Here is a 288,358-nt window from a genome sequence, read left to right on the forward strand (position 1 = left end):
AAAGGAATTGTTACCTCTAAATATATGTCTCTGGAGGAAAGTGTGTTGAAATAGCAGTGGGCTGGATTCCAACCCATGCTGCAGAAGTATATGCCACAAAGCAGCTTAGACCCCTAAACAACCCTAGGCCACAGGATATTCATTATTGCATTGGACTACATTCCTCTCTATCTCCCTCCTTCTAACTAACCCCACCTTCTGGCAGAACGAGGAAGTCCCTCCCCTTCCCACAAAATCTATTCAGAGAAAACTAAACTTATCTGAGTCGGGTGTTTGTCTGTGTGAAAGTGAACAACAACCGTCCAAATGGCTCAGCAGGCAGTTCTGCTGGACCAGGATCAGTTCTGTTGTTCTGTCTGTCTGGATCTACTGAATGAGCCAGTAGCTATTCCCTGTGGACACAGTTACTGTAGGAGCTGTATTGAGGGCTGCTGGGATCAGGATGATCTGAAGGGGATCTGCAGCTGTCCTCAGTGCAGACAGACCTTCACTCCAAGGCCTGCTCTGAGAAAAAATAACATGTTGGCTTAAGTGGTGGAGAAACTGAAGAAGACAGGACTTCAGGCTGCTCCCCCTGATCTGTGCTATGCTGGACCTGGAGATGTGGCATGTGATTTCTGCACCGGGACCAGAAAGCAGAAAGCCCTCATGTCCTGTCTGGTGCGTCTGGTGTCTTTCTGCAAGACTCACCTCCAGCCTCACTATAGTGTCCCTGCACTAAAGAAGCACAAGCTGGTCAAAGCCTCCACACAGCTACAGGAGAACATCTGCTCCCGTCATGACGAACTGCTGAAGATTTACTGTCGTACCGATCAGAATTGTATCTGTTATCTGTGTATGGTGGATGATCATAAAGGCCATGATACAGTGTCAGCTGCAGCGGAGAGGACCGAGAAACAGGTTAGACCAGAATAACTTGTTGGTGACTGATAAACAAATAATTAAATATACAGTAGGAAAGCTGTTTGAATATAAACATATATATATATATATATAAACATATACAATTACTTTCATGAAAAATTATCTCTAAATGTATCATAATTTGCTGTAGTCATACACCATCATTTTCTTAAGAGTCCAAAGTTTAGATTAAGCTATATGATATGAGTACTGTAAACAAACATAATAATTCAACTAACAACATAGATATATAATTTTGCTCAGGGACTTCTATTACAATATAATTCCTACTAAATCATAATACTATACTATTGCACTACTGGACAAATAAATCTTGATAGCTCAATGAACAGTGTTTCTCCATAGAGTCAGCTGGGGACGAGTCAGCAGAAGCTCCAGCAGAGAATCCAGGAGAGAGAGAAGGAGCTGAAGGAGCTCCAACAGGCTGTGGAGTCGCTCAAGGTAAGTATTATTGACCAGGGACCATTTAAAAAAAAAGTCATCTGGATCATTATAATCCGGATTCTGTAGTGCTATTATTTATATTTTGAATCCATGATCAGATCTCTACCTGTTTTTTGGGCCAGTTTCCTGGACTGGTTATGGTACTACTTCTACACTGTTATAAGGAAACAGAGATGAGTAAACTACATGAATAAAGGTACCTAGATTAAAGAGAGACATTTAACAACTGACCACATACCTATTATGCAATCAATTTAATGAACCTTTGTTTTTCAGATGTTAGAAAGTTTTTAGTTAGTTACATTGAAATGTATTTGTTGTAGTGCCTTTCACCTTTTTTAAATCCATCCTGAATCCATCGTTTCCTGTGGGATTAAGATCATCCCCCAAAAATTGGCATCAAAACAATCCTAATCACTACCTTTGAGATTAGAAAAATGCAAAAACTGCTTTTAATCCTGATTAAAGGTCAGATTGGATTACCACATTCAAATATATAAAATGGTGCCGGAGAAGATGGCAGACGTTTTACGTGCCCCCAACCGATTGTGTTGTTTTTTTAGTTTTTTTGCATTGTTTGGAACTTATTTTTGTACTTATTTGTGCACAGCCATTACACTTGTAGTTTCCATCCAGTAGGGGCGCAAATAGACGTTGTGCAGGGGTATCTTGGGGTGGTAAATCAGAGTTCACCAATTGATCTCTGAGATTTTTGCCAGCAAGAATACGACCAAGGGATGGTCCGAAAACACATTACCGATACTATCATCGGATCTTAGAATGTGCCAATGTTTGTGAACGATTCCCTTAATTTGATCAGAGCACTTTGAATAGTGGGTAGTTACAAGGTACTTGAGGTAACTGAGGTAATATACACTGAGTGTACAAAACATTAGGGACATCTGCTCTTTCCTTGACATAGACTGACCAGGTGAATCCAAGTGAAAACTATAATGGGGGGGGGGGGGGGGGTCCAATTGTCACTCAATATTAGGAAGGTGTTCTTAATGTTTTGTACAGTCACTGTTTTTTTTATTTTTATGTGGGCCTCTATGAAGGGTTCTACCTAGGACACTTTTATCTTCTATGTTTTACATTTTTCTGGAGCGTTGGGTTGTGGGTAATTGTGAATCCCTGTTCTTTGCCATTAGTTCGTTGTACCTATGATTTTGATTGTTGTTTTATTCTACTTGTATTGTTTCTGGGTTCATGTTTCTGGGTTTCGGTGGGGTGCCTAGACTGATACCGTCGGTGAAATAGCTTATTCAGATTAAAAGGGTTCTAGGTAGAACCTTATTCCTCGGCAATAAAAACGTTTTGGGGAAAAAAATTCTACTTAACATGGAGCCTTCTCTTCTCTCTTTGTGTCCTAACAGCACTCTGCACAGGCAGCAGTGGAGGAAAGTGATAGGATCTTTACTGAGCTGATCCACTCCATTGAGAGAAGGTGCTCTGAGTTGAAGGAGCTGATCAGAGCACAGGAGAAGGCTCAAGTGAGTCAAGCTGATGGACTCCTGGAGCAACTGGAGCAGGAGATAGCTGAGCTGAGGAGGAGAAATGCTGAGCTGGAGCAGCTCTCTCACACAGAGGATCACATCCATTTCCTCCAGGTAACTAAACTGCCTTGATACAGGTGATACAGAAATTAACTTATGAAACTATACATTTTGTCAATTACCCACTCTCGCTCTGTCTCTCTCCCACTCTCTTTATCTCTGTCTCTCTCCAGAGTTATCAGTCTCTCTCCAGTCCCAGTGTCTCTTCAGACTTACCCAGCATCATTATCCATCCTCAGTACTTTGGAGATGTGAAAAAGGCTGTTTCTGATGTCAGAGAGAAACTAGAAGACTTCCTTAAAGGAGAATGGACCAAGATCTCCACCACAGGTGAGTTGAAAATAATACCAACACAATACATAGTGTAAGAACCCCAAGTTTAGACCAATCAGAGGTCCTCTAGTCACCACTTTATACATGTACAATATGGTATGCTGCTAATATTCTCTCTCTCTGTGAATGTCTGTGTGTCTGTAGTGATTTCAGTGGATGTTTTACTGCCTCCAGAGCCCAAGACTAGAGAACAGTTCTTACAATGTGAGTTTCTTCATCAAGTAACTAACAGTCTCATTTTTCTGACACTACTCACAAATCTTGTGATATATCAATAGTAGATACTGCTCTCATTGATCTCTTCTCTGTTGTAATCAAAGCCAGGGTAGATACAGTACAGTATGTGCCTTAACTTACTGTTCTAACTCCCCTCATTGGTCTCTGCTCTGCTCTTCTCCCAGATTCCTGTCAGCTCACACTGGACCCAAACACAGCACAGAAATCCCTCTTTCTGTTTGAGGGGAACAGGAAGGTGACAGTTGTTAATGATGTTAAAGATCCAAATCCTGATCAACCAGACAGATTCACTGATTGGTGGCAGGTCCTGTGTAGAGAGGGTCTGTCTGGACGCTGTTACTGGGAGGTGGAGTGTCATCGTAAGACTGTTACAGCAGTCTCATATAAAGACATAAGTAGAATAGGGTTTGTTAATGATTCCAGATTTGGATACAATGACAAGTCTTGGGGTTTAGAGTGCTCTAGTAATGGTTATCGTTTCAGACACAATAATGTTGAGACTAAAGTATCAGGCCCTCAGTCCTCCAGAGTAGGAGTGTACCTGGATCACAAGGCAGGTACTCTGTCCTTCTACAGCGTCTCTGACACAATGAGCCTCCTCCACAGAGTCGAATCCACGTTCACTAAACCCCTCTATCCTGGGATATGGGTTGGGTACGAAAACGATTCTGCTGAGCTGTGTAAACTGTAGAGTTCCCCATATTAGAGTGATGGTAAATGCTCTTTTAGTCTGGTATGTACAATTATTTCTGGAGTAATTGAATCTTTAATTTAGTCTAGGTTTTAATCACATTGATATTGATGTATTCTCACTTTGATAAAGTCTGAACTAAAAAACAACTGCGGTTATGATATATTTTCTCAATAATAAAAATAATTGTTTGTTAATTTCAATAAGTTGTATTATTATTTGCCTATTGATCCTTGAATGTGAATCTGTTTAGTTTTCTCAAATATATCTAGGCCTATGTAATGTATATACTCTGATGCTGCAGATTTACTACTCAATCAACCGTCCAGCAGATGGTGATATACTGTAACAAACAAAACAATATTAAAGATGTCTTGATTTAACTCTTGCCACTCAGAAAACCACCAAAAATAAAATAAGTGTTTATGCTATAAACTAAATGAGTAACTAAAGAAGATTATATTTAGCTGTGTCTACACTGACACTCTTGGTGAATTTTTACTCCATTTGATTTCATTCCTCAATCATTAAGTAAAGTGTAAGCAAGCTAGATTACTTCACTTTGGATTCACTCGTTTGAATGTTTGAATTTGTAAGTTAACGAGGAGGACCAACGACTGCAATTTATACAAACAACAAACTTAGCAAGACTTGGCATTTGTCCTGCTCTGTTTCCATAGCTGTACTTTTTGAAACAGAATGTGATGGGTCAGGCTATGACCAATGCACAAAGATACTGGAAAAAAACGTAACTAAATCTCATTGACTGAGCCGAGCATTTAATCCTATTTCTCTCTCAATAAACTTCTCCCCTTTACTACTACAGATGTATCATATCAAGGGTTATTTGCATGTGGGCATTGAATTATCCTTTCAAATTGATCAAAACAGCAGTTAATCTTTCACTTTCTACAATCTGCAGTATTTTTGAAAAGGTGTAGGAACATGCTGCAGAAGTATATGTCACAAAGCAGCTAAGACTTGTAAACCAGCCTAGGCAACAGGATATTCATTTTTGCATCGGACTACATTCCTCTATCTCCCTCCCTCTAACTAACCCCACCTTCTGGCAGAACCAGGAAGTCCCTCCCACAAACTCTCTTCTGGGAAAACAAAACTTATCTGAGTCGCGGTGTCGTTTGTCTGTGTGAAAGTGAACAACAACCGTCCAAATGGCTCAGCAAGGAATTCTGCTGGACCAGGACCAGTTCTGTTGTTCTGTCTGTCTGGATCTACTGAAGGAGCCAGTCACTATTCCTTGTGGACACAGTTACTGTAGGAGCTGTATTGAGGGCTGCTGGGATCAGGATGATCTGAAGGGGATCTACAGCTGTCCTCAGTGCAGACAGACCTTCACTCCAAGGCCTGCTCTGAGAAAAAATAACATGTTGGCTGAGGTGGTGGAGAAACTGAAGAAGACAGGACTTCAGGCTGCTCCCCTTGATCTGTGCTATGCTGGACCTGGAGATGTGGCATGTGATTTCTGCACTGGGACCAGAAAGCAAAAAGCCCGCATGTCCTGTCTGGTGTGTCTGGTGTCTTCCTGCAAGACTCACCTCCAGCCTCACTATAGTGTCCCTGCACTAAAGAAGCACAAGCTGGTCAAAGCCTCCACACAGCTACAGGAGAACATCTGCTCCCGTCATGACGAACTGCTGAAGATTTACTGTCGTACCGATCAGAATTGTATCTGTTATCTGTGTATGGTGGATGATCATAAAGGCCATGATACAGTGTCAGCTGCAGCGGAGAGGACCGAGAAACAGGTTAGACCAGAATAACTTGTTGGTGACTGATAAACAAATAATGAAATATACAGTAGGAGAGCTGTTTGAATATGAGAAACATATCTAATTAGTTACATGATCCTCTAAATGTATCACCACTTTGCTGTAGTCACACACCCTCATTTTCTTTTGAATCCAAAATTCAGTTTAAACTATGATATGAGTACTGTAAAATACATAATAATTCAACTAAAATCATAGATATGTAACTTTGCAAAGGGACTTCTATTAAAATGTAATTACTACCCTCTATGGGCCCTATATCGTAATACTATACTATTGCACAACTGGACAAATAAATCTTGATAGCTCAATGAACAGTGTTCCTCCATAGAGTCAGCTGGGGATGAGTCAGCAGAATCTCCAGCAGAGAATCCAGGAGAGAGAGAAGGAGCTGAAGGAGCTCCAACAGGCTGTGGAGTCTCTCAAGGTAAATATTATTGACCAGGGCCCAGTTTTTCAACATGTTAATCTGGATTGGGATATATTTTGGGGTTAAATCCACTTCAGTCAGTGTAGATTAAGGGGAGGAGACAGGTTAAAGAAGGATTTTTAAACTTTGAGAGAATTGAGACATGGATTGTGCATAGACAAAAGATTGAAGTTCCTTTGAACGGGGTATGGTAGTAGGCGCCAGGCACACCGGTTTGTGTCACGAACTGCAACGCTACTGGGTTTTACATGCTCAACAGTTTCCTGTGTGTATCAAGAATGGTCCACCACCCCAAAGGACATCCAGCCATATTGACACAACTGTGGGAACCATAGGAGACAACATGGGCCATATCCCTGTGGAATGCTTTCAACACCTTGTAGAGTCCATGCCCCGACGAACTGAGGCTGCTTTGAGGGCAAAAGGGGGTTACAAGTGCAACATAATATTAGGAAGGTGTTCTTAATGTTTTGTACAGTCAGTGAATAGTATTTTTTTTATGTGGGCCTCTATGAAGGGTTCTATCTAGAACCCTTATCTTCTATGTTTTATATTTTGCTGGAGGGTTGTGGGTAATTGTGAATCCCTGTTCTTTGCATTAGTTCACTTATGGTTGGTTGTACCTTTGATTTTGATTGTTGTTTTATTCTACTTGTTTTGTCTCTGAGTTCATGTTTCTGGGTTTTGTTGGGGTGGCTAGACTGATACCATCAGTGAGAAAGCTTATTCAGATGAAAAGGCTTCTAGGTAGAACCTATCATCAGCGAAAAAGAAAAAAAGTTTTAGGGAGAGATAAATTCTACTTAACATGGAGCCTTCTCTTCTCTCTTTGTGTCTGAACAGCACTCCGCACAGGCAGCAGTGGAGGACAGTGATAGGATCTTTACTGAGCTGATCCACTCCATTGAGAGAAGGTGCTCTGAGGTGAAGGAGCTGATCAGAGCCCAGGAGAAGGCTCAAGTGAGTCAAGCTGATGGACTCCTGGAGCAACTGGAGCAAGAGATAGCTGAGCTGAGGAGGAGAAACGCTGAGCTGGAGCAGCTCTCTCACACAGAGGATCATATCCATTTTCTCCAGGTAACTAAACTTCCTTGTTACAGGTGATACAGAAATGTACTTGTGAAACTGTACATTTAGTCAATTATATTCTATTCTCCATATCAGTATTCACGTTACCTGACATTAATAAAAAATATTTGATCACAAAAACATTGTCAATTATCTACTCTCGCTCTGTCTCTCTCTCCCCCTCTCTTTATCTCTCTCTGTCTCCAGAGTTATCAGTCTCTCTCCAGTCCCAGTGTCTCTTCAGACTTACCCAGCGTCGTTATCCATCCTCAGTACTTTGGAGATGTGAAAAAGGCTGTTTCTGATGTCAGAGAGAAACTAGAAGACGTCCTTAAAGGAGAATGGACCAAGATCTCCACCACAGGTGAGTTGAAAATAATACTAACACAATACATAGTGTAAGAACACCTAGTTCAGACCAATCAGAGGTCCTCTAGTCACCACTTTATACATGTGCAATATGGTATGCTGATAATATTCTCTCTCTCTGTGAATGTCTGTTTCTGTAGTAAATTCAGTGGATATCTTGCTGCCTCCAGAGCCCAAGAACAGAGGACACTTCTTACAATGTGAGTTTCTGCATCAAGTAACTAACAGTCTCTTTTTTCTGACACTACTACAAATCTTGTGATATTTCAATAGTAGATACTGCTCACATTGATCTCTTCTCTGTTGTAATCAAAGACAGGGTAGATACAGTACAGTACGTCCCTTAACTTACTGTTCTAACTCCCCTCATTGGTATCTGCTCTGCTCTTCTCCCAGATTACTGTCAGCTCACACTGGACCCAAACACAGCACAGAAATCCCTCTCTCTGTCTGAGGGAAACAGAAAGGTGACAGTTGTTAATGCTGTTAACGATCCAAATCCTGACCATCCCGACAGATTCACTGTTTGGTGGCAGGTCCTTTGTAGAGAGGGTCTGTCTGGACGCTGTTACTGGGAGGTGGAGTTTCATAGTGGGACTGTTTTTATAGCAGTCTCGTATAAAGACATAAGTAGAATAGGGTTGGTTAATGATTCCAGATTCGGATACAATGACAAGTCTTGGGGTTTAGAGTGCTCTAGTAATGGTTATAGTTTCAGACACAATAATGTTGAGACCAAAGTATCAGGCCCTCAGTCCTCCAGAGTAGGAGTTTACCTGGATCACAAGGCAGGTATTCTGTCCTTCTACAGCGTCTCTGACACAATGACCCTCCTCCACACTGTAGAAAGCACGTTCACTAAACCCCTCTATCCTGGGATATGGAATAGGTACGTAAACAATTCTGCTGAGCTGTGTAAACTGTAGAGTTCCCCATATTAGAGTGATGGTAAATGCTCTTTTAGTCTGGTATGTACAATAATTGTTCTGAGTGATATCATCTTAATTGTAGTGTATGTTTCAATCTTATACGTTCACATTCATATTGATGTATTATCACTTTGATGTACATTCTGAGTAACAACCGCTGTATTGATTTCTTGTTTAATAAGTTGTGTTATTATTTACCTATTGATCCTTGAATTTGAATCTGTCGAATTTCCTCAAATATATCTAGGCCTATATATTGTATATCAATCTGGTGCTAAACAATTACTACTCAATCAATTACCCAGCAGATAGTGATATGGCAAAATCAAATCAAATGATTCCACATTTTTTGATTTACAGCATCTCTGCCTCTCAGTTATCCACCAAAATAAACTAGACTTCGATATCTTTGTCTTTAAGTTGTATGTTCTAAACTACATGAGTGACAATGCAATTAAAGAACCTTATATTTAGCAGCAGTGTGTATGCGTGTGTGCGTGCCTGCGAGTGGGGTGCATGTGTGGTTTATTTCATTCATGATCATTAAGTAAAATATAAGCGAGCTAGAAGACTTCACTTTGGATTCATTCTTTGAAATCTTTTATATTAAAGTTAACCGAGGAAGACGGTTGCACTTTATACAAACAACCAAACAACATGGTCTGAGTCTTTTGTAAGACTTGGCATTTGTCCTGTTTTGTTTCCATAGCTGTACCATTTAAGAGAGAATGTTATTGGTCAGGCTATGGCCAATGCACAACGATTCATCATATCAAAGGATATTTGCATGTGGACATTGAATTAAACTTTTAAATAGCTCAAAATAGCATCTAATCTGTACCTTCTTACAATCACAGTATTTTTGAAAAGGTATAGAAACATGTTACATTCATAGACAGTTCTATTTGCCTCTCATTTTGAATAAAGACTCCAGAAAACGGACATTGAAATAGTAATGGTTTTCATTATTTCTCATCCTGCATTAGTACCCTTTAGTTTATCTGGTGAACTCTAATGTAGACATCAGAAAAATAACACATTTGGTCTAGGTACACAATGTACCTTTTAATGGTTCATTGTATATTACCTACCCATAATATTCATACTCATAATTGTATACAATGAATTGTGGACACAGAGGCAAATCAATCATTCACTTTACATTATGTTTCAATATCCAGTACATTTATATCTGGATAATATGTAGTAAACAGGACTTCAGGCTTCAACCAGAAAGCCCTCATGTTTAGTCCAGGATCACAATGCATGTTACTGGAGCAACCCCTGAGAATAATTGTTACCTCTCTAAATATATGGCTCTGGAGGAAAGTGTGTTGAAATAGCAGTGGGCTGGATTCCAACCCATGCTGCAGAAGTATATGTCACAAAGCAGCTAAGACTTGTAAACCAGCCTAGGCAACAGGATATTCATTTTTGCATCGGACTACATTCCTCTATCTCCCTCCCGCTAACTAACCCCACCTTTTGGCAGAACCAGGAAGTCCCTCCCACAAACTCTCTTCTGGGAAAACAAAACTTACCTGAATCTCGGTGTCGTTTGTCTGTGTGAAAGTGAACAACAACCGTCCAAATGGCTCAGCAAGGAATTCTGCTGGACCAGGACCAGTTCTGTTGTTCTGTCTGTCTGGATCTACTGAAGGAGCCAGTCACTATTCCCTGTGGACACAGTTACTGTAGGAGCTGTATTGAGGGCTGCTGGGATCAGGATGATCTGAAGGGGATCTACAGCTGTCCTCAGTGCAGACAGACCTTCACTCCAAGGCCTGCTCTGAGAAAAAATAACATGTTGGCTGAGGTGGTGGAGAAACTGAAGAAGACAGGACTTCAGGCTGATCCCCCTGATCTGTGCTATGCTGGACCTGGAGATGTGGCATGTGATTTCTGCACTGGGACCAGAAAGCAGAAAGCCCTCATGTCCTGTCTGGTGTGTCTGGTGTCTTTCTGCAAGACTCACCTCCAACCTCACTATAGTGTCCCTGCACTAAAGAAGCACAAGCTGGTCAAAGCCTCCACACAGCTACAGGAGAACATCTGCTCCCGTCATGACGAACTGCTGAAGATTTACTGTCGTACCGATCAGAATTGTATCTGTTGTCTGTGTATGGTGGATGATCATAAAGGCCATGATACAGTGTCAGCTGCAGCGGAGAGGACCGAGAAACAGGTTAGACCAGAATAACTTGTTGGTGACTCCGATAAAGAAATAATTTAATATACAGCAGGAGAGCTGTTTGAATATGAGATAAACATATATAATTAGTTACATGAAAAACATTGTCTAAATGTATCACCACTTTGCTGTAGTCACACACCATCATTTTCTTTTGAGTCCAAAGTTCTGTTTAAACTATATGAAATGAGTACTGTAAAGAAACATAATAATTCAACTAACAACATAGATATATAATTTTGCAGTGGGACTTCTATTACAATTTAAATCCTACTCCCTATATCATAATACTATACTATTGCACTACTGGACAAATAAATCTTGATAGCTCAATGAACAGTGTTTCTCCATAGAGTCAGCTGGGGATGAGTCAGCAGAAGCTCCAGCAGAGAATCCAGGAGAGAGAAAAGGAGCTGAAGGAGCTCCAACAGGCTGTGGAGTCTCTCAAGGTAAGTGTTATTGACCAGGGACCAGTTAAAAAAAAAAATTATAATCTGGATTATTATAATCCGGATTCTGTAGTGCTATTATTTATATTTTGAATCCATGATCAGATCTCTACCTGTTTTTTTGGGCCAGTTTCCTGGACTGGTTATGGTACTACTTCTACACTGTCATAGGGAAACAGAGATGAGTAAACTACATGAATAAAGGTACCTGGATTAAAGAGAGACATATAACAACTGACCACATACCTATTATGCAATCAATTTAATGAACCTTTGTTTTTCAGATGTTAGAAAGTTTTTAGTTAGTTACATTGAAATGTATTCACCTTTTTAAATCCATCCTGAATCCACCGTTTCCAGTGGAATTAAGATAATCAACATTTTAGGCTTCAAAACAATCCTAATCACTCTTTTAGAGATTAGAAAAATGCAAAAACTGCTTTTAATCCGGATTAAAGGTCAGATTGGATTACCACACTCAAATATATAAAATGGTGCCGGAGAAGATGGCAGACGTTTTACGTGCCCCCAACCGATTGTGTTGTTTTTTTGTGTTTTTTGCATTGTTTGGAACTTATTTTTGTACTTATTTTGTACATAATGTTGCCGCTACCGTCTCTTATGACCGAAATGAACTTCTGGACATCAGGACTGCGATTACTCGCCACGGACTGGCAGAATCCTTTTTTTCCTTCAACGAGTCTGACGAGGCCGACGCGAACGATATACTGCTTTCTCGGGAACAGGCCCAGATCCCTGTGATTTGCGTGAAGAGGAGGCGGAGAAAAAGTGGCCGGAGAACGGGCTGCCTTCTGAGAATTCGTGAGCGATCGAATAATCCCCCACTTCCTTCCATTCTGCTAGCAAACATGCAATCATTGGACACTAAAATAGATGACCTATGTGGGAGATTAAACTACCAACGGGACATTCAAAACTGTAATATATTATGCTTCACAGAGTCGTGGCTGAACAACATACAGGCTGGTTATACGCTGCACCGGCAGGATAGAACAGCGGCGTCTACTAAGACAAGGAGCGGCGGACTATGTATATTTGTAAATAACAGCTGGTGCACGATATCTAAGGAAGTCTCGAGCTATTGCTCACCTGAGGTAGAGTATCTCATGATAAACTGTAGACCACACTACCTACCTAGAGAGTTTTCCTCTGTATTTTACGTAGCTGTTTACATACCACCACAGTCAGAGGCTGGCACTAAGACAGCATTGAATTAGCTGTATTCCGCCATAAGAAAACAAGAAAACGCTCACCAAGAGGCAGCGCTCCTTGTAGCCTGGGACTTTAATGCAGGAAAACATAAATCATTTTTTCCAAATTTCTTTCAGCATGTTAAATGTACAACCAGAGGGGAAACAAACCTGGACCATCTTTACTCCACACACAGAGATGCATCCAAAGCTCACCCTCCGTTTGGCAAATCTGACCATAATTCTATCCTGATTCCTGCCTACAGGCAAAAATTAAAGCAGGAAGCACCAATGACTAGATTATATTTTAAAAAAGTGGTCAGATGAAGCAGATGCTAAACTACAGGACTGTTTTGCTAGCAAAGACTGGAATATGTTCCGGGATTCTTCGAATGGCATTGAGGAGTACACCACATCAGTCAGTCTTTATCAATAAGTGCATCGATGACGTCGTACCCACAGTGACTGTACGTACCTACCCAAACCAGAAGCCATGGATTACAGGCAACATCCACACTGAGCTAAAGGGTAGAGCTGCCTCTTTCAATAAGCGGGGCTCTAACCCGGAAGCTTAGAAGAAATCCCTCTATGCCCTCTGACGAAACATCAAACAGGCAAAGCGTCAATAGAGGACTAAGATCGAATCAAGCTACACCAGCTCCGACGCTCGTCGGATGTGGCAGGGCTTGCAAACTATTACAGACTACAAAGGGAAGCACACTCGAGAGCTGCCCAGTGACACGAGCCTACCAGACGAGCTGAATAACTTCTATGCTCGCTTCGAGAAAAGCAACACTGAGCATGCATGAGAGCATCAGCTGTTCCGGACGACTGTGTGATCACGCTCTCCGTAGCCGATGTGAGTAAGACCTTTAAAACAGGTCATCATTCACAAGACAGATTACCAGGACGTGTACTCTGAGCATGCGCTGACCAACTGGCAAGTGTCTTCACTGACATTTTCAACGTGTCCCTGACCGACTCTGTTATACAGAGGCAAACGAAACGCACACCTATTTAAGCGAGGTGCTGGCTAGCGGAGTGGAACACTTGAAAAATAAAGGAGAGCCGCACACTCTAGGAGCTCAGATGCAAAAATGTAATGTCCAACATTTTGACAGACAAGCTGTCTTCATCAGGGTATAATGACAAACAGGTGACTCGTTTATGTGGGGTGACTCGTTTATATAGTGTCAAAACACACACACAGGTGTCTGTAATCATGGCCGGGTGTAGCCTGATATCATTGGTTAATTCGCATATATTAAAATAGCATACAAAAAACTAATGGATAGCGTACGATCATAGATACAATTTGGCTACATAAGACTACAAACGTTTACAATAGCAAAATCACAATCACAATAATCACAAGAATAGCTTCAGATCAAAGTCTACGTTGAGACCGAAGGGAGCAAGGGTCTTTAAATTAAACAGCCAGGTAGCCTCTCGTTTTAACAAAAAATTATCGAGGTCACCCCCTCTCCTAGGGAGGGTGACATGTTCAATGCCAATATAACGTAGAGACGAAATCGCGTGATTTGCTTCCAAAAAGTGGGCCGCAACTGGGGAAGTCGAGTTTTTGCACCTAATGGTACTACGATGCTCCGAGATTCGTACTTTTATTTTGCGCTTTGTTTTACCCACATCATTTTTACCACAAGGACAAGTTATAAGATAAATAACTGTCTTAGTGGAGCACGTGATAACACCTTTGATTGGGATCTGTTTCCCTGTTTGGGGGTGTTTGAAGGATCTACATTTATAAGTGCCATTGCATTGAGCACAGCCATTACACTTGTAGTTTCCATCAAGTAGGGGCGCAAATAGACGTTGTGCAGGGATATCTTGGGGTGGTAAATCAGAGTTCACCAATTGATCTCTGAGATTTTTGCCGGCAAGAATACGACCAAGGGATGGTCCGAAAACACATTACCGATACTATCATCGGATCCTAGAATGTGCCAATGTTTGTGAACGATTCCCTTAATTTGATCAGAGCACTTTGAATAGTGGGTAGTTACAAGGTACTTGAGGTAACTGAGGTAATATACACTGAGTGTACAAAACATTAGGGACATCTGCTCTTTCCTTGACATAGACTGACCAGGTGAATCCAAGTGAAAACTATAATGGGGGGGAGGTCCAAGTGCAACTCAATATTAGGAAGGTGTTCTTAATGTTTTGTACAGTCACTGTATTTTTTTTTAAATGTGGGCCTCTATGAAGGGTTCTACCTAGGACACTTTTATCTTCTAGGTTTTACATTTTGCTGAAGGGTTGTGGGTAAGTGTGAATCCCTGTTCTTTGCCATTAGTTCACTTACGGTTCGTTGTACCTTTGATTTTGATTATTGTTTTATTCTACTTGTATTGTTTCTGGGTTCATGTTTCTGGGTTTCGGTGGGGTGCCTAGACTGATACCGTCAGTGATATATCTTATTCAGATTAAAAGGGTTCTAGGTAGAACCTTATTCCTCGGCAATAAAATGTTTTGGGGGGAATTTTTTTTGACTTAAAACATGGAGCCTTCTCTTCTCTCTTTTGTGTCTTAACAGCACACTGCACAGGCAGCAGTGGAGGACAGTGATAGGATCTTTACTGAGCTGATCCACTCCATTGAGAGAAGGTGCTCTGAGGTGAAGGAGCTGATCAGAGCCCAGGAGAAGGCTCAAGTGAGTCAAGCTGATGGACTCCTGGAGCAACTGGAGCAGGAGATAGCTGAGCTGAGGAGAAGAAACGCTGAGCTGGAGCAGCTCTCACACACAGAGGATCACATCCATTTTCTCCAGGTAACTAAACTTCCTTGTTACAGGTGATACAGAAATGTACTTGTGAAACTGTACATTTAGTCAATAATACTCTATTCTCCATATCAGTATTCACGTTACCTGACATTAATAAAAAATATTTAATCACAAAAACATTGTCAATTATCTACTCTCGCTCTATCTCTCTCTCCCCCTCTCTTTATCTCTGTCTCTCTCCAGAGTTATCAGTCTCTCTCCAGTCCCAGTGTCTCTTCAGACTTACCCAGCATCATTATCCATCCTCAGTACTTTGGAGATGTGAATAAGGCTGTTTCTGATGTCAGAGAGAAACTAGAAGACTTCCTTAAAGGAGAATGGACCAAGATCTCCACCACAGGTGAGTTGAAAATAATGCTAACACAATACATAGTGTAAGAACACCAAGTTTAGACCAATCAGAGGTCCTCTAGTCACCACTTTATACATGTGCAATATGGTATGCTGCTAATATTCTCTCTCTCTGTGAATGTCTGTTTCTGTAGTAAATTCAGTGGATATCTTACTGCCTCCAGAGCCGAAGATTAGAAAACACTTCTTACAATGTGAGTTTCTTCATCAAGTAACTAACAGTCTCATTTTTTCTGACACTACTCACAAACCTTGTGATATATCAATAGTAGATACTGCTCTCATTGATCTCTTCTCTGTTGTAATCAAAGACAGGGTAGATACAGTACAGTACGTGCCTTAACTTACTGTTCTAACTCCCCTCATTGGTCTCTGCTCTGCTCTTCTCCCAGATTCCTGTCAGCTCACACTGGACCCAAACACAGCACAGAAATCCCTCTCTCTGTCTGAGGGAAACAGAAAGGTGACAGTTGTTAATGCTGTTAACGATCCAAATCCTGACCATCCAGACAGATTCACTGGTTGGTGGCAGGTCCTTTGTAGAGAGGGTCTGTCTGGACGCTGTTACTGGGAGGTGGAATTTCATAGTGGGACTGTTTTTACAGCAGTCTCATATAAAGACATATGTAGAATAGGGCTGGTTAATGATTCTAGATTTGGAAACAATGACAAGTCTTGGGGTTTAGAGTGCTCTAGTAATGGTTATAATTTCAGACACAATAATGTTGAGACTAACGTGTCAGGCCCTCAGTCCTCCAGAGTAGGAGTGTACCTGGATCACAAGGCAGGTATTCTGTCCTTCTACAGCGTCTCTGACACAGTGAGCCTCCTTCACACAGTCGAAACCACGTTCACTAAACCCCTCTTTCCTGGGATATGTGTTTGGTACAAAAATGATTCTGCTGAGCTGTGTACACTATAGAGTTCCCCATATTAGAATAATGGTTAATGCTCTTTTAGTCTGGTATGTACAATTATTCTGATTGATTTAATCTTTACTTAGGTTTTAATCACATCCACATTGATGTATTCTCACTTTGATGAAGTCTAAACTAAACTACTGCTGTATTGATATTTTTTATTTTTAAGAAAGATTGTTAATTTCAATAAATTGTATTATTATTTACCTATTGATCCTTGAATTTTGAACTGACCTTCTAGCTGACCTTCTAGCCATCACTGATCCATTTTTCATTTTCCATTGGTTTTGTCTTGTCTTCTTTCACACCTGGTTCCAATCTCATCAATTACATATTGTGTATTTAACCCTCTGTTGCCCCTCATGTCAATGTCGGAGATTGTTTTATTGTATGTGATTGTACTAGTATGTGTTGGTGTGCGACGGGTTTTGTACCCACTTATTATATTTTGGTTTTTGGAGTTTGGTCAGCACTTATTAAACGACTCCGTTTATACCAAGTTCGTTCTCCTGCGCCTGACTTCCCTGCCACCAACACGCACCTATTACATATGTACTGCATATGCTCTGATGCTGCAGATTTACTACTCAATCAACCGTCCAGCAGATGGTGATATACTGTAACAAACAATACAATATTAAACATGGCTTGATTTACCTCTTGCCACTCAGCAAACCACCAACAATAAACAATATTTCCTTATGTTCGTTTTAAGTGTTTATGCTATAAACTAAATGAGTAAATAAAGAAGATTATATTTAGCTGTGTCTACACGGACACTCTTGGTGACTTTTTACTCCATTTAATTTCATTCCTCAATCATTAAGTAAAATGTAAGCAAGCTAGATTACTTCACTTTGAATTCACTCTTTTGAATGTTTGCATTTGTAAGTTAACTGAGGAGGACCAACTACTGCAAATTATACAAACAACCAAACAACAAACTTAGCAAGACCTGGCATTTGTCCTGTTCTGTTTCCAAACAGAATGTGATGGGTCGGGCTGTGGCCACTGCACAAAGATACCGGAAAAAAACGTAACTACATCTCATTGACTGAGCCGAGCATTTAATCATATTTCTCTCTCAATAAACTTCTCCCCTTTACTACTACAAATGTATCATATCAAGGGTATTTGCATGTGGACATTGAATTATCCTTTCAAATTGCTCAAAATAGCAGTTAATCTTGCACTTTCTACAATCTGCAGTATTTTTGAAAAGGTGTAGGAACATGCTGCAGAAGTATATGTCACAAAGCAGCTAAGACTTGTAAACCAGCCAAGGCAACAGGATATTCATTTTTGCGTCGGACGACATTCCTCTATCTCCCTCCCTCTAACTAACCCCACCTTCTGGCAGAACCAGGAAGTCCCTACCCCTTCCACAAACTCTCTTCTGAGAAAACAAAACTTATCTGAGTCGCGGTATCGTTTGTCTGTGTGAAAGTGAACAGCAACCGTCCAAATGGCTCAGCAGGCAGTTCTGCTGGAACAGGACCAGTTCTCTTGTTCTGTCTGTCTGGATCTACTGAAGGAGCCAGTCACTATTCCCTGTGGACACAGTTACTGTAGGAGCTGTATTGAGGGCTGCTGGAATCAGGATGATCTGAAGGGGATCTACAGCTGTCCTCAGTGCAGACAGACCTTCACTCCAAGGCCTGCTCTGAGAAAAAATAACATGTTGGCAGAAGTGGTGGAGAAACTGAAGACAGGACTTCAGGCTGCTCCCCCTGATCTGTGCTATGCTGGACCTGGAGATGTGGCATGTGATTTCTGCACTGGGACCAGAAAGCAGAAAGCCCTCATGTCCTGTCTGATGTGTCTGGTGTCTTTCTGCAAGACTCACCTCCAGCCTCACTATAGTGTCCCTGGACTAAAGAAGCACAAGCTGGTCAAAGCCTCCACACAGCTACAGGAGAACATCTGCTCCCGTCATGACGAACTGCTGAAGATTTACTGTCGTACCGATCAGAATTGTATCTGTTGTCTGTGTATGGTGGATGATCATAAAGGCCATGATACAGTGTCAGCTGCAGCGGAGAGGACCGAGAAACAGGTTAGACCAGAATAACTTGTTGGTGACTCTGATAAACAAATAATGTAATATACAGCAGGAGAGCTGTTTGAATATGAGATAACATATATAATTAGTTACATGAAAAACATTGTCTAAATGTATCACCACTTTGCTGTAGTCACACACCATCATTTTCTTTTGAGTCCAAAGTTCTGTTTAAACTATATGATATGAGTACTGTAAAGAAACATAATAATTCAACTAACAACATAGATATATAATTTTGCAGTGGGACTTCTATTACAATTTAAATCCTACTCTATATGGGCCCTAAATCATAATACTATACTATTGCACTACTGGACAAATAAATCTTGATAGCTCAATGAACAGTGTTTCTCCATAGAGTCAGCTGGGGATGAGTCAGCAGAATCTCCAGCAGAGAATCCAGGAGAGAGAGAAGGAGCTGAAGGAGCTCCAACAGAATGTGGAGTCTCTCAAGGTAAGTTTTATTGACCAAGGCCCAGTTTTTCCAAAAATTCAATCTGGATCATTATTTCTTTTTTGCAATTCATGATCAGATCTCTCTTTTGTCAGACCTGTTTTTTGTGCCAGTTTCCTGGACTGGTTATGGTACTACTTCTACACTGTCATAGGGAAACAGAGATGAGTAAACTACATGAATAAAGGTACCTAGATTAAAGAGAGACATATAACAATTGACCACGAAACTATACTGCGGTCAATTAAACATAATGAACCTTCGTTTTTCATTTTTTAAACCACCTCCTCTTAGTTACATTGACATGTATTCGTTGTAGTGCCTTTTACCTTTCTAAATCCACCCTGAATCCACCGTTTCCCGTGGGATTAAGATCATCCTGATTATCGGCATTGAAACCATCCTAATCACTATTTTTTACATCAGAAAAATGAAAAAAATACTTTTAATCCTGATCAAAGTTTAGATTGGATTACCAAATTTGAATCCCTATCCAGAAGATCAGAATAAAATTGTAAATGTTGAAAAACCCAATTCTAACATTTAATCCTATCCGATTTCCGAAATCCAATCAGATAACTTTTGAAAAACTGGGCACAGAGGACTGGAGATGCACCATTTCACTTCCCTCCTCCAGTCAGCCAGTCAGAGAGAGAGGACACTCTCCAATCAAACTGAGACTCACTGTGGGGAACAGGCTCTCTGGGCTCCCAGTCAGAGATGAAATACACTCTTATAAAAAGGAACCATGAAGGGTTCTTCAACCTGTTTAAGTAGGACCGTTTCTGATTCTAGGCCCTTTATGATTCTAGGTAGAACCCTCTGGAAAGGGTTCTACCCAGCACCCCCACATGAAAAATACTACGGTTTACTATAGAATACTACAGTACTTACTATTTCATTATATAGAAACTGTAGTATACTGTAGAATACTATACTAAACACTAGTATCTGTCGATCATGTGTAGTACTTACTATAAAATTTTGTAATATACTGAAATACTATTGTGAATACTTCAGTATTATCTACCCCCCAAAAACACTGTAGTAAGTAATAATACAATTGTATTTGTCACATTCGCCAAATACAACAGGTGCAGACTTCATATTGACATTCTTACCTACGAACACTTTCCCAACAATGCAGAGTTAAAAAGTAAGAAAAATGTGCTATTAAAAAAAAGGAAATAGTAACACAATAAAATAACAATAACGAGGCTATATACAAGGAATACCAAACGGGGTATGGTTGTAGGTGCACTGGTTTGTGTCACAAACGTGCAACGCTGCTGGGTGTTTCATGCTCAACAGTTTCCTGTGTATATCAAGAATGCTCTACCACCCAATGGATATCCAGCCAACTGTGGGAACCATTGGAGACAACATGGGCCACATCCCTGTGGAAGTCTTTCGACAGCTTGTAGTGTCCATATTTCAAGGCTGTTCTGAGGGCAAAGGGGGAGATCAAGTGCAACTCAATATTAAGGTGTTCTTAATGTTTTGTACAATCAGTGAATTGTATTTTTTTATGTGGGCCTCTATGAAGGTTTCGACCTAGAACCCTTTAAATTCTAGGTTTTATATTTTGCTGGAGGGTTGTGGGTAATTGTGAATCTCTGTTCTTTGCATTAGTTCACTTACGGTTGGTTGTATCTATGATTTTTATTGTTGTTTTATTCTACTTGTATTGTTTCTGGGTTTCGTTGGGGTGGCTAGACTGTGTCGTGTCTTTGGCTATGCCGGATTAAGTGATATGACATGCTATTCTAAAAAATCGTTTCTCCGTAATAACTATTACCTGATTGAGCTAATCATGTAAATGTAATTAACTAGAAAGTCGGGGCACCACGAAATAATATTTATAGAGCTGTTATCTTCCGAATAAACTCTTAAAGACCTAGTAATATTTTACATCAATAGCAGTCAATATTAATCGTCACCTTATTTCAGTCTCATCTGAAATTTGTAAATTCTTGGTTCACGAACCCTGGCTAACAAGTTGAATCGGCAATACAAAATTGGGTTTAATTATTTATTTACTAAATACCTAACTAATCACACAGAATTACATATACACAGAATGAATCATACCTTGATTACAAATTACGTCATAAAGGAAAACGTCCCTAGCGGGCGGAACAGATATGACAGCTGGTTAAACAAAAGAAAAGGGGCTGGGTTTGAGTGAAAGAGCGGGAAGGCTGAGGAACAAAGGGCGAAGCTGTGCTATCGTAAATACAATATCTTATGCATTCTAAATTACCGCCCATTTGGAAAAGGAAAATGCAATAAATATTTACTCTGAGCTGCACTTCGGTAGGTTGGTGGTAGATGGAAGGCCGTGTTGCCAAACCGAGTCCTTTGTCCTTTGAAGAATGTCTCTGGTGGTCAATTGGATAGTTGTAGTAACGTCGTTGTGTGGTAGACGGGATACTCTGTCTGTCCTAATTTACGTTTGCAGCTGCTGTTGCTAACTCGGCGGCTAGGCGGTATCACTTCTGTAGTGAATAAGAGTTCAAAGTTCATACCATTTGCAACCAAAGCTCACGCTGATGTTAGCTTCGTTCTGTAGTTATTATCTAAACCATTCTGACATCGGACCGTCGTCCTCACATCCTCGGAACAGGAGGTTAAATTTTCGTCAATGGCTTATATAGTGGAGGGAGAAGGGTGTGTCTGAAAAGTTTATAACCCATGTCTCTTCACAGGGGCGGGCCACTGGTTGAGCAGAGCCCTAAACTTATGAAAACCCAAATCTCTCATTTGGAAGCTAAAATTACATTTCATCTCTTCACCAATAATTTCATATTCAAACGTTTGAATTGAACAACAATTCAAATCAAATCAAGTTTATTTTATATAGCCCTTCGTACATCAGCTAATATCTCGAAGTGCTGTACAGAAACCCAGCCTAAAACCCCAAACAGCAAGCAATACAGGTGTAGAAGCACGGTGGCTAGGAAAAACTCCCTAGAAAGGCCAAAACCTAGGAAGAAACCTAGAGAGGAACCAGGCTATGAGGGGTGGCCAGTCCTCTTCTGGCTGTGCCGGGTGGAGATTATAACAGAACATGGCCAAGATGTTCAAAATGTTCATAAGTGACAAGCATGGTCAAATAATAATCAGGAATAAATGTCAGTTGGCTTTTCATAGCCGATCATTAAGAGTTGAAAACAGCAGGTCTGGGGCAGGTAGGGGTTCCATAACCGCAGGCAGAACAGTTGAAACTGGAATAGCAGCAAGCCCAGGTGGACTGGGGACAGCAAGGAGTCATCATGCCCGGTAGTCCTGACGTATGGTCCTAGGTCTCAGGTCCTCCGAGAGAGAGAAAGAAAGAGAGAAGGAGAGAATTAGAGAGAGCCAAGATTTTCAAAATGTTCATAAATGACAAGCATGGTCAAATAATAATCAGGAATAAATGTCAGTTGGCTTTTCATAGCCGATCATTAAGAGTTGAAAACAGCAGGTCTGGGGCAGGTAGGGGTTCCATAACCGCAGGCAGAACAGTTGAAACTGGAATAGCAGCAAGCCCAGGTGGACTGGGGACAGCAAGGAGTCATCATGCCCGGTAGTCCTGACGTATGGTCCTAGGGCTCAGGTTCTCCGAGAGAGAGAAAGAAAGAGAGAAGGAGAGAATTAGAGAGAGCATACTTAAATTCACACAGGACACTGGATAAGACAGGAGAAGTATTCCATGTGAATCCGATAACTCTGATGTGTAGACTTTCCACAGTAGAGTTTATGTCATTCTATCATTGATGAGAATGTGCCAGATGACAACAGAACTGACATAATATACCTTAAGTACCACCGCATATGTTCAATTGGTCAGATTACCAGAATATAGTTAATTTCCCCCCAACTTCTGATGTTCCCAGAATCTCTATGTTAACCAAGGGGTTTTCTAATGTCACATCAGTAGAGTAGGGAGAGGAAAAAGGGGGGAAGAGGTCTTTATGATTGTCATAAACCTACCCTCAGGCCAACGTCATGACAACTGATACCATCAGTGAGAAAGCTTATTCAGATGGAAAGGGTTCTATGTAGAACCTTACTCCTCGGTAATAAAACGGCCTGGGGAAAAAATATTCTACTTAACATGGAGCCTTCTCTTCTCTCTTTGTGTCTGAACAGCACTCTGCACAGGCAGCAGTGGAGGACAGTGATAGGATCTTTACTGAGCTGATCCACTCCATTGAGAGAAGGTGCTCTGAGGTGAAGGAGTTGATCAGAGCACAGGAGAAGGCTCAAGTGAGTCAAGCTGATGGACTCCTGGAGCAACTGGAGCAGGAGATAGCTGAGCTGAGGAGAATAAATTCTGAGATGGAGCAGCTCTCACACACAGAGGATCACATCCATTTCCTCCAGGTAACTAAACTTCCTTGATAAAGGTGATACAGAAATAAGCTTGTTGTGACCCTATACATTTTGTCTATTATATTTCATTCTGTATATCTGTAGTCATGTTTGATGACATCTGTTATTAAAAAAAATATTAGATGACAAAAACATTTTCTCAATTATTCTCTCTCTCTCTCTCTCTCTCTCGCGCTCTCTCTTCCTCTCCAGAGTTATCTGTCTCTCTCCAGTCCCATTGTCTCTTCAGACTCACCCAGCATTGATAAACGTCCTCAGTTCCTTGGAGATGTGAATAAGGCTGTTTCTGATGTCAGAGAGAAACTAGAAGACTTCATTAAAGGAGAATGGATCAAGATCTCCACCATAGGTGGGTTGAAAGTAATACTAACACAACACATAAGAACACCTACTTCAGACCATGTACAACACGGTATGTTGATAATATTTTTTATCTATGTAGTGAATTCAGTGAATGATGTACTGCCTCCAGAGCCCAAGAACAGAGAACACTTCTTACAATGTGAATTTCTTCATCAAGTAACTAACAGTCTCATTTTTTCTGACACTACTACAAACCTTGTGATATTTCAATAGTAGATACTGCTCACATTGATCTCTGCTCTGCTGCAATCAAAGACAGGGTAGATACAGTACAGTATGTGCCTTAACTTACTGTTCTAACTCCCCTCATTGGTCTCTGCTCTGCTCTTCTCCCAGATTCCTGTCAGCTCACACTGGACCCAAACACAGCACAGAAATCCCTCTCTCTGTCTGAGGGAAACAGGAAGGTGACAGTTGTTAATGCTGTTAACGATCCAAATCCTGACCATCCGGACAGATTCACTGATTGGTGGCAGGTCCTTTGTAGAGAGGGTCTGTCTGGACGCTGTTACTGGGAGGTGGAGTGTCATCATGGGACTGTTACAGCAGTCTCATATAAAGACATAAGTAGAATACGGATGGTTAATGATTCCAGATTCGGATACAATGACAAGTCTTGGGGTTTAGAGTGCTCTAGTAATGGTTATCGTTTCAGACACAATAATGTTGAGACTAAAGTATCAGGCCCTCAGTCCTCCAGAGTAGGAGTGTACCTGGATCACAAGGCAGGTACTCTGTCCTTCTACAGCGTCTCTGACACAATGACCCTCCTTCACACAGTCGAAACCAGGTTCACTAAACCCCTCTTTCCTGGGATATGGGTTGGGTACAAAAATAATTCTGCTGTGCTGTGTACACTATAGAGTTCCCCATATTAGAATGACGGCTAATGCTCTTTTAGTTTGGTATGTACAATTATTTTGATTTAATCTTTAATTTAGTCTAGATTTAAATCACATTCATATTGGTATATTCTATCTTTGATGAAGTCTAAACTAAATGACTGCTGTATTGATATATTTTCTCAATAATAAAAAATATTGTTTGTTAATTTCAATAAGTTGTATTATTTTTTACCTATTGATCCTTGAATGTGAATCTGTTTAGTTTTCTAAAATCTATCCAGGCCGATGTACTGTATATACTCTGATGCTGCAGATTTACTACTCAATCAACTGTCCAGCAGATGGTAATATACTGTAACAAACAATACAATGTTAAATATTTCTTGATTTACCTCTTGCCACAGCAAACCACCAACAATAAACAAGTATTTCAATATGTTTGTTTTTGAGTGTTTATGCTATAAACTAAATGAGTAAATAAAGAATATTATATTTAGCTGTGTCTACACTGACACTCTTGGTGAATTTTTACTCCATTTTATTTCATTCCTCAATCATTAAGTAAAATATAAGCAAGCTAGATTACTTCACTTTGGATTCACTCTTTTGAATGTTTGAATTTGTAAGTTAACTGAGGAGGACCAAGGACTGCAATTTATACAAACAACCAACTTAGCAAGACCTGGCATTTGTCATGTTCTGTTTCCATAGCTGTACTTTTTGAAACAGAATGTGATGGGTCAGGCTATGACCAATGCACAAAGATACTGGGAAAAAACGTAACTAAATCTCATTGACTGAGCCGAGCATTTAATCATATTTCTCTCTCAATGAACTTCTCCCCTTTACTACTACAGACGTATCATATCAAGGGTTATTTGCATGTGGACATTGAATTAACTTTTCAAATTGCTCAAAACAGCAGTTAACAGCACTTTCTACAATCTGCAGTATTTTGAAAAGGTATAGGAACATGCTGCAGAAGTATATGTCACAAAGCAGCTAAGACCTGTAAACCAGCCAAGGCAACAGGATATTCATTTTTGCATCGGACTACATTCCTCTATCAATCTCCTTCTAACTAACCCCACCTTCTGGCAGAACCAGGAAATCCCTCCCACAAACTGTCTTCTAGGAAAACGAAACTTATCTGAGTCGCGGTGTCGTTTGTCTGTGTGAAAGTGAACAACAACCGTCCAAATGGCTCAGCAAGGAATTCTGCTGGACCAGGACCAGTTCTGTTGTTCTGTCTGTCTGGATCTACTGAAGGAGCCAGTAGCTATTCCCTGTGGACACAGTTACTGTAGGAGCTGTATTGAGGGCTGCTGGGATCAGGATGATCTGAAGGGGATCTACAGCTGTCCTCAGTGCAGACAGACCTTCACTCCAAGGCCTGCTCTGAGAAAAAATAACATGTTGGCTGAGGTGGTGGAGAAACTGAAGAAGACAGGACTTCAGGCTGATCCCCCTGATCTGTGCTATGCTGGACCTGGAGATGTGGCATGTGATTTCTGCACTGGGACCAGAAAGCAGAAAGCCCTCATGTCCTGTCTGGTGTGTCTGGTGTCTTCCTGCAAAACTCACCTCCAGCCTCACTATAGTGTCCCTGCACTAAAGAAGCACAAGCTGGTCAAAGCCTCCACACAGCTACAGGAGAACATCTGCTCCCGTCATGACGAACTGCTGAAGATTTACTGTCGTACCGATCAGAATTGTATCTGTTATCTGTGTATGGTGGATGATCATAAAGGCCATGATACAGTGTCAGCTGCAGCGGAGAGGACCGAGAAACAGGTTAGACCAGAATAACTTGTTGGTGACTCTGATGAACAAATAATTTAATATACAGCAGGAGAGCTGTTTGAATATGAGAAACATATCTAATTAGTTACATGATCCTCTAAATGTATCACCATTTTGCTGTAGTCACACACCCTCATTTTCTTTAGAATCCAAAATTCAGTTTAAACTATGATATGAGTACTGTAAAATACATAATAATTCAACTAAAATCATAGATATGTAACTTTGCAAAGGGACTTCTATTAAAATGTAATTACTACCCTCTATAGGCCCTATATCGTAATACTATACTATTGCACTACTGGACAAATAAATCTTGATAGCTCAATGAACAGTGTTTCTCCATAGAGTCAGCTGGGGATGAGTCAGCAGAAGCTCCAGCAGAGAATCCAGGAGAGAGAGAAGGAGCTGAAGGAGCTCCAACAGGCTGTGGAGTCTCTCAAGGTAAATATTATTGACCAGGGCCCAGTTTTTCAACATGTTAATCTGGATTGGGATATAATTTTGGGTTAAATCCACTTCAGTCAGTGTAGATTAAGGGGAGGAGACAGGTTAAAGAAGGATTTTTAAACTTTGAGAGAATTGAGACATGGATTGTGCATAGACAAAAGATTTAAGTGCCTTTGAACGGGGTATGGTAGTAGGCGCCAGGCGCACCGGTTTGTGTCACGGACTGCAACGCTGCTGGGTTTTTCATGCTCAACAGTTTCCTGTGTGTATCAAGAATGGTCCACCACCCCAAAGGACATCCAGCCATATTGACACAACTGTGGGAACCATAGGAGACAACATGGGCCATATCCCTGTGGAATGCTTTCAACACCTTGTAGAGTCCATGCCCCGACAAACTGAGGCTGCTTTGAGGGCAAAAGGGGGTTACAAGTGCAACATAATATTAGGAAGGTGTTCTTTATGTTTTGTACAGTCAGTGAATAGTATTTTTTTATGTGGGCCTCTATGAAGGGTTCTATCTAGAACCCTTATCTTCTATGTTTTATATTTTGCTGGAGGGTTGTGGGTAATTGTGAATCCCTGTTCTTTGCATTAGTTCACTTACGGTTGGTTGTACCAATGATTTTGATTGTTGTTTTATTCTACTTGTTTTGTTTCTGGGTTTATGTTTCTGGGTTTTGTTGGGGTGGCTAGACTGATACCATCAGTGAGAAAGCTTATTCAGATGAAAAGGCTTCTAGGTAGAACCTTTAATCCTCAGCGAAAATGAAAAAGTTTTAGGGAGAAATAAATTCTTCTTAACATGGAGCCTTATCTTCTCTCTTTGTGTCTGAACAGCACTCTGCACAGGCAGCAGTGGAGGACAGTGATAGGATCTTTACTGAGCTGATCCATTCCATTGAGAGAAGGTGCTCTGTGGTGAAGGAGCTGATCAGAGCCCAGGAGAAAGCTCAAGTGAGTCAAGCTGATGGACTCCTGGAGCAACTGGAGCAGGAGATAGCTGAGCTGAGGAGGAGAAACGCTGAGCTGGAGCAGCTCTCTCACACAGAGGATCATATCCATTTTCTCCAGGTAACTAAACTTCCTTGTTACAGGTGATACAGAAATGTACTTGTGAAACTGTACATTTAGTCAATTATACTCTATTCTCCATATCAGTATTCACGTTACCTGACATTAATAAAAAATATTTGATCACAAAAACATTGTCAATTATCTACTCTCGCTCTATCGCTCTCTCCCCCTCTCTTTATCTCTGTCTCTCTCCAGAGTTATCAGTCTCTCTCCAGTCCCAGTGTCTCTTCAGACATACCCAGCGTCGTTATCCATCCTCAGTACTTTGGAGATGTGAATAAGGCTGTTTCTGATGTCAGAGAGAAACTAGAAGGCTTCCTTGAAGGAGAATGGATCAAGATCTCCACCACAGGTGAGTTGAAAATAATACTAACACATAGTGTAAGAACACCTAGTTTAGACCAATCAGAGGTCCTCTAGTCACCACTTTATACAAGTGCAATATGGTATTCTGATAATATTCTCTCTCTCTGTGAATGTCTGTCTCTGTAGTAAATTCAGTGGATATCTTACTGCCTCCAGAGCCCAAGACTAGAGAACAGTTCTTACAATGTGAGTTTCTTCATCAAGTAACTAACAGTCTCTTTTTTTCTGACACTACTCACAAACCTTGTGATATATCAATAGGAGATACTGCTCTCATTGATCTCTGCTCTGTTGTAATCAAAGACAGGGTAGATACAGTATGTGCCTTAACTTACTGTTCTAACTCCCCTCATTGGTCTCTGCTCTTCTCCCAGATTCCTGTCAGCTCACACTGGACCCAAACACAGCACAGAATTACCTCTCTCTGTCTGAGGGAAACAGAAAGGTGACAGTTGTTAAAGCTGTTAACGATCCAAATCCTGACCATCCGGACAGATTCACTGATTGGTGGCAGGTCCTTTGTAGAGAGGGTCTGTCTGGACGCTGTTACTGGGAGGTGGAGTGTCATCATGGGACTGTTTTAATAGCAGTCTCGTATAAAGACATAAGTAGAATAGGGAAGGTTAATGGCTCTAGATTTGGATACAATGACAAGTCTTGGGGTTTAGAGTGCTCTAGTAATGGTTATATTTTCAGACACAATAATGTTGAGACTAAAGTATCAGGCCCTCAGTCCTCCAGAGTAGGAGTGTACCTGGATCACAAGGCAGGTATTCTGACCTTCTACAGTGTCTCTGACACAATGACCCTCCTTCACACAGTCGAAACCACGTTCACTAAACCCCTCTTTCCTGGGATATGGGTTGGGTACAAAAATAATTCTGCTGTGCTGTGTACACTGTAGAGTTCCCCATATTAGAATGACGGTTCATGCTCTTTTAGTTTGGTATGTACAATTATTGTGATTGATTTAATCTTTAATTTAGTCTAGGTTTTAATCACATCCATATTGATGTATTCTCACTTTGATGAAGTCTAAACTAAAAAACAACTGCTGTATTGTCTTTTTTTTTTAAGAAAGTATATTTGTTAATTTCAATAAGTTGTATTATTATTTACCTATTGATCCTTAAATTTGAATTTGTTTAGTTTTCTAAAATGCATTTAGGCCTATGTACTGTATATACTCTGATGCTGCAGATTTACTGCTCAATCAAACGTCCAGCAGATGGTGATATACTGTAACAAACAATACAATGTTAAATATTTCTTGATTTACCTCTTGCCACTCAGCAAACCACCAACAATAAACAGTATTTCAATATGTTTGTTTTTGAGTGTTTATGCTATGAACTAAATGAGTAAATAAAGAAGATTATATTTAGCTGTGTCTACACTGACACTCTTGGTGAATTTTTACTCCATTTGATTTCATTCCTCAATCATTAAGTAAAATATAAGCAAGCTAGATTACTTCACTTTGGATTCACTCGTTTGAATGTTTGAATTTGTAAGTTAACTGAGGAGGACCAAATACTGCAATTTATACAAACAGCCAAACAACATCAACTTAGCAAGACTTGGCATTTGTCGTGTTCTGTTTCTATAGCTGTACTATTTGAAACAGAATGTGATGGGTCAGGCTATGACTAATGCGCAAACATATTGGGAAAAAACGTAACTAAATCTCATTGACTGGGCCGAGCATTTAATCATATTTCTCTCTCAATAAACGTCTCCCTTTACTACTACAGACGTATCATATCAAGGGTTATTTGCATGTGGACATTGAATTAACCTTTGAAATTGCTCAAAATAGCAGTTAATCTTTCACTTTCTACAACTTTTATTTTACTTTCTCATTTTCAATGGAGACTCCAGAAAACTGATATTCAAATAGTAATGGTTGGAGGTTGGAGTCATTAAAACGTGTTTTTCAACCACTCCACAAATGTCTTGTTAACAAACTATGGTTTTTGCAAGTCAGTTAGGACATCTACTTTGTGCATGACACAAGTAGTTTTTCAACAATTGTTTACAGACAGATTATTTCACAACTCACCGTATCACAATTCCAGTGGGTCAGAAGTTTACATACACTAAGTTGACTGTGCCTTTAAACAGCTTAGACAATTCCAGAAAATGATGTCATAGCTTTAAAAGCTTCTGATAGGCTAACTGACATAATTTGAGTCAATTGGAGGTGTACCTGTGGATGTACTTTACAGCCTCCCTTCAAACTCAGTGCCTCTTTGCTTGACATCATGGGAAAATCTAAAGAAATCAGCCGAGACCTCAGAAAGAAAATTGTAGACCTCCACAAGTATGGTTCATCCTTGGGAGCAATTTCCAAAGCCTGAAGGTACCATGTTCATCTGTACAAACAATATCATGCAAGTATAAACACCATGGGACCATGCAGCCATCATACCGCTCAGAAAGGAGACCCGTTCTGTCTCCTAGAGATGAACGTACTTTGGTGTGAAAAGTGCAAATCAATCCCAGAACCACAAAGGACCTTGTGAAGATGCTGGAGGAAACAGGTACAAAAGTATCTATATCAACAGTAAAACGAGTCCTATATCGACATAACCTGAAACGCCCTCAGCAAGGAAGAAGCCACTGCTCCAAAACCACCATAAAAAAGCCAGACTATGGTTTGCAACTGCACATGGGGACAAAGATTGTACTTTTTGGAGAAATGTCCTCTAGTCTGATGAAACAGAAATAGAACTGTTTGTCCATAATGACCATCGTTATGTTTGGAAGCAAAAGGGGGGGGGCTTGCAAGCCGAAGAACACCATCCCAACCGTGAAGCACAGGGGTGGCAGCATCATGTTGTGGGGGTGCTTTGCTGCAGGAGGGTCTGGTGCACTTCACAAAATAGATGGCATCATGAGGTAGGAAAATTATGTGGATATATTGAAGTAACATCTCAAGACATCAGCCAGGAAGTTAAATCTTGGTTGCAAATGGGTCTTCCAAATGGACAATGACCCCAAGCATACTTCCAAAGTTGTGGCAAAATGGCTTAAGGACAACAAAGTCAAGGTATTGGAGTGGCCATCACAAAGCCCTGACCTCAATCCTATAGAAAATGTGTGGGCAGAACTGAAAAAGCATGTGCGAGCAAGGAGGCCTACAAACCTGACTCAGGAGGAATGGGCCAAAATTCACCCAACTTATTGTGGGAAGCTTGTGGAAGGCTACCTGAAATGTTTGACCAAAATTAAACAATTTAAAGACAATGCTACCAAATATTCATTGAGTGTATGTAAACTTCTGAACCACTGGGAATGTGACCACTGGGAATGTAAAAGCTGAAATAAATAATTCTCTCTACTATTATTCTGACATCTCACATTCTTAAAATAAAGGGAATTTTTACTAGGATTGAACGTATTTGGTTAAGGTGTATGTAAACTTCCAAATTCAACTGTATACATTTTGTCAATTATACTTTATTCTCCATATCAGTATTCATGTCTTCTGACATTAATAAAAAACATTTGATCACAAAAACATTGTGTCAATTATTCTCTCTCTCTCTCTCTATCAGACACATCATTCAAAACTAATAGGTCTTGTGTTTCGTTTGGGAAACACTGCTATTCCAAATATCACACTCATTTACTGATTACCTACACCCAGTGCTCACGTGTGAAAACACTTACACCTATTTTCTTCACTTAGAAATCAGATCTTGAGCACTGCAAATAGGCTTCAGGTTGGCTTTCTTGGTTTGGACAACAATGGAGGCCAATTTTGGAGAGAAAGTTAGAGGAAGAAGAGTGAGAGGGGGATGAGGACAAGGAGGAGGAAGAGGACAAGGACGAGGGGTGGGACAAGCCTATTTGTTTATATTCTACTGTATTTTGTCTGTTACTGTTCATCCCAAAATCTGGATGAAAATACAATGTTTTGAGAAAGATATACATCACATTTTTCCCCGCTTGCATTTCTGTTTATAGTGTAAATATATACTGAATATGCATACATACTGTATATATTTGTGCACATACATGTACGTGCTATGACAAACTTACGTGGACTCCAATGCACACCGAACATGTTTTTGTACTAGTGTACTAGTGTTTTACATGTGTCACATCCGTGTGTAGTTGGCGTGTATAAGAGCTAATCATTTGATGGTTTGTGTGTAGAGTTTGATGCAAAAACACAATTTTGAGACGAGTGAAAATAGTTTTGAATGAAGTGTTTGGTTTTGCAAGAGATGTGTAATGTTTTGCGTGTTGTGTGTGTTTTGGGGTTTTGGGGTCAAAAACTGTAAAAATTAAAAATTAAATAAAAGATTCGGACAAAACACACATCCTGACAAGAGAGACACCACACCAATACATAAAGAGAGACCTAAGACAACAACATAGAATGGCAGCAACACATGACAACACAGCATGGTAGCAACATAACTTGGCAGCAGCACAACATGGTAGCAGCACAAATCATGGTACAGACATTATTGGGCACAGACAACAGCACAAAGAGCAAAAAGATAGAGACAACAATACATCACACGAAGCAGACACAACTGTCAGTAAGATTGATTGAGTCTTTGAATGAAGAGATGGAGATAAAACTGTCCAGTTTGAGTGTTTGTTGCAGCTCGTTCCAGTCGCTAGCTGCAGTGAATTGAAAAGAGGAGCAACCCAGGGATATGTGTGCTTTGGGGACCTTGAACAGAATGTGACTGGAAGAACAGGTGTTGTATGTGGAAGATGAGGGCTGCAGTAGGTATCTCAGATAGGGGGAGTGAGGCCTAAGAGGGTTTTATAAATAAGCATCAACCAGTGGTTCTTGCGACGGGTATACAGAGATGAGCAGTTTACAGAGGAGTATAGAGTGCAGTGATGTGTCCTATAAGGAGCATTGGTGGCAAATCTGATGGTCGAATGGTAAAGAACATCTAGTCGCTCGACTGCACCCTTTTATCTATAAATTATATCTCTGTAAACCTTAGCCTACTCCCAAGTACTTGTGTGATGTGACTACCTCTAGCTCTAAACCCTCAGAGGTAGTAATCCCACCGGTGAGGAGAGGGGCATTCTTCTTACCAAACCACATTACCTTTGTTTTGGAGGTGTTCAGAACAAGGTTAAGGGTAGAGAAAGCTTGATGGACACTAAGAAAGCTTTGTTGTAGAGCGTTTAACACAAAATCCGGTGAGGGGCAAGCTGCGTATAAGACTGTATGATCTGAATATAAATGGATGAGAGAGCTTCCTACTGCCTCAGCTATGTTGTTGATGTATGGGGCCTAGGATCGAGCATTGGTGTACTCCTTTGGTGACAGGCAGTGGCTGAGACAACAGATATTCTGACTTTATACACTGCACTCTTTGAGAGAGGTAGCTGGCAAACCAGGCTAAAGACCCCTCAGAGACACCAATACTCCTTAGCCTTCCCACAAGAATGGAAGGGTCTACTGTCTACGTCAATAAAACTAGCAGCACAACATTGCTTACATTTACATTTACATTTAAGTCATTTAGCAGACGCTCTTATCCAGAGCGACTTACAAATTGGTGCATTCACCTTATGATATCCAGTGGAACAACCACTTTACAATAGTGCATCTAACTCTTTTAAGGGGGGGGGGGGGGTTAGAAGGATTACTTTATCCTATCCTAGGTATTCCTTAAAGAGGTGGCGTTTCAGGTGTCTCCGGAAGGTGGTGATTGACTCCGCTGACCTTAGACTTAGAATCAAGGGCAATGGTGACATCATTTACGACCTTTAAAGTTGCAGTCACACATCCATAACCTGAGCAGAAACCAGATTGCATACCAGAGAGAATAGTATACACCTCAAGAAAGTCAGTCAGTTGATTATCGCTAAGTTTTTCCAACACTTGATAAACAGGGCAAAATAGAAATTGGTCTATACACCAGAAATTAGGATGAGCTTGATCTCCCCCTTCAAATAAAGGATACATCGTGGCTGCCTTTCAAGCAATGGGAACCTCTCAAGAGAGGAGATATAGGTTAAAAAGGTCAGAGATATGCTTGCTGATGATAGGGGCAGCAACCTTAAAGAAGAAAGGGTCTAAACCATCTGACCCCGATGTTTTTTGGGGGTCAAGTTTAAGGAGGTCCTTTAGCACCTCAGACTCAGTGACCGCCTGCAGGGAGAAACTTTGTAGCAGGGCAGGGGGAAAAGAGGGAGATTAGGAAATGTTGGACAGGCAAGGAGGCATGGCTGAGTCAAATAGGAATCCTGAAGTGGTGATTTAAGAGCTCTGCCATGTGCCCCTTGTCATTAACAACCACATAATCAACATTAAGGGACATGGGCAGCTATAAGAAGAAGGGTTTATTCTTCATGTATTTAACCATTTTCCAGAACTTCTTGGGGTTAGACCCACAGAGAAAGAACTGCTCCTTAAAGTAACGAACTTTGGCCTTCCAGATAGCATGAGTGCACTTATTTCTCATTTACCTGAACGAGAGCCAGTCAGCCTTTCGCCAAATGGAATTCTTGAGGTGGAGTAACTTTGCCAGATCACGGTCGAACCAGGGGCAGAACCTGTTTTTAATTCAAATGTTATTTATGGGCCGATGTTTGTTAACAATACCACTGAAAATATCAAAAAAGAAAGTCCGAGAGTATTCGACAGAGGGGATCAAGGTGATTCTATACCAATTTACAGAGGCCAGGTCATGAAGGAAGGCTTTCTCATTAAAGTTTTTAGCAAGCGCCAATGACAAATCAGGACAGGTCGTTTCGCTGAGCAGCTATTAGGAACACAGGCTGTAAAACAGTGATCACTAAGGTCATTACAGAAAACACCAGACTGATACCTATTAGGATTATTTGTGAGGATAACATCAAGGAGAGTAGCCTTTTCTGGGTGTTTGGAGTCAAACCTTGTAGGATTGGTAATAATCTGAGAAAGATTTAGGGAGTTCCATTGCTTTAGGACTTGGTCAGGTAATATATGCATGTCCCAGTTTATGTCACCTAACAGGACAAATTCAGACTTAGTGTAAGGGGCCAGGAGAGAGCTTAGGGCATTTAGGGTACAGGCCGGTGCTGATGGTTGATGATAACACTTAGCAACAGCCAACAAAGAGCTATTTGAAAGTTCAATGCTTAAAACCAGCAAATTAAATTGTTTGGGAACAGACTTGGTGGAGACAACCGAGCACTGACGGTGTTCCTTGGTAAAGATTGCAACTCCACCACCTTCGGAAGATCTGTCTTTCCAAAAAAGGTTATAACCAGAAAGGTTAACATCAGTGTTCAAAACACTCTTTCTTAACCACGTCTCAGTAATGACCAACACGTCTGGATTCGAGCTGTGAACCCACACTTTCAATTGATCCATTTTAGGTAATAAGCTTCTTGTGTTAAGGTGCAGAAAACCCAGGCTTTTACGAGAGCAGAAATCAGTGAAGCAAAAGTCAGAGTTGGGGCTAGCAACAGTAGATGGGCCAGCGTGTACATGCACATAACCAGATATCTTCAGCAGTAATTACAATCAGGGCACGGCAGAGGACAGGGAGAGCTCTGCAATGTTGATTTATGACATTTGAATGTGCATTAGATGGCAACAAGGTCCTATTGTACAGCAATTTCATCAGGTAACGTGATGTAGCCTATACTGAATAACAACTACTGTATTGATATCTTTTCTCAATTAAAAACAACTTTTTGTTTGTTAATTTCAACATTTTTTATTGTTATTCATCTATTTATCCTTACATTTAATCTGTTAAATTTCCTAACATATATATTTAGCAGGCCTAGTCTATTTTAAGCTGCACATGTACTACTCAATCAACCATCCAGCAGATGGTGATATGGCAAAAATAAATACAAAGATTGCACATTTCTTGATTGACCTCTTGCCTCTCAGTAAACCACCAAAATAATATATATTTCTATATGTTCGTCTTTAAGTGTTTATGTTATAAACGACATTAATTGAGAATGTAACTAAATAAAATTATATTTAGCACCACATTCCTGCTTTAGGGCGGTGGAAGATTTTTGTAGAAGTAAATCATGTGACGTCAGCTCAATGTTGCTTCCGGGTTTGCCTTGTTTTTTTGACGGCCAGAGATTCTTTGTTGTTTTGAGTTATTGGTTATTTATTTCAAAATGAACCGTATTTTTGGTCGAGGAAAACCGAAGGGACCACCACCAAATCTAACGGACTGCATAGGAAGTGTAAGTATATGGAAATAACTTAATCAGAGCAGTGTCTTTGACAAACAAACAAAATAACTTTGAATGCTGGCTAGCTAGCTGACATCTGATTGTTCTAGAAATAATGGGAGAGTTGTCCTGAATAACAGCCCATTTAATACCTATAGCTTATAGAATACTGTTTAGCTACGTAATTTTCAGCGTGGTGTTGTAAGTTAGTTTGATTAGCATTGTCGTAGTTATTAAGCTAACTTGCCTAATTATCTAGATGACCAGTTGACAAAAGTACAGTAAGGTGATGTTGGTTTTCCACTGTAGGCTAAAACAATGATTCCCAACCAGGGGTACTTAAGACTCATGAGACCAAAGGCTTATTGGTCAAATGCACATGAGGGGGTACTTCAGGGGTTCTTCAGTGGTACTCCGGGCAGAGCCAAATTCATTTGGTGGTAGAGTCACCGAAAAAAGGTTGGGAACCACTGGCTAAAAGGTGTTTTTCCAACCAACCAGTTTTACAGGTTTGAACAAAGCTATTTAGCTAGTGCCATTGAAGGTAAAAATAGAAGGTATGATTATTATAACAACTCATACATGTATTTTAATAACTTTCTGATACCACAAAATGTTATTACAATGACTTCAGACTCAAACAAAAGAGTTGAGGTACAGCGCATTCAGAATGTATTCAGACCCCTTGACTTTTAACATTTTGTTACGTTACAGCCTTATTCTAAAATGAATTAAATCGTCCCCTCTGGCCCTGAATAACATCCCCACAGCATAATACCGCCACCACCATGCTTCACCGTAGGGATGGTGCCAGGTTTCCTCCAGACGTGACGCTTGGCATTCAGGCCAAAGAGTTCAATCTTGGTTTCATCAGACCAGAGAATCTTGTTTCTCTTTAGGTGCCTTTTGGCAAACTCCAGCAGGCCGTCATGTGCCTTTTACTGAGGAGTGGCTTCAGTCTGGCCAATCTACCATAAAAGGCCGGTCCGGTGGAGTGCTGCAGAGATGGTTGTCCTTCTGGAAGTTTCTCCCATCTCCACTGAAGAGCTCTGTCAATGACCATCAGGTTCTTGGTCACCTCCCTGACCAAGGCCCTTCTCTCCCGATTGCTCAGTTTGGCCGGGCGGCCAGCTCTAGGAAGAGTCTTGGTGGTTCCAAACTTCAATTTTAAGAATGATGCCGACCACTGTGTTCTTAATCCTTCAATGCTGCAGAAATGTTTTGGAACCCTTCCCCAGATCTGTGCCTCGACACAATCCTGTCTCAACAGACAATTGCTTCGACCTCATAGCTTGGTTTTTGCTCTGACCTGCCCTGTCAACTGTGGGACCTTTGTATAGACAGTTGTATGCCTTTCCAAATCATGTCCAATCAATTGAATTTACCACAGGTGGACTCCAATCAAGTTGTAGAAACATCTCAAGGATGATCAATGGAAACAGGATGCACCTGAGCGCAATTTTGAGTCTCATAGCAAAGGGTCTGAACATTTATGTAAATAAGATATTTCTGTTTTTATTTTTAATACATTTGCAAAAGTTACAAAATAATAATAATGTTTTTACTTCGTCATTATTGGGTATTGTGTGTGTGTAGATTGCTAAGGATTTTTTTCTTCATTTAATCAATTTTAGAATAAGGCTGTAATGTAACAAAATGTGGAAAAAGTCAAGGGGTCTGAATAGTTTCCAAAGGCACTGTAAGTGCTTTTGGCAACGGGGGTATATTAACATACAATAACGTTGCTTTCAATTGTATTGCGTTGCACAAAAATAGTCAGTGGGAAGCCAGAAGTAAATACAATTCCATTTCAACTTACTGTGTGTTCATTATGATGGGGTAAAATTGACATAATATCTAAGGGATAGTATTATTAAACAGACTTTCTAAATGTGGGTCTCTGCTTACCTCATGTCAAAATGAAAGTCCTGCACAAGCCATATGTGGACAAAAAATAAATCACTTTTGGGGGACTTTTTTTTATTTTGACATGAGGTAAGCAGAGAGGAAGTGGGTCTACAACAGGTTAGTGCAGCATTTCCCAAACCCTGTTCTCAGGACCACAAGGGGTGCACGTTTTGTTTTTTGCACTAACACTAAACAGCTGATTCAAATTATCAAAGCTTGATGATTAGTTTGATTATTTGAATCAGCTGTGTAGTGCTAAGGCAAAAACCAAAACGTGCACCCCTTGGGGTCCCGAGGACAAAGTTTGGGAAACCCTTGGTTATTGTTATCTGGGTTCCTTGGGACGTCCCTACCCTAACCCCTTAACCCTTATCTAACCCAACAAAACCCATTTTAAAATGTCCACTTCAATGGGGTGACGTCAGAGTTGGGACATCCCAAGGATCCTTTTTAAACTTTTTCCTACACAGACCCACGTTTGCAAAGTCTGTTTAATAATAAGATCCTTTAGATATTTTGTCTCAAATTCCCCCTGTCGTAATGACCAACAGTCCTGCCCACCGGTACAGTAAGTGGAAATGTTATTGTATTTAACTTCTGGCTTCGCACTGAGTTTTTTCGTGCAACCCAATACAATTGAAAGCAACGCTATTGTATGCAAATACACCCGCGTTGCTAAAAGCACCTATGAGTTATGAAAAGAGTCTGCCTGGCTTACTCGTTCTCTCTTCTTAAGGTTGACTCACGAGCGGAGTCTATTGACAAGAAGATTGCCAGACTAGATGTTGAACTGGTCAAGTACAAGGATCAGATGAAGAAGATGAGAGACGGTCCTTCAAAGGTAAGAGTGAAGGCCTGCACTGAGTGAAGCAGACTGGGATAGTAGATATGTTTACCAGTCAGTCGCTTATTATACCAACCTGGTCTCAGAGCATTTCGTATTATTATTATTTACGTAAATCCGAGAAATGCTATTTAGTATGATGTTACATTTCGTATGACATGTATTAATTTGTGGATTTTCATCACCCATTTTGTACGATGTTACGAATTACAATTCATATTATATGTTACGAATTTGAAAAACGTATAGTATTTTACGAATTTGCAAAGCGGATTATGTAATCATACTATTTTGAGTGTTTACAATTTGTATCGTGTTAAATATTAGCCACCATCGGTAGCCACCGTCAGTTATACCCACATACATATATAACTGTAATGTCAGTTTCCTTACATTTTGCATCATTCCATTACATCGTTAGTTGACCTTTCTTTCCTCTGTCACATTCGTGTGGTTGTTCATGAGGATCGCTAGCACTAGTGGATCATATTAAGCTAACAATAATTTGGGACATGTAGACTATTTTAATCAAAATGGAACGCAGACCGTATGTAGCAGGTTAAACATGGAGCCTGGCGCACGGTTTCTGACAACGGGACAGTTGTCATCACAGTTCCACTATTAGGGGACTACTGTTCCCTATTTTACACTTTTCTCACCTGCGTAGTGCGTAGGAAATGCATACATTTCCTAAGTCTGAATCGGACCCTTGAATAAAACACAAGTTTGTCACTGTGGGAGGGATGGGCCGTCTGCATCCTCCCTCTACAGTTCCACTTGTTGTTAGGGTTTGATTGGAAGATTATAAGTGTATGTCTGTCCATCCACGTGGCCAGACATACAGTATACCAGTATTTATGCCTGATGTTGTGTAAATTGTGTTTCCTGGTTATGTTTTCATCAGAACATGGTCAAACAGAAGGCAATGAGAGTGCTGAAGCAGAAGAGAATGTGAGTCATTTATGAAAGCAGTCTGCCAATGCATGAAACACCTCCAATCAGTCAGGACCAACGTCACAGTAGCACAATGATGAACCGCATAATGAGCTGTAAACCATAGTCATACGAGTACATCATAACGTCTTAATTAATAGAGGTTATCATTTGAATTGTGATGTTTTTCAGGTATGAGGGCCAGAGAGATAACCTCACCCAGCAGTCCTTCAACATGGAACAGGCCAACTACACAATACAAAGTCTCAAAGACACAAAAACAACAGTAAGGTGGATCAGTAATGACTGTAGCACTTACAATTTACTGTAGTTGTCATAGTTCTCTGGGTAAACATGTCTGACATTGCATTATAGGTGGATGCCATGAAAATTGGAGCCAAAGAGATGAAGGCGGCATACAAGAATGTGAAGATCGATCAGATTGAGGTAAGCCGTTTGTCTTCTATTTGGCTACTCAATATATTCAAGTTATCTGATCTGGTCTGTGTTCACCCAGGTTAAGTGAATGTGGGGTTTCAGTGAGGATGGCCCATTGGGTAATGAGAATGACAGACATTTGGGTGAAGAGCTCTTTGTGTTCCTGATGCAGGATCTCCAGGACCAACTGGAGGACATGATGGAGGACGCCAACGAGGTGCAAGAGGCGATGAGTAGAAGCTACGGGACGCCAGAGATCGATGACGATGACCTGGAAGCGGGTCAGTACTGTGAGAGTGTGACACAGCCACAAGACAATACACTATTGTGTTACAACAGTTGGTTTTGCTCCAGTACAGACTAGGTCTATATTAAAACACTGCCGTATATCAATAGATGGCATTTCCCACACTACAGAGAAGTTTTGTTCACTTCAGCCCAGTGATACAACAGCAGTCAATAAAGTCCTTGCATCAATGGCTGTGTGTGTTCCCAGAGCTGGATGCCCTGGGAGATGAGCTGCTGCTAGATGATGACAGCTCCTACCTGGATGAGGCCAGCACTGCCCCCTCCATCCCAGAGGGAATACCCAGTGACAGGGCAACAAACCGGGTACACATCTCTCTCTGACCACTGTATTCACGTTTACCATGTTTGGTAGTGGATCACTGGCAAACATAACTTACCAGTACAGCTGCCTTGTTCAAAGGGTTTGTTTTTTAGGAAATTGCATTGAAAACACATCTATGCACTCATTTAGATGTTTCCTAATAAAATGTAATTTATTGTGCATATGTTTTTCAGGATGGAGTTCTGGTGGATGAATTTGGCCTACCACAGATCCCTGCCACATAATGGATAGACAGCAGGCAGGAACCAATGGCAATACTCCCAACTTTTTTTTTTAATGTATCATAGCCTTTTTACAATGTAAATCCGACTGATGCATTATTACGTGGTGGTAAACAAGACTCAACCTGCCTTATCTTTTGAAGAGAATCATTGATATCAATCTAATCAATGGTGATGCATCAGCTATGCTATTAATTCTTGATCGTATGAACAAATGTTTTTTTCTCCAAGGCGTTTCTTGGTATTTGGTTGTTCTAACTTCTACTGCAGCACTGTGTTGCCAACTACCAATAAATATAAATAATATATTTCAAATGATGCCAATGGTGGATTAGTTATAGATCAGGCATATTTCTTTGTTGTATTTTTTTTTAAACAAAGGAGGGAGACAGGACTAAATCAGTCATTTAATTATACAATAGAACACTAATAGCGTGTAGAATTACAATCGCTCAAAAGCAATAAATACATTTCTGAAAGTATTCATGTAGTTGAACGATATGCTTTCTCTTCGCGTACAAATGTTGGACAATGTAGCATTTAGACGAGGGCTCTCCAACCCTGTTCCTGGAGAACTGCTGAATCAGGTAAGTTTCTACTGGGGTTGAAGTGAAAACCTACACAGGAAGGTAGCTCTCCAGGATCAGGTTTTTAGAGCCCTGATACAGACCCTTACAAAACACAGTGCCCAAACTGTATAGTTTTATGACAACCACAGCAACAAAGGCCTTGTTTGAGCCAGTCATCACCAACTGAGCCTATAGCTGAGGGGGAAGATCTTCTTGTGAAGGTATTCAACAACCTCAGTCTTGTTCCAAAGCTTTTCAAATTCATAGTAAGGAATCTGAAAAAACAAAAGACTATTAGTAACAAATGGAGCATAGAGCAAAAACAGAAGATCCACCTGAATACAGATATGCTCTTGACAGAACACTAGCAGAGGGGCTGAAATCAGAATTTACAGCAGATGGAAAACAGAACACTCAAAGGTTGCAGAGTGAATTTCTGACCTGAACAACTTCGTATCCCAGAAGCCTCAGGTGCCGCTGCTTGATGGCCTCTTTCCCTAGCAGCTGTCTTGTGTTCACAGTGAACCTCTTGTGGCCGTCAATGCAAACTGCTATCCTGCAAGTACACGAGTGAATGGGCATGAATAACATCGCTGTAATACAACAATTTTATCACCTATGTTTATGAATTTCATGGTTTAAATGTCTATTGTTTATACCTCTTGTAGATATCATCGATTTGACTGGCAGGCAATACATATCCTTCCTCATCAAGCTTTATTTCCACATCTGAAATGACAAGAAACAGAGGCCGGATTTGTCTTTGCACCTTTCATTTTCAGTATATGGATGTCTGAAGCTCTGAATTAAAGGTGAGCTGTGTTGTGTCTGTACGTTACCTAGTGTGTAGCAGTATGGAGTGAGGACTCTGGAAGCGAAGTAGTTGCGGGCCCCTAGTAGATCCACCAGGCCAGTTTTCACATAGTTGTAGAGGTGTCCGTCAACCGGCGTCTCCAGAGACCGACCAGGAGTTAGGAAAGACTTGACACGGTACTTAGGAAGGAGCCTTGGACCCTGGGGTTAAAACAGGGTGTTACGGGTGAATCAGAGGATAGTGTGCTAGGATGTCAACACTGCCGTTGAAGTTGCAATGCTATCATAGAATGAACATTGATTTGTACTAACTCGTTAGCCTACCTCATAGAAAGGGCATTCAAGCTTCACAGTCATGTAGAGTTGGGTCAGTTGTGCCAGAACAATCCGGTCAACCCCTGAGCCTTGCTCTGGAACACAAATTCATTTAAACTGTATTAATTATTATTAATTATTATTAAAGGCCGTGCAATTGATTAACCAAATAAACTGTGCCGATATAAGTATGGAGAGTAGTAAAATAAGCGTGGGCTAATTTACTAAAGCTGCATTACCTTGTAGTTGCTGGAGGAAGTAGCGGTTGAAGACCTTGGACACAAAGTTGACAGGGAACCGCTCTACCAGGATGCAGGAGTGCAGCAGGTTGAGGAGTGTCCGGGGCTGGAAGTGAGAGAAGCGTGCGTGCAGGATGGCCTCCACCTTCCGGAACACCTCCCCGGCGTTGGGCGGCAGGTAGCCCAGCTTCCCGAACGGCATGATCTGCCTGGCCACTTGGCTGGTGCTGTATTCGTCTGCCCGGTACACAAAGCTCTCTGCCACCGCGTCAAACACTGGCAGCGACAGGATGTTCCGACGCCCAAAATACTGCATCACCTTGGTCACTGTCTCTGGGTGAGACGTGAACGTCATCTTGGGCACGTGCCTCTCCATGGCCTCCACCAAGAAGTGGTCGCTGTGGCCGAAGTGCATGAGTGCCCCGAGCACTAGACCCAGCTCCTCGTCTCTGAAGTGGGGTATGTGCCTGACCGCCTGCTTACACAGGCTAATGACCAGGGGCATGGCCTGGGTCTGGTTCAGGACCACCAAAGCACTAAGCACGCTGCTGATAGCAGGGGGGTCCATACGTGAGGTGACTGACACAGTGTAGGCGTGCATAGCGTTTAGGAGGTCCTGGTAGCGGCCCTCCTCCCCTACTCCAGCCTGCAGCAGTCTGTATACTGCAGTGAGTTCTACCAGACTCCACTGACCAGGCCCCTGCCTCTGTACCTGCACCATCAGCTGCTCCAGCATCCCACAGCCCGGGCCCTCCAGGGCCAGCAGGGCCTGGCCCAGGGTGCACAGCTGGCCCACGCTCATCTGGCCCCTGTCCAGCCGCTCCTGGCTCTCTGACACCAGCCGAACCACCAGCGTGCTCCAGGGGTCCACATAGAGGCGGGTGCAGGCCAGCAGGGCAGAAACCAGCCCGGCCTCCGTCAGACGCCCAGAGTCCTGCTCCAGCTGGCAGCACAGGGCCCTGAGAGTGTCCTCTTCCAACACTTTGGGGTCCTTCAGGGAGGTGCCATCCTGCTCTATGTCAGCCACGCGGTGCAGGGCTGCCGCTGCCATGGTGTCAGACATAATCTCCACTGTGCGAAGGAGTCTCAGCACCTGTCTGGAGGAAGAGCAGCTAACCAGGCGGTCATGGAAGGCCTTCTCCTCTGCATCAGTCGGCCGGTGCAGCTGACTCAGACGGAACCTGGGGACTGAGTCTTTGTGGAGGCTGACTGACCCAGTGGTGTAGAAAGGGTCCTTGGTAATGGTGGACAAACTCATCCTTCCGCAGTCTGGCTGACTGAGTTTCCGACAGCCCTGCCTCTGGATACAGCGGTCCGCTGAGGTCCATAGACACGCCACACACATGGACTCCCCTATCGGAACACTCAGGAGTCTGGTGCGACTCAGCTCGCCTGGAGGACAGAGGTGTGCCCCTGTCTGCCTGAGCAGTTGAAGCCTCTGGATCACCTTTAAAGCCATGGCTCTGTTCCAGGACTCAATAGGCAGTGCCAACCTGTATGAGCATAGGAGCAGATGGTTAGCTAAGCCTACAAAGTTCTGGTAACTAAGTTGACCTAATGGGCGGTTTCAGTTGACAATAATCACAGCAGTAAGATGGATAGCAAGATGGTTTCCATGGAATGTCCCATTCATTTTGATGTTAGCTTGCTAATTGTGGGGCGGCAGGTAGCCTAGTGGTTAGAGCGTTGGACTCGTAACGTTAACCGAAAGGTTGCAAGATCGAATCCCAGAGCTGACAAGGTAAAAATGTCGTTTTTCCTCTGAACAAGGCAGTTAACCCAGGCCGTCATTGAAAATAAGAATTTGTTCTTAACTGACTTAAATAAAGGTTTAAAAATATATATACAAATATTATTAAGTAACCTTGGCTTGCTGGTGGTTATCAAACCAGCGACTGCACGCAGCATATGCTAACTACGCATACCACGACCTAGCCATACATTAAGCAAATCCATTCAAATGTCAGCATTTTGCGAACTAATGCAGTGCAACCCACCGGTGAGCACAACATGTCATTTTGCCCTTGTGTTAGCTAGCGGTCATGGCTAGAAGGTATACAGATTGTCAAATTAACGTAAAAAGTTTATACTGTTTTGCATTTTAGCAAACTATAACCCCAAACATTTTCATAACCTTAACAATTATCCTAACCTGATACGTTAATTATCCTAACCTGCTACGAAAAGTCAAATCTGACAAAGGCTGTATCCGTTCTAGTGAACAATTTAGCTAGCTAGCTGCAAAGCGGAAGTTTGTCATATTATGGGCAATACAATAGATAGCTAGTAAACGTGACAATGTCCTACAACGAAGGCAATGGAATTGTGAATTTCCTTACTTTATTAAACTAAACAGTTCGCAAGAAGAGTACTAGGTACAGTTTACCTTTCGTGGAACAGGACGCACTGACAAAACAAAAAGTAAAATCCGCCCACCGGCAAAGCGTGGTTCCGTAACGAAGGTGATCATTCGTGATTGGCCCGGATGTAAACCAATAGAGTGGGTAAATCTGTTTTACGAAGCCACTAGGACGCGCTGTAAACCATTTCATGTTAAATGTTACCAAACTAATACTGTACCGAGTGTGTTGGTGATATTTCAAATTATTCAGCAAATCCTCCATATCCTTGATGATTGACTAAAAGTATCGATGGGGATAAGTACACTGAAAAAGTTTAACTGAACTGTGCATTCAAGGTGGACCCCCCATGATGATTTGACCTACATTATCTTCAGAGGCAAAAATCTGGTTGAGGTCATACTACTCGGATTCCTCTGAATTAACGTGGTTTATTGCAGTTTTTGCATTGATATTACTGTATATATATATATATACACATTTCCCCCCATTGATTTGAACAGTATCTAGGCATTTAAAACAAATCCTTTCACAGTAGCTGGTGACGTCTTTGACATGCACCGCCACACAAACTAGGTGGAATGAGTAATGTGGGGACATGACATAACAGCCTCAGTGTTAAACAGGAAGACCGCAGAATAAGGTAACCATCAGCTAACTAGACAAATCCACATTCAGACATGTTTATTTCAACAGTCAAATCATTTAAACAGGGTCAAGAATGGAGAATACAAGTTAACTATTTCATTTAAAAAGTTTATTTATTATAAAATGTAAAAATTCAGCTAGACCAGGCCATTAGAGTAACTTAGGCGCTTGCATCGAGTTGCATTTTCCATAATTTATATGTCACAGACCAGTACCATGTTTTGGACTTTCACAATCACCAGCCAGCTACATTTCTAATACAGATGTTCAAATCTGGCAATACTGAAATGGGAGCTTACAGGTGAGTCGTTCCACAAAAAGTGCCTTTCACGTCCCTTTGGTAGTTTGAGTCAAATTTGTGAACCAAAATTCCATTTTAAAAGTGCCCTTTAATATAGACCACATGGAGAATAATAAAGCTGAGTTTTTATATGAAGACTACCTAAAGTGCCAAGAGTCAGTATTTTGACATGTCCCGCCATGCACACCAACTTTTATTTAAAAACCCACTTAACACCAAAATGTCACCATCATTGTAAAGCACCATTTATTTTGTTGCTTTGACAGTCATTAGAAGATTTATTTTTATTTATTTCATGTGATTAGTGAATCATTTACACTTGTCCCTCATTTAAGGTAAACCCTGTTACGTGAACTTAACTCTCATTTTGACCATTACTCTATAAATATTTTTTTCTAAAGAAACATTGAACGGGTGGGGCATAACATATCAACCCTATGACACAGATTTAAACCATTTTCATTCAATTGCCACTCCCTGTTCCACACAAGCTTCCATTCCCAATGAAAAGGTGATTTAAGATGAAATAGTCAGCCCTGTTACTATAGTAATGCTTATTTATCATATGGAAAACTTATGAAGATGAACAAGAGGCCTTGACAGAATTGTTTTCTTTTACCAAGTTAGACTTTTCAAAAGGCATTGAATTGGTGGAATGACCCAGGTATGGTTGATAGCAGTGGTTTCGCCTTGCTTAACATGGGTTTTATAGAGCCGAGACATGCAGCAAGATGGTCTAGCTGGGTGTAAAGGAGAAGAGGTGCCAGAGAGAACCCATAATATGACTGTCATGGCTGTGGTCTTAATCGTCCTTATCCTTGGCTCCGTGTTTTAGGATGCGCGTGAACTCCACATAGTTGAAGTTGCTCTTTTTGTCAATGGGAGCCTCCCTGAAGAGCTCGTCCACTTCCTCGTCTGTGAAGCGGTCACCCATGGTGGTCAGTAGCTCTCTGAGGTATTCCTCCTGGATGACACCTGAGGACAGAGGGTGACAGACAGGTATGCAAAAATGCCCATGGTACTTTCCCCAGGCGGGTATGCACGAGTTAGGTATTTGTTGAGTCACACCCAACCCATCAGCTGTTTCTGAAATGATCTGCGCAAACAAAGCAACCTGAACACATGAGCAAAGTTCACAGAAAGCATCTTTGTATTTACAATCCACTTAAGGAATATGTAGCCCGCTCAAGGGTAGTATTTTTAAAGGAAGTTAAGGGTATCGATCCTGTCAAGGAAATAAAACAAGTGTCCTGTGTGTAATTTTATAAGCATGAATTTCCCATATGGACCCATTTCATATTTATTTCAGCCTAAACCCCTAGGAGCTATGGTTTAACCCACAGGTCCAGCTGTTATTGGGACAGCCCACATTACTATCTCAGAAGCTAGTCCAGTCTATCCAGCTGAGTCAGAGATTAGGGATATCTTGAAAAGCAAACAACTCAGGAACTTTGTTCTCTAAACACTGGCATCCATTATCAGCATCTAAAACAGCATGATCTATACAGCCACAGAGACCAACATGACATCATTCCCATTAGGCTAATTCCCTAAACTTTTCCCCAAAGACCTTACCTGTACCCTCTTCGTCGAAGCAGGCAAAAGCATTTCTGATGACGTCCTCAGGGTCCGTGCCGTTGAGCTTCTCACCAAACATGGTGAGGAACATGGTGAAGTTGATGGGCCCAGGAGCTTCAGTCATCATAGCCTCCAGGTACTCATCAGACGGGTTCTTCCCTGAGAAAGAATCACAGTGCCACATTCGAACAGACTGCAACTCCCTGTTAACAGTAACCTTGTTTTACAACACTGGCATAAATGGGTTCAAGCGTATAAAACACAATGGGAACAGGGTGTAGGGAATGTTGATGGGAAACCGCCTGCTCTTTACTAATGCATGACTGGTATTCTATTAAAACTCTAACACTAGCTGGAAAACACACCCAAACCCAATAAAGAGAGGCAACTCAGTGCTCTGCCTCAATCTGTCAAACACTTGATCAAGACAACCATTGAAGGGGGAGCTTAACAGCCTAATAAACACTCAAGAGATACCCGAGCACCATACTACAAATCTGGTTGGAGTTAGCGAGGTAATTTCGGTCAGCTCTGGATAACCGGTACCACGAATGTTGCTCACCTTCAGCCAGGTGTATTTCTATGGCAATGAATCCTTCACAACTAACCTGCTCCGGGGCAGGATAACTAACAGCTAACTCCATTTCTCCTGAATCAAGTGTCTGACCCACAAGTTGAGGACCAATGACATCAAATGCCCTCCCTCTCACCAAGACGGCATCATCCTTCATTTAAGGAAGACTAATGATTGAATATTTTATAAAATGTCATAAGACATCCATCACATTTGAGTATTTGCTTTCCAAACTGTATATGTCACACGACAGCATTTTGCGAAAGGGAAACTGACAGCCGCAACCAACCATAGACTGCAGTTCCCATTCAAGTCAAGACTGGCAGCCAGTGTACTCATGAGTTTATCAGTGAAATTGCCAGGGTTAGAGGTTTCAAAACACTTCTCTGGATCATATGTTTATGGCCACAACGCAACAAGACTGCATTTCTAAAAGCCCATTTCATACCATAGCCTGCTGAATTTGAGAACTAACTTCTTTAATTTAGAGCAACAGTTTGGCGTTCAACTAGCATGCTAGAGTTAACGACAGGCGGACGAGCAATATCCAGTCGTACGGATGAGTCCTGACCTGGAATGTGAAGCAGCCTAGCTTTATAAAAGCCTGAATAGATCTAGCTTGCGTCATAGTATACAACTCAGGAAATCATTCAGTGCCTCGGTTTCAAATTGAGTGAATTAAACAAAGTCCAAGAGAAAACAAACGGACTGATTTCAGATCAGCAGAAGGGGGTTTCAGGGACAAGCTAAGATACCCACCCAATGAGGCTAGCATGTCGTGCAGATCCTCCTTGTCGACAAACCCATCACGGTTCTGGTCAATCATGTTGAAGGCCTCCTTGAACTCCTGGATCTGAGACTGGTCAAACATAGCAAAGACATTGCTAGTAGCACGCTGGGGGCGCTTCTTGGTGGTCTTTCCCTTTGCCCTTTTGCTCGACATTTTGGCTGTTGTGCGTTTACCTGTAAGGGTCAAAAGAGCATAATCCTGAAGTCAGCAGCCCCACATTTGTAATATCCCAAATAATTTTACCATTTCAAAGCAGACTTAGAAATAGTGTTCGGATGTCAATGAAGCTCAGTTCCTGGGACAACAACATCTTATGATACTTAAGAGGCTATGAAAAACATATTGAGAGTAGCCGTTACTGGCTCATGCAATTACCCAAAATAAGATTTGACCAGTTACGCACAGCTTTCCTTGGCTATGGGCTAATCTAATTCAGACTGGAAAATAATCCCTGGAGAGGTGTCCTCACTACACTATAAATGGAAATGTTATACTGCTGTTGAAGGCTGTTCTAGTTCCCTTAGCACAGGATAGGAAAAACTGACGTGAGAGAAATTCTGGCAAGTTCAACAACCTCATTCAGAGAGAGGGCCACTGCTTCAATAATAGGCCTCCTACCTAGCTAGTAATAGATGGAGCCAGTGGTCCACACCATTGACTAACTATTATGGCAACAGCACAGGGCAGGATAAGACCGGTTTAGTGATCTAATTTGAGGTTGTGCAATAATAGGTAACTGAATTCAGACTTAAATTAAATCTGACACGTTAGCTAACATTAACCATATAAGAGTAGCGGTATGATAAACTATCTACAAACACCAATTGAAATGCCATACTTTGAGAAATAATCGAGTGAAAAGGCAACTTTTAGTTAGCGATACTACGTCATGAATGGACAATGGGGCCTATAAAAACAGATTCATCTAGCTGCCAGCTGTTGCTACTATCAACGCAAGCAGTATCGTAGAAATTAACATACAGCACAAATATCAATTTACCAAAATGTGGAATGGCTATGATAAAGTTACGAGAAAGCTGACGTTAGCGACATTGTTGAGGAGACGATAAAACAATACGAATGCCAGGATGCTCGCTAACTAGATAATGCATTTTGTTTTGGCAAATCTCGTTACAATACACGGGTATCTAGCGTGCGGTCTCTTGATGCAACTTAAAACAATTTCAACTTGCTAGTTAGAACAGCATTTTCTTTCTCCCCCTTTAGGAAATACTATGATCTTGGCAGTTAACAAGCCGACTGTTAGCTTATTTAGCTAGCCTGCTGACTCCGCTAGTTAAGGCTAAATCATCCAGGAAACAAACACTTCCATATGAAAACCATTGTAGCGTATACATTTCAAACTGTACAGCCAACACTTCAATAGCAGCATGGGATTAGCAAGTGAAATAACGCTTATACGAGCAAATATTAGACCTAGCTACCTGATTCCGAAAAGCTGGATTGTCAGTTAGCCCGTGCTGCCCTCTCACAACCACCGCCCTAACTTCCTTAAATGTTTCCGCACAGGAAATACAGACCAAACTAACTTCAGAAAATGGGGAGGGCTTTAGAATTTCTAAATCATTTTTATTTGATTTCAACTATTTTTTTTAACAGTATAAAAAAAAACATTTATATATTTATATATTTCGTTCATGTACGTTGCTTTGACTATACATAACTTGATGTAATACTTGTAAATCAGTTCAGTTTTACTTGGGTATACCCTCCATTGAAGTTAATGGGGTTTCCTCAAAACACTCCTTTGCTACGTAAACATTCTTGAGATATGCCCAAATACGGAGAAAATAAATGTATCTTCCTGTGCCTTATCATGAGTAAGATAACAATGCTTTGGTGACACCATTCTTATTAGACTAAAACTCCGATTTCCTCAATTTACAAAACATATAGCCTAGCAAATACAATGATCATATAACAAAAATATGTTTTATTGTCACATACACCAGATAGGGGCCTTGAAATGTGCTGTTTTACAAGGTCAGCCATAGTAGTATGGCAGCACTGGAGCAAATTAGGTTTAAGTGCCTTGCTCAAGGGCACATTGACAGATTTCTTCACCTTATAGCTCAGTAGCTTAACACATCAATATTTTGATAGTACCCTAAATGTTTTGGAATATCAGTAAATTGACATTTTCACATATGCTCCAGAAATGAAGAATAATGACTGGATGGATAATTATAGATGCTTTGGGGAGAATTTTCATGACATCCCCATTTGGGTCAGAGTGAACAGTTGGTTCCCCGTTGCCGCTTGGAGAAGGTTAATGCTGGAGATACAAAGCAAGAAAGCTCTATGGGACCCATGATGACTCACTGGTTAAAATGGGCCACAGCAGTAACCTAATGTGGGTTCTCAGTGAACACACACTCCTCAAAGGGAACAAGAGAAGGGGTTTAACAATGTAGACAAGCCACAGGCACATTCAGCATGGAGGAAAAAGGCTTATGATGGCAGCCATGCAATGCAGCTGTGAGACCCTGGCATTTTCAACACTTGTTTATACAACATTGAATAACATTTTAATTGAGCCCCGCCACCTTTTCATAGGCCAAAGGAAGAGTAAACATAAATAATTATCCCTATGAGTGCTATTTTAGAAATTATTAGTTTGATTGTTCAAGATATGAGCTATTAGTATAGTTTACAACTATGGCCCAATAACCATCTGCTTAATGAAAAGGAGTGCATTCTGCCTGCTCCCAAGAGAAGTGGAATTATTCTTAGTTTGTTGAACTGTAAAAAACTATTTTTAATATAGAGTCAGCAGATTGGAACCAGAGACATGTATTTATCTAAACATATACTAAACCCTGCACCTTAGAGGCTGCTGCCTATGTACATAGACATAAAACACTGGTCACTTTAATAATGGAACAGTGGTCACTTTATGGACAGTAAATGTAGTATATATGAAGAATACATAAGGTCGAGTAGTATATGTACAGAAGTAGTTATATAGGATGAGCCTTGACTAGAATACAGTATATAGATATACACACACACACATTTTAGAACACCTGCTCATTCAAGATTTTTTTTAATGTTTTTTGCTAAGGTGTATGTAAACTTCTGACTTCAACTGTACATACAGTTAAAGTCGGAAGTTTACATACACCTTAGCCAAATACATTTAAACTCAGTTTTTCCCAATTCCTGACATTTAATCCTAGTAAAAATTCCCTGTTTTAGGTTAGTTAGGATCACCACTTTATTTTAAGAATGTGAAATATCAGAATAATAGTAGAGAGAATGATTTATTTCAGCTTTTATTTCTTTCATCACATTCCCAGTGGGTCAGAAGTTTACATACACTCAATTAGTATTTTGGTAGCATTGCCTTAAAATTGTTTAACTTGGGTCAAACATTTCCGGTAGCCTTCCACAAGCTTCCCATAATAAGTTCGGTGAATTTTGGCCCATTCCTCCTGACAGAGCTGGTGTAACTGAATCAAGTTTGTTGGCCTCCTTGCTCGCACACGCTTTTCAGTTCTGCCCACACATTTTCTATAGGATTGAGGTCAGGGCTTTGTGATGGCCACTCAAATACCTTGAATTTGTTGTCCTTAAGCCATTTTCCACAACTTTGGAAGTATGCTTGGGGTCATTGTCCATTTGGAAGACCCATTTGCGACCAAGCTTTGACTTCCTGACTGATGTCTTGAGATGTTGCTTCAATATATCCATGTAATTTTCCTTCCTCATGACAAAATGTATTTTGTGAAGTGCACCAATCCCTCCTGCAGCAAAGCACCCCCACAACATGATGCTGCCACCCCCATGCTTCACGGTTGGGATGGTGTTCTTAGGCTTGCAAGCCTCCACCTTTTTCCTCCAAACATAACGATGGTCATTATGGCCAAACAGTTCTATTTTTGTTTCATCAGACCAGAGGACATTTCTCCAAAAAGTACGATCTTTGTCCCAATGTGCAGTTGGAAACCGTAGTCTGGATTTTTTTATGGAGGTTTTGGAGCAGTGGCTTCTTCCTTGCTGAGCGGCCTTTCAGGTTATGTAGATATAGGAGTAATTTTACTGTGGATATAGATACTTTTGTACCTGTTTCCTCCAGCATTTTCACAAGATCCTTTGCTGTTGTTCTGGAATTGTTTGCTCCAAAGTACGTTCATCTCTAGGAGACAGAACGTGTCTCCTTCCTGAGTGGTGTGACGGCTGCGTGGTCCCTTGGTGTTTATACTTGCGTAATATTGTTTGTACAGATGAACGTGGTACCTTCAGGCATTTGGAAATTGCTCCCAAGGATGAACCAGACTTGTGGAGGTCTACAATAATTTTTCTGAGGACTTGGCTGATTTCTTTTGATTTTCCCATGATGTCAAGCAAAGAGGCACTGAGTTTGAAGGTAGGCCTTGAAATACATCCACAGGTACACGTCCAACTGACTCAAATGATGTCAATTAGCCTATCAGAAGCTTCTAAAGCCATGACATAATTTCCTGGAATTTTCCAAGCTGTTTAAAGGCACAGTCAACTTAGTGTATGTAAACTTCTGACCCACTGGAATTGTGATACAGTGAATTGTAAGTGAAATAATCTGTCTGTAAACAATTGTTGGAAAAATTACTTGTGTCATGCACAAAGTAGATGTCCTAAACGACTTGCCAAAACTATAGTTTGTTAACAAAAAATCTGTGGAGTGGTTGAAAAACGAGTTTTAATGACTCCAAACTTAGGGTATGAAAATCTCTGACTTCAACTGTACATACATACATATAAAGGGAAAGGGATACCTAGTCAGTTGTACAACTGAATGCGTTCAACTGAAATGTGTCTTCCATACACTGTATATACACATACATACATAACATATGTAATTACAGAAAAATTATTACAGAAGAATTACAGAAAAATGAAACATAAGGCATTTGAACCCAGTCTGACACAAAAATAAGATTAATGTGGGAGACAAGCCTATACACAATCTATATACACACGTACCATTTACCATATAGAAGCTAAATATTTTTTATAATTTAATTATAGGTAGCCATTTTTCTTTTATTCCAGGCTTTATCTAAATATTCTGCAAACGTAAATATACAATGGACAAAAATCTTGCTTTTATTTTAATTGCAATAATTTTTTAATTTAACCTTTATTTATCTAGGCAAGTCAGTTAAGAACAAATTCTTATTTACAATGACGGCCTACCCCGGCCAAATCCGGACTACACTGGACCAATTGTGCACCGCCCTATGGGACTCCCAATCACACCCGGACGTGATACAACCTGGATACGAACCAGGGACTGTAGTGATGCCTCTTGCACTGACATGCAGTGCCTTAGACCGCCGCGCAACTCGGGAGTCCTTTTAGGTAGGTTATACATAATATTTCTCTCACACATGAATTCACACTTTGTCAAACAAAAAGTTCTCAATTTGGGTTTATGATTAATCTTCTCCACCTCTTTTTTTCATATTGTATCAACAGTTGTTTTTTAACAATATCTGTCTCCCTTAATTTGGTTTTAGCCTGTGGTTGTCCAATTAGAATTTCTTGCAATAAAACTAGCCAATGACCAAATAACAAGTATCCTATTTCAGAAGACATATTCCTCCCATGTCTCTGAACCATTGCTCAATAATTCCCTATTACAGGAAAAACACTATTTCCATTGATTGTTATTACTCTGTTGACTCTCGTCCTCTTGACCTCTCGTAATCTGTCTCTGCGTTGTGTATTTATCTTTGACATATTCTTACAAAGATAATATGTTCATCAATAAAAATACCCAAATATTTATAATTGCTAGTGAACTCAAGAATGTCTTCTCCAAAACAAATCTGAAAAACACTTATCTTAGTACCTGGTTTTCTAAAATGCATTATCTGTGTTATTGTCTGGTTGGTCATGAGTCTTTTACACCAATTGACTGCACATAATAACATATATTGTTCAGTTTCTGCCATCAAAATAATATCAGCATATAAAAGGGTACTTAGCATTTCATCATCATCATATCTTACTCCGATATTTAACTGTTTAATTTATTTTGCCAAATCATTTATAAACATATCAAACAAAGTTGGTGATTAGGGTCTCCTTGTTTTAGACCTGAGGGTCAGGGAAACCAATCTGTACGATATTCATTAACACGCACACAAGCAATTGCTACTTTGTAAAGAGACTGGTTTGCCTGATAAAATTTCCCATCAACCCCTGTCTTTAACAAACTATAGGATAAAAGATCCCTATTTACAAAATCAAAAGTATATATACTCCGGACTCCGACATTGCTCATCCTAATTTTTCTATATTTCTTAATTCCATTATTTAACTTTTTAGATTTGTATGTATTGTTGTGTACTGCACTGTTGGAGCTAGGAACACAATCATTTCGCTACACCCGCAATAACATCTGCTAAATATGTGTATGCGACCAATAAAATGTTATTTCATATTTTTTTTATGGGAACAGGTCACTCAACGACAGGAATGAGTAATGGAGAACAATATCTTGAGACCCTAATGTATTCATGTTTACTCCGAGGATACAAAGGGTTTTCTACTCGAAACTGGGATGGCGAGGAGAGCTTAAATCTCAAAACCACTAAACAAACTAATAATAACACACCTGAGTCAGTTAAAACTAGTTAAACGTCTAGTTTTGATTTACAGTGAGGGAAAAAAGTATTTGATCCCCTGCTGATTTTGTACGTTTGCCCACTGACAAAGAAATTATCAGTCTATAATTTTAATGGTAGGTTTATTTGAACAGTGAGAGACAGAATAACAACAAAAATATCCAGGAAAATGCATGTCAAAAATGTTATAAATTGATTTGCATTTTAATGAGGGAAATAAGTATTTGACCCCTTCTCAATCAAAAAGATTTCTGGCTCCCAGGTGTCTTTCATACAGGTAACGAACGGAGATTAGGAGCACACTCTTAAAAGGAGTGCTCCTAATCTCAGTTTCTTACCTGTATAAAAGATACCTGTCCACAGAAGCAATCAATCAATCAGATTCCAAACTCTCCACCATGGCCAAGACCAAAGAGCTCTCCAAGGATGTCAGGGACAAGATTGTAGACCTACACAAGGCTGGAATGGGCTACAAGACCATCGCCAAGCAGCTTGGTGAGAAGGTGACAACAGTTTCTGTGATTATTCGCAAATGGAAGAAACACAAAAGAACTGTCAATCTCCCTCAGCCTGGGGCTCCATGCAAGATCTCACCTCGTGGAGTTGCAATGATCATGAGAACGGTGAGGAATCAGCCCAGAACTACACAGGAGGATCTTGTCAATGATCTCAAGGCAGCTGGGACCATAGTCATCAAGAAAACAATTGGTAACACACTATGCCGTGAAGGACTGAAATCCTGCAGCGCCCGCAAGGTCCCCCTGCTCAAGAAAGCACATATACATGCCCGTCTGAAGTTTGCCAATGAACATCTGAATGATTCAGAGGACAACTGGGTGAACGTGTTGTGGTCAGATGAGACCAACATGGAGTTCTTTGGCATCAACCCAACTTGCCGTGTTTGGAGGAGGAGGAATGCTGCCTATGACCCCAAGAAACCATCCCCACCGTCAAACATGGAGGTGGAAACATTATGCTTTGGGGGTGTTTTTCTGCTAAAGGGACAGGACAACTTCACCGCATCAAAGGGACGATGGACGGGGCCATGTACCGTCAAATGTACCGTCAAACCCTCAGCCAGGGTATTGAAAATGGGTCGTGGATGGGTATTCCAGCATGACAATGACCCAAAACACACGGCCAAGGCAACAAAGGAGTGGCTCAAGAAGAAGCACATTAAGGTCCTGGAGTGGCCTAGCCAGTCTCCAGACCTTAATCCCATAGAAAATCTGTGGAGGGAGCTGAAGGTTCGAGTTGCCAAACGTCAGCCTAGAAACCTTAATGACTTGAAGAAGATCTGCAAAGAGGAGTGGGACAAAATCCCTCCTGAGATGTGTGCAAACCTGGTGGCCAACTACAAGAAACGTCTGACCTCTGTGATTGCCAACAAGGGTTTTGCCACCAAGTACTAAGTCATGTTTTGCAGAGGGGTCAAATACTTATTTCCCTCATTAAAATGCAAATCAATTCATAACATTTTTGACATGCGTTTTTCTGGATTTTTTTGTTGATATTCTGTCTCTCACTGTTCAAATAAACCTACCATTAAAATTATAGACTGATCATTTCTTTGTCAGTGGGCAAACGTACAAAATCAGCAGGGGATCAAATACTTTTTTCCCTCACTGTACATGTGGTCGAGTTGTCAACTATTGTGAATTCAACGTGAAATCAACAAATGTCACCACGTCGTTGTATTTAGGAAAAGAAAGGGTGAAAAACAGACGAAATTCCCTTGCTTTGATGACTTTTTGCAAATCCAACGTCATTATGTTGTTTTTTCCGGTTGAAATGACGTGGAAACAATGTTGATTCAAACAGTTTTTTCCCAGTAGGCATTGATTAGGGAATTTAGTGTTTTTCTGCTGGGCTAGAACAAAAGCCTGCCCTGTGCCTGTCTGACCAGAATCAAATAATACAATCATGATCTCATATTGCACTGCCCATATTGACCACTAGAGGGTACTAGTCTCATACGGGCGGAAACTAAAACAAAGTTTGCATTCATAATCACAATCGACCAACTTCCAGTGGGAGTTTCACAGAAGACTAGCTTGAAATGATTCTGTCTCGTCACGATCCACAACACCCACTCCTATCCAGTTGTACGTTGTGGGGTTGTTGATTGTTAGCATAACCAGGGCAAACTTTGGTGTGATGCTATCTTGCCAACGGGCAAGATAACTTACTGACAAGCCTGCCAACACACCAGGAACAATGGGAGGCATGTGGTTAAAGTAGAATGGTTCCTTCCCGAAAGGCACCCTATTCCCTATATAGTGGACTGCTTAATACAGTGCCTTTGGAAAGTATTCAGACCCCTTTACTTTTTCAGCCTTATTCTATTACAGCCTTATTCTAAAATTGATTAAATAAAAACATTTTCTCAGCAATATACACACAATACCCCATAATGACAAAGCGAAAACAGCTTTTTAGAAATGTTTGCAAATTTATTACAAATAAAAAATTAAAATACCTTATTTACATAAGTATTCAGACCCTTTGCTATGAGATTCGAAATTGAGCTCAGGTGCATCCTGTTTCCATTGATCGTCCTTGAGATGTTTCTAAAACTTGATTGGTGTCCACCTGTGGTAAATTCAATTGATTAGACATGATTTGTAAAGGCACACACCTGTCTATATAAGGCCCCACAGTTGACAGTGCATGTCAGAGCAAAAACCATGTCATGAGGTCGAAGGAATTGTCCGTAGAGCTCCGAGACAGGATTGTGTCGAGGCACAGATCTGGGGAAGGGTACCAAAAAATGTCTGCAGCTTTGAAGGTTGCCAATTTCCAAGAACACAGTGGCCTCCATCATTCTTAAATGGAAGAAGTTTGGAACCATCAAGACGCTTCCTAGAGCTGGTCGCCCAGCCAAACTGAGCAATCAGGGGAGATGGGCCTTGGTCAGTTCACCCTGACAGAGCTCCAGAGTTCCTCTGTGGAGATGGGAGAAGCTTCCAGAAGGACAACCATCTCTGCAGCACTCCACCAATCAGGTCTTTATGGTAGAGTGGGCAGACGGAAGCCACTCCTTAGTAAAAGGCACATGACAGGCCACTTGGAGTTTGCCAAAAGGCACCTGAAGACTCTCAGACCATGAGAAACAAGATTCTCTGGTCTGATGAAACCAAGATTGAACTATTTGGCCTGAATTCCAAGCGTCATGTCTGTAGTAAACCTGGAACGTCTGTAGTAAACCTGGCACCATCCCTACGGTGAAGTATGGTGGTGGCAGCATCATGTTGTGGGGATGTTTTTCAGTGGCAGGGACTGGGAGATTAGTCAGGATCGAGGCAAAGATTAATGGAGAAAAGTACAGAGAGATCCTTGATGAAAACCTGCTCCAAAGCGCTCAGGACCTCCGACTGGGGTGAAGGTTCACCTTCCAACAAGACAACGACCCTAAGTACACAGCCAAGACAACACAGGAGTGGCTTCGGGACAAGTCTCTGAATGTCCTTGTGTGGCCCAGCCAGAGCCCGGACTTGAACCCGATGGAACATCTCTGGAGAGACCTGAAAATAGCTGTGCAGCAACGCTCCCCATCCAACCTGACGAAGCTTGAAATCATTGGCAGAGAAGAATGGGAGGAACTCACCAAATACAGGTGCGCCAAGCTTGTAGCGTCATTGCCAAGAAGACTCAAATCAAATCAAATTGTATGTCTCACATGCGCAAATACAACAGACCTTACAGTGAAATGCTTACTTACAAACCCTTAACCAACAATGCTTTAAGAAGTTAAGAAAAACGTGTTAAGTAAAAAAATAGATAAGTGAAAAAATAAAAGTAACAAATAATTAAACAGCAGCAGTAAAATAACAATATCAATAGCGAGGCTATATACAGGGGGTACCAGTACAGAGTCAATGTGCGGGGGCACCGGTTAGTCGAGGTAATTGAGGTAATACGTACATGTAGGTAGAGTTAAAGTGACCATGCATAGATAATAAACAGAGAGTAGCAGCAGTGTAAAAGAGGGGTCCAGGTAGCCCTTTGATTAGCTGTTCAGGAGTCTTATGGCTTGAGGGTAGAAGCTGTTAAGAAACCTTTTGGACCTAGACTAGGCGCTCAAGTACAACTTGACGTGCGGTAGCAGAGAGAACAGTCTATGACTAGGGTGGCTGGAGTCTTTGACAATTTTTTGGGCCTTCCTCTGACATCGCCTGGTATAGAGGTCCTGGAAGGCGGGAAGCTTGGCCCCAGTGATATACTGGGCCGTACGCACTACCCTCTGTCGTGCCTTGCGGTCGGAGTCAAAGCAGTTTCCATACCAGGCAGTGATGCATCCAGTCAGGATGCTCTCGATGGTGCAGCTGTAGAACCTTTTGAGGATCTGAGGACCCATGCCAAATGTTTTCCTCCTTTTCCTGTAGTCCACAATCATCTATTTGTCTTGATCACATTGAAGGAGAGGTTGTTGTCCTGGCACCACACTGCCAGGTCTGACCTCCTCCCTATAGGCTGTTTCATCATTGTTGGTGATCAGGCGTACCACTGTTGTGTCATCGGCAAACTTGATGATGGTGTTGGAGTTGTGCCTGGCCATGCAGTCATGAGCGAACAGGGAGTACAGGAGGGGACTGAGCACGCACCCCATGTTGAGGATCAGCGTGGCGGATGTGTTGTTACCTACCCTTACCACCTGGGGGCGGCCCGTCAGAAAGTCCAGGATCCAGTTGCAGAGGGAGGTGTTTAGTCCCAGGGTCCTTAGCTTAGTGAAGAGCTTTGAGGGCACTATGGTGTTGAACTCTGAGCTGTAGTCAAGTAATAGCATTCACACATAGGTGTTCGAGGCTGTAATCGCTGCCAAAGGTGCTTCAACAAAGTACTGAGTAAAGGGTCTGAATACTTATGTAAATGCAATATTTCTGTTTTTTATTTTGAATACATTAGCAAACAATTCTAAAAAGCTGTTTTTGCTCTCTCATTATGGGGTATTGTGTGTTGATTGATGAGGGGAAAAAACGATTTAATCAGTTTTAAGGCCGTAATGTAACAACATCTGGAAAAAGCCAAGGGGTCTGAATACTTTCCGAAATGCACTGTACATTGGGCGCTATATGGAATAGGGTGCCAATTGGGATATAGACATATTAGTGGCACTGGACCATCCTTCTGATTTACTGCAGGGTGTGATGGGATGAAGTCATTAGCCCACCATGTTATCACATTCCTGGCTGAGAGGGCACCTGAACTTTCAACAGAACTGTGGAGACTTTTTCAAGAAACAAATCCTTAATATGAATTATGATTATCACACTGTTAGGTAATTGGGGGCTTAGCCTTAGATTACAGTACATCTCTGGACCTTTTAGTTTAAACCCCATTGAAAAAGAGCGCAATCCCCTTTGATGTTCAGTCACGCACAGAGCTGATCCCAAAGAGATCCGATAATTCTGAATTATAGGACCTGAATGGCTGGTTGGGCGCTATAGGGAATAGGGTGCCAATTGGGATATAGACAGGCTATTGCCTGCACGGAGTGGAGTTCCATCCAGACTCCAATGACAAGGAAATATAATAAAATGATGGGTATGCGCTTTCTCTCTCTCTATCTCTTGCTCTCTCTCAGACATACACACACCGCGCCATCACAAACACACCCATTGCTAACCGGCATTTGTTGTGTGACACAGGCAATAATAGCATGGCTATAGTTAGTCACAGACACAGCTGAAGCTCTTATGGTGAGGAGCCAAGACAACCGTTAGTCAAGTGTAGGAATATTGAACAATGGCACAATATGAGACGGAAATTACACCATTTATTCCTCTTGAAGATAAAGTCCAAGTTATGGGATCAGGCGGTCAGCCCAGTAAGATCGATCAGAGTGGTATATAGGCCTACCTGGCAAAATAAGATTAAAATGAAGAGGAATATCACTTCATTGGCACACAAGGTCCAACCAAAATGTCATGTTCATGTGTCAGGTACTAAAGTGACCTTTCCATATGTGAATATGATATATTGACAATAACCTTGATAGTCATTAATAAATGTAAGGTCTCCCGTGTGAGGAAATACCAGTGTTTAAATACCATACTTATAAAGTAATCAGTTAACGGGACACTGACGATGAGTAATGACCACACTCTTTAAATGGTGTCAAAAATACAGCAACACTGAGTGATGACAGGCTGCAGATGTTTTGTACAGTAGGCCAAGCATAGCCTTAAATATAGGCCAACAGGTGGAGTCATTTTGGACGTTGCAAATAAGTTGTACTCGGCAATGACCAACGTTCACATTTAACTGAACTAGGTTGGGTGTGCTGCTGTCTTCTGAGAGTTCAGATAGCTCCCCTCCGTTCTGCTCCCGTCTATATTTATCGGGCCTGCTCACCATAAAAGGACGCGTCTGCGGCTTGGCCATTCCGTCGAGTGCCAATATTATTTTTGTTGAGTAGACGGCTGCCCTGTCCTCTGCTACCGCACCTACCTGTGGATTTGCCTGGATATCAAGCGTTGTTGGCTTACACCTGGAGTTGGATCACTTTTTCCTTTGCCAGCAGAAGTTGGTAGCTTTTTTGGCCTAGGTAAGTGATCGCAAAATAAATTACCGCTCCATCACCAAAATTTGAGTTTTCTATATATTGACAATTCGTTGTTGAATATTATTGTAGGTTTCGTGTGCATGTTGATGGTGTGATTCTTTTTGCCTTGTTATCCTGTGCTTTGTCAGCCTCCGTGCACACACTGATATTTGGAATTTCAGATTCACAAGCTCTCCTCACCCTAAAAGCGTACCCTATTGGATAAAACAAATGCACCTATTGCTTTTAGAACAGGCTACAGTCATTAAGTATTTAAAAAATCTGAAAATCATTTGATTTAAATGCAGTAAGTATAGGCCTACGTCCATCAAGTTATTAGAAAAATCCTTAAAGATTTGAATTCTACATCTACCCAATTCTATTTGGCTATTTATACTATCAGAAAAAGTTGATAGTACTATTGAGTTATGTGCACAGAGCATTGGAGATTAACAAAATATGACACCCAAAAATGTTGTAAAAATCCCCTCTAATCCAATAGAGACAATGAAGGTCATAACCTTTCCTCTGTGATTATATAAAGTACAACAATGACACCAATTATTATCAAGACAAATTGTAAATGAAAGCCAAACATTAAACAACTAATAGCTTACAAAAATAGGGTGCATTTTGGAGCAATGCTTTAACTGTATTGAACAAAACTATTCTCAAACACCAGCTAAGCCGACAGGCAGACTACAAGAGACTCGGGCTGAATTCAGGGTTTGTGCAGGATGTCGGGATCCACACCTTTCTACCAGAAACATCACCGCCACTATGACCGTGGTTACCGCAGCAAGGAGTTGGAATCGGCTGTTAGCCAGTACCAGTCGAGCAGCAGCAGCAGCTATGCCGCCCGACGCAGCAGCAGCAGAGCCAGTGCCAGTGCCGCTCTCAGTGCCAGCAGTGGGTAAGGAGGAAGACACCCAGCAGTACAGTAGCTCTGGCCCATATCCATCCCATCCATACTGGTGTCAGAAGATACCTCTGCTGTCCTCTTAACCCCCCCCATCTCATACCACCTATCTTGGTGGTCCCCGCTTAGTAACCATCCTTTCTCGGCTTCGACTGATTTTTTTTTTTTTCCTCCACTTCCTGCTTCTACACCTGCCATATTAAGGTGTTCTACCACTCCCAGTAACATTCTACAACCTTGTCTCTTTTCTCTAAAAACATTCAAAAGATATAGAATATGTCTGTGAATCCCGCATGAAATTCCAAGGAGCCCTATGCATGGATACTGTGCATCCCAGCTTTCATAGCGGTGTTTGCTGCATGCTGCCCTGTCTGCTTTTGAACTAATGCACTTTTTCTTTTAAGACTACCCTTTCCTAGTTCCCACTATGGTTCAGTTTACCAGAAATAGGACAACTCAGATTCACGTTGACTCGGTCGTCATAAAATGTTTGTTGAAGGTTGGGTAGAAGCAAGCTTTAAAGGAATGTTATATAATGCAATGGTATGGTATATTGCTTCTAGACTGAAATAGCATCCTGGCCCGTGCATACCATGTCCCAGGGAATGTGAGCTGTGGTATTTATCTCTTCTAGTTGTCTAAACCCCAGTTTCACTGGTTTCCTTACTTAAAGTTGTGTTTCCCCATTAAGATGTTTTATTTTGTTCAGCCAGTACAGTATTCCATTGGGGGACTTCATCTCACACTAAGCAAAGGCTTTGAGTGAGTCCATAAAGCATATGGCTTTTAAGCATACTTCTCCTAAAGCCTTCTGCTGCTTTGTGCTCTGGAGACATGGTTTGAAGTTGCCTCTGAGTTAAGGTCTGATTTCGGGTCAGTGATTGTGTCCCCCTGTGGATTTCCCAGACCTGTTGAAAACAGGGGTCATACAGGGGTCATCTCTTTAAGGGCAGGGGGGAGACCTAGTCAGTTGTACAAATGAATGCACTCAACTGAAATGTGTCTTCTGCATTTAACCCAACCCCTCTGAATCAGAGAGATGCGGGGGGTGGGGGGGGGGGGGGGCTGCCTTATTCGACATCATCGGCACCTGGGGAGCAGTTGTTCTGGGTTAACTGCCTTGCTCAGGTGCAGAATGACAGATTTTTACCTTGTCAGCTCGGGGATTCGATCCAGCAACTTTTCGGTTTCTTGCCCAACGCTCCTACCTGCCAGGCTACCTGCCGCCCCTGGGACATTAATTGTTTCTTTCTCTTAGGAGCACCTGGCATCTCTGTAGTGCACATACAGTACACTGGCCTTGACAGTGTGCATGGGAGGTCAAAGGGTGTCTGTGTAGCTAATGGTCCCTCATTTGGGCCTTCATCATTGAACCACATGCTTTCAGGAATTTACCCAGCTTTCCCTGTGTTTATTATAGTCTGATGATGATGGTGACATACTGATGATGGTGACATACCAGCAGTTATGAACTAGAGATGTTTATGGTATTGTGCTGACATACCAATTGTTCCGTTAGGAGTACTAATTGAATGCGGATTGCCTTTCCTGCATTCACATTCTGGAATAAGAGCGCGCCTTATCGTAATCCATCTAGATGAGTGCTTTTCCAACCCTGATCCTACAATGCCAAGTGGCATTCTCAGGGGTCCTAGAGGGTTGGGGCGGGGAAACGGTGATCCTGATGGGTTTGCTGTTCTGTTCCATAGGCGTCAGTGTTCTGTCGCCTCTTCTCTCTGTTTACACTGACAGAGACTCGTCCAGGCACTGTGTGGGGTTGGTAGGTTCCTCCCGTTCACCCTTCTTGCTCCTGTTGTCCTCCCACCCTCTCCTTATCAGCACTTTGACACTGTCATCCCACCCCACCAACCCCCACGAGGGCCCCAGAAGCTGTCACCCTGTTCCCAGAGCGATTCTCAGGGAGAGGGTCTAGAATCTATATTACTCTCTTGTGAACAGCCCATACTACACATTATGCTGTGAGGAACCTCTGGGGAGTACAGAGATACGATCTGAAAATTGTCATGGTTTATGAGACGGGCTTCATGAGCTCTGGTGGTATTTCCTGTATAAAATGTGTTCTTATGTGTTCCGTCTCTGCTTTTGTTGGAGATGGACTGCCAGCATCCTCCTGGAGAATTACTCCAATCCTGATCCCACCCTCCATTCTCAAGGATCTGGCCTGCGTTTGTTGTACGGTTATATGTGAGGACGATCACGTGTGATATGAGCCACGTGTTGGTTGTATGCACATTGCAGACACATACGAGATGTGTGGGGCTCTATATGTTATTGGCAGGCGATTTGTTTGGCCAGTAATGCGCAGTACTGTGCACAACTTGTTGATATTGCAAGAATCAATTTGGTTCAACCTAAATAATGATCGTGCTGAGTGTTCGGTTCGTAGAGTTTCAGGTCGGTGGGTTTTTCAGCTGCGGATCTCTTTCTATTCCTTTCTCAAGTGGGATGAGGTCGTCTGCGTGTCTCCCCCTTCGCCTCCTCTCCTTTGACCACCATGTTTCATTTCATTCCATCTCGTTGGTCCATTTTGTGTGTGTAAAGAGTTTGAGATATTAAAACAAGTGTCCAACACCGCACACTGGTGACGACAGACGACCGACCTTGTCTTAATTCTATCTTTTTATTTTGTCATTGCAGACATGTCATTGCGATGCATGAACGAACGACGCCTATCCCTTGTAGCTACACCAGGTTTGTTGGTAGACGATGCACTGCGGTGCACAGGGTTTTCTCTTTCCTCTTTGCACAGTTTGAGAAATGTATTAGAAATGCAGAAAAATGCACCTAAGTCACACTCGTGGTTGATAATTCATATTGAACTTAACTGCTGTGCTCAGGTTTTATTTATTCTTGTTGCACAGTTTGAGACCGTTATAAAAAATGCTGCTAAACCCACCCAAGCCACCCTCCATGTTGATGATTAATATGCCCCATAACTTAATATGCCCTTTCTCCTCCTCATCCACCCCTCCAGATTACATTCACCTTAGTTGGATGTTATTACACTGCTGAACTGACACTATCCTGTGTCTTAGACTTAGTTCCTCATACTCTGGCCTGGAGGAGAGCAGACTGAGCCCAATGCCCAAGAGAGCCAAGCCCACCTACCTGGCTATGGACAAAGAGAACCAGATTATCGGCTATGTAGTGCCCATCTTCAGGGGCAGGTAAACGAGTCAACGACCTTTGAACCTTAGTGATTTTTTTATTTCAGCGAGTGGTTCTGACCAATGACCATGAAAATAACCCCACTGCCCACTCCCCTTCCTGGCTTTGCTCCCCCACCCTAGTCACGAATATGCCAGTGGGTTTTCGGATACGGAGGAGGCCCGGGTGAAGGAGAGTGCTGGATACATGGCCCGGAGGAATCTGTTCACCAGTGGGTTGGAGATGGAGCGGACGGAGCAGACGTCTAGGAAGGTGTCCATGCGCGAATCAGCCGAGCGCATCTCCCTGAGCAAGAGGGTTAGTTCAGGATCCTGATGTCATATAGGAAGGAGAGTGTGTTCCTTTGTCACATCACATTGAGGAATACTGGATAATACTCTCCCTCCTGGCATCATAATGGGGAATATTAAATCTTTGTGACGTCTTAGAGGGTGGGATTCCATTGTGACATCACATTGGGTAATACTGGAAAATACTCTCTTTCGTGACATCAATATAGTTAGTTTGTTGACTTCTGACTGGACAATTCCTTCTCTTTGTTAGATCACAGAGTGACATTGTTTCCCTCAGTGGCGTCATAGAGAAGAGTATTTATTTACCTTTGTGACATCATAGAGAAGAACATTCACATTTGTGACATCACAGAGGGAACACCTTAAGAAATCCATTAGCAAAGTATCACAGGAAAACTATTGCCACAAGAGCGATGTTTCAGTCCAGGGATTCATTCTTCTCTGCTTCCCCTCCCCTTGGAAGCATATTTGTGTCCCTCACTCAAATGTTTATGTCAAGGAATATCCTGCCCCAATCACTCAGGAGGATCATTAAAGCTACAGTAACCATTGAGTGGGGGGCACACACTATATTTAGACTATCACCCCTCTGCCAACACGCCTTGCCACTGGGTGAGACATTCCTCAGGAGCTCTGGTTTCTTAAGACACAGAGGGGTAGTGTTCATCGAGTGTTGTCGGATGATGTGTTAAGGGTTATTGGATCCACAAGTAGGTTTTCATACCCATAGTTATTCCGAGATCATAAATCAATGACTCATTAGGACTCCGCTGTGTACAGAGAAGTGCATGGAGTCTGCACACGTAAAGAGGTCAGAGGCCCGAATCCATAACTTGATATCAGCCAATGTAACTTTTTTGTATTTTTACTTTTGTTACTTACACAGATATCAAGTTTGGATTCAGCTCTGACTCATTACCTCGCAAATGCCTTGTAAATGCCGTGTGTTTGGTTCAAGGATGCATCATGAATTGATGGGCAAGGGTTTTCTGCAAGGGTTCTGGAGGTATAGTGTTTTACTGTTGCACCATGGGAATGTGTTATGAGAATGTGCTGTGCCTGTTATGCCTGAGAATGTGTTAAGCCTTCGTAGAGCCTTACGAAGGCTCTATGAAGGCTTAATGAGCACATTGATCCCCAGATCTATGAGAACGAGGAGCACCACAAGCGTATGAACAAGGATAGCCTGATGCACGCCCCAGAGTTTGTGATTAAGCCTCGCTCCCACACGGTGTGGGAGAAGCAGTGTGTCAGGCTGCACTGTACTGTCTCTGGGTGGCCTGACCCACGGGTTGTCTGGTGAGTACTGCACTCACACACACATGCACATACATGCACACGCACACACCTCCCTGGATACACCTTAACATGACCAAGTGATCACTAACACAATACACACCAAATCGATCCCTTATGGATAGAGCATTAGCAATTACGGGCCTCTCAATCCTATCCTCATGTCATCGCACTTAAAAACTATAAAACACACTATAAATACTTCTCTGGTGTCTGTATAGCTGGCGTTTCTATGCTGATTCAGAGCTTTACTTTTACACTCCATTGTCCTGCTTTTCATCCCCCTCTCTGCTTCCCTTGCCTTCTCTTCTCTCCTCTTTCCACAACAAGGTACAAAAACAATGTGACAATCGACCCAATGGCCCACCCAGGCAAGTATAAGCTAGAGAGCAGCTACAGCGTGCACTCACTGGAGATCAACAGGTAGGCACTACCCCAAAGCCACAGGATCTTCCACTATGTATCACTCGTCTCAGAGTAGGAGTGCTGATTTAGGATCAGTTTAGCCTTTTGGATCATAACGAATAAGATTACATGGACATGCGGGCACCTGATCCTAGATCAGAACTCCTACTCTGAGTCGCTTGATACATGCATGCCCATGTCTTGTCCGTGAGGCTCATTGCTGTGTATTAACAGATACTTTCAAACAAGCCACAGTCATCTCTGGCTGTGGTAAAATGTCAGTGTGATGTCACCACCACGTCCCTTTAACACCCCTTCATGGTGTAATACAATCGCCACTCTCAGGAAAGGTCAGAAAAAGTTGTGGTGGGCCAGAGTGTGTGGGCACACTGACAACCATGGGAATGTTTGGACGGGCTCACATTGTGAACTCGAGGGACAGTGGATTGTGGTCCTTAGAAGTAGGTTTTGAAATGTGTGAAATCGAGACCCCTCTCTGACTCTCGCTCTGTCCGTCTCTCTGTCTGCCTGTCCACTAGCCTGCCTGCCTGTCTATCCGTCAGTGCCCTGACTAGCTCTGTGAGCTATAGACAGACACCAGAAAGCTGCTGGTGAAGGCTATACATGATCCGAGACATTTTGCAGCTTGCCTATCAATAACAAAGAGGACGTCTAAAGATAGCCTATTTCCCCCACCAGAGGAATTATTTGGAGATAGAGGGCCCCTGTTGTGGCTTATTTTAGGCCACTTCACAACAGACTTAACACTTAAGTGTCTCCTGAGCTGTGTCGGATGGAGAGAGATATTCTTTGTTTTCTCACAGTCGACCAAACTCAACCACACATGTAGCTTGTTGCTTCCTCTCTATAGAAAGTTGGAAAGTATATTTCCGTGATAGAATCTAAGCACACATAACATTCATACAGACGCATCTAGCAGCTGACACGTGATGGCATCATCACAGTGTCTATTTATTCCCAGAGTATTCCCAGCCTGGAGTTCTGGAGCATTTTACAGTCCCAGCTCACATAGCTGTGTGTTGATTTCCATGTCCGAGCGGGCAGGGGGGTGGAGAGAGGGTATTAACGTACACGTGAACCAGTAGGAGACAGAAACATGTGTATCCGGGACATCGATTCACCTGTCTCTCTCTCTCTCTCTCTCTCTCTCTCTCTCTCTCTCTCTCTCTCTCTCTCTCGCTCTCTCGTTTCAGATGTGATTTCGATGATACTGCACAGTATCGTGTTTCTGCCATGAACAGCAAGGGAGAGCTCTCCTCCTTTGCCTCCATCGTTGTTAAGAGTACGTTTCAATATGTCACAGTATGTTATTGCCTCTGTTAGATAATGGGTCATATTGTGCCTCTGCAATGAAATACAGTAGACAATAACCACCCATGATTACTCCATTTTGAAAATCACTGTCCTTCTAATTGCTGCTCTCGCAAGGTTTATTGTAAGTTTAAAAGAAAGAAACTCAATTCTTTGTCCTATTTTTCTGTCAACCACAACACAGTAATAACATGTTAATAACAAGCACCTATTTGTTCATTCTACTCTAGGATTCAAAGGAGAGGTAGAGGAGGCTCTCCCCATGCCCAAACGTAAGTCAGAGGAATATAATTTCATATGTACTCATACTGTATATACTCACTACTCAATACTCATATATATTACATGTATAGTATTAACATGAAAAATAAAGATATACTAATATATACTAAACCGTATTAACATAAACGATTTGCAGTATGCTAAGCTGGAACACTGTGGTTAGTTTTGAGGAGAGGGTTGGAGGGAGGTGGTGGGGGGACCCGGGGAAGCTATGGGTGCTAACAGATTTTTGTTCCCTTGACACTGGGCACAGCAAGGTCAACAGACAATGAAGGTAACAGGGTCTTTATAAAAGCTCTGCTCTGGTATATGGCGTTTTTGGCCTACTTAGAGTATTCACTGTCACTCAATGTGTATGCATGATCACTATTTGTGCATCTGTTTGGAAAGAGCCTGTGATCATACCTTAATAATAATCGTTGAATTGCCTGGGAGAGATCCACAGATGGTTCAGCGTGACAAACGTGCCTCTTTTAAAAAAGATCGTAAACAACAGAATACTTGAACGTTTTGGCAAGTATGAGGTTTTTGAAATTGTATGTTATAGAGCCTTGGAAGTTAAATACTGTAAACTCGAGTGTGACATAGAGAATATATGGAGCGATATAGAGAAACGAACACTGTAGTTTACAACCTGGAGAATATTGAAATGAGAATATAGATTACTGTAATCTGAAGAGCATCTGATTCGCTACATACTAATTCAGAGGGGTTGGGTGAAATGCGGAAGGCACATTTCGGTTGAATGCATTCAGTTGTGCAACTGACTAGGTATCCCCCTTTCCCTACATGGTGACAAAGCCCGAAGAGTTCTAGTTTTATCTAAACTCAATTGTCCTTGATTAGTCATATTCATAATCCCCTTTCAATTAATATTACAATCTAATTAGATGCTAAGATTGGACATATGTTGGATTGAAGTCTTTAACTTCATCTAGGGTTTAATATGTCAAATGTGCATCACTGTGCACCTTAGTTTCCCCAGTGCGGTTTGTACGCACTGTAGCGAGTATTTTGTGTTGGAACACTGTACTTAGTGATGTCAATGGTGTTTTTGTGTTGTCTTTTGGGTACATCAAGGTGTTCCTGTTCACATCCCTGTCTGTTTGCATAGTTTTACCTATGTCTGTATGGGGTTCTTTTTCATGTCACTTTCTCTTGGGAGGGAATGGATCAAATGTAACGCTACCAGATAATGTTAAGTTACATCATCAATCATTCCAAAATGTCCAAAATGTATTGTGAAAAATGCTATAAGAGATAATGACTTGCATTGGTTTTTGCAAGTCACAGATGCTAAAAAGTTAGCATTTCGAAGAACAGTTAATTGCCCTTTGTTCGTCCATCCCTTGGATTTGAATAATAATGCACGCAGGTGTCCGAATTTGAGGTGTGTCACACCACACAGTGTTGCATGTTGCGACCTGAACTCTGACCCCATGTTGTTTGGTGCTCCTTCCTGTCAGATGGCCTGATCTCTGAGTATGGCATCACCTTTGATACCCACATCGTGGACGGGTTTGGCGTGTCGTTCGGACGGGAGGGCGAGACCATGAGCCTGGGCGCCACAGTCATCATCTCCCCCAACCTGGCACGCTACCAGCCTGAAGTTCAGTGGTACAGAGATGGTAGGTGAAGCCCCAGAGCTCTGGAAACAGTGTTTGAATAAGTTTACATGGACAGGCAAGATCTGATCCTAGATCAGCACACCTATTCTGAGATTTTTGATACATACGACCCCTGGGCTATGGAGAGAGACACGCCTGGAGGTTCCTTGGCTGAGACCTACCCAGTTGTCATCTGTGTGATACATTAGGCCACTGATACTGTATGTTCGTATCCATGTCTAAGACTCGCCGATAGGCAGAACACATGAGACCGAGAGCTACTTGTGATTATGTGTATGTAAGCTCTGATTAAGATATACTGTACATATGTCATGTGTTTAACATATTACAATTAGTCTGTACACCGGAAAGTTGTGTAGGTGTAGGACCAATTCAACTCTGTAAAACGGGTATTCAACCGGAGGTTCACAGCCCCGCTAGGGGTCCACAAAGGTACTGCAGGGGGTCCTCAATTTTTTTTTTTTATGAATGTCACTAGCAGCAATAGAATAAAGGAATTTTGAATGACATACCTACATTAGAAACGTGGAGTAGATCTTCTTTCTAATGATGTCAACTTTATTTCTCCACTTCTAATATTTAGCTAATTACACTCATTAGACCCAATCACTCACTTGAGTATCAGACATAGGCTTTGAAAAAGCACCCACGAATAGGCTACCAGTGCGGCAAGTGCTGCTGGTTGCTGGTAAGCTTTCTTGACTTGGATATTCATTTTTGTCAACACGACTAACCTTTTAACCCTTTACACTTATGGGAATTGGGCTGTGTGGACAGAGCTAAATTGAAAAGATTCTTACAGAAGAAATAGGAAATGCATATGTGTAAGCACGGTAGCAATTGAAAGGGAACAGTTTGGAGATTATGGGAAAATGATTAGACCAAAGTTGAGGACTCGACAGTTCACCTGACACAAGACTGAATTATCATTCACCTGACGATGAGACAAAATTGAAAACATTTGTTTTGCTGACATATTGATGGTGGTCCGTGGGTCGTTGGTTTGCCTGGGAGGGGGTCCCTGGACAAGAAAAGGTTGAAGAGCCCTGCTGTAAAATATGCTTCCTGGTTATTCATTCATTAAGGACCAGCTTAGAATGTGTTAATATGCTTCTTTACGCCCCCCCCCCTCTCTCACTCTGTGTTTGTCTTTAGATCTGACTAGGTTATCCATCCATTATAACCTCATCTCTCTCTCTCTCTCTCTCTCACTCTGTGTTTGTCTTTAGATCTGACTAGGTTATCCATCCGTTATAACCTCATCTCTCTCTTTCTCTCACTCTGTGTTTGTCTTTAGATCTGACTAGGTTATCCATCCATTATAACCTCATCTCTCTCTCTCTCTCTCTCTCTCTCTCTCACTCTGTGTTTGTCTTTAGATCTGACTAGGTTATCCATCCGTTATAACCTCATCTCTCTCTTTCTCTCACTCTGTGTTTGTCTTTAGATCTGACTAGGTTATCCATCCGTTATAACCTCATCTCTCTCTCTCTCTCTCACTCTGTGTCTCTCTCTCCATCAGATGTTCTGCTGCAGCCCTCCAAGTGGTGTCACATGCACTGGAGTGGAGACAAGGCCACGCTGACCCTGACACACCTGAACAAGGAGGACGAGGGTCTCTACACCCTGCGCATCACCACCAAGTCTAAATATGAGACCTACTCTGCTTACGTCTTTGTCAGAGGTGGGGAACTTACCATGAGCAACGCTGAACAACACTGTTGTCTGTGTCACATTATCCCTCCTCCTCAGTCCACTACATGACTTGTTTACAGATTGTATTATTCACACGCACAGTGTGTGTGTGTGTGTGTGTGTGTGTGTGTGTGTGTGTGTGTGTGTGTGTGTGTGTGTGTGTGTGTGTGTGTGTGTGTGTGTGTGTGTGTGTGTGTGTGTGTGTGTGTGTGTGTGTGTGTGTGTGTGTGTGTGTGTGTTCGTGTTTGTTGGAGCGCGGACAGAATGGCCTCTTGTTTACCGCCTCTCTGTTTCCACGATGGCCCTGTCTCGTGTTCTGTGTGGCGTGTGGTCAACAGTCGGTCAAGGTCAAGGTCACACAGACAACTCAGCTGACACCAGATAATAAGGACGGCCCATGTGTTTGTGTGTGTATCTGAGTTGAGCCATAGCGGTTAGTTAGTCCTAGCGGTTAGTTAGTCTAGTTAGTCCTACTACACACGCAATGGAAATCGCCCATTATGACCTCACAGAGACAATCAACTCCTGTCACGAACTCTGGCCTGGTTTTGTATAACATGGGACAAATGTTACAGCCAACTTGTTCATCTTTTACTGTTGGTCGCCAGCACTAAGTTACTGACCTTCTCGGTTGTTCCATGCTACTCATTCTCTTGCTAACAGAGGAGACATGTGCTCTCTACAGAGTGTGAACATGATGGAAATAGGCCTTGCTCTCTCTGTCATTGGTCAGGGTCGCATTGTAAAGGAGAGGCCAGGTACACTGTCTGTTTGCGGACACAGAGACCCCATAGCAGTCGAGAGACTGACAAGGTTATTCTCAGTGAGCTCATGAGCTCAGATATGGAATGAGATTGGCTGTCAACAGAGCTGGATACTGTATATATATCTCTTCTTCCAGGAGTGACAATAGCCTGCTGAGTGTCCTTTTAAGCCACAAAGAGCTTTCTATCTCTCTCTCCACTCTCTCTCTATCTCTCTCTCTCCATTCTCTCTCTCTCTCTATCTCTCCATTCTCTCTCTATCTCTCTCTCTCCATTCTCTCTCTCTCTCCTCTCTCTCCATCTCTCTCTCTCTCCACTCTCTCCATCTCTCTCTGTCTCTCTCCATTCTCTCTCTATCTCACTCTCCACTTTCTCTTTATCTCTCTCTCTCCACTCTCTCTCTCTCTGCCTCTCTCTCTCTTTATCTATCTATCTCTCCATCTCTATATATATCTCTCTTACACACACACAGTAAAATGATATCAGGCAGTATTTAGTCCTACAGTTTATACAGCTACCGTACACACATGCATAAACTTACAGTCCACAGACCACATAAGATACAGCACAAAATGTTTCAGCAGCCTCTCTCACATTCACACTGAATCAGTCAGTCCATCGCTAAGTGGCTAATTCTGTTTCTCACTTTATGGGAAGTGTGTGTTCTGTCTCTTTAAGAGTCGCCTTTCACCGAGGGGCACGCTGCTGCTAATTCTGTCCCATCTGCTCCAGCCTGCTCCGGGGTTGTGTTTAACTTAAAGACCAGTAGCATTCCTGGCACTAAGCCATGGAGCCACAGAGTTCCGCTGGGAGTACAGCAATGTACAGTACGTGCACTGTAATTCAAAACAACAAGCCACAATGAAAATACTCTAACTGTGTACTATAGAGATCCTATAATACACTATGGACTCTATATGTAATTGTATGTGACAGTGAGTGAGTGAGTGAGTGAGAAAACTACACATTTAACTGACAATGTGTGTGTGCCTGTATCAGATGCCGATGCAGAGGTGGAGGGAGCCCCTGGCGCCCCTCTGGATGTGAAGTGTCAGGACGCCAATAAGGATTACGTCATCGTGACCTGGAAGCAGCCGGCTGTGGACGGTGGCAGCTCCATCCTGGGCTACTTTGTGGACAGGTCAGTACCATCCCCCATCACTACATGCCAGTAGTAAATCCTAGGCTTGTCATGACACAGCTGGACAAACACGAGAACAAATCTCCCTTATGCACCCCATACTGCTATTAACTCCAGTTACATATTGTATAAGTAGAGGGCCAAGTCACATGACCTGACCTATAACCATGTGAAATTATCTTGTAATAGGCTATAACAAGGGCCCAGTTTCTCCCGACCTTACCAATAGGCCTAACTCTGTGTCTTACCAATAGGCCTAACTATGTGTCTTACCAATAGGCCTAACTCTGTGTCTTACCAATAGGCCTAACTCTGTGTCTTACCAATAGGCCTAACTCTGTGTCTTACCAAGAGGCCTAACTCTGTCTTACCAATAGGCCTAACTCTGTGTCTTACCAATAGGCCTAACTCTGTGTCTTACCAAGAGGCCTAACTCTGTGTCTTACCAATAAGGCCTTACTGAGATTGTTATTGAATGGCTGATGGCATGTATGCTGTCTCTTTGTGCCCTGTGTTCAGGTGTGAGGTTGGCACCACCCACTGGAGCCAGTGCAACGACACGCCCATCAAGTTTGCCCGTTTCCCCGTGACCGGGTTGGTGGAAGGGCGCTCCTACACATTCCGTGTGCGTGCCGTCAACAAGTCTGGCATGAGCCGGCCATCCCGTGTCTCTGAGGTGGTGGCAGCCATGGATCCTGCCGACCGCGCGCGAATGAGAGGTACGGCGGGCAAAAACTGTCTGGCCCTCCCTGTCTGTGTTCTCTCATATTGTGTTATGGTACTGCAAAATGAATATATTGTGAGTATGTACCTGTGCAATGTCTGATGGTTTTAGTTTCGTGCATGTGTTTTCTTGGAACTATGCATCTGAAAGCTGCTCTTTTCCCCCTGGCCCCCAGGTACCTCTGCACCCTGGACCGGCCAGATCATTGTCACTGAGGAGGAGCCTGCAGGTAGGAAGGAAATGCTTCTGCACTCATCCGTGTTGATCAATATTTCGACGCAGCTATAGATCTGATCTTATAGGGGCCTACCGCTTACAGTACCTTGTGGTCTTTGATTGGAAGGATAACGAAAGCTCTAGTCTAGCTTGGTTGCCAGTCTGCTGGTCTGTTGCCATCTCCTAATGGAAAGGTCATGTTTTGGCTTGAGAATGACAAGGCAAGAGCACAAACGGATCTGGGATCAGGCTACGACATCAAACCCCTGACACGTTTTCTTTCACATCACTTCCTATCAGAGGGTGTGGTCCCCGGCAGACCCAAAGAGCTGGAGGTCACCGAGGCCACCAAGAACTATGTGGTTCTGAGCTGGAAACCCCCTGGAGAGAGAGGCCACGAGGGCATCATGTACTATGTGGAGAAGGTGAGATATACAGTATATACTTCATTAACATCACATACCTGATCTGTAGCGTGACTCATCTGATCAATATAACCTACATTTCATCACTGTTTCGCATCCATAACAACCACCATATCAAAATCATTCAATAAGTTAACACTTTTTTGTTTGTTGGTATTTTATAGTCCTGGAAGTTGTTTGGTGTTAGGAGGGTTGGAGGCGTACTCTAACTTCTCAGTGTTGTGTGTTAGTGTGTGTCAGGCACAGACAGCTGGCAGAGGGTGAACACAGAGATCCCAGTGAAGTCTCCTCGCTTCGCCCTGTTTGATCTGGCGGAGGGAAAGGCCTACAGCTTCCGTGTGCGCTGCTGCAACTCCGCCGGCGTTGGCGAGCCATCAGAAGCCACCGAGGCCACCACTGTCGGGGACAAGCTGGGTGAGGGGGTCACAAGTCACACGCCATACCACAGATTACAGCAGTTCCCAGTGTACCAACAGAAATAGATGTAGCACATGTTTACGTATTTACTCTGAAAGACACGCACTCCTCTCCGAATCAGTCTGCTTGAGCTCTTACGAGCCTTTTATCCCCCATTTGATCTTAGTTGAATTGTTGTCCCCAGATATCCCGTCTGCCCCAGGCCGTGTGGTTCCCACTAGGAACACAGACACGTCCGTGGTTGTGTCCTGGGAGGCTTCCAGAGACGCTAAGGAGCTGGTGGGATACTACATCGAGGCCAGCATCGTGGGTAGCAACAAGTTTGAGCCATGTAACAACAAGCCTGTCAAAGGCACCAGGTACAACGGTCCTTCTAACAATCCTTCTATCAATCTTTTACAAATATATACATATACAAATGGTGACCATAAATCTAATTCAATACTATATGTAAATGATGGTGAGCTCAAGTAAGTTGACAAAACGTTTTTTTCCCCACAAAGACTTAGAGATTGATGGTGTGAAACGTCTTTCTCAAAGTGTTTTTGTGTACTGGGAAACAGGTTTATCTGTCACGGTCTGGTGACAGGAGAGAGCTACGTGTTCAGAGTGAAGGCACTGAACGCCGCTGGGCTCAGCGAGTGTTCTCAGGAGTCTGAGGCTATTGAGGTGAAGGCTGCTATTGGTAAGTGAGAGGAAGAATGTCATGGCACAGTCATACTAGACAATAGGGTAGGAAGCCATTTTAGGAAGAATATGAAGAGCCATATACAAGGAACTTATTTTTTATGTTTAGATGGAGCACGATTACATGCTTAGAAAAAAAGGTGCTATCTAGAACCTAAAAGGGTTCTTCGACTGTCCCCATAGGAGAACCCTTTGAAGAACCCTTTTTGGTTCCAGGTAGATCCCTTTTGGTTCCAGGTAGAACTATTTTGGGTTCCATGTAGAACCCTTTCTACAGAAGGATTCTACCTGGAACCAAAAAAGTTTATACCTGGAACTGAAAATGGTTCTCCTATGGGGACAGCCAAAGAACCCTTTAGGAACCCTTTTTTTTAAGAGGGTATAGGTCTTAAAGGGTTATAATTTTATGGTACTAGGATCAGGAAAGCCTTTTAGCTCTATGAGTGGGTGGAATGTGATGATTGAATCTTATGCATAGTATTGTTATTACTCCTTTTCTAATATGCCGATGATGAAAGAAATATCCCGTTTTCACAATGAACAGGGGTTTCGCTGATGTGTTGCACCATTGTCTTCTTTATTTGCTGTCCATTGAGACATCACGTTGTCAGCTCTGTGTACCATCAGCATTTAGACTCCTCCCACGTGTTCTTTCCCATGGTTCCACTCTGTCAGTCACCCGAACAAGCCCCACCCACCACCCCCACACCCCCTGCTGAGTCAGAACTTATCCCCACCCTCCCTGCACAACCTGAGGCGGGCCGGGGTCAGGAGTTGTAGACTTCCTCTAATTTGGGTCAGTGCGATCCAACTCAGCGGTTGTTACAAACCAGCCCACCTTGCGTTCCTCTGTCACGACCCCCCCCCACCCCCACCCCCCCCATCACGTTGCCTGGGCACGAGATGTATCAGCCTCCACCACCCATCTGGTGTTTAAGGTACCCACCCCCTCTCCACCCCACCAACAATAACCCCTGATCTGCATTGTGCATCTGCCCATTCTTCTCACTCTCAACTGAATAGACTAGCTCTGGTCCCAGGTGTTACAGCGGCTTGCGCCTTGCTAACGCTGATCTGCACTAGCGCCCTGGACCAGAGCTAGGGAACAGGAATGCTAAACTGACAGCCCTGCTCCTTTACAGTTGTCCCATTAATGTCTGCACTGTGACTAACCAAGCTTCTAGCTATGACACATCACTCAGTCACTGGCCAGCTTTGTGCCGAGCAGCATGCTCTGTTTTCCCTTATGAAACACACTTAGTAACAATGTCAATGGATTTCTCTCTACAGTCCATTACAACTGATAATAGTTGGTAGACCTAGAGTCTAGGCCCATTAGTGGTAGTGTCTTACACGATAAAAGATAGACAATTGAATACTCACAATTGAGCCGAGGTTAGTATGAGGAAACACTTCTATCGCACATCTTTTAAAAATATATTATGAAGAATTAACTGCATTTATGTCCATAGATGTCACTCATAACTATTTCCAATAGTTGTCTCCCATTGAGTAAATTGCTATACACCATTATATATACTTGAAAAATGTTGCCCGTATTGTGCATATAATGAAATCCACTGGTATCATTACGAAAGTATAGTGTGGCTTTTTCATGAAGGGTTGGCGCAAAGCCTGCACACACTCGCTTTCTCCCCTCACAAGATTCTGCTTTCTCTTTAACTCTGCAACTCGCTTCCACACGCAGATGTCACTTGTTGGTCATCTTGTCTTCATTTTTCAGTCAGTCAGATGAAGACATTGTACTGTATTTAATATTGTATGTGATGGTATTGGTAATGTTTTCTTTCTCTCTCTCCCTCTGTCTCTCTGTCTCTCTCGTCCTTACTCTCTGAGTGAGCTGACTGAGATTTTAGCTGTTTGTTAGTGTGAATGGTTGATCTTCTCTTTGCCTGTGTAAAATGGCTTCTTTTGCTTTTTTCTGCTAACTCCTGTAGGGGGCGGTATTCCTCATGGTGTGTTGCCGGAGTGGGAGTTACCAAGGGGTGGTAACGTGGGCGGACTAACCAAGCACACGCCACGCTGGACGGGCACGCATGAGGCCGTTCAGTACCCCCCTTACACTATGCTAAAGCTCAATGCTCAAACTGGCAGTGTGCCTAGCCCAGGGGCCGGAGCTGGGGCAGGGGCCACTAGCTCAAGCCCCTCAGGCTCTTTAGAGCCCCTGGCTACAGGAAGTAAAGGCAAGGGGGGCAAGAGAGGCAGTGTGACCTGGGCCCCTGACCTGGTCACAGAATCAGTCACAGACTCGGTCACAGAGCCGGCCAAAGCCACGGATGAGGTTAAAGGTCAGGCTAAGGTGCCTGAGGCCGGGAAAACACGTAAGTCCTCTGTAGATGTTTCAGCCAAACGGGGGACAGAGAAAGAAACAGCCCACAGCGTGGGCTGGCCCAGGACAGACCCAGACCCAGGTGAGCACTCAGTCAGGCCACGCCAACTCTTGTATCATCAGATCATCCAAAATAAAACAACTCTTCATCTTTTCCCCCCCAAGGATTTTTTTTCACTTTTTTAAACTGAAGCTTTTTTCTTTCTACACTTTTTTGAACTGTCATTTTTTTAAATTACTTTGGTAAGAAGGTAGAAAACTATTTTGAAAAAAGAAACTAACACTTTAATATTTGTATAGGGATCACACTTTGAACGTATGTGGTTCTACTCTCATATTCACAGGAAAGGCATTAAAACACAATACATATAGCCAAAGTCTTCAACTGGTAAAATCCTATTTTTATCCCAAGGTAAGTTTCTATAACAGCTTTCTCAGTTTAACTACACAGTCACGCAGCCTTTCAGGCAATCTACTGGCCACCTCTACCACATGGCTGCCTCACACACACGGGAGGGGGGGGGGGGGTCCTCCCTCCACACCCTCAGTGTTCAGGCACTGTGCTAGCCACCTCAACTTAATGTAGCCGGTTTTGTATAGAAGGGATATTGCTTTTGTCAAAATTGACTTTTTGTAGCAGGTTAGGAGAATTTACGCAGCACGTTGGGAGAGTTAGGTTAAGGTGAGGAAAAAGGTTAGGGTCAGCTATTTTTGGCTCCCGAGTGGCGCAGTGGTCCAAAGCACTGCATCTCAGTGCTAGAGGTGTCACTACAGACCCTGGTTCGATCCTGGGCTGTATCACAACCGGTCGTGATTGGGAGTCCCATACGGCGGTGCACAATTTGCCCAACGTCATCCGGGTTAGGGTTTGGCCAGAGTAGGCCATCATTGTAAATAACAATTTGTTCTTAACCGACTTGCCATTTTAAATAAAGGTTCAATTGAAATATTTCCACATCTAATGTCAATTTGACAAAAGCTGTATCCCATCTAGCTACTGTAGCCTGGCTGGCTCACACACTCTGTGCTCTTTAAGGTCCACCGTCACCTTGGGAGAGCAGTGCGCATTAACGCACAGAGGCACTGTGACACAGCTAGAGCTAGCCTATCACAGCTTGTCTCTGAAGTGGGTCAGCCAATCTCAAGCCAGAAATGAATGCCTATACCTGAGACCTTTTTGGTAGTGTACTTCCTAGTCAGATTCTACGCCATACCCCCTCCCCCAAATTAGGGAGCACGCCATGTCCATGTGACTATTTGTGTGACAGGTCAATTTATTATGAGCATGTAATATTATCTAGTTATCTGTGTGAGCTCCCTCTATAGAAGACACCACCGCAGACCAGCCACTGAAATCATATGTGTTCTCACAGCTCCAGTGGCAAAAATATTTTGTCTCATTCCAACTCTGTTCAGTCCAGGTCCCTGAAATTTGTGTCCCCATAATTTGGTCAATGTGTGATGACTCAGTGTCTGGTTGAAACAGTTTGAGGTGAAAGGTTAAGGGTAAAGGTGCAGACAGTGGTCTCTTACAGCAAGTATGGATGACAAACTGTATCCCTAAGCTGTTGTTTAACCAACAGAGAACTTTGAACTTTGTTTGTGATTAAGTTTATTAGTGCCCAATACTTGCTCTAAGAAAGCAGAAAGTTAGTAAGTCAAAGTGATGAAAGACTGAAGCTCAACTAAGAGCATTATGAAGGCTTTACGAAACTTCCGTCTCCCATGACTTCCTCGTCTCACAGTTGACATAGCATGATGCTAACTGGAGTCCTCTGCTGTCCCAGCGTCCCCTACTCCACCCTATGGCATCAGCGTTCTGGAGTGTGTGCGGGACTCTATGGTGCTGGCCTGGAAGCAGCCCACCTTCATCGGAGGCGCTGACATCACCGGCTACTTCGTGGACTACCGTGAGGTCATCAATGGGGTGCCAGGGACATGGCACGAGGCCAACGTCAAGGCTGTCAGCGACAGAGCCTACAGAGTGAGTTAACCATTTTGTTTCTTTGGGATGAAGCTACCTTCTTTAACCTGAATTTGCAGGCACCTTTTGTCATATCGGGAGAAAAGGGAGAATGGTTTTTCACTGTCTGTCTGTCTGTCTGTCTGTCTGTCTGTCTGTCTGTCTGTCTGTCTGTCTGTCTGTCTGTCTGTCTGTCTGTCTGTCTGTCTGTCTGTCTGTCTGTCTGTCTGTCTGTCTGTCTGTCTGTCTGTCTGTCTGTCTGTCTGTCTGTCCAGGTGTCTGACTTGAAGGAGAACAGGAAGTACCAGTTCCAGGTGCGTGCTGCCAACATGGCAGGCGTGGGCATCCCTTCTCTGCCCAGTGGAACGTTTGTCTGTGAGGAGTGGACCATTGCTGTGCCAGGTGGGTAGTGCCACTAACATTCACTTGCAAACCTGAGCAAATATGAGAATTACACTGTAACACATCAACATGGATACTATATCACAATACAAGTCATATACACTGCAAAGATGTGTCTGAATTATTATTATTTTTTAACTTAAATTATAACCTCCATCTCCTTTTTTGGTGATGGTGTCGAAGCTTGCATGCACAGGGACATTATCTATGTACATTGCATTGCCTATGGGTGTGTCCCAAATAGCCCTATGGGCATGGCCAAAAGTAGTGCACTACAAAGGGAATATGGTGCTATTTGTACAACAACCTTACGTCCGTTCTTCAACTCTAAACCTAATTATTTACCCCTAATTTCCCACAGGACCTCCCCATGATCTGCAGGTGACAGAGGTGCGCGCCAACACTCTGGTGTTGCTTTATAAGCCACCAGTGTACCAGGGCCGTGACCCAGTCAACGGGTTCTACATTGACATCAAAGAGGCCGATGCTGAGGAGGAGGCTTGGAGAGGAGTCAACGAGAAGGCTGTCCTCACTAACTACATGAAGGTCAGGACCCTGTCCACTCCTATCGCTCCACGGTAACAGATCTAAGATCAGCTTCCCCTCCCCAAATCCTAACCTTTACCATTAGTGGGGAAAACTGACCCAGGATCAGCCTCTAGGGGCAACTTCACCATCTCTATCCACTTAAGTCAATCATACCATTGAGCACACATTCTAATTCAGAATTCGAATGCATAGTGTCTGATTGTAAGCGGGATTTGATTGGTGTAGGTCAGAGGATGTGTCTCGCGTGTAAAGGGATTTTCAACACTACTGCTTGTGTCTCAATAGTAATATTATATAGTCATATTTGATGTATGTGACTAACGTGTGTAATGTGACTCTTTCTTTCATGAGCAGATTAAGATTCTAAAGGAGGGGGAGACCTATGTGTTCCGTGTGCGTGCTCAGAATAAGGCAGGTGTGGGAAAGGCCTCTGAGCCCACAGAACCAGTCCTGGCCGAAACCAAACCAGGTAGGACGATGTTAAAGACCCCTCGACAGAGCATGAGGGAGAGGGAGGAAGGACATTGTTATTAAGCATTCATACTTCACGTTTCATTTAAGTCATACCTTGAAGTCAGGCACCTCATGTGTAGAATAGTCTCAATGTGTCTCCCTGGTTAAATACAAGTTCAATTAAAAGACCTCCCCACACAGCTATTTATTTTCTTTCCTGTTGAAAAGGTATAAATACAGATAATGTACAAACACTTAAATGGATAGTTTATCCAAATTACATATTGGTTTCCTTACCCTGTAAGCAGTCTAAAACAAGGTATGACCGCAATCCACAGCTAGGTTTAATTTCCCTGGCACTGTTTCCAAATGCTAACATTTTAGCATTTGTGGTTCAAATCCCATTCAAGTAATGGGATAGATACTCACATTTTTTCTCGCATCACGTCCAAATCATCCGAAAATATCTCAAATGTATTGTGAAGCTCACCAAAGTCACTTATTGATGATTTGAACATGATGAGTGAAAAATGCGAATATCTGTCCCATGACTTGAATGGGATTTGTGCCATGAATGCTAAAACGTTAGCATTTGGAAACAGTGTCAGCCACTGCCAGGGAAACTGGAAACTGCTGTCATACCTTGTACATAGACCGCTTACAAGGTCATTTTATAATTTGGGTGAACTATCCTTTTAAGGGTAAAATTAGATTCATACATTTAGTCACACTGCACCTTTTGCATGTGTTTTTGAGTCTCCAGCCGTGTTTGACTTTAGGTCTGTTCTCTCTCAGGCACTACGGAGATTGTTGTGGACGTTGATGATGAGGGAGTGATCTCCATGAACTTTGCCTGCTCCAACCTGACTCCAGACTCCAAATTTGTGTGGTCAAAGAACTACGAAGAGATCACAGACGATACTCGTATTAGTGTGGCGACCAGTGGGGAGAAGTGAGTGAGTGTGTGAGTTTGAAAGAAGATTAGGGAATCTAAAGTACTTCAGTATGTTGATTGTGCTGGTGCTTTTGTGTCTACCCCTCAGGTCCAAAGCCGCCTTCAATATGCCTGCGGAGGATGACATCGGCATTTACTCTTGTGCTGTCACCCACACCGACGGTGCTTGCTCCAGCTACACTCTCTCAGCAGAGGGTGAGTCCAACTGTGTGTCTGTGGTACTGTAGCACTGTACTAGCCTGACCACGTAATCACTTAAGCAGCTAACTTAGAAGGTTAAGAGGGTCGCAGAGCTTCATTGCTCCTGTGTAATTTCTACTTCTTAATCTCTGATAAATATTTCATTTTACCTCATAAGTCTTTTTTTTCTTTTTTGACAGAGTTGAAGAAACTGCTGGAGCTCAGCCATGACCACAAATTCCCCAGTGAGAAACTCAGGCACCCTGTTCTATGGGCTGCATCCCAAATGGCACCCTATTCCCTTAGTGTACCACTTTTGACCAGGAAAAAAGTAGTGCACTGTGTAGGGAATAGGGTGCCATTTGGGATGCGGACCTATCTTTTCTCATTTGTTTGTTCTGTGCATGACTCTTTCCTCACTGTTCCTGCTCTCACTTTTTCACCTTCTCTCCTCTCTGTCTCTCTCCTTCTCATTTGATCTGTCTAGTTATTCCATTAAAGACAGAGCTGGCTGTGGAGCTGCAGGAGAAGGGCAGAATTCGCTTCTGGCTGCAGGCTGAGAAGATCTCCGCTAATGGCAAAATAGAATATGTGTTTAACGACAACAATCTCTCCCAGGGAGAGGTAAGTAGGCACTGAATGGAAACAAAATAACTGAACTCTCTCTTAATGTTGAGCCGCTTTGGGACTGAAAACAAAATGCACTCCTTTATGGTTGTTAAAATTCCCAGGTTTAGGGGTCTCCTAAGTGGCGCAGTGGTCTAAGGCACTAGAGATTCTGGGTTCTAGTCCAGGCTCTGTCGCAGCCGGCCACGACCGGGCGGCCCATGGGGCGGCGCACAATTGGCCCAGCGTCGTCCAGGAGAGTTTGGCCGGCATGGATATCCTTGTCTCATCGCGCACTAGCGACTCCTGTGGCGGACCGGGCGCAGTGCACGCTGACACGGTCGCCAGGTGTACGGTGTTTCCTCCGACACATTGGTGCTTCCGGGTGGGATGGGCATTGTGTCAAGAAGCAGTGCGGCTTGGTTGGGTTGTGTTTCGGAGTACGCATGGCTCTCGACCTTCGCCTCTCCCGAGTCCGTACGGGAGTTGCAGCGATGAGACAAGACTGTAACTACTACCAATTGGATACCACGAAATTGGGGAGAAAAAAGGGGTTGAAAAAAATTAATACAATTTTTTTAAATTCCCAGTTTTTCCAGAAATCATGGTTGGAGGTTTCCTGGATTTCCTGCTTATTCCAGGAATTCTCCAACTGGCATTTCTGCAGAACCTGGGAATTTGTGGAAAGTTACCTGAAATTTGCGACCCTATGCTCCCTACATATGTATAACATCTACTGTAATTTCTGTTGTTGAGATGAAGTTTCTGAGACCAGACTAAAAAGACTTTTCCCATGACCTGCTTCCCAGAAATACAAGATGAACTTCAACAAGGACACAGGTGTGATTGAGATGATCATGGAGTCTCTGCTCCCAGAGGACGAGGGAACCTTCACCTTCCAGCTGCAGGACGGCAAAGCAACCAACCAGTCCAGCCTGGTGCTGATTGGAGATGGTAGGATAAACCCAGCCTCTCATTCTCTCCTTCCTCCTATCATCTTCCGTTCCTCTCTCCTCCCGCATGAGTGCCAGTCAGTTTACGCTATCATGCCAACTCCTTGTCAGTCTTTGTCATGGTATGACAAGGACAGCAGTGGAGTAGGCAAGAGCACAAACAGATCTGGGACCAGGCTATCTCTCCTCTGTTGTAAAGAAAAAACAGCCACACTATGGCTCAGAAGTTCGATCTTAACATATTTCACTAGAGGGCAGTGAAAGCTTACCATAAACCATAAACTATTGTGCACACATTAATAACAAATGTACCTGATTTAAATAATATCCACGTCAATGTACAAGACACATCATAGTGACTATATTACATGAAAGATGAATGTGATTGTACGTAAAAGTTTTGTTACCTAATCAGGAGTGATGTGTTTTTCCAGTGTTCAAGGGGCTGCAGAAGGAGTCTGCGTTCATGCGCAAGGAATGGCACAGAAAGCAAGGTATGGGATCTTTTTAAACGAAGAAAATATGTCATGAGTGGAGTAGTGATATGGTGAGATATTAGATTTATAGAACATTGTCAGAAATCATAGCAACATAATTGATCATTGAAATAATCCCACTGTCTTGTTTTTCGTAGGTCCTCACTTTGTGGAGTATCTGAGTTATGAAGTGACCCCAGAATGTTGTGTTATCCTGAAATGCAAGGTGAGAATGCCGAGGAACAGGGTTAGAGGGAACTCTTGGATAATGGATGTCAGTATTAGGTAAATTCCTCTTAGGTCAGCTCACACACCTCTCCAGATGACTTGTTACCCACCGGTGTGCAGTAGGGAAGTGGACCTGAACATCATATCTCTGTCTATCTCTTTCTATCCATCTGTCGCTATCACCCTCTGCAGGTTGGGAACATAAAGAAAGAGACCGTTGCATTGTGGTACAAGGATGGGCGTGAGGTCAAGGGAGATGAGAAACTCACCTTCACGGAGGGAGTGCTCAAACTGGAGATTGCTCAGGTGAGAGGGATTCTGCAGTTATTTCATGCACATCATACATTAGAAATATATACAGTACCACAAGCCTCTTATGCAGCAGTATAAGACCGTACTGCACAATACCTGTCTTTAGAGGGTTATGAATATTGTTTTGCACATTACTCTAGGCTATATGAATGGCTCTTCTATACAGTACACTACATATAGGTTGTAAAATATAATATAATATTTTCAATATGCTGCACATGTATGAACATACCGTATGTATTGAATGTTTTTGTAATATGTTCTACACATCATTATACAGTCAATGTGCTGTTTGTTTGCAACTGTGTATGACTGTATCATCATTGCACATCTCTGTCTATATGTTCATATATCATATATATATGAGTTCCTCACACAACATGGATGCTATCTTCTGGCTGCAAGATGGTGGAGAAAGTTGAGCATAAGTCGGTCTGAAGGGGTTGCGACCATGTGAAAAGTTACTGTCTTAATATCGCTTTCTTAATTATATTAATCACAATTTCTCTGTCTTTTCCAGTTACAGCATCTAACCGATCCTTACTTAAATTTGTATAAAACCTCTTAAATTCTAACCCACCCATTTATTATTCTTACTAAATTACAGCATATTTCGACACGATTCAACATTTTTCCTCTAACACACCATGTCTCAACCATTGTTCTCTGTATTAAAGGTAGACTGACGTAGATGCAGAAAGGAAACTGCATAGTGGGTCAATTTCCTTAACAACTAAGAGCTGTGAAGCGCAAGGCTCAACTTCTCTGCTGTTTTGGTGCCTGGGCTACCACACTGTAAACAGAGTGAAGCGAACCCGCGCACATGCGCAGATATTGTGTGTGACTGTGTGAGAGTGAGGCCTTGCGTCTCGCCCATCTCAATATCTGTGGTGCTGCTCGCGGCAACATCATTTCACTGAGTCTACCCCTTTTAATGTGTTTTATCAAATCTGTTTCATGTCTTTTACAGTATATCATGTCCTTTTGTAATTCACCTGTTTTCCACCCTACATCTGTCTACCTAGTCTTGAGCCAAACACACCACTCATCTCTGTGTGTAGTCCAACGTGCATGTCATCAGAAGTGGCACAGTGTGTGCACGTGCGACACGCATCGTGCCTTAGCGGTGCAGTATGTAAACATGTCACATGTGTCCTATTACAGCGTGATGCTCCTCCTGCAGCTGTAGCGACAGACCTAGACAATTCCCTCGAGGACCTTATCTGGAGAATACTAAAAGTTGGGATCAGCGTGATCTTTTTGTCACCTTAAGTGATCATCTTCTTGGTTTTGCTGTTTTGAGAATGCTTTTTTGCTTTTGTGTCAAATAAATGTGTGTCCTGCAGCATCCATAGCAGGGGAGAAAAGCTTGCCTTTTCGCTTGAGAGTTGAATTTTCTTCATTTACAAAAGGATGTGTGTCTCAAACCTAGCCTTCTCTTATAGATCTCAAAGAAGGATGCCGGTGTCTATGAGATTGTTCTGAAGGATGACAGAGGGCAGGACACATCCACGTTGAATCTGACAGAACAAGGTGACTAACCCCTCAAAGCCATACCTCATTGTGTGTGCAGTAAAGCGTCAACAAGGCCTCATCATATTTACATTTCTGTCCTCCAGGTTTCAGAGACTTGATGAATGAAGTGTTCAGTAATATTGGTAAGTACATGTGTCTCACTGCAGTGGGAAACCCATTAGCTAAAGTTGAACTTGTGTTCAAAACATCCATAAAGTCTTCCTCTGTAAAGTTGCTCTGTGTAACGTTGCACTGTGTGACATTTCTGTAATGTTGTACTGTATAACATCTCTGTGACGTTGCACTGTGGAACATCTCTGTGACGTTGCACTGTGGAACATCTCTGTAACATTGCACTGTGGAACATCTCTGTAACGTTGCACTGTGGAACATCTCTGTGACGTTGCACTGTGGAACATCTCTGTAACGTTGCACTGTATAACATCTCTGTGACGTTGCACTGTGGAACATCTCTGTGACGTTGCACTGTGGAACATCTCTGTAATGTAAGACTGTGTAACATCTCTGTGACGTTGCACTGTGGAACATCTCTGTAACGTTGCACTGTATAACATCTCTGTAACGTTGCACTGTGGAACATCTCTGTAACGTTGCACTGTGGAACATCTCTGTGACGTTGCACTGTGGAACATCTCTGTAATGTAAGACTGTGTAACATCTCCGTAACGTTCCCTAGCCAACTCCTCCACTGCACTGAAGATCCAGAGCACAGACGAGGGCATCAGGCTTTACTCCTTTGTCAGTTACTACAACGAGGCGCTCCAGGTCACCTGGCACCACAAGTGTGTAGTCTCCTTACGTGTGTGTGTGTGTGTGTGTGTGTGTGTGTGTGTGTGTGTGTGTGTGTGTGTGTGTGTGTGTGTGTGTGTGTGTGTGTGTGTGTGTGTGTGTGTGTGTGTGTGTGTGTGTGTGTGTGTGTGTGTGTGTGTGTGTGTGTGTGTGTGTGTGTGTGTGTGTGTGTGTGTGCCTGAATGTGCGCGTGTGTGTTCGTGCGTGCGTGTGTGTTTGCATGTACATTCAACTGTCAGTTGTGTGTTGCCTGTGAGATGCAGCCTATATGTGTGTGTGTCAGTCAGCTGTTTTTCTCTCTAATAGGGATTCAGCGATAGCCTTCACAGACCGCATTAAGAGTGGTGTGGTGGGAGAGCAGCTGTGGCTACAGATCACAGAGCCCACAGAGAAAGACAAGGGCAAATACGCCATCGAGTTCCATGATGGAAAGGGCGGTCTGAAGAGGACTGTAGAGCTGTCTGGCCAGGGTGAGACTACGGTTGAGTTCCAAATGGCACCCTATTTCCTATATAGTGCACTCATTTTGACATCTACATGGAATTAAGCGGCTCCCGTTCCTTCACCAATGCTTTGATAGGTATACTCACCTCCTCTTTTCTTGCAGCATTTGATGACGCATATGCAGAATTCCAGAGGCTCAAGTAAGTTTGCTCAAATTAGTAGATATTTATACACCCTTTTCCCCCATTGTATTAGCCAGTTCTTCTGCATGTTGTGGATGTGGCATGCCATTAAGTACCCAGCAAACCCGGAACATTCCCAGGACATTAGCTAACATTCCCATGAAGTTCTAGTTAGGGTTTGAGCTAACATTGGGATGAAAACGTCCCACAAACATCCTAAGAATGTTTTTGATCACCAAATATTTTTTATCAGGAAATATTTGAAGTGAAATATCCTTGTAATGTTCTCCTCACAGTCACTAAAATGTTGTGCATAGCATGTGTAAAAACTACCACATATTGTTCTCATTAGGTGTGTGTGATAACACAATGTAATAACACAACGTTCCAGTAATGTTCTTAAAAACATACTTCCGCAACCAAATGAGGGAGCAATAGGAGTGGTTCTGAGCAAACATTACAGGAACGATCTGCTAATGTTGATGGATATGTCCATTAGAACACCCATAACAACAAGCAGAGAATATCTCTACAATGGTCTCATAAGGCTGTTCTGTGACATGACATGGGTTCCAAAAACATTCCTTGAACATACTTCAGCAATTATGTCTGGATTCAATTGAATAGGTTCTGAAAAAACATTACAGAAACATTCCTAAACATCCCAAATAACATTCAGGGAACATTCCCACAAGACTTTCATAAAGTTATAGTGTGATGTTATAACATGATTGTTACGATAACGTTCCCGTCACAAACGTCAGTAATTTTGTCTGGATTTAATACAAGTGGTTCTGAGAAAACTGGAATGTTCTGCTAATGTTAATAGGGCCATTCCACAAAAAGAGTGCCTTTTGATATTTTAAGTAGAAATTGTGCATTAGTATTGAATTTAAAAGCCTTTTATATTAAATGAAGTGCCTTTTTAATATAGACCACATGAGAAAAAATAAGAAACCCGCACACTGCTCTTGCTAGTATCACTGCTCTTCATTAAGCTTTAAGTATCGGCCTCAAGGCCTTCGTCAGAGCTTTTGTGAGTGTTTACAATTTCCACCCTTATGTAGACATTGCTCCACCCACGTCTGTTCAATGCATCGAATGGGGTTGTAAAATAAGCAAGTGTTACCAAATATAACAATGTGTGTACATAAAACACATTAAACAAGTCTGTAAAAGCACAGTGAGGATAAGTACGTTTTCATAAATCATTGGGTACAGTGCAAGAAAAAAACCCCAGCCTAATCTAATCCAGGCTGTATCACAACCAGCTGTGATTGGGAGTCCCATAGGGCGGCGCACAATTGGCCCAATTAGGCCGTCATTGTAAATAAGAATGTTTTCTTAACTGACTTGCCTAGTTAAATAAAGGTTTAATAAAAACTAAAATATAATCTGAAGTGATATGCATTAATTCATGTTCACATTTACAATTTAACATGCATGGGCATTTCATCATTAAGACCTTTGGGGAATAATGTCTGGTGGGTGAAAATCCCAAAACATTCTCTTTTGCTCAGAGTATTATTTATATCACCTCCCCTGTCTGATATCTTGACTTTCTCAATGCCATAAAATCTAAAGGTAGAAATGTCATGAAATGTCATATAGACCACATGGAAAATTCAATAAATCAGATTTTTTATATGAATAAAGTCTTGCTGAAGTGCCAAAGGGAATGCTGGGTAAAACCTAAATAGGATATTTCAGAAACCTTTTAAAGAATACATAAAGATGTATGTGAGAATTCTTGCAACATCTATGCACATTCTCACATATGTCCCCCCCCCCAATTTTGTGTTTTGGGGACACATCTCTTCAATGTTCCCACAACCTAATGAAATGTTTTGCGAACTTTTAAAGAACATAAAAAATATGTTCTGTTAACATTCTTGCAACATCAGAAGAATGTTCTGTGCACCCTAATAGAAACATTGTATAATCATCAGCACAACTGGACACATGTTGTGTTACGAGAACTTTTGGCGGTAATGTTCTAACACCATTCCCACAACTAAAGGAAATGTTCTGGGAACATTCACAGAACCAGTTTTGGTTTGCTGGGTACTCTGCATCAATCCTTCCTTTCATGTGATTGCTATTTTTGGTGTTCCTCTCTGTCTGCCAAGCCACTCTCTCTGTGCATGTATGTTTATATAGCAGTCTCTGACGGGCTTTGACAGGCTTTGAGTAAGGGCATAGGGAAGTGGGCAGACAGATGAAGCCTTTACGTAGACACACTTCCTGGCTCCAGTCCAAATACATTCTCTGGATGTGTTTCTCTTATCTTTGTTCTTCCATTCTGTTCTGTCTCTTCCATTTTCAGAGCGGCCGCTATTGCAGAGAGAAGTAAGTACACACACACACACACACACACACACACACACACACACACACACACACACACACACACACACGTTATTAGATGGGGATGAGAGGGCTGCTCTCAGTATTATAGTGGGTACTGATATTTTCAAACAGATCTGAGGTCAGTGGTCTAATTTGGTGCTCTTTGTTCCAGATCGTGCTCGCGTGGCAGGAGGCCTGCCTGATGTCGTCACCATACAGGAGTTAAAGGTAACCATGTCTGGATGGATCTGTATCTGTCCGTCTGTATATGTACTGTATGTCCATGGTCCCATACTGGCATGGGACTCAGGTATTGCAGACTTGATCATGTATGGCACTACTACTGCTGCATCTGAAATGGTATCCCTAGTATTCCCTATTTAGTGCACTACTTTTAATCAGAGCTATGGTCAAAAGTCATACACTATATAAGGAAGGGCTCTGGTCAAAAGTAGTATGCTATATAGGGAATAGGGTGCCAGTATAGGGTGCCATTTCGGACACACCTTATTATGTGTGATCTTGTCTCTCTCCATCAGGCCCTGAACCTGACCTGTAACATTTCGGGCGAACCCCTGCCTGAGGTCGTCTGGCTGAAGAACGAGAGGGAGATTGTGTCTGATGGCCACTACGTTATGAAGCTCGAGGCGGGCAAGTACGCCAGCTTCACCATCACCACGGTGAACACGACAGACTCGGGCAAGTACAGCATCCTGGTGAAGAACAAGTACGGCACAGAGAGCGCCGACTTCACCGTAAGTGTCTTCAGCCCCGACAGCAAGAAATAAGGGAGAAAGAAAGAAGGCCGGCAAGAAATAAGGGAGACCTCAATCTTTGCGTAAATATTATGTATAAAAATACATAGAAAAAGACAAAGAAAAAAGATGGAAGGGATACAGAGTCCTCAGCATTGGTTTGAGATGGTTTTTATGGTAGTCTATACAGTATTTAACTCTAGTTTGAAAAGGTGTATCGTTTTACTCTGAGCATGAAATGCCCAAAGGTTCAGAGAAAAATCTGAGAAGAACTGTTTCAGCATTTTATCTTATAGAATTACAAAAAACATAAACACAATACTTTAGGTCCAATCATCCTTTATTTTGACACTACGATGAGTATAGTTATACATTTATAAAATTCCCCCATGTATTACAATATTCTGCTATATTTTACTAAGTATTGACACACTAAAAAGGCATGTAAAGACAAATGTTTGTGTTAATTCAAATGAATTTACTGCAACAGACTTAAAACTTAAAGGTTAGCCATCTAGTATTGTCTAAAAAGGACTGTGATGCTGAAAACCTTGTTAGCTTACTCAAAGGTTATTACTGTATGTGCCATGTAAGAGTTTTAAAAAGTAAGGAAGTGAATAGATGCTCTATAAGCACGGAGAAAGGATTTTTTTTCTTCTGTAATGTGGAATTTGAACAGATCCTGTGTTTTTTCATTTTCATTCACAATCACTGTTTACTGAATATGATGTCACCACATATGTCACTCAGTAGTGTTATTACATCACTCCTTCTGCCGCTGTCGTGATTATGGCATCCCTTTCTCTGATTTATGACATCACTTCCCCTGTCACTTAGTAGTGATTATGACGTCACTTACTTTGTCACTACGCAGTGATTATGACATCCCTTCATCTGTCACTCAGTAATGATTAGGACATCACTTCCTCTGTCACTCAGCAATGATTATGACATCACTTCCTCTGCCACTATGTAGTGATTATGACATCACTTCCTCTGTCTCTCAGTAATGATTATGACATCACTTCCTCTTTCCCATGTCTCATGAGAAGGACTAATAAAATGGAGCATGTATTCCCTCACCACCTCCTCCTCTGTCTCACTGTGTTTTGTTCCCTCTGTACGGCACCCCACTCTTCACTCTCCATTCTCTTCCTCCACTCTTCACTTCCTGCTTCAGTCTCCTGTTCACCATTCTCTCCTGGTCACTTGTCTGATATTGTCTGATGGTCATCTTGTCTCCGAAGACCATGAAGGCATCTATCACCAAGGAGCAATGCAATCCCTCAGTCTGAACATACACAAGCACCTCTCCCCTTACGCAGGGGAGTCAAACTCAACTCCTTGACGACGCGCACACCTGCTGATTTTTGTGTTACCTTTTAATAAGTTGCTGATTTAGACCTGGGTCTGTGGCCCTTGGGGATTTGAGCTTGACAACCCTGCTGCTTTGTACCATATGCGTTGTCTCTCAATACACTTAACCAACTGCACTCTGTCCACACACACTTCCACTGAGCATCCTTCCTCCCATCACATTTCTCTGTACTGTGTGTTTGTAAGCACAAATCACCCTCAGACACCCACCATGTTTTTGTTCATTAGATGTTTTCTCATCAAGGATTCACCACTAGTAGGACATTAAATTAGCTGCGTCCCAAATAGCAGCCTGTTCCCTATATAGTTCACTACTTTTAACCAGAGATCTATGGGCCCTGGACAAAAGTAGTGCAGTAAATAGGGAACAGGGTCCCATTTGGGATGCAGGAATAATCTACGGCTACATACGGCTACATATGTGACGTAACAGTGCACCAAGCCCTCATGATAAAGGAAAGGAACATCTTATCAGCAACTCACACACACGTGAGCTTGTTATTGGTGCTGAATGGGAAAAGTCTTAGTCATATATTTAGCGTGTGTGCCAGTCTGGGACACCATTTTTAGATTCACTGACTGGAAAAGATGGACATTAGACCCAGGCAATGTGATCAAACTGACATTAAAACAAACAATGGGTTAAGTCACCAGAATATAATGAGAGTAGCCTGTCACATAACTCAAACATGTGGAGAGACCAGGAATTGGGTTAGCCAGTGGTCTGAAACAAGAATATCAGGGCCTATATTCATAGAGAGTATGAGTGCTGATTTAGAATCAGTTCCCAATCGTTCATATTCATTATAGTCTAAGAGGCTAAACTGATCTGAGATGCTTTATGAAAACAGGCCCAGGTTCCAATCACCTACAGTATCTCAAGTGTTGTATTATTTTTTTGCAGTAGGCTATTCTATGTGGTAAAACATGCTGCTCTCTGTTTTCAGACACACTAAACCGCAAAGCATTAATACAAAAAAATTGTCCATGCACAAGTAAACATGATCAATAGCTTATTACACCAGCAATAATACCATGTGATCCAGGAACAACATTTGTTGTTGACATGTTTTTTGCAGCCCTCTTCTCAGAAGACGTTTTAGTGACGTTTAATTTGTTGGCCTATAAATCACATTAGGAAAGCTTTGCAGTCTGGTAAGTAATCTCAAATGCCAACAATGTCTTTGAACAATGTCTTTGAAGTAGACCATTTTTTTAAGATGGCTTGATGAAATTAAACTTTTTATTCACAAGACTAGTTTTAAAAGTAGCTAGGGAAATTCTGTGTGCAAAGTATGTGTGTGTGCGTCTGTGTGTGCGTGTGCGTGCGTGTAAACCCTAAAACCTTTTCCATTTGTCAGTTGGCTGTAACAGAAGGCAAAGGGGACTTGGGAGTGACCTCCTATTTGACTGATGCTGATGGGAACGTGATCATTGGGTCTAAAAGCAGACCTACCACCCCAACAGAGAGGAGGAAGTCAGTCACTGGGAAGAAAATGCAGAAGAGAAAGGGTGAGGGGACAGCTGTCCACAATAATGTGTGCAAGAAAATACTTAACACAAAAAGCTTTTAATATGAACAAATACAAATATTAGGCTACACCATTAATTAGGCCACACTTCTCAATGAAAAAAATATAAACTTACAACCAAGTTAAAACGGTGTACAGAGTAATTATCTAATCTCAGAACCCAGATCTAGCATAAGTCTGTCACAAGAGACTAGGACTTATCTCACTTCAATGTGTCAGTTTATCACCTTCAGAAGGAGCGGATAGCATCATCATCATGTTTATCCTTTTTGAGTCAAAAGTGTAAGCACTATCACAACAAGTCATGTTTGAGGTTAGGGGGAAAAATCTAGTTAGGTTGATTTCTTCACCACCAAATTAGTGAAGTTGTTTTGGATGGACTTTTTGGTGATGGGAAGGGCAGTCTTGTGATTGAGTCAGTGGTTAAACATAAGTAATGTCCTTTTTCTAGAAGAAGCTTCGTGAATTTCTTCACCTGTGTGTGTTTCCTTAGATTCCGTAATCCTCCAGAAGCCACCAGAGGAAAAGGAGGGGAAGAAGAAAGAAGAAAAGAAGATGGAGGACAAAACTGATGCTTTGCCAAAAACCACAGACAAGAAAAAGGCTGCCCCTGCTGTTGCAAGCAGGGTCGGCAAGCAGGAGACCCTGCAGCAGCCCACAACTACAGCAGATGAGGCGAAGCCAGATGATGTCCCCACATCTGAGAAGCCACAGATTAACAAGGGAAAAAACGATCAAGACGAGTGATGATCAGAAAGCTGGTTACATAAGTGAAATAGTTATTTTGGAGTTTGATGTGGTTTACACGTCTTGCATGACTGATGTGTGTCTTTCAGCATCACTGAAACAACACTGGAATAATTGTTTTTCTCCCAAAATTGTAATTCACTCATCCTTTCTTTAAAGGCCCAGTGCTGTCAAAATGTCCACTAATGAAACTAACACTCCAAAAATTTGATCTGTGTAATTTCCTGATAGTTTCTGTTAGAAAACACAATCTACACAGGACTTTCTAATCAGCAGCTTTGAATGAGCAGGCATTTCGGCTTTCCATTGTGACATCCACATGCGGTAAATTTAATAGAGCAGTAACAAAGAGAATTCCAAACCTCCCTGCCAATAACAGCTAGTTTTCAGTTTTCCCCTCCCCCCTCAGACCACCCCCAGGCAGTCCTAGCGAAATTCTTGCTTGAGAAATATACTGAACAAAAATATAAATGCAACATGTAAAGTGTTGGTCCCATGTTTCATGAGCTGAAAAAAAGCTCCCAGTAATTGTACATATGCACACAAATCATATTTCTATCAAATGTTGTGCACAAATGTGTTTACATCCCTGTTAGTGAGCATTTCTCCTTGGCCACAATAATCCATCCAACTGACAGGTGTGGCATATCAAGAAGCTGATTAAACAGCATGATCATTACACAGGTGCACCTTGTGCTGGGGACAATAAAAGGCCACTCTAAAATGCCTCAGATCTGTCAAGTTTTGAGGGAGCAATCAATTGACATGCTGACTGCAAGAATCTCCACCAGAGCTGTTGCCAGAGAATTGAATGTTAATTTGTCTACCATAAGAAACCTCCAATGTCGTTTTAGAGAATTTGGACAGCTGATGAAACTGAGGATTATTTCTGTCTGTAATAAAGCCCTTTTGTGGGGAAAAACCTGTTCTCGTTGGCTAGGCCTGGCTCCCCAGTGGGTGGGCCTATGCCCTCCCAGGCCCACCCATTGCTGCACCCCTGCCCAGTCATGTGAAATCCATAGATTAGGGCCTAATTAATTCATTTCAATTGAATATGAACTGTAAATCAGTACAATTTTTGAAATTGTTTAATGTTGAGTTTATATTTTTGTTCAGTATAGTTTCTTTGCTAAATGGAAATATTTTACAGTTAAGTACTTAATTGTTACCCAGAAATTATTTGATATTGATATAAAAACGGCTGCATTTGTCCTTTAAGAGCAGGGAAGATTAAAATACAGAGTGAGGGATGTAATTTTTTTAAACAATTTGTAATTCAAACATATAGGCTGCGCTATAAACTTGTAGCTCAAAGGAAGGCCCACAAAAAAGGCATAATTTGCATAGTCTTCAAATCTTTAACCTTTGGTGGTGTTATTGCTTGCATTTTTTTGCCTTCAAGATTGATTATAATGCAGTAATAGGCCACTTTAAGACACCTGAGATTGGGAATGACATATGTAAAACAGGAGTATGTGTATTGAGGGAGACACAACTGACCGACTTTTGAACAAACATTAGTTTCTCATGCACAGCCCTTATATAAATCAACGTCACCAAAAGAATGATATGGGTCTATACGCAAGAGAGGAAGTGAAGGACAAACGAAACGTGAATACCTGAAGTTAACCAGAGCAGAGTAAAATCACAGCAAGGTCAAATATTAGAACATGTCACTCAGTTCACCCAATTAGCTTGGAAGCAACATCCAAATGGAACAGAGAATTAGACCACCAAATAAAATGTTCCTCATTTTATTTTTGTTTATTTTTATTTAAATTAATATCACTTGATGAATGAACGCTTGTAATTCATACACGATTATCGAGGAGATTGCATGGGCCACTTCTCTTCACTGGTATAATTGTTTGAATTGCGCATTTCTCTGCATTGAAAATAATGAGTCATGTTATGTTTGGTAGCCTGTAGGCCTGGACAATATGGTGTGATAATAATGAAAAAGAATACAAGGTTAGATTGTAAAAGCGCGTCTGTGTGTAATTTCTCAAATTGATACATTGTACGGATAAAATGCCAGTAGATGGAAACTGTTACATTGTATCACGTGAAAGCACTGTTTGCGTGGTCATATGGTTAGATCACAGCGCCGCCGCGAGATGAGCCAACTACGTCGAGGCTCGAGTTGAGGTGAACTGCCACAGTGAGAAATAACTGACACCGGCTGCCAAATGACTGTCTGCAAACGGTATGTATTCAAGTACTAGGCTACTCTCGCCGGTAAAGTTGATAAGCTGCAGTTCTCTGCGAACAGTAGGTTTAAACAGTAGGTTTTTCATTGAGCCTTCAGTGCGAATCTCACGTTTGACTGGGCTAGCTATATGTAACGTTAGCTTAGGCGACACAGTAACGTTATCGGGTTTAGCCTTACCTAACGCAGCAGGCATACAACAAACTGTTACTGTAAGAAGCTAGGTCTAGCTAGTATAAATAACGTTTTTTTTAAAGACTTCTGATGAGCAGCTTAGTTGTCGCTCATCAAGCTCTAAATTGTAGGGTGATTATATATACATACATACATACATACATACATACATACATACATACATACATACATACATACATACATACATACATACATACATACATACATACATACATACATACATACATACATATATTTATACATATACCGTTCTTTAGGTTAGGATTGCCTCTAGTTTGTCTGACGTTATGGATGCAAAGAGTGGCTAGGGGGGCAATGGATTATAGCATACTTTCAGTAAATGTTTATAGCCACAGGTACAATATCACACAAGCTTACTCACAAAGCTTAGTAGACATACAACGTTGCTTGCTTTTACTTAAGAAATGTTTGTCTTGAATGACAATTTGGCATTGAAGACAAACCCATTGAAATGTAACTTAACCCTTGAATTGAAGAATTCGCGCTCTAACATCTAGGCTACTTGCAGCCAAATGTCATGTCATGGGGTGCATTTGCTCTATAGTCTATTGTTTACTTTTTTGTTGGTGACCCACAGTGGTGGACAAAGTACTAAATTGTCATACTTGAGTAAAAGTAAAGATACCTTAACAGCAAATGACACAAGTAAAAGTGAAAGTCACCCAGTAAAATACTACTTTAGTAAAAGTGTAATGTACTTAAGTATTAAAAGTAAAGGTATAAACCATTTCAAATTCCTTATATTAAGCAAATCATACAGCACAATGTAATTTTTTTATTTGTATTGACGGATAGACAGGGGCACAGACATAATTTACAAACAAAGGGAAGGGAAGGGAAGGGGGATACCTAGTCAGTTGTACAACTGAATGCCTTCAACTGAAATGTGTCTTCCGCATTTAACCCAACACCTCTGAATCAGAGAGGTGCGGGGTGCTGCCTTAATGCATTTGTGTCTAGTGAGTCCGCCAGATCAGAAGCAGTAGGGATGACCAGGGATGTTCTCTTGATAAGTGTGTGAATTGGACCATTTTCCTGTCAAAATGTACGAGTACTTTTGGGTGTCAGAGAAAATGTGTGGAGTAAAAAGTACATTATTTTCTTTAGGAATGTAGTGAAGTGAAAGCAAAAGTTGTCAAAAATATAAATAGTAAAGTACAGATACCCCCCGAAACTACTTAAGTAGTACTTGAAAGTATTTTTACTTAAGTACTTTACACCACTGGTGACCCACTATTTGATGTTGTGCACATGTTGACTTTAAAACGACTTAATCCCAGCTCATGGCATGTTTTGCCATAGGATTGGCTCCTGAACTGAACACCCAATCTTTGCAAAGCACATTGCTAGGCACTTTGATGTGGAGCAGTACATAAATGTCAAGAAAAGCCAGATATGCACTTTAATCTTGTAAATAAGATTACCGCTAGCCAAGGTGCTCTCTAACCATCTTAGTGGCCAATGAGTCAAGGATGATAACAGGTCTTCTACAGCGACGCCTGTTGATAAGGCAGAGCAAACTTGTCTTTACCCTCAGTGTCTAGCTGTAACTGAATAGTATATGCTGTATGTGTCTGGATTTAAGATAACAGTATTATTAATGAGTTAATTACACTATTAGGTATAAAACACCATAAATGCCCAATAGAGTACAGTAGAAGGAGCTTATTGTTGTTGACAGCAACAGACCCCTAAGCAGTGCAGTAAGCAAGTTCTGATCCACAAATAAGGATAGAGTCCCATGGGTCCAATAACAAAAATACCTCCACATGCAAGTGACACATTCAAAATGAAAGCAAAACCATATCTGGTGTCTGTATGTGCCATTCTAAAGTTCACATTAACTGAGCTCGGCAAGGCAATGTAGTGGTTTCCTTTTGTGGGTGCATGAAAAAGTTAGTCAGTTTCCTCAGCAAACTTGATTTGATGTGTGCTTTACTGAAATTCTACATACTGTAACTGGCTCATACTTCTTACTGCATTATTAGATCACAAACCCAATAGGCTATATGTTTCCATGTTGGCCTAAATATGTACAGTCAGTTTAATAGTTGTGTGCTAAATCAGCCATTTTTCTGTCTAAATTAGGCAATGTGAGTGTAGTAGGTTACATGCAGGTCTCTGACCTAGACCGAATGGACGTGTAGCCAGCGGAATCCTCCAGAGTTCTAACATGGCTGACATGTCATCTGAACTTCTTTGGAAATTTCTGCTTTGTCCATGAAAAGAGTTTGCCACTGCAGCTTTGATTCAAACAGGCCATGGCAGGGCAAACTACACATCATGGGGTATATTTTACATTAATTACCAATCTGATTTAACTGAAAACAGAGAATCATTTATTTGATCTTAACCACAAGTTATGTAGAAAATAACATCCAATGACATTTAGACCTAGCGTCCTTTGCTCGTTTTTCTGAATTGTACTGTTTTGCCATGTTGCTAAAGGGTGTAATTTAATTTAGTATGACCTTACACACAAGTCTGATGAATTTCTTCATAGACTCTTGTTTCATACAATTTAGGTCTCCTAAAGGTTGTTTATGAGTCTTCGCACATTTTGACATTTTGCTTTCTAGTGCCTGCTTTGAGCTCACCATGATGGGTCAAAGCCCTCAAATGGGTATGTAAGCATTTTAAGGCTCAGGTCTGGGGTAAATTTCCTTCATAGGGTTTGTGTTGGCTTAGAGGGGAGCAAAGGCCACAGGGGCTCTGGACCGGTGCATGGCACAGGCTGGGTGGAGGGTGGCAGAGTCAGGAGGAGAGGGGCAGAGTGAGTAGAGACCGCCTGGGCTCAGAGTACAGTGCTATCCCCTCTGAGGTGAACAGGCCTTGGGCCCCGGGGAGAGAGCAATGGACCTCTCAGTATGGTGCCCTGGTCCAAGAGACTCAGTGGAGAACCAGGACTCACATCTCCAGGACACAAAGTCCTCCTGGACTCTGGTGAGTTAGGATTCCCTCATTAGTCTGCAACTAGAGAGTATGTTGTGGTGCATATTTTTTGAATGAGTTTACTTATACAGTACTTTATCAGAAATGTTTGTTTTTGTAGTTTATCAGATGGATGGATTATATTTTTATAAAAAATTGTGAGCAACATCAGGTTTCTCATATATTTAATTTGTACTTTTTTCAGAGTCACATAATGCTGTAACCTATTGGTAGTAACTGTTTCTTTCCACAAGTGATGTGGAAATGTGCTTCTGTTGGAGATTTACTTTGGGTTCAAAGTCCAGGGCACTGGTATGCAGGTCGAAAAGTTCATAAGAAGTTGTCCATGTAAGGTGCTTAAATATTGTTTGGTCGTTCCACCAATTCGGTGCCTTTTGAGAAGTGTAACTTGGTCCCAAAAAACTTTTGATTTTACCTAATTTTAACATTCTGTCATAAAGAGCACATGTTCAACAAAAAGTATTTTTTCCCATCTCAAGAGGTTAAATAAAAATGACTATAGTAAGTTCCTATTAAGTGCCCAAAAAGGTATCAGGGGTAACCGCAACAGGGGTGACCGTAACAGGAGTGACTGTAACAGGGTTGACGATTTCTTCTTAAATCAGCCACAGATCCCCTTGTGACAGGGGGAATGGAAGCTTGTTGTGTGCAACAGGGAGTGACAATTGAATGCAAGCTTCACAAAAAAATGAAATTGTTTCAACATTTCTAGCCTGTCTATCTATGGGGAACAGGGTTGACGTGTTATGCTCAACCGGCTCAGTTTTCCAACACAAATCACTAGAAAATGGCAAAAAATTTGTCGAACTATTCCTTTTACTCTTTGATTTGACTGTTAGATGTTCAATGTTTTTTAAAAAAATATATATTTTCAAAGGAATAGTTTCACCATATTAAAATGATAGGGTTGACCTTAAAATTATGGACAGATGTAAATGAGTCACTAATCACATGAAATAAATAAATAATAATTCTAATAATATTCTAATAGAAATTGCTTTGTCAAAGCATCAAAATAACTGGTGCTTTAAAATTATGGTAAAACATTTTGGGACTAAGTGGGTTAATATCTTCCTAGAAGTGACACAGGGTTAATGGATTCAAAATGCTGAATTTTGGCACTTTAGCAAGCTTTTATTAGAAAATGTATTGAATTCTCCAGGCTGTCTATATTAAATAGATATAACAGTGGTTTGAAAACGCAATATTCGGGCACGATTTATACTTCAAATATCAAAAGGCACTCTTTTCGTGAACGACCCTGTTATTGTGAAGTTATGAAGGCATTTCTGCTGCTTTCTGTGTCCTTCATTTGGTGTAAAGATTTTTTCTTTTCTTTTCTGTACCACACCAGTGTATCCACTCTTTTCATTTAGCAGCGGTAGCCCACCGCTAAATTGTTGCCACCCCTACAAAAAATATTTATTTCTGCCGAGACATGCTTTTAAATGGTTAGTCGTTGGCTCAATGACTGGAAGTCTATGGGAACAGCTAGCGTGTCATTGCGCTTACGCTAGTAGCAATGCACCCCTCACTCTTCCCTTGCAGTCACTGCAAAAAAAAATCCTAGGCGAAACACTGCACATACAAAGATTTAATTTTGGAGACATACCTTGGCAATGACCTCAACTGTGTGTGTGTTAGTGGTGAACGGATCAGCTGTTTGTTCATCCGTACCAACCCGCAATTGCTAATAACCTATCCACAACTGTCCGACTACATGATAAAGTGAAAATCTGAGGCTCCTGGCTAACCAGCTAATATAGAAAATAGATGTACTGTATGCTACAGTCAGAGACAGCAGAAATATTTTTGGGGCAGGGGGTGCAGGATTTTTTGGTAGGCTATTTGTTAGTCAACTTGACTAAAAGTAGATACATGCAGCTTCTCTTCTGTTATTATACTCTATGTTGGCCTAGAAGACTAGAAAACCCCTTGCTCACCAAAATAATATCATCAATTGGTAAAATTAATGCTTCAATCTAGTTGACATCAGTAAAGTTTTCATCTCTGCTTCTTTTGCGGAGCAAAGACATTAAGAAATCATAGGCCCCAGAGCTTTGTTTTTTTAATAACATTATTTTTGCATTTCATGCAATTCTGTGTCATTTACATGACAGAAGACATTAGCTGAATCTTTTTTAATACCACAGAAATGACCGAAATTAGTGGCTACTCTGACACTGACAAACTGAAATCAATCTGGTCTTGAATTCAAACAAACAATAGCCCAGGCCAATGAAGCGACACACTGATCGTACAATATTAGGAGGCAATATGTATACAGTATATACACTGAGTGTAAAAAAACATTAAGGACACCTTCCTAATATTGAGTTGCACCTTCCCTTTTGCATTCAGAACAGCCTCAATTCGTCGGGGCATGGACTCTACAAGGTGTCGAAAGCGTTCCACAAGGATGCTGGCCCATGTTGACTCCAATGCCTCCCACAGTTGTGTCAAGTTGGCTGGATGTCCTTTGGGTGGTAGACCATTCTTGATACACACGGGGAAACTGTTGAGAGTGAAAACCCCAGCAGTATTGCAGTTCTTGAAACAAACCGGTACGCCTGGCACCTACTACCATACCCTGTTCAAAGGCACTTAAATCTTTTGTCTTGCCATTCACCATCTGAATGGCACACATATGCAATCCATGTCTCAATTGTCTCAAGGCTTAAAAATGTGATATCAATAAGGGATCATAGCGTTCACCGAGATTCACCTGGTCAGTATATGTCATGGAAAGAGCACATCCTTAATGTTTTGTACACTCAGTGTATATCATAAGCTACAGTAGGCTACTAAATACAATTTCCAGTGGCACACTGACTCACCTAATGATGAAGATGAAGCCATGCTCTAATTCGCACTGGACTAGTATTACTAGAGAATGTTGGCTATGTAATTATCACCCCAGAATGCCCGTTATTCCAGAGTAGGATTCGGACGGGATTCGTTTTTTCCAAACATTTTTTTTTCCCGCAATAAATTGACAGTTATGACAAAAGACTGGAGGTTTTTATTCTAGGCGTGAAGATATTTCAACATGTCTGTCTTTGGTATAGTGTTGCCATAATATTTGAATTGAGGTGTCATCATAATCATTATTTTAGCGATCTGCAGTAGAATACATCCTAAATGTCCCCCAGCCTGCAGATATAAGCTAAACAGTGTATTTGCACTTGAGATGCATTTTTAGGCTATGGATGAGAAAGTTAACTTGTCATTTCTAAAAGTTTAGTTCAGTTAATGCTGCTTTGTGATCTAGTAACGACACGGGTTGCATTAAATAGGCACAATCTTTTTTTTATACACTACATGGCCAAAAGGATGTGGACACCCCTTCAAGTTAGTGCTGACAGGTGTATAAAATCGAGCACACCGCCATGCAATCTCCATAGTCAAACATTAGCAGTAGAAAAGCCCATACTGAAGAGCTCAGTGACTTTCAACGTGGCACCGTCATAGGATGCCACCTTTCCAACAAGTCAGTTCGTCAAATTTCGCCCAGCTAGCTTAACCCGAAGACAGCATGCATGCGCCCGGCCGCCACAAGGACTCGCTAGAGCGTGATAGGACAAGGGTATCCCAGCCGGCCAAACCCTCCCCTAACCCGGACGACGCAAGGCCAATTGTGCGCCGTCGCTGCCGGCTGTGACACAGCCCGGGATCAAACCTGGAGCTGTAGTGATGCCTCTAGCGCCTTAGACCGCTGCGCGGGAGGTGTAAGTGCAATAAAAGTGCAATATGTGCCATGTAAAAAAGCTAACGTTTAAGTTCCTTGCTCAGAACATGAGAACATATGAAAGCTGGTGGTTCCTTTTAACAGGAGTCTTCAATATTCCCAGGTAAGAAGTTTTAGGTTGTAGTTATTATAGGAATTATAGGACAATTTCTCTCTATACGATTTGTATTTCATTTACCTTTGACTATTGGATGTTCTTATAGGCGCTATAGTATTGCCAGTGTAACAGTATAGCTTCCGTCCCTCTCCTCGCCCCTACCTGGGCTCGAACCAGGAACACATCGACAACAGCCACCCTCGAAGCAGCGTTACCCATCGCTCCACAAAAGCCGCGGCCCTTTGCAAAGGGAACAACCACTCCAAGTCTCAGAGCGAGTGACGTTTGAAACGCTATTAGCGCGCACCCCGCTAACTAGCTAGCCATTTCACATCGGTTACACCAGCCTAATCTCGAGAGTTGATAGGCTTGAAGTCATAAACAGCTGAATGCTTGAAGCACAGCGACAAGCTGCTGGCAAAACGCACGAAAGTGCTGTTTGAATGAATGCTTACGTAGGCTGGTGCCTACCATCGCTCAGTCAGACTGCTCTATCAAATCATAGACTTAATTATAACATAATAACACACAGACATACGAGTCTTAGGTCATTAATATGGTCTAATCTGGAAACTATCATCTCAAAAACAAGACGTTTATTCTTTCAGTGAAATACGGAACCGTTCCGTATTTTATCTAATGGGTGGCATCCATAAGTCTAAATATTCCTGTTACATTGCACAACCTTCAATGTTATGTCATAATTACGTAAAATTCTGGCAAAATAGGCGGCCCAAACTGTTGCATATACACTGACTCTGCGTGCAATGAACGCAAGAGAAGTGACACAATTTCACCTGGTTAATATTGCCTGCTAACCTGGATTTCTTTTAGCAAAATATGCAGGTTTAAAAATATATACTTCTGTGTATTGATTTTAAGAAAGGCATTGATGTTTATGGTTAGGTACAGTCGTGCAACGATTGTGCTTTTTTCGCAAATGCGCTTTTGTTAAATCATCCCCCGTTTGGCGAAGTTGGCTGTCTTTGTTAGGAAGAAATAGTCTTCACAGAGTTCGCAACGAGCCAGGTTAGCAGGTAAAATTAACTAAATATGCAGGTTTAAAAATATATACTTGTGTATTGATTTTAAGAAAGGCATTGATGTTTATGGTTAGGTACACATTGGAGCAAGACAGTCCTTTTTCGCGAATACGCACCGCACGATTATATGCAACGCAGGACACGCTAGATAAACTAGTAATATCATCAACCATGTGTAGTTAACGAGTGATTATGATTGATTGATTGTTTTTTACAAGATAAGTTTAATGCTAGATAGCAACTTACCTTGGCTTCTTACTGCATTCGTGTAACAGGCAGTCTCCTCGTGGAGTGCAATGTAATCAGGTGGTTAGAGCGTTGGACTAGTTAACTGTAAGGTTGCAAGATTGAATCCCCGAGCTGACAAGGTAAAAATCTGTCATTCTGCCCCTGAACAAGGCAGTTAACCCACCGTTCCTAGGCCGTCATTGAAAATAAGAATGTGTTCTTAACTGACTTGCCTAGTTAAATAAATGATAAATAAAGGTGTAAAAATAAAGGTGTAAAAAAAACTGCCAAATCGGTATTGATTGTTATGAAAACAATCGATTGTCGGTATCGATTGTTATGAAAACTTCAAATCGGCCCTAATTAATCGGCCATTCTGATTAATCGGTCGACCTCTAATCCGAACCTGTGAGACAGGTACAGAATGGCAACACCAACTGCCCGAGTTACACCAGGAACGCACAATCCCTCCATCAGTGCTCAGACTGTCCGCAATAGGCTGAGAGAGGCTGGACTGAGGGCTTGTAGGCCTGTTGTAAGGCAGGTCCTCACCAGACATCACCGGCAACAACGTCGCCTATGGGCACAAACCCACCGTCGCTGGACCAGACAGGAGTGGCAAAATGTACTCTTCACTGACGATGGTCGGATTCGTGTTTATTGTCAAAGGAATAAGCGTTACACCGAGGCCTGTACTCTGGAGCGGGATCGATTTGGAGGTGGAGGGTCCGTAATGGTCTGGGGCGGTGTGTCACAGTATCATCGGACTGAGCTTGTTGTCATTGCAGGCAATCTCAACGCTGTGCGTTACAGGGAAGACATCCTCCTCCCTCATGTGGTACCCTTCCTGCAGGCTCATCCTGACATGACCCTCCAGCATGACAATGCCACCAGCCATACTGCTCGTTCTGTGCGTGATTTCCTGCAAGACAGGAACGTCAGTGTTCTGCCATGGCCAGCGAAGAGCCCGGATCTCAATCTCATTGAGCACGTCTGGGACCTGTTGGATCGGAGAGTGGTGGGAGAGTGGGGTAACATCTCACAGCAAGCACTGGCAAATCTGGTGCAGTCCATGAAGAGGAGATGCACTGCTGTACTTAATACAGCTGTTACTTTTGATTTTGACCCCCCCCCTTTGTTCAGGGACACATTATTTGATTTCTGTTAGTCACATGTCTGTGGAACTTGTTCAGTTTATGTCTCAGTTGTTGAATCTTGTTATGTTCATACAAAAATTTACACATGTTAAGTTTGCTGAGTTTATTTATTTTGCTGCCTCTTGGGCCCCCCACGGGCCTGGGCCCAGGGGCTTCGGCCTTGGTAAGCCCCTGCATTAATCCGGCCCTGGGACCCGATAGAAAATGCAAGAGGCTAAACAACAACAAAAATGGAAAGAGTTTTGGTGCAAAATGTCATGTGGTTAAAATACTATCAGTTTTTATGATGCTGATTAAGATAACAACACTTCTACAGACGGTATCTAACTGCGCATTCGCATTCTCTCAAAATGCTGAAAGAAATCATATTTCTCCACTCCTCTTCCTGAGTTGAAAATGTAACCTACATTTGGTGTATAATTTCCTGCAAGAAATGCTTAATTCTGCAGGAGTTATTATTATGGTTATGTGAGAGGTTATAGACCTACAGTAAGTGTCCAGATTTCCATTTAACCCATCTGAACATTAGACTACAGTTCCCTTGACGTGCCATAGGCCTACTTGAAGTCCCCATCTTGTGACTGTCAAATTCATATAGCACCTCAAAATCATCACAAATAACACTGCTATCATCCTCTTTTACCACCTAATCAAACATTACTTTTCAGGCCCTCCCTTCTCTTTATTTTCAACTCTCCATTTTGCAGATTTTTTGTTATTGAATTAAACTCCGACATTGTCCTTTTTGCCTCCTTGGAAAGATTTTTCTGCCCACTCCCAAAGCATTTGGCAATTGGCATGTCGGCTTTTTGGCGAGCGTACAGTTAGGCCCTAAAGCTTAGGCTTATACACTCATGCCAGATAGCCTAAAACAATGAAATAACAACCTCAATGTAGCCTATATATATAAATTGCACAAGAATTTTACATTTATGGATGTTTGAAGGCAGTGGTTCCCAACCTGTGGTGCTCACCCTCAGTTGGCAGGGGTTTACTTTTTTTGAAGAACTTAGTCCGGTTTTAAACTTGCTCTTGAAAGTTGTAATAGTAGAATGCACAAGGTGCAATTTTGAAATTGGCTAGGGCATCATTAGTTCCTCCTATCACATGAATAGACATTATACATGGCAAAATGTATAGAATTGCAAGAAAATTTGATTTAAAATTGCAACATTTTCTTTCCACCCTATGACAAAATGTGTGGAATTGCAGGAAATAAGCTTTAAACTTGCTAAATTCTCTCAACCAACAAGAGGGGTGTGAACAGTTTGTATCATGAACAGTGCTTGTGCCCATAGAAGTAGATGTGGTGTGTGTGCGCACGCATGGGGGGCGCGGGATGTTCCCCAATGCTGGAAGGGGGGCCCCGAGTGAAAAAGTTTGGGAATCCCTGTTTTAAGGTATTGTTTGTTTTCTGTGTTGAAGCCATTTGCCTTCATCTTGGCACTTCCCCATCATTTTTTTGCCACATTTATTTTATTACAGACACCTTAATGCATACTTTTAAATTATATTGGGAGCTAAACATACAAATAAAAAATGTCCTATACATTTTTGTTAGATGACTAATGTTACTGTCCCCACTACAACAAACAAACAAAATACTTAAATACATATAATTTTGTCCTTGAAACATTTTTTTGAAATACTGTAGAATTCCATTAATTCCTATGGAGGACTGCTCCTACTGGGATGTGGCTTCAAAGCCTCTCAATGGTCAAAACATAGCATCAGCAATCCAGGATTTATATACATCATTGACCTTAACGATACATCCCAAACTGTAGTTGATGCAGTACAATTCAATTGTGTTCTTCATCCATTTGTTTTCTCCATCCATCAGCTCACTCTGCTACAGTGGAACATGGGAATGAATGGGCCCAAAAGCATCAAGATCAGCAAAATCCGCCCCAAACAAAAGAGCTTTATAAGTGCCACTCTGTGGTACTGTTGCCCTGTTTATGTGTCTGTCCCAAATGGCACCCTATTCCCTACACAGTGCAATACTTTTGACCATAAACCATAGGGAATAGGGTGCTCTTTGGGACACAGCTTATAACTGACCTCCATGCTGTAGGCAGCAGTAATCTGTGCTCGGGCTGCAGCCACGAGGGGACTGCTAAGCCTTTGACTTTAAACTGTTTGGGGCAGCAGATAAAACTAAATATTTTCTGAGGCTGTTGTTACCAACAACAAAAGTGCCATCAGGTCATTAGAGTTACACAGATGGCAAATTGTGTGACTATTATGGGGTTGTCAGGAAACAGGATGACCTTATAGGCCCCTGCAGTGTATTTTCATTGACTTGTCAATCCCTCCCTGCAAATGTTGATATATTTCAATGCCTTTCTGCTCACTTATTTAGGCCTTCACCAACGTTAACTGCAGGGCTCTACGCAGGGCCGGATTAAGAAATCATAGCCCCCACCCAAGGGATACAAAGTATATGTTAAGGTGTGGGGTAAATTTTTCTGGCATGGTTTAAGTCCGCCTGTAGAATCTATGCCAAGGTGTAATGAAGCTGTTCTGGCAACTATACAGTATATACAGTGCCTTCGGAAAGTATTCAGACCCCTAGACTTTTTCCACATTTTGTTACATTACAGCCTTATTCTAAAATTTATTATATTTAAATATATACATATCACATTTACATAAATATTCAGACCCTTTACTCAGTACTTTGTTAAAGCACCTTTGGCAGCGATTAAAGCATCGAGACTTCTTGGGAATGACACTATAAGCTTGGCACACCTATTTGGGGAGTTTCTCCCATTCTTCTCTGCAGATCCTCTCAAGCTCTGTCAGGTTGGATGGGGAGCATCACTGCACAGCTATTTTCAGGTCTCTCCAGAGATGTTCGATCGTGTTCAAGTCCGGGCTCTGGTTGGGCCACTCAAGGACACTCCTACGTTGTCTTGGCTGTGTGCTTAGGATCATTGTCCTGTTGGAAGGTGAACCTTCGCCCCAGTCTGAGGTCATAAGCACTCTGGAGCAGGTTTTCATCAAGGATCTCTCTGTACTTTGCTCTGTTCATCTTTTCCTTGATCCTGACTATTCTCCCAGTCCCTGCCGCTGAAAACCATCCCCAAAGAGCATTATGCTTCACCATAGGAATGGTGCCATTATTTGGTGCCAAATAATTCAATCTTGGTTTAATCAGACCAGAGAATCTTGTTTCTCATAGTTTGAGAGTCTTTAGGTGCCTTTTAGCAAACTCCAAGCGGGCTGTCATTTGCCTTTTACTGAGGAGTGGCTTCCGTCTGGCCACTCTACCATAAAGGCCTGATTGGTGGAGTGCTGCAGAGATGATTGTCCTTCTGACAGTTTTTAACATCTCCACAGAGGAACTCTGGAGCTCTGTCAGAGTGATCATCGGGCTCTTGGTCACCTCCCTGACCAAGGCCCTTCTCCCCCGATTGCTCAGTTTGGCTGGGCGGCCAGCTCTAGGAAGAGCCTTGGTGGTTCCAAACTTTTTCCATTTAAGAATGATGGAGGGCCACTGTGTTCTTGGGGACTTTCAATGCTGCAGAAATGTTTTGGTACTCTTCCCCAGAACTGTGCCTCGTCACAATCCGGTCTCAGAGATCTACGGACAATTCCTTTGACCTCATGGCTTGATTTTTGCTCTGTCAACTGTGGGACCTAATATAGACAGGTGTGTTCCTTTCCAAATCATGTCCAATTAATTTAATTTACCACAGGTGGACTCCAATCAAGTTGTAGAAACATCTCAATGATGATTAATGGAAACAGGATGCACCTCATAGTAAAGCGTCTGAATACTTATGTAAAAAAGGTATTTCTGTTTATCATTTTTAATAAATTTTCTCAAAAAAATAAACAGTTTTCGCTTAGTCATTATTGGGCATTGTGTGTAGATTGATGAGGGTTTTTTTTATTGTTTTAATCCATTTTAGAATAAGGCTGTAATGTAAAAAATAAAATAAATTAAAGTTGAAAAAAATCAAGGGGTCTGAATACTTTCCAAAGGCACTGTATCCTTCATATTATTTTTTATATATTTTTTTTATATGTGATTTTTGTATGCCTCTTGGCAGCCCCGGTAAACCCCTGCATTAATCTGTCCCTGGCTCTACGCTGACATTTTTTACAAGAAGCACGTGAGCTCCTAAATTGAAAAATGTAGAAGCACATAAAGAAATGTAGGAACACAATTAAACATATTAGAGCTATTAATGATAAGAATTGCCAGCAATAACAAAATACAGGGTTAAGGAGCAGCAGAAAAAAAAATATTTTTAAGATTGAGATATAACCTACATTGGGCCTATATGAATCCGATCATGAATCTGTGCTCAGTGTATTCTCTATGGCACTCAGAGGCAGCAAAGTAAAGTAATCATTACATCTGGGTGAATTATTTAGTTTTTGTTTTACTTGGTGTTAATGGATGAGGCCAGAGTATTTTTCCTGATGGCTAATAAGAACTCAATAATAAGTGAAGTTTGTATGCCATGATGTTCACTGCCTCTGTATTTCCACTGGTTATAATGTCAGCCAATGGCCTTATCAGTTACTTTTTGCTTATCTTTTTGTCACTTGAGTGTGTTTCAGATTAGGACCTGTCTTATGACAGATACACTGAGTCAGGCAGTATTCATTGGATCTTGATGGTCATAACAGGATGCCCAGATTTACGTAAAAGGGTGAAGTCCATTCCAGTCTCAAAGTCTTGTTTATTCCCAAGGGCTTTGAAATGAAAAGCTCAGCAACAACACAAATGTGTGTGTAAAGGGCGTCACGCTGCATGCTTAGCGAGTACCACTTCCTCCCGATTCGGCCCATACCTGGCACAAACTCGGGACCTCTGCTTTGCCAGGGCAAGTAACTGCCCTCCTGAAGCATCTTACCAGTCTGTACCGCGTGAAAAGCTAGCTATTCACTGGCGCAAGTGGGGACACTTCAGGCTGAGGAGTAAGTTTCACACATTCCCATGTGCTGAACGTGTGGCTGTGACAAAGTCAAGGCATATACAGTGCCTTCAGAAAGTATTGTCTTACACCCCTTGACTTTTTCCACATTTTGTTGTGTTACATCCTGAATTTTAAATATATTAAATTTAGATTGTGTGTCACTGGCCTACACACAATACCCCATAATGTCAAAGTGGAATTATGTTTTTCGAGATTTTTACAAATTAATAAAAAAGAAAAAGCTGAAATGTCTTGAGTCAATATGACCTCTTGTCCACCAGATACATCATACTCATTGCGTTCCAGCGGAAGTCATTCATTGTCAATGGAGCAGTCCGCAACGCTACTTTGGGGGTGCTGCACTAGGCATCGGTGCGTTCTGTGTAGCGCATGCGTTCAATATTTTCAACTCGTGCGTTGCTTTCCCGTGCGGTGGGACAAACGTAAGTACACACAGACTCAAACTATACTGAACAAAAATATAAACGCAACATGTAGTGTTGCTCCCATGTTTCATGAGCTGAAATAAAAGATCCCCAAAAATGTCCATATGCACAAAAAGTATAAGCTATATATTCTTGCTAACATCCAAGAGATGGATCTATGTGAACTGTGGCGATATAAACGTCCAACTGAAAGAGAATCCACCTCTTACCCTCAACTCATATTTAGGAATTTACTTTGTTATTGTAAACTTTTCTTTAAAGGTGCTACACGGGTTATTTTAGATTTTTTGCATTGTAATTTCAAAAACATTCCACAATATATCTGCAGTAATCGTGAATTCGTAGTGTTTCACAGTATTACTTATCCACCAGTGTGGATTGGTTGTGATATTCGCCAATTTTGTTTCTGTTGTTAAAATGGGATAGCTGTTCTGACTTTATGGCTGGGTTATGTAGTGGAAATCGCTCAGTCAATTCCTGGTTGCTAAAATTCTACACTGTTAGCTCAAATAAGCAATGAATGGTACAATAATTTCCTGCACTATCTAAATCGCTGTGATACTTTCGGACCAAAACCAAAAGTAAAAGGCTCAAGCGCGAGTCTCCGCCCATGTTATGGATAAATGGGATGCGGGGGAGGGCGAAGATTTGTTTTGAATGACTTGCGCTTGAGCCTTTTACTTTCGGTTTTGGTCCAACAGCTTTATTTTTTGCTATTGAAAGATATTACTTCGTTTTACACGCAAGATGAGAATTCACCAATGGCATTCAATTAGCAGACAGCGCTCTGACTGATGTGTAGTTACTTTTATCCTATACTTTTCTTGGTGTAGTCAACCTACATTTCTCCGGTAAAATGCAAGATTAACTTGAAGAAAAACATTAGGAAATGTAGCTGGCTACATTATTTCTATGATAAACAGATGATGGCCATGCAGAGTTTTTGCAAAGAAGACGTTGCTTTTTCATTGTAAGTTCATTATGTGACAGGTGAAATGAAGAACGCAATCTGCTTTATCTTCTAACGTATTGCACAAGTTGACTGCAGGTATTTACTAAAGGACCTACAAATATTAAAATGTATAGAAACACTTTAAACAAATAGTTTCAATGATATTGACTGTATTGAAAAACCATCCCGTGGCTATTTCCAAATACCCCAGTATATAAGGTATACCGCCCAAGCCTACTCAATTCCTAGATAGACATGTTTTTGGAAATAAATGCATAATGAAAAAAAGATATATATAAACGCAACATGCAACAATTTCAACGATTTTACTGAGTTACAGTTCATAAAGGAAATCACTAAATTGAAATACATTTATTAGGCCCTAATCTATGGATTTCACATGACTGGTAACACATATATGGATTTGTTAGTCACAGATACCTTTTTAAAAAAGGTAGGCGTGGATCAGAAAACCAGTCAGTATCTGGTGTGACCACCATTTGCCTCATGCAGCACAACACGTCCTTCGTTCGGATAGAGTTGATCAGACTGTTGATTGTGGCCTGTGGAATCTAGAGCACCCCAAACATGCTCAATGGGTGACATGTCTGGTGAGTATGGAGATTTTCAGCTTCCAGGAATAGTGAGGCGAGGGCGGCGGATGAATGGCACGACAATGGGCCTCAGGATCTCGTCACAATATCTGTGCATTAAAATTTCCGTCGATAAAATGCAATTGTGTTCGTTGTCCGTAGCTTATGCCTGCCCATACCATAACCACACTGGGGCACTCTGTTCACAACGTTGACACCAGAAAACCGCCCGCCCACATAACGCCATACACATGTGGTTGTGAGGCTGGTTGGACGCACTGCCAAATTCTCTAAATGACGTTGGAGGCGGCTTATAGTAGAGAAATGAACATTAAATTCTCTGGCAACAGCTCTGGTGGACATTCCTGCAGTCAGCTTGCTAATTGCATGCTCCCTCAAAACTTGAGACATCTGTGGCATTGTGTTGTGGGACAAAACTGCACATTTTAGAGTGTCCTTTTATTGTCCCCAGCACAAGGTGCACCTGTGTAATGATAATGCTGTTTAATCAGCTTCTTGATATGCCACACCTGTCAGGTGGAAGGATTATCTTGGCAAAGAAGAAATAAGCGTTTTGTGCCTATGGAACATTTCTGTGATCTTTTATTTCAGCATACATGTTGCGTTTATATTTTTGTTCAGTGTGGATAATTAAGTATGCCTAACTGTTGTCTAGGAAGCTCTTAAAGCATATATGACAGGTTGTATCATGTCTTACTCTTCACATAAGAAAAAGAAGACCCATAAAGAATTAGAAATACTAAAACAGAAAATCCATGACTTTGAACACTTTGAAGCTTGAATATAACATAATTAACACCCGCTCTGCAGAGACTTCTGCTCTGAAATCCAAATAACAATATGTTGAGCAAGGTGAAATTGTGGGGGAAATGATTGCTTGGCAAAATTAAGAAAGAAGAGGAGGAACGGTACCATCCACAGCATTAAAACCGCAGATGGTAGCCTAACAATGGAGCCTTCTAAAATGAACTCTTTATAACATTTTATCACAAACTGTGTCAACCTGAAAAAAAGTTAATAGAAAGATATAGACAATTTCCTTAATAAGGGCAATGTACCAATTATAAGTGTACTAGAGAACATTTATATGGATAGAAATTTGCGCTGTCCCCGACCCCAAAAAATCTTTGTAGACCGAAAGTCGTCTGTTCTTTCGACCAATCGATTGCTCAGAATTTTTAAACGTGCATTTTTCCATATGCCACAGCTGAGCTTTCACAGGTGTGCCCCATCAGTACTACTGACCCTTCCAGCTCCGCCCACCAATCTCCTGCAGGAAGTAAGCACAGCAAAACCCAGTAGACAGAGCAGGGAGGGGCCGTCACAACACACCATATGTGTTTTAATAAAACCTATATGCATTGAGCTTGTCTGATGCTTTAAGCTTACGGTTTGATGCCTCAAGAGGGCGCCAGAGATAACCAGAAGACCCAACTATTCTCATCCCACTCCTGCTAGCTTTCGCAGATTCTGCCATTAGCCTACTCTCCTGAAGTTGCCGGTAATAGGCTACACGAGGAGTCGGCAACCTTTCTTATGTGGAATGCCAATTTATCTTGCCATTTCTACCAATCTGCATGCCAGTTATGGTTTTCATATGCACATTTTTGTGAAACAGTTTCATTTCATTTATATTAACATCTTCATATCTCAAAATCATTGTCATGTGGTTAATCAAAATTATGATTAGTTATGAAAATGATACGAACCTAAAAAAGTAACTTATTTTTCCATTGCCAACTATGTAAAAATATCCTACGTAAGCCAACAAATAAAAACATTGCAGCCTGCAAGTAGAAAATATCCTGATAAAAATAAATATCCTATAAATCACATTGGCTACACATGGCCTGTCTGCATACGAATTTGAAACATTGTATTAACTATTAACTTGGGTCCTGCTCAAGAAGTTTTCTGCTCCAATGAGCTCGGGACAGACACAACTGTAGGCTATTTGCGCAAGGGATAAGAAGCAGTGCTTGACTTGGGCAGGAGCTCACCAGAGCTGAGTACCGACACCTCAAATGTTCTACTGCTTGAGCTCCTGTTCCTCTCATACAATATTAGTTCAAAAGTATTGTGGAGCTCCTGCACCTAAATATAAACAGTACAATCACCCAAAATTAGTACCGGAACCTATTTCAGTCCAAGTCAAGCACTGATAAGAAGCCTATTTTATGATGTTTCCACTGGATCAGAGCATGAAATTTTCCCTATCAGGCTGAGTGGTTATCGAAAGGGAGAGAGCTGGAAAGATTTTTCAATTACATTGAGGATCTATTGGAATTCTCAACGGATGTAAAAACAGACTTTGTTTGCTTGCTGTTTGAGATGAAGAAAACATTCCTTTGAGAAGCTCCACATGTAATTAGTGGGCTCCCGAGTGGCAAGGGGCAAGGGGACCACGCCTGCAAAGCTCCCGAGTGGCGCAGCAGTCTAAGGCACTGCATCTCAGTGCTAGAAGCGTCACTACAGATCCTGGTTAGATTTCAGGCTGTATCACAACCAGTCGTGATTGGGAGTTCCATAGGGCGGCGCACAATTGGCCCAGCGTCGTCCGGGTTGGGGTTTGGCCAGGGTAGGCCGTCATTGTAAATAAGAATTGGTTGTTAACTGACTTGCCTAGTTAAATAAAGGTTAAATAAAATAAATAAAGATATTGGTGGTGCGTTAAGCCATGCAGAAATACTATCAGATCCCCAAATGGGCACATTTATATGCCTACATTTGTGCGCAGGCCAGGTAGACTATAGGCCTACTTCTATGCGCGTGCGTCCTTACTCAACATTGACAGGAGCGTTCCAAACAAAAGACAATGACTAAATTGTCAGAACTCATAAATATAATTAAGTAAACCAGAACTTGTTTCTCACAAGTGTAGCATAGGTTGTGCACTCTACAAACAATGTGTCCACTCCGACAATGAGAACAGGAAGACTGGAATAATAATATTGAATGCATTAAAGGAAATGACCGAAACCAAAGTAACAAATATTTGCAAAAATACATAAGATCTTGCTACCATGGAAAGATAAATACCTTTCTATTTGTGGAAAAAATCATCCTGATTAACTGTTCAGTCATATCCCAGTTTACCTACTTGCTTATGGTCTTGCCTACACATAGCGAACAGTTTTTGTAATATTATATGAGAAAAAAATATTCAATTTTATTTGGAACAGCAAGCCAGACAAAATTAAACGGGCCTATTTATTTAATGAATATGAATTCGGAGGGCAGAAATAATTAAATATTAAAGCATTAGACGTCTCACTAAAGGCTTCAGTCATAAATAAAATTATGCTTAAATCCAAATGGGTTCTCTAGAAAATTAGTAAGAATGTCTCACCCTATGTTCAAAAAAGGCCTTGTCCCTTTATTCAGATTACAACCTTTCACTTTCAGTTATTTGAAAAGGAAATAATATTTTTAAACAAGCCATAGAAAGTTGGTTGGTCTATTTAATCCACCAGAAAAGAAAGAACAAATAATACAACAAAAATTTGTGGTTAAACTCAAATATACTAATTGATTAAAAAAAACATAAATAAAAAAAATGAATGTAATAATCTTTGTAAATTATATCATAAATATGACTGGTGGAGTTATGTCATACATGCAGCTAACAAAAAATATGGAAAGGTCTGCTCTACCCAAAATTACAACCAACTACAAGCGTGGCACCCAAGAAGACTCGATGCTGTAATCGCTGCCAAAGGTGCTTCAACAAAGTACTGATTAAAGGGTCTGAATACTTATGTAAATGTTATATTTAAGTTTTACATTTGGTTTTGTGTGTGTGTTATCCACAGGTAGACACCATGAACTACGTGGGCCAGCTGGCAGGCCAGGTGTTGGTGACAGTGAAGGAGCTGTATAAGGGCATTAACCAGGCCACACTGTCAGGCTGCATCGACGTGGTGGTGGTCAGACAGCCTGACGGGACCTTCCACTGCTCCCCCTTCCATGTACGCTTCGGGAAACTGGGAGTGCTGCGCTCCAAGGAGAAAGTGGTGAGTTCGGGGGATATTTGGGAAAGAGAGGTCAGGGTTTTTTCTGCATAGAAAATTTGTTTTTTCGTGCCGCCTATGTCCAAACAGTAAAAAAAAAAATAATAATAATATTTAGAAAATTATTTTCAGGATGTAAAAACGTTTTCAGTGGAAACTTAAATGACTAAAACTAGATATAAATTACATAGAAAAGATAAAGGACATATATATTTTTTAATAAGATAATCTTTGAGAACCAACAATTTTGTTACTGCGGCCAACAGGTGGGCCTCTAATATTTCCAGACCAAAACGCTTGCGGTGATAGGTAGGTAGGGATGCAAAATTCCAATCATTTAGCAAAACATTTAAGGTTCCTGGAATTAGGAGGGAATAAGCAGGAAATACAGAATCCTCCAACCAGGATTTCTGAAAAACATGGGAATTTTGGGAAAGTTAATGGAATTTTGTAACCCCAGTGAAAAAATTCCCAGAGTTAAACCCACCCATTTAAATTTTTTAGCAGAAGCTCTTATCCAGAGCAACTAGGGTCAAGTACCTTTGTCTAGGTATGTAATGGCAGTTTAGTATGACAGGGTTCCATTTGTTTTTTCGCTCTATCACATCCATTACTGACGTGTAATTAGGGCCCTTTCATGTTGCCGTGTGGAAGTGCTGCTGCCTGACACAGATCCAGGTATTAAGAAGTCCTTCTGAGAGAGCAATTGAGAGTGAATGGGGGGAGGACGACCAGCCCAGCTCATCATCCCCGAGACACTGGGGCTGCATCTCAAATGGCACCCGATTCCCTATTTAGTGCACTGCTTTTGACCAGGGATCTGGTCAAAAGTAGTGAACTAAATAGGTAATAGGGTGTCATTTGGGACACAGACAGGAGGAGTACCACCCCTACTGTGCCCCTACTGCTACCGCTCGCCTCAGTCACTATGGCAACACAGTTTTAGATATTCCTCTGCATAGCGGAGGAGAGATGGCCTTGATACAGTACAGAGAGGAATGTGACGTAACAGTGTGGGAGGATTGACCCAGCATCAGGCAATGGATTTGGTGATGATGCTATCTTTTATAAGATCCTTTGAAAACTCATATAGCTACTTCACTGGTTGTATTATTGATGGACATACATGTTTTTTATCCTTTACATAAAACATTTAACATTTCATTTCATTCCTTTACTGAAACAGACCATTATCGCTCAGTCTGTGTCCCAAGTGGCATCCTATTTCCTACATAGTGCATTTCTTTTGACCAGAGACCTATGGCGGCGTCTACACAGGCAGCCCAATTATGATGTTTTTTCCACTAATTGTCTTTTGACCAATCACATCAGTTCTTTTCACATCAGATGTTTAATAATCTGAATTGTGCTGCTTGTGTAAACGCAGCCTAAGACTGCAAGCAGGTAATCATCTGGCCCAGTTTGCTTTCATTAACCATATCATGGTGTTAGTCTACATACAGCACATTGTTGTTTTGTGCATGCAAGCACACAATAATAAGTATGTTGAATATTTACAGTGGTCTTGCTGACGCAAACACACTAATACAGTACCAGTCAAAAGTTTGGACACACCTACTCATTCAAGGTTTTTTTTATTTTTTACTATTTTCCACATTGTAGAATAATAGTGAAGACATCAAAACTATGAAATAACACATATGGAATCATGTAGTAACCAAAAGAGTGTTAAACAAATAAAAATATATTTTAGATTCTTTAAAGTAGCCACCCTTTCCCTTGATGACAGCTTTGCACAGTCTTGGCATTCTCTCAACCAGCTTCATGAGGAATGCTTTTTCAACAGTCTTGAAGGAGTTCCCACATATGCTGAGCACTTGTTGGCTGCTTTTCCTTCGCTCTGCAGTCCAACTCATCCCAAACCATCTCAATTGGGTTGAGGTCGGGTGATTGTGGAAGCCCGGTCATCTGATGCGGCACTCCATCACTCTCCTTCTTGGTCAAATAGCCCTTACATAGCCTGGAGGTGTGTTTTGGGTCATTGTCCTGTTGAAAAACAAATGATAGTCCCACTAAATGCAAACCAGATGGGATGGCGTATCGCTGCAGAATGCTGTGGTTGGTTAAGTGTTAAGGCTGGTTAAGTGTGCCTTGAATTCTAAATAAATCACTGACAGTGTCACTAGCAAATCACCCCCACACCATCACACCTCCTTCAAGGTAGGAACCACACATGCGGAGATCATCCGTTCACATACTCCGCGTCTCCAAAGACACGGCAGTTGGAACTAAAAATCTCAAATTTGGACTCATCAGACCAAAGGACATATTTCTATTGGTCTAATGTCCATTGCTCGTGTTTCTTGGCCCAAGCAATTCTCTTCTTATTGTTGTGTCCTTTAGTAATGGTTTCTTTGCAGCAATTCGACCATGAAGGCCTGATTCACTCAGTCTCCTCTGAACAGTTAATGTTGAGATGTGTCTGGTACTTGAACTCTGTGAAGCATTTATTTGGGCTGCAATCTGAGGTACAGTTATGAGAGCGGTCCTCATGAGAGCCAGTTTCATCATAGCGCTTGATGATTTTTGCGACTGCACTTGAAGAAACTTTAGAAGTTCTTCAAATTTTCCGCATTGACTGACCTTAATGTCTTAAAGTAATGATGGACTGTCATTTCTCTTTGCTTATTTGAGATAAAACCAAATAGGGCTATCTTCTGTATACCATCCCTACCTTGTCACAACACAACTGATTGGCGCATTAAGAAGGAAAGAAATTCCACAAATTAGCTTTTAGCAAGGCACACCTGTTAATTGAAATGCATTCCAGGTGACTACCTCATGAAGCTGGTTAAGAGAATGCCAAGTGTGTGCAAATCTGTCATCAAGAAAAGGGTGGCTACTTTGAAGAATCTCAAATATAAAATATATTTTTACTACATGATTCCATATGTGTTATTTCATATTTTTGAAGTCTTCACTATTATTCTACAATGTAGAAAATAGTTTTAAAAAATTAAGAAAAACCCTTGAATGAGTAGGTGTGTCAACTTTTGACTGGTACTGAACATTGTGAGCGAACTGTTTATACACTGAACAAAAAATATAAACGCAACATGTAAAGTGTTGGTCCCATGTTTCATGAGCTGAAAGAAAACATCCCAGAAATGTTCCGTATGCACAAAAAGTATATTTAACTTAATATTGTTTTTTGGTTTACATCCCTGTTAGTGAGCATTTCTCCTTTGCCAAGATAATCCATCCACCTGACAGGTGTGGCATATCAAGAAGCTGATTAAACATCATGATTAATACACAGGTGCACCTTGTGCTGAGACAATAAAAGGCCACTCTAAAATGTGCAGTTTTGTCACACAACACAATGCCACAAATGTCTTAAGTTTTGAGGGAGTGTGCAATTGGCATGCTGACTGCAGGATTGTCCACCGGAGCTGTTGCTAGAGAATTGAATATTCATTTCTCTACCACAAGCCGCCTCCAACATCGTTTTAGAGAATTTGGCAGTACGTCCAACTGGCCTCACAACCGCAGACCACGTGTTTGGCGTCGTGTGGGCGAGCGGTTTTCTGATGTCAACATTGTGAACAGAGTGCCCCATGGTGGCAGTGGGGGTTATGGTATGTGCAGCCATAAGCTACAGACAGCAAACACAATTGTATTTTATCAATGGCAATTTGAATGCCCAGAAATACTGTGATGAGATCCTGAGGCCCATTGTCATGGCATTCATCCGCCGCCATCACCTCATGTTTCAAATCAAATCAAATGTTATTTGTCACATGCGCCGAATACAATACCGTGAAATGCTTACTTACCAGCCCTTAACCAACAATGCAGTTCAAGAAATAGAGTTAATAAAACATTTACTAAATAAACTCAAGTCAAAAAAATCGAATCAATCAAAAAGTAACACAAGAAATGTACATAACAATAGGAGGCTATATACAGAGGGTACCGGTACCAAGTCAATGTGCGGGGGTACAGGTTAGTCAAGATCATTTGTAAAGTGACTATGCATAGATAATAAACAGCGAGTAGCAGCAGTGTAATTCAGCATGGTAATGCAACGCCCCATGTCGCAAGGATCTCTGCACAATTCCTGGAAGCTGAAAATGTACCAGTTCTTCCATGGCCTGCATACTCACCAGACATGTCACCCATTGAGAAAGTTTGGGATGCTTTGGATCGACGTGTACGACAGTGTGTTCCAGTTTCACAGCATTGAAGAGGAGTGGGACAACATTCCACAGACCACAATCAACAGCCTGATCAGACGTGTCACGCTGCATGGGGCAAATGGTGGTCACACCAGATGAATTTGTTTCAATCAACTCAGTAAAATCTTTGAAATTGTTGCATGTTGCATTTTAATATTTTTGTTCAATATAAATGCCTTGGTTATTATAAAGGTTGTATGTATCAAGCTTCTTGGAGTAGGAGTGCCCCCCTGTCCATGGGCAAAACTGATCCTAAATCAGCACTCGTAGTCTGAGACGCTTCATACATATGGCCCCAGAGTTCTTCCATAAATGAATGCCTGACCTGTCCTTTCCCTCTGCAGATTGACATTGAGATCAATGGAGAACCAGTGGAGTTGCACATGAAGCTGGGGGACAACGGAGAGGCCTTCTTTGTTCAGGAAACCGAGCAGCATAATGTGAGTTTTTTTTATCAGTTTCATGACAACCACTGTTGACACAGCTTATTACTGACTGTGTTTGTGTCCCAAATGGCTCCCTATTGCCTAAAACGTGCACTTCTTTTGAGCAAAAGTAGTGCACCACGTAGGGGATAGGGTGCCATTGGGGACGTAGTCTATAACGTGATCTTGTTGTGACTCGTCGTCTCTTTGTCACCCCGACCCAGGAGATAATCCCTGCCCACCTTGTGACGTCGCCAATCCCCACAGAGGAGGCTCTGGGGAGGGGCAGAGAGTCCAGAGCTGTGGAGTCGGGCCTGGAGGGTGGGCTGCAGCCGCCCCAGGGGGACTCACAAAACCCAGCCTCCTCCTCCACCCCCCTCCTTCCCTCCAGCACCACAGCAGGGAAGAAGAAGAAGAGACGTAGGAAGAAGCACAAAGCAGACCCCCGGAAGGAGGAGCAACAGGCCTCCACTGCTGGTGGTGAGGAGGTCTGTGAACTGAGCTCAGACGAGGAGCACGGTACACAAAACAACGGCAGGTAAATGGACAGAGGAGTAGGGTGAAGTTACCCCTAGATGCTGACCCCCCCTCCCCCCCCCAGCTAATGGGACAGACAGAGTGGGCTGACGGGAGCTCAATGACTCCATGGGTACACTCAGGTTGGGTCTGGGTGGGTCTGCTCAGCACAGTGTGTGTAGAGGATAGGGAGTGTTAACACTGTGGTCAATGGGGGATATTCTTCATTCCCTCAGGGCTCCCTTGTTCTCTACAGTGAAGGACACAGTGGAACACAGGCAGCACCCCACCCTCCACTCCTTGGACAGCTACCCCTTCTCTGATGGAGACTGGTCTCCCAGCGACAGCCACAGGTATGACCCCCTCACTCAGTCGCTCAGTCAATAACTTCCTATTCAAATATTTACACAAATCATGCAAACAGTCAGGGTCATTAGGAAGATTTTTTATTTCATTAGGACTTAACAAAAAAGAAAACGTAGTTAATCTAGCACACCTGATTCTAATAATTAGCTGGTTAATAAGCTGAATCAGGTTAGTTACAACTAGGGTTCGATTGAACACTTACAGGAGGGTAGTTCTCCAGGAACACGGTTGGAGAGCACTGATCTAAGGTGTGTTATAGAGCAGTACACTGGACAGCCGTCAATGAGCCTTGAGCCTTTAATTTTGAAGGTAATGTCCCTGACGTCGGCGCAAGCTTCAGATATCTTAAAAGGCGCATAGTCAGATGTCCAGTGTATTGCTCTATAACACGCCTTGGATTGAATCTCAGCTTAGGTGGATATTAATTAAAATGGTAGCAGAACATTGATAGAATAGTCCTGTGGAGCTGTGAATACATGTTGTGTAAGTGTTGTGCTGTTTTCTCGATTGTAACAGATCCCTGTCAGAGCCCATGTCTCCAAAGAGCGACTCGGAGCTGATGGTGAAGTTATCAGAAAGCATGCTCAGAGCAGAGTCACACATGCAGTGGTCCTGGGGAGAGTTCCCAGAATCCACCAGGGTAAGGCCTAGATCTTGTGTATCAAATGGCACTCCATTCCCTATATAGAGATGGAAACATGCCAAACTGATTTCATATTGACTCTTGTCCAGGTCAGTAAGAAAGAGCCCTCGGAGCTGCCTAAGACGATGACTATCACCCCGTCAGAGAGCACACACTTCAGGGTCATTCTCAGCTCTGAGGCCATGGAGGTGGAGGCTGGGGGCCTGCACACCTCTCTGGACCCGGTGTGTGGACCTGCCATCGTCAAACCAGAGCCCCGGACCCCCAAACAAAATACCCTCAGCTCAAAACACCACTCACCCGACTCTCTATCGGAACCCCATCATCCCCCCAAACCTATTCATGACCATTGCCCACCCCAACCTGAACCGTGTCCCCTCAAACCAGAACCAGGTGCTCTAACGTCGGAGCCCAGTCCAGACCTCTGTATCCCGTCCAAGCCTGAACGGAGGGGCCCTTGGACTTCCACTCCTCCCAGTGTGCTTGATTCCAGCCAGAGGGACAGTGGCTCTACTGCCGGTGGGGCCAGTTGCATGGCCGGGGACCTGGGGTCCATCGGCTCCAAGACTGACTCCCCCTCCAAGAGGAGAGGTACTAATTGTGCTTTAAATAGCAACCGAAAGTATTTAAAAAACCAAATCGAAAGTATGCATAGACGGTTTATATAAATAGCTTATTGATCAAGTATAACACATGATCTAGGCCATTTATAAGGATTTTGTCTTACTTGCTTACGGCAGCACAATGTGCCGGATGATGGCATTCCATAGCCCTCAGTTGTTAATGACAGCTAGTATGAACAAATGCTTTACGTTACTTTTATGTCCTCTATTTGATGTTTTATGTCCCCTATATGATGTTTTATGTCCCTTATTTTAAGTACCTCATAGCTCTATCACTACAGAATGGTCTAATAGCAACAGAGAGGAAATGGCTTAGTCATGAGTAAGGCCTCAGACACACCAATAGCGTGTGCTGGCCGGGTCATTCCTACCAGACCTCATAACATTTGGGGGGGGAGTATATCAGAAAAATATATAATATATCAGAAAAAAGACATGTTTGGCTTTCAGAAAATATTTTGGGGCAACATATTTTAGGTGCATTTTCCAACCTGTCAGGTACATAATACATAATGCATAATCCTAACAGGGTAGAACATAAACCTAAATTAGCCATAGCTCTGTGAGTGAGCAAGATTGAGCTACCATAATGGTGAGCTGGATTTCAACATCTCTATCAAACATATATATTTTTTTTGTTTTTGTTTTTTTGTTAATTTTCTCTATAATTTTGCCTGACAGGGTGAAAATGTACGAGTGGGACATATAGACTAACAACATGAAACATGGACAAATAGATAAAACTGAGTGTTTGTATTTATTTAGCCTTGCAACATTTATTTAGCCTCCCACCAAAGAAATTATGACTCTTCCTGAATGTGGTGTCATTGTAGGAAGGGGTTGTTTTCTTAAAGAAGAATTACAATAACTAACAGGGTGGAAAGTGATATCAGGGACAAACAGAAAATCTAACAGAAAATAATAAATACAAACATCATGAAAAGAAAACATTGATGAGAGAGAATTTAACTAGGTCTATAAAACAGTGATGAAAGATTAAGTATTTTATAATTTATAATTTTATGGCTTATATTTCTTGTGGAAGTTGATGAATAATAACCCGGGAACATGGCAAAAACTCCTACATTCGCTGAAAAAAAGTGTTAAAAATTGATAAAATTCCCTTTCAAGATCCATATTTTGTTATTTTTAAGGTAAAGCCTTTTGGAATCCACATTTTACACCAAATAAGAAATGATATTTCCTGGGTACAGAAAAGACACATCACAGTAGGAATGACCCGGCCGAGAGTACATAGAACCTCTGAACAGAGTGCCTGCCTAAATTTGCATGTGCACCAATTTTACATGTAATATTGTGTGATAATGTCGTCAGTCAAAGGTCTACAGCTGGTGGTCCCTAAAACACAGCGCGCTGAACGATCAGCAGACAAAAATGTGATCCACATTCGGTGCTATGTGCGCGAGCCTTAAGGGTTCAGACAGTGTTATTGACTACACCCGGACATTGTTTGGTAGAGCAGTGTGTCAGAGATCGCTAACATGAAAGATGTGCTTTGCTCTGTGAGGTCTGGGAAGTTCTCACTTGCCACTCTCTCAGTCTGTGTCTCAAATGGCAGCCTATTTTCTATAGTGCACTATTTTTGTCCAGAGAGCTGGTCAAAAGTAGTGCACTAGGGTACCATTTAGGGTACCATTTAGGATGCACACTCGGGCTGAATTGGGCTGTGAATGGTTTAAGTGAATTCTGATTATTCGTCTGTGTGTGACGAAGGTGTGAGGAAGAGGAGTCAGCACCAGGGGCCTGAGGATATCTACCTGGACGACCTGAATGCTATGGAGCCTGACGTCGTTGCGCGCTACTTAGCTCCCAAGAGGTACCTCATCATGCCTTTCATCCCATGTATTGAAGCCCTATTCCCTTTATAGGCACAGTATTCCCTTTATAACGCACTACTTTTGACCAGGGCCCATAGAGTTGTGTTGCAGTGACTGATCAGTCTGTGGTTGTGTGTGTGTGTGTGTTGCAGTGAGTCCGAGACCATCCCTAAGCACTGGGTGGAGGTTGGCCGGTGCGATGGGTCCCAGTCTCCCCAGTCTGTGGGCAGTGCAGCGGCCGACAGCGGGACAGAGTGTCTGTCTGACTCGGCTGGGGATCTACCAGACATCACCCTGTCTCTCTGTGGAGGGGTCGGAGAGAACTCTGAAATATCCAAAGGTAAGGTGTCCTACTGTATGTAAGTATTATGTTATAGTGACTAGGGATGTGTCCTAAATTGAACCCTATTTCCTATATAGTGCACTACTTTTGGCCAGGCACTGTAGGGAATAGGGTGCCATTTGGGATACAACCTAGGGCTTCACTTTGATAAGTATGCAAATAACTAACTATAGTACACTGTTACTCACAATGCCACAAATAATAATGTGTTATATTATATTATATGACAATAGATATGCTATAATGATGAGCAGATTAGGATACCTTGAAGATGCAAATGCTATGATACTTTTATTGCAGAGAAATTCATGGAGCACATCATCACATATCATGAATTTGCTGAAAATCCAGCAATCATCGACAATCCCAATTTGGTTGTTAGAATTTCAAACCGGTGAGTCGTTCAGCCGTCCTACTCATATTAATTCATATTACTGCATCATAATAATTCTTAGACTGACATTTTGAACAGAAGATCACAATTTGTAGATTTCCTTGAACTAATCACAATTATATTATTATACAGTTCCTTCAGAAAGTATTCACACCCCTTGACTTTTTCCAAATTTACAGCCTGAATTTAAAATTGATTAAATTGAGATTTTGCGTCACTCGCCTAAACACAATATCCCATAATGTCAAAGTGGAATTATGTTTTTGCAAATTAATAAAAAAATGAAATGTCTAGCATATCAACCACTTTGTTATGGCAAGCCTAAATAAATTCAGGAGTAAAAATGTGCTCAACAAGTCACATAATCAAATCAAATGTATTTATATAGCCCTTCTTACATCAGCTGATATATCAAAGTGCTGTACAGAAACCCAGCCTAAAACCCCAAACAGCAAGCAATGCAGGTGTAGAAGCATGGTGGCTAGGAAAAACTCCCTAGAAAGGCCAACCCCTAGGAAGAAACCTAGAGAGGAACCAGGCTATGATGGGTGGCCAAGTCCTCTTCTGGCTGTGCCAGGTGGAGATTATAACAGAACATGGCCAAGATGTTCAAATGTTCATAAATGACCAGCATGGTCAAATAATAGTAATCACAGTGAACAGGTCAGGGTTCCATAGCCGCAGGCAGAACAGTTGAAACTGGAGCAGCAGCACGGCCAGGTGGACTGGGGACAACAAGGAGTCATCATGCCAGGTAGTCCTGAGGCATGGTCCTAGGGCTCAGGTCCTCCGAGAATAAGTTGCATGGACTCACTCTATGTGCAATAACATTGTTTACCATGATTTTTGAATGACTACCTTATCTCTGTACCCCACACATAAAATGATCTGTAAGGTCCCACAGTCAAGCAGTGAATTTCAAACACAGATTCAACCACAAAGACCAGGGAGGTTTTCCAATGCCTCACAAAGAAGGCCAACTATTGGTAGATGGGTAAAAATATAGAACAGCAAACACTGAATATCCCTTTGAGCATGGTGAAGTTATTAATTACACTTTGGATATTTTATTAATACATACAAATGATTGTCATTTAGCAGACACTCTTATCCAGAACAACTCACAGTAGTGAGTGCATATATTGTCACATACTTCTTTTTACTGGCCCCCTGTGGGAATTGAACCGACAACCCTGGCGTTCTAAGCACCATGCTCTACCAACTGAGCCGCAACCAGTCACTACAAACATACAGCCGTCCTTCCTAACTCAGTTGCCGGAGAGGAAGGACACCGCTGAGGAATTTCAACAGCAGGCCAAAGGTGACTTTAAAACAGTTACAGAGTTTAATGGCAGTGATATGAGAAAACTGAGGATGGATCAACAACATTGTGGTTACTCCACAATACTAACCTAATTAACAGAGTGAAAAGAAGGAAGCCTGTACAGAATAAAATATTCCAAAACATGCATCGTGTTTGCAATAAAGCACTAAAGTAAAACTGAAAAAAATGTTGCAAAGAAATTAACTTTATGTCCTGAATACAAAGTGTTTGTGGCAAATCCAACACAACACATCACTGAGTACCATTCTTCATATTTTCAAGCATGGTAGTGGCTGCATCATGTTAAATCGGCTTGAAAATCTATGGCAAGACTTGAAAATGACAGTCTAGCAATGATCAACAACCAACTTGACAGAGCTTGAAGAATCTTTCAAAGAATAGTGTGTAACTATTGTACAATCCAGATGTGCAAAGCTCTTAGAGACTTACTCAGAAAGACTCACAGCTATAATTGCTGCCAAAAGTGATTCTAACATGTATTGACTCAGGGGTGTGAATACTTCAATACATTTGAAAAAAAAATAAAAAATCAAAAACCTCTCGAGTGGCGCAGCCGTTTCCTCTGACACATTGGCGCCGCTGGCTTCCGGGTTAAGCGAGCAATGTGTCAAGAAGCAGTGCTGCTTGGCAGGGTCGTGTTTCGGAGGACACATGGCTCTCGACCTTCGCCTCTCCCGAGTCTGTACAGGAGTTCCAGCGATGGGACAAGACTGTAACTACCAATTGGATGTCACTAAATTCGTGACAAAATTGGGTTAACAAGTTAAAAAAATCTAAAAAAAATCTGCTTTGTCATAAGGTATTGTGTGTAAATTAATGAAAATTCAGGCTGTAACACAACAAAATGTTGAATTATTCAAGGGATATGAATACTTTCTGAAGGCACTATATACAGTGGGGAGAATAAGTATTTGATACACTGCCGATTTTGCAGGTTTTCCTACTTACAAAGCATGTAGAGGTCTGTAATTTGTGTCATAGGTACACTTCAACTGTGAGAGACGGAATCTAAAACAAAAATCCAGAAAATCACATTGTATGATTTTTAAGTAATTCATTTGCATTTTATTGCATGACATAAGTATTTGATACATCAGAAAAGCAGAACTTAATACTTGGTGCAGAAACCTTTGTTTGCAATTACAGAGATCATACGTTTCCTGTAGTTCTTGACCAGGTTTGCACACACTGCAGCAGGGATTTTGGCCCACTCCTCCGTACAGACCTTCTCCAGATCCTTCAGGTTTCGGGGCTGTCGCTGGGCAATACGGACTTTCAGCTCCCTCCAAAGATTTTCTATTGGGTTCAGGTCTGGAGACTGGCTAGGCCACTCCAGGACCTTGAGATGCTTCTTACGGAGCCACTCCTTAGTTGCCCTGGCTGTGTGTTTCGGGTCGTTGTCATGCTGGAAGACCCAGCCACGACCCATCTTCAATGCTCTTACTGAGGGAAGGTTGTTGGCCAAGATCTCGCAATACATGGCCCCATCCATCCTCCCCTCAATACGGTGCAGTCGTCCTGTCCCCTTTGCAGAAAAGCATCTCCAAAGAATGTTTCCACCTCCATGCTTCACGGTTGGGATGGTGTTCTTGGGGTTGTACTCATCCTTCTTCTTCCTCCAAACACGGCGAGTGGAGTTTAGACCAAAAAGCTCTATTTTTGTCTCATCAGACCACATGACCTTCTTCCATTCCTCCTCTGGATCATCAAGATGGTCATTGGCAAACTTCAGATGGGCCTGGACATGCGCTGGCTTGAGCAGGGGGACCTTGCGTGCGCTGCAGGATTTTAATCCATGACGGCGTAGTGTGTTACTAATGGTTTTCTTTGAGACTGTGGTCCTAGCTCTCTTCAGGTCATTGACCAGGTCCTGCCGTGTAGTTCTGGGCTGATCCCTCACCTTCCTCATGATCATTGATGCCCCACGAGGTGAAATCTTGCATGGAGCCCCAGACCGAGGGTGATTGACCGTCATCTTAAACTTCTTCCATTTTCGAATAATTGTGCCAACAGTTGTTGCCTTCTCACCAAGCTGCTTGCCTATTGTCCTGTAGCCCATCCCAGTCTTGTGCAGGTCTACAATTTTAGCCCTGATGTCCATACACAGCTCTCTGGTCTTGGCCATTGTGGAGAGGTTGGAGTCTGTTTGATTGAGTGTGTGGACAGGTGTCTTTTATACAGGTAACGAGTTCAAACAGGTGCAGTTAATACAAGTAATGAGTGGAGAACAGGAGGGCTTCTTAAAGAAAAACTAACAGGTCTGTGAGAGCTGGAATTCTTACTGGTTGGTAGGTGATCAAATTACTTATGTCATGCAATAAAATGCAAATGAATTACTTAGAAATCATACAATGTGATTTTCTGGATTTTTTTTGATTCCGTCTCTCACAGTTGAAGTGTACCTATGATAAAAATTACAGACCTCTACATGCTTTGTAAGTAGGAAAACCTGCAAAATCGGCAGTGTATCAAATACTTGTTCTCCCCACTGTATATATATTATTTTTTATTATTATTTTTACAGATATTACAACTGGACATTGGCAGCTCCATTGATACTAAGTATGCAAGCTTTCCAGAAGAACCTGCCCAAGGTAGATCGCATGTTATGCATTATTAATGTATGTTAGAACTTCAACATTCTGTGCATGTACTCATAAATACTTCATGTGTATCTAAGGCCACAGAGGAGGCGTGGGTGAAAGAGAAGATGCCTAAGAAGTCTGGCCGCTGGTGGTTCTGGAGGAAGAGCAGCGTCAAACAGGTAGGGGTTGCATCCCAAATGGTACCCTATTCCTTATACAGTGTACTACTTAGGTCCAATAAGGCTGTGCACAAAAGTAGTGCACTATATAGGGCTCTCAAACTCAACTCTGGACCTCGAAGTCAGTCACACTGTGTTTTTTCATTGTTCCCCTCCAATCAAGGACTGATTTAGACCTAGGACACCAGGTGGCTAAAATTAATTATCAGGTACCCCTGATATAGGGAATAGGGTGCCATTTGGGACAAAGGGGTGTTTTTGCAGTACGCTTTAGGTCCACTGGTATTGATACTCTGTAATACCCGTAATGAAATCAACCCTAGCTGAACTGCTTTCCTGATACTGTCATTTGTAACCTTAAACAGATGGTCCATGATTTTCACCCTCTCTTTCCTCATGACTCTTTGTTTGTGTGGGCAGAAAATAGTTCCCATGTGAATCCCATTGGATTTGCATTTCCATTGTAAATTAGCCTAAGCAAATCAGAGTGAGGAGAACCATGTGCTAATTGTACTGCATAATCTTAGGAAGGATTTTTTAATTTAATAAATGGGCAGTAATTCCACTATTAATCAAGGAAAAACACTAGGCCATATACAGTCAGTGTTGACATGATGACGTTTCATTAACGGGTGATTCATGTTGTCTGCTCCGCTCTCCAGTCTTCAGAGGCCAAGATGGACAGACACGAGTCCCAACACAGAGACACAGAGAGCCATGTCCTCGATCAACAGATTCCAGCAGTGCCACAGTGAGTCAGCTTAGCACCACCCTCTCTCACCCTGTCTGTCCCCCACCACCCCTCCCTGGCATTGTTTCACAAGGGGAAGCCCAATTATTCACACAGTGATGTCACCCGCCTCACCCATATTCATCATGACACCAACCAATGGGAAACTAGATTAGCCCTGGAAAAACAGTGATTCATAGGAAATGCCCCTGAGAACATGCATGTGGGACCCTGTTTAGGAGTCTCATCAGTGTTTTTTCTTTCAGTAGTAAATGAAGCTTGGTGACAATTCAGTGTTGGGATACTGCCATCTAGCGGCAGCATATACAAACGCTGGATGTTCATTTTAATAACTGATGTCTAGAGAAGCGTCATTCCTCTCATTATATTTTCAGAATAACTACTCACTCCCCTTATCTTTACTCACATTAGTTTAATCTTATACTGTTTTTAGGAAGTCTGATGTTGACCTGAGGTTGTTGTTATTTGACATGCAGGCAGAAAGCAGCAGAAGACTCCTCCAGCGATGAAGAATCGAAAGAGCTCAACACAGTGGCACCTACTGAGCACATGCACACAGAGCTATCTGCACCAACTGGCTCGCACTCCTACATGAAGTCTCTCCGCCTCTCGTCTGACCAGATAGTAAAGAGCTTATAACTTATAAAGTTATATTATTTCAATACTATAAAGTGATATTGGCACAGAGTTGGATAGAGGGCACATATTTGCATCCTTACCCTCATAGCTTCTGTGACAGAATGGGCAGCACAATTGAGGGCTATTGAGGGCAAGTGCACCCTCAGTCCAACTCTGTTTGTTAGCACCTGTCAGTGCCCAGCAGAGTTTGGAAACCACTTCATGTCACTCTCTCAGGCACCAGTTTATTTGTGTCTTCTCCTAGGTCAGTCTGAAGCTGAGGGAGGGGCCTAATGACGTCACTTTTAGCATCACCACCCAGTACCAGGGGACGTGTCGCTGCGAGGGCACCATCTACCTGTGGAACTGGGATGACAAAGTCATCATCTCTGACATCGACGGCACCATCACCAAGTAAAGTGGCCTTCAATTCTGTTTAACTACATTACCCAGTCAGTCCCCTCAGTCTTAACTCCTAGGGTGCATCCCAAAAGTCAACCTTTTGGACCAGAACCCATATAGGGAATAGGGTGCCATTTGGGATGCAGTCAGATTCTCAGGAGACTCAACATCTGATATGGGATTAAGATCCTCTCCGGATCTTTTAATCTCTTATCTTCTGTTCGATGTTGGAGGTCTGTCTGGTAATCAGATAATGGTCTTCTGTCCAAACACACAATTACACATAATTACACTTAAAGGGGAAATCTGGGATTCAAACAAAGCGGTTCTTCAAGAATCAATGGCTAGTTTACGACTATAAAAATTGATGTATCAATCCCACACTCTTAAATGTAAAGGTGTAAGTTGGAACCAAATATAGGGTTCTTGAGAGCGATGCCATAGGGGATGCCATAGGGGAACCATTTTAGGGCACCGGTTTATTTGTGTCTTCTCATAGGTCAAATTAAAGCAGTATGCACTTTAACCTTATAGTCATTGCATGATTTCAAATCAAAACATTTGGAGAATAGAGCCAAAAGAAGAAAAAAATGCTTCACTGTCCCAAAACTACGAAGAGTCCTGTAAAAATTCCTTGAATTTTCTTTCGCGGGTGACTTTTCATTATCTGGATAGACACTTGTGGTTTCTAGCTAACGTTACATCAATCAAAGCAGTGGAGCGTGTAGTGAAGCAAAACTTTAGTGGTCAAAACCATTCATCTTTGGGTGACTGGGGGGGAGCGAGTTTCACGCAATCATTTATAAACTGGTCATTTAAAAAAATATATATATTACAGACTATCTATTTTAAAAAAAGTAAAAATTGACAAATTATCCAATGCACCCCCTATTTTTATTTGCTCCATGGCTCTGTGGACCCATGGCTGTTTAGCTCATCTCAGTCGTAAAGAGGAATAATCAGTTGTTTCTGATTAATAAACAATGCCATGCTGGTGGGTGGTAACATTCAAATAAAACCCAGCCCTGAAATAATGTTAATGTCATATCATAGGAAATGACGCCACATTCACACAGATTTGCACGAAGTGGGCAGGTTGGATTTGTCACATCAAGCCCAGATATATCATACTTTGACTAAAATGCTGACTTATTGACTTAAATCTGTATGCAACATGGTTAAGCTCTGGCCATCGTCTTTCAGCTACAAAAAGGTGGATTTCTACTGGTGTGGGCGTTTATGTCTCACCAAATGCTCATTTTTCTTAGGTCTGACGTGTTTGGCCAAATTCTCCCTCAGCTCGGGAAAGACTGGACTCATCAAGGCATCGCTAAGCTCTACCACTCAGTGCATGAGTAAGTAAGCCCTAGCCCAGGGCCTGCGTATGTATCAAGCGTCTCACAGTAAGAGCGCTGATCTAGGATCAGGTTCCCCCTGTCCATGTTATCTTATTCATTGCGACCTAAAATGCTAAACGGATCCTTGTCAGCACTCCTATTTGAGTCGCTTGATACATATGGCCCTAGAATTACCATTTATCACGTCCACCACTTAGTCAATGCATGACTACCAATCACATTCCTGTTTCACATTTTAAAAAATGCAATTCCAGAACTAAAAAAATTTGAGAGCGTGGATAGGAGACAGATCTAATGTTGCAGTTATACTTCAATGTGCATTTCTTCAGGAATGGCTACAAATTCCTGTACTGTTCGGCGCGGGCAATCGGCATGGCGGACATGACCAGAGGGTACCTGTACTGGGTGAACGATCGGGGAACCATCCTGCCTCGAGGACCCCTCATGCTGTCCCCTAGCAGCCTCTTTTCTGCTTTTCACAGGTACAACTCACCCTTAACTTCTCAGTTGGTTCAGTCTGCTTGGATTTGTAATAACATTGTAATACGGTTAGATTGCAATGCATTTTCTTTCCTCTTCTCCGCCTTTCATAGTTAAAACTGATCTTTCAGTTCCTATTTGGTTCAGTCTGCTTGCAATAGTAATAGCGTTGTAATATAGTTACATTTCAAGGCTTTTTGATTCCTTAACCTTCTATCAGGGAGGTGATTGAAAAGAAGCCAGAGAAGTTCAAGATTGAATGCCTAACAGACATCAAGAACCTCTTCTACCCAAACACACATCCCTTCTACGCAGCCTTTGGGAACAGACCAAATGTAAGCTTTGTTTTACCTTCTCATTGTGTACTTATTTTGGAATAGGATCAGAATTAGGGTGATTGTTAAGACTACTCCTCTGTTTTTGGCTCAGGATGTGTTTGCCTACAAGCAAGTGGGTGTCCCAGTGTGTCGGATATTCACAGTCAACCCCAAAGGAGAGCTCATCCTAGAGCAAACGAAAGGCAATAAGACTTCGTAAGTAGCGACTTCACAGGATTATAATCATAATGACTGTTTATCCCTCTGTATGTCAGTAGTGTGGGTTTCTTGGGGAGTATTTTGGCCGGATTCAATTGTCGACTAATGCACCCATTAAATGATGTTCGCGGAGATCACATTCACGGTAAAATACTGTGGATGTAGGCTCAAGTGTATATTACCTTCAAAGTCTAGTGCAGTGTGCTTATCGACAACGTGCCTTTTAATGAATCCCGACCTTGGTCAGTAAGTACAGTAACCGTTATCTAACCCTTTCCCTGTCTTTCACTGTAGCTACGGCCGACTGAGTGAACTGGTGGAGCACGTGTTCCCTTTACGCAGTAAGGAGCAGAGCGCCACCTTCAGTTTCCCAGAATTCAGTTCTTTCTGCTTCTGGAGACAGCCAATCGCTGAGGTCTGCCTTGAGGAGCTGCTCTGAAACAACCAATCACTGAAGTGCGTCTTGAGGAGCTGCTCTGATTCTGATTGGACAGTTCCCACAGCTGTGGTATTATCAGGTATTAAGGCGATAACCAACAGACACTTCGGGTACGGTCGATGCACTTTGTGTCTTTTGGACGGGAAAGAAATCACTTGAAATCAACTGTATTCGTTGGAATCGATGTAAGCAATATTTTGTATTGCTTAATAATTGTATGGGTCTTCCAATGATGATTGCTTGTACTGCCTTAACTCATGACTATACTATGTGTCTACTGATGCTGAATTATATTCCATTGTTTAGTGCTCCACAGGTTTAATAGAATTTCGTTGATATATCAGTAAGAACTGCGTCACATGATCGATTTAGGCATACTTTCCAATACAGGCTGTACAGCCTTTTTACAGTACAATGTGAAGAGAAAGAAGACGGGCGTAGTCGTAAGGTTAGTTAGTTATTTGGCTTGAGTGATAATGCACTCCCTATGTTGGAGTGTCCTGCTGTTTGGGAAGGCCTTACGTTATAGTGTATGCATGCTATGCTAAGTTTGAACTAAGGGCTCTCTTCAAGCCGTGTCACGAAGGTTCAGCGTTACGGCGTGATTTGAAATTGAAAGGCAACCTTCCCGCGTTAGCGGAGACGACTGCATTCACGTTAAACGCCGCAAATGTCGGCCCAATCGGAAGTTACCTTTACATTTATTTAGCGGAATCTGTAACGCTTCAGCGATACAGATTGAGTCGATCGCTAATATGTTGCACAGAGCTGCCAGTGGAACTGGCACTAGTCTTAGATACACGCATACTGTATGATAATAGATTGATTTAAGTGATCTGAGCAGGCGATGTTTTAGACATACATACAGATGGCTGCAGTGAGGTTTAAGGCGATGGAAGGCCTTTCTAAAGTGTTGATGCTGCTGACACACAGGGCACACAGCACTGGAGCCTTTGGATGGAGACAGACTAATATGCACTGAAAGCACAATTCTATGTTTTAGCAGACGTTTTATGGGTTACCTTTGACAATGTTTGTGTTATGAAATGAATGCTTCTTTATGGGATATATTTCTATTGTTATAGCTTGGGTTTGTCTCGTATATTTTGAAGTATTACACCGTTGTATTTGATGACGTTCGGAGATGTTGCAGAGTTCCTCAGTAACAAAGGCATTCTTTCTATGAAAGTGATATTTTGTGTGGAGAGTACACACGTCTCAACGCGCTGGTATTTGTTGTGTTTTTCAGTAACTGCTTTGATAGTTTTCAGTGTATCTATTAAGAGATTAATTTGACAGTTCACACACTCTCCAATCTTAAATGCCTTCACTGTTACTTGATTAAGTGTTTTTTTTTTGAGTGTCACTATATACATTGAAGTGTATGTTTGGGATATGAATGTTTAGCAACAAAAACAAAAAAAAAGATAAAATCTATGATTCCATGCAGATGTTTTCTATGCTTATTTCAGAAACTTGTTTTGGGAAAGGAGGGTGTAACTTTTGGAACATCATAAACATCTTTTCACATGCCAACAATCTGTCTAAACGGCACTTACTGTTAAAAACAGTGTGATTTTTTTTTGCTGAGACCTTAATAATGTATTTTTTAGAATGGAGTGTTGCGCCACAAGTTGTTTTAGCACAAAACTCTTTTCTAAACAGTACTTGCTGTAATTCATGTAAGAAACACCTACGATACCAATACAAATAAGTATAGTATATTACAGCGATACTTCCCCAGAGTCAGATGAACTTGTGGATACCATTTTTATGTCTCTGTGTCCAGTATGAAGGAAGTTAAGAGGTAGTGATGCGGGCCAATGCTAACTAGCGTTAGCACAATTCATGGAAATCTATGGGTATATGCTAGCATGCTAATTGCCAAAATCCCAAAGTATCCCTTTAACCATTCTATCATACATTTATAGTGATACTATTAATTAACAATAGGCCTATATAATAAAACAATAGTTAATAAACACTCATGGCCACTGTTTAGACAAAGCCTTTATTACTGGTACCAGGGGCAGAATTGAGGTTCTCTGATTCAAAACAGTTAACTTTCAGGCATTGGTCCTAAAGAACATTGTGACTCACTGGGAGGTGATGAAATACAAAGATCTTTCAAAACAACTGTGCTCGTTTTGAAGTTCTCCATCCCTTGTCAGGTAGGAAAAGGACCAGTTTATTTGTTTAACAGTAGTTCCGCTTACAATGCTATGTACAATTGATAGTCCTCAAATAAAATAGTCATTTGCAAATACCTAAAATTACACAGGTTTAAAATAAATGGTACAACAAATGTAAACAAATTGAACACACACATCAACACAAGCATACATTCAAAGATGTAATAAAAAAAACGTTGCATTTAGAATATAATCACTAAATATGAATACTCCATAAATGGCAGTAGCCTGCCCCGTTACCTCCATAACGATCTTATTATCAAATATTTGATACACATTTATTTTTGTAAGAAAGCTCTGTCATAAGATTGCTTTAAAGTACCATCATGAGTTAATCTATTTTGTTTTACTAAAATACCTGTAAGGCATACCCACATCTAAAGTAGAACTACTGTTTTAAGGTTGGAGCTTTATAAGGCTACTCATTGGTGGGGGTTATCTTTTTGAGGAGGTGGGGTAGAGAAGCACGGCGCTAAACGTCGAGAGGACCTCTGTGTTCTCTGAGATAGCAAGTTTGCCTGCTGTCATGACTAAACCTGCCCTGTCCCCACGCTTCAGAGTGAGAACCAGGCTCAGGGAGGCTGAGCCTCCGCAGTCACAGCTAGTGGAGCTAGCCCCACCTCCGCCACCATTAGCAGGAAGGTAACCAGCCGTGTCCAGCCTCTGGATGCTGTGGTTGGACACAGAGAGCACTGCCTCCACCCTGGCACCTCTCTGGGCTGTCAGCACAGCACTCAGCAGGTAATGGCCCTCCATGGGAACATTGAAGATGCCTGGAAGAGTAGGAAGAAATAAGGGAGGGCAAATATTAAAGAGGGAACATCAGTCAACGACAAGGGGGCACTCATGTTAGCTGCATGAGGGACACATACAAAAGTTGACATAAATCTTGGACTTATAGTCTTGATTATTTGGGTAGGTTGCGGTTTCCATTTAGGTTAGTGTGGTATCTGTGTGTGATTGGTACAGTGTTGTAGTAGTTACCTGTGTGAGGGTCGTAGTGTCCTCCATCGTTCACCAACACCTTGTTGAAGCGGATGGTGCCCACCTCACCAGGGAAGGGCAGGAGGTTGAGACCAGCCGAGAAGGACACCCGCTCACCTGACACACAGAGATACAGGGTTAAAGTTCAACCCTAAGTGTCTTCAGAAAGTATTCATACCCCTTGACTTTTTCAAACGTGTTACAGCCTGAATTTAAAATGTATTACATTGAGATTGTTTGTCACTGCCCCATACAAACAATACTCCATGTCAAAGTAGAATTATGTTTTTTTTTTTTTTTTGCAAATTAAATAAAATGCAAAGCTAAAATGTATTGAGTCAATAAGTATTCAACCCCTTTTGTTATGGCAAGCCTAAATAAGTTATGTAATAAGTTCCATGGACTCACTCTGTGTGCAATGATAGTGTTTAACATGATTTTTGAATGACTACCGTATCTCTGTACCCCACACATACAATTATCTGTAAGGTCCCTCAGTCCAGCACTGAATTTCAAACACAGATTCAACCACAAAGACCGGGGAGGTTTTCCAATGCCTTGCAAAGAATGGCACCGATTGGTAGATGGGTAAAAAAAAAACGGATATTCAATATCCCTTTGAGCATGGTGAAGTTATTAATTACACTGTGTATCAATACACCCAGTCACTACAAAGATACAGGCGGCTTTCCAAACTCAGTTGCAGGATAGTAAGGAAACCGCTCAGGGAATTCACCATGAGGCCAATGATGACTTTAAAACAGTTACAGAGTGTAACGGCTGTGATGATAGAAGAAAATGGAGGATGGATCAATAACATTGACAGAGTAAAAAGAAGGGAGCCTGTACAGAATACAAATATTCCAAAACATGCATTCTGTTTGCAACAAGGCACTAAAATGGCGCAGCGGTCTAAGGCACTACAATTCAGTGCTTGAGGTGTCACTACAGATACCCTGGTTCGAATCCAGGCTGTATCACAACCGGCCGTGATTGGGAGTCCCATAGGGCGGCGCACAATTGGCCCAGCGTCGTCCGGGTTTGGCCGGTGTAGGCCGTCAATGTAAATAAGAAGTTGTTCTTAACTGACTTGCCTAGTTAAATAAAGGTTGAAAAGAAATAAAGTAATACTGGAAAAATATGTTTTATTTTGTCCTGAATACAAAGTGTTATTTTTACGGCAAATCCAATTCAACGAATAACTGGGTACCACTCTCCATATTTTTAAGCATAGTGGTGGCTGCATCATGTTATGCTTGTAATAATTTTTCAGGATAAAAAAGAAACGTAATGGAGCTAAGCACAGGCAAAATCCTTGAGGAAAACCTGGTTCAGTCGGCTTTCCACCAGACAATGGGAGATGAATTCACCTTTCAGCAGGACAATAACCTAAAGCACAAAGCCAAATCTACACTAGAGTTGCTTACCAAGAAGACAGTGAATGTTCCTGAGTGGCCGAGTTACAGTTTTGACTTAAATCTGCTTAAAAAGCTATGGCAATACCTAAAAATGGTTGTCTAGCAATGACAGAGGTTGAAGAAATTTGAAAAGAACGGGCAAATGTTGCACAATCCAGGAGTGGAAAGCTCCTAGAGACTTACCCAGTAAGGTTCACAGCTGTAATCGCTGCCAAAGGTGATTGATTATAACATGTATTGACTCAGGGGTGTGAATACTGATTTAATCAAGATATATTTTATTAATTTTTTGTGAATTTTTTACAAATGTAAAAATGTTCCTTCTGCCATGACATTTTCTTTAGATCGTTGCCAAAAACATGTAAATTAAATCCATTTGAATCCCACTTTGTAACAACAAAATGTGGAAAAAGTCAAGGGGAGTGAATACTTTCTAAAGAAACTGTAAGTCCCATTGACACAGCTTGTCCCCAAATTTAGGACACACATTCTCACTCTCATTTTAAAAAAATTAAAAAGTGTTTATTACGACAGATACAGTGACTCTTGTTCATAACTGACTGGAATACTATGGCTTTAATCTTAAGAGACTAAATATCTTACCTGTTAAAGTTAAATACGGTTTTTGCAATGACGGTCTCAGGGGAATGTGGGCAACTGTTGAAAGAGGTTCATTTTCAGGAGACTCACAATTTTATATTCATAGTAAATTAAATCAAATGATTCAAAATATCACTTACCAGAAATAACTGGCATATTAGGCTTTAAAGACCCTTTAGAGGGCGGGGAAGCTGTAAAATAATCAAGATACATTTCATGAGGTTTTGATAGAAGGTAATTCATCTTGCAACCATTCAAAAGTTTGGGGTCACTTAGAAATGTCCTTGTTTTTTAAAGAAAATCACATTTTTTGTCCTTTAAAATAACATCAAATTGATCATAAATACAGTGTCGACATTGTTAATGTTCTAAATGACTATTGTAGCTGGAAACGGCTGATTTTGGAATATCTACATAGGCGTACAGAGGCCCATTAACAGCAACCATCACTCCTGTGTTCCAATGGCACGCTGTGTTAGCTAATCCAAGTTTATCATTTTAAAAGGCTAATTGATCATTAGAAAACCCTTTTGCAATTATGTTAGCACAGCTGAAAACTGTTGTTCTGATTTAAAGAAGCAATACATCTGGCCTTCTTTAGACTAGTTGAGTATCTGGAGCATCAGCATTTGCGGGTTCGATTACATGCTCAAAATGGCCAGAAACAAAGAACTTTCTTCTGAAACTCGTCAGTCTATTCTTGTTCTGAGAAATGAAGGTTATTCCATATGAGAAACTGCTAAGAAACTGAAGATCTGGGACAATGCTGTGTACTACTCCCTTTGCAGAACAGCGCAAACTGGCTCTAACCAGAATAGAAAGAGGAGTGGGAGGCCCCTGTGCACAACTAAGCAAGTGAACAAGTACATTAGAGTGTCTAGTTTGAGAAACAGACGCCTCACAAGTCCTCAACTGGCAGCTTCATTAAATAGTACCCGCAAAACACCAGTCTAAATGTCAACAGTGAAGAGGCAACTCTGGGATGCTGGCCAACTCCCGGAGTAGCCTCGTCACTGTTGACGTTGAGATTGGTGTTTTGCGGGTACTATTTAATGAAGCTGCCAGTCTAAGTGACTCCAAACCTTTGAACGGTAGTGTACCTACTTGCGTGTGTGTAGGTGTGCACATGCATTTGTATTCTGTACGTGTTTTTAGCCCTTCTCCCAGCTACCCCTATATCTCACCTGGGGCTCCAGCGAAGCCCTTGATGGGGGTCATGCTGCCGTCGGCCCCCTTGGGCGGTTTGGAAGAGATCATGATTCCGGGGGCTCCTGCCTCCCCAGTCTCTATCATATGTGGTGGTAGGGCCCCGTCTGGTATTGGCCCAATGGGCAGCACAGGGCCCTGAGAGACAGGCTTGGTCTTAGTGGGATTACCAGACTCCTCCACACCTCCATGAACACCTGAAAAGAGGGGGTAATGACAAGCCAGGGGTTAAAGAGAAAGAAAGGATGAAGGATAGAGCGAGGGATAAAACCCCGGACCAGTTGTGGAGAGGTCAACATGTGTTAACAAACCAGCTGGTGCCGTGACGACTCCTGACACTGACAGACAGTAGGACTCTACCAGTCTCACTTCCCCTTGTGTCAGCGTTAAGTTAGGGCCCAAAAACTACAATGAAGAAAAAGTGTCTGGTCAAAAGAGAGGCATCAGAGAATTCCTTTCAGACATTAAGGTCAAGCTTGCATTACTCTTAAACATGCTTTGTGCTTCTCGAGTGAAAGCTTTCACTTCACTTCCCAGTAAACCTCCCAGTAAAGTCAACCTCCCAGTAAAGTCTACCTCCCAGTATAGTCAACCTCCCAGTTAAAGCTGGTTTGTGGGAACTCACATTGAGTATGCAGGGGGCCCTAAGCAAGATTTGGTTAGGGGGCGGGGACCCCACCCACCTTGCGGGCAAAACATTTTAGTGGCCACCCTGTCTTGACGGCAGTAGGGCAATTTTTATTTTTTATTTCAGAAATTCCTTCTTGACCATGTGAAGTTTCATGTGCCTTAATTACAAACTTGCATTGGATCTGTAAATATGAATATAAAATGTTAAGTTATGAGCCTAGTTTAGCCAAGGAGAAAGCACTGAGCTACAGTGCCTTCTGAATGTTTTCAACCCCCTTCACTTTTTCCACATTTTGTTTAATTACAAAGTGGGATTAAAATGGATTCCATTGTCATTTTTTGGCAACGATCTACACAAAATATGACTTTCAAGTCTTGCCATAGATTGTCAAGCCAAAACTGTAACTGGGCCACTCGGGAACATTCAATGTCGTCTTGGTAAGCAACTCCATCCAAAGTCTAATTAATAACTTCACCATGCTCAAAGGGATATTCAGTGTCTGCTTTTTTATTTTTACCCATTTACCAATCGGTGCCCTTCTTTGCGAGGCATTGGAAAACCTCCGTGGCTTGAAAGTGACTACTCGACTGAGGGACCTTAAAGATAATTGTACAGTATGTGTGGGGTAAGGGGTGGGACAGTCATTAAAAAATTATGTTAACCACTATTTTTCCATGCAATTTATGGTGATTTGTTCAGCAAATGTTTTACTCCTGAATTTATTTCAGCTTGCCATAACAAAAGGGGTTGAATACTTATTGACTCAAGACATTTCAGCTTTTCATTTTTAATTCATTTGTATTATTACGGGATATTGTATGTAGATTAGTGAAACAAAATTGCAATTTTAACTATTTTAAATTCAGGCTGTAACACAAAATGTGGAAAAAGTCAAGGGGATTGAATACTTTCAACTCATTGAAAGACAGGATAATGGATGGGGTTGACCATGCGTTTACATGTTAATTCTTAAAGTGATGGGTGGCGCTAAGGCTTAAGAGGATGTGAACTATGCTCAATGGGTGTAAACAAAAAATATTTAAATTTCACTTAAATTTGACATAAGCCCCCATAGAGCAATCTGGTCACATATCTGAGTGAGAGTTTCCAACTAAATCAATAGGTGCACTCTGGAGGTCAGGGCCCCTGGGCACATGCCTGGTCAGTAATTCATCATGATTACAAGTTTTAGATAGCTGACTAGACTAAATTACCTAGCAAAAATAAAAAAAATGTTTCTTGGTTGTAATGGCTTGTGAGTTTTTTCTTATTGGCCCATTTCCTGTACTTTTTAGCTATAGTACATCTTCTCTTACACATTTAGGGGGAATTCCACTCTCTACCCTGAGTATTTTTAAGGTTTATTAGATGGGAATGATGGGGAGATAAATAGGTGGGAGATGCAGTATACGGTGATTAAACCCTGGTCTCCAGTGGGGAGGCATTATGTTCTGTATGGGAGTGTTACCCACTCAACCACGGCTCTGCGCTCTCTTTCACCTTATTACTGTACTTTCTCTTGTCATTTTACATGAAAGAACAGGTATTATATAGAATGGTTCTCAATACGCCTGAGAGATTCTGATTGTCATTAAATAGTGAGTAATTCCCTGTCATCAGTGACCTAAACACCACACAGCAGACACATCCACTGTGACAGGAGTAAACTGTTTGTGCATTCCTGACAGCCAGAGCCGAGATGACTAAAACAAACTACACGAGTTTATCAGATAATCATTAACCCTCTCAACATTGTTCTGGGGTGAAGTTTCCCCTAGGTACAGATCTAGGATAATTTTCCCTTCCCACAATCCTAACCTGAACCGTTAGTGGGGAATATGCAAAACGGACCCAAGATCAGTGTGTCTAGGCAGGGGCAACTTCACCCTATTTCTCATTATTCTCCTGAGCAGTCAATGAGATAACAGGCAACAGGTCCAAACTCTGTCTTCAGAGGGATTAAGCTGTACATGAAAGGCATACCTGCATACCAGGCAGCCTATCCCCCACCTCAGGCAACAGAGGTCAGTCGCTATAAAAGCCAGAACAACATGGTCTGGCTATTAAAACATTTATCTTGGATCAGCTTCCCCTCCCCCAATCCCAACCTTAACCATTAGTGGGGGGGTAAATGCTAAACTGACCCCGAATCAGTGTCTAGAGGCAACATCACCCTACTCCCTAATAAACACTACACAGATAGGGGACTAGAAGCAATCCGTAAAATACAACAGGAAGGAAGACTGAGGCGGAACTTGTACATGTGTGTGTAATTTAGTGTGTGTGTGTGTTTAGTTTAGTTTGATTATGTGTAGCGGTCGGTTGGGCCTTGATGATTCTGACTGAAAGCCAATCTCAGCCTAAATCGCAGGGTAATGATTAAAGGATGGAGCTCTAATGTGTGCATGCGCTATGATTAAAGAGGTGGATGTAAACAATTGCAGCTGGGGGCCCCTGGCTTTAACTGTGGACCTGGAGGGAGTGTTACAGTGTATCCAAGAAATCCTACACTCATATATATGCCATTCAGCAGACGCTTTTATCCAAAGCGATTTACAGTCATGCATCCCGGGAATCGAACCCACCACCCCTGGGGTTACAAGTGCCATGTTCTACCAACTGAGCTAGAAAGGACCACGGACTTACAGCCAGCCACTCCCCTCCACCAGTCTGAGGATATATAAGAATCCCTGTGATATCCCATGTTCCGTACCACATCAGTTTAGTCTACTTTCAGGGGGAAAATAGATAATTGAATATCTTCATATGAAGAAAAAAAAATATATATATACACGTTTTTTTTTTACTCAGTCGGGGTCTCAACTTACTGTTGCGAGTTGGAATAGCAGAATACACAAGGTGCAATTTTTCCTATGTCATGTCAGTCACTGATAGTCTGTCAATTCCATGCCAGCTAACATTTTTTAGAATGCCAAGTTAGTTTAGTGGCCAGCTATCTAAACTTGTTATCATGGTCAAATTACCGGCTATAGGGCCCCCATTGATTTTGTCAGTCTCACTCAGACATCATATGAAAAACGTCAAACATTATCCCTACAACACATGGCAAAATGTGTAGAATTGCATGAAATTAACTCTAAAACTGGATGTGGTTATGGATGTGGGTATGCAGACCCGCAAGAAACTGTGGCTCATCGATGAGTTCAGATTTTCTGGGGCCCCCACCCCCATCAAAAAAAAAAAAAAGAGGTAGATGGTGGTTTTAGCAAGAGAATAAAGTAACATGTTTTATTGCAGTGGGAGCTCAGAGATTGACTGTGCTGTGCTGTGCAGTGCATCATCAGGTCCGAGCTTGTCTCTGGACTATCTACCTTTGGCCAAAGCACATAGGAACCTGGTCAAAAGTAGTGCACTATAATGGGGAATAGTGTGCCATTTGGAACACTCATGCCGTCCTGCCAGGGTCACGTTTGGCATGTGTGTCTGTAACCCTACAACCTTGGTTATCTGTCAGAGGGTCATTGACCTGAACAATATGGCCACTGAGGCAGTGGAAGAGGCAGAAAAGCATGCTAGCTTCTCCCTGTACTGCGCATAACTGAACTCTTAAGTGTTGTGTTGTCTGCAATGGACCTTCAGCAATGAAGAGTTAACAAGGTGTACACATCACGGACAAACTGAATTGGTCCACCCACACAGACAGCGTTGTGAAGAAGGCGCAGCAGCGCCTCTTCAACCTCAGGAGGCTGAAGAAATTCGGCTTGTCACCAAAAGCACTCACAAACTTCTACAGATGCACAATCGAGAGCATCCTGTCGGGCTGTATCACCGCCTGGTACGGCAACTGCTCCGCCCACAACCGTAAGGCTCTCCAGAGGGTAGTGAGGTCTGCAGAACGCATCACCAGGGGCAAACTACCTGCCCTCCAGGACACCTACACCACCCGATGTCACAGGAAGGCCATAAAGATCATCAAGGACAACAACCACCCAAGCCACTGCCTGTTCACCCCGCTATCATCCAGAAGGCGAGGTCAGTACAGGTGCATCAAAGCAGGGACCGAGAGACTGAAAAACAGCTTCTATCTCAAGGCCATCAGACTGTTAAACAGCCACCACTAACATTTAGCGGCCGCTGCCAACATACTGACTCAACTCCAGCCACTTTAAAAATGGGAATTGATGGAAATTATGTAAAAATGTACCACTAGCCACTTTAAACAATGCCACTTAATACAATGTTTACATACCCTACATTACCCATCTCATATGTATATACTGTACTCTATATCATCTACTGCATCTTGCCATCTTTATGTAATACATGTACCACTAGCCACTTTAAACTATGCCACTTTATGTTTACATACCCTACAGTACTCATCTCATATGTATATACCGTACTCTATACCATCTACTGCATCTGCCATGCCGTTCTGTACCACCACTCATTCATATATCTTTATGTACATATTCTTTATCCCTTTACACTTGTGTGTGTGTGTGTAAGGTAGTAGTTGTGGAATTGTTAGGTTAGATTACTGTTGGTTATTACTGCATTGTCGGAACTAGAAGCACAAGCATTTCGCTACACTCGCATTAACATCTGCTAACCATGTGTATGTGACTAATAAAATTTGATTTGATTTGATTTTATTTATATTGCATGTGTGGTTTTCACAGGCAAACATGGGCATTCACACACGTACACACATGTACACACACAATGCTAATCTCTGGGGAGTGATTGATAGGCTCAGGGGACACCACATTAGCCGCTTGATTGTGACTAATGGTTTGGGAAATTGCCCTAATTAAACTACACTTTTGATTAACCGAACGAAACATATTTTTCCCGAGCACGGGTGGATAGTTTGGCCCTGTAAAATGTGTGTTTCACTTACAATAGGGGCGATTTCATGCCAGCATAGCCTGAAAATATTTGTCGTATCTCAGATTGTTTTGGCAATTTTCACATCGAAACTTAATTGGGAGGAAGGATGTTTGACATGCTTTTAAAATTTATATCACAAATGATTCCTGTGCTTGGCCCTCCTATGTTGAACATAATAAACGGCTCTCTATCCACCGGATGTGTACCAAACTCACTAAAAGTGGCAGTAATAAAGCCTCTCTTGAAAAAGCCAAACCTTGACCCAGAAAATATAAAAAACTATCGGCCTATATCGAATCTTCCATTCCTCTCTAAAAGTTTAGAAAAAGCTGTTGCGCAGCAACTCACTGCCTTCCTGAAGACAAACAATGTATACGAAATGCTTCAGTCTGGCTTTAGACCCCATCGTAGCACTGAGACTGCACTTGTGAAGGTGGTAAATGAGCTTTTAATGGCGTCAGACCGAGGCTCTGCATCTGTCCTCGTGCTCCTAGACCTTAGTGCTGCTTTTGATACCATCGATCACCACATTCTTTTGGAGAGATTGGAAACCCAAATTGGTCTACACGGACAAGTTCTGGCCTGGTTTAGATCTTATCTGTCGGAAAGATATCAATTTGTCTCTGTGAATGGTTTGTCCTCTGACAAATCAACTGTAAATTTCGGTGTTCCTCAAGGTTCCGTTTTAGGACCACTATTGTTTTCACTATGTATTTTTACTCTTGGGGATGTAATTCGAAAACATAATGTTAACTTTCACTGCTATGCAGATGACACACAGCTGTACATTTCAATGAAACATGGTGAAGCCCCAAAATTGCCCTCGCTAGAAGCCTGTGTTTCAGACATAAGGAAGTGGATGGCTGCAAACGTTCTACTTTTAAACTCGGACAAAACAGAGATGCTTGTTCTAGGTCCCAAGAAACAAAGAGATCTTCTGTTGAATCTGACAATTAATCTTGATGGTTGTACAGTCGTCTCAAATAAAACTGTGAAGGACCTCGGCGTTACTCTGGACCCTGATCTCTCTTTTGACGAACATATCAAGACTGTTTCAAGGACAGTTTCTTTGCATCTACGTAACATTGCAAAAATCTGAAACTTTCTGTCCAAAAATGATGCAGAAAAACGAATCCATGCTTTTGTTACTTCTAGGTTAGTCTACTGCAATACTCTACTTTCCGGCTACCCGGATAAAGCACTAAATAAACTTCAGTTAGTGCTAAATACAGCTGCTAGAATCCCGATAGAACCAAAAAATGTGATCATATTATTCCAGTGCTAGCTGGCTTCCTGTTAAGGCAAGGGCTGATTTCAAGGTTTTACTGCTAACCTACAAAGCATTACATGGGCTTGCTCCTACCTATCTTTCTGATTTGGTCCTGCCGTACATACCTACACGTACGCTACGGTCACAAGACGCAGGCCTCCTAATTATCCCTAGAATTTCTAAGAAAACAGCTGGTGGCAGGGCTTTCTCCTATAGAGCTCAATTTTTATGGAATGGTCTGCCTACCCATGTGAGAGAAGCCGACTCGGTCTCAACCTTAAAGTCTTTACTGAAGACTCATCTCTTCAGTAGGTCATATGATTGAGTATAGTCTGGCCCAGGAGTGTGAAGGTGAACGGAAAGGCTCTGGAGCAACGAACCGCCCTTGCTGTCTCTGCCTGGCCGGTTCCCCTCTCTCCACTGGGATTCTCTGCCTCTAACCCTATTACAGGGGCTGAGTCACTGGCTTACTGGTGCTCTTCCATGCCGTCCCTAGGAGGGGTGCGTCACTTGAGTGGGTTGAGTCGCTGACGTGGTCTTCCTGTCTGGGTTGGCGCCCCCCCTTGGGTTGTGCTGTGGCGTAGATCTTTGTGGGCTATACTCGGCCTTGTCTCAGGATGGTAAGTTGGTGGTTGAAGATATCCCTCTAGTGGTGTGGGGGCTGTGCATTGGCAAAGTGGGTGGGGTTATATCCTGCCTGTTTGGCCCTGTCCGGAGGTATCATCGGATGGGGCCACAGTGTCTCCTGACCCCTCCTGTCTCAGCCTCCAGTATTTATGCTGCAGTAGTTTATGTGTCGGGGGGCTAGGGACAGTCTGTTATATCTGGATTATTTCTCCTGTCTTATCCGGTGTCCTGTGTGATTTTAAGTATGCTCTCTCTAATTCTCTCTTTCTCTCTTTCTTTCTTTCTCTCTCTCGGAGGACCTGAGCCCTAGGACCATGCCTCAGGACTACCTGGCATGATGACTCCTTGCTGTCCCCAGTCCACCTGGCCGTGCTGCTGCTCCAGTTTCAACTGTTCTGCCTGCGGCTATGGAACCCTGACCTGTTCACAGGATGTGCTACCTGTCCCAGACCTGCTGTTTTCAACTCTCTTGAGACAGCAGGAGCGGTAGAGATACTCTCAATGATCGGCTATGAAAAGCCAACTGACATTTACTCCTGAGGTGCTGAACTACTGTGATTATTATTATTTGACCATGCTGGTCATTTATGAACATTTGAACATCTTGGCCATGTTCTGTTATAATCTCCACCCGGCACAGCCAGAAGAGGATTGGTCACCCCTCATAGCCTGGTTCCTCTCTAGGTTTCTTCCTAGGTTTTGGCCTTTCTAGGGAGTTTTTCCTAGCCACCGTGCTTCTACACCTGCATTGCTTGCTGTTTGGGGTTTTAGGCTGGGTTTCTGTACAGCACTTTGATATATCAGCTGATGTAAGAAGGGCTATATAAATAAATTTGATTTGATTTGAGAATACCATGATGAAAGCGGCCATTTTAGACCCTTTTAGAACTATACATGCCTCCTGTAAGATCCTATTATCCGTACATGATACATACAACATCTTGGTGTTATTATACTCCTAATAGTGTGCTCTAACTTTCATCATTATTTTCAAAAAATATGGCTTGTGATACAAATGTAAAAAGCATGTCATACTTCCTTCCTCCCAGGGAAGTTTCAATGTGAGAAATGCTAGAATAATCTGAGATACCAAAATTATGTTCCAGCTACACTGGCGTGGAATCGCCCGATAGAGCACCACACCAGTGAACACAAACATAAATACCCCAGACAAATCTGTTAGCAGTTTTAGACTTGTGATTTTCAGACCGGTCTTCAAGCCAAGCTAAATCTGGCGCTTGTCAAGCCGGGAGTGTCAGTCAGTGAGCAGCCAAACACCATTTTAGGAAAATCTCATGTTTCCTTTCAGCAATCAAGATATCTATTATCTAAACCATTGAGGAAAGTTGAGGGTCCCAATTCATGTCCCCCCCATTCAGCTCTTACTCAGTCTCTGAGTTTAGGAGGAAGGGTGTGTATGACGTCATGGCAGCACATGTGGCTCAGGGGATAGCCTTGACTGTGGATGCGTCCCAAATGGCACCCTATTCCTTATGTAGTGCCCTACTTTTGACCAGTGTCCATAGGGCTCCCCAGAAGGCTCTGGTCAAAAGTAGTGCACTATATACGGGATACGGTTCCATTTGGGATGCAGACTGTGTTTATTTAAAGAGAGACTGGGCCAGGCCAGTCAACAAAACCAGAGAAAGAGGAGGCAGGGAGACATGGATAGATGAAGAAAGAGAGAGGGAAAATAAGGGCACTGAGGGGGAAGAGTAAGGATAAAGGAGGGTGTGATGTCATATCAACCCAGTAGCGCCTGGTCTGAACCCGGTCCACTCTGCTCTCGAATAACAAACCTTCTTATTGGTTCCTATAAGTGGACAATTGATAAGCCAGTGACAGAGGTCCCTATAAATGGACAGCACTTTGCACTTCCTGATAAGTAGCGATAGTCCGCTGTGCACGCTAAAGACCAGTCCAGGACAAAAGAGGAGCAGTGGGCCAAGTATGAGCCAAAGATATCCCAATGTGATCCATGGTAAAGCAGCATCCAGTCAGGAACATATGACAAGCGAAATGCCCTCTAAGGGCAAACATCGAAACATTCCAGCTGACAGAATAATGATTTTAAATATAAGTTATTACTATAATAACAAGTGAAGGGCGGGGTACTGACACTTCATTTCCCAGAGTCTCCGTGTGCATGCTTCGCACACGGGTTGAAACAGTGACTCCGTTCCCAAGTCTCTCCTTGTGGCTTCACAGCCAGGATCAGGCCCCTTCCCCATTGGACTCCCAGACCAGAACATGCAGAGCTGCTCTGTAAACCAGTGAGTCATACAGAGCTGGATTCAGAAGAAGAGGCGCAACCCTCATAAATGTTATGGAGTGTGCTTCCAGCTCCCTTATTCCCAGCTGTGGGACTCATCGGAGACCGGTTGAGTTCGCCTGGGCCCATGTTTACACGAGTTATCTGCAGTGGCCAAGGATATAGGGGTTCTGAACTCACAGATGACCATGGAACAGCAAGGCTAGTCTTAACAAAAATATAGTTATTACAGAGTATAGGTCTTCACGGGTTCCAAAAAGTTGAACCCGGACAGACCCGAGGGCAATCAGACCAGATTGGACCAGTGACAAATAAATTACGTTTATCAGCCAAGTTGTTCTTCTGGTTAATGAATAGGTCTTCATATGTTGGCTAAATCTTCTATAAGTCAATAAATGCACCTTATTAGCGTACAATAAACATGCAGAGATGTGGTCACATAGACCCGATGACAATCAAACAGGAAACAAACTGGACCAGAGGGACAAAATAGAATGTTGGGCCCGGGTCGGGTATATCGGGTCCAACTGGACCTGTGAAGACCTCTACTACAGAGATAAGGAGCACGCCTACACACGTTAATAATCCCTTAAAGCCCAAGTATTGCTCAACACAAACCGAGGCTATTTAAAATGACCATGTGTGTTCAATCAGTGCTGCCTCTGAGTCAAAACCCAGGGAGATTGAAATCCAGCTTCCCGTAGCCCTTAGTTCTCACAAAGAAACTAGCTAGGTTTACATTCAATTTGCGACAGATTTTCATGAAAATATTCTAAAACCTGCACAAAACAATATGTACATTTTCCCACCAGGGGTGTTTCCATCAAACTGGCTAGTTGTGGATAATAAACTGTGCGTCATGACGTAACGCATATAAAAAGCACTTAGTCATCTAACTTTTTATTTAAAAATAATAATAATAAAGTTCTATGTGTTTCCATCCTATTTTTATTTCTGTCGATGGTTTTGGCACAAAGTCTGTGATAAACAACGAGGGGTTGGCGGAGGGGCACATAGATTTTGTAGTAATGTTCGAATCACTCAAATATCACATTAATACACATTAGACATGGCAAAATGTATATAATTGCAAGAAAATTTGCTTTAAAACTGCAAAATGTTCACTGCACCCCATGACAACATGTGTAAAATTGCAGGAAATACACTGTAAACCTTCAAAATGTTTCTCTCTGCCAACAAGAGGGGTGTGAACAGTTTGTGTCATGAACAGTGCTTGTACCAATATAAATATATGTGGTGTCATGCATGCAGGGGATGTAAAGTTTACCGACAAATTTGCTATTTCCATCAGGCCTGTCGTGACATTTTTTGTCCGACATACATAAAAAGGTTGGATGGAAACCTGGTTAGAGACATACACTAACAGGTCCTACATTAAATACACATTACTAGGCACGATTTAAATCAACAACCTTAAGCACCCCAAATGGGCTCCAGCTGCAGCTCTGTGGTTTACCTTACTAGCACCATTTGATTGTAATTTCCAGTTTCTGCTACTGGAACACCTTGATGATATATACTGTGGTGTAACCAGTAGGAAACTAACTTAGCAGGAGAGCGCTGACGCGGGGGAAGTGTAGGTTTAAGAACAAATGAGAGGTATAACCTGGATAATTGGAATAATCGTGCACATTTTAAGCAAGCAAAGTGGTCAATCTTATTTCATCTTTAGCCTAATAAACTGTGCATGATTTTCCAAGTTGCAGTGGGAGGACCACACAACAAAGCATCGCGACTGCAAGTGTACTTCGACATAATGGTTATTGTGACTCCTGTTTGCCACATCTTCAATTTAAGCCTAGAAGACGGTGTGTGCCCTCAGACATGGAGGGAGGCAAAGGTCATTCCACTACCCCAGAATATCAGAGCACACTATTAATGGTTAAAACAGCCAAACAATCAGTCTGTTTCAAATTTTTGGAAAACATTTGTTCAAATACAAAGTTATTTTACAGAAAACAAATTAACAACAGACTTTCAACATGCTTATAAAGAAGGGCACTCCACATGCTTGGCACTGACACAAATGACTGATGATTGGCTGAAAGAAATTGATAGTAAGAAGACTGTGGGAGCTGTTTTGTTAGACTTCAGTGCAGCTTTTGATGTCATTGATCATAACCTATTGCTGCAAAAACTTAGGTGTTTGCATCATCTGCCTTATTATGGATTGAGAGTTACCTATTTAATAGAACACAGAGGGTTTTCGTTAATGGAAGCCTCTCTCATGCAAATTCGGTTGAGTGTGGTTTACCGCAGGGCAGCCAACTAGGGCCATTATTGTTTTCTGTTTTTACAAGTGACCTTCCACTGACTTTGAATAAAGCCTGTGTGTCCATGTATGCTGACTACTCAACAGTATACACGTCGGCTGCAACAGTAAAATAACTGACACCCTTAACATAGAGCTCCAGTCCGTTTTAGAATGGGTAACTAAGCAATAGGCTGGTGCGAAATATAAAAAAATATATAATTTTTGGGACAAATCACTCACTCAACGCTAAACCTCGTTTAGATCTATTATTGGATGTGGCTATTGAGCAAGTAGAAGAGACTAAACTTCTGGGTGTAACCCTAGATAGCAAGCAGTCATGGTCAAAAGATAGATTGACTGCATCACTATTGGTCTTACTGCAAAGGTATTGATGTGTTAAAGGTACTGTCTGTTCATGCAGTTGGCACACAGTTCGGACACTCATCGGTACAACACAAGACATGCAACCAGAGGTCTCTTCCCAGTTCCCAGGTCCAGAACAGAGGCTGGGAAATGCACAGTATTAAATAGAGCCATAACTACATGGAACTCTGCCACCCCAGGTAACTCAAGCTAGCAATAAAACCAGTTAAAAAAACGGATTAAAGAACACCTTACTGCATAAAGGGGACTGTGAATAGACACATCCATTTGATGTATCTTGTTTTGTAATTTGCACTGTATTATGTATTATACCTAGATATTGTGTGTATGTACTGATATGTAGGCTATGTGTGACGTTTTAAATGTATTTCAGTCCTTGACTAATAATGTTCTGTACTTGGTAGTATGCCATGTTTCATGTGGACCCCGGGAAGAGTAGCTGGTGCTTTTGCAGCGGCTAATGGGGATCCTAATAAATACCAAATCTCTGTGTCAAGTCTTACCATTGTTCTCAGGACTGGTGGTTAGATGATGGAGGTCCTGGGTGAAGACTGAGAAGTGGTCCTGGAGGTTCTGATATGTTCCTTTCAGTCCTTCGATGTCCTTGGTGTGGGCAAGCAGGGTGTCGTTGATCTCGCTGACACAGTTCCACAGGCCGGTCACGTGCTTGTTCAGCCCCTCCTTGATCCTGTGCAGGCTGCTGGAGATGGGCTCCAGCCTGCCGCACATGTTATCCAAGCTGGCAACCCGGCCATCTACAGTTGTAACGTCCAGAGCTACACCCTCGGTCCTGTTCCTGCAGTGGACTGCCTCGGCCCTCACCTCCTGTCCCAGTTCCTCCAGCCGGGCCCTTAGCTCCTCTCTCTGGGCCAGGTGGAGCTCCAGCAGGTCCCTGGCATCCTGGACCGGCCCCACGCTGCTCTGGCAACAGGTGTTCAGTTGCTGGAGCTCCAGGGACTGCCGGCTGAGAGATACACCCAGGGCCGATAGAGAGCCCTCTTGTCCTCCAATACGCTCGCTGAGAGCTCCTAGCTCTCCCCGCACATCTTTAAGATGAGCACTGAGAGAGACACCCAAGTCTGACAGAGAGCCCTCCTGCACTCCAATACGCCCACTGAGAGCTTGAAGCGCTTCTTCCACACCTGCAAGACTGGCACTGTGGTTCAGAAGCTGCCCTTGGAGCTCCAGGGACTGCTGGCTGAGAGAGAGCCCCAGGGCCGACAGGAAGCTCTCCTGTCCTCCCATACGTCCTTTCAGAGCCCATAGCTCTTCCTGCGTATCTGTAAGACTGGCGGTATGGTTCAGGAGCTGCCCTTGGACAAACTCCTCCATGTCTCCAAGACTAGCTGAGTGGCCTTTCATGTTAGACTGCATGGTGTCTAGGCTGGTTTTGTAGACCTGGAGGTTATCTTGAATGCTCTCTATGGCCAGTTGGTCAGACTTGCACTCTGTAGAGCACAGCTGGTCATGGGCATTGAATCTGTCCTCCAGAGCCTGAACGCTGGTCTTGTGAGAGGTCACCTCACCCTGCAGTGCCTCCAGCCCAGACCGAGGCCTAGATAGGGGGCTGCTTATCTCCACCAGTAGACTGGTGACCCGGTCCTCCATGGAGCTCATCCTGTCCTCAATGGCCTTCTTCAGGTTTGTAGCCCCCTCTGCCCACTCTCTCCTCAGCTTCTCCTCTAGGAAGAGGCTGTGCACTTCCACGCTCCTCTCTGACATGTTTAGACGGGCCTCCAGCTCTTCCACATGGGGCAGGAGTGGGTCAGGCTCAGGCTTCTTCTCTAGGCTGGACTGGAGTTTCAGCTGGGCCTCGGAGACCCGGAACAGCTCCTTCTGCAGCTCCTGCAGACCTGGTGGGGTTCCTTCTCCCCTAAGCAGACCAGGCAGCTCATTCTTGAGGTCCTGGATCTCCTTGCGGAGGTCCATCTCCTTGGACTCGAGGAGCTCGGTCAGGCTGAGGTAGCTGTTCTCCTGGAACTCAGACTGCTCCTGCACTGACAGAATCTTATAGTCACACGAGTTCTTCAAGTCCGACATCTTGATCTCCATGCCCTCCATCATCTCGTCCCTTAGGGCGTGGAACTTTGCATCCACGTAGGCGCGCAGGGCCGCGTCATTGGCCGGGGGAGCCGGAGGGGGTGTGGCCAGAGGGGCCTGTGTGGCCTCCATTAGCAGACGTAGCTGTCCGTCATGGTGGTTGACCCTGGCCTGGAGGTCATCCAGGGTGTTGCTCTTGGTGTTGAGGGTGTCTGCGAGGTTGTTGATCTTGTTTGTGAACTCGTCCATGTCCACCATTTTGTACTCCTTTTCCAGGGAGAGGTCCTGCAGAAGCATGCTCTGCTGCTCGCCACGCACGCTTTCCGGCTGCCGCAGGTTGTTGAGCAGCGTGACCAGCATCTTGCTGGCGTCCTCCTGCAGATCCACCCTCAGGTTGGCAGACAGGCTGGTCATGGCTGCCTGCATGTCCAGGACCTGCTGTGACAGACGCTGCACCTCCTCCTCCATCTGCTGTGTCGTTTGACTACCTCCCTGGCTCGTCACCTGGCCACTCGCCCCCCCCTGGCCTGTCTGACCTCCTGGCTGCCGCTCTGCCCCCCAGGGGTGGCCACTCTGACCCCACGCCTGCTGCCCCCGACCTACAGAGGAAAAATCCGATGGTAAGGATAAGTCTTCTTTTCTACTAGGGAACCTACATTTATTATTGTGGGTTAAATCTATGCTTTACTTTAGTACAGTAGTAGAGTAGTGAAAAACATTCCTAAACTAATCATCTGACCAGACTAGCATACTAGTCATGTATGGGTTGTGGGTCAGGTATGTCTCTCTAAAAGGTGAGGTAGGTTTAAGCAGCTCTCTTACCCTGTGTCTCTGCGATGTGTCCAGGGGCAGGAGACGGGTTGGACCGAGGCCCCAGGACTGTCTGACGGGATGGGACACCTTTCAGGTCTTTGCAGTCATGACCCTGGTACCCTGGACAGCACCTCCACTCCAGCTCTGTCACCAGCTTATAGCCAACCTTATACATGGGGCGGAATTGGGTCCGATACCTGGGAAAGGGAAAAGGTAATACGGTAAAGAAAGAGATGACCTAAATGTGCATTCACATTTTCTACAATGGGGAGATTGTTTTGACTTTAAACTTGTCTGTCAGTCCTCACAAATGATGAATGATAATGATATTCAAATGTAAAAACAGATTTAATCAATCAATCTAACCATATGACCATTGGGAACACAGCTCACAAGGAAAAATTTCACAACAAGACAATCTAGCAATTATGTACACAACATAAAACCCCCTCAATGTTATTCTCCACTGAGCTTCTGCTTTCAAAGTTTCAATGCACATTTCCTAAATGTGAGTAATGTGAGCAATGCTTTGCCAAGTTACAACTACGCTTGAGCAGTGACCCCTCTCAGGAGAACAGTACAGGCCTTGGAATCCCAGCAATAAAGATCTGTTTATGACAACAGCCTCCAGATGGGCTAGCTAGCCAGTCACACTCCTAATGCATCATGCACTCCTTTTAACGCTGCTTAATATTTTCCACCATTTCCACCCTGTCAAATGTGGAGCCACGCTTCGTCACTGGCTCCAGGACATGTTTCCCAACACGATGCTCAATAATAACACATGAAAGCAGCCAACCCAGGGAGAAATGTGTCAGATGCCTCTGACTGATGTTGCACAGGGGGGGGGGGGGGGGGCTGTGTGCGTAACTGTGACATACATGTGTGCCAATACAAAGCAGATGATTATTTACTGTTTAGCTAAATAAATTGCATTTTCATCATAGCTGCACAATCTTTAATTCCCCTCATCTTCCATAAGGCTCAATGGGATCATGGACATGTTTCTTGTCCCAGACAGATCAGTCAATCAAATTCACTGGTTCGTCATAAACATCTAAATCACTTGCAGATGATCTGTCATAAATATGGAATAATCTGAGGATCTGAAAGGGTGAATGCAGATTACAGAATGATAATGGGACAGGTATGCCCAGAGGGTAACTACACCTACTCAGTGCTTGTGACTGACCTAACAGTGGGTGTGTGCAAATATCACAGAGACATACCCTCTGCTGCTGTAGTGCAGTGATAAACTAGCTGATGGAGATCATGAATACAGTAGCCTACATTAACAGCTGACCAGTTATTTTCTTTGCTGATATTATAAAGCACTTTACACATGTTTATTCGTAATGCCAATAAACAATGCAATCATGTAATGGTGTTTTAAATACTAGGCAGCGGATGGGACCATGGTCATGGATCCTCAACATTATTGGTTGATATGTGGAAATATTCTTAACATTCAAAGTAATCAATAGTGTTCAAAGTCAACTTTCTTTAATGATGTTGAGTCACTGCTGTAACACCGCTCTCAAGACCAATAAAAATAGCAGCACTCCACCCTCTCGAGCGAGCCTCTTGGGCCACTTACATCACTTGTTGCGCGCAGTTGGGTTGATGCATCTGGCAAGGGGCAGACTCCGGCTGCACAAAGCTCTCGGTGCCACCCACGACCGCATAGCTCACGTTCTTGTGCACGACGTATGCACACCAGTTTCTGAAAAATGTAATTATTGAGTCACACAAAATGACAAAAACAATTCAGCCTATGAAAGAGTAATGGTGAAGTCCTTGAAGTAAAATAATCTAATCATTATATAGGCCTACCATAAATGTGTTGATTTCATTATTCTATTAAATTGCAGTGACATTTTTATTGAACTTTTTTGTTGTTGTGCCATTGGCCTATTTTAAAAACAAAAAACATGTGTAAGCCCATAAGTATGTGCTTTTTTTGTTCTAATTTCAATGAAAAATAAATCAATATATATTTCAGCATAGGCCTACAGTAAGAATAAAAAGTCATAAAACATGTAAATACTCTAGACAATTTAGACTATTGGAGTCTCCAATAATATAACCATCCATTATCAGTCAAAACTATAGACAAATGTCTCTGATTATACATACAGTACAAACAACTATGAAAACTTGACTCACTTATTCCTCTGTCGTTGTTCTGAGCCAGAGTATGCGCTTCCCTGGAACATGTTATACCGTGACGGCGTTCCATAGATCAATGGAAAGGTGAGCAATAAGGGAAATAAGGCACTTTTTAGGACGAATCCGGTGTTTAGGCACTTCATTTTAATACAACGAAAAAAAGTAGACAAATATTAAACATGTAAGCATTGAGGTTAGACGTTTAGGTCCCTCTCCTAGCGGCAGCTCGAAAGGCTGATAATGCAAACTTTCTTCCAGGGTATAGCAGCCTGTGACGTGACGTTCGGGGTACAGCGAACCCCCTCCACCAGCGCTCCTCACTCCCAGAGAGTAAAATGCGCTCCCAGTAGAACAGCGATTAAATCCCGTTTCGTAGTTTCCTCACTCATCTGCTTTACTTTGTTCGGAGATCATGTGCCCTGCCTTTTTGAACAATACTTGAATGTGGTTGACTGCATGCATGCAACTCTAGTGACAAAGGCCCAAAGGAACGCTTTCATATCCAGCCCACTTGATAATGCAATACAGTGCTTTACACCAGGGTTTCCCAAACTCGGTTCTGGACCCCCCCGCCTTGCAAACATGTGAAAGTGTCAGACTAGCATCACTATTGTAAGTGATACATCTTGTAGCAAACATGTTTTATTGATAGGCAGGTGTCATATGACCATCACCTTCAGATCGGCGGGGACACTGACTAAAGTACTACTCATACAAAACTTTGAACAAAACCTAAAGACACTTCTTAGAATATATGCCAAATGATTGAGTGTGCATTGAAATGAGATCCTAGTGTTATAGATACATTTGATTCAGTGTCATTTTAGAGGTACATTTAACGGAATAAAAAAAAGAGTTGACGCACACCAAGAAAAAAATATTTTATGTGTAGGTGCTAACAGCGAAAGAAACTATAAACTAAAGAAATAGTCGCACACTCCATATAAAGTATTATAAATTGATATATTCTCTCTCCAGCTTATCAGCGTACACCCAATATGTTCCCACTGTTGATACTTATGCATTATGGTTGAACCAAAAGATTACATGTAACAAAACAAAACAAAACGAAATAAGTAACAATTAAATATGTGAAATCATTTTTTAAATTCTATGTTGATGATAATATTAAATTATGTTTCCATATGATAAGAGCCTAATAAAAATAAATGTCCTCTCACTGTCAACTGCGTTTTTCCCCCAGCAAACTTAACATGTGTAAATATTTGTATGAACATAAGATTCAACAACTGAGACATAAACTGAACAAGTTCCACAGACATGTTACTAACAGAAATGTAATAATGTGTCTCTGAACAAAGAGGGGGGGGTCAACATACAAAAGGAACAGTCAGTATCTGGTGTGGCCACCAGCTGCATTAAGTACTGCAGTGCATCTCTTCGTGGACTGCACCAGATTTGCCAGTTCTTGCTGTGAGATGTTACCCCACTCTCCCACCAAGGCACCTGCAAGTTCCCGGACATTTCTGGGGGGGAATGGCCCTAGCCCTCACCCTCCGATCCAACAAGTCCCAGACGTGCTCAATGGGATTGAGATCCGGGCTCTTCGCTGGCCATGGCAGAACACTGACATTCCTGTCTTGCAGGAAATCACACACAGAACGAGCAGTACGGCTGGTGGAATTGTCATACTGGAGGGTCATGTCAGGATGAGCCTGCAGGAAGGGTACCACATGAGGGAGGATGTCTTCCCTGTAACGCACAGCATTGAGATTGCCTGCAATGACAAGCTCAGTCCGATGATGCTGTGACACACCGTCCCAGACCATGACGGACCCTCCACATCAAGTCCTGTACTCTTGAGCTGGATCGATGTAACGCTCATTCCTTCAACGATAAAACGCAAATCAGACCATCATCCCTGGTGAGATTTACCCACAACCTGTCAGTGAATAGCACTTTTTGCTAGTCCTGTCTGGTCCAGCGACGGTCGGTTTGTGTCCATAGGCGACGTTGTTGCCAGTGATGTCTGGTGAAGACCTGCCTACCAACAAGCCCTCATTCCAGCCTCTCTCAGCCTATTGCGGACAGTCTGAGCACTGATGGCGGGATTGTGCGTTCCTGGTGTAACTCGGGCAGTCGTGGCCATCCTGTACCTGTCCCGCAGGTGTGATGTTCAGATGTACCGATCCTGTGCAGGTGTTTTTACACGTGGTCTGCCACTGCGAGGACGATCAGCTGTCCATCCTGTCTCCCTGTAGCACTGTCTTAAGCGTCTCGCAGTACAGACATTACAATTTATTGCCCTGGCCACAACTGCAGTCCTCATGCCTCCTTGCAGCATGCCTAAGGCACATTCATGCAGATGACCCTGGGCATCTGTGTTTTTCAGTCAGTAGAAAGGCCTCTTTAGTGTCCTAAGTTTTCATAACTGTGACCTTACTTGCCTCCGTCTGTAAGCTGTTAGTGTCTTAACGACTGTTCCACAGGTGCATGTTCATTAATTGTTTATTGAACAAGCATGGGAAACTGTTTAAACACTTTACAATGAAGATGTGTGAAGTTATTTGGATTTTTACAAATTATCTTTGAAAGACAGGGTCCTGAAAAAGGGCCACTTTTTTTAAATGCCATTAACTATTGTTTAAACAGTTTCACTCAATTCTAATTAACTTTGACACACCCCTCACTATTAACATTGGTTGCACTAATTACACCGTCTACATAACCTGGTTCATGCATTCATGACATTACCCTGAAGGCAGTGATGCCGAAACGTTGGTGATTTACCCAATAAGTTCATATATGGTGTGCAACTGTTTATTTGTATAGTTTGAGATCACTTTAGCATCAGTCAGCCAAATACAGATTCATTCAAAACATATGTCTTGTAGAATTTTCACAAACACACCTTATTCATAAGTGAAAACACATGTTTATAAACAATTTATAAAATATTTTTTTTATAAAAATAAAATAATCTTTGTACATGGTACAAAAACCTTCCCTCTCAAAACACAGTTCATTGTAAACTGGACAAAAAGAAATAAAGTTAATCTAAATACCAGTCGCTTCATATTGCTGCCATCTACGTTCAAATGTGTAAAAAAAACACCAACCTGCTGAACAAATTAATGAAAATGCATTAAGAGACTAACTCTTCAGACTCAGACATAATGTAGATGGCATGGTACAACACTCTGCTGTACATGTCAACTGGAATTGAAAACGGACATTTATGTTGCTCAAAAAAAGTGAAATCAATAGTCTTGTTTTATTAACTTCCGCCTCGTCCTCTTGGTTACCATACCGGACGATTCTCCGGCCTTGTCAAGACTCCGTTTCACCCCAATGGCGGAAGGCGTCCGAACTGGAGTACTGGCTGTACAAAAACACAACCGACAACATACCTTTTACATTTCAACAAATAGCAAAGTAAATCCCACAGATTAAAACAAAGCGACAGGAAAATAATGTAGGGGTCACCTAACAATGCTCTTTAGGGCCTTGGGTGTGAGAAATGTGCTTTAATATTTGAAAATATATATAATTACAGTGTCGAAATGTCCCCCTCATCATATACACGTACCAAGCTTTGTCTCAATGTCTTTGAGCTGCTTCTCCTGCTCATCCATCTCCTCTTCTTTCTGCACCATCTCAGGTGACTTCAGGTATTGCATGTGGCTGTCAAAGTCCTCCTTCACCTGTCTGCTCTTTTCCATGGCCAACCGGTACTGCTGGAGCAAGTCTGCAAACAGGGACAAAGGCATTTTTTAAAAATCCCTTTTTCGTGGTATCCAATTGGTAGTTACAGTCTTGTCTCATGGCTGCAACTACCGTACAGACTCGGGAAAGCCGAAGGTCGAGAGCCATGCGTCCTGCGAAACACAACCCAACCAAGCCGCACTGCTTCTTGACACAATGCCCGCTTAACCCGGAAGCCAGCCACACCAATGTGTCGGAGGAAACACTGTACACCTGGCGACCGTGTCAGCGTGCACTGCGTCCGGCCTGCCACAGGAGTCGCTAGTGCGCGATGGGACAAGGACATCCCTGCCGGTCAAACCTTCTAACCCGGATGACGCTGGGCCAATTGTGCACCGCCCCATGGGTCTCCTGGTCACGGCCCGCTGCGACAGAGCCTGGACTTGAACCTAGAATCTCTAGTGGCACAGCTAGCACTGCGATTCAGTGCCTTAGACCACTGTGCCACTCGGGAGCCCTATGTACATTTACACTATAAATAAATATATATATATGAAGGAATGATACTATGCTACAAAATGCACGCACACACACAGAAGTAAAATCCAGTCACTGACCAATCTGGCCCATAAAGGTGTGGTAGTCCTTGGGGAGGGGTGCACCGAACACCTGGCCACGCAGTCTCTCTATTGGAGGGGCTTTGTTCTGCAAGCCCCCAAACTTGCCGTTGCTGCGGATCCTCTCGCCCTGCCGGGTCAGGAGGGTGGGGCATGGCACCTTGCTCTGGACTACCTGGCCAAAACAAAAAACAAGACCCAATTCTCAAAACAGGAAAACACATCAAACACTGACTGGACTTTAGGACAGGTTTCTGTACCACCCATACAAAGACACTAGACCTGCTTCACAAATAGAGCACGACTCCCTATTTAGTACACTACTTTTCACCAGGGCCCAGGCCAAAAGTAGTGTACTAAATAGGGAATATGGTTGAAACGGAGAAGAACCTACTTAAATTTGTCCAACAAACTCATATTTTTGATATTCAGTTGCAAAACGTTTCGCAACCGTTTGCCGCGGTCTCCGTCTAAATGAATAAACCCCTGAATTTGTGCAATACAAACTAGTTTTCGTTGAAAACGTTTTCTGTCCAGAAACATTTAACTATAGTGTGCACTAATGAATACACCCAAGATCTCCCAGGCAAAGGCTTTAAACTAGAACACTACTTGGCCAGGGTGTTACAGATGGCTTGGTTAAGGCAGCATGCCTGGCCTGACTCACCCCCTTCCTGTAGTGGTTAGCAGAGTCCAGGTCATCCGTCAAAATGGTGTCTCCAAGGAGGTTGCCGAACACTGCAGGGAAACAAGAGATTATTTAAAGGCTAGTTACATACGTATTCACCAAACTACTACCAGAGTATTACCTGAAACTGATCACTAAAGATCCTACTTTTACTGTTCGTGAAACATGTTCCATTATTTGGCTAAAGACATGTATGATATCATACAACTGCTTCTATAGAGGGTAAATAAACTCAGGTTCTTAAAAGGTTTTTATCTGGAGGCAAAAAAAAAAAACTCACACCTGTTTAGGCGAGGTGCTGGCTAGTGGAATAGAACACTTAAAAAAAGAAATAAAAGTGGTCGAAACGTTGGTTATTAGGATATTCAATTATTGCATCTGAGCTCCTAGAGTGTGCGGCTCTCCTTTCCTTCTTTAAATGTTTTAACCATTTCAGTTGATGTCATGCCCCGACAAAAACCTCTTATAAGCGGAAGCCCGAGAGAAGCATAACATGTAAAGAAACATAAAACTGTTCCAAGAGCCCTCATTATGAAATCAGTCCCAAATCTGGAAGTACAGAAATCGAAGAGGAAAAATAACAAAAGTTTAAACATGCATGATGACAATCCTTTAAATTACACAAACAGCATCATGATGTATAATCATTTTTATAGTGAACGGCTGGGGTCCAATTTCAGCTCCAGTAGCAGAGCCCCCCCAGGGATGGATGCCATAACTGGCCTGTGAGGTAAGAGCCTGGGGTTCTGTCTGGAACCGTTTAGCCACCAAACGCAGGCGGGCAAGAGAGAGCGAAGGGCCAAGGGAGGAACTACCCTAACAACCACAAGCACACAGCTCAGAGGAGGAGTGCTGATCTAGGATCAGGCGCCTGCTCTCCATATCATCTTATTCATTATGATTGAAAAGGCTAAACTGATCCTAGATCACAAGTCTGAGACACTTGATAAACACAGAGACCAGGAAGGAAGACAGAAAAGCTTCTGGAACTGCACAGAAACAGAAACCACTCATGCTTAGGCACAACTAGACAATAACATTAAGGAGGGGGGGTTACATATTGGGGAATATTTGATCCAAAGAGAAATTCTGAAGAAGAAGACTGACTCACCTATCTGGCAGTTCTCTGCATTCTCTGGGAAAATGAGGAGGTCTCGGGCAAACACAGGGTTCCCAATGGGTCGAAAGCTGTTCTGACCGTTCCTTATGTGGGGCAAGGGTCTGGAAAAGAAACAAGTACAGCTCACTAAAGCATAAACACCTTTGAGCTCTGTTTCATTGTTCTCAAAGAACCTCACATGAAACAGGTCCCAGACTAAAAACTGTAGGAGGCCAACTACTAGAAAGGAAGGAACAATTGCATGCTGTTTAGAGAGTAAAGGTGTGCGTGCGTGTGTTCACCTGCTGCTGTTGTTCCTCCAGAACACCGTGTCCAGGGGCATGACCTGCTGCTTCCCCTGGGTGTCGTCATAGATCTTCCGTGCCGCCGCCGTTGTCATGGTGACCACACAGTCAATGTCCCCCAAGAGGTGCCAGGAGATGACCGTGGCCACGTCGTCGTCCTCCACCAGCGCCAGGTGGCCAATCTGCATCAGAGACAGTGGGTGAGATTCTGAGGAACTCACCACATACCGTCCTTCACCAATTAACCACTTCGGCCTGAAGCATAAGAAAGCTGCAGAGACAGGGCCCGGCTCCCAAATGGCACATGATAGGGAATAGGGTGCCATTTGGGAGCCAGACAGCGTAAAATGTGTTTTGTCGGCTTTACTTTTCCCAGGACGTCATGGTTGCCCCTGAAGGGATCGGGCATGGCGCAGACTCTCCGCGTCTGGAGTTTCATCTTCTCCGTGTCAGCCGTCTTCTGCCCGATGACTTCGTTGATCGCTGGGATCTGTAGAAACAGCGAATGGAGCCGTCAAACGTTTCAACTTCAGAGTGCACGCATCATGCATAGCACAATGACAGTCTTGTGGAGGGGGGGGTCGAGTATCTGTGGTATTTGTAAGTGGGAGAACGTGGGTATAATCCAATACTCACGGACGACAGTTGTGCTACAGCCATGCCATTCTTCCCGAGCTCGGATTTCAAGTGACTCTCCTTGTTGGTGGCGTTGCGCACCTGATCTGAAGCAAGACAAATGTTTAAAACATTGACAGTTTGGCTACCAAACTGGCAGTTTCCATCCCTTCCTGCAGCTCAGTTGACATAATTAAGCAATAAGGCAGTGCTATATCATGAATAGTCACAGGTAAATGTCGTCGTTTGGCCCCCGACAGTTAGAAACATATTCAAATAAAAATGAATTCCATAATTTCATTAAAACATTATTTTGAAAAGTCAATTCATACAATTTCATTCTTCCACCAGAAAATATAATCCGGACAAAAATCTGGTTGTTAGTTCTTTTGGTCAGACGCGCCCCAGACCTTCATTATTTTTGGATAGTTGCTATGCAAAAGGTCTGGTCGTCTGCTCTAAAACAAAATGGTTGCTACGCAGGTTGGACAACGTTCTTGTCACTTGCTAGCTAGCCAGCCAGCCAACTTCAGCTATCTTAGTCACGTCAAACATTGAACCTGGACTGATAGTTCACTAGCTGCATTTTCATTTTTTCCCTACTGGCATTTACTTGGATATGTCCATGATTATAAAACTGGCTATAGCGTCGGGCTGAACGGCATTTACCTGTGACTGTATTCACGATACAGCACTGCCTCGTGTGCCTTTTTATTTTATTTGCATACAGCGCGGCTTAGAACTGCTCGTTCAATCAGGATCCAAACAACCAGTTTTGTAACACATTTGAAATGCAACACCTACTACTGAGCTCAGTGATGAGTTGCCTGTTGGTGTCAAACAGACTCCTGTAGATGTCAACGGTCTGTTTGAGCTGGTCTTTCTTCTTGGTCAGTTCAGACATCTGCTTCCTGTTCTCCACATCTAGTAATAGACAGGAAGACAGTCAGGATCACCTGACACACTGGTCCAGGAGCCAAGAGACTGGCCTTTAAAGGGACATTACACTTTCAAATCTAAACTTCCCTTACATTTTCCAATCTCAAAAGTAGTCTAATGTTAGGATGAATCCACATTCCTAGGCATAAGTTGTGTCGAGTCAGCTGTATGCCTCCATCCAACACGAATGGAAAAGACAAGCATCAAATACATTCAGGAATTGAGACAGTGCTCATCTTTTCCATTAATTTGTGATTGAGACACGTAGCTGGTTTGCCAAAACAGATGGCCTAGAATGTGGACATTTCTTAACAGTCTACTTTTGAGGTCGGAATTATTATTACGAGTGAAATGTCCCTTTAAGATGGCTGGACACTCATGATCACAGTGTGTCAACCACTTTTAGATGGGAGGCAAAAAATGTTGCTATTAAAATGACAAACTGATATTGACGTGATGTCACAATTTAAAAATGAAAACGTATGACCTAACCGTTGTAGAAGCGGAAGGGAAGCTCAAATGCTGCCAGGGGATTTTTGGGGCCAAACCCTGGGACGGAAGGTCTGAAGAGCAAGACATACTCATTCCCATCCTGACCAGGACTGTTCTCCATGATGGACAGATTCTAGAAGGGGGAGAGAGAGCGAGAGAGGTTAAAATATTGTGCGTTTTCAAAAAAATATAAATAAAATATCTATATGCAATGCAAACTTATGGTTAGCACACAAAGATGTTCTACAAATGCACCACCACTCACAGTGATTTGGGCCTCTCCATTAGCCAGGCTAAACTGCAGGCTCTTGGCTTTGCCCTCAAAGAGAGGCAGGTTTTTGTCACTGGAGCCTTTGGAGCTCTTAATGGTCACCACCACCTTCCCACTCAGCTCCAGCCCCGCTGAGTTATTATACATATCCTGGAGGGAAGCAACACAAACCATCAGCCACAGAAATATCATCACTAGAATGGGAATCCCTAGTTTAGTTTATTAATTCGACCATTAAAAAAAAAAGCACACAAAGCTTAAAAGCCATACATGCACATTAATAAAATCATTGAGGATAACTATTCAAGTCAACGATGTCAAATTGCCATGGTCAGAGGTTCTATTTCCTTTCTAGTGATTCTATTTACAGTGCCTTCGGGGAAGTATCAGACCCCTTGACTTTATCCACATTTTATGTTACAGCTTTATTCTAAAATTGATTAAATATATACATATCACATTTCCATAAGCATTCATACCCTTTACTCAGTATTTTGTTGAAGGACCTTTGGCAGCGATTACAGCCTTGAGTGTTCTTGGGTATGACGCTACAAGCTTGACATCTGTATTTGGGGCATTTCACCCATTCTTCTCTGCAGACCCTCTCAAGCTCGGTCAGATTGGATGCAGAGCGTTGCTGCACAGCTATTTTCAGGTCGCTCCAGAGATGTTTGATCGGGTTCAAGTCCAGACTCTGGCTGGGCCACTCAAGGACATTCAGAGACTTGTCCTGAAGCCCCTCCTGCGTTGCGTTGTCTTGGCTGTGCTTAGGGTCGTTGTCCTGTTGGAAGGTGAACCTTCACCCCAGTCTGAGGTCCTGAGAGCTCTGGAGCAGGTATTCATCAAGGATATCAATGTACTTTGCTCCGTTTCTTTGCCTCAATCCTGACTAGTCTTCCAGTCCCTGCCACTGAAAAACATCCCCACAGCATGATGCTGCCACCACCATGCTTCACTGTAGGAATGGTGCCAGGTTTCCTACAGACATTACGCTTGGCATTCTTGGCCAAAGAGTTCAATCTTGGTTTCATCAGACCAGAAAATCTTGTTTCTCATGGTCTGAGAGTCTTTAGGGGCCTTTTGCCAAACGGGCCGTCATGTGCCTTTTACTGAGGAGTGGCTTCAGTCTGGCCACTACCATAAAGGCCTGATTGCAGCACTCCACCACTCTACCAGAGATGGTTGTCCTTCTGGAAGGTTCTCCCATCTCCACAGAGGAACTCTGACAGAGTTATCATTGGGTTCTTGGTCACCGCCCTGACCAAGATCCTTTCCCCCAATTGTTCAGTTTGGCCGGGCGGCCAGCTCTAGGAAGAGTCTTGGGGGTTCCAAACTTCATCCAGTTAAGAATGGAAGCCACTGTGTTCTTGGGGACCTTCAATGCTGCAGAAATGTTGGGTACCTTTCCCCAGATCTGTGCCTTGACACAATCCTGTCTTGGAGCTCTAGGGACAATTCCTCCGACCTCATGGCTTGGTTTTTGCTCTGACATGCACTGTCAACTGTGGGACGCTCTATAGACAGGTGTGTTCCTTTCCAAATCATGTCCAATCAATTGAATTTACCACAGGTGGACTCCAACCAAGCTGTAGAAACATCTCAAGGATGATCAATGGAAACATGATGCACCTGAGCTCAACTGAGTGTCATAGCAAAGGGTCTGAATATTTATGTAAATAAGGTATTTCAGTTCTTTATTTTTAATACATTTGTAAAACAAATTGTCATTATGGGCTATTGTGTGTAGATTGCTGAGGATAAAAAAACAAAACAAAAAAAAACATTTTAGAACAAGGCTGTGACGTACCAAAATGTGGAAAAAGTCGAGGGGTCTGAATACTTTCCGAAGGCACTAAATATGGTCTCAGTTAGGCTTGGTCACCAAAAATGATAGAACATATTTGAACCATTTATAGACTGCAACCATGCTTTGTTTTGCTCTATTGCTTAGTCAAGTTGGCTTTTTTCCCCTCACTAATCCTATGTTTAGTGATTCATGACTGTCGCTGGTCAGAGGATCTAATCATCTCACCATTAATTTCAGAGACATGTCCTCCACCAGAGTCCGACTGTCAAGGACGTTGTTGTTAACCACCACTGGGGTTGGTGGCTGCAGTTCTGGGGCCAATTTGACAGGATCGTTGGGTACAACATTTATGACATACTAGGCGAGGGCAGGAAAGAGAGAGACGTGATTATCATAGTTCTACAAGTAGCCCAAAATAATGACCCACGGGGCCTTTGGACATACAGACCTATGGACATACAGCCACTGGACATGAAAGACATTTCTTCTACATAAGATTAACAAGAGACCAATTTGGAGAGCAGAGACCATATCCACGTGTACATGTTTCACTCAAAACCAGTTGGGGGTGTCTGGAAATAGGTTGTCTGTGAGGAGTGGGTTTATGGCTCTAAGCCATCTGGTTGAAGTTGAACTCACCTGGTGACTCCACAGCCCTTTAGTCTTGTCAACACACAGCACAAACTGGATGGTGTACTTCCCGACATGGTCTGGGATGACTTTGTCTCTGTTAGATGAAAATGAATCATTTTACATAAACATCACAGGACTACCTTTGTGTTGAATAAAGGTTAATAAAAAATAAAATAATCTTTGTGTTGATACACCATGAAGTGGCCATCACCTCTGACCAGAATATCAGTTACCATTATATGTTCATTTCCCAATAATTCTATGTTTAAATTGCCACCCATCAGGTGATTTCTAAATACACTGCGGCCACCCGCTGCTTTGCGATTTGTATTTGTGGTGTGTCTCTCTAAAGCCATTTTAGTCAGGAGAGGAAATATCTATCCTAGTACTACAAGTCCCCAGCATAAGCTGGGTACGAATATAAAACTATTGGTTACCTGAAGTGAAAACTGTCCGCCTTTTCGTCTTCCATGGGTTTGCTGCATTTCAGTTGGGCAGCCTTTAAAAAAGCATGTACACAATGAGTATTCTTTATTGCCATCCCTTTTTATGTATGTATGTATGTATGTATGTATGTATGTATGTATGTATGTATGTATGTATGTATGTATGTATGTATGTATGTATGTATGTATGTATGTACACACACGTTCAAAAGTTTGGGGTCACTTAGAAATGTCCTTGTTTTTATGTCCATTAACATCAAATTGATCGGAAATACTCGTAGACATTGTTAATGTTCTAAATGACTATTGTAGCTGGAAACGGCAGAGTTTTTATGGATTATCTACATAGGCGTACAGAGGCCCATTATCAGCAACCATCTCTCCGGTGTTCCATCACGTTGTGTTAGCTAATCCAAGTTGATCATTTTAAGAAGGCTAATTGATCATTAGAAAACCAATTATGTTAGCACAGCTAAAAACTGTTGTTCTGATTAAAGAAGCAATAAAACTGGCTTTCGTTAGACTAGTTGAGTGTCTGGAGCATCAGCATTTGTTGGTTCGATTACAGGCTCAAAATGGACAAAGAGACTTTTCTTCTGAAACTCAGTCTATTCTTGTTCTGAGAAATTGCCAAGAAACTGAAGATCTCGTACAACCCTGTGTACTACTCCCTTCACAGAACAGCACAAACTGGCTCTATGGAGAGAGCGGGAGGCCCCGGTGCACAACTGAGCAAGAGGACAAGTACATTAGAGTGTCTAGTTTGAGACACAGATGCCTCACAAGTCCTCAACTGGCAGCTTCATTAAATAGTAGCTGCAAAACACCAGTCTCAACGTCAACAGTGAAGAGGTGACTCCGGGACGCTGGCCTTCGAGGCAGAATCGCAAAGAAAAAGCCATATCTCAGAGTGGCCAATAAAAATAAAAGATTAAGATGGGCAAAAGAACGCAGACACTGGACAGAGGAACTCTGCCTAGAAGGCCAGCATCCCGTAGTCGCCTCTTCACTGTTGACGTTGAGACTGGTGTTTTGCACGATATAGGCAATAGGGTGCCATTTGGGATGCACCCTGGGTGTCCCGTAACTCACCCCTGAGGGGGGCCGTGACGTCCCTGATGGCTCTCCCTTCCACAACAGCATGGACATGTTGGCAGGGTTGAGGTTCTTGATGGTGCTGCCCTCCTCCGACACCACAGACACTGAAAACACTGGACCCACACAAAGACCACCATGACAGGTCAGCTGACACAGAAGCCGCAGACACACAGGCGGCGCGGCAGACACACAGGCGGCGCGGCAGACACACAGGCGGCGCGGCAGACACACAGGCGGCGCGGCACACAGAGGTACAGACCTGTGAGGGTGCCTCCAGCAGGAAACACTGAGTCTGTGTTGTACTCCACCACCAGTTTGACAGGTTTGTTAGGATCGGGGATAATGGTAAGCTTTACGGATGGACCGTGGATGGGCTTCTTGTTGAAGGACCCTCTGAACTCCAGCGCATACTCCCCCCTGGGAGACCAACAGGAGTTGAACACGGCCCTCCAATAATATATGGTTGCAGGGTTATTATGACAAGTGGTTAGGAACTTACTTTGGACCGCTCACATGGTCCACTACGAAACTGGCTTTTCCGTCTTTGTCTAATGGTTGTGAATTAACGGATGACTTCACCTGAAAAACAAAAGACTTCATCACAATTTCTTATCAAGAAGATAACCTACCCAATAGAGGTCAATATCCCCAACGCTATAGAATCCCCATGTCCCCCTTTACATCAGTTGAGGGGAGAGTGGCTGACCTTTAGAGCTGGAGTGGAAGTCTTCAGTGCCACCACAACCCTCTGGTCAGGTGAGGGGTTCCCCCACTCGTCAAACAGCTGGAGGAGGAAGGGCGTCTGGATGCCCTGCTCATTCAGTACCTGCAGGGGCTGAGTTAAAGACGCAACACACGGACTACAGTTACAGTTAGGGAGAGAGGACTGCCATGACCAATATGTACCAAAACTCAGTGGTTGCTTCACAAAATGGCAACACTGACGCAGTCAAGAGTGTCTTGGCCCTTAACTTAATGCCCACCTCTTGTGGTCCGTCCACTAGTTTGAGCTGTGCAGGGACCCCAGCCGTCAATTTAATTGTCACATGCTCCGCAAATTCCCTCCAGGTGAAGTTCAGCTCTCTGATGCCTGGGAACCCGGGGTTGAACCGCACCCCCATCACTAACATGGAGTGGGTGCTCTCCTGGTTACAACACAATGGCGTAATGGACATTTCGTTTCATGTCGTTTTTCCAAATCACAGACTGTAGCTTTAAGGACAATATGGGATGTTTTGAAACCAATTATACTTTCAGCAAAAATTATCTCAATGGATAATAACATTACAAAATCACTTGGATATATTCAATGTACCTGCCAGGTAAAAACCAGAGAAGCTTTGTCGAGACCCTCGGCGTCCACGGCGAGAGAGTCCACACAGGTCGCGGTCAGCATCTGAGTTTTATTACCATACTGGTCTGTAAGCTGTAAGACTGGGAAAGGGGACTACCGGTTTCTCATTTGGAAGGTAATCAAGAAGAAGTGTTTAAATGTGAATTAGATGTCAAGAGTCAACTGTTGATGGCTCCAGACTCACAGATCTTTCCTGATAGGACCTCTCCCATCCTCACGGTCGACTCGCTCAGGGTGGCCTTCATGTGTTTAGGCTTGTCGGGGCGGGGCCTAAAACCAACACATAGCCAATCAAAAACAGGTCCACCCCGCTGATGTGATAAGCGCAATCAGAATTCATTATGTTGATCTTCTACAAGCAAATTAACATCATTTGTCTACTTTGTATCTTTTCACCACGAGGCAAAATCTTTGCCTCACCAAAAACAAATGTTGCTTGAGTGCAAGATCTTTCTACCCATGTTTGAGCAGAGGACTTACACTATAGTGAAGGATGTGTCGACAGACACCAGCTCCTCCATGTAGGAGACCTGGTAGAAGTGCTCCTCCTTCACCAGCGACGGGACCGGCACGTTGGGCAGCTTCCCCTGGGCCAGCTCCTCCACACTCACGTCAGCCGTCCAGTTCACCTGACACAGTCACAACACACAAACAGGGAAGTCTCAGACAACAGGCTGTTAGAAGCATCAATACTGATCTAATATCCATGTCAACTCTAATGAAAGACTCCTGGGTCCGTATTCATAAAGCGTCTCAGAGGAGGAATGCTGATCTAGAATCAGATGCCCCCTCATTCATATGCTCTAGTCGGCTGTACCTCCATCAAAACGCCAGTATTTGTCCTTCATATTTGTTCTCCGTCTTTTGAAACAGTGAGACAATGTTTTCAGCACTTATTTCCATGACTGATCAGAATGTGTTTTCTTATGGCCCTCGGTTGTCCCTCTGCAGCAGACATATGGTGAGTAATATGTTTGGAACATCGAATTGCAATACATAAATCGTATCTGCACCTAAGTATCGTGATAATACCGTATCTTGAGGTCCCTGGCCATCCCCAGCCCTAATTCATACACGGCCAGGGTGGTGTCATCATTACCTTGATCCTCCGGGCCATCTCCTCAGACAGAGGGACCACCCTGCCTCTCTCGTCATACAGTCTATAATGGAGGTTCTCCAGGAGGTCCCCTGCCGTCCAGTCTATCTTTTCCTTGTCCCTAAGCACCATGGAGTCCACCAGGCTGTCCTCGTCCTCCTGACTGTACACCTCGAGACGTGACACACGGGTGCTGGGGACAACCCTCAGATCCCTCTGGACTGGAGCTACACTCTTCTGACTCTGATGGGTAAAAAGGGATGAATGAACATGTATCATTTCACTTGACAAAATGTATTCGTGTTATGTTTTTACACTGAAAATATTTTAAAAAGCCCCAAATAATATTGGACTGAAAAACAAAACCTTATGACGCAGTGAAAAAAATGGCAGTGTGCAGGAGTTTCTTTTTTCTATCATTGAGCTCCATGGAGGGGGTGAAATAAGTTGAAAGGAGACGTTAAGAAGTTTGAGGTGAAACAAAGGGGAGGTCTTTATAGATGACAAACGATTACTTACGGGAATATCAAATGTAGCTTTAACCGTCTGGTCTCCCGCAATGTTTTTGAAGGTGATTGGTTTTAGCACCAGGGTCCCGGCTCCTGTGTTACTGCAGTCTACAGCCACCATGGAGGACGAACCAGGGATCCCCTGCAACTGAGACACCACAGAAAGATACATACCGCACAAATACATTTTATTATTGTCAAGCCAACACGTTGACTTCCAGGACTCAAATAACTTTTTTTTTTAAAACCACATTAATTCTATTGGACAACAGTCTCTTTATGTATCTAGAAAGGAAGAGTTACTCCAGAAGGCAGAGGTTGTCTATGTAAGGACAAAAAATAAAAATAAAAAATAATAAAAATCAGGCCCAGTGGGCACTGCTGACAAACAGTGAAATATTGTCAAGCAACTGATTGATTTCCAGGACTGAAATATACAGAGTATAGAAAGCATTAGGAACACGTGCTCTTTCCATAAGTGACCAGGAGAAAGCTATGATACCTTATTGAGGTCACCTGTTAAATGCACTTCAAACCAGTGTAGCTGAAGGGGAGGAAACAGGTTACAGAAGGATTTTTAAGCCTTGAGACATGGATGGTGTATACAATGCCTTCAGAAAGTAATCAGACCCATTGACTTTTCCCACATTTTGTTAGGTTACAGCCTTATTCTAACATTGAATAGTTCCCCCCCGTTCAATATACACACACACACACAATACCCTATAATGACAAAGCAAAAACAGGGTTTTAGACATTTTTGCTATTTAAAAAAAAATAAAACTGAAATATGACATTTACATAAGTATTCAGATCCTTTACTCAGTACTTTGTTGAAGCACCTTTGGCAGCGATTACAGCCGAGTCTTCTTGGGTACGACGGTACAAGCTTGGCACACCTGTATTTGGGGGGTTTCTCCCATTCTTCTCTGCAGATCCTCTCAAGCTCTGTCAGGTTGGATGGGGAGCGTTACTGCACAGCTATTTTCAGGTCTCTCCAGAGATGTTCCATCGGGTTCAAGTCCGGGCCACTCAAGGACATTCCGAGACTTGTCTCGAAGCCACTCCTCTGTTGTCCTGGCTGTCTGCTTAGCATCATTGTCCTGTTGGAAGGTGAACCTTCACCCCAGTCAGAGGTCCTGAGTGCTCTGGAGTAGGTTTTCATCAAGGATCTATGTACTTTGCGCCGTTCATCTTTACCTCAAACCTGACTAGTCACCCAGTCCCTGCCGGTGAAAAAAATCCCTACAGCATGTTGCCGCCATCAGCATGCTTCACCATAGGGATGGTGCCAGGTTTCCTCCAGACGTGACACTTGGCATTCAGGCCAAAGAGATCAATCTTGGTTTTATCAGACCAGAGAATCTTGTTTCTCATGGTCTGAGTCGATTTAGGTGCCTTTTGGCAAACTCCAAGGGGGCTGTCATGTGCCTTTTACAGAAGAGTGGCTTCAGTCTGGCCACTACCATAAAGGCCTGATTGGTGGAGTGCTGCAGAGATGGTTGTTCTTCTGGAAGGTCCTCCCATCTCCACAGAGGAACTCTGGAGCTCTGTCAGAGTGATCATCGGTCTCTTGGTCACCCCGACCAAGGCCCTTCTCCCCTGTTTGCACAGTTTGGCTGGGCGGCCAGCTCTAGGAACACTCTTGGTGGTTCCAAACTTCTTCCAGTTAAGAACGATGGAGGCCACTGTGTTCTTGGGGACCTTCAATGCTGCAGACATTTTTTGGTACCCTTCCCCAGATTTGTACCTCGACACAATCTCAATTCTTTTGACATCATGGCTTGGTTTTTGCTCTGACATGCACTGTCAACTGTGGGACCTTATATAGACAGGTGTGTGATTTCCAAATAATGTCCAATCAATTGAATTTACCACAGGTGGACTACAATCAAGTTGTAGAAACATTAAGGATGATCAATGGAAAGAGGATGCACCTGAGCTCAATTTCATAGCAAAGGGTTTGAACATTTCTAAAAACCTGTTTTCACTTTGTCATTATGGGGTATTGTGTGTATCTTGATGAGGGGGAAAAAATACTATTTAATCCATTTTAAAGACTAAGGTAACAAAATGTGGGAAAAATGTCAAGGGGGCGGAATACTTTCCGGATGCACTGTATATAAAAACGCATTCCTTTCCTGCTATTGGGCAACAGTCGCTTTATGCACTCATCTGGAAGGGAAGAGTGGCTCCAGAAATCTGAGATTGATAGAATGTCCTCCATAGACAGAGCCAGTGGGCACTGTTGGCAAACATTGAACTCCTCTTTATCTTAGTGACAAAGGAAAGGGATGGAGACATGTGGACTAATGGCTCCACCAGGGTAACACAGCAGCCTCAACTTCAAAGGCTGATACAGCAGTTAAAGCCTTTCCTGAAGGAGGAGACTAATTCCTACACTAAACTGAGCATGATTTAATCTCCAGAACAGCAATGTGTTACCAAATTGAAACAATTTCACAAAAGTATTCCCGTAGTTGAGATCTGCCTCCTAGAGCCCCCTCACTTGGGAGAAAATGTTCAGATTTCCCATCAGAAGCCCACAAGTCAGATATCATTCATGGATTCTATCCTACTGGTAGATATTCTGGCAAAGAGCTGGATCGTATTCGCAAGGAACGCAAAGATTAAATAGGGGAGGGACTACTTTGTCCAGTAAGAAACACTTGTTTTCTATTGCAAAACATTTTGCTATGGTATGCACTAATGAATACAACTCTGGTAACCTGCTGTATGGAGTGTGGCCCTAAATTGCACATACTCTCTGGGACAGTGACACACCCTCTTACTCAACCCTGAAGGGTTGAAATAGTGCTCTGGCAGAGGGACAAGCCCGCCCCTCCCTTTATATTAGTTTGTTTCCTGGAGAGGGAATGGCTGTTCTACTGGAGCCAGTGTTTTTCATTAGCCAACTGCTGAGAAACTTGGAGGCAGAACTAGTACACACAGCTCCCGCAGGCTGCAAGTCCGACAACATTCTCAGGGTGCTTGGTTTGGCCTTACGAGAACTTGATGCTACTTGGTGCCTTTGAAGACATCAAAATGCCTATTGTACCTCACTATTAAGAAGTGGACTTCAGTAAAAACATGCAGATGTATGAGCATGGAACACCAAACACTAGATGGAACTTAAGATTTCAGAAAAATATTAACTGAACTGGAAGAAGCCATAGACATGCCAAGTTAGTGATGGGGATAGAAATTGCAGTGGTGTAATTCCTCTGCTTTTGACTTGAGTATTCATACCTCCAGAGTCAGGGTCTAGTCTGATTTTACCTGGCAGCTGATGATAAGTTTGGGGTGAGCTGTGACGTTTCCTGCTTCATCATGGACCTCCACATCAAAGCTAACCGAAGTTCCATTCTCCACAGTGATTGGATCCTCTTGTTTCACTTTGAGTGAATCTGGGTTACCTGTAAAACACACACATTCAGCTGACACACTACTATGGAATGTCCTTTACATGTACACTGAACACAGTGAGCTCCAAAAGTATTGGGACAGTGACATGTTTTGTTGTTTTGGCTCTGTACTCCAGCACTTTGGATTTGAAATGATACAATGGAGGTTACTACGTGGAATTAAAGTGCAGACAGTCAGCTTTAATTTGAGGGCATTTTCACCAATTGCAGCACTTATTGTATTTAGCCCCCCCCCAAAGTATTGGGACAAATTCACTTGTGTATTAAAGTAGTTAAAAGTTTAGTAGTTGGTCCCATATTCCAAGCACGCAATGACGACATCAAGCTTGTGACTCTACAAATTTGTTGGATGTACAGTGGGGAGAACAAGTATTTGATACACTGCCGATTTTGCAGGTTTTCCTACTTACAAAGCATGTAGAGGTCTGTCATTTTTATCATAGGTACACTTCAACTGTGAGAGACGGAATCTAAAACAAAAATCCAGAAAATCACATTGTATGATTTTTAAGTAATTAATTTGCATTTTATTGCATGACATAAGTATTTGATCACCTACCAACCAGTAAGAATTCCGGCTCTCACAGACCTGTTAGTTTTTCTTTAAGAAGCCCTCCTGTTCTCCACTCATTACCTGTATTAACTGCACCTGTTTGAACTCGTTACCTGTATAAAAGACACCTGTCCACACACTCAATCAAACAGACTCCAACCTCTCCACAATGGCCAAGACCAGAGAGCTGTGTAAGGACATCAGGGATAAATTGTAGACCTGTACAAGGCTGGGATGGGCTACAGGACAATAGCCAAGCAGCTTGGTGAGAAGGCAACAACTGTTGGCACAATTATTAGAAAATGGAAGAAGTTCAAGATGACGGTCAATCACCCTCGGCCTGGGGCTCCATGCAAGATCTCACCTCGTGGGGCATCAATGATCATGAGGAATGTGAGGGATCAGCCCAGAACTACACGGCAGGACCTGGTCAATGACCTGAAGAGAGCTGGGACCACAGTCTCAAAGAAAACCATTAGTAACACACTACGCCGTCATGGATTAAAATCCTGCAGCGCACGCAAGGTCCCCCTGCTCAAGCCAGCGCATGTCCAGGCCCGTCTGAAGTTTGCCAATGACCATCTGGATGATCCAGAGGAGGAATGGGAGAAGGTCATGTGGTCTGATGAGACAAAAATAGAGCTTTTTGCTCTAAACTCCACTCGCCGTGTTTGGAGGAATAGAAGGATGAGTACAACCCCAAGAACACCATCCCAACCGTGAAGCATGGAGGTGGAAACATCATTCTTTGGGGATGCTTTTCTGCAAAGGGGACAGGACGACGACGACTGCACCGTATTGAAGGGAGGATGGATGGGGTCATGTATCGCGAGATCTTGACCAACAACCTCCTTCCCTCAGTAAGAGCATTGAAGATGGTTCGTGGCTGGGTCTTCCAGCATGACAACGACCCGAAACACACAGCCAGGGCAACTAAGGAGTGGCTCCGTAAGAAGCATCTCAAGGTCCTGGAGTGGCCTAGCCAGTCTCCAGACCTGAACCCAATAGAAAATCTTTGGAGGGAGCCGAAAGTCCGTATTGCCCAGCGACAGCCCCGAAACCTGAAGGATCTGGAGAAGGTCTGTATGGAGGAGTGGGCCAAAATCCCTGCTGCAGTGTGTGCAAACCTGGTCAAGAACTACAGGAAACGTATGATCTCTGTAATTGCAAACTAAGGTTTCTGTACCAAATATTCAGTTCTGCTTTTCTGATGTATCAAATACTTATGTCATGCAATAAAATGCAAATTAATTAATTAAAAATCATACAATGTGATTTTCTGGATTTTTGTTTTAGATTCTTTACAGACCTCTACATGCTTTGTAAGTAGGAAAACCTGCAAAATTGTCAGTGTATCAAATACTTGTTCTCCCCACTGTATTTGCAGTTTTGTTTTGAGTCGGTTTCAGATTATTTTGTACCTAATAGAAATTAATGGTAAATAATGTATTGCCATTTTGGAGTCACCTTTATTGTAAATGAGAATAGAATACGTTTCTAAAGACTTCTACATTAATGTGGATGTTACCATGATTATGGAGAAAGTTAGACACACAAATAAAGAAACGTCCTTTTTTCCAGGACCCTGTCTTTCAAAGATAATTCGTAAAAATCCAAATAACTTTAAACACGGTTTAAACACCGTTTCCCATGCTTGGTCAATGAACCATAAACAATTAATGAACATGCACCTGTGGAACGGTCGTTAAGACACTAACAGCTTACAGGCGGTAGGCAAGTAAGGTCACAGTTATGAAAACTTAGGACACTAAAGAGGCCTTTCTACTGACTCTGAAAAACACAAAGAAAGATGCCCAGGGTCCTTGCTCATCTGCGTGAATGTGCCTTAGGCATGCTGCAAGGAGGCATGAGGACTGCAGATGTGGCCAGGGAAATAAATTGCAATGTCCGTACTGCGAGACGCCTAAGACAGCGCTACAGGGAGACAGGATGGACAGCTGATCGTCCTCGCAGTGGCAGACCACATGTAACAACACCTGCACAGGATCAGTACATCTGAACATCACACCTGCGGGACAGGTACAGGATGGCCAAAACTGCCTGAGTTACACCAGGAACGCACAATCACTCCATCAGTGCTCAGACTGTCCGCAATAGGCTGAGAGGCTGGACTGAGAGCTTGTAGGCCTGTTGTAAGGCAGGTACTCACCAGACATCACTGGCAACTACGTTGCCTATGGGCATAAACCCATGGTCGCTGGACCAGACAGGACTGGCAAAAAGTGCTCTTCACTGACGAGTTGCGGTTTTGTCTCACCCAGGGGTGATGGTCGGATTTGCGTTTATCGTCGAAGGAATGAGCGTTACACCGAGGCCTGCACTCTGGAGCGGGATCGTCGGACTGAGCTTGTTGTCATTGCAGGCAATCTCAACGCTGTGCGTTACAGGGAAGACATCCTCCTCCCTCATGTGGTACCCTTCATGCAGGCTCATCCTGACATGACCCTCCAGCATGACAATGCCACCAGCCATACTGCTCGTTCTGTGCGTGATTTCCTGCAAGACAGGAATGTCAGTGTTCTGCCATTGCCAGCGAAGAGCCCGGATCTCAATCCCATTGAGCACGTCTGGGACCTGTTGGATCGGAGGGTGAGGGCTAGGGCCATTCCCCCCAGAAATGTCTGGGAACTTGCAGGTGCCTTCTTGGAAGAGTGGGGTAACATCTCGCAGGCAAATCTGGTGCAGTCCATGAGGAGGAGATGGACTGCAGTACTTAATGCAGCTGGTGGTCACACCAGATACTGACTGTCACTTTTGATTTTGACCCCCCCCCCCCTTTGTTCAGGGACACATTCAATTTCTGTTAGTCACATGTCTGTGGAATTTGTTCAGTTTATGTCTCAGTTGTTGAATGTTCATACAAACATTTACACATGTTAAGTGTGATGAAAATAAATGCAGTTGACAGTGAGGATGTTTCTTTTTTTGCTGAGTTTATATCATACCCTCAAGACATGCTAACCTCTCACCATTACAGTAACAGGGGAGGGTATGATATGTCTAACTTCCTCACTCATACCCTCAGATTAAAGATGACAGTCTGCACTTTAACCTGTCATTGTATCATTTTAAAAGTGCTGGAGTAGAGCCAAAACAACCAAAAATGTGTCACTGTCCAAATCCATTTGGAGGTGAATGTATATACAGTGCTGCTTGTAAAACAGTTTAGACTACATATATGTTTTAAGACCTAAAGGGTGGTTGATGTTAACTCAAAGTGACAAGGTTCCAGTTTAACAAAGTTTACTATACTATATGAACACACTACAAGTAGCCATTACACTCAAGGCCAGGTCCATCAACGAACTCTTCATGCGCACTCTTGACTGAGTGATAGCCCCGTAATAACAGGAATATAGGGATACTTAAAACATGAACTTAACAATCTCCCCCTTTTCTTTAAAGACAAATAAAACATCAACATAATTAAATGTCCAAGTATTATTCAAGATCCCCATTACAAATGGGTTGTGTGACAGTTCTTATTTGTATTACTCAAGCTGCCACTTTCCATTACTGAGAGCCTGTAGGAGCGAGAGCCTGTAGGAGCACAAGACCGGATGCTCCTTTTTTTAGTCAGACAGTCAGCAAGCTGTTCCTTTGTGGTCTACCACAGAATCCGCTGGATTCTCTGTGCTTGAATAAGTTCCTTGATGCTGAGTCTTTTCTCTGTGACAGACTTGGTTGACTTCACAGCATCAACTAATAAGTAGTTGTCAGTGACACAAACTACAGGTAGAAAGTGCTGTTTTGTCTCACCAGTGGTAAGCTCTGAGAACAGAGTTGCAAGAAAGATAGCATTGTCAACTCCATCCAAGACCAAGGGTTTCTCCAGCAAGTCCGCTTCGGGACAACCCTTGTGATCCTTTTTTGACTGCCAACAGATAGGTGAGAATCTTCCTCCTTCACCCATTAACACGATTAGATGTCAACCTTGTGTGCCTCCATCTGTAAGGTTCCCTAGCGAAGCGTCTCTGAAGACAACTAGTTTCAAAGAGTCATCTTATCCAACATGCTGAAACTTTAAAATCACTTGTGATTTCAGATTATGAACAACTTTGTTTGCGTCATGAGTGGTTTGTACAGTGGCGTGTTTTGTGTTAGATGCCAAGTTGCAAACATCAAGTCTACTCTGTCTATCAACCCATAAAATTTGTCCCATCTTTGACCTCAATTTATCAGCTTCAATTCCAGAGGGGAATTCCTTTGTACGGCTCTTGAAGAATCCATGTGGATTGGTTGAAGATTCTTGATATAGCTCTCCTGTTGCATCAGTATTTTGCCATCAACTGTAATAAACTCTATGCCAACATAACAACAATGTATGATCATGCTCCTCACGGCCGACCTGGAAAACAGCTTAGAGGTGTGGAATCACAGTTGTAGCAAAGGTCTCTGAGCCACCCCAGATAAAGTAATCAACATGACAGGCAAATACTCCAGTCACATTGCAGTCTTGATCAAGCCAATAGAAGACTGCAGGATCCACTTGTGACATTTTTCCACCTGTATTCAGCATTGTTGCCTTGACTTTGTTGTACCAGTAGAGTGATCCATCTGCCAGTCCATACACACACGTTTTTAGTTTCCACAGTGTTCCTTCGCTTTTAGCTTCAGGCGGAGGTCGGATGTGAATGTCCCTTGACAGATCTGTTCCCTGCAAAAATCCAGATTTGATGTCTATGGAATTAAGTTTCCATTTTTTCTGGCAGATCACTGACATCAGCAATCTGAGTGACTCTGAGGCGCATGTTGGTGAGTCTTTTGGGAGTTCTTTAGCAGCCAGCTCCTCAAAACCTCTAGCCACTAGACGTGCTTTAGGAACTATTCCAGTTAAGGATTCTTTAAGGGTACACACCCACCTTGTTGAGACGCATTTTTGGCCAATGTCTTTGACTTCCTCAAACACTCCATTTTTCCTCCAATTACTGAGCTCATCTAGCTTAGCTGAGTCAAATGACACGTCCTTTGTTTCAAGTACATCATCATTTTGAATGTCATTCTGTTTTTCTCGATTTTCCATTGATTCAATTCTGATATTATCTACAAGTGACAGGTCAGCTGACCCTGTTGTACCAGAAAGTGTAGCTGGTTCAGAGTACTGCAAGTTGTACCAGTTCTTGTGTTTTACTTTTCCTGCTCGTCCAATGACGGTTGCTGTATGTGGAATACCACTTTCTCTGTCCATGTATTTAACAGTTTGTCCTGTTTTCAAATTGGAACAACCATGTTCTCTTAACACATATGGCTGTTGTTGAATGTTTTCCTCATTTGAACGCTCAATAGTATTACCTGTGGCATGGTTAAAGGTCTCTGCTCCATTTCCTGTGTCAGTTTCAGTGTCCATATCATTGGATGTGACATCTGGTAGGTTTGTGTCTGTTACTGTGTCCTTTTTGTCATTTTCATTAGGAGACAGAGGGGCTGTAGCTGAGAATCAATCTTGTTGATCATTTACTTTCCGCAATCTTGAGTGATGCACCCTGACAATCATGCCTCACAAATATCACCACACCATCTTGACCAATGACTACTCCCGGTCCTTTCCACTCCTGACAGTCAACTCGTTTGTAGTACACTTTGTTTCCAGTTTTGTACTTCTCATCATCATTATTCCCTGAACTGCTGAGTAACTTCTGAAGTCTGTCAACTGTATCATGTCCAAACTGTTTGTAAAGCTTTTGCAATACTTTGTGTTTTTCTTTAGTGCTCATGTTCTCTGTGACTGTCAGAATCTCCATGTGCTCTGTGTCAGTCAGAATCTCATTTTTGCATGGACTCTGTGATGTCTTTGTCTAAAATGTTTACACAATAGTGGCCTGAGGTAGTAAGTTCAAGAGTCACTGGTTGTTTAAACATCACTGCCTTGTCATTTTTTATGTCTAGTACAGCCTCTGCCTTCTTGAGGGAAGCTTTGCTTAATAGTAAGGGGATATCTGTAGGGACCACCTCTGTTTCAAAGTGACACTTAGTCTGACCAATTTTTGCTGGCATCTTAACTCTCTTGGTAGAATGGACAATTCTCCCATCTCCAAATTTGAAAGCTCTTTTGCTTGGTGTGTCAATCATATTTTGTACTTCTTTCATATTTAGTTCACTGACATAGCTATCAAGCCATTTTGCACCACACACTGTCCGTGTACATGCAGTCTCAATCACAGCAGATCCTAAGGATTCAACTATAAAAATCTCAGTATCAGATTCATTTGAAAACAGTGTAATGTTACACTGCTCTCTCTGTGTTTACATTTTCCTCTGTTAGTTTAACTTGTTCATTTTTATGAGGACAGTCTTTAACCCAATGGTAAGTGCTTTGACAAATAGCACATTTCGATCTCCTTCCATATTTGTCCAAAGGATTTGTGCCGGGAAATGGCGCCCTCTTCTGGTTGTCTTGAGAACGTGACTTGTTGGCGCCTTTTCTGTGCTGCTCGGTGTAATATGCTGCGTCACTCACTTGCATTCCATCTGTTATTGGCGCGACAGACGTCTTCTCACCAAATATTATTTTTAGTGCCGACTTCATAGATGCAAAAGTCAGCACAGTACAAGCAGTCAAAGCCAACTGTTTCTCCCTACCATCTAGACAGGCAGTGTCTAGCAACTTGAACGGTAACACTGCATCTGGGAGAACCATGTCGTACTTGCGCATTCTATTGTACCTCTGTTCGAAATCAATGATGTAGTCCGTCATTGCAACCGAAATATCTCTCGTAACACTGTCAAAGTTTGAATATGCCTCATAGGCACGGTCTTTCTCTTCTTTAAGAAATACAGAATCCAGTGCTGTGATCAAAGTTCCCATACCGTCATCCTTGTTCAAATCCTCAACGGATATTTCCAGTGCTGTATCTCTCGCTCTTCCCTCGAGCGATAATACCACCGCAAGTGCTTGCTTTTTCGCGTCCAGATTAGTAACGCGTGTCCAGATTCCCAGTTCATTTTTCCAACTTTCGTACGACCTCTTCTCGTCGAAGCGAGGTGGCACATTGTAGTTAGAAACCATCCTCTGCTACCAATGTTAACTCGAAATGACACAACGACAAGGTTCCAGTTTAACAAAGTTTACTATACTATATGAACACACTACAAGTAGCCATTACACTCAAGGCCAGGTCCATCAACGAACTCTTCATGCGCACTCTTGACTGAGTGATAGCCCCGTAATAACAGGAATATAGGGATACTTAAAACATGAACTTAACAGTTGATGTGTTTTGTTATCCCATGTTGTCACCCTAACTAGCCATCCAGCCACAGCTGGACAGCATATGCAACTGTCACCAGGGCAATCATTGACTTAAAAGCCTTTGTCAGGATCTACCGACAACCCCCCCCCTCCCCCAATTAAAAAGGATGTTTCTTCTCAAAGCAGAGCAGCAGACTCCAAGTTGTTGCCGTAAATCACAGGTTATTAAAACAGAGTTTTAATGCAAACAATTTTTTTAATGCAAATGGTCTATTCATTGTTTACCAAGTTAACAAGTGTTTTTCTCTGAATAAACAGGAGCACAAACATTCTTTAATTTGTGACTTCAAGGCAAATCAATCACTTTACCTGGGAGAAGGCTGATCTTCAGAGTCTGCGAGTCGTGTTTGAGGCCAGGCAGTACCACTTTCAAGTCATGCGTCTGCCGAGAGAAAAATAAGACCCATATATTTCAAACATTACTCGGGGACGTAACTTGAGAAAGCTTTCAGTTGAGTGTCTGTTTCTTTGAGGTTCATCTGGATAGAGGTAAAGTGAGAGCCCTGCAGCCCTGGAAACCAGCGGGTCTCTGACCTTGCTCTGGTAGTTCTGCACCGTCCCCCTGGCTCTGACGCCTCGGATGGTCAAAATGGTCCCCCTAGCGGCCATCCCCTCGTAACTCACTTCCAGGGCACTGAAACACAGTAAGAACCACCAGCTAAACAGGGAGGAGCTGACTAACAGATTCCGGGGCTGAGCCCTGCAGGGAAACGTCTTTATTACACAGTCACACACCGAGGGGATGTGCAAACAGAAAATAAAAACACCTATCAATCAATGAATCAGCACATTCAATGAATATCTTTAGAAATACTCCACACAGACACAAAGTATGCAAAACAAAACACCTCAAACAAGACAATGTGTTTAACTATTTCGACTATTTTTATGTGTAACCTACCTGCATTCCAGGAGGGGCTTAAGGTTGGGAGGGGGGCGAGCAGGGTGACCGTATTCATCCAGCAGCTCCAGTGGGATGTGGAAAGGCACCCCCACATGGAGCAGGTTGTTCACTGTGCCCACCACAAACCTCTCTGCACTGCCCTCTAGGAGAGGAGAGAAAAGAGAGAAGAAACAGCTGTTTAGGAGGTGGATCTGATTGTTACTGGAGAGGGCCAATGATTTTAATGTATGTGTGGCAGTCTGATTTCACAAATTAGCTTACCAGTAATGGAAAAGTCCAGTGTGTGGATGGGAAGCCGATTCCCAGCCCAGACGGTAGCGTTGCTCTCATTGACATTGAGTATTGTGTTCAGGTGCAGAGTGTACTTCCCCAACTTGTTCAGGTTCTCTGTACAGGGAATCACATTTATTTATAAAGCCCTTTTTACGTCGGCAGATGTCATAAAGAGCTTATGAGATACCCAGCCTAAAACACCAAACAGCAAGAAATGCAGATGCAACACTGATAAGCCTCCGGAGAGTAGGACATTATTATGACAAACACTGCATCACTAGCTAGTAACATAAAAACAGGAGAGGAAACTAAAATCATTACAATAAAGTCAATTATTTAAAAAAAACAATTACCCATGGTTCTGAACCAGAACGCCCACTTGGCCGAATGTGCTGCAATGTGAGAGTTGGTCTCCACATCACCATTAGGTGCTAGGGAGGAAGAGAGAAACTATTTATGACACGGTATACACACACTAGCCGTTGAAACAGTCCGCCACAAATATACAGTTGAAGTCGGAAGTTTACATACACTTAGGTTGGAATCATTAACACTCGTTTTTCAACCACTCCACACATTTCTTGTCGGTTAGGACATCTACTTTGTGCATGACACAAATAATTTTTTCAACAAGTGTTTACAGACAGATTATTTCACTTATAATTCACTGTATCACAATTCCAGTGGGTCAGAAGTTTACATACACTAAGTTGACTGTGCCTTTAAACAGCTTGGAAAATTCCAGAAAAGTATTTCAATTAGCCCATCAGAAGCCATGACATCATTTGAGTCAATTGGAGGTGTACCTGTGGATGCATTTCAAGGCCTACCTTCAAACTCAGTGCCACTTTGTTTGACATCATGGGAAAATCAAAAGAAATCAGCCAAGACCTCAGAAAAGAAATTGTAGACCTCCACAAGTCTGGTTCATCCTTGGGAGCAATTTCCAAATACCTGAAGGTACCACGTTCATCTGTACAAACAATAGCCGCAAGTATAAACACCATAGGACCACGCAGCTATCATACCGCTCAGGAAGGAGATGCGTTCCGTCTCCTAGAAATTAATGTACTTTGGTGCAAAAAGTGCCAATTAAATCCAGAACAACACCAAAAGGACCTTGTGAAGATGCTGGAGGAAACAGGTACAAAAGTATCTATATCCACAGTAAAACGAGTCCTATATTGACATAACCTGAAAGGCCGCTCAGCAAGGAAGAAGCCACTGCTCCAAAACCGCCATAAAAAGCCAGACTACGGTTTGCAACTGCACATGGGGACAAAGATCGTACTTTTTGGAGAAATGTCCTCTGGTCTGATGAAACAAAAATATAACTGTTTGGCCATAATGACCATCGTTATGTTGAGGACAAAGGAGGTAGGCTTGCAAGCCGAAGAACACCATCCCAACCGTGAAGCACGGGGGTGGCAGCATCATGTTGTGGGGGTGCTTTGCTGCAGGAGTAACTGGTGCACTTCACCAGGCAGGAAAATTATGTGGATATATTGAAGCAACATCAGTCAGGAATTTAAAAGCTTGGTCGCAAATGGGTCTTCCAAATGGACAATGACCCCAAGCATACTTCCAAAGTTGTGGCCATCACAAAGCCCTGATCAAATCCTATAGAAAATTTGTGGGCAGAACTGAAAAAGCGTATGCGAGCAAGGAGGCCTACAAACCTGACTCAGTTACACCAGCTCTGTCAGGGGGAAGGGGCCAAACTTCACCCAAATTAATGTGGGAAGCTTGTGGAAGGCTACCCGAAACATTTGACAACATGTTAAACATTTATAGGCAATGCTACCAAATACTAATTGAGTGTATGTAAACATCTGACCCACTGGGAATGTGATGAAAGAAATAAAAATATGAAATAAATAATTCTCTTTACTATTATTCTGACATTTCACATTCTTAAAATAAATTGGTGATCCTAACTGACCTAAGATAGTGGATTTTTACTAGGATTAAATGTATTTGGCTAAGCTGTATGTAAACTTCCGACTTCAATTGTAACAGCAGCAATCATTCTTACGATTCAGATCAACTCACAATGCCAAACAATTTTTAGTTCGATTGAAAGTGTTTTCCGTGTTGCGTTTTGCATGGCAGATGGTATCCTGGATATTGACTCTCCTTTCTTGTTGAGAATTTCCACATGGAGAGGTCCTGCAAGGAATGAAAGGAAGATCAGTCACTCACAAAGATGTGCATACTTAGGATACAGTATCAAAAACACTTGGCAGATAGCACGGAGCAACTGTGTGAGGTGCAGGGCGTCCGTCTCTGTACCTAGTGGAGTGCCTGCTGGCCGGACATCGTTCTGGGTCCAGGGATTGCCCTCTGGCCAGGTCACTTTTAGCTTGTCTGGGAGTCTGGGGCAAAAACGGGACAATGTTACATCATAAAACCCATGAACCACATCCATGTACGTTGGGAATAAAATCCAAAATGGTTCCCTCACTTGGCTAGTTCGTCATCAATGCTCTTCTTGATAGCTGCATTGGTAATCACCCTGTCGATTTTGGAGATGGGTATTGTCTTGATGTCATCGTACAGCGCCTTTGGTTCCTACGGGAACCGATACAAAACCAGATGATTTTGCAGCCAAAATCATGCAATTGCATATGTTAAGTTCCTTAGGATAAGAGTGTGCAGAACAAAGTGTCACTACTATCACTCTCCACGATGTCTTACCATGGCCACCTGCACCTGCCCTCCTGTGGCGTAGACATCTCCCTCGTGATCGCCGTATAGTAGGAACTGAATAACAGAGCCAAAGAAGATGGGCTGTGTTTTCTGAGACTTCACCTAGAAGGAAAGGCAGAGAAAACAGAGTTTAGAGATCGACACATTATGAGCTACTTAATTATCTGACTGAATTTAAAGATGCTTAAACAAGACAACTAATTAACACTTCAAAACACAGCAACCAAACAGTTCTGTTGCCCTGTCTCAATCTTTCCTCGATTCCTTACATCGTCTCTCCTCGCCTCCTTCTCAGAACGCATTGGAGAAGGTTGAGGGGAGGGACCTTGAACTTCCTCCTCTAATGTGGTGGTGGTGGTGAAGGAGCCAAGGAGAGAGAATGCGAGGAATCGCGGAAAGACAAATTGAGATTGAACCAGGCTCTACCGTCTTAGGAAGAGGATACTCACGTATTGGCCAGCTTTGTACGTTCTACCGTCCCACTCGATGGAGGAGAAGGTAGCCCAAGGAGATTGCATCTTCTTTGTGGTCACGTCTGTTCGTGTGATGGTACTCTTGAAGCCTCTGAACTTCACTTGCTTGTCCCACTTCTCGTGGCAGGTCTTCAGCCACTGGTGAAACTCCTTCTGGATTTTAACCCTTTGTTCCTGGGAGGGGAAATGACATGCATCAGTAACACAGCGATTTTTTTTAATACTAAATGTTCTACATCATAGTGGTAATTCAGTAATACTGTTATCATATTTGTCTAATATGGGTGTTAGATTTCTAGCTCTGAGGCTTTGCTATATGCTATAATCTTTTCTTCCATCCAAGAGGACTGAGGTTTGCTAATGATAGAACATAAACAGACACAAGGAAGCTACCTGGCCATTGACGATGCGGGTGAATAAGGTCTCCTTATTCTTTAGCTGCAGCTCCAGGTCCATGAAAGTGAGTTTGTTGGTGCTGACCTGGAACCTGTCATTGGTGAACAGGACCCCTGAGAACCTGCTGTAACACTCTGCAGGCACTGTCCCTGTCTTCTTGGGCCATGCGCACCAGTCAAACCTAAAACACGACGGACGAACACAGAATTCAAACATTACCCTTTTTTTTGTTAAAGTATACATTACTGAAGAAAAAAATATTATTAAAAGAGCATTTTGAAAGTCTTTACTCGGATACAGTGGTGTATGGGATGAGACGTCCATTCCAAAAACACTCAAATATGGGCCTCTTCCCCCTGGCCTGGTTCAGGACGATACTGTCATCATCCTCTTCCGTAGCTGGTGAATATTATAGAGGGAACAGAATGCAATCAGACTTTTGCTTAACTCAAAGATGAGATCATACAAGAAAATGTTAATTTCAGATGCCATAATATTTCAGTACGTTATGACACTTCTATCAGCGGTTATCAAACTAGGGGTCACCTGATATGAAAATTGGGTCACGGAAGAATGTTCTAATTCCAGAGCAGAAGAAAAACAGGTCCCTGACTAAAAAGTATATTCGTTGACCCAGAGTCATCTGTTCTTTCGACCAATTGAATTTTTACACAAACACACGTTTGGGGTCACTTAGAAATGTCCTTGTTTTTTAAAGAAAAGCCAATTTATGTCCATTAAAATAAAATTGATCAGAAATACAGTGCAGACATTGTTAATGTTGTAAATGACTATTATAGCTGGAAATGGCAGATTTTTTATGGAATATCTACATAGGTGTTGTGGGGTTTTGCTAGGCTTAGCGTGCTAAAATAACTATAAACTAGAAGGATTTTACATTAATTAAAGTTTAAGCTACTGACTCATGTAGGCCTGTCTTTGTTCTCAGGAGTAACAGTTCTCATAGCCTAACCATGGGGCCACAGCCTGAAATATGTGTGTGTATGCAACAATGTACAAGGCCGTAAGATATGAACAAAAGTGTGAAATGTGTGTGTGTGCTGGAAGTAACAGTTAGCCCCAGATAAGTGTGCTGGGAAGCTGTGGTTAGCCTTGAGCGAGAACAGTGGGCTTTGTATACAGGTGTAAATAGCTCAGACAATGTTGCAGAGCTGTCTGACCTCAGTCTTTGGGGTGAGGGAGCGTAATCTACACAGCAACAGCGTCGGGACATCACATGCGCTAAGGGGCTAGGACTAGCTTAAGCGCCAACACCAACGATAGGCTGGGTGAGTCTAAACCACGCCCAGTCTCTACTCTGACAGGCCGGCTCGGAAGCGGGAACTATCTCTGTCATGAGTATATTATAATATCTTTGTCAGGAACAAGTCAGTTCCTTGTTCCACCCTGCGGGGTGGTGCAGTGAACCCGTATATACGAAAATTGCATTTGCCATTTATTAACCTTTTCTCAATATAGGGGGTGCTGTTTCCACTTTGGAAAATATCGTCTCCAAATTAAACTGCCTCATACTCAATTCTTGCTCGTACAATATGCATATTATTATTACTATTGGATAGAAAACAATCTCTAGTTTCTAAAACCGTTTGAATTATGTCTGTGGGTGAACCAGAACTCTTTCTGCAGCGAAATCCATGACAGGAACTGCGAAGGTCTGAAAACGAGGCTCTGTTCTCAGATCAGTTTAAAGCTCTGTATGTATCCTATGGGTCGACGAACTGCACCCGCCTTCCCCTGGATGTCAGTAACCAATGAGAAGTGGAATGGAGTTTCTACGTAGTTCTCAGAGCTTATAAAAGGCCAAGGAACGAAGGGAGCTCTCTTTTCGACGTTCGTCATTGCGCAAAGCAAGACCTCAGGATGGCATTTTGAAACGCTCAGTTATCGACCTTAGATATATCCGTCTGTAATTTAATTCGATATAGGTGTTAGAAACATCATAACGAAGTTATTTTAAACCGAGTTATATCAGTTTATGCGAGTATATTGCCATTTTCGGAATTTCCTTAGTATTGCGTTTTGAACATTTGGGCATGTTGTGGCCACATAGCTATTGTTAGCTGCTAATTCCGAAGTTGAAGACGACGTTTTACAACCAAGCAACGATTCTTTTGGACAAAGGACCACTTGCCCAAGATTCTGATGGAAGCTCGTCCAAAAGTAAGAGCTATTTATGATGTTATTCCGTATTTGTGGAAAAATGTAAACGCATTTGTCCGCCATTATTGCGGCACTAGTCTGGCTGTAACGCACACTATGTCTAGTAACGTTAATTTTAAAAATCTAACTCAGCGGTTGCATTAATAACTAATGCATCTTTCATTTGCTGTCCAACCTGTATTTTTTTGTCAAGTTTACGATTATTTATTGATTAGATTAGGTGCCTTTCCAAGATGGCGCCGGCCAGAATGCATGACCTGTTGCCACTGATCACATTGTATAAGCACGATTTGTGCTGCTAAATATGCACATTTTCGAACAAAACCTATATGCATTGTGTAATATGATGTTACAGGACTGTCATCTGATGAAGTATATCAAGGTTAGTCCAATTATATATCTTTTGCTGGATTGTTACGATCGCTAACCTTTGCTGCTGGTAAATGCGGTTGTGTTTCTGGCTATTGTGGTACGCTAATATAATGCTATATTGTGTTTTCGCTGTAAAACACTTAAAAAATCTGACATATTGGCTGGATTCACAAGATGTTGGGCTTTCATTTGCTGTACGCTGTGTATTTTTCAGAAATGTTTTAAGATGAGTATTTAGGTATTTGACGTTGGTCTCTGTAATTATTCTGGCAGCTTCGGCACTATTTCAGATTGCAGCTGCAATGTAGAACTGTGATTTATACCTGAAATATGCACATTTTTCTAAAAAAACATATGCTATACAATAAATATGTTATCAGACTGTCATCTTATGAAGTTGTTTCTTGGTTAGTGGCTATATATATATATATATATCTCTTTATTTGGTTGAAATTGTGATAGCTACCCATGCAGGAAAAAAAATGGTGGAAAAGTTGTGTCTTTTGCTATCGTGGTTAGCTAATAGATTTACATAGTGTCTTCCCTGTAAAACATTTAAAAAATCAGAAACGATGGCTGGATTCACAAGATCTGTATCTTTCATCTGGTGTCTTGGACTTGTGATTTAATGATATTTAGATGCTAGTATTTACTTGTGACGCTATGCTAGGCTATGCTAGTCAGCTTTTTTACTGTGGGGGGTGCTCCCGGATCCGGGATGCGTAGCAAGTAGAAGTTAACTTTTGAATAAAACAATTATTTTAACCAAGTTCAGGTGTGCTATTGTTCCTATCTCAGTTGAACCTTTGCAGCCTTAACAATGTACAGAGGCCCATTATCAGCAATCATCACTCCTGTGTTCCAATGGCACGTTGTGTTAGCTAATCCAGGTTTATCATAAAAGGATAATTGATCATTAGAAAACCCTTTTTCAATTATGTTAGCACAGCTGAAAACTGTTGTCCTGATTAAAGAAGCAATAAAACTGGCCTCCTTTAGACGAATTGAGTATCTGGAGTATCAGCATTTGTTAGTTCGATTACAGGCTCAAAATGGCCACAAACAAAGACCTTTCTTCTGAAACTCAGTCTATTCTTGTTCTGAGAAATGAAGGCTATTCCAATTGCCAAGAAACTGAAGATCTCGTACAAAGCGTTGCACTACTCCCTTCACAGAACAGCGCAAACTGGCTCTAACCAGAATAGAAAGAGGAGTGGGAGGCCCCGGTGCACAACTGAGCAAGAGGACAAGTACATTAGAGTGTCTAGTTTGAGAAACAGACGCCTCACAAGTCCTCAACTGGCAGCTTCATTAAATAGTACCCGCAAAACACCAGTCTCAAAGTCAACAGTGAAGAAGCGACACTGGGTTGTTGGCCTTCTAGGCAGGATTCCTCTGTCCAGTGTCTGTTCTCCCCCCCCCCCATCTTAATTGGTTATTTTTATTGGCCTGTCCGAGATAGGGACTTTTCTTTGTAACTCTGCCTAGAAGGCCAGCATCCCGGAGTCACCGCTTCACTGTAGACGTTGAGACTGGTGTTTTGCGGGTACTATTTAATGAAGCTACCAGTTGAGGACTTGTGAGGCGTCTGTTTCTCAAACTAAACACTACTGTACTTGTCCTCCTGCTCAGTTGTGCACCGGGGCCCCCCACTCCTCTGACTACATAATTCCATGTGTTATTTCATAGTTTTGAAATCTACACTTTTATTCAAAAAAGTAGAAAATAGTAAAATAAAGATAAACCCTGGAATAAGTAGGTGTCCAAACTTTTGACTGGTACTGTATATGGATCATTTATAAAGCCAGGCACATTTAACAGTAAGGCTACTGATTATAGACCTAATTAAGTTAGAAAAGTGAGGGGCGAGGAAACTTAAGCCAAGGGCTGTTTTCTCGTCTCCTAACTCCCTGTTGCCTCCGTCGCATTGTTCTCAACACCAATATTCTGGTTAACTTTGCTATTATGCACGTAGCAACATGGTCTAGGAAAAGGCACCAAGTCAACAGCACACTGTTGTGACAGCTACCACTATCCAATGCGGGAGAAAGCGCATTATACATTTGTTATTTTATTAGAGTTGCACCATTGTTCTTACAATTTATATGGTTAAAACTGTGTGGAGAGGCAGAGGCACTCACATCAATACCTTTGTCAGATACAAATAATTCATGCTTTGACAGTGTTATTGCTAGCAATCAAGAGGAAACTGACTTTACGACTCAAACTCCCCAGTTTATGCTCTCCAAATGGACATTAGCTGTGAGGGCCGAGATGCCTATGCATTGACTTGTTTGCAATACATTTCGGGGGATGCTATTCACGAAGAAATACTGTTCCGTCTAGTGAATCCCGAGTATAAAAACGGCACAGGGGATGTTCAGTTTGCGGCGTGGCTATTTTGACAAATAGATCGACTGGTGGGACGGCTCCATCTATGGCGGGACGGCGGTCAGGCATCGGCACTCATTATGAATGTGTCTCCCTCTGCCATATCGACGCATTGTATGATACACCGAGAGCAACTGGCAGCAAAAGAGATTCGCACAGAACTCGGAGATATACTGCAGCAGGTAACTTCAATGGTAAACTACAGCAAACCTGAGTAGCTGCTGCTTTTGCAATAGCTAATGGAGATCCTAATAAATTCCACAAAAAACAAACAAAAAAAACAAAACATGTGGAGATATGGGATCAGAGCGTGACAACGTTCTATTTCATACAGAGGCTTGGTGGTTATTGAGGGGGAGAGTTGGAAATATTGTTTGCATTGAGAGAGGAACTGTTGTCATTAAATAAATTAAAAAATATATTTAATCGGTTGACTGTAAAGAAAAGAGAATCGTGTCTTCTTGCCTATGTAAGAGACATATGGGAATCTGAACAGTAGAATCAGTAGAATCTAACAGCTGATGAGTTATCATGTGACAAATGTTGCAGACAACGCATTTACGGATCACTACGTAGGAGTTTTGGTTCCTGACTGAAAGGGAATACCCTGCCGTTTACCTCTGAGCATTAATGGCGCTTTCAAAATATCTGTAAACTCGGAAATCTCTGACTGCAGTGCGTTCAAGACAACTGAGAAAAAAAAGGAGAAAAAAAACCTCCAACTGGGAACAATTATTTTGAACGATCATCCAACTCGGACCACTTTCTGGAGCGAAGATTTTCCCACCTGAAGATCATTGACGTCATGATTTGACCTCGTATTTTTCAGAGTTCCGACTTGTCTTGAAAGCACCATAAAACTCATGGTACCCGTCACAAGCTTATATCTGTGTGAAGCTGGATTCAGTGCTCTCGTCTATTAAAACCAAATATCGATCCAGGTTGATGTGACAGATGAATTGTGCATTGTCGACAACGCCCGCCGACTTCGAGAAGCTCTGACGCGACATGCGTCAAGCACACCCATCTCATTAGTGGTGTTGAGATAAGATACATTACGTCAGACTAATTTGCAATTGACTGTCATTGCCCCACGTTAAAGGTATGTGATGCTGAGTTGAGAAAATAAATCAGAAATATTGTTTGAATGATTTTCAATTGAGTGTCATAGTCCCAAATAAGTAAACATTGGCTGTTTATTACAACAAAAATTCACATGGTTAGTATGGGAACACTTGACTTATCTTACAGGGCCTACTGTGATTTAAAGTATCTGTCAAGTGTTAAAGATATGACAATTACCTAAAATGTATGACAATATTAATTTAATACACGTCCTTCCAAAAGAGTATAATTAAGGATGTTATTAAAAAGCAGCTTCTCTGTGCCCCTGCTTGGCCTGAGTAGAAAACAGTGGTTTGGGCGAATACCATCAAAAAAAAGCTAATTTGCCAGCTCAGTCAAATGACACGCATACACTTGGATATTCAAATTATCTACCAACTCCAGGTGGGGTAGGGATGCACACACTGCCTAGCAGTCTTGCATTTTTTTTATACACATATCGAACGGCTAATTTCTGTATAGTATGGATCGATTCAGGATTTGTTAACGCGACGGAACTACTAGGGCACTACAACAACTAATGCAGACTGCTATCTAACAAATTATTGCTAGGAGCCAAGCAGGCCAACCAACTGTTGCTACATATAGGAGTCAACTACAGCTACCTAGGTTTCCACAGTATTTAAAATAGAAGGGAATGGCGAGTTGGTTGTATGGAGGATCTGCTTTGGCTTGATTTCTAAGTTAACGTTAGCTATTGAGGTTAGCATTCTAGCTTCACTACTGCTTCTAAAAACAGCCAACAGGCCAATTCTTACAAACCACAAACACTGAACAAAAATAAAAACACAACATGTAAAGTGCTGGTTCCATGTTTCATGAGCTGAAATAAAAGATATCAGAAATGTTCCATACGCTTATTTCACTCAAATGTTGTGCACAAATTTGCTTACATCCCTGTTAGTGAGCATTTCTCCTTTGTCATGATAATCCATCAACCTGACAGGTGTGGCATATCAACAAGTTGATTAAACAGGTGCACCTTGTGTGGGGACAATAAAAGACCACTAAAATGTGCAATTGTCACATAAGACAATGCTACAGATGTTTAAAGTTGAGGGAGCATGCAATCGGCATGCTGACAGAAGGAATGTCCACCAGAGCTGTTGCCAGAGAATTTAACATAAATTTCTCTACCATAAGATAATTTGGCAGTACGTCCAAATGGGCACACAACTGCAGACCACATGTAATCACGCCATCCCATTCTGCACAAACCATCTCTGGTAAGCTCATCTGCGTGCTTGTCGTCCTCACCAGGGTCTTGAACTGACTGTAGTTCGGTGTCGTAACAGACTTCAGTGGGAAAATGCTCACCTTTGATGGCCAATGCACGCTGGAGAAGTGTGCTCTTCACAAATGAATCCCAGTTTAAAAACTGTACCGGGCAGCGTGCATGGTGTCGTGTGGCAAGCGGTTTGCAGAGGTAAGCGATATGAACAGAGTGCCACATGATGGCGGTGGGGTTTAGGTATGGGCAGGCATAAGCAACGGACAATGAACATAATTGCATTTTATCTTTGGCAATTTGAATGCACAGATACCATGACAAGATCTTGAAGCCCATTGTCTGGCCATTCATCCTCCGCCATCACCTCATGTTTCAGCATGATAATGCACAGCCCCATGTTGCAAGGATCTGTACACAATTCCTGGAAGCTGATTATTTAATGATAGTGTTGGAGTCGTGCAGTCATGAGTACTCCCTGTTCACTCATGACTACACGGCCAGGCACGACTAACACCATCATTAAATTTGCCGATGACACAACAATGGTAGGCCTGATCACCGACAATAACGAGACCGCCTATAGGGAGGAGGTCAGAGACCTGGCCGTGTGGTGCCAGGACAACAACCTCTCCCTCAAAGTGATCAAGACAAAGGAGATGATTGTGGACTACAGGAAAAAGAGGAACAAGCACGCCCCCATTCTCATCGACAGGGCTGCAGTGGAGCAGGTTGAGAGCTTCAAGTTGCTTGGTGTCCACATCAACAAATTAACAGTGCAAACACACCAAGAGAGTCGTGAAGCGGGCACAACAAAACCTATTCCCCCTCAGGAGACAGAAAAGATTTGGCATGGGTCCTCAAATGGTTCTACAGCTTCACCATTGAGAGCATCACTGCCTAGTATGGCAACTGCTTGGCCTCCGACCGCAAGGCACTACAGAGGGTAGTGCGAACGGCCCAGTACGTCACTGGGGCCAAGCTGTCTGACATCCAGGACCTCTATACCTGGCGGTGTCAGAGGAAGGCCCTAAGAATTGTCAAAGACTCAAGCCACCCTAGTCATGGACTGTTCTCTCTGCTACCGCATGGTAGGTACCGGAACGCAAAGTCTAGGTCCAAGAGGTTTCTAAACAGCTTCTACCCCCAAGCCATAATACTACAGCTACCCAGACTATTTGCATTGCCCCATCCTCACCACTGCCACTCTTTGTTGTCATCTATGCATAGTCACTTTAACTCCTACATGTACCTACATGTACATACTACCTCAACTAACTGGTGCCCCTGCACATTAACTCTGTACATATTGTTATATTTTTACTGCTGCTCTTTAATTACTTGTTATCACATCCATATATATATATATATATATATATTTAGCTGCACTGTTGTTATGGGGTCATAAGTAAGCATTTCACTGTAAGGTCTACACCGGTTGTATTCAGCGCATGTGACTAATACAATTTGATTTTAATGTCCCAATCACTCCATGGCCTGCATACTCACCAGACATGTCACCACCCATTGAGCATGTTTGGGATATTCTGGATCGACGTATACAACAGCGTGTTCCAGTCCCCGCCAATAATCAGCAACTTTACACAGCCATTGAAGAGGATTGGGCTAATAGTCAGCAGGCTACAATCAGCCTGATCAAGTCTATGTCAAGGAGATGTGTAGAGCTGCATGAGGCAAAATGGGGGTCACACCAGATTCCGAGTTGTTTTTTTTATCCACGGCCCTACTATTTTTTGTGACCAACAGATGCATACAGTTGAAGTCGGAAGTTTACATACACCTTAGCCAAATACATTTAAACGCAGTTTCACAATTCCTGACGTTTAATCCTAGTAAAAATTCCCCGTCTTAGGTCAGTTAGGATCACCACTTTATTTAAAAAATGTGAAATGTCAGAATAATAGTAGAGAAAATGATTTATTTCAGCTTTTATTTCATCACATTCCCAGTAGGTCAGAAGTTTACATAGTCATGGCCAAAGGTTTTGAGAATGACAAATATTACATTTCCACAAAGTTTGCTGCTTCAGTGTCTTTAGATATTTTTGTCAGATGTTACTATGGAATACTGAAGTATAATTACAAGCATTTCATAAGTGTCAAAGGTCTTTATTGACAGTCACATGTAGTTGATGCAAAGAGTCAATATTTGCAGTGTTGACCCTTCTTTTTCTGCAATCCGCCCTTGCATGCTGTCAATTAACTTCTGGGCCACATCCTGACTGATGGCTGCCCATTCTTGCATAATCAAGGCTTGGAGTTTGTCAGAATGTGGGTTTTTGTTTGTCCACCCGCCTCTTGAGGATTGACCACAAGTTCTCAATGGGATTAAGGTCTGGGGAGTTTCCTGGCCATGGACCCAAAATATTGATGTTTTGTTGCCGGAGCCACTTAGTTATCACTTTTGCCTTATGGCAAGGTGCTCCACCATGCTGGAAAAGGCATTGTTCGTCACCAAACTGTTCCTGGATGGTTGGGAGAATTTGCTCTCAGGATGTGTTGGTACCATTCTTTATTCATGGCTGTGTTCTTAGGCAAAATTGTGAGTGAGCCCACTCCCTTGGCTGAGAAGCAACCCCACACATGAATGGTCTCAGGATGCTTTACTGTTGGCATGATACAGGACTGATGGTAGTGCACACCTCGTCTTCTCCGGACAAGCTTTTTTCCAGATGACCCAAACAATCGGAAGAGGGATTCAGAGAAAATGACTTTACCCCAGTCCTCAGCAGTCCAATCCCTGTACCTTTTGCAGAATATCAGTCTGTCCCTGATGTTTTTCCTGGAGAGAAGTGGCTTCTTTGCTGCCCTTCTTGACACCAGGCCATCCTCCAAAGGCCTTTGCCTCACTGTGCGTGCAGATGCACTCACACCTGCCTGCTGCCATTCCGGAGCAAGCTCTGTACTGGTGGTTCCCCGATCCCGCAGCTGAATCAACTTTAGGAGACGGTCCTGGCGCTTGCTGGACTTTCTTGGGAGCCCTGAAGCCTTCTTCACAACAATTGAACCGCTCTCCTTGAAGTTCTTGATGATCCGATAAATGGTTGATTTAGGTGCAATCTTACTGGCAGCAATATCCTTGCCTGTGAAGCCCTTTTTGTGCAAAGCAATGATGACGGCACGTGTTTCCTTGCAGGTAACCAGGGATGACAGAGGAAGAACAATGATTCCAAGCACCACCCTCCTTTTGAAGCTTCCAGTCTGTTATTCAAACTCAATCAGCATGACAGAGAGATCTCCAGCCTTGTCCTCATCAACACTCACACCTGTGTTAACGAGAGAGTCACTGACACGTCAGCTGGTCCTTTTGTGGCAGGGCTGAAATGCAGTGGAAATGTTTTTGGGGGATTCAGTTCATTTGCATGGCAAAGAGGGACTTTGCAATTAATTGCAATTCATCTGATCACTCTTCATAACATTCTGGAGTATATGCAAATTGACATCATACAAACTGAGGTAGCGGACTTTGTGAAAGTTAATATTTGTGTCATTCTCAAACATTTTGGCCACGACTGCACACTCAATTAGTATTTGGTCGCATTGCCATTACATTGTTTAACTTGAGTCAAATGTTTTGTGTAGCCTTCCACAATAAGTTGGTAAATTTTGGCCCCTTTCTCCTGACAGAGCTGGTGTAACTGAGTCAGGTTTGTAGGCCTCCTTGCGCACACAGGCCTTTTCAGTTCTGCCCACAAATTTTCTATAGGATTGAGGTCAGGGTTTTGTGATGGCCACTCCAATACCTTGAATTTGTAGTCCTTAAGCCATTTTGCCACAACTTTGGAAGTATGCTTGGGGTCATTGTCCATTTGGAAGACCCATTTGTGACCAAGCTTTAAATTCCTGACTGATGTCTTGAGACATTGTTTCAATACATCCACATAATTTTCCTTTCTCATGATGCCATTTATTTGGTGAAGTGCACCAGTCCCTCCTGCAGCAAAGCACCCCCAAAACATGATGCTGCCACCCCCGTGCTTCATGGTTGGGATGGTGTTCTTCAGCTTGCAAGCATCCCCCTTTTTCCTCCAAACATAACGATGGACATTATGGCCAAACAGTTCTATTTGTTTCATCAGACCAGAGGATTTCTCCAAAAAAGTGCCCATGTGCAGTTGCAAACCGTAGTCTGTTTTTTTTTAATGGCGGTTTTGGAGCAGTGGCTTCTTCCTTGCTGAGCGGCCTTTCAGGTTGTTTATATAGGACTCGTTTTACTGTGGATATAGATACTTTTGTAATGGTTTACCGCAGCATCTTCACGAGGTCCTTTGCTGTTGATCTGGGATTGATTTGCACTTTCCGCACCGAAGTACATTCATCTCTAGGAGACAGAACGCGTCTCCTTCCTTAGCAGTATGATGGCTGCATGGTCCCATGGTGTTTATACTTGCGTATTACTGTTTGTACTGATGAACGTGGTACCTTCAGGTATTTGGAAATTGCTCCCAATGATGAACCAGACTTGTGGAGGTCTACAATTTCTTTTGAGGTCTTGGCTGATTTCTTTTGATTTTCCCATGATGTCAAGCAAAGAGGCACTGAGTTTGAAGGTAGGCCTTGAAATACATCCACAGGTACACCTCCAATTGACTCATATGACGTCAATTAGCCTTATCAGAAGCTTCTAAAGCCATGACATCATTTTCTGGAATTTTCCAAGCTGTTTAAAGGCACAGTGAACTTAGTGTATGTAAACTTCTGACCCACTGGAATTGTGATAGTGAAATAATTTGTCTGTAAACAATTGTTGGAAAAATGACTTGTGTCATGCACAAAGTAGATGTCCTAACCGAGTTGCCAAACTATAGTTTGTTAACAAGAAATTTGTGGAGTGGTTGAAAAACGAGTTTTAATTACTCCGACCTAAGTGCATGTCAACTTCTGACTTCAACTGTATTCCCAGTGATGTGAAATCCATAGATTAGGGCCTAATGAATTTATTTCAATTGACTGATTTCCTTATATGAACTGTAACTCAGTCAAATCATTGAAAGTGTTGCGTTTGTATTTCTGTTCTGTGTAGTTTGAAATAAAAGTGACTGGCAAGATAGTTGCTGTATAGGAAAGAGGACAACGCCTAATAAACTATGGATCGATTGGCTTGCTACCTAGTTTGTGCGCCCTCCTGAGCCTGTGTCTGCTCTAGTCTCCTTTCCCCACTGGAGAATGATGTCATTCTATGTTATTTATATTTTATCTTTTTAATCCCAGCCCACTTCCCCGTAGGAGTATTTTGCCTTTTGGTAGTCTCATTGTAAATAAGAATTTGTGCTTAATTGACTTGCCTAGTTAAATAAAATGTAAAGAAATTCCAAGTTATATATATATTTTTTTTAAAGTTTGAGATAGTAATTTTACTGAGTGGGTTCTCGAATTTATGCTTTGGCCACAACTAGTAAAGGACGAGTCAACAACATTCTTCAGGTATGAGCAAATAGAATATGAGCTTTTAAAAATGAGATTTTCACTAGACGTTAAAAGCTTAACTGTGACCTACTACGATTTAAAAACTTGACCGTGACCAATGTGTCCAAACATCTGACAGCAACCCTCTTATGCATAGCAGTCAATACCCATTGTGTTCTGGTGAAAATTAGTGCACTATGTAGGGAATAGGTTACCATTTGGGGCACAACCTAGGTTACCTGGTATGGCATAGGGGTCTTCGGGGTAGGTCTCCCTGTCATAGAGGAAGGGGTGGTACCTCAGGACCCCCTCCACTATTCCGTCAACATCTGTGCAGGCCTTGAACTCGAATGTGTCAGCCGCCGTGTTGATGTAGAGCGTCTGCATGTCGTTGTCGATCTCTCTGAGGTTCACCATGCGAGGGATCTTGGGGAACTTCTCCAGCAGAGAGATCTGAACAGCAGATAAATATCAATATAGTACCACAAAATTAGAGAGTTATAAAACATACATCTTCAAAGATTGAATAGATGCTCTTGGATGACTATTGTCTGTAGTACTACCATAAAATAACATAATTACATGGTTATTTAAATACAATGACCATCTTACCTGAATGTCAATGTTGGAAACACAATCAGAGTTTCGGTAGGACGCTTTCATGTCATTCCCATTTAGGCCGTGAATGTAATAGTGATACAAGTGGCTGAAAACAAAGCAGATTGTAATTTCGATAATTTGTTAATGTCTTTCGAAGAGTAAAATCAAGAGGACAACAACCAATTGGATTGAAAGGTGGTGGTGGGCATTTGGGACGGTGCAGGTCAGGCGGTATCCCAATACTAGACCTCTAATTAATGAGACATGGTCTAAGGACACTCCATAATGAAAGCGTGCGAGATAAGTCATGGTCCAATGACTGTACCTGCTAGCAGCATGTGTCCCGCGTCCGAAGCTACATCCCTAATAGTCGGTAGATGGCTCCAATTGGAGAATCACTGTTTGCGTCGCCGAGCAGTTAACAAGAAACTATTAAAATCCAGTTTTTAGATTCCCCCTCCCCAAAACGACACCAAACATGGATTCTATGTTGGGTTCTCACTTTGCGTCTACACTGGTCTGTGTTTCATACCTGAGACAACGTGTGAGATAAATCATGGTCCAATGTCTATATCAGCTAGCAGCATGTGTCACGCGTCCGAACCTTCATCCATAAATCGGTAGATTGGAGAGTCGCCCTCTGCGTCGCCGAGCAGTGAACTATTAAGTCCAGTTTTTAGATGCTACCAAATCAACATCTAATATGGATCGCTATGGGTTGTTTTCTGTCTTCGCGTGCACACACTTTCTGTACTTCCAGTCTGGGGCAGCATGGTGCCCATATTGCGAGGCTGATTAACTAGACAAACAGGTATAAAACAGAACATAACATAGAATCCATGTTTGGTGTTGATTTGGGGAGGGGGAATCTAAAAACTGGATTTTAATAGTTTCTTGTTCACTGCTCGGCGACGCAAACAGCGATTCTCCAATTGGAGCCATCTACCGACTATTAGGGATGTAGCTTCGGACGCGGGACACATGCTGCTAGCAGGTACAGTCATTGGACCATGACTTCTCACACACTGTCTCTATGGAACGCCCTTAGACCATGTCTCATTAATTAAATAATATTGGAATAGTCAGGTGGGTGAGCAGACTCACGCCAGTTCTCTGGTCCACAGGTGGAAGTCCTGCTTGAGGAAGGTGATGTGTTCAGGCTGGACTCCCGTCACCACCACGGCCGTGAAGCTGTCCTTTCCCACCTCCTCAGCAATCAGCCCGTGGAGGAAGCGCTCCTCGTCGTCTCTCACGTGGGACGAGTCACCCATCTGTGGGGTGGAGGATTGAACATGGCTTTCATTACATAGAGGATGGCCACTGAGGGAAGGTTATAGCAGCTTGCCACCGATACTGACAGCTCAAAATGGATGGATTGAGGACACCTTTTGGGGACCACATCAACATTTTGAGTGATCTGGGAGTAATCCCTTACCTTCCGGTTTCTGATGAAACCACTGTAAATATCTTCTTTGTTCCGCTCCTTCCTCTCAAATTCTTCTTTTGAAATGATGAGTTCATGGATATCTGGGGAGCCCGCTGGTTTGGTGATCATCTTTAACAAAGACAGAGATATCAAGTCATATAGTAGCGCATCACAGTCCATTAGAGGAATATGGTATAACACAGAGGAACATTTACCCTGGTTGACTGTCCAATGTAGAACACTGCTTGTTTCCCTCCTACTCCAAAATATGATATATCACTGTTGAGACTGCGAGCGACTGGATCAGGGCGAACATACCCTGCGTGATCACTAGTGAGACAAACAGGATAATGACTGACGATAGATACATGGAAAGCACCAAAAACAAATTTCAAGTGTATACTTAATTATTTGGAAAGTGCATTTTAATATACATTTAATGGGAGTCATTTTTTATTTATTTAAAAAAGCAAGTCAGTTAAGAACAAATTCTTATTTTACAATGACGGCCTACCCTGGCCAAACCCTCCCCTAACCCAGACGACGCTGGGCCAATTGTACGCCGCCCTAGGGGACTCCCGATCACGGCCGGTTGCGACACAGCCCGGGATCGAACCAGGGTCTGTCGTGACGCCTCTAGCACTGAGATGCAGTGCCTTAGACCACTGCGCCACTCGGGAGAAGGGTCTGACCGCAATGTCTGATCGAGAGACCTGAACAGGTCAGATCTTGTGATGTGGAAAAACTCCTGGCCCTACTCTTGCTAAACCAACCTTGAAAACGTGCCGCTTTCCCTGCTGAATTTGGAGAGCCTGTACACAGCCCAGTTATTAAGCTGCTTGGAGGTCATGCCACAGCCATTGTCCATGATAACCACTGCATGTTTCCCCAAGGACTCATCAAACAGCTGGGGAAAGAGATGAGAAACAATCAACTACCTCTGTGTTCCATTCCATCAATACTGTAGGGGTGCAGAACACTTTATATGAAAACATCACAATACTTATTCATCACTTTCATTCAAGACCACAATAACGCATATGAGGTTTACAACTGTTAGAAAAATAAATAGGGAGAGGAATTTTTATTTATTTAAATTGACAGTAGTATCTCACCAATCGGATGTCTATGGTCCTCACTCCTGTGTTGTGCGATGTAGCTGACAGTGCATTGTCGATTAGTTCTGCAAAGGCATACGCTGTTGGGGGGGAAAAGCTTTAATTAACTATAGGACACTATAGGCCTTTTAACACCGCTTCTTCTGGAACATAATCAGCCCGGGCCAGTAACTTCAAAGCGTCACAGAGTAGAAAATTGGTCGCAAGTGCTGAGCATAGACATTTCATTTAGTGTGGTGCAGTGTGAACACGGCTAATGAATACAAACAGGACTGTAATATTGTTGGTTTGGGCTGGAGAAGGTACATTATTTCAGAGGCACTCACGTAAAGAATTCTGGCCCTCACTAGCGTAGTACTCATACATGCCACTCCGGACCAGTGTGTCATAGTGAGGGAGAAACACAATGTGTTCCTTAGTTGCCATGGGCAGGATCTGGTCCTCGGTCTGCAACAGGTGGAGAGTGTTTCCTTGTTGAAGTTCCTCTGAAAGAGATGACACATCAACAACATAACGTATTGTCACTCACCTCTTATTCCCCTTGTATGAAAGGTTTATTTGTGACCCAATGCCTGACTATTAGTATACCAAAAACATTTTTCACTGATTGATCCAAGCAACGTGCCTATTTTTTTAAATGATAAATTAAAAAGTTGGTGATGGGCATTTCACTTTGGCATTTCTTTCTAGCACTACACCAGGTAGCCCTGACTGGAATGTCACTTACCATATCTGTCAAAATCTATTCCTTTTCTGTCCGTTGTAGTCAAGACAAACGTTTCGTTGGAAGGAATGGCAAATTCCTAAGGCAGGGAACACATGGAAAATAGTTGTCATATCTGCAGAGTTAGATATACACGTTTTGATAATTTGGTGAATGGTTTAGATATTTTATTGACAACTTGTTTATAACACTTGCATATAACAAATACTAGCAAGCTATTAACAATTTTATTAAAACATTAAATTGGCAAATGACACCTATATTTTTGGATCAATACACTTCCCATGATCCGCCACCTAGCCAAGCTATCTGAATGAACAACTAGTTAATTGTCAATACTCGTGGGAACTCGTTAATTGTCAAGAGCCAGCTGTTGCCAATTTGCAAATCAAGCAGGCAGCTGTCTGGCTAACATATCTCTGGATAACTAACAACGTTAGCTAGCTAGCTACTGTACCTTCGATACAACTTGAAGGAAGTCGTTGAAGTCCAAGCCATTTATGTCCAGAACTCTCTCCATTGTGTCGTCTCTTTCCGGACGACAGTCGAATACTACCACACTTTTATGTGGTTTATCTGACCCGTTAACTCCATTTTTACTCTGTAAAATGTGTGTTCTATTGCTATTGGCAATAGCAGACGTTTTCACACCTTCCGACTCTGCCATGTTTCTTCTTCAGGTGAAAGAACTCGTGAGTATGCGCAATGTACTGCGCATCTAATGCGTGGGCTGGGTCGTCACTAGTTGTCGCAAAATCCTAAACCCCGCCTATTTCGACAATTTATTTTCACATTAACCCTAACCAAAATGCTAACATTATGCCTAACTATAAGATTCAATTTACACCAAAAATCTATTTCTGTTTTCATTATTTCTTTAGGATATGGCCAATTTCGACTTTGTGGCTGTGGAAACGCGCGCGCTGGGGTGTATTCATTGATTGAATTCCGTTGCAAAACGTTTGATCTGTTACTAGGAACCAAACGGAAGTAAACGAAATCGGCACCCGGGGTGTACGCCCCTGTGGTGTCCCTCGCCGTTTTCGTCCCGTTTAAGAAAGGATCGACGTAATGAATATGCCCCAGGTTTGGTGAATGTACGTGACGATAAACAAGCATCATGGCGGCGCACAGCAATAATGTCCAAGTAGAGAAAGTAGAAAACCCAGCAAAGAAAATAAATGTGTAAGTAACATTAGCAAACTAGTCACCTCCACAAGGTACGCTTATGGACACTCACGGCATGTGAAGATATCAAAGAGAGAGTAGTTTGCCAACCAGACTGGCTATGTCGATTGTGTTTAGAAATGCCAACGGGTGGCTGTTGGATGCTTGTTCACTTGTCGACAAGGGTGTCCAACTATGTAACGTTACTTCGGAGAGGAAAGCAGCCAGTGGAAAGTCGTATTTTAAATGTTATTTTAAACATGAGTGTTTCCAGATTTTAAAGTCTCACGTTAGTGTTAAATCAAGTTGTACTGTGACCACAAACGACAGTGCCGTCTCGAACGCAGCGCTACAGAGGAGTGAGAATAAAACTACAGTGGATTGTAAACCATCAAAGGTAAATTGGGCGGGGGGTCTGTTTCTTTATATGTACGCCAGGTCCGGTAGGTTACTTAATAAATATAAACCGTTACTAGTTACCTGTCCAAAATTGTAATCAGAAACGTAACTTTTGGATTACTTTAACTCAGTAACGTAATCTGATTACATTCAGTTACTTTTTGATTACTTCCCCCTTAAGAGGCATTAGAACAAGACAAATATATATGTTCCCAATTGAACCACATCTATTGCAGGATAAATCAATATTAAAGTTTACATAGCTGGCCATATATGGATGTTATGTTTTACTTTATGGGTTGGTTATGTAGGCTTCTTCTAACCAATTGCTTGCTACTACATAGACTAATATCTTTACATTAAAAAGCAGTCTATCAGAATTCCAGTCATTACAATAAATGTTATACCCCTTCATCTTAAAGAATAGGACTGGGAAAAATTGAAGTACTGTGCAGCCGTCTTCATCGACCTGGCCAAGGCTTTCGACTCTGTCAATCACTGTATTCTTATCGGCAGACTCAATAGCCTTGGTTTTTCTAATGACTGCCTCGCCTGGTTCACCAACTACTTTGCAGACAGAGTTCAGTGTGTCAAATCGGAGGGTATGTTGTCCGGACCTTTGGCAGTCTCTATGGCGGTACCACAGGGTTCAATTCTCGGGCCAACTCTTTTCTCGGTTTCTACGGGGGCGATTCCCTGATCCACATCTACGCAGACGACACCATTCTGTATACTTCTGGCCCTTCCTTGGACACTGTGCTAACTAACCTCCAAACGAGCTTCAATGCCATACAACACTCCTTCTGTGCCCTCCAACTGCTCTTAAACGTTAGTAAAACCAAATGCATGCTTTTCAGCCGTTCGCTGCCCGCACCCGCCCGCCCGACTAGCATCACCACCCTGGACGGTTCCGACCTAGAATATGTGGACAACTAAATATCTAGGTGTCTGGCTAGACTGTAAACTCTCCTTCCAGACTCATATTAAACATCTCCAATCCAAAATCAAATCTAGAATTGGCTTTCTATTTCGCAACAAAGCCTCTTAAACTCACACTGCCAAACTTACCCTAGTAAAACTGACTATCGATCCGATTCTCGACTTCGGAGATGTCATCTACAAAATAGCTTTCAATACTCTACTCAGCAAACTGGATGCAGTCTATCACAGTGCCATCCGTTTTGTTACCAAATCACCTTATACCACCCACCACTGCGACCTGTATGCTCTAGTCGGCTGGCCCTCACTACATATTCGCCGCCAGACCCACTGGCTCCAGGTCATCTGTAAGTCTATGCTAGGTAAAGCTCCGCCTTATCTCAGTTCACTGGTCACAATAACAACACCCACCCGTAGCACACGTTCCAACAGGTACAGTGGGGCAAAAAAGTATTTAGTCAGTCTCCAATTGTGCAAGTTCTCCCACTTAAAAAGATGAGAGGCCTGTAATTTTCATCATAGGTACACTTCAACTATGACAGACAAAATGAGAAAAAAAATCCAGAAAATCACATTGTAGGATTTTTTATGAATTTATTTGCAAATTATGGTGGAAAATAAGTTTTTGGTCAATAACAAAAGTTTATCTCAATACTTTGTTATATACCCTTTATTGGCAATGACAGAGGTCAAACGTTTTCTGTAAGTCTTCACAAGGTTTTCACACACTGTTGCTGGTATTTTGGCCCATTCCTCCATGCAGATCTCCTCTAGAGCAGTGATGTTTTGGGGCTGTTGCTGGGCAACACGGACTTTCAACTCCCTCCAAAGATTTTCTATGGGGTTGAGATCTGGAAACTGGCTAGGCCACTCCAGGACCTTGAAATGCTTCTTACGAAGCCACTCCTTCGTTGCCCGTGCGGTGTGTTTGGGATCATTGTCATGCTGAAAGACCCAGCCACGTTTCATCTTCAATGCCCTTGCTGATGGAAGGAGGTTTTCACTCAAAATCTCACGATACATGGCCCAATTCATTCTTTCCTTTACACAGATCAGTCGTCCTGGTCCCTTTGCAGAAAAACAGCCCCAAAGCATGATGTTTCCACCCCCATGCTTCACAGTAGGTATGGTGTTCTTTGGATGCAACTCAGCATTCTTTGTCCTCCAAACACAACGAGTTGAGTTTTTACCAAAAAGTTCTATTTTGGTTTCATCTGACCATATGACATTCTCCCAATCTTCTTCTGGATCATCCAAATGCTCTCTAGCAAACTTCAGACGGGCCTGGACATGTATTGGCTTAAGCAGGGGGACACGTCTTGCACTGCAGGATTTGAGTCCCTGGCGGCGTAGTGTGTTACTGATGGTAGGCTTTGTTACTTTGGTCCCAGCTCTCTGCAGGTCATTCACTAGGTCCCCCCGTGTGGTTCTGGGATTTTTGCTCACCGTTCTTGTGATCATTTTGACCCCACGCGGTGAGATCTTGCGTGGAGCCCCAGATCGAGGGAGATTATCAGTGGTCTTGTATGTCTTCCATTTCCTAATAATTGCTCCCACAGTTGATTTCTTCAAACCAAGCTGCTTACCTATTGCAGATTCAGTCTTCCCAGCCTGGTGCAGGTCTACAATTTTGTTTCTGGTGTCCTTTGACAGCTCTTTGGTCTTGGCCATAGTGGAGTTTGGAGTGTGACTGTTTGAGGTTGTGGACAGGTGTCTTTTATACTGATAACAAGTTCAAACAGGTGCCATTAATACAGGTAACGAGTGGAGGACAGAGGAGCCTCTTAAAGAATAAGTTACAGGTCTGTGAGAGCCAGAAATCTTGCTTGTTTGTTATTGACCAAATACTTATTTTCCACCATAATTTGCAAATAAATTCATTAAAAATCCTACAATGTGATTTCTAATTTTGTCTGTCATAGTTGAAGTGTACCTATGATGAAAATTACAGGCCTCTCTCATATTTTTAAGTGGGAGAACTTGCACAATTGGTGGCTGACTAAATACTTTTTTTGCCCCACTGTATATCTCACTGATCATCCCCAAAGCCAACACCTCATTTGGCCGCCTTTCCTTCCAGTTCTCTGCTGCCAGTGACTGGAACGAATTGCAAAAATCGCTGAAGTTGGAGACTTATTTCCCTCACCAACTTTAAACATCAACTATCTGAGCAGCTAACCGATTGCTGCAGCTGTACATAGTCCATCTGTAAATAGCCCACCCAATCTACCTACCTCATCCCCATACTGTTTTTATTTTATTTACTTTTCTGCTCTTTTGCACACCAGTATCTCTACTTGCACATCATCTGCTCATTTATCACTCCAGTGTTAATCTGCTAAATTGTAATTATTTGCTCCTATGGCCTATTTATTGCCTACCTCATGCCTTTTGCACACACTGTATATAGACTTTCTTTTTTCCACTGTGTCATTGACTTGTTTATTGTGTTATTGGCTTGTTTATTGTTTACTCCATGTGTAACTCTGTGTTGTTGTCTGTGTCACACTGCTTTGCTTTATCTTGGCCAGGTCGCAGTTGCAAATGCGAACTTGTTCTCAACTAGCCTACCTGGTTAAATAAAAGTAAAATAAAAAAGTATAGATTAACCAAATTGTTTTACCTGAGCATAACCCCAAAACTAAGGATGTATTAGCCAGCTCTACTCTGTTGTTTATGATTTTGCTGTCATGATTGGGATGATTGGGCTCATTGATTCGAGTTGAAAAAGAAATGCTGTGCTCATGGAATGGCATGCTTTGAGCACTACTGAAAAGTGCTATTTACATTTAAAAAATGAATGCGAAATGCTACGTTTGGTATATAGGCCTGTTAACTTTTTGTTGGTGATATCTTGATAATGTGCAGCTGTTTAAAGAGTAAATCCACAGATGAAACAATAACCAAAAGATGACCCCGCCTTTGTTGTGGTAAAAAGCTGAGGGATGGGCCTGGAGAAATGTAACCACTCTCAGATTAATAGACAGCGCTATGGATGCAAGGACTGACCATGATATCAAAAGTATTGTTTTAACATGATGTTATGAGGCTATACGGTGTTTGGTTACATTTACAATGTTTACAAACATTGGAGAAAAACAAGTTTATATTTTGGGGTTCTCATGGAGTGTGACAGTTGAACTAAGCTCATGAGGCATTTATAAGTTATATTCTTCAAGTGTGTGTGTGTGGTGTGTGTGTGCATTTTTCACTGGCTGCCCACTGGTTTCAAAATCAATGATTGATAGGCAGCTTAAACTTATTGAATTCAAACATTATTGCGTTCAAACAGCTTTCCACAATCCGTAAGGTGCAAATAGCTACATGAGAGAGCAGCAGTGTGAGTCACATCAATGCACTATGTAGATATCAATAATAAGTGATATCTGATTACAGTTACCGTTTTTATTAATCTCTTACATGTAATCCGTTACTCCCCAACCATGTATGTATGTATGTATGTATGTCTCAAATCAAATGTTATTTGTCACATTTATTATATTTTTAGCCTGCCTTTATAACTGCGACCTGGTCAAGATAAAGCAAAGCAGTGTGACACAAACAACAACACATAGTCACACATGGAATAAACAAACATACAGTCAATAACACAATAGCGAAAAAAAGTATATATACAGTGTGTGCAAATGAGGTAAGATAAGGGAGGTAAGGCAATATATAGGCCGTAGTGGCGAAATAATTACAATTTAGAAATTAAACTCTGGAGTGATAGATGTGTAGAATATGAATGTGCAAGTAGAGATACTGGGGTGCAAATTAGCAAAAAAATATATAACAGTATGGGGATGAGGTAGTTGGATGGGCTATTTACAGATGGGCGATGTACAGGTGCAGTGATATGTGAGCTGCTCTGACAGCTGGAGCTTAAAGTTAGTGAGGGAGATATGGGTCTCCAGCTTCAGTGATTTTTGATATTTGTTCCAGTCATTGGCAGCAGAGAACTGGAAGGAAAGGTGGCCAAAGGAGGAATTGGCTTTGGGGGGGACCAGTGAAATATACCTGCTGGGGCGCGTGCTACGGGTGGGTGCTGCAATAGTGACCAGTGAGCTGAGATAAGGTGGGGCTTTACCTAGCAAAGACTTATAGATGACCTGGAGCCAGTGGGTTTGGCGACGAATATGAAGCGAGGGCCAGCCAACGAGAGCATACAGGTCGCAGTGGTTGGTAGTATATGGGGCTTTGGTAACAAAACGGATGGCACTGTGATAGACTGCATCCAGTTTGAGAAGTGATGCTGGGCGGGCGGGCGGGCATGTGCAGGCAGCGATTGGTTGAAGACCATGCATTTAGTTTTACTTGCATTTAAGAGCAGTTGGAAGCCACAGAAGGAGAGTTTATGGCATTGAAGCTTGTCTGGAGGGTAGTTAACACATTGTCCAAAGAAGGGCCAGATGTATACAGAATGGTGTCGTCTCTGTAGAGGTGGATCAGAGAATCACCAGCAGCAAGAGCGACATCATTGATGTATACCGAGAAAAGAGTCGGTCCGAGAATTGAACCCTGTGGCACCCCCATAGAGACTGCCAGAGGTCTGGACAATAGGCCCTCCGATTTGACGCACTGAACTCTGTCTGAGAAGTAGTTGGTGAACCAGGTGAGGCAGTCATTGCGAGGCTGAGTCTGCTGATAAGAATGTGGTGATTGACAGAGTCTAAAGCCTTGGCCAGGTCGATGAATACAGCTGCACAGGTGTAGACCTTACAGTAAAATGCTTACAAGACCTTAACCAACAATGCAGTTTTAAGAAAAATTGTGTCAAAGTATTTACTAAAAAAACTGAAGTTTAAAAAAATGTACAAAAAAAAGAGCAGTAGAAGAAAAAAAAATTGTTGTTGAGAGCAACAATAAAATAACAGTAATGAGGCTATATAGAGGGGGTACCGGTACAGTCAATGTGCTGGGGTACAGGATAGCGAAGGTAATTGAGGTCATATGTACGGTACCAGTCAAAAGTTTGGACATACGGCCTCCCGGGTGGCGCAGTGGTCTAAGGCGCTAGCTGTGCCACCAGAGACTCTGGGTTTGAGCCCAGGCTCTGTCGCAGCCAGCCGCGACCGGGAGGTCCATGGTGCGACGCACAATTGGCCTAGCGTCGTCCGGGTTAGGAAGGGTTTGGCCGGTAGGGATATCCTTGTCTCATCGCGCACCAGCGATTCCTGTGGCGCGGGCTGGGCGCAGTGCACGCCGACCAAGTCGCTATGTGTACAGTGTTTCCTCCGACACATTGGTGCGGCTGGTTTCCGGGTTGGATGCGTGCTGTGTTAAGAAGCAGTGTGGCTTGGTTGGGTTGTGTTTCGGAGGACGCATGGCTCTCGACCTTCGTCTCTCCCGAGCTCGTACGGGTGTTGTAGCGATGAGACAAGACAGTAACTACTAACAATTGGATACCACGAAATTGTTGAGAAAAAGGGGGTACAATTTTTATTTATTTTTTAAATAAAGTTTGGACACACCTACTCATTCAAGGGTGTTTCTTTATTTTTAGTAATTTCTACGTTGTAGAATAATAGTGAAGACATCAAAACTATGAAAACACATGGAATCATGTAGTAACCAAAAAACTGTTAAACAAATCAAAATATATTTTAGATTCTTCAAAGTAGCCACCCTTTGCCTTGATGACAGCTTTGCACACTCTTGGCATTCTCTCAACCAGCTTCACCTGGAATGCTTTTCCAACAGTCTTGAAGCAGTTCCTACATGCTGATCACTTGGCTGCTTTTCCTTCACTCTGCAGTCCAACTCAATTGGATTGAGGTCGGGTGATTGTGGAGGCCAGGTCAGCTGACGCAGCACTCCATCACTCTCCTTCTTGGTCAAATAGCCCTTAACAGCCAGGAGTTGTGTTGGGTCATTGTCCTGTTGAAAATCAAATTATATTTCCACTACGCACAAACCAGAAGGGATGGTGTATCGCTGCAGAATGCTGTGGTAGCCATGCTGGTTAAGTGTGCCTTGAATTCTAAATAAATCCGTGTCACCAGCAAAGCACCATCACACCTCCTCCTCCATGCAAATGCAAATAGTCCGGGTAGCCAATTGATTAGCTGTTCAGGAGTCTTATGGCTTGGGGGTAGAAGCTGTTAAGAAGTCTTTTGGACCTAGACTTGGCTAGACATGTCTGGAGAGTGGGGCTAACTTGCCAGGTAATATCACTGGGAAACGCCTTTGTTTTAACCACAGATCTTTTGATTTATTCAAATCCCACAGAAAAGAAAACGAAAACGCAATGATCTGAACCAAGGAGAAATTGATTCACTGGCCTTCCACCACAAGGTAATCTTATATGTTTACCATTACTTAGTTTACCCATTACCATTACTCAGACTTTTTATTGTTGACCACTGCTTATCATTGTGTTATGACCAGATCAGGTCTGCCATTTTGGAGGGGACCAAATCCATAGTGGATGCTGGGCTCTCCTGTGAGTACCTGAGTGAGGTCAACGATGCTCGGGAGGATCCCCTGCCTTCCCAGGAATGCAACCTGGCAGCCTTGTGTGACATGGCTAAAGAGCTCCCTCTAGTGACTGAACATGGAGAGGACCCAGTTCAGTTCATTGAGTCTGAGGATGGCTGTAGTACAACACACCTTGACCTGTTCACGCGGATCACAGAGAATCGTATGGACTTTGCCATGGAGGTGACGCTGATGGGAGAGAAATACATTATCCCACCACGATGTGCCTTCCTGCTCTCTGATTTTGCCAGAATGCAGCCCCTGGTTGGCTGTGAGTGTACAAAACCCGATCATGATAAAGAGCTTGCATTTGCTGATTTTATGTTTTGTCAGTGCAGAAATACATTATCTTTATAAATCTCTTAAACTCTCAAAAAATGTTTTGAGGAATCGAGTGGAGAGAAGGCAATGCTTTAGTGAACTAAATAAGGATCCTCTCTGCCTGTGTATGCTTAATGTCTTAGAACAGGGTTTCCCAAACTCGGTCCTGCCCCCCCCCCCCCCCCCCCCCCAGTGAAGGTTTTGGTTTTTCATCGAGCATTACACAGCTGATTCAGATAATCAAAGCTTGATGTTGAGTTGATCATTTGAATCGTGTGTAGTGCTAGGGCAAAAAAACTAAATGTGCACCCAGAAGGGGCCCCAGGACCTAGTTTGGGGAAACCCTGTCTTAGAAAACTGATTATTTTGCAGATGGAAAGTTTTTCGACCTCATTGTCCTGGATCCTCCTTGGGAAAACAAGTCTGTCAAAAGGAGTGGCAGGTTAGCTTAAGTTGCATTATTTTGAAGTGTGATTTTATTCCAAGCGACATCCACTGCAATGTATGTCTCTGCGAACCTCTTATTCTGTTTTGACCATATTGTGCATTTCTCCTGCTGACCTCTAGGTATAGCTTTCTGCCCTCCTCCCAGCTCAAACGGCTCCCTGTCCCACTGCTGGCCTCCACAGGCTGTGTGGTGGTCACCTGGGTGACCAACAGGCCCAGCCACCTGCGCTTCGTCAGGGACGAGCTGTACCCACACTGGGGCGTGGAGGTGCTGGCAGAGTGGTTCTGGGTCAAGGTAGAACACAAAGGAACCTAGAATTGATCAAAGTCATTATAATTGTTATATATTTGTTTAGTTTAAATGACACTACTAAATGGTGATAGTAAAAGTGGTCATGTTTCATCTAGGACCTCTAATGTTGAGTTTGCTTCTGAAATTAGCTATATGATCTTTATGAACGTAAGCATTTTTCTCTGATGTATTGTCTACGTTTTCGCCCTCAGGTCACCAGGTCAGGGGAATATGTGTTTCCACTGGACTCTCTGCATAAGAAGCCTTACGAGGTGTTGGTACTTGGTCGATATCGTGGGTGCGGACACCACTCACACAGGTGTGACAAAATAAAAATGTTATTCCATTGTATTTTTTTTTACCCCTTTTTCTCCCCAATTTCATGTTATCCAATTGGTAGTTACAGTCTTGTCCATCGCTGCAACTCCCGTAAGGACTCGGGAGAGGCGAAGGTCGAGAGCCATGCGTCCTCCGAAACACAACCCAACCAAGCCGCACTGAAGCCAGCCGCAGCAATGTGTCGGAGGAAACACTGTACACCTGGCGACCGTGTCAGCGTGCACTGCCTGCCACAGGAGTCGCTAGTGCGCGATGGGACAAAAACATCACTGCCGGCCAAACCCTCACCTAAACCGGACGACGCTGGGCCAATTGTGCGCCGCCCCATGGGTCTCCCGGTCGCGGCCGGCTGCGACAAATCCTGGACTCGAACCCAGAATCTCTAGTGGCACAGCTAGCACTGCGATTCAGTGCCTTAGACCACTGTGCCACTCGGGAGGCTACATTTTTTTACATGAATTGCTTAAAGGCCCGGTGCAGTCAAAAACGGGATTTTATATATGCAGTATTTCCACACCAAGGTTGGAATAATACGGTGAAATTGTGAAAATTATGTTAATGCCCTTTTAGCGTAAGAGCTATTTGAAAAGACCCACTGAAATTTCTGCCTGTTTTGGTGGAACTGAGTTTAGTTATGTCAGGTGACATCACCAGGTGGTAAATTAGTTAATAGACCAATAAGAAAGAGTTACAAACCTCTCTGCCAATAACAGTTTTCAGTTTTCCCCTCTACTAAAACCATTCCCAGACAGTCTTAGCAAAATTCTTGCTTGAGATATTGCTCTTTTGCTAAGAAGCTATTTTTGTTTCTTTTTGACCATTTAAATTAAAAACAATCACTGTAAGGTACTTAATTGTTACCCAGAAATGATTTAACATTGAGATAAAAATGGCTGTATTGGACCTTTTTTAAGTCTCCTGTGTATTTTCTTTCATTACTGGAACGTTCGATCTCCTCCAAAACATGACGCGCTTTCTCCATCTCCTTTACAGCTCTCTGAGGAAGACAGAGCTCCCTATGGAGGAGCAGCGTGTGATCGTCAGTGTCCCATCGGCCCTACACTCCCATAAACCTTCACTCTCAGGTCAGTATTCCCAGCACGTCCTGGTTCCACCAACAGCGTCATAAGTATGTCAGCGTCATAAGAACGTAATGTGGTAGCCAAGTGCGTAGGAATGAATGAATACAGTTCCAGTAATGAAATTCATAATTGGAGAAATGATTGAACTGAATAGTTTCACCACTAGAGGGCAATACTGTGACGTAAGTGTCCGCGATTGCTGTGTTTTGACCTGGCTCTGTCAGTGCTCTGTTCTCACTGACTCACTCTCTGTCCCTCACTCACTAAAAGCACAGGACAATGCCTTGCTATTAAACGGAAGGACATCAGCTGCAGGGTTCGTGCTCTAACCTGTCCCAATGGCTAATTGTGACCCCAGTTTGTCACGATGTGCTGCGTTATGTCACACACCCAGTTTACAAATGCCTGATTGAGAACTTAAAACACCTCTGTAGTGTGGTTATCTGTACGGTCTGATTGGCCTTTGATTGTTAACAAGTCAAACCATTGCTCTGATCTGAACAATGTTGTTTAGAAAGCAATGATGAGACCTTGAAGACAATGAATATGTAGAGTGGGGCTCGACATCAACTCTCTGCTTCTTCAGGGAAAGCGATTTATGCGTGTTTTATTTACTTGGGGAGCAAGAGGAAGAGGTTTGTCAGTGCCCTGTCAGCTGAATATACAAGATGACTGGGAAAGTGGCAGGATATTGTGAGATTTAAATTCGTTATGACTGCATTGTGCTTTGTGACTATTGTGTTGAGAATATATTATGAGTCTCTTATTACGCTTTGTTTCACAGCGTTGTCTTTTCATTGTTACAAGTAATAAGTAATAGAACACACCGTATCTTTGCCTTGGGCAAGAGTTGCAGCAAAACAGTGTGATACTCAGGGAAAACTCCGACATGTGTAGACAAACTCCATACTATGGCGGGGGAAATATCGTTTTTTTCCCCCAGCCATGATTAATAAGTCCACAGTCAAACTCAAAGAGCACGCTATTTCACACTCGCCAAGTAACCCATCATCATTTGAGCCGCTGTCATTCCGAATTGTGTGTTTTGATATATCACTTTTTGGTGACGTCATCCCCTTCTCATCCCTGTCTCTGGCCTTCCAGCGAATCCCCCTCCAACCCCTCTGGGTAGCAGGGAGGCTGTGGTGGGCGTGGTAGAACGCAGTGCTGCTGGGATGAAATGTCAGAGGAGCTGGTCCCGCAGAGAGGTGCCACGGCACATTAACATAACCCGTGATAAAGAGGCATAGAGCGGACCTTTTCTGATCCTGAAAGGTTCTATCGACCCGTTGGCAAAAAGGAACATCCGGACGTGGGCATTAATGCTGAATATTCACTCTGGAGTACCCAGGGGCGGGAAAAGGATTTGGGCTGCTGTCCTTTTCTCACACCCCCTCTGGTGGATTCTTATGCAACAGCTTGAAATGGTGAATATCAAAAGTCTCTAAACCGCACCCCCTCTAAAACACGATGAAATCCTCTTCCTCAGTCACTGTTACCACAGGGCAATATCCATGTTAGGGGATTGGAGCACAAGTGGGGTATGCAGTCCCAAGTGTTTTGGATGTGCCAGGTCTGGAGGCAGTGGCCAACTCCTTACCCCTGACCTCAGTATGACATCACAGCATGGATGTCCTAAACAGAGGGCGGAGCGGAGAGCGACTCTGTGATCCGATAGCTCTCTATCCCCCCTCTTCCCCCAGTGATCCTGTTAGTGACATCAGACGCGTGTGTGTGTGTGTGTGTGTGTGGCTGCAGTAGGGACATAGAGGGACACCAACGCTCACTCCTCCTCAGAGATCCAAACACATCCTCGCCAGATGGCCGAAACGGCAGAAAAAAAGTGTTTATGCTCCTCAGAGTGTGAATAATCTGTTTGCTTTTAATTGTGGCTCCTAAAAACTTTGATCATTAGCTAAAGTTGAATATTTTCCTCCCAGCATTGTATTGTAATAAGCGGCTAATTGGCAGTGCCCTCCTCATGCCCGCCCAATTCACTGGCACCCAGCCAGCGTGTGTGAGATTCTAATTGACTTTTGAAAAGATGTGTGCTACTGTTTAAACTCAGAGAACCTGAGATATTGGTAAGTGATTTATATTTGTCCTATTTCACATGTAGAAGTGTGTGTGTGAATTGGAAATGTTTATTTTTTTGCATATCCCAACTCGACCCTGGAGCAATTAGGGGTACGTGCCTTGCTCAAGGGCACATTGACCGATTCTTAATCTTGTCGGCTCGGGGTTTCGATCTAGCAACATTTCGGTTACTGGCCCAACACTTTAACCACTAGGCTACCTGCTGTCCTGGGGAGGTGAGAAAGGCAGGGAAAATAACTTTACTCACTCACAGCTGGAGGTGCTGAGTAAGGTGATATACAGTGGGGAGAACAAGTATTTGATACACTGCCGATTTTGCAGGTTTTCCTACTTACAAAGCATGTAAAGGTCTGTAATTTTTATCATAGGTACACTTCAACTGTGAGAGACGGAATCCAGAAAATCACTTTGTATGATTTTTAAGTAATTAATTTGCATTTTATTGCATGACATAAGTATTTGATCACCTACCAACCAGTAAGAATTCTGGCTCTCACAGACCTGTTAGTTTTTCTTTAAGAATCCCTCCTGTTCTCCACTCATTACCTGTATTAACTGCACCAGTTTGAACTCGTTACCTGTATAAAAGACACCTGTCCACACACTCAATCAAACAGACTCCAACCTCTCCACAATGGCCAAGACCAGAGAGCTGTGTAAGGACATCAGGGATACAATTGTAGACCTGCACAAGGCTGGGATGGGCTACAGGACAATAGGCAAGCAGCTTGGTGAGAAGGCAACAACTGTTGGCACAATTATTCGAAAATGGAAGAAGTTCAAGATGACGGTCAATCACCCTCGGTCTGGGGCTCCATGCAAGATCTCACCTCGTGGGGCATCAATGATCATGAGGAAGGTGAGGGATGAGCCCAGAACTACACGGCAGGACCTGGTCAATGACCTGAAGAGCGCTGGGACCACAGTCTCAAAGAAAACCATTAGTAACACACTACGCCGTCATGGATTAAAATTCTGCAGCGCACGCAAGGTCCCCCTGCTCAAGCCAGTGCATGTCCAGGCCTGTCTGAAGTTTGCCAATGACCATCTGGATGATCCAGAGGTGGAATGGAAGAAGGTCATGTGGTCTGATGAGACAAAAATATAGCTTTTTGGTCTAAACTCCACTCGCCGTGTTTGGAGGAAGAAGAAGGATGAGTACAACCCCAAGAACATCCCAACCGTGAAGCATGGAGGTGGAAACATCATTATTTGGGGATGCTTTTCTGCAAAGGGGCCAGGAAGACTGCACCGTATTGAGAGGAGAATGGATGGGGCCATGTATCGCGAGATCTTGGCCAACAACCTCCTTCCCTCAGTAAGAGCATTGAAGATGGGTCGTGGCTGGGTCTTCCAGCATGACAACGACCCGAAACACACAGCCAGGGCACTAAGGAGTGCCCGTAAGAAGCATCTCAAGGTCCTGGAGTGGCCTAGCCAGTCTCCAGACCTGAACCCAATAGAAAATCTTTGGAGGGAGCTGAAAGTCCGTATTGCCCAGCGACAGCCCCGAAACCTGAAGGATCTGGAGAAGGTCTGTATGGAGGAGTGGGCCAAAATCCCTGCTGCAGTGTGTGCAAACCTGGTCAAGAACTACAGGAAACGTATGATCTCTGTAATTGCAAACAAAGGTTTCTGTACCAAATATTAAGTTCTGCCTTTCTGATGTATCAAATACTTATGTCATGCAATAAAATGCAAATTAATTACTTAATCATACAGTGTGATTTTCTGGATTTTTGTTTTAGATTCCACCTCTCACAGTTGAAGTGTACCTATGATAAAAATGACAGACCTCTACATGCTTTGTAAGTAGGAAAACCTGCAAAATCGGCAGTGTATCAAATACTTGTTCTCCCCACTGTATGTACAGTATTTTTACCACTTTTAGCCAGTGGTGTAAAGTACAAATGTTACAATACTTTAAAGTACTACTTAAGTAGTTTTGCGGGAGGTGTCTGTATTTTACATTTATATTTAAAAAAAACTTTTACTCTACTATATTCCTGAAGAAGATCTGTACTTTTTACTCCCATACATTTTCCCTGACACCCAAAAGTACTCGTTACATTTCGAATGCTCAGGCAGGACAGCAATATGGTCCAATTCACACACCTAGCAATATAACGAGTTGTCATTCCTACTGCCTCTGATCTGGTGGACTCCCTAAACACAAATACTGTGTTTGTAAATTATGTCTGCCCGTCTGTATGCAGATACAAAAATTATTATAATTGTGCCGTCTGGTTTGCGTAATATAAGTAATTTGATTTATAGCATTTACTCTTACTCAATTATGACAATTGAGTACTTTTACCACCACTGTACTTAAATACATTTAATACCAGAGATTTAAAAAAAAACTTTTATTCAAGTACTATTTTACTCAAGTATGACAATTGAGTACTTTTACCACCACTGTACTTAAATACATTTAATACCAGAGATTTAAAAAAAAACTTTTATTCAAGTACTATTTTACTCAAGTATGACAATTGAGTACACATTCCAACTGCTTTTACCAAACACTTTTATCCAAACCGACTTACAGTACAGTGAGAGAATCAATATTTGTGTTCCCTGTGAGACTTCAACCCTTGACCTTGGCGTTGCTAGGGCCGCGCACTTACCATCTGAGCCACACAGGACCGCACACACTGCAGCTTATTATTTGTGAGTGTTTGTGGTTTTATAACCTCCACTCACACAAAGTATTAATTCCCTGAAATACCTCACTTTCAAAATGAATGGGTTGAGATCAGGTGGGGCAGTAGAACAAGCGCTGTCATCAATACCCTGAACTTGGCTCTCCCAGGATCAGTTTGACAACCCAAACGGCACCCTAATGCTTATTTAGTGCACTACATTTGATGAGTCCCGGTGGAAAAGTAGTTCACTAAATACGGAATAGGTTGCCGTTTGGGATTTACACCGAATGTGCAGGGTCTAAACTCAAGGCAGCAGCATTGAGAGAAACATCACAAAGACTAAGTTGAGCCGCGAGGCAAGCCGCAAGTCTCACACCCCCTCTCTTGCCTTGAGTTTTTAGATAATTAGACCTTTTTATTCCCTCTCCAAACTTTGCGAGCTGAGTCACCAATCAGAGTGTTTCTTCTGTGTTAGTCTGTGAGCTTTTCATGTTTGGCCTTTCTCCCCCCACCCCCTAACTTTTTTCTTTCTGACATGTTTTGTAAGAGAGGTGTAGGCTGGGCAGGTTTAGGAGGGGGATTGAGGAGGGGGGGCTGGACGGACGGACGGGGGGGGTCTTAGACTCTGGGGTTTTGGCGCTCATTAACCTGCCTAGTGTAGAGTGAGTGGAGTGTGCGAGCGGGGCGTGAGCACGCATGTGAGCGAGCAGACAGCGGAGATGAAGTGAACCCTATCGGTCAGGAATGCTGTTCCTGGAAAGCCATTGTTGCCCAACTCAAGGACAGCCAGAACACCCCCATGCACGAATCCAGCATTCATTGGCAAGCCAGACATAAAGCCCCCACTCCCCCTTCTGCACCAACTAAATACCCCCATAGGCAGATCCTGCTCAGATTTGTAATTTCTATCAGAATAATCTATTATTTCTAATCTCCTCTGAGGACATCTAAAATGTCTTGAACTCCCCATCCTCTCCCTCTTCTTTATTGACAGATATTAGAATGTGAGATGGGGAGATAGAGGAGAGGAATAGAGTTCAGAAACTGAGTGACTGCACTGGGGATATAACCTGTGCCTCAAGGGGTACCTGCTGTCCGGAGGCGGCAGCACTACCAATAGACCAGCCCTAGGCGCCCTCTTCTATTTCTTTGTTTCCCTCCACAGAGGTGTTAAGGCCGTACGTGGGTGCCGACGCCCGGTGCCTGGAGCTGTTTGCCAGAAGCCTGCAGCCAGGATGGACCAGCTGGGGCAACGAGGTGATCAAGTTTCAGCATGTCAGTTATTACACCGTGGAGCCAACAGACGAGCCCACAGATACGGCTACAGGATCCTTACATGGAGAGTCCTCTCCTCACTTCTCTCTACCTCCTCCAACACCGGACTAATCATCACAGTTTAATAGCATACCGTTGAAGCTTTCCACATCAAAATCCCAATTTGTTTTCATAGTCAAGGAGCCCCTGAAATCTCTCTCCATCTCCTTTGATCTGTTATTTTCTTTCATTTGGGACTCTTGATTTGTGTTTCTGGGTCGTAGTATGTTGGGGGTGGTGAATCACAGAGCCCATGATGCGATGGAGGGGAGATGAAAGTGCATCGCTCCGGAGCTCAGATCAAGGTTGATGTTTTGAGCTGAAGCTAATAACCTATAGCTCTATGTTCGGTTCAGACACACAACTGTGTGTTACCTCAGAGCGGTGTGTTGTGCATTGATGATGGAGCTATGCTGGCACACTGTCTGGTTTAATAATTGTCAAAGTGTACGTACATGTTTTATAATGTGCTGAAATGTGTTGGGTAATGTGTATCCATTTAAATCCAAGAGTTGAATAAAGAAACCAAACTTTATTGTTTTGAGTTTTGTATCACTCGACCCAGCCATAAGATGCTCTGATTTTGTGAGGACATTTGCCCTGTCCCATTGTAGAGATATGATCTACCTTGCACCCTTTTTGATGTGTTTTTCTGAGTGCAATGGCTATTTCATGTGTCCCAAATGGCACCCTATTCCCTTTATAGAGCTCTGGTCAAAAGCACTGCTCTATATAGGGAATAGGGTGCCATTTGAAATGCACAATGCGGCTGTCGTCCAGGTTACAGAGAGAGACCACCAGCTCGACTGTGAGCCACGCCTGCCTCTGAGTCTGCCATTTGTATGTAGGAACCAAACAAAAATAACAGTACCTGAGCCATAAACCGTTAGATTACGTCATTCTCACACCATCCCTACCTACTAGTTTGGAAGGTGCCAAAACACACTACTTTATTTTTGCCACCTCTCACACCATCCATCCCTGGCTCACTTCCTCCCCTCCCCTGTGTGGCTGGGTAAGGTATGGGCAGGGTGGGGTGGGGCGGGGCTACTCTAATGGGCCTTTAGTTTCTCTGGGGGACTGTCACAGAGCCAGATGAGGATGAGTTACAGCCACTGCAGCACACAGCATAGCAAATCACTAACTAATGAATCCAGAACAGGATAATTTCCGCATTACACATTCTCTTTGTTTCATTCTCCCTTTCTCATTCTCCATCTCTTTCTTTCCCTCCTCTCACGACAGGAGGAAAACATGAATGAGAAACAGCAGAATGAGAGGTTAGATGTAATGTATTCCTGTCTGGGTAAAGAGGTAGACTCAGATATTGGACACTTATCACAGATTGAATTAAAGGAGTGTAGCGCTTTCTCATTAGTCTGCTCCCCAGGTGAGCACTTACTGATTTTATTCTTGTTATTGGGAGTTGTCAACTCCAAAATAATCCTGCATCCTTGAAACCCCCATGGAGATGTGGCAAAATAAATACCACATTTGGAAAACAAACTTCTTAGTAGATTCAAGGCTCGGGCTGTAATGTAGCTGGAATCATAGTTACAAAAACATGATTTAAACATTTCTGCCTTTGACAAAAAAAATGTGTCTTTCACAACTGTGTTTGCATCAGTTTCAAAGGCAGCCAATTAGTGTTGAATGTCTCAAAGCATTGGTGTTGTAATGTTTGGAAAATATACTTGTGAAGGAGTGGCCTTCACTAAAGACATTCATTTTCAAAAAGTATTTATACAGCAAGTTCTGTTTATGTCCTTAATTTATTCAGTCATTTACCACACATTCTAGTTACTAGAGCTTTCCCTCATTTCCAACCAATTGCAGTCAGTCGTGTTCATTGTTAAGTGTTTCTTGTCTTCTATTGGTCCAGCGATGGAAGTGGCTAATTGACACAGGTGTTCCAGTTCAGTAATTAGGTCTTGCCATGCTGAATGTCTTTTAACTAGGGTGAGCCACAGCTGTTTTTTACCTGCCAGTTTGTATGTTTTACAGTTACTACAGTTTTAAATCAATTTGAAGGGATAATTTGAAGGGAAAACCATGAAATTCCTGTCAATTTGGGGAAAGCCTATGTTTTATTAGTGGGTTAAATAAAAATTTACCCCATGATTGAACTTCTAACTGGTCCGTTTGTGAAATCAGAAAATTGTGTAAGAACGCATCATAGGTACATGGTTCTCGTCACTGGAGATAGTGTGATGTTCATTCAGAATTATGTCCCTGTAATTGAGGATTATTTCCACTCAGTTTGCGATTCACCTGTGTCAATTGAAGAAATTAGAGAGGCTCTGAATTCAATGAAAAAAGGGAAATCACCTGGCCCTGATGGCCTCAGTTGAATTCTATAGACAGTTTTGGGAGTTACTAGAAGACCCAATTTTCAATATGTTTCAAGATTGCATTAAAAATGGGGAAATGGTCTCCACTATGAAACAGGGCCTTATTACATTGATTCCGAAGCCCGATAAAGACCCTTCTCTCATTCACAATTGGAGACCAATTACTTTAATAAATGTTGATTACAAATTGATTGCGCTGGTTTATGCCAAAAGATTAAAGAAAGGAATAGATACCATTATAAATGAGACTCAAACAGAATTTATGAAGGGCCGTCACATAAGCTCTAACATTCGTTTAGTCTTGGACCTTATAGATTATTCAGATGCAATTGACTCAGATGCGGTTGTCCTATTTTTGGACTTCTGTAAAGCCTTTGACACAATTGAACATTAATTTCTCTTTAGGTCTCTTAAACTTTTTGGATTTGGTGAACATTTTATTAAAGTAATTTGCATGTTTTACAAAGATATAAATAGTTCAGTGCTACTAAACCTTAATATATCCAAAAGATTCAGTATCAACAGAAGTGTACGACAGGGATGCCCAATTTCGCCATTCTTATTCATTTTGGTTGTGGAACTTCTATCTCTAGATATTCTGAATAATGCAAATTTGTATGGCTTAACCATTTTTAACAAAGAAATCAAAATCTCCCAACTGGCTGATGATACTACTCTTTTCTTAAGAGACAAAGACCAGGTCGCCCATGCCCGTAATGCTATAACTGCATTTTCTATTGAATCAGGATTAATGCTGAATGTTTCTAAATGTGAAATCTTATGTTTATTTGACTCTGATGATAAAGAAATAGAAAATATTCCTGTAAAGAACTGTGTTAAATATTTAAGAATACATCTATCAAAAAACCACTTCGACAACATTTGAATTTCTCTCCTAAAATTAAGAGAACTAAAAATATATTTAATAATTGGCTACAAAGAGATCTTTCTATACTTGGGAGAGTACGTCTGTCCAAGTCAGAGGGACTGTCTCATTTTGTGTACCCCTCATTAGCTTTATGTGTAAATCCAGCTACTTGTAAAGAGATCAATAAGACCTTTCTTGACTTCATCTGGAAAAATAAGTCTCACAAACTAAGAAAATCTGTCCTTTCTAACAAAAGAGCTGAAGGCGGTCTAGAAGTGTTGGATTTTGTTGACATAAATAACACTTTCAAGATAAACTGGTTGAAAAAATGTTTGATCAATACTGATTCAATATGGTATTTCATTCCAAATAATGTGTTTAATAAATTGTGAGGTCTTCAATTTTTACTGAAATGTAATTATAGTCCTGAAAGATTACCTGCTAAATTGGCTAGGTTTCACCAACAAGCTTTAATGGCCTGGAAAATATGTTTCCTACACAATTTCTTCCCACATAAAACTCTTTTGTGGAATAATTCAGACATAACTATAAGGAATAAGTCATTGTTCTACCCCAGCTGGCATGAGAGGAATATTGACTTTGGGTAATATTCTCACATATGAACAATTTATAACATTGAAAGAGTTTCCAATACCTTTCAGAGAGTTTATTTCTGTGATCAAAGCCGTTCCCAGTGGTCTAACTACACTAATGAAAACTCATCTTAGCTTTGGTAATGATCACAAAGTTTATCCAGAACTCAGATTGGAAGGCGTGGGCTTACTTGAGAGATCTTGTTGTAATAAATATATAAGACAAATTCTTCATTCACAAAACCAACTTACACCGAGAGGAAAGCTTTTCTGGAACATGTTTATTCCTGACATTGTCTAGAAAAATGCATGGTTAAGGCCTTACAAATGCTGTATACCAAACAAAGTTAAGGAAGTGCACTTCAGAATTTTACGTAAGATATATCCATGTAATTCTATGATATCCAAATTTGTGGCTATTGATGATATCTGCGTTTTCTGTGAAAAAGAAGTTGAGAATCTGTCTCACTTGTTCTTTGAATGTAAATTTGTGTCAGAATTTTGGGAAAACCTTGCAAATACTTATTTACCATTATGAACACTGCCTATGTTTTTGACATTAAATATATAATATGTTACTATTGCAATGATAACAAGACCACTGAAATTATTGTTATTTTTTTAATTCTTGTTGCCAAATACAAAATTCTATACCAAAATTACAAATTTTTCTGATTGAATTCAACTATCTTATTAAAACATTAACCCTAGTGAATAACAACAAGAATAACATCTTCCTGAATCATAAGATTTTTTCAGAGTGAATACAATTGCACTAAAATTGTTTATTTTTTTTATTATTTTATTGATATTTTTTGTATGTTTGATTATTTTCTTGTTAATACCTGTGTTTTGTTTTGTTAGACATGTTTGATGTAGCAATGTAAGTTGATTTTTGCATTATGAATAAAAAAACAGAAAAAAAAGCGATAGTGTGATGTTATCACATTTCATAACGCTTTTTAAAACAATTACCTGCACTCCAGATCGCCAAATCAGCCAATAGATGGTATGGGCATACTTGTCTAGAACACATCCGTCAGTTTATATCCTCATGAAAAAGTACTGTATATATTTTGCTTAGATGTGCCCAATCTAAATAGTGTACCAAATTACTAGACTCGGTTTCTCCTTCAAGTACCATCTTTCAATACGCCCTGTGTGTCTGTGGGGAGACGTGGGAAAGGGCCGTTGTTGCCATAGCAACGTTCTCTGCACTACATCTGGGCAGTGACAAACTGCAAGTTGTGAGAACTCGGTGAGAGACTCCTAAATTGATAGTGCAGTTTGTTTAGGCGAGTTTAAAGCTATGACGCGAGCTACTTCATATGCTGATATTGACTTTGGTATTATTGTGCAGCTACATTTGCTAGCCAGCCCGATAGAGAGCATTGCATTGTGGGGTTTGTAGTTGACTTGAGCTGCAACAGATTTCCACAGCTATTTTCACGTTGCTACCAACCTTGTTATAATGACAAAATGAAAAATTTGTTCACAAAAAATATTGTTTTCACATATTAGTGCTATTTAACACTGTTAATCGTAGGAAATAGTGGATTATCCCTTTAAGTACCTTTGAACAGTTTTTATTCTCATTCTTTTTTAAACCTTTTAAGTGTCAAAGTAACAGCCAGCTCTCTCACAATACTTGTTGTTTCTCTCATTAGCATTACAGACATATTTGTAATACTGCAGACACTTATTGGGAGGTTACATCAATAATAGATTTTTAAAGCTAATTTAAAGAGGAGGCTTGCCAACTCATTTCCCCGAGAGATCATTTTTCAACACAAACCAGGTTTCCATCCAACCATTTCATGCGGATTACCTGATGCATGAAAAAAGTCACGACCGGGTTGATGGAAACAGGAAATGCCTGTACAATTATATAAATGTCAACAGACAATTTGTTCGTTCGACATGGCGGGATCTTTTTGTGTGTGTATATGAGAAATGGCGGTGGAAATGCCTTTATGTGCAAATATTGATATAAAACCATCATATCGAAGTAAACTTGGGTTTATACGCAATATGTTGTGTGGTCCTCCCACTACGACTCGGGAAACATTGCAGTTTATTAGGCTACAGATGAAATACATTGTGGTGACAATGCACAATAATGAGCTTGATGCTACTTTCCAATAAATATTGAGGGTTTTATTCTGGTGACATGATGATTGATGCTTGGCTGCCGTTTGACAAAAAAAAAATATTGCTCTTAAACATAATAATCTCTTGTAGGTAGCCTACCCACACTGTATCTGTGAGTTGTTGGCTAGAGCACATGTGCCAAGACAAAAGTGGGCACATTTGCTATATAACGCAACAGATTTTGTGACAAAACCATCAGTAGAGGTGAAAATGCGATGGAAACCCATTTTTAACTTCCTTTTTTATTTGGTACATGGGAAGTTGTTTGTATGTGCATTATGTCATCACGCTCAGCCTTTCATCTGCAATAAATCAATTTGATGGAGACATCTCTGGTGGGAAAATGTGCGTATTGTTTTATGCAGATTTTTCACATGGAAATTTGTCACCGATTGGATAGAAACCTAGCTATAGAGATAAGACAAGGGCAAAATACAAGGAGAACAAAATGAGTAAAATGAAAAAGCTCTTTAAATGGACCATGAAATGGACTCATGATATGGACTCAAGTTCATAGAGCAGTGTTTCTCAACTGTCTGTACTAGTGATGGTAGAATGCTCCTTCTCTTTGTAAAACTGCTTAGGTCAAAACAAGCACTAAGTGTGTGTGCCTCCCAATAATATCTCCTTTCTCCTGAAGTGTGCAATCGTTCACTACCTCCCACAAATCTAAAAGCATTGGATTGTTGGGGTATGGTCTAGTGGGAGTTGCCATCATATTTCTTATACTCGTCATTGTCTTTCAAATCATGGAAGTGGACAAATTCACCCTTTGGGAGGAAGGAGAGAGAATTGGGACAAAGGCTGTACTAACTCAATTGGTTAATCTGACAGACTGGTCAGTGACGTGCTACGAAACGGTTCCAGTCAGCGGACATGGGGTTGAAGATTGTGGAGTTTAATTTGAAGGTTAAGACAGAAATAGGATCAAATTCTTGTTGGTTTGACACAACCTTGGCGGAGCCATACTGCTCTAAGCACCATTAATAGGCACCAAACTGACCAGATGATGTGGAATAAATTATAATCCAATCAGTAATAGCCTGCTTCCTTCTCCTGTGACAGTGTTTCACTTCCTGAACTGATCCATAATGCACTTGGGGTAATGATCACCAGTAATCATTATCCGCAAAGAGCTTTGTTACACAAACAGTGTTTATTGTGCGTCATCACCGTACCAGACCCTTTCATTGTAACCAAGACCGCGTTCTCACTTTAATGAACTAATACCGGTAAATTTGACTGTATTCATGCAATACAGTTGAAGTCGGAAGTTTACATACACTTCGGTTGGAGTCATTAAAACTCGTTTTTCCACCACTCCACAAATTTCGTGTTAACAAACTATAGTTTTGGCAAGTCGGTCAGGACATCTACTTTGTGCATGACACAAGTCATTTTTCCAAAAATTGTTTACAGACAGATTATTTCACTTATAATTCACTGTATCACAATTCCAGTGGGTCAGAAGTTTACATACACTAAGTTGACTGTGCCTTTAAACAACTTGGAAAATTCCAGAAAATGATGTCATGGCTTTTGAAGCTTCTGATAGGCTAATTGACGTAATTTGAGTCAATTGGAGGTGTACCTGTGGATGTATTTCAAGGCCTACCTTCAAACTCAGTGCCTCTTTACTTGACATCATGGGAAAATCAAAAGAAATCAGCCAATACCTCAGAAAAAAATTGTAGACCTCCACAAGTCGGGTTGATCCTTGGGAGAAATTTCCAAAGCCTGAAGGTACCACGTTCACCTGTACAAACAATAGTATGCAAGTATAAACTCCATGGGATCACGCAGCCGTCATACCGCTCAGGAAGGAGACACGTTTTGTTCCTAGAGATGAACGTACTTTGATGCAAAAAGTGCTAATCAATCCCAGAACAACAGCAAAGGAGCTTGTGAAGATGCTGGAGGAAACCGGTACAAAAGTATCTATATCCACAGAAAACTATATCCTATATCGACATAACCTGAAAGGCCGCTCAGCAAGGAAGAAGCCACTGCACCAAAACTGCCATAAAAAAGCCAGACTACGGTTTGCAACTGCACATGGGGACAAAGATTGTACTTTTTGGAGAATTGTCCTCTGGTCTGATGAAACAAAAATATAACTGTTTGGCCATAATGACCATCGTTTTGTTTGGAGTAAAAAGGGGGAGGCTTGCAAGCCGAAGAACACCATCCCAACCTTGAAGCACGGGGGAGGCAGCATCATGTTATGGGGGTGCTTTGCTGCAGGAGGGACTGGTGCATGTCACAAAATAGATGGCATCATGAGGCAGGACAATTTTGTGGCTATATTGAAGCAACATCTCAAGACATCAGTCAGGAAGTTAAAGCTTGGTCACAAATGGGTCTTCCAAATGGACAATGACCCCAAGCATACTCCCAAAGTTGTGGCAAAATGGCTTAAGGACAACAAAGTCAAGGTATTGGAGTGGCCATCACAAAGCCCTGACCTCAATCCTATAGAAAATTTGTGGGCAAAACTGAAAAAGCGTGTACGAGCAAGGAGGCCTACAAACCTGATTCAGGTACACCAGCTCTGTCAGGAGGAATGGGCCAAAATCCACCCAATTTATTGTGGGAAGCTTGTGGAAGGCTACCCGAAATGTTTGACCCAAGTTAAACAATTTAAAGGCAATGCTACCAAATATTTTTTGAGTGTATGTAAACTTCTGACCCACTGGAAATGTGATGAAAGAAATTAAAGCTGAAATATATCATTCTCTCTACTATTATTCTGACATTTCACATTCTTAAAATAAAGTGGTGATCCTAACTGACCTAAGACAGGGCATTTTTGCTAGGATTAAATGTCAGGAATTGTGAAAACAGAGTTAAATGTATTTGGCTAAGGTGTATGTAGACTTCCGACTTCAACTGAATATGCCTACGTCTTCTTGGTTTGCGTATATACAGGGCCTAAAGCTCACTGTCAATACATCTCTCTGCCGTTGAAGGTCACCCAGCTATTCCACTTGTATGACATGCCTCACTTTCTAAAGTTTCAAGCCATTGTACACGCGTTTGGATGATGAATGGAGTTGTAATTATCAAGCAGGATTTTGATTGGACCTTCACATTGCAATGGAATTCCTTTCCTTAAACCAGGTGGCGGAGGGGGTGAAGTACTCCTAAATGTGCTGCTGATAAGACAAAGAAAACCCGGTCGCCAAGGATTTCTGCACTGCCGCAGATCCAGGTATTGTGTGCGTCACCACGGTAACGTAGGCCATGCCATAGAAACGCTTCCTCTTCAGCCTTGACTTTTTCAGACAGCCTCCATTTTGAAATTTGCCCACTCGCTCAATGTTTTTCCAGATGGATAATAGCTCAAACTATGTTGTGGTATTCCAACACGCACTTTATCGACCTTATCCTCTTCATAAAGGTTTCATTAGGCTTAGTTTTCTTTTTGGAGTTTCTCAGTTCTGATCTCCCGTCTTCTTTCACACTCATGCACCCCCACACAGACCAGCTCCGTCATGAATCTTCCATTGTGTGGTGAGTCTCATCTGTAGAGCATCTACAGATGGACTACCAAATCAAGTGTGACCCTGTGTTATTCTAAAAGTTATTTTCTCTGTACAACAGCATCGCACAGATATCATTCACCTCTGCTATGTACAGTTGCGGCCAAATATGTTGACACCCTTGCACTTTTCTTTAATAATTCCCTATTCTAAAATAAACATTTGGTCTCCATACCTTATTGTATTTTCAACATTGCAGAACCTCTTTTAATTTTGTAAACTTATCTAATTGTAATTTAAATACATTTTTGCAATCCTGGACCTAGTACTTGGTTGCACAGCCTTTGGCCAAGATAATTGCCATCGATGATCTTGCGTCACCTTTCTACTGGCAATTTGGCCCATTCTTCAGCAGCAAACTGCATTAATTCGTCATTGTTTAAGGGGGGCCCTCCACCAACTGCTGTTTTCAGACTACTGTTCGAGGAGGAAGGCCAAATACTTTGATACTTTGATAACAGTGATTCAACACAAATCCCTATTATCTGTTGGCAGAGACCAGACGCAAGATCCCAGTCCTTAGCCTCACTATCGGCTTAGTACGGTGGCAGGGAAGGATACCTGTACAAAGTATCATCTCTGTATTTCAGCTAAACTACAGATAAATTATAAATTATAGCTATAGATTGAGTGAAAGGTATACACTGAGTGTCCACGTCACTAAGGACCTATCATGGTCCAAACACACCAACAAAGTCGGGAAGAGGGCACAACAACGCTGAAAAGATTTGGAATGGGCCCTCAGATCCTCAATAAGTTCTACACCATTGAGAGAGTCAAGATGCATCACCGCTTGGTATGGCAACAGCTTGGCATCCGACTGTAATACTCTACATAAGGTAGTGCCTATAGCCCATTGGGGCAAAGCTCCCAGCCATCCAGGACCTCTATATCAGGCAGTGTCAGAGGAAGGCCCTAAAAATTGTCAAAGAATCCAGCCACCCAAGTCATTGACTGTTCTCTCTGCTGCCGCATGGCAAGCGCTACTTGGGGCCTAGTCTGGGACCAAAAGCCCCCTTAACAGCTTCTACTCCCAAGCCATAAGACTGCTGAACAGTTTATCAAATGGCTACCCTGACTATTTGCATTGACCCCCCTTTTTATTTGCACTGACTCTCTTGCACCGGCTCTATGGACACTCACTGGGCTCACACACATACTACACTGACACTCCAACACACACAGAGACTATATACGTTCACACACACAAAACACATGCATATTGACACCTACTCACACACATACACTCTTTCACGCTCTTCACATACGGCTCTGCTACTCTGTTTATTATCTATCCTGATTGCCTAATCTCTTTTACCCCTACCTACATGTGCATATTACCTCAATTACCACAACTACCTTGTACCTGCACACTGCACATTGACTTGGTACCGATTCCTTGTATATAGTCTCATTATTGCTATTTTGTGTTTCTATTTCCTTTTTTATTTTTTGTAAATTGTTCTTCTTAACTCTGCATTGCTGCGAAAATGCTCGTAAGTAAGCATTTCACTGTAAAGTCTACAGCTGTTGTATTCGGGGCATATGACAGTTTTTCGGTTAGGGATTTTTTCTAAACGTTAACGAACCCAATTTTGTTTAAACGTTCACACCCCTACCACGTGTCCCTTTCTGCTTCCTCCTCTGTCTCTCTCTCCTAGGGGACTGATCATTAACCATCGTAAAGAGCTCTTGCCTCTGGTCTCCTTCCCCCTGTCCCCCCCTGCCCCCTGTACCTGTCACACATGTCCGCTCCCCCCTCCTCTACACCCCCATCTCTGACCACATGCTCTCTCCAAAACTTCCAATTTACTTCTCACCCTGATGTCACCGTGGTCATTAAGGCCCTTCCTCCAGGCGCCAGCTCAGAGGGAACTGGTTCTGTCCACCCCAGGATTGAGCTACTGAACAGAGAGAGACCCAAGCACACCCCTCCTCCTCCAGTCTGGAGCTCTGTCAGCTCACCCGTCATAGGCTGCTAAAGATAGACATTTTTGGGAAAAAGGGATACGTTTCGCTTTAAAATTTGAATGGATACTCAATGGATGTTTACACTAACCTTCCATAAATAGGTTGTCTTAGAACCATTCAATTGCCATGAATTCAAATATATAAGCGAAAACTGATAAAAGGCTAATTGCAAACAAAATAGTCCAAGCACATTTCATCCTCTGGGAAATGAATTATTAACAAGTTTCCTAAATATTTTATAAATTTCTAAGATTAGTGGAAATTGTCTGGCTGCTAGGAGTGGCTCAAGGACTGGTTTTGACTGGTTTCTCCATGTCTCAATCATTGTCTTGGCTGCTTTGTTCACACTCTTGCGTCTTTGTCACAATTAAACACAGTTTTCAGACTTTTCAGACTCCCTACCATCGTTTGGTAGGGAGATAGAGGATGTGTTCTCAATGTAGTTCTGAGGACTGTAAATAAAGGAATACAGAGTTTTGTCAACAGCTTTCTCTCTCAGCAGGAAAAACAAAGGGCTTGTTTTGGAGACTGTGCCACAGCAAACTGGCAGCCATCACTGTTAGATTACCCAGAGGGACTTGGGAGAAGATGAGAGAGATAATTATTTCCTCAGAGCTGCCGCTCTGCCTAGCGGTCCTGACTCCCCAGACCCCTGCCGTTCAGTCTACTGACACTCTGATGGACGTACAGTAAGTCACCACACACACACACACACACACTTACATGTGCACACACACGACCACCAACCCCCACTGCCAACACCTCTACCACCATCCCGCCTGGAAACAACTGCTTATGGGTTCAATCTGACTGACGACCATATAACATAGTTCTCCAACAGTTGCTGTTTTATTGACAAAGATAATTGCTATGTTTCCATCAACTAGATTTTTTGTTGTTGTTGCTGTTGTCGACATTTAGAAAGTTTGCATAGAAAATAGATGTGGCAATTGCCTCCTAGGGTGAGTTTCTATTTAAATATCTTGTGTCAATAAAAAACAGCTGGATGTAATGATGTCACACAAACCTACAATGTCTAATAAAAATGCTGTGGTTGAAGTGTTTCCATTATCCTATTAGTCAAATTGTGCATTAATAAAGTGGCGATAGCCTGTATGCCCTGCCTACCTATCTTTCATGTCTCAGGTAGCCTGCAAAAGCCAGCATGGATAGAATGCAAGACTTGAAACTATTTGATGGTGAAGCTTCAAATTGCAATGTGAAGCAATTCAGGCATTCTTGAAAGTCAAGACAATCCTTGCCCACTGGGCACAAACTGGTTAAATCAGTGTTGTTTCAACATAATTTGTCAATGTATTGTGAACCTGCTTAACTTTGATATTTGTCACTGACTACTACCAATGTGCTATTGTGAGAGATCTCTTAATTACTAAATAGAGTCACTGTTGCTATCGATGTCATTCCAAAGGGTAGGTTTAACAGAGCAAATGAAATGTCACCATACTCTATAAGTCATATATCATCAATGATACTATTTAGGCCTATATAGCATTTGCAAAGTCATCAACAGCTATTGTTTCAATTCAACCCAGGGTTCAACTAAAATATACAATAGATATAGGCCTAGGGTTTCAAGCTTTGGTTAATGTCAAATTTCATCTTCAAGTTTATAATGAATATGCCGGATTTACGTCTCCATTTCAACCAAAAATCTAAGTTAAAGAATAGGACTAAATCAAATCAGACTTGATTTAAAATGCATTTAAAGTTTGATTTGATTTAGTCCTATTGTTTCATTTAGATTTTTAGCTAAGATGGAGACATGAATCCAACATATCAATTATTCATTTGTATAAATTATTATCTTAGACTAAGTCTGTTTTATATTTTTTTTGCATTGACAACCAAACACAATTCAATATCACCAGAAAGTATTCATACCCCTTGCCTTATTCCACACGTTTTTGTTACAGCCTGAATTCAAAATGTATTACTATTTTTTCTCTCAACCACCTACACACAATACCCCATAATAACAAAGTGAAAATGTGTTTTTAGACATTTTAGCAAATGTATTGAAAATGAACTACAGAAATATCTAATTTACATAATTAAACTGTAACTCGGCCAATCAGGAACATTCTCTGTCTCCTTGGCAAGCAACTCCAGTTTAGATTTGGCCTTGTTTTAGGTTATTGTCATGGTGAAAGGTGACTTAATCTCATGGTGTCTGGTGGAAGCAAACTGAACTAGGTTTTCCTCTAGGATGTTGCCTGTGCTTAGCTCCATTCTGTTTATTTTTTATCCTGAATCTAACCAGTTTTTAACAATTACAAGCATACCTATAACATGTTGCAGCCACCACTATGCTTGAAATATGGACAGTGGTACTCAGTAATGTGTTGTATTGTATTTGCCCCAAACACTTTTTATTCAGTACAAAAAGTTAATTGCTTGAAATATGACTTTGGTGCCTTGTTACAAACACGTTTTCTCCTATCACAGCCATTAATCTCTGTAACTGTTTTAAAAACACCATTGGCATCATGGTGAAATCCCTGAGCAGTTTCCTTCCTCTCTGGCAATTGAGTTAGGAAGGACACCTGTATCATTGTAGTGACTGGGTCTATTGATACACCATCCAAAGTTAATAACTTTACCATGCTCAAAGGGATATTCAATGTCTGCTTTTTTTATTTTTACCGATCTATCAATCGATGCCATTCTTTGCGAGGAATTGGAAAACCTCCCTGGTCTTTGTGGTTGAATCTGTGTTTGAAATTCACTGCTCGACTGAGGGACTTTACAGATAATTGTATGTGTGGAGTACAGAGATGAGGTAGTCTATCAAAAATCATGTAAAACACTATTATTGCACACAGTGAGTCCAGGCATCTTATTATGTGACTTGTTAAGCACGTTTTTCATTCTGAAATTATTTACGCTCGCCATAACACATGGGGTTGAATACTTATTGACTCAAAGACATTTTAGCTTTTCATTTTTAATTAATTTGTACACATTTTGTAAATCATAATACCACTTTGACATTATGGGGTATTGTGTGTAGGCCAATGACCAAAAAATCTCAATCCATTTTAAAATCAGGGTGTTACACAACAAAATGTGGAAAAAGTCAGGGGGTGTGAATAGTTTCAAAAGGCACTTTAAATGTTGATATTTGGTTGCATCGTCAACCTAACACTTCTATATGACTTTCGTAATACGATAACAGGCCTGAAGTTAAGGCTATTTTACAAACTAATGTTACAGTTTGTATTCAACCTTAATTAGTAACTTATCCATGGCCACCTTTTGAGGTTACTGTAATTATAAAAGTCTTATTTAATCATAGAAAGCATGAAAAGGGTGCAGGTCTGTGGATATCTTCACAACATAAATATCTGTGCAGAATCTCAAATAGCATTGATCACTTTCACTATGTACTTTGAATGTAATCTCAACTACAATCCAGGTCATTTGGTTGTGCTATTAGATGAAGCACAGTGATAACACATTAAGTTGTGGTATAAATACAAAATATCTGACATTGTATTCCCATTTGAACTTCGTTATGCTATTAAATTGTTGAAAGTGCAGTGATAACACATTTAGATGACAACTAAACCAAAAATCAGACATTGTTTTCCTTTGGAATTTGGCTGTGCTTTTATATGGTTGAAAGCATAGTGATAACACACTTTGAATTCAACAAACTTCTGACTCTTTTTTTATTGGGTGAATAAAGGTTGAAATTACATTGATCAATGTCACCCAGTGGGTGTCCTGCAAAGAAACATAATTTTTATAGTTGAATAAATAGATTTTGCAAGCAGAAGGCAGTTAGAATTGAATATGGAGTGTAACTTTATAGTTATATGTGATAACATCAGGTGCCCCGTGTAGGCCTACCTTCAAAATTATTCGGCATTCATAATTTATTTGAAAAACACAATTTCCATCAACATTTTTCGCAATAAAGAAAGTTTGACAACGGATAAAAATCTATTCTATGTTCAGAACATTTCTCCTACTTCTGCCGTTTCCATTACACGTCGCAAAGATTTTAGTTTTCAACATTGCTTTTGTTAAATAAACCTGGGTCAGTGGAAACATGCCTACTGTGGCATGAGTCACTAATGTGTTGATGGAGGCTCCCATCTAGGATCTGCCTGTGAGTGGATGTCCAGTCCAAGGTCAAGGGTGGCTTACGATTCTGATCGGGGTTAAGGGTCACATTTGCACATCCGAAGAAGGAGAAAGGTGATTGATGACCCGACACACCCGACACCTCATTGTAGGTTCAGCTTTAATAAAGAATCTGTCTGTCAGATGGTGTAACCTTGACAGAACATTGCCCTGAACCCTCTCTTGGCACGCACACAGAACAACTCTTCATAAGGGGCTATTACACCATGTATCAATTCCAACTGAGATTTTCTTGAAATAGCTTCAGTTGCAATCGGTGGACGGCTAAGCTGAGATCTATTTTTCACTCTATACCACCAATTCAGTGGGGAATTTTTGTATTCTCCCAAGGACCTTCTTCCTGCTAGGATAAGAATAGATAATGGATTTTCGTATCTTCCCCCCCCCCCATTTAAATATGTAGTATCTGGTCATTTAATCTGATATAAAATGGTTCTGTTCTCCCTCTGCAAATGTTTCACAGTCACACATGGGGACATTTCTGAATGTAGATCTATCTGGATGTCATTAAACATGCATATGAAGCAAAAATAAGTTCTGTAATATAGTCAAGTTTGGGTATATTGGATATATTGTAGATAGCACGTCCTGATTGGGCACCCATGCCAACTTTCCCAGGTTGGGACACAACTTAAGACATCTTGTAGTATTCAGACAGGTCCTGAACTCGCTGTGTCAGAGGGTCTTTCCACGAAAAGAGTGCCCTTTGCATCCCTTTGATATTTTAAATAGAAATTGTGCACCAATATTGAGTTTTAAAAGCCTGTTATATAAAATGTGCTCTTTCACATAGACCACATGGAACATTCAATATATATATATTTTTAATATTAAATAATAAAGACTTGCTAAATTGCCAAAATTCTGCATTTTGACATGTCACTCTGTGCACCTGACTTCTATGACAATTCTTACTCACTTAACCCCAAAACTTCTCCAAGTTTTCACGATCATTGTAAAGCTCTAGTTATTTTGTTGGTTTGACAAGTCTTCAGAGTATTATTATTTACTTCATGTGATTATTGATTCATCTAATCACATTAAATAAAAGTCTTGCCCACATTTTAAGGTCAACCCTGTAATGTGACATGAACTCTCGATTTAATGTGGTGAAACAATTCCTTTTTAAATTATTTTAAGAAAACTGAGAGGGTCGAGCGTAACACAACGCTTTTACCCCAATAGATAGACAAGCTAGAAATGTAAAAAAATTATATTTGTGTGTCTTGCCCTTCCCTGTTTCAAACAAAAAGGGGATTTATGGCTGATTTAAGGTGAAATCATCAACCCTGTTACGGTGAACCCTGTTACTTTATTTGGCACTTAATAAGCACTTACTATAATAATTTTTTTATGGGAATGTTAAAATGAGGTCAAATAAATAAAAGAAAAATTACCCAAAAGGTACACTTTTTACACAAAGTATGTGGACACTCCTTCAAATGAGTGTATTCAGCAATTTCAGCCACATCCGTTGCTGACAGGTGTATAAAATCAAGCAAACAGTCATGCAATCTCCATAGACAACATTGGCAGTAGAATGGCCTTACTGATGAGCTCAGTGACTTTCAAATTGTCACCGTCATAGGATGCCACCTTTCCAACAAGTTAGTTCGTCAAATTTCTGCCCTGCTAGAGCTGCCACGGTCAACTGTAAGGGCTGTTATTGTGAAGTGGAAGCATCTAGGAGCAACAACGGCTCAGCCGCGAAGTGGTAGGCCACACAAGCTCACAGAACGGGACCGCCGTGTGTTGAAGCTCGTAGCCCGTCTGTTCTCAGTTGCAACACTCACTACCTCTGGAATCAATGTCAGCACAAGAACTGTTCGTCGGGCGCTTCATAAAATTGGTTTCCGTGGCTGATCAGCCGCACACAAGCCTAAGATCACCATGCCCAATTCCAAGCGTCGGCTGGAGTTGTGTAATGCTCACCGCCATTGGACTGGTGCAGTGGAATCGCGTCCTCTGGAGTGATGAATCACACTTCACCATCTGGCAGTCCAATGGACAAATTTTGGTTTGGCGGATGCCAGGAGAATGCTACCTGGCCTAATGCATAGTGCCAACTGTAAAGTTTGGTGGAGGAGGAATAATGGTTTGGGCTAGGCCCCTTAGTTCCAATGAAGGGAAATCTCTTAACGCTACAGCATACAATGACATTCTAGACGATTCTGTACTTTCAACTTGTTGGCAACAGTTTGGGGAAGGCCCTTTCCTGTTTCAGCCTGACAATTCCCCCGTGCACAAAGCGAGGTCCAAACAGAAATGGTTTGTCGAGATCGGTGTGGAAGAACTTGACTGGCCTGCAAGGAGCCCTGACCTCAACCCCATCGAACACCTTGGGGATGAATTGGAACGCCGACTGCGAGCCTGGCCTAATCGCCCAACATCAGTGCTCGAACTCACTAATGCTCTTGTGGCTGAATGGAAGCAAGTCCTTGCAGCAATGTTCCAACATCTAGTGGAAAGCCTTCCCAGAAGAGTGGAGGCTGTTATAGCAGCAAAGGGGAGGACCAACTCCATATTAAAGCCCATGATTTTGGAATGAGATGTTCGACGAGCAGGTGTCCACATACTTTTGGTAATGCAGTGTACTTCATTTGGGATAAAGAACAGGAACTACTATAATACCCAAATGTGATGAAAACTTTGACCTGTTCATAATGGGCACATCGCTGCACCACTAGCGGAGGTGGCTTGAGAGATCCGAAGAGAATGGTCAAAGGTCTTTGTGGTGCACAATGAGATGTTCAGTGACATTCTGAGCAGCATACAAATTCAGTTCAAGTGAGTTGGGAAAGTTAACTTCTCTGGTGGCCTGTAGTAAGAGATGTCAGAGACATAGAGGAAATAATGTTCGTACGGATTCCATCACATACAAACACACACACACCCATGTCCACTCTTCTCTCTCTCCCACTCTTTATCTCCATCTCTCTCTCACTACCTCTCCTCTGCTGCTTTTGACAGTCACTTTGCCAGGTCTGATGGAGAGCTTGGTGATAATATTTGCTCTCTAGATTACGGAGCAATAAAGGAAGACAGACATGCCGGAAAAGGCGCAGCCCGATTGAGCTATCGGCTTAGAGGAAATCAATCACTATCCAAACTGCACACATCACCACTTTATCTTCAAGCGTCAGAGGAATGAACGAATGCCAAATTAAAAACCAGGTGTCCGGCTGAGAATAGAAAAGACACCTTAAGATTTGCAAGGAATGTAAATATTATTCCCTTCCATCTATAAAATATCAGATGTATATTTTATATTAGCTTCAGATTAATTTTTCAATTCTGTTCAGCTTCTCTGTCAGCGTCAGGCCCCTCACTCAGCATTCAGGTTCAGCTGTCAGGTGGACAGATGGAGGCCTGTATCCATATTCATTCACAGGAGAAGTCATGTCTTTCCTGGATCTGTCTGTCAACTATAGCAGCAGCGTGTCAGTGAGTCAATAAGGGCATGTCAGAATCAGTAGCGAGAAGAAAGTCTGTGTTTGAGCATCTCAAAATGAGTGGGCATCCTAAAAATATGAGGAAAAAGACAAACAGAGGACTATCAGCAGGCTGGTTGTCAGAATGACTGACAGAGGGATGATACTCCAGCCAGTTTGTGACAGCAGGCGGTAGGGAGATCACTCTGGGTTCGAGGTACAAAGGTTGGGCTTTGTTGAAACAAAGAGCTTTCTCAGCAGCTGCATCTCTTTCTCTACTTCTTTTTTCCCCCTGTTAAAACAAGGGGCCAGTTGTTCATCTAAAAGGCTTTGAAGGACGACCCATCTGTGCGGTCCTCCCGAGATGAGAGACACTGTGTGGCTACTCCTGGTTTTGAAGCACTGGCTAGTTTACCGTCTCTCCATCCAAATGTGTTTAGCCTAAGTGTTTTAGAGCTATATAAAGCAACAAAGGACTATGCCCACAAACACATACTCAAATGAAGCACTTTTGTTCTGTTGTTGATCTTGTGCAATATAACGAACGGTAGTTATGCCTCATAAAGTATTACTAAATTATTCCGAATCAAACCATGGTCACATTGCATCATAATACATATTATACTCCGCCGATGGGTATTTCACTGTGGGGTTGGAAATAAATCAAATCTTTTTTTTTTTTTTTTTTTTATCTGTGTGAGGAAAATTCATCTATGCAAATGCAAGAAAGCCAAGGGCTGCTGTTTAATAAATATGACATTCCAGATTCCGATTGTGAGATGGAACCTGAGACTACGGTTTAGACCAGGTGATGAAATGGCACTTGTTTGATTATTAAGCCTTATACCGTCGCATTATTGAATAATCGATTCTGATTGGCTAGAAGGGCATTCTACAGTGTGCATTATTTCCCAATAGCGCGTTTGTTGGTTATTCATGAACAATTTATGAAACATTTTCATAAATAGTTACCTAGATAATGTAATGTTTAGGAGAACTGATGGTTTGGTTAGCTACTAAGTCTCTTAGTCTGTTTGTATGGTTACCAAGGCAATTGTAGCAATCTAGTAAACTTGCTAGCAATTTCAGTGGATGTTGAACACATTTCTACCAGCAAATGAACACATTTCTACTGGCAAATGTGTGTGTGTAGCCATGGTATAACCGGGATAATCAACTTGGGCCTTTATCCGTTTTATGGAAAACAATGCAACTCCATGGAAGGTTCGTGCCACTTCCTGTGCGTCGCATTTTCCATAGCTCCTTGTTGATTATTCCTTGCTTAATTGTACTATAGTGGCAGCTGGTGTTCTGGGTAATACTATATGGCCATAGGTGTGAAATGCCCCTGAGGTGAGGCGTTGTAAAAGGTAGACTAACTGTTTATTCTTGGAAAGTTGATTATAAGGGGTGGTGTCTCTCTCTCTCTCTCTCTCTCTCTCTCTCTCGCTCTCTCTGTCTCTCTCACTCTGTCTTTCTCTCTCTGCCTCTCATTAGAAAGGCTCAATAATGGCATCCCAAGGAGGCCTAGGGAGTGACCTTCACCAAGCTTCCCAGAGCCTACTCTCTCCACTGGCAGCAGGAAAAGCTCCACCGATGCAGGGCTAAATGCTTGAATAACTCAGGCACAGGGCTCTGGGTTTAGTTCAGTCAAAACCCTGGAGGAGAAAGAGTTTGCCATCTGAAGTCATCAATCCACGGCAAACAGTTATGGGACAGACGCATGAGGAGCTAATACACAAAATATGACGGTCTGTTTCATAATGAGGCATTTTAAAGTGTATTAACTTTTAATATAGCGCCGCCTGTGCATAACGTGTCATGAGTCATCAGGCTGCAACAACAGAGTAGAAGTTATCGCACTCGCTTCACACTGCAATCCAAACGCTATGTGATGCTTGTCCTTTGTTACCAACTCTCCATCAGACTGCAAACATTGTATCCTATTCCCTACATAGTGCACTACTTTTGACCAGAGCCCTATATATCATAGGGAATAGGGTGCCATTTGTAATGCAACCTTACTGTGAGTCTTCCCTCGCCTTATTAGGCTCACTGTATTCACCGGAGGTCAGCAGTGGCGTCACCCCGAGAAACGCACGTACCAACAACACTTCCCCACTTAACACAGTCAACGCGGCTAAATTGGATACTTGAAATGTATCAGCGGCGATGGCCTGGCTCGCCAAAGGGCCAGATTCCGTGGAGCAAAATCTATGTGCCCTTTGGGGCTCAGGGCTCTGAGTCACCAACGTCGGTCGGACTTCCTGCGCTGGAGACACGGTGAAAGGTTCAAGCCGAGAATACCAATCCTCAGATTTTTCCCAGGCAAAGGTCAGTGGTGTTCCAAGAGCAGCACTGTCAGGCTCCAGTAATAATATTTCGCTGTGGGCTCTTTCGTCCTCTATCCCCTCACCTCTCTACGAGCTGCCCGTCTACTCCTGTCTCTACTGACCTGAAACACATTGGAACAAATACACACTCAGCTGCGGAAAAGCCAGGCCGGGTCCCAACCATTCCCCTGTTCTCTATCTTCCTAATGTCATCACAATTATTCCCGATAGAAATAGAATAGAAAGAGTAGTGAAGATCTTGATCATATTATAGATTCCGGGGAGAAGATTACATTCTGCTATGAAATATGGATGAAAATGAATACACTATGCATGCCTGTGGGAGTTTGTGTATATATGTGTGAATGAGTCTAAATCGGTGAGTGCGCCAGTGTGTGTGTGTGTGTGTGTACGTAGTGTGGGAGTGAGTGTGTGGGTCTGATGAGGCTACAGCACTAGGCAGTTGGGAGCCAATAAGACAGACAGAGCCAGCCAGCCAGCCCAGGGAATTCTATCAATCACAATCCCAGCGGTGCGTCACCCCTCCACCCCTCTTCACCCCCCACCCTGCCAGGAGGACATGGACAGAGATCTCCATTTTATACCGTGACCTTTAAAGCACATATCCGTTGGCGCTTACCGTGCTCACTGCGAGGCAATGCTGTGGCGTGCAAGGTGGCACCTTTGATAAATAGGAAAGGGGGATACCTAGTCAGTTGCACCGCTGAATGCGTTTCAAACCAAATGGGTCTTCTGCATTTAACCAAACCCCTCTGAATCAGAGAGGTGCGAGGGTTGCCTTAATCGACGTCCACGTCATCAGCGCCCGGGGAGCAGGTGTTGTTGCGGGTTAACTGCCTTGCTCAAGGGAAGAACGGCAGATTTTCCCACCTTGCCGGCTCAGGGATTCGAACCAGCAACCTTTCGCTTACTGGCCCAACCTGTCGCTAAATGCCTCCCTAGCAATATTTTTAAGGGTTAAAAGGAGTTGTGAAGCAGTAGCCTTTATAACTGATGGATAGCTCCGTTAGAGGGTTGACTTCAAGTCTGTTCTGGTATTCTGCGGGCGTTGTCTGAGAGAAGAAGAGGAGAAAGCCTTTGTAGCTGGAGAACCTTTTGTTCTTTTTTGCCTTCTCTCGTGCTTCCGCAACGGTGAGGGAAGAGAGGTGAATAATAACATGTATGAAGGAAATGAAGGGCTGGTTCAAGGCATCTGATTTTTAAAAAGTACCCGATCCATTTCCTATTGTTAAATGACTTCCATTTGCACTTCAGATTTGAGCTTTAATATTTTCCTATTTAGATTTACAGTCAGCGGTGGTGCCACTGTTAGATTCGCCTTGGCACTAGTTGCGTAAGTAGAAGGCCAGTCACGCAACACAAAAATAACAACCACAGTGGTGGGTGTAAAGAAGTTTGTGTTAGCGAGTCCAAGGGCAATAGATGAAAAGCCAACTTCTCTGCCTCTGCAGAGCATTTTAGGGGATGAAAATGTGTTTATCCTCTTGCGAGAGCGATGACTCCAGGGTCGTTCCATGTCATTTCAGCAAGCCATGACACCCACCATCTCAGATGGTTCTGAAATCGTTTCTGTGGTTAGAAACAGATAAGAATAGCATTCCTGCAACATTATTTTGTTGAAATATAATTTGATCTCTGAGAAATGAAGCTAATTGATTGCACACAAATTGGCCTTTTCAATTTATAGGATTCATATAATATTCAATAAATATAGTACCTATCATCTGATTTGGACCAAACTTTTCCCGAACAATAAGTAAGACATAGGGAATCCAAATAAATGGTAAAAAGCCACCCACAGACCCCCCACACCCTATGCCAATCCCACCCCAACAATGAGTACAGTATATAGCATCAGTTCTCTATGTCAGACAAGCAGTATGGAGTTGGTTATGTAATGCATTATCAGTGAATTTGATGGTGTTTTTTTTCTTTCCCCTGTTCAGAGAAATGAGTCATTGAATATGTTCGATTTACGTCCCATCCTACCTCCTGATATTACCAGGTTCTGAGTACTAGATGGGTTGCTGTCATACCTGACATGGCTTTGCATTCCATCTCTTTGGATTCCTCATGGCTAACTCATTGTTAGAAAAAAGTTTGGTCCAAATCGGATGTTAGGTACGTTATTTATTCAATATTATATGAATCCTATAAATTGAAAAGGCCAATTTGGGTGCAATCAATCAATTTCTCAGAGATCAAATTATATTTCAACAAAATAATGTTTCAGGAATGCCAGTCTTATCTGTTTCTAACAACAGAAAAGATTTCAGAACAATCTGAGATGGTGGGTGTCGAAATCATCTTTCTTTCGCTTTTTGAGGTGGAACGACCCTCCACCCAGGAGAAAGATTTGAGGACATTAGTCTCGACTCCAGTGAGCCAAGGAGAAGGAAAAGGAATAGTCCCATAATCTATCGTCAATTTTCTGTACCAAAGGAAAAAGGAATTGCTTGCATTGAGACTAACGAGACTTATCATGCATTCTGAATAGCTGTAGATACCAGAGGGCATTCTGCGAGAACAAAACCGTGCGTGTTTGTTTGTGTGTGTGTGTGTGTGTGTGTGTGCGTGCGTGTGTGCGTGCGCGTGTGAGAGAGAGAGAGAGTCTTCCCCAAGTCCCCCTGGTTAGAGAGACAAAGAGAATAGTGGAGGTGAGAGGAATGTGGGATGGTTTGGATGGTGACTCCTATTCTCCACAGAGCTGCTGGATCAGAGAAAGATGCCCACGCAAAGATGTTTCTTCATTTCGGATAAGCAGTTCAAAGTGACTAAAACACAATGGAATCGGTCAACGCAATTGTCAATTATTTTGAGGAAATACAGTGCAAGATTACATTACCTAGTGCCTCGAAGGTGTCGCAAATCCATTTCAATTACAAAATTCGAAAATAAATTTCTGACCTGAAGAAAGTAAACTGTTGAACTAAGCTCATGAGGCATTTATAAGTTATATTCGTCAAGAATGAATCAATGACCGTATATCATTCATTTAAAAGTCCCCCCAAAAATGTATGTATCAATCCGATTGCTTCTTTAACCTATGTTAATTTTTGTACTTGAGGTATTTACATGTGAGGGCACTGAAGCTGGAGAAACAGGAGGCGTGCATTCTGATGTATTATTAGGTCCTGCTGTGTCTGTCTGTTCTACTATTGTGGGAAGCTATCTCACTTTGAAGTTGCAGGTGCACAGCTTGGGCAGTGAGTACGCACTTGTTTATTCCTACATCCAAGCGTCTTATCTGAATTACCTTTGAAATCAAGTCCTCTTTCGTAGTCATTGCATCTAATTATTCGTAATTTTTCACAAAAAATTAATAAAATCATAGCTCCACTTGGGCAGTGAGCTGTGAAATTGAAAAATTAAAGTGAGACATCATTTGCCTGCCCTTTAAGAGCAAACACATGTGTAAGCGAGTGGCTCCGCTCAAAAATCCATAATTGTTTGACGTCCCTGAGAAAAGTTAACTATATTAAAGCTGCCAACCCATAACTACACCCACCAAAAGAAAATGTTAGCCATTTTGAAAGTTCTTCTATGATTGAAGAGGAGAGAGCGGGCTGAAACTAATTAGTGGCTGTGTCGGCTCAGGCCAGGGAGGCCATGAAGGAGGGCAGGTGAGAGAAGAGACAGTGAGGGCTTAAGAGACTGGCATTGTGGACATTTTGGAGAGAAAAACAGCAATGTGGAGATTTACTCATCCAGTAATGGTTCAATACAGACTCTGCTATTTCTCTAGGCTCTCTCTGTGAGCAGTATCGTAGACCTACAGGAGTTACCAGTATAACTAATGAAGACCTGCAATGAAAAGATGGCAATGATCTTGCCATAGTTATAAAAAGAGTAAAGAATGACTGTCTCCACCAAAAACAATAGACACGTTTGCTTTTGACAGACAAACAAGTGACACTTCTTTCACATTCCCATAAATAAACCATAATAAAAATGGTGAGTATGGATCTAAAGAGTAGGAAAAAGGGGGAGGCTTGCAAGCCGAAGAACACCATCCCAACCGGGAAGTACGGGGGTGGCAGCATCATGTTGTGGGGGTGCTTTGCTGCAGGAGGGACTGGCGCACTTCACAAAATAGATGGCATCAAGAGGTAGGAAAATGATGTGGATATATTGAAGCAACATCTCAAGACATCAGTCAGGAAGTTAAAGCTTGGTCGCAAATGGGTCTTCCAAATGGACAATGACCCCAAGCATACTTCCAAAGTTGTGGCAAAATGGCTTAAGGACAACAAAGTCAAGGTATTGGAGTGGCCATCACAAAGCCCTGACCTCAATCCTATAGAAAATTTGTGTGCAGAACTGAAAAAGCGTGTGTGAGCAAGGAGGCCTACAAACCTGACTCAGGTACACCAGCTCTGTCAGGAGGAATGGGCCAAAATTCACCCAACTTATTGTGGGAAACTTATGGAAGGCTACCTGAAACGTTTGACCCAAGTTAAACAATTTAAAGACAATGCTACCAAATACTAATTGAGTGTATGTAAACTTCTGACCCACTGGGAATGTGATAAAAGAAATAAAAGCTGAAATAAATCATTCTCTCTACTATTATTCTGACATTTCACATTCTTAAAATAAAGTGGTGATCCTAACTGACCCAAGACAGGGACTTTTTACTAGGATTAAATGTCAGGAACTGTGAAAAACTGAGTTTAATTGTATTTGGCTAAGGTGTATGTAAACGTCCGACTTCAACTGTATATTTAAAAAATGTATTCATCATCTCCAGCACCATCCCAACATCAACATATATGAAAATTGCGTGTTTCTATGTTTTGTAGTAAAAAATAATTATAGGAAGACAAGTGTTTCCAATCAAATCAAATTGTATTGGTTACATAAATGTGTTTAGCAGATGTTATTATTGCAGGTGTAGTGAAATGCTTGTGTTTCTAGCTCTAACAGTGCAGTAATATCTAACAAATAATATCTAACAATTACACAACATATACTGTACCCAATACACACAAATCTAAGTAAAGGAATGGAATTAAGAATATATAAATATATGGACGAGCAATGTCAGAGTAGCATAGACTAAGATACAGTAGAATATAATAGAATACAGTATATACATATGAGATGAGTAATGCAAAATATGTAAACATTACTAAAGTGACTAGTGTTCCATTTAAGTGGCCAGTGATTTCAAGTCTATGTATATAGTCAGCAGCCTCTAATGTGCTATTGATGACTATTTAACAGTCTGATGGCCTTGAGATAGAAGCTGTTTTTCAGTCTCTCGGTCCCAGCTTTGATGCACCTGTACTGACCTCGCCTTCTGGATGATAGCGGGGTGAACAGGAAGTCGCTCAGGTGGTTGTTGTCCTTGATGATCTTTTTGGCCTTCCTGTGACATCGGGGGTTGTAGGTGTCCTGGAGGGCAGGTAGTTTACCCCCGGTGATGCATTTTGGCAGACCGCACCACCCTCTAGAGAGCCCTGCGGTTGCAGACGGTGCAGTTGCCATACCAGGCGGTGATACAGCCCGACAGGATACTCTCAATTGTGCATCTGTAAAAGTTTGTGAGGGTTTTAGGTGCCAAGCTAAATTTCTTCAGCCTCTTGAGGTTCCACCTTCTCCACTGTGGTCCCGTTGATGTGGATAGGGGGGGGGCTTCGTGTGCATCGTGTGATTTTAACCAATTATGAGTAGGCATTGCCTAAAAATGTTGACATTTCCCTTAACACTAAGGAATCGATCATGGCTGCCAAGATTTTTGTTGTTTTCAATTGTTCTTCTCCTGTTCCCTGAAAGAGACACAGTCTGTGGCATCTGCTGAACAATCAGTCAGAGCCCTGGCCCTTCTCCAATGAGAGGGGCAGTTTCTCACCCAAGATTAATTAGTTTCACCTTTAATGGCGAGTGGTCGTGATGGAAACAGACCCATCTATAATCTGTCTCAGGCCGAGCTGGTACATTCTGCGCTAAGAGAGCGGAAGGGTTCACTCACAACGCTCTGCAGAAATGTTAACTCATTACTCGGGCTTAATTGCTCGCTGCAGGTCAAAGCCTCATTTTGCTGCAGGTCTCACTAATCTTAGTTTTTATTTGTATGGAAAACGTATTGTTTTTATCTTTCTCACCTTTTATTATTTTATTTGTTAATAAGCACATTGAAATGCATTCTCTGTAAGAAATATTCTATATAAATAAAGTCTGATTGAGTGATTTTTTCCTCCAGCATTTTAAATGGCATTGTGGACAACCAACTGTCATGGATTGCTACATACCAGTATGACAGTTGACAGCACATACTCCAATGATGTTGATAAGAAATGTCCATTTTAGTTTCAGACCATGAAAATCATTTATCAGTTTTTTTACACCCTACCAAAACAACACAAAGAAAAAAAGAGATGACTCAAATGATAACTCTGGCCGATCTTATTGGTCTCACAAACAATGGCCAAAATCCACTCCCCTCCATATGTATTGGACAGTGAAACAAAGCATTTCTATTTGGCTCTATACTCCAGCGTTTTGGATTTTAGATCAAATGTGTCATATGAGGTGACAGTGAAGAAGTCATTATTCACAAATCAGCATCCACATGAATCTAGAAGTGTTCAGAAACACCTTCTATTCTTACTTACAAAAGACTCCAAAATGGCACAATACATTATTCATCATTCAGTTCCTATTGGGAAAAATATCATCCAAAACACAACCAAAACAAACCGCAAGTGCATTGAACAAGTTTTTAGAGTCATTGAGTGCAAGGAATATGGGACCTTTGGGAAATACTAAACTTTTGAATACTTACTGTAAATACACTATAGGTGAATTTGTCCCAATACTTATGACATTTAAATGGGGGGACTTGATACCTAAAGTGCTTTCATTTCAAAACGGTAAAACAGATATGTATGAAATTTAAAATGCTGGGGTATAGAGCTTAATTAAACATTTAGGCTTCACTTTCCAAATACATATGGAGGGGAGTGTAGCACAATGGAAATCTGACGTTTGGAAATTACCAAGGCCTGGAGTTAGTCATACCCCCCCACCCCCCCTTCACCACTATACAATCGCCCCAAGGCGTTGTGGAATATTGGTCAGTCCAGTGTTCCACTCGGCTCCATCATCATAGATCTGTGACACAAATTGCACCCAAACACCCACACGTTGCAGCTAATTTTAGCGAACAAATGACACTGTTCCTTTTCCATAATTTCAAGCTGGATGCCCTGTAGCCGCTGTCAGGCCCAATAAGATTTCTCTTTGTTGCGTCTGAGTTACACTTACACTCAAAAACTATAACCCTCGCATACCACCCCCTCCCTGACAGCTCACAAATCCACTACTAACCAGGTCCGGCAGTGAGATTGACTTTTATGATATCACATATATTTCAGGCAGTTGAGGGAAATCCTTTCCCCTCGAGGAGACAGCATGTAATTACTCTATCCAATGGCAGAGGCACGGAAACTTGTCGTAAACCAAACTAATCTCAGGTCTAAATCAGTCGTCCTTGTCAGTATGAGAAGCGTGAAGATTTTACTCACTGTATCAATTCATATCAATGTTGTTTGAAATAAACTGACATATGTTTTCCAGTCAAAACAGCTTATCCAAGACAAATGGCCACAGGACTGTGTTATTAATGCCAAGGCAATGACATGTTACCTAAAGGAGAACTGTTGGAAAGTGATGGATTGGTGTGGATGGTGGAGGGAAAGAAAGAAAGCCATTTCACAAGGTAAAATGCCTCAGAGGGCGAACAAGGAAACAAGGAAATCCACTATCCTGAGACCCTATTTCCGTGGTAATCACAACAGTGGCGGTGATGTGTCCTCCTGGCATACAGCATAGCCTGGGAGAGCGACAGGTCTGTGACAGGCTGGGACACGCAGGGCTCAGTGAGTCACTGATATGGGACAGGGATGACACCAACACTTCAGCGGCTACTCTCTAGGCTCTAAGGCTCTATTTTAGAGAAAACACACTGAAGAGGAGAGAGAGAGACTTAATCTCTGTTCTATGTCTAGTCCACTAAATTCAGAAAAAAAGTTGAACTATTCCCCATTTAACAACTTAACTTTTGTCTAATAAGCATTAACAATATACTGCTCACAGATCCTTGTTTAAACCATACAGTTATAAAATATTTAAAACCAACAAACTGGTTCGATTGCATCTTGTTGGAGAGTCAAGTGTTAGTTAAAGCTTAGTTTCAAGAATCAATCAATTTGCTCTCCAGAGTTGATCAATACAGATCCAGGACATCAGCAAGCCATGTTGATCACATTATCACATGAATAAATGACCAATAATGATGAAGTAATTGCATTCCTCTACGTCCATCGAAATCTTAAATCACTTGAAGGCAGTGGCGGTTGGTGCCATTTAATATGAGGGAGGGCGATACACATTTTTATGATCATGGCATTATTTCTATTACAACATATTGGATGAATGTCATTCATATTCCATTCACCCAGCTCAATGTATCATCGATAGGTTTAGGCTACTAAATTTACATGATACTCTAATTTTCCCTATACCCATCATGAGGTTGCTACAACATAGTCTATGAATTAAATTTTACAACGTAGGTGTACAGGTCGAGAGACTTTTTAGTAATCAAGGTGACAGACAGCAACACATTCAATACCGCCTTGCACACTCTTGCCTGCATCTAGCTGATCTAGGGTGTAATCATTAGATCAACAGTTGCAAATGAGAGTTTCTATTGGACAAATTCAGGTATGTTTATCCAGGTTTTGTTCCCGTTTCCTTCCATTTAAGAAAAGTTTTTAAAACAGAATCGTCGAAATGAATACACCCCTGATCACACGCAAACACAGTTCACTTTCATAGCAGCCACATACAAACAGCATGATCACTTTGCTTGTTGTAATTCCTTCTCGCATCTACGCAATCTCCTCCTCTCTCACCTTTTCCCTTCTCTTGTGGACTCAGTGCACAACACATCAGTTGTCTGTGACCAGGCGAAAAAAAGTTTCCAAGCCAAACCTTCATATCATAACCGCAAACCGCTACACAGCCTACATCGTTGTCACCATATTATCTAACGTCATAGTCAACATAGCTAATATAACTTACACATTAGTAAACCCTCTACAATATTATAGTACAGTGTACAATCACCAAATAGTTTAGCAGTCACACCAGCGGGCCCGGATGGCAATACATTTCTAAAACCAAAAGCTGACCTTGATTCGGAAGAGTTCCAGTGTTGTATAGCCATAGCCAGCTAGCTAACATGGCATCCCTGTCTGCTTGACCCAGGTGTTTGAGTAGGTTAAACTAGCTAGCTTAGTAAGTAAAAGTGAAAACAATACTATGAAATCTAGCTAGCTCTCCCTCTCTCCCTCTCTCGCTTCTCCTTCATTTTTGAAGAAATGTATTTGTTCAAAACTGTTAAACTACTGTCTTTCTTTCTCTTTGAGTCAACTACTCACCACATTTTATGCACTGAAGTGCTAGCTAGCTGTAGCTTATGCTTTCAGTACTAGATTCATTCTCTGATCATTTGATTGGGTGGACAAAATGTCAGTTCATGCTGCAAGAGCTCTGATAGGTTGGAGGACGTCCTCCGGAAGTTGTCATAATTACTGTGTAAGTCTACAGAAGGGGGTGAGAACCATGAGCCTTCTAGGTTTTGTATTGAAGTCAATGTACCCAAAGGAGGACGGAAACGAGCTGTCCTCCAGCTTCACAATGGTGATACCCCACAGAGTGCTCGAGGCTACTGTAGAGCTTCATTGCAAAACGAATCAATTATTTGTTGACATGAATATATTTAGTATAGTTGTGTCTAAAAATTATAGCTTTTTAATGTTTCACTATTTTTATATTTATGAAATTCACTGAGGAGGATGTTCCTCCCCTTCCTCCTCTGAGGGGCCTCCACTGCTCGAAGGTGTTGTTGCACTCAATAGTTTGTGGACATGATTACCATCAATCAACCTATAGCCTGTGGGACTGAGCCTGCAATATGATGGGTAGCTTTAGAATTTGTACTCCCATGGTTTATTGGTGACAAGATTAATACTTTGAATCTATCTAATGAGACAGTCTGTCGATTACAGTCATTTAGGACACAGGTGTCTCTACAGCAACAACTCAGAACGATGTTACTATCAAAACTACACTTTAATTTTCCTCTAAGTTATGTCACACCAGAAAGTTCACAAGGGAGTTCAGAATGATTTAAAGGTGCAATCTGGGATTGGTACATACATTTTTTTAAACTTTTAAATTAGCCATTGATTCTGGAAGAATTTAACTTATAAATGCAGTGTTTCCTAAACTCGGTCCTGGGGACCAGGTGCACGTTTAGTTTTTTGCCCTAGCACTACACAGCTGATTCAAATAATGAACTCATCATCAAGCCTTGATTATTTGAATTAGCTGTGTAGTGCTAGGGCAAAAACCAAAATGTGCACCCCTTGGGGTCCCCAGGACCAAGTTTGGGAAACGCTGTATAATTGCCTCATGAGCTTAGTTTAAGTAGCACTTTGTTGTTGTTTTAATCCCAGATTGCCACTTTACATTTAGTGGTTTGTTTACCTTCTATCAGTCTTATCGATTGAGTAAAAAAAATATCTTTAGGGTAAGCAGCAGTCTCTGGCAAAATCAGCTTTAACTTTTCACAATTTTTTTTAACAGCACTCATAAAATGTGTAACAAGGGGGGGAAATACTTTAAAACATGTTCCTTTTTCTGAGTAAAAGGAGCAGATGTTAAAATTCCACCAGCCTCCTCACCCAGGGGAATACTTTGCAGCCTCTCATGTCTGGCACATTCACAAATGTGTCCTGGAATGGAACATGTTCAGTCACACACTTGTACAGTGACAGTGATAGACACATAATGTACTATACAAGCTACTTTCACCCTCCCTCCCTCTCCCTATATATCTCTCTCACGTCCCCTCCCCCCCACTGTTTTGCAATGAAGGTCTATAGTAGCCTCAACAGCACTCTGTAGGGTAGCACCATGGTGTAGCCGGAGGACATCTAGCTTCTGTCCTCCTCTGCTTACATTGACTTCAAAACTAAACCTAGGAGACTCATGGTTCTCACCCCCTTCTATAGACTTACACAGTAATTATGACAACTTCCAGAGGACATCCTCCAACCTATCAGAGCTCTTGCAGCATGAACTGACATTTTGTCCACCCAATCAAGGGATCAGAGAATGAATCTATTTCTGAAAGCCAAAGTTACAGCTAGCTAGCACTTCAGTGCATAAAATGTGGCGAGTAGTTGACTCAAAGATAGAGAAAGACAATAGTTGAACTTTTTTTTCTTCTCACTTTCACTTACTTAGCTAGCAAATGCAGCTAGCTAGTTTAGTCTACTCAAACACCCAGCTCAAACAGAGGGATGATATGTTAGCTAGTTGTCTATGACTATCCAATACAACACTGGAACTCAAGGTAAGCTTTTGGTTTTGCTAATTAATTGCCATCGGGGCCCACCGATGTAACTGCTAAACTGCTTACTGACTGAACACTGTACTGCATAATTGTATCTGGTTTACTAACAGGTTAGTTCTTTTAGCTATGTCGACAAGCATTTTGCTACTCTCGCATTAACATCTGCTAACCATGTGTGTGTGTGACAAATAAAATTTGATTTGACTATGACGTTCCTTTAGCTAATATGGTGACAATGATGTAGGCTGTCTGTAGCGTGATATGTAGGCTGTCTGTAGCATGATATGGTATGGCTTGGATTTTTTTTTTTTCTGGTCACACACAGCTGATTTGTTGTGACTTGAAGTCCACAAGCGAAGGGAAAAGGTGAGAGGAGGGAGCGTATAGATGCGAGAAGGAATACAACGTGGCTGCTATGAAAGTGAACTGTGTTTTTCTCTCGACCTGTGTGCACTTACGTTGTAAACTTTCACTCATAGGCTAGGTTGTACCGACCTCATGATGGGTATAGGGAAAATTTGTGTATCATGTAGTAGCCTAAACCTATCAATGTTACGTTGAGCTGGGTGAATGAAATATGAATGACAGTCATCCAATATGCTGTAATAGAAATAAGGCCGTGTTCATGAACAAAAAAAGATTGTCCTCCCTCATCTTAAACAGCACCGACCGCCACTACCGTGCAGAGATGTCAGACAGCAGGCCATGGTGAGTTTAATCCATTGTGAAGTGTGACGCCACAGTGAATAAGCTGGTAAACACCCATTCAAGGCTAGGGACTAGCCTTGTGGAGCTAGCCCAGTCCCAGCACAGCAGGCGGGGGTACAGAGAACAGGCTCTCAGAGTTGTTCAACATTTCAAAACTTCTGATTACGTGTGCTACATTATTTTTTTTAACCTCTTTCATAACGGATGCCTTGGTCCAATGTTTCCATGTCTCTGACCCACTGTTTCCAGTATTGGCTTTGTTTTAGAACACTGTGGGGGCTGGTGGCTCACAACAAGTCAAGTAAATCTTTTATTATCACAGGCAGGATTACATATGCATTTATCATCCTTTTATGGAAGAAACACACACAACCACCGCATGAACGTACACACACACACACACACACACACATGCACACACACGCACGCACGCACGCGCACGCACAATATAACTTCTTGACCTTCGATGTTTTCTCCCAGCTAGGAGGCCTTGTAAGTCTTGTCTGAATTGGAAAACAGGTCCAGACTTCCTGTGCAAAAGGTCCTCATTTGACATTCAGCTCCCAGCTGATGTGTGGCTGAGCGCAGATCCTAAGGAGGATTAATTGCGTGCAGCCATTTTGTACCACTTGTTATATTCCTTTTGATGTGGTCGTTAACATGGAGGATGCAGAGATAAACATGGAGCAATGCAGGGAGTCCAAACTCTGGGGTGCCAGCCAGTGTTGAGGGGCCAGGTAAACACAGCATGTCTGACTGACATAGGCTACTGTAGTACGGTGAGGTAAACCTGAATAAGCATGGTGCGTTTCTATGGACACTTACAGGTAGACAGTTCAAAATAGACAGACATTCTGCTAAAGGCCATTGATGGCCGAAACGTCATGATTTGGACTTAAAATAGATAAATAAAGCATCAAGATTTAACATTTTTCGTGCCCATTTTTTTCAAGACGTAAGTAAAAGCACTTAAATAAGTGAAATGTAGAAATTTGTTATCACCTTAAAGTTGCATCTATTGTTAACAACAATTCCAATTTGTCCAAAACAAGATGTCTTCTTAAAAACGAATACATACTGTATGACCTGTAGCTTACTCTCACTGCTCTTTAACAGGGTTATAATGAGATATTAGCAACAGCCTGATTAAAATTTCATTGGCCATGCATTTTCGGGTGAGCCAGAGAGCACCTAAAGTGGATAATCAGTGAGAATATAACAGTATGATGCACCGCCTGCACACATGCAAATTGTGTCCATTGATTTTCTCCCTGAAAGCTTAAAGGTGCAATATGCAGAAATTGCTCCGCCATTACCTGGTTGCTAAAATTCTAATAGTTTGCCTAACTTCAGTTTGTGTGACAAAACAAGCAATGTAGAGAATCATTGTACCATCTAAACTGCTGTGAAATATCTTTTCAATAACCAAAAATATTGTATTTTCAGGTAAAAAAACTAAACGTAAGAATTAGACTTGCTTTCAATGAGAATGACAGATGTGTAACTCACATGTCTATGTGGATTTGGTTGGGTCACCCCAAAAAGTTACATATTGCAACTTTAAAGAGAGAAGGAAGCATGATGAGATACTACTGTCACTCACTGGGTCCTAAGGCATTCAGCAAAATATTTGTGTGGACTTCTTTAGTCTGACTTAGAATGACTTAGAATAGCAGGTAAAGGCTTCATTAGCCAGGAGGAAGCGTACACATCCATGTCTATCACAGCTAAGGTGCTAAGGTGCTTTTGCTACATCATTAGTACATTTCTGACTGAAAGTGAAAGGCAGACACTATTATTTTGGGGTAGCAGCTCACCCAAAACTCTGTAATGAGTATGCTGCTATGGCCATTCTCAGAGTCGGATAGATAGGCTGATCTGGGGGTTAGTCCAAAAGCCTTGGTATTCACCTCACCACATGATCGAACCTACTTTGTCAGACCGACATAATCGATCCAGGAGTGATGCTCATCTTTATTTGAACACAGCAGTGGAATCCCCCAAGGACTGATCCATAACAGGGTCTGGACCTGTGACTTACCAAGGGGAGAAGAAGGGAAAGCAACCGCTGATTACGTTTAGACTACTCACGGGCTCCATTCTAATACATAAATAAGCTTGTAGTTGTCATTGGGGGGTGTTAAGCAAAAATACATTTGTTCAAACAAAGTTAGGTTTCCATATTTTAGTCTCTCTCTCTCTCTCTCTCTCTCTCTCTCTCTCTCTCTCTCTCTCTCTCTCTCTCTCTCTCTCTCTCTCTCTCTCTCTCTCTCTCTCATATATATATATAGTATATATATATATCAATCAATTTCTTTCTCTCCCTCTTCCCCTTAGCTCACTCCTGTCAAGTATAGAATGGCTCATGATGATGATCACTGAGATGGATGGGTAATTAGGTACCTGAATTGCAGCCTCAACTGATGGGATAAGGTGTAGGAATCACCTTATTTCCGATACAACTTTAGCCCACCTTACACTGCTTCTACCCCCCACACTCACACAAGCAACACCCCAGACATGTGTTCCCTCTCTCTAGGGAAAGGGGGGTACCTAGTCAGTTGCACAACTGAAAGCACTCTATAGGCCTACCCCATGTGCGTCATTCCCTCTCCATCCTTCTCTCCAGACTGTGCGTGCAGAACTCCCCCTCTACCTCTGTCCATACCACTGACTTTGTTCTCGTTGAGCCCCTAGCACAGATTGTACCCTTTTTATCATTGACTAGAGATGGCGCTCTCTCCCTACGGCCAACCTGTGTTCCACTCTACTTCTATAGCCTTAACTGCTGTTGTCTCCCAACTTCCCTATGCATTGCACTACTTTTGGAAATCAGCTGTTTTTCAGGGTAAGACAGTAAGACAAAGTAAGACAAAGCCCTCCAATCCAGAGGAAGGCTGCCTCCCAACTGGCCCCCCATTCCCTACATAGTGCACTACTTTTGACTGGAAGGAATCGGGTGCCATTTGAAATGCAGCTCTCGACTGCGTTTCCTCCTTCAACCCCCCCAGTTCAGACTGTGGTCTCCCCTCCATTGACTAAACAGTCATTTCCATCCCTGCGGAGCAGGCAGGAGTGTCGAGTGTCCCTGCATTAATACCAGTCTAATTGGACGATCCATCAGTGCATCACTGCTTGTCGACAGTGACCCAGCCAGAACCCTGTATCCATCATTACAACTTATTGTCATGGTTTTTACTTATTGACATTTTGTCTTGTTCTGCCACACCAACAAATGATGAATAAATATATAAATACAAAGTCTTTTCTGGCACACAAATATATCTGGGATTTAAAAAATAAATGTTTCAGTGGTTGGAATTAATGCATGTTATGGAGTGTGGTATTCTTACATGAATCCAACGATCATCTAATGTATGCGCAATCATAATAACGTTACAGATGCTAATCCCATGGTCCTCAAGCACCTTAATATAATGTCCCTGTATTCTAAAGTATTTCTGTATTAAATGTAGATTTAGCTTTATTTGGGCAGCGTAGAATGGCTAAATTTACATCTGCTTCCTCCTGGCTGTTCTTAGTAGGTTAGACAAATGGCTAATGAGATGTAAATAAGCTTTAGAATCTATAAACAGTCAAATTGTTATCTAGGAGTGAGAGTTTCACTGATACGAAACAAGTTTACATATATTTGAAGGCTTACTCATAATTAGACAAGAATGAATGGGGCTAATAAAGATTTTTGCTGCAGGTGATTTGGGCTCTGTGATGATTGCATTGGAAATGGACAGGGACAAACAGTACATAAACACACATTTCTCATCTTGAGTTTGTCCTCCACAAACTGCTTATTTTCTCGAATTGAATAAATGTTTGGAAATAAGCCAAGGGTTAGCCTCCATCAAAGAGGAGGCAGCCCAACGGAAACACGACAACTCTGTGTGGGATTCAGTAAACACTTTAAAGCATCGCATATTTGTAACTGCCTCTTTCAATGGCCAGGCCTATTCTAGTCCTGTATTAGCGGACTGGTATAGACTTCTGTAACATGGGCAACATTTATTTTGCTGCAGCATCTTCGCTTTGGCAAAAAAGGTAATTGTATAATTAAGAACAGCATCTGCAGGGTTCTGCTTTAAGAACAAAACCCTGTCCTCAAACACTTACATCAAAAGGTACAAAGTTATGGGCAAAGACCCAAAACATCCAAATTAAATATTTTCCTTGATCAAATAACATGGAAAGAATCCCTTTTTGTGCAGTATTTATTGACCATTCTTACAAACCACTCAAGGTTTCTACATAGGCTGGTCATCTGGTCATAGGCTGGTCATCTGGTCATAGGTTGGTCATCTAGGTTTGTACCTGTAGACTTTCCATCACCATGAAGGAAAACAATGGACAATACAGTAATTGAATACATTGAGACATTGAGAGGTTTGTGATGAAGTGGCTCAGTTGGTAGCGCATGGTGCTTGCAATGAAAGGATTATGGGTTCGATTCCCACGGGGGACCAATACGAAAATGTATGCACTAACTGCTGTAAATTGCTCTGGACTTGAGTGTCTAATAAAAGGAATGAATAGACCATTTCAGTTTCCACATAGAAATAAGTTTCATTTTGAAGTATTATCAGATGAACTGTTTTGTACAGACAATTATCAGACTCAAGTTCCAAATGCTGGTAAACTCTGAAATACAAACGCATTTTGTTTAAACATCTGCCCCCAAACTACTTCCCGCGGCTATGGACACGACTCTCAATGTTGGCTAAGTCTAAGTCCTACACAAGTCCTGTATGTAAATGAAGATCTGCCCCAAAAAATGACCTACGACTACCTGACTTACCGTCCCTTTAAAAAAAGTCTGGAAATGGATGTGTGGTAACGTGAGTTAGCAATGAACCGGAACCTGCCGAGAACGTCGTCTTGTGCCATACTTAACCTGTCAGGGCGAGTCTCCAAACTACTCAATCAAATCTCCATTTGAAACCAGAAACAATGTGTGCAGAGGTGAATGAGACATTGAAAGGACCAGAGGGGTGGTGTGTATTTTTATCCCAAAGCATTTACATGTCTACGGCTGCATCCCAAATGGCACCCTATTCCCTATATAGTGGACTACATTTGACCAGAGCCTAGAAGGTAGTACACTATGTAGGGAATAGGGTGCCCTTTGGGACACAAACTTCCTCTGGACTGGAGGGCTTTGTCTTACCTGAAAAACAGGCGATTTACCATTTCTTCAGGCCTTCAGAAAAACTTGAGCCCTTATGGACATCCTCCTTCCCTCCCTTCCTCCCATCCCGCAGGAGAAGGACGGATGGATGGTGTAGCTGGCAGATAAATCCTATATTAAACACAGCACCGGCGCATTGCGAATGATTGGAGAGGAGGAGAAGGAAGAGCTCCCCAGAATAGCATGTTCCCGCGGGATGGCGGTGTGTGGGTGATGCCTGTGCCTGTGTGCAGTTGAGTGGTTATTTATGGAAGACGTTTCGTAATACATTGAGGGTATCCCTTTGATAAGGAACAATCCCTCTAAAACAGCAACATCAACACATCAACCGCAAGCATGGTAACACAAAACACCGTAACACCATCTGACACCTAGATGGAGAGAAGAAAACCCAGCGATTCAATGAGTTTCCTTGAAGTGCCTGTTAAAGGAGACAGGAAAACAGAGTAGAGAATGAATTTGGAGTATAGGAGTAATAAAATGGAAATATAAAAAAAACAAATGTGAGAATGTTTGTGATATTAAGGCTGGATAATGCATAGTTGGACTCATGGTTCCAGAGTTACTGCATTTCCTATTCTGTTTTTTTTGTCAAAAAAAGAATGCTTTGGATGAGAAAATACAACAAAGACCATTTTGAGATGGAATCTGTTCACAGGGATTGTAAAAGGATGGCAGGGATTTGATATGGAAATCTCTGTATCGACAGGAATCGGATGAAATTCAATAGGCATTGATCAAAAACTCAAAAGTGTGGAGAGCAATTTCAAAATCTTGCGACACTTATAACTGCAATAAGTGTGATCTCGATGACAGATCAGTTCCACCAGTCAGCTAAATGTGTGTTTGCTGTTCGCCATGCATGTAACAGTTCAACCTGGTCTCCTAATCAACCATATGGTCTGCCCCCAACTTAACTGATACCCTTTTCTTAATAGGTGTGAAAGGTGTCCAACTTAGGACAGCTTCAGGCTCTGTAGGAGATGTTTTGACTTTGTTGCAGTGGTTTGCCACTAGAGCTCACCCTAGATCACAAATTACCATCCCTCTGTGGTAAGAAATATAACAAAATAGCTTTAAACAATCAACTGATACATTCTTTCACTTTGTGTAAACCAAATCTTCTTTTTGCTATTGTGCGCAATGGGCAGCAGGTCCTACAATGCTGTCATACACTGAGTGTACAAAACATTAAGGACAACTGCTCTTTCCATGACATAGACTGACCAGGTGAATCCAGCTGAAAGCTATAATCCTTTATTGATGTCACTTGTTGAATCTACTTCAATCAGTGTAGATGAAGGGGAGGAGACAGGTTAAAAAAAGATTTTTTAAGACATTAGACAATTGAGACATGGATTGTGTATGTGTGCCATTCAGAGGGTGAATGGGCAAGAAAAAAGAAAAAGTGCATTTGAACGGGGTATGGTAGTAGGTGCCAGGCGTACTGGTTTGTGTCAAGAACTACAATGCTGCTGGGTCTTTCACGCCCAACATTTGTGTATCAAGAATGGTCCATCACCCAAAGGACAAACCAGCCAACATTACACAACTGTGGGAAGCATTGGAGTCAACATTTAAAAAAAAAAAATTTTTTTTTTGTAACACAATAAAATAACAATAATGAGGCTACATACAGGGGTACCGGGACCGAGTCAATGTGCGGGGGTACAGGTTAGTCGAGGTAATTTGTACACGTAGGTACTGTATGCGTCAAGTGACTATGCATAGATAATAAACAGTGAGTAGTTGCAGTGGAAAAACAGGGGGGGCAATTTGTCCGGGTGGCAATTTGATTAATTGTTCAGCAGTCTTATGGTTTGGGGGTATAAGCTGTTAAGGAGCCTTTTGGACCTAGACTTGGCGCTCTGGTACTGCTTGCTGTGCGGTAGCAGAGAAAACAGTCTTGGGTGACTGGAGTCTTTGACAATTTTTTGTCAATATAGGTCCTGGAGGGCAGGAAGCTTGGCCCCAGTGATGTACTTGGCCATACACACTACCCTCTGTAGAGCCTTACTGTCGGAGGCCGAGCAGTTGCCATACCAGGCAGTGATGCAACCGGTCAGGATGCTCTCGATGGTGTAACTGTATACCTTTTTGAGGATCTGCGGACCCATGCCAAATCTTTTCAGTCTCCTGAGGGGGAAAAGGCGTTGTCGTGCCGTCTTCACGACTTTCTTGGTATGTTTGGACCATGATAGTTTGTTGGTGATGTGTACACCAAGGAACTTAAAACTCTCGACCCGCTCCACTATAGCCCGTTGATGTGAATGTGGGCATGTTTGTCCCTCCTTTAGTCGTGTAGTCCACGATCTTCTCCTTTGTCTTACTCACGTTGAGGGAGAGGTTGTTGTCCTGGCACCACACTGCCAGGTCTCTGACCTCCTCCCTGTAGGCTGTCTCATCGTTGTCCATGATCTGGCCTACCATCGTTGTGTTATCAGCAAACTTAATGATGGTCTTGGAGTCATGCTTCGCCACGAAGTCATGGGTGAACAGGGAGTAAAGGAGGTGACTAAGCACGCACCCCTGAGGGGCCCCCATGTTGAGGATCAGCGTGGCGGATGTGTTGTTACCTACCCTTACCATCCGGGGGTGGCCCATCAGGAAGTCCAGGACCCAGTTGCAGAGGGTTTAGTTGCAGGGTCCTTAGCTTAGTGATGAGCTTTGTGGGCACTGTGGTGTCAATGAACAGCATTCTCACATAGGTGCTCCTTTTGTCCATGTGGGAAAGGCCAGTGTGGAGTGCGATTGAGATTGCGTTATCTGTGGATCTCTTGGGGCGGTATGGGAATTGGAGTGGGTATAGGGTTTCCGGGATGATGGTGTTGATGTGAGCCATGACCAGCCTTTCAAAGCACTTCATGGCTACCATTTAGGCAGGTTACCTTTGCTATCTTGGGCAAAGGAACTATGTTGGTCCGCTTGAACGCACTGAAGTCAGATGACGGAGATTTTGAGTTCCAAGTTTCCAGTTGTCTTGAACGTGGCATAAAGACCAAATCACGGAGGATGTGCATCAAGCTAAATGAGCATCTTACAGCCCAGCTAGAGCAGTGCCCCTTGTCTCTGGTATACAGCACCCAGAGACACGGCACCAGCCTGGGCACTCTGTACAAGAGCATGGGGGGCATGGACTGTAGTACCAGTACCCTCACGGTCATCAGAGACAACTGTGGACAGGTGTTTGGTGCATTTTGTCCTACTACTCTTTGAATTAGTCTGTCATACTATGGAACAGGACACACATTCCTCTTCTCCTTCTCTCCACAACTCCAGGTTTATGAATGGAAGTTTAGTAACTCCTTCTTTGTGAAGGGAAGTCCAGACTACCTGGCATTTGGTGGATGAGGGGGTCTCTTTGGCCTGTGATTAGACGATGGCCTGATCTGTGGGCAGAGCCAGAGGTGTGACACATTTGACAATGACGTGTTGTCCACCTCTGAAGACTTCCTAATCAACGACCTGGAGGTTTGGGACATCTCCTGAAGACAAGGGACTGCATGCTACTGCTTACTTAAACATTATACAACCATTGTAACAGTGGATAGAACGGAAAAGACTGCACCTCTCATCTGAGGATCCCAAAGCATGGCTCCCCGTGCAAGGCTGTATCACATCCGGCCATGATTGGGAGTCCTATAGTGCGGCGCACAATTGGCCCAGCATCGTCCGGATTTGGCCGGGGTAGGCGGTCATTGTAAATAAGAATTTGTTCTTAACTGACTTGCCTAGTTAAATAAAGGTTAAATAAAATATTAAGAACAATAAGAGGTTGAAAATGTCAGTGAAGAGACTTGCCAGTTGGTTCGCGCATGCTCTGAGTACACGTCCTGGTAATCCGTCTGGCCCCACGGCCTTGTGAATGTTGACCTGTTCAAAGGTCTTGCTCACATCGGCCACGGAGAGCGTAATCACACAGTCGTCCGGAACAGCTGGTGCTCTCATGCGGAACAGCTGGTTCTCTCAGTGTTGCTTGCCTCGAAGTGAGCATAAAAGGCATTTAGATCATCTGGTAAGCTTGCGTCACTAGGCAGCTCACAGCTGGGTTTCCCTTTGTAGTCTGTAATAGTTTGAAAGCCCTGCCACATCCGATGAGCCTCAGAGCCGGCGTAGAAGGATTCAATCTTAGTCCTGTATTGACGCTGTGCCTGTTTGTTGTTTTGTCTGAGGGCATAGCGGGATTTCTTATAAGCCTCCAGATTAGTGTCCCGCTCCTTGAAAGCGGCAGCTCTAGCCTTTAGCTCAGTGCCAATGTTGCCTGTAATCCATGGCTTCTGGTTGGGAGATGTACGTATGGTCACTGTGGGGACGTTGTCGTCGATGCACTTATTGATGAAGCTGGTGACTGAGGTGGTATACTCCTCAATGCCATTGGATGAATCCCAGAACATATCAAATCAAATCATCAATTCAAAGTTTCTTTGTCACGTGCGCCAAATACAGTGAAATGCTTACTTACAAGCCCTAACCAACGGTGCAATTTTTAAGTAAAAAATAGGTATTAGGTAAACAATAGATAAGTAAAGAAATAAAACATTTAAAAACAGTAAAATGACAGTGAAAATAACAGTAACGAGGCTATATACAGTTGGTACCGGTACAGAGCCAATGTGCAGGGGCACCTGTTAGTCGGGCTAATTGAGGTAATATGTACATGTAGGCATAGTTAAAGTGACTATGCATCGATGATAAACAGAGAGTAGCAGCAGAGTAAAAGGGGTAAAAGGGGTAAAAGCTGTTGAGAAGCCTTTTGGTCGTAGACTTGGCGCTCCGGTACCGCTTGCAATGCGGTAGCAGAGAGAACAGTCTATGACTGGGGTGGCTGGGGTCTTTTTAGGGCCTTCCTCTGACACCGCCTGGTGTAGAGGTCCTGGATGGCAGGCAGCTTAGCCCCAGTGATGTACTGGGCTGTACGCACTGCCCTCTGTAGAGCCTTGCGGTTGGAGGCCGAGCAGTTGCCGTACCAGGCAGTGATGCAACCAGTCAGGATGCTCTCAATGTTGCAGTTGTAGAACCTTTTGAGGATCTGAGGACCCATGCCATATATCAGTCTGTGCTAGCAAAACAGTCCTGTAGCGTAGCATCTGTGTCATCTGACTACTTCCGTATTGAGCAAGTCACTGATACTTCCTGCTTTAGTTTTTGCTTGTAAGCAGGAATCGAGAGGATAGAATTATGGTCAGATTTGCCAAATGAAGGGCGAGTGAGAGTTTTGTACGCGTCTCTGTGTGTGGAGTAAAGGTGGTCTAGAGTTTTTTTCCCTCTGGTTGCACGTGACATGCTGGTAAAAATTGGGAAAAACGGATTTACGTAAGTTTGCCTGCATTAAAGTCCCCGGCCACTAGGAGCACCACTTCTGGATGAGCATATTCTTGTTTGCTTATAGCTTTATACAGCTCGTTGAGTGCGGTCTTAGTGCCAGCGTCGGTTTCTTGTGGTAAATAGAAGGCTACGAAAACTCTCTGGGTAGATAGTGGGGTCTACAGCTTATCATGAGGTACTCAACCTCATGTTAGCAATACCTCGAGACTCCCTTAATATTAGACATTGCGCACCAGCTGTTACTGACAAATAGACACACACCCCCACCCCTCGTCTTACTGGACGTAGCTGTTCTGTCCTGCCGATGCGCAGAAATCCCAGCCAACTCTATATTATCCTTGTCATCGTTCAGCCACAACTCGGTGAAACATATGATATTACAGTTTTAATGTCCCTGTTGGTAGGATAGTCTCGAATGGAGCTCATCTAGTTTACTCCAGTGATTGCAGGTTGGCCAATAGGACGGATGGTTGAGGTGCGTTTCCCACACGTCGATGAATTCTCACATGGCACCCTGATCTGCGCCCCCTGTACCTTATTTTCTTCATGCGAATGACAGGGATTTGGGCCTTGTCCGGGAGCAACATTATATCCTTTGCGTCAGACACATTAAAATCTTTGTCCATTTTGACATGAGTAATCACTGTTCTGATATACAGAAGCTTTGCGAAGAAACACACAAAACAGCACAATTGGTTAGGAGCCCGTAAAACATCAGCTGAAGCTCAGAAAGCAGTGGACCTGTCTATAGTAATAAAGAGCAGAAACATGCAACATGCTTGCAGCTTCAAACTAGTGTTAATAAACTGTCTAGTTTATGAATTAACCCATCTAATTAAGAGATAATAACAGTATGATGTATCTTGTTGTCTCTCAGACCCCCAGTAGATACACTACATGACCAAAGGTATGTGGACACCTGCTCATCGAACATCTCATTCCAAAATCATTGGCATTAATATGGAGTTGCCCACCCCCCGCTGCTATAACAGCCTCCATTCTTTCCACTCCATGTTGGAACATTGGACTTGCTTCCATTCAGCCACAAGAGCATTAGTGTGGTCGGGCACTGATGTTGGGCGATTAGACCTGGCTCCTAGTCGGCATTGCAATTCATCCCAAAGGTGTTCGATGGGGTTGAGATCAGGGCTCTGTGCAAGCCAGTCATGTTCTTCCACACCGATCTCGACAAACCATTTCTGTATGGACCTCGCTTTGTGCACGGGGGCATTGTCATGCTGAAACAGGAAAGGGCCTTCCCCAAACTGTTGCCACAAAGTTGGAAGCACAGAATTCTAGAATGTCTAGAATGTCATTGTATGCAGAAGCATTAAGATTTCCCTTCACTGGAGCTAAGGGGCCTAGCCCGAACCATGGAAAACAGCCCCAGACCATTATTCCTCCTCCACCAACCTGTACAGTTGGCACTATGCATTGGGGCAGGTAGCGTTCTCCTGGCATCCGCCAAACCCAGATTAGTCCGTCGGACTTCCAGATGGTGAAGTGTGATTCATCACTCCAGAGAACACGTTCCACTGCTCCAGAGTCCAATGGCGGCGAGCTTTACACCACTCCAGCCGACGCTTGGCATTGTGCATGGTGATCTTAGGCTTGTGTGCGGCTGCTCGGCCATGTAAACCCATTTCATGAAGCTCCCAATGAACAGTTCTTATGCTGATGTTGCTCCCTGAGGCAGTTTGGAACTCATTAGTGAGTGTTGCAATCGAGGACAGATGATTTTAATGCGCTATGCGCTACGCGCTTCAGGTTTCTGCGGTCCCGTTCTGCGAGCTTGTGCCACTTCGTGGCTGAGCCGTTGTTGATCCTAGACGTTTCCACTTCACAATAACAGCACTTACAGTTGACCGTGGCAGTTCTAGCAAAGCAGAAATTTGATGAACTGACTTGTTGGAAAGGTGGCATCCTATGACGGTGCCACGTTGAAAGTCACTGAGCTCTTCAGTAAGGCCATTCTACTGCCAATATTTGTCTATGGAGATTGCATGACTGCATGCTTGATTTTATACACCTGTCAGCAACGGGTGTGGCTGAAATAGCCGAATCCACTCATTTGAAGGGGTGTCCACATACTTTTGTATGTATAGTGTATGTCATCAGATTCCATTCTAATTATGTACCGTCATTTTTTGTCTACTATCTGGATGCTATGATAACTATCTAGAATACATCTAGAAGAATACATAACAGGTAGGTGGACCCTGACATCAACGAGAATCTATTGAAAAAGTCCCAAGCACAGGCACAGGCACCTTAATTGGGGAGGACAGGCTCATAGTAATGGCTGGAAAGGAATGAATGGAATGGTATAGAACACATCAAACATGTTTTCTATGTTTTTGATACCATTCCATTCACTCCATTCCAGCCATTATTATCAGCCGTCCTCCCTTCAGAAGCCTCCTGTAGTCCCAAGCTATTCAGTCTAACTACTGTACTAAAAATCAATAGCAAACATGATAAAGCACCCCATCCACCATCCTACTGACTTTAGTACCAGAACCAACGCAGCACTACATGTCTCCATCGACCAAAACAAAAACTGAAGCAGGGACACCGTAACATTTCCTGAGTAACAACTCCTGAGATTCACAATGGACAACAGTACGAGAGGTTATTTGAGACTCTGCGGCAGTGCGGCTAGGGTAAAGTGTGGCACAACATAACACAGGGTTGGCATGTCTCCATGGGTAGTGCTGGGTGACATTTCAGTCACTCCAGGCGGCCCAGATGTGCTGCTTTGATGGAGCAGGGGCCCACCAGCTTTGACTGCAGGGCTGTGTCCCAAATGGCACCCTATTCTCTATTCAGTCCACTCTCTTTGACCAGGGCTCTGGAACTGCAAGAAGGGACGAAGGGGACTCCCTGGACCATTTTGAAAATCTGAGGCAGGAACTCAACTTAGAGCTCGAACCACTTATTGAAAGGGTAGTACTTGGTTCAAGCTCAAAGGAGAGGAGTTTGGAGGACGGTTCAGTCTCGGCTGTCTCAGTCCATTGATCAGAGGATGTAGCAGCGGGCCTAAAATACAGGGAGAGGCACACGGAGGAATGGAGGAATTAAATAAAGCCGACTTATCACTTGCTCCATGTCAATTAATGCAGGGCTTTATCAAAGGATCCAACTTTATTAAAAAGCTGAGGCGCTGACAGGCCAATAACCTGGTGACAAATTAATTGAATTTTGACTGACGGCTCAGAACAGGCTGGGAGGACTCTCCGAGGAGAGACAATAGGGCTGGTAGCTTTGTTAGTGATAAAAGATAACAGTGGAAAATGGGAAATAAAGCTATTCACAGACAAACATGCTTACAAATCTAAGACCTAGAGGAGTACTTAGTAAAAGCAGTAAAATAAATGCATATTATTCATGCATAACCTATGAGTTTATTCATTAAAATGCAGAGAGTTTAGCCCCTCTAAGACACTATCTGTTTGAAGAAGAGGTGGGAGATCGACATATCTTTCCCCAAACAGTGGGTGGATGGTTGTTCACCTAGCACCTTGGCAGTGGTGTCAGTTTCTTAGAAAATGTGGGGGTGAGCTCTGCTCAGTACAAGGTGGACTGGAGCCAGTAATTGCAAGTGCTAACGAGAACCAGGAGGTCTGACGAGAGAACTGGCAGCAATTAGAGCTGTTTGATCTCTTACTGCGGCCGGGCCAGCATCGCACGTGCTCAATCGCACACACACACACTCACGTGCACACATACATACATACAATCAGGTCCATAATACATTTTTTATACTTTAACAATAAAAATACTGAGCTATATTGTATGCTCCAAAAAAATCGGTGCTTATACAATTGCTCAGAGAAAGAGATTTTGTTAAATAAGTAAAATATGGTGGTGCATCTTTGATGTTATGGGGCTATTTTGCTTCCACTGGTCCTGTGGCCCTTGTTAAGGACAACGGCATCATGAATTTTTACCAAGTACCAGGACATTTTAGCCAAAAACCTGGTTTCTTGAAGTGGATCTTCAAGAAAGACAATAATCCTAAGCACACATCAAAATGGTTAATTGGCCACAAAATCCACATTTTACAATTGCAAATCCTATATCTCTCGACACATTCACAAAAACAGTCATGGCCTCTAAACCTTCCAGCTGCCTACTGGACCATATTCAAACTAGACTACTGAAAGAGCTACTTCCTGTGCTTGGCCCTCCTATGTTGAACATAATAAACGGCTCTGTATCCTCCGGATGTGTACCAAACCCACTAAATGTGGCAGTAATAAAGACTCTCCTGAAAAAGCCTATCGACCTATATTGAATCTCCCATTTCTCTAAATGTTGTTTGAAAAAGCTGTCAAGTTCTTGTGTAACAGTATAACTTTACGTCGTCCCCTCGCCCCGACACGGGCGCGAACCAGGGACCCTCTGCACACATCAACAACAGTCACCCACGAAGCGTCGTTACCCATCGCTCCACAAAAGCCGCGGCCCTTGCAGAGCAAGGGGCAACACTACATATTGGTTTCAGAGCAAGTGACGTAACTGATTGAAATGCTACTAGCGCGTACCCGCTAACTAGCTAGCCATTTCACATCCGTTACACTTGCACGGTTTAGATCTTATCTGTTGGAAAGATATCAGTTTGTCTCTGTGGATGGTTTGTCCTCTGACAAATCAGTGGTAAGTTTCGGTGTTCCTCAAGGTTCCGTTTTAGGACGCCTATTGTTTTCACTCTATATTCTACCTCTTGGTGATATCATTCGGAAACACAATGTTAACTTTCACTGCAATGCAGACGACACACAGCTGTACATTTCAATGAAACATGGTGAAGCCCCAAAATTGCATACCCTGGAAGCCTGTGTTTTAGACATAAGGAAGTGGATGGCGGAAAATGTTTTACTCTGACAAAAAATAGATCTTTAAAAAATAGGTCCCAAGAAACAAAGAGATCTGCTGTTTGATCTGCAATTAATCTTGATGGTTGTACAGTCATCTCAAATAAAACTGTGAAGGACCTCGGTGTTACTCTGGACCCTGATCTCTCTTGACGAACGTATCAAGAATATTTCAAGGGCACATTTTTTCCATCTTTGTAACATTGCAAAAATCTGAAACTTTTGGTCCAAAATTATGCAGAAAAGCGAATTAATGTTTTTGTCACTTCTAGATTAAACTACTGCAACGCTCTATTCTATGGCTACGCAGATGAAGCACTAAATAAACTTCAGTTAGTGCTAAATACAACTGCTAGAATCTTGACTAGAACCAAAATATGTGATCATATTACTGTGCTTACTTCTCTACACTGGCTTCTTGTCAAGGCTGGGGCTGATTTCAAAGTTTTACTGCTGACCTACAAAGCGTTACATGGACATGCTACTACCTATCTCTACGATTTGGTCCTGCCGTACATACCTACACGTACGCTATGGTCAGAAGACACAGGCCTCTTTATTGTCCCTAAAATTTCTAAGCAAACAGCTGGAGGCAGGGCTTTCGGTAGCTCCTATGATTGAGTATAGACTGGCCCAGGGGCGTGAATGTGAACGGCAAGACACTGGAGTGACGAACTGCCCTCAATGTCTCTGCCTAGCCGGCTCCCCTCTCTCCACAGGGATTTTCTGCCTCTGACCCTATTACGGGGGCTGAGTCACTGGCTTACTAGTGCTCTTCCATGCTGTTACTAGGAAGGGTGTGTCACGTTGTGCCAAGCTTTTATCGCTATACTCAACTTGAGCGGGTTGAGTTACTGACGTGATCTTCCTGTCCGGTTTTGCTCCCCCTTGAGCTTGTGTGGTGGGGATCTTGGTGGGCTATACTCAGCCTTGTCTCAAGGTAGTAAGTTGGTGGTCTGTTGATATCCCTCTAGTGCTGTGCTGCTGTGTTTTGGCAAAGTGTGTTGGGTTACATCTTGCCTGGTTGGCCCTGTCTGGGGGTTTCGTCGGACCAGGCCACAGTGCCATAGACCCACCCTGTCTCAGCCTCCAGTATCTATGCTGCAATAGTCTATGTGCCAGGGGGCTAGGGTCAGTCCGTCCTATCTGATGAAATTTTCCAGTCTTATCTGGTGTCCTGTGTGAACTTATTAAGTATGTTCCCTCTAATTCTCCCATCCTCCCCCCCCGGAGGACCTGAGTTCTAGGACCATGCCTCAGGACTACCTGGCCTGATGACTCCTGTCTATCCCCAGTCCACCTGGTTGTGCTGCTTATCCAGTTTCTGCTGTTTTGCCCATGGCTATGGAATCATGACCTGTTCACCGGACATGCTACCTTGTCCTGGACCTACTCTTTTTGACCCTCCCTTTCCCTCTCTCTCTCTACTGCACCTGCTGTCTTGACCTCTGAATGCTCGGCTATAAAAAGCCAACTGACATTTATTCCTGAGGTGCTGACCTGTTGCACCCTCTACAACCACTGTGATTATTATTTGACCCTGCTCATCATCTATGAACATTTGAATATCTTGAAGAAAGATCTGGCCTTAACAGCCATGTACTCTTATAATCTCCACCTGGCACAGCCAGTAGAGGACTGGCAACTCCTCAGAGCCTGGTTCTTCTCTAGGTTTCTTCCTAGGTTCCTGCCTTTCTAGGAAGTTTTTCCTAGCCACCGTGCTTTTACATCTACATTGCTTGCTTGCTATTTGTTTAGGCTGGGTTTCTGTATAAGCACTTTGTGGCATCTGCTGATGTAAAAAGGGCTTTATAAATAAATTTGATTTGGTTTGATCTCAATCTCCGGACTTGAACCCCATTGAAAACGTGTGGGTTGAATTGAAGAGGGCAGTCCACAAGCGCAGACGAAGGATATCAAGGATTTAGAAAGCTTCTGTATGCGTTCTCCCATCTCATAAAACATTTTAGAAAACGTCTCAGTTATCCTCGCAAGGGTAGGGTGCTCGAGTACTGAAAAGAGAGGTGCCAATAATGTTGACCCACATCTTTTCTAGATGTTTTGTATTACTTGTTAAAGAAAATGTCTTTCTCTGAGCAATTGTATTAGTATAAAATAATATCATTTTGCAATTTTTGAGCATAAAATAGAGCTCAGTATTTGTATTATTTATTTGATAGTCTTTTTTGCTCATCTTTATCAAGGGTGCCAATAAATATGGACCCCACTGTACATGTGTGCATGTGTTATTACACACAAACACATACACGCTTGCTTACCTACTTGCTTGCTTATGGTAGTCCATTGTATCCGATGATGACCTTGTGAGTCTTTATGTGACTGTAAAGTCAAAGTCAAACCCTTTGAGGCTGGACTAGAATGATCCAAAGGCCCGATTAGTCTGCATTTGATGTTGAACATCTGACTTTCATTAACTGATCAAGATGATCTGATCACTCTCACACTCAGATTGCCTTTTATCTTGAATAAACTCTTTAATAATGTCTTTAATAAAGACGTGCTTTAGACATGATGGTCTTTAATCGTCAGTGGTGTCTGCATTGGGACCCGATTTGTTTTATTTTTATGTCAAAGTAGTTCAGTAGGCTACAGTTATTAAGACGATTACTTACAAACAAAAACGCCAATATGTGAAACCGTTAGAAACAGTGGTTATCTATTTTGGAATGCAGCCTCTGTGTCTTTCCAATGTACACACTCAGACAAGTTGTCATGGCTGCCAAGCTGAGAACCTCAGCAGCATACTAATATAATGACATGGATCTGTGTCCTTCTTAGTGGCGATTGGTTACCAATTACTCTAAAATGAGACGTAATCAGCTTTTGATAAATTGTAAGCGTAATTGGATATGACTTAAACAGGAAATATACTTTGCCAATAAATACATTATAATTTAATCTTGTTCATGGAACAAATCAACGCTCCTGTCATAGACGATTAGGCAGCGACATATACATATTTATTTGTGGCCCAGCTTAATATTACCGCACCTCTTAGAGTTTTCAATCTCATTACGTTCCTTACAGACCATGGTGGCTGAACTGTTGCTTGAGTGCCATCATCCAATTTACAACAGCTGCAGTCATAGGCCCATACAGTCACCATCCAATTAGAGTCAGTCAGCCACAGCCTCCTCTGATGTCGCACATTAATGTGTCAGACCAAAGCAGCTCAAATGTGGATTTCACCGCTTGTTACAGTTTCACTGGTGTGGCACTGACTGTAGTCTGTGTGTTTAGTACGTTGGTCACTCCCATCAGTTGGGTTTAGCTTGCTGTTACTAATAAAATAAATCCTACCATGTGTCCCAAATGGCACACTATTCCCTAAGAAATAGGGCCCACAGGGTGCCATTTGGGACGTGGCCCTACGGTAAGAAAATGGATCAAATAGAGGGGGAGCCTAACTAACTCAGCACATTTCGAGTACCACGTTTTCCCATACACTATCAGGCTAAACCAGAGGCAGAATCAGTAATAACAAATACATTGGGAGAACTGCTTCTGAGCAGTGGGGCGGACTATTGCAGCCAATCATCTACTCCTTAATAAGGATAGTTAATTGAATTGACACATGAACAGGATTTTTGTATTTATATACTTGTAGTGGAGCAACTAGGTTGACTTACATCTCAAATTACCGTTTTTGTTTTTTTACCAAGGCATCACTCATCCTCACTTCTGCCTGTTTGATATGCCTCTTTAATATACATTTGATATTCTAAAATAGCACATCTATCTTTAGCATTACATTCACAACTCATCTGTGCAGGCAGCAGCTCAGTGACTGCTCCTGAAGTTATGTCTCCCTTCATCTCTGTGAGGTGCCTTAAAGTGTGTCCCAAATGGCACCCTCTCCCCTATATAGTACCTCTATGGGGCCTGGTCAAAAGTATTTCACTATAGATGGAATAGGGTGCAATTTGGGACGCAGCTTAGACTTGTTCCCACAGGTAATCCATTGGGGCTATAAAGAATCACTCTGCGAGGTTGATGCTGCTATAAGCACAGCAGGTTCTGGGATGGGAGATGATATGCTGGGTGATCAGCATGAAAAAGACTTATCTGCTCATTGGGTAATAACGTAACAACTTGATCTAATCACTTCGAAATGAGATCTGTTTGTGAGCCATTCAGTTCAAGTATAATTCTCTTTCTTACACACAGAAGGCAGTGGTGGAAAAAGTACCCAATTGTCATACTTGAGTAAAAGTAAAGACACCTTAATAGAAAATGACTCAAGTAAAAGTGAAAATCACCCAGTAAAATACTTATTGAGTAAAAGTATTTGATTTTAAATATACTTAAGTATCAAAACTAAACGTAATTTAACAATTAAAAATTCCTTATATTAGGCAAACCAGACGTTTTTTATTTTTATTTATGAATAGTCAGGGGCACACTCCAACACTCAGACATAATTTACAAATGAAGCATTTGTGTTTAGTGAGTCCGCCAAATCAGAGGCAGTAGGGATGAGCATGGATATTCTCTTGATAAGTGTGTGAATTTGACAATTTTCCTGTCCTGTTCAGCATTAAAAATGTAACGAGTACTTTGGGTGTCAGGGAAATGTATGGAGTAAAAAGTAGATTATTTTCTTTAGGAATGTAGTGGAGTAAAATGTAAATAGTAAAGTAAAGTACAGACACCCCAAAAAACGACTTAAGTACTTTACCACTGACAGTAGGCACGAACATGCGCGCACACATACGCACACGCACACATATTTTCTTTAGGAATGTAGTGGAGTAAAATGTAAATAGTAAAGTAAAGTACAGACACCCCAAAAAACGACTTAAGTACTTTACCACTGACAGTAGGCACGAACATGCGCGCACACATACGCACACGCACACACGCACACACACACACACAAATGAACAGCAACCACCACATTGCACCATATTCCTTCAGAGGTTTGATGTTTCAAAAACAGACCAAAAGCACACAAGTAGCTCGCTCAAAACAGTATTGTCAACGTTAAGTTCTCTTCCGAAACACGTTGTCCCTCGAGCAGCCCGTACAGGCTTGGAAAAATACATGATCATCATTCATTTATCCCCCTGCACTCAACAAATATCCACTGAGCTACAAACAACTTGGAATGTTAGTGCTATCCCTATCTGGTGAGGAACCCCAGTGTACCATTGATAGAACACAAGGATTCAACACCACAACCTATGTAGACAACACTAAATGATTCAATAAAGTATTTTCTTAGTGTTTGCAGATGTGCGGTGGAAAATCACCCAGGAGGATCATCTCCTGTCTTTTCCTCTCCCCCTAATCTCCTGTTGCTCTGTGGGAACCACGCTAATGATGTCATATTACTGCCCCACCACCTCGTCAAGTGCTCCAGTGGCTCCCATTGCGGGTCATAAAAGTGTAATTTTGTAAAGGCACAGAATTCCTATCTCCGCACTATAACTAGAATCGCCTCACTACGAAGCACATTCAGTGACAGTGTTGCTACAAACAAAGAGCCTCTGTGACTTCCATGGAGCTGGTTGGCGGCCATTATAAAAATGTCCTCCAGGAGGTAAAAACAAAAAAATCTGCGATTGGCACTATAACTAAAAACAGATTTATCCTAGCTTTGTGTGAAATCTGGTGCCTTCATCACATCACTGAATTCCCTTCAAACAGGACAAAGTACGTGAAGCTGGGAAAACAACTTTTATACTCCATAGGGAGACCCTATCCCTCAGCAAGGTTGCATGCCTTCCTCCGACTCTACTCACTCTACACGAATGTCTGCACCTCCAACAACGCATCCATCAAACTACCCAAGCTTGCTGATGACACCACCCTGGTCGGTCTCCGGTGGTGATGTCTAAGTACCGAGGAGAGGTTGAACTACAGTAAACAAAAATATAAACGCAAAATGCAACACTTTCAAAGATTTTACTGAGTTACAGTTTATTTAAGGAAATCAGTCAGCTGATATAAATTCATTAGGCCCTAATCTATGGATTTCATATGACTGGGAATACAGATGTGCATTTGTTGGTCACAGAAACCTTTAAAAAATGGTAGGTGCGTGGATCAGAAAACCAGTCAGTATCTGGTGTAACCACCTTTTGCCTCATACAACGTGACACATCTCCTTCGCATAGAGTTGATCAAGCTGTTGATTGTGGCCTGTGGAATGCTGTCCCACTCCCCTTCAATGGCTGTGCTGGATTTTGGCGGAAACTGGAGCATGCTGTTATACACGTCGATCCAGAGCATCCCAAACGTGCTCAATAGGTGGAGACATGTCTGGTGAGCATGCAGGGACATTTTCAGCTTCCAGGAATTGTGTACAGATCCTTGCGATACGGGGCTATGCATTATCATGCTGAAACATTAGGTGATGGTGGCGGATGAATGGCACGACAATGGGCCTCAGAATCTCGTAACGGTATCTCTGTGCATTCAAATTGCCATCGATAAAATGGAATTGTGTTCATTGTTCGTTACTTATGCTTGCCCATACCATAACCCCACCACCACCATGGGACACTCTGTTCACAACGTTGACATTTGCCCGGTACATTTGAAACCGGGTTTCCTCTGCGAAGAGCATACTTAACCAGCGTGCCAGTGGCCATCGATGGTGAGCATGTGCCCACTGAAGTCGTTTACGATGCCAAACTGCAGTCAGGTCAAGACCCTGGTGAGGACGACGAGCACACCTGAGATGGCAGAAATTATTCGGTTGTACAGGTGCTGTCCAGGTGGCTGGTCTCAGACGATCCCACAGGTAAAGAAACTGGATGTAGAGGTCCTGGGCTGGCGTGGTTACACGTGGTCTGCGGTTGTGAGGCCGGTTGGGCGTACTGCCAAATTCTCTGAAACGATGTTGGTAGAGAAATGATCATTCAATTCTCTGGCAACAGCTCTGGTGGACATTCCTGCAGCCAATTGCCCGCTCCCTCAAAACTTGAGAAATCTGTGGCATTGTGTTGTGTGACAAAACTGCACATTTTAGAGTGGCCTTTTAATGTCCCTGCACAAGGTCCATCAGATGATGCCATCTATTTTGTGAAGTGCACCAGTCCCTCCTGCAGCAAAGCACCCCCACAACATGATGCTGCCACCCCCGTGCTTCACGGTTGGGATGGTGTTTGTCACGTTCTGACCTTAGTTCCTTTTTTATGTCTTTATTTTAGTTTGGTCAGGGCGTTAGTTGGGGTGGGCATTCTATGTTGTTTTTCTATGTTTTATTCTATACGTTATATTTCTATGTGTTTGGCCTAGTATGGTTCTCAATCAGAGGCAGGTGTCAATCGTTGTCTCTGATTGAGAATCATACTTAGGTAGCCTGTTTTTCCACTATGGGTTGTAGGTACTTGTTTTCCGTTTTAGTGTTTTTACCATTCGGGACTGTTTCGGTTTTCATTTTTATTCTCTTGTTCTTTTTGTATTTTATATTCATTCTCATTAAAAGTTATTATGGATACGTACCACGCTGCATTTTGGTCCTCCTCTCCTTCCACCAACGAAAGCCGTTACAGTGTTCTTCGGCTTGCAAGCATCCCCCTTTTTCCTCCAAACATAACGATGGTCGTTATTGCCAAACAGTTCTATTTTTGTTCCATCAGACCAGAGGACATTTCTACAAAAAGTACAATCTTTGTCCACATGTGCAGTTGCAAACCGTAGTCTGGATTTATTTATGGCGGTTTTGGAGCAGTGGCTTCTTCCTAGCTGAGCAGCCTTTCAGATTATGTCGATATAGGACTCTTTTTACTGTGGATATAGATACTTTTGTACCTGTTTCCTCCAGCAACTTCACAAGGTCCTTTGCTGTTGTTCTGGGATTGATTTGCACTTTTCGCGCCAAAGTACGTTAATCTCTAGGAGACAGAACGCGTCTCCTTCCTGAGCGGTATGACGACTCCGTGGTCCCATGGTGTTTATACTTGCATACTATTGTTTGTACAGATGAACGTGGTACTTTCAGGCATTTGGAAATTGCTCCCAAGGATGAAACAGACTTGTGGAGGTCTACAATGTTTTTCTGAGGTCTTGGCTGATTTCTTTTGATTTTTCCATGATGTCAAGCAAAGAGGCACTGAGTTTGAAGGTAGGCCTTGAAATACATCCACAGGTACACCTCCAATTGACTCAAGTGATGTCAATTAGCCTATCAGAAGCTTCTAAAGCCATGACATAATTTTCTGGAATTGTCCAAGCTGTTTAAAGGCACAGTCAACTTAGTGTATGTAAACTTCTGACCCACTGGAATTGTGATACAGTGAAATAATCTGTCTGTTAACAATTGTTGGAAAAATGACTTGTGTCATGCACAAAGTAGATATCCTAACCGAATTGCCAAAACTATAGTTTGTTAACAAGAAATTTGTGGAGTGGTTGAAAAACGAGTTTTAATGACTCCAACCTAAGTGTATGTAAACGTCCGCCTTCAATTGTATTGTAAATTAGCTTATACTTCAGAGTTTTGTGTTTCATGCTTACTGTATTTCTATTGTATATTATGCATGTTGACTATGTTGACTGTGTCTGTATTCGGTTTGTACACAGAATACAGTCTATTGCTGGAAGCACATATTCATTCAGCCAAATTCCGGCTATGTGCAAATGTACTTGGTGAATAAAGTGATTTTGATTCTGAAAAGCCCTAAATTCAGCTCAAATCTGACACTTTAGCCTCTGGACTAAGTGCATAATGTCCATTGATTCAAGGTTCAAGGACAAGCAGCTTATCCACTCCAAGGCCAGAACATTCCTGAAGAACACATCTGTATACATCAACACGGACTTCTCAGACAGACTGAGTAAGAGATTGGAGCTGCTCCATGCTATGAGGGAGGCCAGGGCACAGCGTGAATACACAGAGAGTGGAGAGATCATGAGTCCATCTCAACAGTGATAATAAAAACATGACTCTGTATTCTGACGGTCCGTCTCATCCTCAGTGATTTTATCAGTCACTTAATTTCTGACTGATATCCACAACATGAACTCTTTATCGTGTCAAGCAAATCACTGCTCATCTCTTCCAAATAATGACATGATTGATTATTATGTTAATTCTTTATTCAATTTATGTTTATTCAACTGTGTTCCATTTAATAATCTCAGTGATGAAGAGCTTGGTATAGCACTATCTGAAACATCTTGCTGGATTATAATATCTAATGCTACAAATTCCATTGATCAATCCGAGATTGATTTGATAAGAGAAAATGACATAAATTGCTTTTATGGAATAAAGCAATGTATTTTGTTTACTGTAAGTATTATCTTGAGAAAGACTTAAATTCTGACATGAACCAGAGAAAGATATTTAGGCATACTGCCTTAACTCTTTTGCTTATAAATGCATATAGCTTGCTTAACATTTTTTATCATTTTCTCCTTGGATTATCTAGCATTAATTACAGTTTCTAAATTGTTGGAGTTACAAAGACATGGTTGGATAATGACAATTTTGAGATCCACTATTTTGAAAACTATAATCATGTCTACAAATGTACAGAAGGTCGAACCGGAGGTCTCTTTGCACATTAATGAGAACATGGAATGTTCTCAAAGGAATGATATTGAAGATTGTTTTTTTGTTGTCTGGAGAATCAAATCTAAACCAGTGATAACGTAATCATTGGATGCATGTACAGACCCTCTAACTCTAACAGGAAATAATATAACCTCCGCTGGCAGACGCACTTGCAATAGTAACAAGGGAGGGAAAGAACTTTTATGTCACGGGAGACTTCAACATTAACGTAATAAACTCTGCCAATCATGATCTTACTAAAGTGTTTTTGGATACAGTGTATTCACACTGTTTTATCCTCTCATTTTTAAACCGACTATGATTGCAGAAAACTCAGCAACTTTGATTGATATTTTTTTTTAATATATTTTAATGAATAAGTATTTATAGTACCTGTCAAAAGTTTGGACACACCTACTCATTCAAGGGTTTTTCTTTATTTTTGCTATTTTCTACATTGTAGACATTAAAAAAGGGAAGAAATTAGAACTATGAAATAACACATATGGAATCATGTAATAAGCAAAAAACTGTAAAAAAAAAAAAAATCAAAATATTTTTATATTTTAGATTCTTCAAAGCAGCCACCGCTTTGCACACTCTTGGAATTCTCTCAACCAGCCTCACCTAGAATGCTTTTCCAACAGTCTTGAAGGAGTTCCTACATATGCTGAGCACTTGTTGGCTGCTTTTCCTTCACTCTGCAGTCATCAAATCAAATCAAATGTATTTATTTATAAAGCCCTTCTTACATCAGCTGATATCTCAAAGTGCTGTACAGAAACCCAGCCTAAAACCCCAAACAGCAAGCAATGCAGGTGTAGAAGTACGGTGGCTAGGAAAAACTCCCTAGAAAGGCCAGAACCTAGGAAGAAAGCTAGAGAGGAACCAGGCTATGAGAGGTGGCCAGTCCTCTTCTGGCTGTGCCGGGTGGAGATTATAACAGAACATGGCCAAGATGTTCAAATGTTCATAAATTACCATCATGGTCAAATAATAATAATCACAGTAGTTGTTGAGGGTGCAACAAGTCAGAACCTCAGGAGTAAATGTCAGTTGGCTTTTCATAGCCGATCATTGAGAGTATCTCTACCGCTCCTGCTGTCTCAAGAGAGTTGATAACAGCAGGTCTGGGACAGGTAGCATGTCCGGTGAACAGGTTAGGGTTCCATAGCCGCAGGCAGAACAGTTGAAACTGGAGCAGCAGCACGGCCAGGTGGACTGGGGACAGCAAGGAGTCATCATGCCAGGTAGTCCTGAGGCATGGTCCTAGGGTTCAGGTTCTCCGAGAGAGAGAAAGAAAAAATTAGAGAAAGCATACTTAAATTCACACAGGACACCGGATAAGACAGGAGAAGTACTCCAGATATAACAGACTGACTCTAGCCCCCCGACACATAAACTACTCTAGCATAAATACTGGAGGCTGAGACAGGAGGGGTCAGGAGACACTGTGGCCCCATCCGATGATACCACCGGACAGGGCCAAACAGGCAGGATATAACCCCACCCACTTTGCCAAAGCACAGCCCCCACACCACTAGAAGGATATTCTCAACCACCAACTTACCATCCTGAGACAAGGCCGAGTATAGCCCACAAAGATCTCCGCCACGGCACAACCCAAGGGGGGGCGCCAACCCAACCCAACCCATCACTCAACCCATCACTCTTCTTCTTGGTCAAATAGATCTTACACAGCCTGGAGGTGTGTTGGGTCATTGTCCTGTTGAAAAACAAATGATAGTCCCACTAAGCACATACCAAATGAGATGGCGTAACGTTGTAGAATGCTGTGGTAGCCATGCTGGTTAAGTGTGCTTTGAATTCTAAATAAATCACAGACAGTGTCAACAGCAAAGCACCCCACACCATCCCACCTCCTCCTCCATGTTTCACGGTGGGTACTACACATGCGGAGGTCATCAGTTCCCCTACTCTGCGTCTCACTAAGACACGGCGGTTGGAACCAAAAATCTCAAATTTGGACTCGTCAGACCAAAGGACAGATTTTCACCGGTCTAATTTCCATTGCTCGTGTTTCTTGGCCCAATCAAGACTCTTCTTCTTATTGGTGTCCTTTAGTAGTGGTTTCTTTGCAGCAATTAGACCATGAAGGCCCAATTCACGCAGTCTCCTCTGAATAGTTG

At 42.3% G+C, this 288,358-nt stretch overlaps 13 protein-coding genes across 29 annotated transcripts; 9 read left to right on the plus strand and 4 right to left on the minus strand.

Annotated features, from left to right (window-relative positions):
• The first annotated feature begins 213 nt into the window (after positions 1–213).
• Positions 214–4,388, plus strand: LOC139531956 (tripartite motif-containing protein 16-like). Its single transcript, XM_071328980.1, has 6 exons — positions 214–900; positions 1,270–1,365; positions 2,745–2,978; positions 3,098–3,254; positions 3,402–3,461; positions 3,659–4,388. The coding sequence occupies exons 1-6, from the start codon at positions 649–651 to the stop codon at positions 4,183–4,185; spliced, it is 1,326 nt and encodes a 441-aa protein (XP_071185081.1). The 5' UTR covers positions 214–648; the 3' UTR covers positions 4,186–4,388.
• Positions 4,389–5,227: 839 nt separating this feature from the next.
• Positions 5,228–9,713, plus strand: LOC139531950 (tripartite motif-containing protein 16-like). Its single transcript, XM_071328970.1, has 6 exons — positions 5,228–5,951; positions 6,307–6,402; positions 7,249–7,482; positions 7,681–7,837; positions 7,983–8,042; positions 8,239–9,713. Exons 1-6 carry the CDS (start codon positions 5,358–5,360, stop codon positions 8,766–8,768), a joined length of 1,671 nt encoding a protein of 556 aa, XP_071185071.1. The 5' UTR covers positions 5,228–5,357; the 3' UTR covers positions 8,769–9,713.
• A 267-nt stretch (positions 9,714–9,980) lies between these two features.
• LOC139531951 (tripartite motif-containing protein 16-like) lies at positions 9,981–17,460 on the plus strand. The gene is made up of 6 exons (XM_071328971.1): positions 9,981–10,956; positions 11,316–11,411; positions 15,180–15,413; positions 15,612–15,768; positions 15,914–15,973; positions 16,172–17,460. The coding sequence occupies exons 1-6, from the start codon at positions 10,363–10,365 to the stop codon at positions 16,699–16,701; spliced, it is 1,671 nt and encodes a 556-aa protein (XP_071185072.1). The 5' UTR covers positions 9,981–10,362; the 3' UTR covers positions 16,702–17,460.
• A 634-nt stretch (positions 17,461–18,094) lies between these two features.
• LOC139531955 (tripartite motif-containing protein 16-like) lies at positions 18,095–25,239 on the plus strand. Of its 3 annotated transcripts, none has more exons than XM_071328977.1 (6): positions 18,095–18,755; positions 19,123–19,218; positions 23,353–23,586; positions 23,788–23,944; positions 24,038–24,097; positions 24,295–25,239. In XM_071328977.1, exons 1-6 carry the CDS (start codon positions 18,165–18,167, stop codon positions 24,819–24,821), a joined length of 1,665 nt encoding a protein of 554 aa, XP_071185078.1. In that variant the 5' UTR covers positions 18,095–18,164; the 3' UTR covers positions 24,822–25,239. The 3 variants fall into 3 exon arrangements, with proteins under 3 accessions (XP_071185078.1, XP_071185080.1, XP_071185079.1); XM_071328979.1 differs by having other exon boundaries at positions 24,038–24,114; positions 24,295–24,504; XM_071328978.1 differs by lacking the exon at positions 24,038–24,097.
• A 704-nt stretch (positions 25,240–25,943) lies between these two features.
• On the plus strand, positions 25,944–29,823 carry LOC139531958 (tripartite motif-containing protein 16-like). The gene is made up of 6 exons (XM_071328982.1): positions 25,944–26,597; positions 26,955–27,050; positions 27,897–28,130; positions 28,329–28,485; positions 28,626–28,685; positions 28,874–29,823. Exons 1-6 carry the CDS (start codon positions 26,004–26,006, stop codon positions 29,401–29,403), a joined length of 1,671 nt encoding a protein of 556 aa, XP_071185083.1. The 5' UTR covers positions 25,944–26,003; the 3' UTR covers positions 29,404–29,823.
• A 6,674-nt stretch (positions 29,824–36,497) lies between these two features.
• LOC139531944 (charged multivesicular body protein 5) lies at positions 36,498–42,134 on the plus strand. The gene is made up of 8 exons (XM_071328962.1): positions 36,498–36,689; positions 39,322–39,426; positions 40,334–40,380; positions 40,555–40,648; positions 40,738–40,809; positions 40,973–41,081; positions 41,297–41,412; positions 41,605–42,134. Exons 1-8 carry the CDS (start codon positions 36,621–36,623, stop codon positions 41,653–41,655), a joined length of 663 nt encoding a protein of 220 aa, XP_071185063.1. The 5' UTR covers positions 36,498–36,620; the 3' UTR covers positions 41,656–42,134.
• On the minus strand, positions 42,047–46,155 carry fastkd3 (FAST kinase domains 3). 5 transcript variants are annotated; one of them, XM_071328957.1, is made up of 7 exons: positions 46,025–46,155; positions 43,589–45,081; positions 43,359–43,444; positions 43,061–43,235; positions 42,881–42,950; positions 42,663–42,777; positions 42,047–42,496 (listed from the first exon to the last, which is right to left on the minus strand). In XM_071328957.1, exons 1-7 carry the CDS (start codon positions 46,138–46,140, stop codon positions 42,398–42,400), a joined length of 2,154 nt encoding a protein of 717 aa, XP_071185058.1. In that variant the 5' UTR covers positions 46,141–46,155; the 3' UTR covers positions 42,047–42,397. The 5 variants fall into 5 exon arrangements, with proteins under 5 accessions (XP_071185058.1, XP_071185060.1, XP_071185061.1 ...); XM_071328959.1 differs by having other exon boundaries at positions 45,975–46,063; XM_071328960.1 differs by lacking the exon at positions 46,025–46,155 and adding an exon at positions 45,928–45,979.
• Positions 46,156–46,690: 535 nt separating this feature from the next.
• LOC139531945 (myosin regulatory light polypeptide 9) lies at positions 46,691–51,405 on the minus strand. Its single transcript, XM_071328963.1, has 4 exons — positions 51,285–51,405; positions 49,809–50,012; positions 48,473–48,634; positions 46,691–47,872 (listed from the first exon to the last, which is right to left on the minus strand). Exons 2-4 carry the CDS (start codon positions 49,990–49,992, stop codon positions 47,700–47,702), a joined length of 519 nt encoding a protein of 172 aa, XP_071185064.1. The 5' UTR covers positions 49,993–50,012; positions 51,285–51,405; the 3' UTR covers positions 46,691–47,699.
• An 11,346-nt stretch (positions 51,406–62,751) lies between these two features.
• Positions 62,752–99,554, plus strand: LOC139531960 (myomesin-1-like). Of its 7 annotated transcripts, none has more exons than XM_071328984.1 (41): positions 62,752–63,021; positions 63,701–63,931; positions 66,596–66,649; positions 66,994–67,125; positions 67,249–67,423; positions 68,561–68,718; positions 69,046–69,138; positions 70,335–70,423; positions 70,683–70,724; positions 72,201–72,362; positions 73,885–74,046; positions 75,821–75,962; positions 76,482–76,681; positions 76,862–76,915; positions 77,203–77,327; positions 77,558–77,741; positions 77,929–78,103; positions 78,308–78,429; positions 80,390–80,407; positions 82,569–82,765; positions 83,020–83,146; positions 83,508–83,692; positions 84,050–84,164; positions 84,944–85,100; positions 85,192–85,298; positions 85,484–85,528; positions 85,771–85,907; positions 86,699–86,843; positions 87,277–87,336; positions 87,477–87,544; positions 87,739–87,852; positions 89,304–89,391; positions 89,478–89,516; positions 90,071–90,176; positions 90,490–90,653; positions 90,791–90,827; positions 93,136–93,158; positions 93,331–93,386; positions 93,698–93,913; positions 96,652–96,802; positions 97,316–99,554. In XM_071328984.1, exons 2-41 carry the CDS (start codon positions 63,756–63,758, stop codon positions 97,567–97,569), a joined length of 4,854 nt encoding a protein of 1,617 aa, XP_071185085.1. In that variant the 5' UTR covers positions 62,752–63,021; positions 63,701–63,755; the 3' UTR covers positions 97,570–99,554. The 7 variants fall into 7 exon arrangements, with proteins under 7 accessions (XP_071185085.1, XP_071185087.1, XP_071185088.1 ...); XM_071328986.1 differs by having other exon boundaries at positions 63,755–63,931; XM_071328987.1 differs by lacking the exon at positions 80,390–80,407.
• Positions 99,555–99,645: 91 nt separating this feature from the next.
• On the plus strand, positions 99,646–159,354 carry LOC139531962 (phosphatidate phosphatase LPIN2-like). 4 transcript variants are annotated; one of them, XR_011666461.1, is made up of 21 exons: positions 99,646–99,775; positions 119,981–120,181; positions 124,722–124,817; positions 125,027–125,340; positions 125,555–125,671; positions 126,201–126,324; positions 126,417–126,918; positions 128,685–128,787; positions 128,941–129,128; positions 129,432–129,525; positions 133,395–133,464; positions 133,551–133,634; positions 134,297–134,385; positions 134,862–135,009; positions 135,269–135,417; positions 136,674–136,760; positions 137,093–137,245; positions 137,464–137,578; positions 137,673–137,776; positions 138,074–138,297; positions 159,248–159,354. XR_011666461.1 is itself a non-coding variant. In XM_071328993.1 (20 exons), exons 2-20 carry the CDS (start codon positions 119,990–119,992, stop codon positions 138,216–138,218), a joined length of 2,874 nt encoding a protein of 957 aa, XP_071185094.1. In that variant the 5' UTR covers positions 99,646–99,775; positions 119,981–119,989; the 3' UTR covers positions 138,219–139,757. The 4 variants fall into 4 exon arrangements, 2 of the variants coding, with proteins under 2 accessions (XP_071185094.1, XP_071185096.1); XR_011666460.1 differs by lacking the exon at positions 159,248–159,354 and adding an exon at positions 152,297–157,416; XM_071328993.1 differs by lacking the exon at positions 159,248–159,354 and having other exon boundaries at positions 138,074–139,757.
• Positions 140,211–164,572, minus strand: LOC139531961 (EMILIN-2-like). Its single transcript, XM_071328992.1, has 9 exons — positions 161,951–164,572; positions 161,382–161,507; positions 159,794–159,981; positions 157,435–159,570; positions 144,597–144,815; positions 143,553–143,603; positions 143,416–143,469; positions 141,395–141,511; positions 140,211–141,183 (listed from the first exon to the last, which is right to left on the minus strand). Exons 1-9 carry the CDS (start codon positions 162,094–162,096, stop codon positions 140,846–140,848), a joined length of 3,375 nt encoding a protein of 1,124 aa, XP_071185093.1. The 5' UTR covers positions 162,097–164,572; the 3' UTR covers positions 140,211–140,845.
• Positions 164,573–164,718: 146 nt separating this feature from the next.
• Positions 164,719–210,893, minus strand: smchd1 (structural maintenance of chromosomes flexible hinge domain containing 1). The gene is made up of 47 exons (XM_071328983.1): positions 210,640–210,893; positions 210,186–210,261; positions 209,785–209,943; positions 209,456–209,538; positions 209,114–209,247; positions 208,556–208,670; positions 208,350–208,469; positions 208,019–208,185; positions 206,927–207,020; positions 206,554–206,767; positions 193,882–193,990; positions 193,589–193,772; positions 193,172–193,369; positions 192,711–192,824; positions 192,478–192,584; positions 192,306–192,388; positions 192,066–192,182; positions 190,367–190,444; positions 190,002–190,127; positions 189,738–189,882; positions 189,371–189,470; positions 189,146–189,218; positions 180,868–181,004; positions 177,599–177,736; positions 177,083–177,322; positions 176,464–176,612; positions 176,168–176,253; positions 175,945–176,063; positions 175,613–175,774; positions 175,336–175,464; positions 175,129–175,208; positions 174,889–175,046; positions 174,624–174,742; positions 173,523–173,584; positions 173,092–173,179; positions 172,678–172,809; positions 170,640–170,795; positions 170,375–170,507; positions 169,748–169,867; positions 168,965–169,050; positions 168,696–168,818; positions 168,326–168,510; positions 168,036–168,145; positions 166,904–166,974; positions 166,237–166,411; positions 165,504–165,662; positions 164,719–165,296 (listed from the first exon to the last, which is right to left on the minus strand). Exons 1-47 carry the CDS (start codon positions 210,847–210,849, stop codon positions 165,175–165,177), a joined length of 6,045 nt encoding a protein of 2,014 aa, XP_071185084.1. The 5' UTR covers positions 210,850–210,893; the 3' UTR covers positions 164,719–165,174.
• A 173-nt stretch (positions 210,894–211,066) lies between these two features.
• Positions 211,067–229,833, plus strand: mettl4 (methyltransferase 4, N6-adenosine). 2 transcript variants are annotated; one of them, XM_071328997.1, is made up of 9 exons: positions 211,067–211,367; positions 211,680–211,746; positions 218,919–218,984; positions 219,078–219,438; positions 219,861–219,930; positions 220,056–220,230; positions 220,440–220,546; positions 221,560–221,651; positions 227,559–229,833. In XM_071328997.1, exons 1-9 carry the CDS (start codon positions 211,303–211,305, stop codon positions 227,777–227,779), a joined length of 1,224 nt encoding a protein of 407 aa, XP_071185098.1. In that variant the 5' UTR covers positions 211,067–211,302; the 3' UTR covers positions 227,780–229,833. The 2 variants fall into 2 exon arrangements, with proteins under 2 accessions (XP_071185098.1, XP_071185097.1); XM_071328996.1 differs by having other exon boundaries at positions 211,265–211,746.
• Positions 229,834–288,358: the final 58,525 nt, after the last annotated feature.

This window comes from Salvelinus alpinus, chromosome 10 (assembly GCF_045679555.1).
Source record: "Salvelinus alpinus chromosome 10, SLU_Salpinus.1, whole genome shotgun sequence".
NCBI classification, from domain to species: Eukaryota; Metazoa; Chordata; class Actinopteri; order Salmoniformes; family Salmonidae; genus Salvelinus; species Salvelinus alpinus.

Bases quoted from the DNA above. Each gene is read 5' to 3' on its own strand.
- LOC139531956 (XM_071328980.1), top strand. From the start codon at position 649: ATGTCCTGTCTGGTGCGTCTGGTGTCTTTCTGCAAGACTCACCTCCAG. The intron at 3,255-3,401 runs GTGAGTTGAAAA...GTGTGTCTGTAG, and splicing joins GACCAAGATCTCCACCACAG to TGATTTCAGTGGATGTTTTA. The intron at 3,462-3,658 runs GTGAGTTTCTTC...CTCTTCTCCCAG, and splicing joins TAGAGAACAGTTCTTACAAT to ATTCCTGTCAGCTCACACTG.
- LOC139531950 (XM_071328970.1), top strand. From the start codon at position 5,358: ATGGCTCAGCAAGGAATTCTGCTGGACCAGGACCAGTTCTGTTGTTCT. The intron at 6,403-7,248 runs GTAAATATTATT...GTGTCTGAACAG, and splicing joins AGGCTGTGGAGTCTCTCAAG to CACTCCGCACAGGCAGCAGT. The intron at 8,043-8,238 runs GTGAGTTTCTGC...CTCTTCTCCCAG, and splicing joins CAGAGGACACTTCTTACAAT to ATTACTGTCAGCTCACACTG.
- LOC139531951 (XM_071328971.1), top strand. From the start codon at position 10,363: ATGGCTCAGCAAGGAATTCTGCTGGACCAGGACCAGTTCTGTTGTTCT. The intron at 15,769-15,913 runs GTGAGTTGAAAA...CTGTTTCTGTAG, and splicing joins GACCAAGATCTCCACCACAG to TAAATTCAGTGGATATCTTA. The intron at 15,974-16,171 runs GTGAGTTTCTTC...CTCTTCTCCCAG, and splicing joins TAGAAAACACTTCTTACAAT to ATTCCTGTCAGCTCACACTG.
- LOC139531955 (XM_071328977.1), top strand. From the start codon at position 18,165: ATGGCTCAGCAGGCAGTTCTGCTGGAACAGGACCAGTTCTCTTGTTCT. The intron at 18,756-19,122 runs GTTAGACCAGAA...GTTTCTCCATAG, and splicing joins CGGAGAGGACCGAGAAACAG to AGTCAGCTGGGGATGAGTCA. The intron at 24,098-24,294 runs GTGAATTTCTTC...CTCTTCTCCCAG, and splicing joins CAGAGAACACTTCTTACAAT to ATTCCTGTCAGCTCACACTG.
- LOC139531958 (XM_071328982.1), top strand. From the start codon at position 26,004: ATGGCTCAGCAAGGAATTCTGCTGGACCAGGACCAGTTCTGTTGTTCT. The intron at 26,598-26,954 runs GTTAGACCAGAA...GTTTCTCCATAG, and splicing joins CGGAGAGGACCGAGAAACAG to AGTCAGCTGGGGATGAGTCA. The intron at 28,686-28,873 runs GTGAGTTTCTTC...CTCTTCTCCCAG, and splicing joins TAGAGAACAGTTCTTACAAT to ATTCCTGTCAGCTCACACTG.
- LOC139531944 (XM_071328962.1), top strand. From the start codon at position 36,621: ATGAACCGTATTTTTGGTCGAGGAAAACCGAAGGGACCACCACCAAAT. The intron at 40,381-40,554 runs GTGAGTCATTTA...GATGTTTTTCAG, and splicing joins GTGCTGAAGCAGAAGAGAAT to GTATGAGGGCCAGAGAGATA. The intron at 40,649-40,737 runs GTAAGGTGGATC...ATTGCATTATAG, and splicing joins TCAAAGACACAAAAACAACA to GTGGATGCCATGAAAATTGG.
- fastkd3 (XM_071328957.1), bottom strand. From the start codon at position 46,140: ATGAAATGGTTTACAGCGCGTCCTAGTGGCTTCGTAAAACAGATTTAC. The intron at 45,082-46,024 runs GTGGGCGGATTT...ATGCTCATACAG, and splicing joins TACGGAACCACGCTTTGCCG to GTTGGCACTGCCTATTGAGT. The intron at 42,778-42,880 runs GTATAAACAATA...GTGTACTTGCAG, and splicing joins ATCGATGATATCTACAAGAG to GATAGCAGTTTGCATTGACG.
- LOC139531945 (XM_071328963.1), bottom strand. From the start codon at position 49,992: ATGTCGAGCAAAAGGGCAAAGGGAAAGACCACCAAGAAGCGCCCCCAG. The intron at 48,635-49,808 runs GTGGGTATCTTA...ATTCTTTCTCAG, and splicing joins CGACATGCTAGCCTCATTGG to GGAAGAACCCGTCTGATGAG. The intron at 47,873-48,472 runs GTAAGGTCTTTG...CTCTGTCCTCAG, and splicing joins CTTCGACGAAGAGGGTACAG to GTGTCATCCAGGAGGAATAC.
- LOC139531960 (XM_071328984.1), top strand. From the start codon at position 63,756: ATGTCGGGATCCACACCTTTCTACCAGAAACATCACCGCCACTATGAC. The intron at 77,328-77,557 runs GTGAGATATACA...GTTGTGTGTTAG, and splicing joins TCATGTACTATGTGGAGAAG to TGTGTGTCAGGCACAGACAG. The intron at 85,299-85,483 runs GTGAGTCCAACT...CTTTTTTGACAG, and splicing joins CTACACTCTCTCAGCAGAGG to AGTTGAAGAAACTGCTGGAG.
- LOC139531962 (XM_071328995.1), top strand. From the start codon at position 102,848: ATGGACCTCTCAGTATGGTGCCCTGGTCCAAGAGACTCAGTGGAGAAC. The intron at 125,341-125,554 runs GTAAATGGACAG...TCATTCCCTCAG, and splicing joins GGTACACAAAACAACGGCAG to GGCTCCCTTGTTCTCTACAG. The intron at 128,788-128,940 runs GTACCTCATCAT...TGTGTGTTGCAG, and splicing joins CGCTACTTAGCTCCCAAGAG to TGAGTCCGAGACCATCCCTA.
- LOC139531961 (XM_071328992.1), bottom strand. From the start codon at position 162,096: ATGAAGTGCCTAAACACCGGATTCGTCCTAAAAAGTGCCTTATTTCCC. The intron at 161,508-161,950 runs GTGAGTCAAGTT...TACATTTTTCAG, and splicing joins GAACAACGACAGAGGAATAA to AAACTGGTGTGCATACGTCG. The intron at 144,816-157,434 runs GTAAGACTTGAC...CCCTCTTTTCAG, and splicing joins CACCAGTCCTGAGAACAATG to GTGTTCATGGAGGTGTGGAG.
- smchd1 (XM_071328983.1), bottom strand. From the start codon at position 210,849: ATGGCAGAGTCGGAAGGTGTGAAAACGTCTGCTATTGCCAATAGCAAT. The intron at 207,021-208,018 runs GTGAGTCTGCTC...CTTTGTTTTCAG, and splicing joins CTGTGGACCAGAGAACTGGC to CCACTTGTATCACTATTACA. The intron at 168,146-168,325 runs GTGAACACACGC...TTTCTTTTCCAG, and splicing joins TGGAGGAACAACAGCAGCAG to ACCCTTGCCCCACATAAGGA.
- mettl4 (XM_071328996.1), top strand. From the start codon at position 211,471: ATGTCGATTGTGTTTAGAAATGCCAACGGGTGGCTGTTGGATGCTTGT. The intron at 218,985-219,077 runs GTAATCTTATAT...TGTTATGACCAG, and splicing joins CACTGGCCTTCCACCACAAG to ATCAGGTCTGCCATTTTGGA. The intron at 219,439-219,860 runs GTGAGTGTACAA...ATTATTTTGCAG, and splicing joins AATGCAGCCCCTGGTTGGCT to ATGGAAAGTTTTTCGACCTC.